Genomic DNA, 277,649 nt, shown 5'->3' with positions numbered 1-277,649 from the left:
TTTTTCAAGGACCATCACAGCAATAAGCGTGGATTTTCTAAAAAATATTTTTCAAGGACCATCACAGCAATAAGCGTGGATTTTCTAAAAAATATTTTTCAAGGACCATCACAGCAATAAGCGTGGATTTTCTAAAAAATATTTTTCAAGGACCATCACAGCAATAAGCGTGGATTTTCTAAAAAATATTTTTCAAGGACCATCACAGCAATAAGCGTGGATTTTCTAAAAAATATTTTTCAAGGACCATCACAGCAATAAGCGTGGATTTTCTAAAAAATATTTTTCAAGGACCATCACAGCAATAAGCGTGGATTTTCTAAAAAATATTTTTCAAGGATCATCACAGCAATAAGCGTGGATTTTCTAACAAATATTTCTCAAGGATCATCACAGCAATAAGCGTGGATTTTCTAAAAAATATTTTTCAAGGATCATCACAGCAATAAGCGTGGATTTTCTAAAAAATATTTCTCAAGGATCATCACAGCAATAAGCGTGGATTTTCTAAAAAATATTTTTCAAGGATCATCACAGCAATAAGCGTTGATTTTCTAAAAAATATTTCTCAAGGACCATCACAACAATAAGCGTGGATTTTCTAAAAAATATTTTTCAAGGACCATCACAGCAATAAGCGTGGATTTTCTAAAAAATATTGTTCAAGGACCATCACAGCAATAAGCGTGGATTTTCTAAAAAATATTTTTCAAGGACCATCACAGCAATAAGCGTGGATTTTCTAAAAAATATTTTTCAAGGACCATCACAGCAATAAGCGTGGATTTTCTAAAAAAAAATCCAAGGACCCTCACAGCAATAAGCGTGGATTTTATAAAAATTATTTTTCAAGGACCATCACAGCAATAAGCGTGGATTTTCTAAAAAATATTTTTCAAGGACCATCACAGCAATAAGCGTGGATTTTCTAAAAAATATTTTTCAAGGACCATCACAGCAATAAGCGTGGATTTTCTAAAAAATATTTTTCAAGGACCATCACAGCAATAAGCGTGGATTTTCTAAAAAATATTTTTCAAGGACCATCACAGCAATAAGCGTGGATTTTCTAAAAAATATTTTTCAAGGACCATCACAGCAATAAGCGTGGATTTTCTAAAAAATATTTTTCAAGGACCATCACAGCAATAAGCGTGGATTTTCTAAAAAATATTTTTCAAGGACCATCACAGCAATAAGCGTGGATTTTCTAAAAAATATTTTTCAAGGACCATCACAGCAATAAGCGTGGATTTTCTAAAAAATATTTTTCAAGGACCATCACAGCAATAAGCGTGGATTTTCTAAAAAAAAATCCAAGGACCCTCACAGCAATAAGCGTGGATTTTATAAAAATTATTTTTGAAGGACCATCACAGCAATAAGCGTGGATTTTCTAAAAAATATTTTTCAAGGACCATCACAGCAATAAGCGTGGATTTTCTAAAAAATATTTTTCAAGGACCATCACAGCAATAAGCGTGGATTTTCTAAAAAATATTTTTCAAGGACCATCACAGCAATAAGCGTGGATTTTCTAAAAAATATTTTTCAAGGACCATCACAGCAATAAGCGTGGAATTTCTAAAAAAAATCCAAGGACCCTCACAGCAATAAGCGTGGATTTTATAAAAATTATTTTTCAAGGACCATCACAGCAATAAGCGTGGATTTTCTAAAAAATATTTTTCAAGGACCATCACAGCAATAAGCGTGGATTTTCTAAAAAATATTTTTCAAGGACCATCACAGCAATAAGCGTGGATTTTCTAAAAAATATTTTTCAAGGACCATCACAGCAATAAGCGTGGATTTTCTAAAAAATATTTTTCAAGGACCATCACAGCAATAAGCGTGGATTTTCTAAAAAATATTTTTCAAGGACCATCACAGCAATAAGCGTGGATTTTCTAAAAAATATTTTTCAAGGATCATCACAGCAATAAGCGTGGATTTTCTAACAAATATTTCTCAAGGATCATCACAGCAATAAGCGTGGATTTTCTAAAAAATATTTTTCAAGGATCATCACAGCAATAAGCGTGGATTTTCTAAAAAATATTTCTCAAGGATCATCACAGCAATAAGCGTGGATTTTCTAAAAAATATTTTTCAAGGATCATCACAGCAATAAGCGTTGATTTTCTAAAAAATATTTCTCAAGGACCATCACAACAATAAGCGTGGATTTTCTAAAAAATATTTTTCAAGGACCATCACAGCAATAAGCGTGGATTTTCTAAAAAATATTGTTCAAGGACCATCACAGCAATAAGCGTGGATTTTCTAAAAAATATTTTTCAAGGACCATCACAGCAATAAGCGTGGATTTTCTAAAAAATATTTTTCAAGGACCATCACAGCAATAAGCGTGGATCTTCTAAAAAATATTTTTCAAGGACCATCACAGCAATAAGCGTGGATTTTCTAAAAAAAAATCCAAGGACCCTCACAGCAATAAGCGTGGATTTTATAAAAAATATTTTTCAAGGACCATCACAGCAATAAGCGTGGATTTTCTAAAAAATATTTTTCAAGGACCATCACAGCAATAAGCGTGGATTTTCTAAAAAATATTTTTCAAGGACCATCACAGCAATAAGCGTGGATTTTCTAAAAAATATTTTTCAAGGACCATCACAGCAATAAGCGTGGATTTTCTAAAAAATATTTTTCAAGGACCATCACAGCAATAAGCGTGGATTTTCTAAAAAATATTTTTCAAGGACCATCACAGCAATAAGCGTGGATTTTCTAAAAAATATTTTTCAAGGACCATCACAGCAATAAGCGTGGATTTTCTAAAAAATATTTTTCAAGGACCATCACAGCAATAAGCGTGGATTTTCTAAAAAATATTTTTCAAGGACCATCACAGCAATAAGCGTGGATTTTCTAAAAAATATTTTTCAAGGACCATCAAAGCAATAAGCGTGGATTTTCTAAAAAATATTTTTCAAGGACCATCACAGCAATAAGCGTGGATTTTCTAAAAAATATTTTTCAAGGACCATCACAGCAATAAGCGTGGATTTTCTAAAAAATATTTTTCAAGGACCATCACAGCAATAAGCGTGGATTTTCTAAAAAATATTTTTCAAGGACCATCACAGCAATAAGCGTGGATTTTCTAATAAATATTTTTCAAGGACCATCACAGCAATAAGCGTGGATTTTCTAAAAAATATTTTTCAAGGACCATCACAGCAATAAGCGTGGATTTTCTAAAAAATATTTTTCAAGGACCATCACAGCAATAAGCGTGGATTTTCTAAAAAATATTTTTCAAGGACCATCACAGCAATAAGCGTGGATTTTCTAAAAAATATTTTTCAAGGACCATCACAGCAATAAGCGTGGATTTTCTAAAAAATATTTTTCAAGGACCATCACAGCAATAAGCGTGGATTTTCTAAAAAATATTTTTCAAGGACCATCACAGCAATAAGCGTGGATTTTCTAAAAAATATTTTTCAAGGACCATCACAGCAATAAGCGTGGATTTTCTAAAAAATATTTTTCAAGGACCATCACAGCAATAAGCGTGGATTTTCTAAAAAATATTTTTCAAGGACCATCACAGCAATAAGCGTGGATTTTCTAAAAAATATTTTTCAAGGACCATCACAGCAATAAGCGTGGATTTTCTAAAAAATATTTTTCAAGGACCATCACAGCAATAAGCGTGGATTTTCTAAAAAATATTTTTCAAGGACCATCACAGCAATAAGCGTGGATTTTCTAAAAAATATTTTTCAAGGACCATCACAGCAATAAGCGTGGATTTTCTAAAAAATATTTTTCAAGGACCATCACAGCAATAAGCGTGGATTTTCTAAAAAATATTTTTCAAGGACCATCACAGCAATAAGCGTGGATTTTCTAAAAAATATTTTTCAAGGACCATCACAGCAATAAGCGTGGATTTTCTAAAAAATATTTTTCAAGGACCATCACAGCAATAAGCGTGGATTTTCTAAAAAATATTTTTCAAGGACCATCACAGCAATAAGCGTGGATTTTCTAAAAAATATTTTTCAAGGACCATCACAGCAATAAGCGTGGATTTTCTAAAAAATATTTTGCAAGGACAATCACAGCAATAAGCGTGGATTTTCTAAAAAATATTTTTCAAGGACCATCACAGCAATAAGCTTGGATTTTCTAAAAAATATTTTTCAAGGACCATCACAGCAATAAGCGTGGATTTTCTAAAAAATATTTTTCAAGGACCATCACAGCAATAAGCGTGGATTTTCTAAAAAATATTTTTCAAGGACCATCACAGCAATAAGCGTGGATTTTCTAAAAAATATTTTTCAAGGACCATCACAGCAATAAGCGTGGATTTTCTGAAAAATATTTTTCAAGGACCATCACAGCAATAAGCGTGGATTTTCTAAAAAATATTTTTCAAGGACCATCACAGCAATAAGCGTGGATTTTCTAAAAAATATTTTTCAAGGACCATCACAGCAATAAGCGTGGATTTTCTAAAAAATATTTTTCAAGGACCATCACAGCAATAAGCGTGGATTTTCTAAAAAATATTTTTCAAGGACCATCACAGCAATAAGCGTGGATTTTCTAAAAAATATTTTTCAAGGACCATCACAGCAATAAGCGTGGATTTTCTAAAAAATATTTTTCAAGGACCATCACAGCAATAAGCGTGGATTTTCTAAAAAATATTTTTCAAGGACCATCACAGCAATAAGCGTGGATTTTCTAAAAAATATTTTTCAAGGACCATCACAGCAATAAGCGTGGATTTTTTAAAAAATATTTTTCAAGGACCATCACAGCAATAAGCGTGGATTTTCTAAAAAATATTTTTCAAGGACCATCACAGCAATAAGCGTGGATTTTCTAAAAAATATTTTTCAAGGACCATCACAGCAATAAGCGTGGATTTTCTAAAAAATATTTTTCAAGGACCATCACAGCAATAAGCGTGGATTTTCTAAAAAATATTTTTCAAGGACCATCACAGCAATAAGCGTGGATTTTCTAAAAAATATTTTTCAAGGACCATCACAGCAATAAGCGTGGATTTTCTAAAAAATATTTTTCAAGGACCATCACAGCAATAAGCGTGGATTTTCTAAAAAATATTTTTCAAGGACCATCACAGCAATAAGCGTGGATTTTCTAAAAAATATTTTTCAAGGACCATCACAGCAATAAGCGTGGATTTTCTAAAAAATATTTTTCAAGGACCATGACAGCAATAAACGTGAATTTTCTAAAAAATATTTTTCAAGGACCATCACAGCAATCAGCGCGGATTTTCTAAAAAATATTTTTCGAAAACCATCTCAGCAATAAGCTGGATTTTCTAAAAAATATTTTTCAAGGACCATAACAGCAATAAGCGTGGATTTTCTAAAATATATTTTTCAAGGACCATCACAGCAATAAGCGTGGATTTTCTAAAAAATATTTTTCAAGGACCATCACAGCAATAAGCCTGGATTTTCTAAAATATATTTTTCAAGGACCATCACAGCAATAAGCGTGAATTTTCTAAAAAATATTTTTCAAGGACCATCACAGCAATAAGCCTGGATTTTCTAAAATATATTTTTCAAGGACCATCACAGCAATAAGCCTGGATTTTCTAAAATATATTTTTCAAGGACCATCACAGCAATAAGCGTGGATTTTCTAAAAAATATTTTTCAAGGACCATCACAGCAATAAGCGTGGATTTTGATTTTCTTTGGTTTTAACAAGTTCTTTCCATATCCTGAGTACACTACCTGTAACAGTTATCAAATTACCTTGCTGGTCTCTACAGGAGGATGTGCCTGTACCAAAGCCATCAGTTTGATACTTGACTCTTTGGTAGAATTTTCGGACTTCATTCTGGCTCCTGTATGTCTCGAATTTTTCACACTCCCGCTTTTGCATCTCTCTCCTTTTCCTGCGGGGGTGAATTGAATATTCAACAATGCATCTCTGGGACCCACGACATACAAAATCAGGTAGTGATCTCTTACCCTAAATAAAAAAAACCCCAACACCGGGATGTTAAGCTACCCCGTGTCTATCGATGTTTTCCAAGAACTGTACTTGAACGGAGCCTCGCTGATACCTGGGCGACTCATCGAGTATTTGGCTAAGTTGCCAAATCTTTGCCGTGGTAAGAAAGTTATGTCGCGGTTGACATCAGTCCCTCCATTAATCAATATCTCATGGATATAAGACTTAAAAAAAAAAAACAAAAAACCCAAACATAATCCCTTGGCTGATGTGGGTGAGATTGGCATCCCATCCTCAGTCTTCACTCACCATCACAAATATATACACTGACATAGAACCCCTTAATACTGTCGCCAGCAACTCAAACTTTGGTGTTGCAGATAAACGGAATGTAGCTAAGGGCAGAGGCGACAATCCAGAACTTGACCATCGAGGAAAGTATCACCCTAACTCTGAAGGAGAAGAGCATTCTGAATGACTTTTTTGACTAAAGAGGATGAAGGTGTGAACACGACAGTGATCCATGTCCGACCTTTAGTCATGATACTTAGATCCAATCCGATAGTAAAGCTGCTGAAATGACTTTTTCCACTGGGGAGGAGGTTTTAGCGTCGGACAAATCCGACAAATCTTTATTTCTCAGCCAAAAAGCAATAGTGAATCATCAATCAATAAGACGGATGATTCACTGACAGCGCAAATCTCCAAAAATGGCAAAGCCAAACAAGCAAAGGATAAGAAAACATATGGAAGGCAGTGATTTATTGCAATCAGTATGCGAATAAATATTTAAGCGAATTTTTGCTGATAAGATCTAACCTCAATATTGTGAAGAAGTTTCAAAGGAACTATCCTCAAGCAACAAGAAAGGAAATGCGTGTCAGCGAAGGTGGCGAGGTGACGACGGGAGAAGCCTCTCGTTCAAAAAGGATACTCATTTCTTCAACGCGGTGAAGTCGAAGCCTTCAAATAGAGCTGAGAAGAGGAAGGTTAGTGAGCAGATCACTACTGAAGAGACCAAAATCTCTTCAATAAGTGCAACTTCTTTGAAACCTTGTACGTCTGCGAAGGTGAACAAGGAAAACGCCAAACCCAGTTCTTTGCAGTATCAGTGCTTGTCTAACCCGATTGAAAATACTGCTCGACGGATTGCCCCAGATGACATTCGGCTGGTGGTGATGTCATTGGAGCTGGTGGAAGGTCATCTTAGGAATATCCTCATCTCGGACATGGTTGCCAGAGTGGAGAAGAAAGTCAAGGTGATTAGCTGTGAGAACAGAAATCAGCAGATTTTCTTCTTCAGACAGTTAATGGCATTGGCTCGCGTTGGAAGGCAGCAACTGACAGTTGTACCTCTCAATTAGATACCATGTGGGATGGTGACTTCAGGACGGTTTGGTCCTCCTTCAATGGTGCTGGGACGATTATTGAAGCTAGTTGAGAAGCAGAACGTCGGTCTTCACATGGGAAAGTAGATGATTCTTAACTCCTTTCAGAAAAACGACCTACCTGTCATCAAATTTGCGACCGACAAATCTTTAGAGAACTTCGGGCTAGGAATATTATGCTTCCGGATCCCCCCAAATCACTAATAGGTAGGAAGCAGCAAAAGTTTAGCTTCGTGCACCTTTGACAGTGTTTTACGCTTCGAATGGGGACAAGTAGAGGTGGCATCACCACAATGCAGATGGAAGGAGGTCGAAGAAGGCAGTGACACCAATGTCAGAGCAAAGCAATCAATCAACAACACTGCAACACTCTGGAATTCTACTCTTCTACATCTCATGAATCAATAACTCTTAATATTCTGTAGTCATATTCACCTGATAATCGTATTTACCTCATCATCTTTACTTCATCAACCTTATCACCATCCCCTCTATATCAGTTTCACCATCTTTAGCCTACCCAAGATGAGACAATGAACCAACGGTCTTCGAGTGAAGCAGTCGCCTATACTATTAGATGGATGCGCACATTAAATCTAACTTTATCAGATTCACAAATTCCACTTAAAAATATTTAACTTAGGTGATGGAGGTACCAGGAGGAGTTGTCTGATATGTCTATCTTCATTTAAGTTTGAGAAACATATGTACATACATATTACGACGTGCAAAAGTTATTTCAATGTCAGGAACTTTTTTTCGATGGTTAAACTGCTCTTAAGTGAAACTTTTGAACTTTTTTGAGGGATGTACCCGAAAGTGTTATCCGATATAGTCCATCTTCTAACATGATTCAAGTTTGAGAGAAATATTACGATGTGCAAAGGTTGGACCGATTTCATTCCCTCTACAAGTTATTGTGTCCACCAACAATTTAGTTGCATTTTTAGATCTTTTGTACCATTGAAACGGGGTGAATGGACTTGCTCACGAAAAAAATTATATTGCTATAAACAGAACCACAATGAATATGTTCGTTAAAATCCTCGAATAGGCCTTAAATAGCACATAAGCGAAGTTGTTTTCCGATTTAGACCATCTTGGAAATTGATGTACGTTTGGAAGAATTTTTACAGTGTAAAAAAGTACAGGAAGTATGGACTTGTCCCCGAAAAAAATGTACCGTCGTAATAATGGCCGTGAGGATAGATAGCCTGCGGCAAAATTTTCAAAACGATCCGAGACATGTCCTCAACCAGCACTTTTCCGTTTTTTTTAATTTGTGTGGTAGGTTCCTGAAAGTATGGACCAAATCACCAATTCCCTTTCGTATGAACCATTTTAGTGAAAAAGTTTGAACTTTTGTGGGGTAGGTAAAGATATATAGGTTCCAACCATCCCTTTAACCCTCTCTTTAATTTGCTCCAACTTACCTTTAGTTATGTGGATCTGCCAGATCCTAACCTTTTTCGGTACCAGGGTGATCCCAAGGATTATATGCCTGACATTTGACATTGTTTCGCCTTTGGAGGACGATAGCAGTCTGGTACTATGGAACATCAACGTTAATAATGAGCTTTGGCATTTTGTCCTAGATAATAAACAAAGGGTTACCGGGCTGACTGAGATAAGTTGAGCCAAAAAAACATCGCTTTCGATGTGGCCTTTAGGCTATTTGGCTATTGGGGTTGATATTGACGTTGAACTTGGACTCTGCCGTAGTGGCTATGAGAGAGAGAGAGGTAGAGAGATTTTGTTGGGATCGGGATTTCTTTTGGCCAAGTGAGGGTATATTCTGTTTGATTTCCTCACCACCTTGAAATTAATCCTGAACACCTGCACTATTTCTTCGAGATGGACAAGGGGTTTCTGCCGACGAACTTCCTACGATATACCATCAACATGCGGTAAGCCCTCATTTTCTTAGCCAAGCGATTTACGGCACTAGTTGATGCAGTGGGAACATTCTCAGCCAATTCTTTTGTCGAGGTTTCTCCCTCAATTGTGTCGTGCGCTGGAAGGCTACTTTAATGGGTTTCGACTCATGGACAGTCCTCCTGGATTCGCGAATGCCCTGTTTTTTTATTGAGGTCGATGTCCGTTTATCACTACTACGGTCCTTTCAAAACGGTGTTTCTTACATACTAATTGAGGCTATAAAGTATAGCCACCACGTAAACCAAACGGTCCCTGGGACGATTGTGTTGTCATTTTCGTCCTCCGATAAATAGTCCTCGGTCCTAACAGAACCACTACGCTGACTGAGACTCAGGGTCACCGTTTGCTCCAGAAAGGCTAGCAATTGTCCACTTTACTCTGCCAGTTTTCAGTACATCGCGATTGGGTGCCACATGAAAGTCCATTTCCCTAGACTGGATTCATCCCATCCTGGTTTAATGAGTTACAGTACGAAAACATTGTGTGAATGCCATACTCGCGCCCTAGGCAAACAAGAATGGTTTTAGCACAGTTGAAGTCGCCATCATATCCATATTGGTCCCGAAATGACAACATGGTATCGCAATACAGAAGACAATACTGTAAAACAGTTGTTTCCTGACAATATCCTCAACCTACTCTGTCCATAGACACGACAGGAATCGAGATAGAGGCTGATGAATCGATTTCGTAATTCACGATTCCCTTAAATGGCACATTTCCAAAGAGTAGTGACAACATCGACGTCATCTTAGGTGACTTAAAAGCGCATCATGATAGCTGAAATTCAGAACTGGGCTGCCCCCAACCCAATGGATAATGTGCTTACAAGTATTAAAGCCGCCAAGAGCTCTACATCAATTGTACAGAGATACATCAGCATCTCTGTGTTAAATGTGCAACATACCTTGCCCATAGTTTTAGCATATGTATATCTCAGCAACTTTGAGATCCCGGACATGTGGAGCACCTGATTAGCTTCTATCATCAAATAACTCTGATTTTACCTGTGGTGAAGGTCCTACAGGTCACACCACTGCACAGTGTCCGATTTTCCAAAAAACCTGGCCAAAATAAAAAAAAAAAAAAAAATATCAATTTACACTAAAAAGGGTCAGATATTGTTTATAGGATCCCAGGCGTGTAGGTTTGAAAAATATATACATTTCTTGTTTAATAAGTGGTTATAAAAGCAGGTCGAAGTGACCCTATTTGGATTTGTTTTTTCAATATTTAAGTTGTTTATAAATCTATGATAATATGCATTAGAGTTGGGTTATCTAGTTCCTAGTTCCTCGTACTAGTTCCAAAGCGTATGAGTAACATCATGAAATATAACGTGTGATAGTAAGTATACGCAGTTTGTTCAAAGAAAAAATGTGGGCCATTGGAACTGTGAAGTGAACTAAATAGTTCCATATAGTTCCTTTGGCACAACTCTAATATGCATATAAACAACGGTTATTAAATATTTTCTTTTTGTAATTGTAATGAAAGGTATGTGAAACGTATTTAAGATGTTCAGTGTCGCCAATGAATTGCGCGTCCTTTGATTATTGATGTCCGTACTTGTTAATTTTTTTCAAGATCATTTTTCACCAAAAATTATGAAAATAGTTGTGAGTAAGATCGAGTTGGGCCATGTAATTTATCACTTCATAAAAAAAGGAAGGGTTTTTTTTACCAATTTCCATCGAAACATCCTGCACATATTTGCACTTTTTGGTTTTATGTGATATTTTGTCTTGCAGGTATGTACAGATTTTCTTTCATTCAGAATGTCAGAATATAGTATAGGGTCACCTTCTGGCGTATGGGAATAATTTGGAATTTTGGTATATTCTAAGACCTATAGTAAAATTTTATGGCGAACAAATTTCTAGAATATTTTGGTCTGATCCGATCACATTTTATAGGAGATTTTAAAGATTTGTGGAAAAAGGGACCAAAAGGACCCCTTTTATGACTGGCACGAGGGTTAATTTTTTTAAGAAAAATATTCCTCGCATTCTTGTCAGTATAGTTACCAAAGACATTATACACCTAAAGTGCAAGGAATCCAAGTGATCTTAACTCAAATATTTCCAAAACTGTAGAAATGGTGGAAGCTTGCAACCCTATTTAAGTTTCTTGGTTTTTTGGCAAAATTGATACCGATATTATCATGGTATGGTATGCGAATAGAGATTTCTTTTCTTTGATTACTTATAGTGAAATTTAGCAGAGAACATTTTTGTCTTTGACGGCATTCTTCTAAAATGATGCTTTGTATGACAATTTTGCCAAAACTTACATGAAGTACGCCCTTAACCCTAAAATGTGTTTATAATTTTGCATATTTCTGGAGTTTAGGTAAGGTATAGAGTTTTGATGTATTCTAGGACCCATAGTAAAAATTGATGGCGAACAAATTTGTAGAATATTTTGATCCGATAAGATCACATTTTATAGGAGGTTGGTCCCTTAAATGACCGCCTAAGGTTTAAATAATATAAAAAATGTAATCAGGGGCCGGAAAAACATAAGAACCAAAGGTTAGGTCAAAATCTATTCATTTTTAGAGTTTTGGCCAGGTTTTTCGGAAAATCGGACACTGTGCACTGCCTGGATTTTTTAAAGACTATTAAGTTACCTCATTAACTTTTTTCGAAGGTCCAAAACTTGGATTTTTAAAACCACTTTTCAAATTTAATCGATGCACCGAACCCTTAAAGACTACCAAAAGACCATTTCAACTTTAATCGAAGGACAGATACCTACGTAGATTTCTTAAAGTTTACTAAGAGTTTTTTATACCCTCCACCATAAGATAACTACTCGAAATAATCATTGTAGACCCCACAAACTATATATATTCTTGAACAGCGTGCAATTCTACATCGATATAGCCTCGTCCGTCCATCTGTTGGTATAGGTCCACGCTTTTATATAGCCCCCAAAGAACTTACCTCCCAACTTTCGGTGTTTTGAAGGTTGTGGCCTCAATATTCCTCAGAAATGGCTGATATTAGGTTTTTAGTTTCCGTTGGGGGTACAAAACTTTTCCACCAGAAACTTGTCGGTACAGGTCCACGCCTTAGTATAGCCCCCATAGAACGGTAATTCCCTATTTTCGGTATTTTGAAGGTTGTGGCCTCAATATTCCACCGAAACGATTGAAATGTGGTAGTAAGTCTTCGTTAAGGGGATATAACTTTCCACCTGAAATTTGTCGGTATAGGTATACGCCCTCAACGTCTTCATATAGCTCCCATAGAACGGTGCCGCCCGTTTTTCGGTATTTTGAAGGTTTTAGCCTCATTATTCCACCGAAGTGACTGAAATTTGGTATTTAGTCTTTTTCTGCGCTCCTCAGAAATTTGTCGGTATACGTCCACGTTTTGATGTATCCCCCATAAAACGGTATATCCGAATTTTCGGTATATTGAAGGTTTTAGCCTCATAACACCGAAATGGCTGCAAGATTGTACTTATTCTTCATTGAGGGTATAAAACTTTCCACCTGAAGTTTTTCGGTATAGGTTCATGTTTTCATATAGCCCCCATAGACAGGTACCTCCCGATTTTCGGTATTATGAAGGTTGCTGCTCAATATTCTATCGAAATGACTGACATTAGGTAGTTAGTCTTCGTTCCCCACCGAAATACCTGATATTTGGTATTAAGTTTTTGATAGAGGTATGAAACATTCCAGCCGAAATGTGCCGGTATAGGTCGACGTCCTCAAATAGCCGCCATAGTACCGTACCTCCCGATTTAAGGTATTTTGAAAGTTGTGGCCTAAATATACCACCAATACGCCTGACATTTAGTATTTAAACTGCCATGAACATTGCAAAAGAGAATTATCAGTATATGCCCTATTCTTCAAGTATTTTGAAAGTTGTGTCATCAATATCCCATCGAAACGGAGGATATTTAATAGTCCGTTGGTGGTATAAAACTTTCCACCTGAAATTTTCCGGTATTGTTCCATGTTTTTATATAGCCCGCATAGAAAGGTCCCTTCCAATTTTCGGTATATTGAAAGTTTTAGCCACATTATTCAACGGGAATAACTGAAATTTGGTATTTAGTCTTCGCTGGAGTTACGAAACTTTCTTCCACAAATTTATCGGTACAGGTCAACGTTTTATACAGCCAAAATAGAACGGTGCTCCCGATGTTGTTAACTATCCAAATCCAGAATATCCAGGTTTAGATCAAGTCGGTATTGCCCAATTTTATGTATTTCGCTCAATTTGGAAAATTATTATAAATATTGATCCATGTTTTGGAAAGAACAAAAATGTCGCCCCATATGAGCTGTGTTGAAGGGAGTATTACACTGTGCAACATTTTTAAGGTGATCTTGTGCAAACAATTTTAACTGAGGATTTTTTGAAAGTACACACCCAAACGACAAGAAACCCTAGTTGGGTTTTGTTGTGTCAGATCAAGCTCGGATTTTATGGCCCCATCTAAACATGGTTAAATATTGAGTTTTTAAAGAAACTCGGGGCTATATCTCTGAAACCAATGCGAATCTTCTTCTGACCTCTGAAGCAAATTTGTAGATAGGGACAAGAATAAAATATTTGGAAAAATAATGAACTCGAAAAGCTACATTTATTGCCTCAAATTTCAAAATATATGCAAAAATTCCACAATTTTTATACATTTCGCACCGTATCTCCAAAACCGTTAATTTTTTCTGAATATTTTCTCTTGGAAAAATATTCCTTGGAACTCATTGCTGTTATATGCCTCTATCACGTTGTCTTTAGTATATTTTTCAACGACCATTTAATAAAAAGTCAATAATGTGGTGAACTTCGAAATGCGAGAGAAAACTATTGGTGTGAACTGTGTTTGAAATACGTGTTGTAAAAGATATGATGCAAAATACCGCTGAAACAACATGAAGCAAGCATTTTAGAATTTCAGAATGTTCTAAAGAATTGTTGAGAACTTTATTTGGAAGATTTTTGCAAAAGTTTACTTTGTTCAACTCCCAATAGTTTAGCCGATATTGACCAGAATTTCAGCAATTATGTAAAATTTTCTATATTTTATAGATTCTAATGCCCTAGATGAAGTTTTTCTTATGTGGTTTTTTCAAAAGATAAGTTCTACTAGTTTAGGGCTACAATATTGCTAAAGAAAGCAAGGCCAAATTCCTATTCGTTTCTGAGGTAAAGGCCTGATAAATGCAAAAAAGTGTAGATTTAGGCCGGTTTAGATGAGGCCATAAAATCCGAACTGGATCTGACAGGACAAAACCCTACTAGGGTTTTTGTAGTCTAAATATGTACTTTCAAGAAATGCATACTAGAAGTTGTTTGCATTTTCAGTGTTGCACAGTGTTACCAGTTGTGATATATGTACTACTCCTGTAATAAAACGAAATTAAACTAATTGTTCCTATTCACTTCAATACAGTTCGTGGTGAAGGGTATAAAAAGTTCGGCCCGTCCGAACTTAACGCTTTTCTTACTTGTCGAATCGAAGAACCAAAACGTCGATTTTTTTAAAAACGTCTAAAAGACCTCTTTTCAACTTAAATCGATGCACCGCAACGTGAACTTCTTAAAGATTTCTGAAAGACCTTCCCAATTTTAATCGAAGGACCAAAGCGTGAATTTTTTAAAGTTTACGTTTCAACTTTAATTTAAGCATCGAAAGTGTATTTTTTTAAACTACTAAGATAAAATTTCATCTTTAATCGAAGATACCTTTGCAATTTTAATCGAAGGACTTAAAAGTGGATTTCACTTTTTCACATTCCCTGCAAATCTAGCAGACGTGACACCAGAATCACTATGGACACATCCAGTAGAAGCTACCTGCTTTCTGGAACTGAAGGTAGACGATATGCCTTTCATACTGTTAAAAATTGTATCCAAAGGGGGAAGACCTGGACTTTGGAAGACTATAATATCTCTTTCAGCTTTAAACGTAAATTTCTTAAAGACCACCAAGTGGATTTTTAGAGAATGTTAACTTTACATTAATTTGGAATTTGTTGCGTATTTTAAAGGCACTAAGAGACGTTTTTAAACTTTACTCGAAGGACTTAAAATAAGATTTCTGAAGACTTAAAATCTTGATTTTTAAAAACTAAAAATGTGTATTTTATTTTACTTGAACTCTTAGGATAAAAACTCAACGGGGCAATTTTTGGCTTTACACACAATCTAGGTATTTGGGATTGAGTGCTTGCCCTTTGCAATGCTTTCTCAACTCTGAATAGGACAACAAACAACTATTTCCTAAATTTGGTCAACCCACATATCCTATAACTTTTCTTTTCATTTCTCCAATATCTTTAATGTAATTTTATCTGCTGGGAATCTTTTCCATTATTTGTTTATCAATGTTTTATTAAAAAAAATCAACTTTGAGAAAAGCTTTTAATTTGACACTAATCAACACTTGGCTCGAACTTCAAAGAATTCTTCTATAAGAATCGAAAATCAACAAAAAAATATCCTCACAAAAACCCTCATTTTTCGAACAATTTTCTTTCCGTAAAAAAATAGTCCAAATTAGGAAGGAGAACTAAAAGAATGGCCTAAGAAACAAAAGAGCCACATTATATACTCCTTTAAACCGGACACTTGACAAACAAAACACAGCTGACTCGGACCCTTTTCAAATTTCCAACATATTTACTTTTTTATGATTTGTTTTTGTCACAAAAAATAAAGTGAAAGTTTTGGTATTTTGTTTTTGTTTCTCATGAAGAGATAAAGGGGAGAAACATAAGCCAATCAGTAAATGAACTGAGGATGATGGGACGGACGGACGGACAGACAAGGGGGTGTAAATTTATAATGTTGTAATATTTGTCAACCCATATGTTCTTGACGTCCTGGCTGGCTATTTAAAATGGCGGCAGTAACATCATTGATGGCAATGTTAAAAGGGGACTGTCTATTTTGGAGCATTGGGGGGAGTGGGGATTAAAAGCAATTTGGCGGCATATAATTTCATGTTGTTTGGTGTAATGATTGTTTTCTAGGGGAAAGGGGGGGGGGGGGGCTTCTCAATGATTTACACGCATTTTAATCTTTACACATGAGTGTGTCTTTGTGTGTTCTTGCTAAAAAGGGTTAACAAACAACTTGGCCTTATATTTCGCTGTTATCGGCTTTCTTTACTCATTGAATTGAAATTTGATTTATGTCGAGAGTGGCTTGTGTGAATTAACGAGGGAAGATGGAACATGGTGATTGTTTATAATGGACGTAAATTTTTGAAGACTAATTTTACACCTTAATCGAGGGGCCAAAACGTGGATTTTTTAAAGACTAATTTTCAACGTTTAGTGAATGACCAAAACGTGGATTTTTAAAGACTAATTTTCAACTTTAATCGAAGAACCAAAACGTGGATTTTTAAAGACTAATTTTCAACTTTAATCGAAGGACCAAAACGTGGATTTTTAAAGACTAATTTTTAACTTTAATCGAAGGACCAAAACGTGGATTTTTTAAAGACTAATTTTCAACTTTAATCGAAGGACCAAAACGTGGATTTTTTAAAGACTAATTTTCAACTTTAATCGAAGGACCAAAACGTGGATTTTTTAAAGACTAATTTTCAACTTTAATCGAAGGACCAAAAAGAAGACTAATTTTACACCTTAATCGAGGGGCCAAAACGTGGATTTTTTAAAGACTAATTTTCAACATTAATCGAAGGACCAAAACTTGGATTTTTAAAGACTCATTTTCAACTTTAATCGAAGGACCAAAACGTGGATTTTTAAAGACTAATTTTCAACTTTAATCGAAGGACCAAAACGTGGATTTTTTAAAGATTAATTTTGAAATTTATTCAAAGGACCAATACGTGGATTTTTAAAGATTAATTTTCAACTTTAATCGAAGGACCAAAACGTGGATTTTTAAAGACTAATTTTTAACTTTAATCGAAGGACCAAAACGTGGATTTTTTAAAGATTAATTTTGAAATTTATTCAAAGGACCAATACGTGGATTTTTAAAGATTAATTTTCAACTTTAATCGAAGGACCAAAACGTGGATTTTTAAAGACTAATTTTTAACTTTAATCGAAGGACCAAAACGTGGATTTTTTAAAGATTAATTTTCAACTTTAATCGAAGGACCAAAACGTGGATTTTTTAAAGACTAATTTTCAACTTTAATCGAAGTACCAAAACGTGGATTTTTAAAGACTAATTTTCAACTTTAATCGAAGGACCAAAACGTGGATTTTTAAAGACTAATTTTCAACTTTAATCGAAGGACCAAAACGTGGATTTTTAAAGACTAATTTTCAACTTTAATCGAAGGACCAAAACGTGGATTTTTAAAGACTAATTTTCAACTTTAATCGAAGGACCAAAACGTGGATTTTTAAAGACTAATTTTCAACTTAAATCGAAGGACCAAAACGTGGATTTTTAAAGACTAATTTTCAACTTTAATCGAAGGACCAAAACGTGGATTTTTAAAGACTAATTTTCAACTTTAATCGAAGGACCAAAACGTGGATTTTTAAAGACTAATTTTCAACTTTAATCGAAGGACCAAAACGTGGATTTTTAAAGACTAATTTTCAACTTTAATCGAAGGACCAAAACGTGGATTTTTAAAGACTAATTTTCAACTTTAATCGAAGGACCAAAACGTGGATTTTTAAAGACTAATTTTCAACTTTAATCGAAGGACCAAAACGTGGATTTTTAAAGACTAATTTTCAACATTAATCGAAGGACCAAAACTTGGATTTTTAAAGACTAATTTTCAACTTTAATCGAAGGACCAAAACGTGGATTTTTTAAAGACTAATTTTCAACTTTAATCGAAGGACCAAAACGTGGATTTTTTAAAGACTAATTTTCAACTTTAATCGAAAGACCAAAACGTGAATTTTTAAAGACTAATTGTCAGCTTTGATCGAAGGAGTAAAATGTGACTTTTTAAAGACTAATTTTCAACTTTAATCGAAGGACCAAAACGTGGATTTTTTAAATACTAATTTTCAACTTTAATCGAAGGACCAAAACGTGGATTTTTAAAGACTAATTTTCAACTTTAATCGAAGTACCAAAACGTGTTTTTTTAAAGTCTAATTTTCAACTTTAATCGAAGGACCAAAACGTGGATTTTTTAAGACTAATTTCAATTTTAATCGAAGGACCAAAACGTGGATTTTTTAAAGACTAATTTTCAACTTTAATCGAAGGACCAAAACGTGGATTTTTTAAATACTAATTTTCAACTTTAATCGAAGTACCAAAACGTGGATTTTTAAGGACTAATTTTCAACTTTAATCGAAGGACCAAAACGTGGATTTTTAAAGACTAATTTTCAACTTTAATCGAAGTACCAAAACGTGGATTTTTAAGGACTAATTTTCAACTTTAATCGAAGGACCAAAACGTGGATTTTTAAAGACTAATTTTCAACTTTAATCGAAGGACCAAAACGTAGATTGTTAAAGATTTCTTGACTTCCTCCCTTGAACCTCGTATGTTTTCACTATTCTCCATGCCATTTCATATCCTAATGCATGTTGGATATGTGTCCTGTGTCCTGTGAGTAGTTTTGTTTCTTGAAAATAAATCGATATCGATGAAGCATTTGCGAATGTTATGATGGTGTTAGATGCGGCTATAAAATGATTAAAAGGTTTCAAATATAGACCCACTTGAAACGGTTTGTTTTCCTTTTTCTTTTTGGGACATTGTAGTATGTCGTTTGATCCTTTTTTTTTTGTTTTTCTTGGCTTAATGTGATAAATGGTGTTAATGTGTAAACTTAATTAATTTATTAGGAAGTTCCAAAAGGAAAAAAATGACAAGAAGATGGGATATAAATATGTCGTTTGATCTTCTTCATTAAAGGAAGAAGGAAGGGGTTATGGTGTACAGTTACAAAGGAGAAAACTAGGATAAACTTCCACCATGGAATCACGATGGCAGATAAGGTGTGGAAATAAAAAATGGCGTAGTTTTTCAAAAAGACTTTGATTTCACAATCATTTCGAGGGGTGTAATGGCTTATCGCTCGCTTTTTTGATATGTAAATTAGCATCGAATAAAAAGAGATGGGAATGTGGAAACACCAAGAAAACAACCCCCTTCATTGTAACACAATTCACCATGGTGATTTGTTTAAAGTTATGGCGTACAAGTTTTAAAATCTTTTCCAAAATTTGTCTCCTTTGTTTGAAGTTAAAAATCGCTCATGAGTTACAATTTAAACCAATTAGCCATGGTGGGGTGCCGTTGCAAAATGATGGTGCGTGCGGGTGATAATACTTTAAACCGCAAACAATGCTTACGGAATTTCCGTTATTGTCATGTTGGGGCGTAACTAGCAAAAAACGGGGATGAACGAAAATAGATACGCTTTTTATTTAAAGCCAACAAAAAAGGGTTGATATTTTGAATGGGGGTAAGATAATACTAATTTTATTGACAATATCAGTTGACTATTGATTTAAAAACCCTGTCCTAATATTTTTCATTTTAAACTCCATGGTAGCTACAATGCGACTAAAATCTTGGAAAATTTGGTTTAATATTTTGTAATAAGTTTTATGGTTTAAAAAGGAAAATTTGCCATTGTGACGATATTGCTACATTCGAACCCATAATCCAAAATATTTCGCATGTTCTTTTATTCCATTTGAATAAATATTTATTTTGGTAACGTAAAGTTCATTGGAATGTTATTTATCTTGGCAAGCCACTGTAATCATCTTATGATTTTGACTTCAGTATGTATAGACAATCACTGTCATCATCATCGTCATAATTTTCAATCTATTATTTTTTATCCTTTATCGACAGGACAAAAAACAAATATTATTCGTACATATTTGCCTCATTTTAGCATGTTTTCTTAACTAATGCGAATATTTTATAACAGAAGATGTTTAGTGAGTTCATGCATAAATCTATAATATAAAATGTAAAATATAGAATATGAAATATAAAATTCAAAATATAAAAAAGATAACATATAATTTATAAATTGTAAAATACAAAATGTAAAATATAAAAAATAAAATACAAAATATAAAATACTAGCAAAATGCCCGCTACTTCGTATGCGGAAAGGGAATAATATAGAAATAAACAATATTTAATATGAAAATGGTGGACACTTAAAATGTTAATGTACTAATTCCTATTTAAGTTCTGTTCGTATACCTTTAGTTCGAATTGCCAAAAAAGACGTTATCACACCTCTACGTATCAACAGCGACCCACAGTGTTGCCGCGTGGACAAAAATCAAAAAATGTGATGTTAACTTTTACATATGTTTATGCTTTTTTTCATACAGTAAACAAATCCGATACAACGAATCTGAAAGAATTTTGTCGATATGTGCATCCATAATGAAGTTATAGCTCTTTAAATATGAAAAATATTTCCCAGATAATCTAAAGCGATAATCATATGAAAATTAGACGACATTTAAAATAACATTTTCTGAAAAGTTTGTTGATCATATTAAAAGTTTTGGATGGGGATTTGATGGGTGGGCTATAAATAAAAAAATTTAGTGCAGAAAGTTGACCTCAATTGCACATGGACAAAGTACCGTTATTAAGAACTAAAAATTTAAATTTGATAAAAAAAAGTATAAATTCTTAATATTTCGTAGAGTATATATTTTGATTGCCACCTATTGCCACCTTGGCTCTTGATTTCCGTTAATTGAACATCTCTTCCGAAGTGAAATGTGTAAAAACATTCTGCCCATCCCTGCAACCTTCTGAGATATATCGGTTCAGATTTTATATAGCCCCCATATATATATTTTCCCGATTTTGCTACAACTTGTTCAATTTTGATCGAATAGTCTTGAAATTTAAAATGTGTTGTTTTCTTATGCCCCTGAATAGCTACACCGATTTTCACAAAAATCGGTCCAGATTTGGATATAGCCCTCATATATATCTTTCCCCGATTTTGCTATAACTCGGTCAATTTTGATCGAATAGCCTTCAAATTTAATATGTGTGGTATTTTCTTAAGTCCCTGAATAGGTTAACTGATTTTCGTAAAAATCGGTTCAGATTTGGATATAGCCCTCATATATATCTTTCCCCGATTTTGCTATAATTCGCTCAATTTTTGATGAATATCCTTCAAATTTAACATGGCAGGTTCCTCAGGCCCCTGTTCAGTTTTACCGTTGACCTAGGTTGATGAATGTTTGCACAAGTACTTATAAGGGCACAGGAATGAAAAATATCAACTTTGGTCCATATCGGTTCAGGTTTGAATATGGCTTCCACATATAATTTTGCCCGATGTAACTCAATTACGGATAATTACGTCATATTTTCCAAATTTAATCAATATCTCACATACGTTGCGTGTTTAGTGCATCGAATACATAAAATCGGCCGAAAATATATATGAGAGCTATATCTAAATCTAAACCGATTTTTTGTCAAAATCGGTGAAATTTAAAAATTGCTTAAGAAAACATCCCATGTTAAATTTGAAGGATATTTTCCAAAAATTTACCGATTGATAGCAAAATCGGTGAAAGATATATGGAAGCTATATCCAAATCTGTATCGATTTTTGCGAAATCAAATTAAAATCGGTAAAACTGACCAGTGACCTGAGGAAACATCCCATGTTAAATTTGAAGGCTATTCATCAAAAATTTAGCGATTTATAGCAAAATCGGGGAAAGATATATGTAGGAGCTATATTCAAAACTGCACCGATTTTTATGAAAATCGGTGTAGCTATTCAGGGGCATAAGAAAATATTACATATTAAATTTGAAGTCTATTCGATCAAAATTGACCGAGTTATAGCAAAATCGGGGAAAGATATATGTGGGAGCTATATTCAAAACTGCACCGATTTTTGTGAAAATCGGTGTAGCTATTCAGGGGCATAAGAAAATAACACATATTAAATTTGAAGGCTATTCGATCAAAATTGACCGAGTTATAGCAAAATCGGGGAATGATATATATGGGGGCTATATCCAAATCGGAACCGATATGGACCAAAGTTGAAATTTTTCATTCCTATGCCCTTATATAAACTTGTGCAAAAATTCATCAACCTAGGTCAACTCCTTCTATTTTTGTCCACCTTTGTATGGAAGCGGCAACACTGTGCGACCCACAATTCAAATTTCAGTCCACGTTTTATAGGACGGTACGGGTATTTTGAAGATTTTATCCACATTTTCCAACCGAAGTATCTGTAGTTTCGGCATTAATGATATCAAAATGTAGAAAGCATTTATTCAAAAAATGTTACGTAAGGGGTTATGGCCACTTACAAATGTTACAAAATCGAATATTTGTATTGGCTCATTTTAAAGTACATTTTAAAGCAGAATAGGATATGTTGCAAAAATTTCGAGTCGATCGGACAAAAATTAGCTGAGATATGAGCGTAAGAAAGAGAAAATTTATTGTGATTTGTATGTAAAATCGAAGTTTTTTTTTCATAATTCTTTATTCATTGTTACTATAAATCCCCAGCGCCTTAAGGCTTTATAGGGGCAAAACTGACAACTATAAATTACAAACAAAATTTATATATACATATAAAAAAAATTGTTTGGTATTTTTCCAATAGTTTGCCTTCTGTTAATTTCTTCTGTTGTTGTATTGTTAGGCTATAGGCTTTTTAAGTAAAAGACTTGATGTTTAATTTTTCCAAGCTTTATTTGTTTCCAACATTTCGATTGGATTCTCCAATCATCTTCAGGGAACTACAATTATTACAATTTGTAAATGTTTTACAAAAGTGAGGTGTACTTAAAACTTACTTAAAGGAAGAGTAATGGCTGTTTACAGTCCAAAGTACTATCTTTAACTAAAGGTTTTTCATATCTGTATTTGTTTACCAAATGTCTATAGATCTGAGCGCAATTGTCGGTGTCCGTTTTATAATTTAATCGTTTGTTAGTGGGTGTGTTTATTATGTGCAACATCTCAAGAGTGAAGCGTTTATGGTAATTGTTCTCTTGAGCTAAAATTTTTATGTCATCAAAATCAGGGACGTGTCCTGTGAGAGTGCAGTGCGTTGCAAGCGCTGTTTTTTGTTCTATTGGTTTGTTTCGAGCTTTTAGATCTGATTTGTGTGATGATGTTCTGGTCTTCAACGTGGTTTTAGTAGTGCCAACATATACCTTCTGGCATATGTTGGACTTGTCACCCTTACAATTAATGCGATAAACTACGTTGGATTTGTCTTCGATGTTTATTTTGTTTTTAAGTTTGCTGAATAAATTATTGTATGAACATAATTTACATATTATGTAATAGAGTGGTAAACTCATGCTAGAAGTGTGTCAACACGATCTAATAAATACTTCTTTAATTTATATTTAAAAGAAGATATGCTATTGCAATTCTTTAAGATTTCAGGTAAATCGTTGAACTCACTTGATCCAGCAAAACCAATTCTTTGTTTTGTGATCTCAAATCTGCATCTCGCTACTCGTAACTGCTCAGACTGCCGAGTTCTGCCATAGTTTCTATTGAAAACCATTAATCCAGAACCATTCAAATAGACAGATTTATAAACATATCTTAATATGTGTTGCTTGTATAAGCCTCGTATTGGACATTTTTAACTTTATCCTTGTAAAGTCTTATTGTGGGGTATCGTCTTGGTTTGTTTGTTGCAATCTTTAGTGCTTTATTTTGGGCCCGTTGCAATTCCTTCAATGATCTGCTATTCTTGCAAGCATAGACTCCTGGGAGGTACGTCAAGTGAGAGTGTATCAGTGCATGATATATCATTAACTTACTCTCTGTATCCAAAACATGATTAAATTTGCGCATTATTCCCGTGGCAGATGAAACTTTTGTCTTTAATTTCTCAATATGCGAATTCCATAACAAATTGTTTTGCATAATAAGACCAAGGTATGTTACCGATTTAGACTCCGTAACAGGGACCCCATTTATAAACACCGACATAGTATCTCCGGTTTGATGTGGTTTAAATCTCACGAATTTTGTCTTTGAAGAGTTTAGCACTAAATAATTCAACCTTGCAAACTCCGCCAAGATAGCAGCGTCATATTCAATTTGTGTGCGAAGTACTTTATCATCCTTGTAATTATAAAAAAGACATACGTCATCTGCAAACATTATCAATTTCCCATTAAATGGGATGTTTTTCAAATCATTTATATAAACCTTAAATAAAAGAGGGCCCAGCACGCTACCCTGAGGAACACCATGATTGACTGGTAGCAAACAACTCTCTTCTCCTTCAATTTGTACATATTGGTACCGACGGCTTAAAAAGTTCTCAAAAAACAGCATGGTGTCTCGATTACAACCTATATGTTCCAACTTTTTCACGAGAATGCTATGGTCCACAAGATCGAATGCTTTGGTAAAGTCAAAAAATACTCCAGCTACTCCTTTACCGCCAGAATCCAAACCCTTACATATATATTCAATAACGTTAAAAACCGCTTCATCTGATCCAGATGCTTTTTTAAATCCAATCTGCTCCACATATATAATTTTCTTCTCATCAAGGTATGAAGACATTTGCTCGTAAATAAGCTTCTCAAATATTTTATCGATCACCGATAACACCGCCACTGGTCTATAGTCATTGGCATTATTTGAATGGATTTTTTTAGGTACTGGTATTACTCTGTGAATCTTTAAACAATCTGGATATTTCCCACTTCCAATCATTTTGTTAAAAATGTTGGTGAGAACATCAGCTACCGCAGATTTTCTTATTAACATCATCTTTGGCTTAATCTTATCTGATCCGCAGCTTTTTTTAACGTCTAATGAATCAAGTTATTTTATCATTCGATCCTTGGACACCTCCGCTAGACCAAACCGACTACCTTCAGTCGAGAGTGTTTGAAACGCGGTTTTCTTAAAATGGCATTTTTGAATGAGGTAGCTCGAAAACGGATGATCCGATCTTCAAATGGTTTTGTTGGATTATTAAACATATAAAAAACTTGTGCTTAAGCGAGAGAATTTTTAAGGTTTTTTGACGGATTTATGGCGAAAAAACTATTCATTTTTTTAGTTAAAATTGAAATTTTAAGTTTGACCGTTCACATTTTTATTTTTAAATTGATATTTTTAATTTCGCTTCGCTTAAGTACAAGATTACAAGATTATTAGGTTTTTAATGATCCCACAAAAACATGTGCTGATCGGTTTATTCGTTTTCGAGCTACAGTGGGCACCGCAAATTGTTTTAGTAAAAACAGTGTTTCGTAGGCGGTCATTTGTCAGAATACTGTGCAATATTTTTCAGCAAACAAAGAAAAAAAGATCCGAAATTAGCTCAAGGTGTGTGTGTTGAAAATAAAATCTTCTACAAAATTTTGGCACATTTCTTTTAAAAAATTTATGAAAATTTCATTTTTCTCAATGGGATAAAAACCTTCTTGTAAAACAATAGTCGCATGAATCTACGTTTTCAAATGTACTTTCTAAAACGTTCAGAATAGAAAAAATTCAAAAGATACGTTTGAATTTTTTGATTTCAGTGCATTATTTAGAAACCGCCTTCGCGCTAACATGAAAGCAGTAGTACACTATTCAGTACATTTTTAAAAATCCATGGTATTACATGTAGAAACATTCAATACATATTAAAGGCGGATTTACATTAATATTCTCAATACCAGTGCTTCAATATTTATCACTATTTAATACTTCTAGTACACATATTGTACTACCACCTCTAACAGTGAACCTGACAAAGAAATAATAAATCACTTCTATTCCTTATTTTTGTACTTTTCGCACACTAATTATACAATTCCAGCTTTACCCAACACCAAATTTAGTACCATTTTGTACTTTTCGTATTTCCAATACCAACTCTATAAACCAGTCCTTAGCTACCACCATACCTAATTTCAGAATTTATAAGCATTTCAAAAACTCTTTATTTGAACACCAACATAGACCCTAATAAATAATTCGGAATTCCAGCTATATCAATTTATGTACTTATAATATGTATACGTTTCAGAAATTACATCGCTATAACCAAAACTATATCCCAAGCGCGATACTCATTTCCAGTTTTTTCTGAACAATTTGAACCAAATTTTGTGGCTTTTATTGTTTTCGTTCACTTATGGTACATATATCCACAACCACATCCATATCTCAACCCTACACACCAACAGCGACTTTAGTACCAGAATTTCACCTTTATTTATATACCAAATTTGGTACCATTTAATACTGTTCGTACGAAAGTACGAATTTCAATAACTATCTCAATCCTCCACTCCAGCAGTAATCTTAATTCTATATAACTGGATTTTAGCTCGATGCGTTCACCCATATCAAATTGTACCAAATTTAGTATCATATAGTACTTTTTGTACCCAAAAGTACGAATTTCCGAAATCTGTCTCACTCCTCCATGCAACGGTAATTATAATTTCAAATTTCACGATTCAGGCTCTATCCGTTCATCTAAATCCAAATTGTACCAAATTTCGTACGAATTTCCAAAACTACCTCAATCCTATACTCCAACAGTAATCTTATTTCCAAATTTCAGAATTCAATTTATATCCAAGTACCTTTTAAGTACGAATTTCCAAACATACCTCCATATCTCAATAATACACTCCAACAGTAATCTTAATTCCAAATTTCGAGCTTTATCTGTTCGCCCAAATCCAAATTGTAACAAATTTAGTACCATTTGGTACCTTCCGTACACATAAGTACGGAATTCAAAAAACTATCTCAATTCTACACTCTATCAGTAATCAGTAAATTTCAGGATCCCATCTCTATTCCTTAACCCAAAACCAAATTAGTACCATTTAGTACTTTTCGTACGCAATAAGTACGAATTTCCAAAAATACCTCAATCCTATACTCTAACAGTAATCTTATTTCCAAATTTTAGAATTCCATCTTTATCCGTTCAATGAGTACGAATTTTCAAAAATACCTACATATCTATCTCAATTCTACACTTCACAGTAATCCTAATTCCAAATTAAAGGTTTGCTGCTCTATCGTTCACCCAAATCGAAATTGTCTCAAATTTAGTACCGTTAAGTACTAGTCGTACACATATGTACGAATTTCCAAAACTACCTAATCCTATACTCCAATAGTAATCATTTTTTAAAATTTCAGTATTCCGCCTCTATCCATTTATCCAAATCCAAATTGTACCAAATTTAGTACATATAAGTACAAATTTACAAAGCTACTTCAATATCTCAATCCTACACCTCACTAGTAATCCTAATGCTAAATTTCAGGTTTGCAGCCCTATCCGTTTACCCAACTCCAAATTGTACTAAATTTAGTACCATTTAGTACTTTTCGTGCCCATAAGTACGAATTTCCAAAATTCCCTCGATATCTCAATCCAATTTTCCGCCCAAAATCTTAATTCCAAATTTCTGGTTTCCAGCTCTATCCGTTCACCCAAATCCAAATTGTACTAAATTTAGTACCATTTAGAACTTTTCGTACACCTGAGTACTAATTTCCAAAACCATTTTATAAACACCACTTCCCTACCTTCCCTTCATAACAAATTCCAAGATTCTAGCTATATCCGTTGAAAGTATACAGTTGGTACTTAATTTAGTAACTTTTAGTACTCTTATAGGTCGAATTTCCAAAAACCCATTGGTACGTCTTTCTTACTCTCCATCAGTGACCCTCATTCCAAATTTCAGAATTCCAGCTCTTCCCGTTTGACTAATACAAAGGGTACCATATTTACTACCTTTTAATACTTTTCGTACCCTTCTAGTTCGAATTTCCAAAAACCCAGCCTTATCTCACCCCTACACACCAACAGCAACCCACAGTCAAAATTTCAACTTTCTAGCTTCAGCGGTTTCGTCTGGGCGATGATATACATGTCACTGACTCACTCACTCACTCCGTCATCACTAAGCTCTTTCATATATATAGATAAAATGTAAAATAAACAAGTAAAAAAGTATCAGTCGGCTTTGCCGACAGAGATATACCCTCAGCCTGTGCAAATTGAAACACTTTTTTCACAAAAAACTTAAATGTTGATTAGGATTAAAGTTCAAAAATTTTGCGGAAAAGGTACTTAACGGAATGGATCGAAATAGACCATGGGGTGCCATAGGGGGTTTTACACCAATCGGGCTGTTTTCTCAAGAAGTATGGACTTGCCCCTAAAACAACTTTTACCATCGTAATTGAGGCAGCGAATGTAAGTTGCTTCAACAAAAACCAAAGTGATTCAATAGCAGGTCTTAAAGTGAACTTATCCAAAATTTTGTGTGGGAGGTACGGGATGGAGTGGACAAATATAGTCCATATTCGAACCTCATCTATATCTGGTAGATATTATGAGAATGTGTAAAGTATGGACCAAATCGGTCACTTCCATCAAGAGTTATCGTGCGCACAATTTTTCTGAATATTTTTGAAATTTTGTGGGGTAGGTACCTGAAGGAGTGGACCGATATGGCTTATCTACGAACTTAAACTTAGTTTGGAAACAAATTTTGGCCGGAATCGGCACTTCCGTTCGAGAATTATCTTGCGCTTCCACCCATAAACATGGTGTCATAGGGTTTGTTTTTCAACTTTCAGGCTATTTTTTCAGGAAGTATGGACTTGCCCCTGAGGAAACTTTTACCTTCGTATAGGGGACAGTGAATACAAGATGCTACAACAAAAACCAAGGCGATTCGAGAGCAGGTCCTAAACTGAACTTTTCCGAAATTTTGTGTGGGAGGTACTCGAAGGAGTTTACCGATTGAGTCCATACTGGTAGAAATTTCATAATGTGCAAAGTATGGACCAAATCAGTTACTCCCTTCAAGAGTTATCGTACGCACAAATTTTCCGAACATTTTCGAACTTTTGTGGGGGAGGTACCGGAAGGAGTGGACCGATATAATCTATCTTTGAACTTGAACTAAGTTTGGACAAAATATTACGAAAGCCAAATTTTGGACCGAATCGGCAGATCCGTTCCAGAGTTATCTTGCGCTCCAACCACTAACACGGTGTCATAGGGTTTTTTGTAACTTTCATTTTCTCAGGAAGTATGGACTTGCCCCTAATGAAACTTACAGCGTCGTATAGAGGACAGCGAATACAACTTGCGTAAACAAAAATCAAAGCGATTCGAGACCAGGTCCTAAACTGAACTTTTCCGCAATTTTGTGTGGGAGGTACCCGAAGGAGTGGACCGATTGAGTCCATATTGGAACCTCATCTAAGTTTGGTAGAAATTACACGATGTGCAAAGTATGGACCAAATCGGTTATTCCCTACAAGAGTTATCGTGCACAAAAGCACTACACACGGTGTCATAGGGTTTTTTTGTAACTTTCAGACTATTTTCTCAGGAAGTATGGACTTGCCCCTAATGAAACTTACAGCGTCGTATAGAGGACAGTGAATACAACTTGCGTAAACAAAAATCAAAGCGATTCGAGACCAGGTCCTAAACTGAACTTTTCCGAAATTTTGTGTGGGAGGTACCCGAAGGAGTGGACCGATTGAGTCCATATTGGAACCTCATCTAAGTTTGGTAGAAATTACACGATGTGCAAAGTATAGACCAAATCGGTTATTCGCTTCAAGAGTTATCGTGCGCACAAGTTTTTCGACAATTTTTGAACATTTGTGGGGGAGGTACCTGAAGGAGTGGATCTATATGGCCCATCTTCGAACTTAAATCGAATCTGGACAAAATATTTCGATGCCCAACATTTGAACCGAATCGATTGATCCGTTCGAGAGTTATCGTGCGCACCAGCCAGCCAGACAGACAGATAGACGGACGGACATTGCTAGATCTACTCAAAATTGTCTGAAACGGATATCGTACAAACATTCTTGGGGTCTAAAACCATTATTTCGATGAGGCACATTTTTGGTCGTATCAAAGTGTAAATACCCTCTTTAGCCTAAAGGCTGAGGGTATAAAAATATGTAATGTATAAAATGTAAAATATATAAAATATAAAATTAAAATATAAAATTAAAATATAAAATGTAAAATATAAAATGTAAAAAATAAAATATAAAATACAAAATATAAATCATAAAATATAAAATAATAAATATAAAAATATAAAATATATGTATATATAATATACCATATAAAATAAAAAATATATAATATTAAATATAAAAAATAAAATATTAGATATATATAATATAAAATATATAAAATATTAAATATAAAATATATAAAACATAAAATCTATATAAATAAAAATCAAATGTCGTCCGTTGGTAATTGCATCAGTTGAGAACGGCTGGACCGATTTGGATAATTCTTTTTTTGGAATGTTCGTAATAATCCAACCCAATAACCCAACCCAACCACGCCCACTTTCTTCAATATTAATATTTTCTACAAATTTGAATTTTATAAAATATAAAATATGGAATATAAAATATGAAATATAAAACATAACATATAAAATATAACATATAAAATATATAGTATAAAATATGAAATATAAGATATCAAATATGAAATATAAAATATAACATATTAAATATCAAATATAAATATGAAATGCAAAAAATATATAATATTAAATATTAACCCTAACAGGCAAAATTTCAAAAAACAAAAAAAAAACTTATAACTTCAAATGCAGCGCAAAAAAAGCGTTTGCCATAAAGAAATACAATTCAAGGGCCAAATATCCGTTATTGTATAAAAAAAGACATTTGCATTTGAAAAACTAAAAGTTCTAGGGCAGAGAAGCCATTCCACAGTCGATATGTCTGAAGAGCTGCTCAACTAACAGCGAAACCAGGTCACATAATTTGGTGACTGTGTGGGTTCGAGAACTTGGGTTTCCTTTTTCACTTGCAAAAAAATTTCTAAAATTTCTAACTCTAAACGAGAAAATTAATAAAAATCAAATATTAAAACTTAAATATAAATGTAAAATATATGACCTTTAAAATGTTGACATTTTGATTCATTCAATATTCTTCTTTTAGCTACTTTCGCATGCACTTTGCGTACGCATACCCTTTTCTCCGACATTCGACAATTGGAAATCATGCAAAAAATTATATTTGTATGGTAAACTGATGTTGTTGTTGTTTTCCACTTGGTTGGTATTTAGTTTGTAATTTTCCTTCATTTCGCACAACAGCGAACACAGCAATACAATTGAAAAATGCAGGACGACTATGTGAACTTTCAAGCGACCATTCAATCCTTTTTCCCCAGACCCGTGGTCTTCTGTTAATAAGTCGTGCGTATGTTAACAAATATTGTCAATAAAAATTGAATTGTTATTCGTTGTTAGTTGAGAATATGCGTGTTTTTGTTACTGGCATGACTCTCTCCACCCCCACCAATTTTTATACGAAATTCGTTTTTTCTGGCCATATGTCTTTATCCTTTCTTTCTTTGTTGCGAATGTTTAGTGTAGTGTTGTTGACATTTTATATTTGTTGATTGATTTTTATTTATTCCAAAATTGAATAGATGTTGTTGATTTTTAGAAAATTTCTTATTCAATTGTTGGCTTCCTTGAATTTGCAATGTTAACAAAACTGAGGAGGGGGAAGTAGAATTTATAATCAATTAAATTTTGTTTTTTTTTTTTCAATTAAAGACATATTTTCGTACTAAATGTCCTTTAAAGCGATAAAATGGGGATTTAAAATTTAAAGGTTGGCTTTCGGTAATCCATTCGGGCTATATAATGAAGAGGAAGTAAGGATTAAATTGTGAAGAAATTTCTGGAATATCGAAACAATTAAGTATATATGAAAATGTACTACAAGATTCCTTTCCTTTAATAGCTTTTCCTATTCTCTATCCCAAAGCATATTTCATCAATAGTATAAATAGCCTAATTCCGATAACATCAAATAAGGGCAAACGAAAAAATAACAAAATCACATTAAATTTTCAATTTAATTTCCCATTGACATGGATGCCGTAAGCAAGTCTGCAAAGGACAAACAACATAAAACAGAAACTGGGCATTGGTCAAAAAATACCAGCCGATAGGCAAACAAGCCATTCAAATAAGCCACTGAAGCGTAAAACTTTCATACTCGCTTTTAAGCCCTAGGCGCCCACAGTTGCCCATATCTCAAAATAAACATAACATAACAAGATTTTAAACCAACATTAATCTGACTAAAATCTTCATCCTGCCATCGAGCGACTAGCACTTTTGAATAATTGCTTTTGACAGAGTCACCCACCACCCTCCGAATAAAAAACGATTGAGAAATTGTTTTGAATGCAAAAAATAAGACCCACACATGCGTCCAGCTATTCAACCATTTTTTAAATGTTATCAGCCAGAGAACAGCCCTTGGAAAAACATTTAAATGCCCATAATGAATTTTTTAACCACCACCAATACACTACCGCCTTTGGGAAAATTCAAAAGGCATGATTGGTAGCTGGTATGGGCAGTATGTCAAATTCCGTTTTTCTTTTTATTCAATTTCAATAGGAAGTTGGTGCTTTTGATCGGGAATAAGATGTACCTTTAATTAAATAGTGGATGAGTCCTTCCTTTCCTTTGATGAAAACAAGCAGCTCAAAGGAAAACAATGTTTGTTTGTTTTTATCGTTGTATTCAGGTCAACAAGTCTATAGAAAACCTCAAGGTGATTAAGCGATGGATTTCAGAAAGTTGGAAGTTAAACAGTTTCGTTGATATGCCACCTATTGGGGGAATTCCCTGTTTCACTCTTTTAGCTTCTGAATTCTTGTGTCTGAAATGATCACACATATACTTTATGGCCCAACGTTCAAACACAGTCGAAGGGTAGTGATTAAATGCTTTAGTCAGTTCCAAAATTACCATCATTGTTTTGTGACAAGACATGTTCTGTTGTAAAATGGCGTGCGGTGCTGTTGTGGTACTATGCTGCTTCTGGAACCCGCGTTTATAATCCGCAACGAGGATGGGTAGGACTAATGCCTCAATCTCTCTCAATCTTTGCTACTGTCGACAAAAGTGAGATAGGCTTGCGTTATTCACTTTTGCTCAAAGCCTTGTCAGGATTCAGTAGAGGGACCAACCTGCCCATTTCCAGGTTTCGGAATTATTAGGGTTGCTAACGATAAGTCAAAACTTTTCTTACATACTCGCCTCCTGATTCATCTATCAGCCTTAGCATCACCATTAAAATTCCGTCAGGTACAAGCGATTTGGATGATTTTGCGTCTCGGATAAAAACAACTGTAGTGGTGTCTACGCAAAACTCGGCTGGTGTCTACGCAAAACACTTCTCTTCGCCCGATCGCTATGTTAAAATAACCCGCACATCATTTCTTTCCCATGGTTCGATAACGCCTTAGCCGTTGTCCACAAATTACTACTACCGGTGCCAATATTGCATATACTCAAGCCACTTTTTCCGTTTGTGCTCACCGACTAATCTATTGCCTTTCCATGTCAGCTCTCTGACTATGAGGTCGCTAGGGTTCGTACGGCGAACCTCAGGCGAACTATGTCAGTCTGCTCTGATCCTGGTGGGAGCGCCGTCGCTCACGGTCTACAATTTGGAGCTTTATATTTTCTAAGCTACCAATATGCTTCTCTAGTCATTTCCTAGGATTGAATAAAATAACTTTTAGGACCAGTCCATTATCGTTTTCTAACAGAGGCCTGATGTCGGGCAACTAACGCGGGCACAGCTTTTAATCGACGGGATATACACATTGATTAGTTGTATCTAGGCGGTTTCCTATTTGACCGCTACTAACATACATAGATTTTTTTCTGTCTATACATTTTGACCATAAAAGATCTGAAAAAGACTCTTGCCTATAGAATACATCTGCAGTCTTCTTTTAACTATAAAAGACCTCAAGTGGTCTTATCTTAACTTTGGAAGACCACAAGATGTCTTCTGATAGCTATAATCGACTTCAGGAGGTCTTATGTTAACATTAGAAGACCGCAAGATATCGTCTATAGAAGACCTCAAGAGATTTTCTGTGAATTATAGAAGACCTCAAATGATCTTCTGTTAATAGAATACCACAAATGAACTTCTGTTAATAGAAGACCTCCATCGGTCTTCTGTTTAATGTCGAAATGTGTTCTGGTATGTATAAGAGTCATCAATAGGTCTTCTGTTAATTATAGAGGATCGCAATAGTTTTCTGTTAACTATATATAGAAGGCGAAAGAGGTCTTCTGTTAACTATAGAGGACCTGGAGAGGTCTTCCCTTATTTATAGAAGACCTCAATAGATTTTCTGTTAACTGTAGAAGACCCCAAGAGGTATTTTGCTTACTACAGAAGACGTTGAGATGCCTACTGTTAACTTTATACGCCCTCTGTTAACTGTAGAAGGCTACAAAAGGCCTCACGAAGGTTTCTTTTAACTATAGAAAGCCTCACAAGGTCTTCTGTTAGCTGCAGAAGACATTTATACATCCTCTGTTAACTGCAGAAGACTTTTTTTGGGCTACAGAAGGCCTTACGAAGTTTTCTGTTAACTATAGAAAAACTTAGAAGGTCTTCTGTTAGCTGCAGAAGATCTTTAGACGTTCTCTGTCAACTGTAAATGACTGTTAGTTCTCTGACTATGAGGTCGCTGAGGTTTGTATGGCGAACTATGTCAGTCTGCTCTGAGCCTGGAGGGAGCGCCCTCGCTCATGGTGTACGATTTGGAACTTTATATTTTCTCAGCTACCAATATGCTACTCTGATGATTTCCTAGGATTGAATAAAATAACTTTTAGGACCAGTCCATTGTCGCTTTCTAACGGAGGCCTTATTTTAGGCAAATATCACGGGATACCACTGTTAATCGACGGGAAATGCATACTGATAAGTTGTATCTCGGCGGTTTCCCACTTGGCATACATAGATTTTTTCTATCTATACATTTTGCCCATTTTGCCTATAGAATACATCTGCAGTTTTCTTTTAACTACAAAAGATCTCAATATGTCTTCTGTTAACTTTGGAAGACCACAAGATGTCTTCTGATAACTATAGTCGACCTTAGGAGGTCTTATGTTAACATTAGAAGACCGGAAGATGTCGTCTATAGAAAATCTCAAGATCTGTTAAATTCAAATGATTTGTTAATAGAAGACCTCCATCGGTCTTCTGTTTAATGTCGAAATGTGTAAGAGTCATCAAGAGTTCTTCTGTTAATTATAGAGGATTGCAATAGTCTTCTGTTATCTATAGAAATACGAAATAGTTTTTTGTTAACTATATATAGAAGGCCATAGAGGTCTTCTGTTAACTAGAGAGGACCTGGAGAGGTCTTCCGTTATTTAAAGAAGACCTCAATAGGTTTTCTGTTAACTATAGAAGACGCCAAAAGGTATTTTGCTAACTACAGAAGACGTTGAGATGTCTACTGTTAACTTTATACGCCCTTTGTTAACGGTAAAAGCCTTTTCTGTTAACTATAGAAAGCCTCAGAAGGTCTTCTGTTAGCTATAGAAGACCTCGACTCGTCTTCTGTTAGCTATAGAAGATATTTATACATCCTCTGTTAACAGCAGGAGACTTTTTTTGGCTACAGAAGGTCTTACGAAGTTTTTGTTAACTATAGAAAAACATATAAGGTCTTCTGTTAGCTACAGAAGATCTTTAGATGTCCTTCGTTAACTCTAAAAGACCTTTTTGGTTACGGAAGACCTTAAGAAGCCTTGTGTTAACTATATAAATCTTTAGAAGGTTTCCTGTTAGCTGTAGAAGACCTCACAATGAGTTAACTGTAGAAATCTTTAATTGATTACAGAAGAAAAAACTCAAAAGGTCTTCTGTTAACTGAAGAAGACCTCAATAAGTCTTCTGTTAACTGTAGAAGAGCTTTCAACGTTCTCTGTTAACTGTAGAAGACTTTTGTTAGCTACATAAAGCCTCAAGAAGTCTTTTGTTCAGTATAGACAACTTTAGATATTCTTCTGTTAGCTATAGAAGACCTCAATCGGTTTTATGTAAACTATAGAAGACCTTTAGACATTCTCTGTTTACTGTAGAAGACTTTTGTAGGGTACAGCAGGCCTCAGGAAGTTTTCTGTTAACAGTAGAAAACCTAAAAAGGTCTTCTGTTAGCTATAGAAGAATTCACAATGTCTTCTGTTAGCTACTGAAGATTTCTGTCAGCTACAGAATACGTCCTCTGTTAACTGCAGAAGAGTTTTTTGGCTACAGAAGGCCCTACGAAGTTTTCTGTTAACTATAGAAAAACATAGAAGGTCTTCTGTTAGCTACAGAAGATCTTTAGATGTCCTGCGTTAACTGAAAAATATTTATTTAGCTACAGAAGACCTTAAGAATTCTTCTTAACTATAGAAATCTTTAGAAGGTCTTCAGTTAGCTGTAGAAGACCTCACAATGTCTTCTGTTGGCTATAGAAGACCTTTAGACGTTTTGTGTTAACTGTAAAAATCTTTAATTGCTTACAGAAGGCCTCAAGATGTCTTCTGTTATCTATAGAAAAAACTCAGAAGGTCTTATGTTAGCTAAAAAAGACCCCAATAAGTCTTCTGTTAACGTTAGAAGAGCTTTTGGCGTCCTCTGTTAACTGTAGAAGATTTTGTTAGCTAGAGAAGGCCTCAAGAAGTCTTCTGTTAGGTATAGACAACTTAAGAATGTCTATAGAAGACATCAATTGGTTTTATGTTAACTATAGACAACATTTAGACATTCTCTATTAACTATAGAAGACTTTTGTAGGGTACAGATGGCCTCAGGAAGTTTTCTGTTAATAATAGAAAACCTAAGAAGGTCTTCTGTTAGCTATAGAAGACTTCACAATGCTTTCTGTCAGCTACAGAATACCTTTAGACCTCCTCTGTTAACTGTAGAAAACTTTTGTTGAATACAGAAGACCACAAGAGGTTATCGGTTAAGTACAATCTCAGAAGGTCTTCTGTTAGCTAAAGAAGACCTCAATAAGTGTTCTGTTAACTATAGAAGAGCGTTCGACGTCATCTGTTAACTGTAGAAGACTTTTGTTAGCTAGAGAAGGCCTCAAGAAGTTTTCTGTTAAGTATATACAACTTTAGAAGATCTTCTGTTACCTATAGGCCTCAGGAAGTTTTCTGTTAACAATAGAAAACCTAAGAAGGTCTTCTGTTAGCTATAGAAGACTTCACAATGCTTTCTGTCAGCTACAGAATACCTTTAGACGTCCTCTGTTAACTGTAGAAAACTTTTGTTGAATACAGAAGGCCACAAGAGGTCATCGGTTAACTACGGACAAGAAGGTCTTCTGTTAGCTGTAGAAGACTCCACAATGCTTTCTGTCTGTTACAGAATACCTTTAGACGTCCTCTGTTAACTGTAAAAAAACTTTTTTTGCTACAGAAGACGTTTTGTGTTAACTGTAGAAAACTTTAATTGATTACAGAAGTCCTCAAGAGGTCTTCTATTAACTATAGAAAAAGCTCGAAGGTCTTCTGTAAGATAAAGAAGACCCCAATAAGTCTTCTGTTAACTTTAGAAGAGCTTTCGGCGTCCGCTGTTAACTGTAGAAGACTTTAGCTACAGAAGGCCTCAAGAAGTCTTCTGTTGAGTATAGGCAACTTTAGAAGGTCTTCTGTTAGCTATAGAAGACATCAATCGGTTTTATGTTAACTATAGAAAACATTTAGACATTCTCTGTTAACTGTAGAAGCCTTTTATAGGGTACAGAATGCCTCAGGAAGTTTTCTGTTAACAATAGAAGACCTAAGAAGCTGTTAGCTGTAGAAGACTTCACAATGTCTTCTGTTAGCTACAGAATACATTTAGACGTCCTCTATTAACTGTAGAAAACTTTCTTCTGTTAGTTACAGAAGATCTCACAATAAATTCTGTTAGCTACAGAAGACCTCAGAAGGTCTTCTGTTAACCACAGTGGACCTCAGGAGTTTTTCTGTTAGCTACAGTAGACCTCAGAAGGCTAGAGAAAACCTCAGAAGGTTTTCTGTTAACCACAGTGGACCTCAGGAGTTTTTCTGTTAATTATAGAAGACCTCAGGAGATATTCTGTTAGCTGTAGAAGGACTTAGGAGGGCTTCTGTTAGCTTTAGAAGACATTTAGATGTCCTCTGTTAACTGTAGACGCGTCAAGACCTCAAGAATTTTTCTGTTAACTATAGAAGATCTCTGGAGATCCTTTCTTACGTAAAGAAGACTTTTTTGATTACAGATGGTCTCAAGGAGTCTTCTATTAACAATGGGAGACCTTGAGAGGTGTTCTATCATTTATAGAAGACATTAAGAGGTCTGATTACACGACTGATTACACTGTGCCTCAAAAGTTGACAAAAAAACATTCAAGCGTTCTGATGTAAAACTTCTGCCGTGTTGTTAATTTATAGCTAATTCCGCAAAAAACGTGTAGCTAAACACGTAAAAATATCTCCAATCGGGCGGTACTGTTATATGGGGGCTATGCCAAAACGTGGGCCGTTATAGTCCATTCTCGAACTTAACCTGCCCCAAACAAAAGACGCATCTTTCCAAAATTTCAGCGTATCTACCTCAATTTTTGTGGAGTGTTTACCACAGACGGACGGAGGTAAGGGCGGAGTAGCATAAAAGATCAACATGTTAAAACACAAAAAATTACATAACTCATTTACTTTTCAGTCGATTTCTTTCCAGTCGATTTCTTTCCCGTTTTCGGAAGCTAATTTTATTTCCTTTTGATAAAAATAAATAATTATACTGTTTGGTATCTACTAAGCAGCCTACAGCACGAGGAAAAGTATTTTCCCGTTTTTTGATGCTTTTTTCCACATTTCAACCAGTATAAAATAGCCATTTGCTAAGTTAAAAAAATATATTTTTTTTCGAAAAAACAGTGACCTAAATGTATTTTCGTTGTTCATGGGGCCCAACACGATAGAATTTTTGCATCAGAACTCTTTTTCTAAGATTTTAATAATTTCTCATATTGTTTTTCTCTTTTCAGGTATTAATGCAGGTATGTATTATTTATTTTAATTATTGCATAATTAAAACGTCTTCATTATATGCTCATAATATTTATAAGCCACCCAAAAGAACATAATTTTTTCATTTCTTCTGTTTTTTTATTTCAACCCCAGTTGCTGTTTTTTAACAACACCAACAACGATATCCCTACTACGACTAGCAGCAATCTAAATATTTATAAACATTTCCTAAGCAAACATTAAGCCAATTTATAAAAATTTTGCAAATATTTCCGTTACCTCGTCGTATGGAGAAGGAAGGAGCAAAACAAAAGAAAATGGCACGCGTCGAAAAGTAAACAGGAAACACCATTTTTTAAATGAACTTCCGTCTTTGATCGGAGTAGAAGAAAAGGTCAAAACTATTGGCAAAGAAATCAACATAAAAAGTACTTAGCCGGCGGTGACGATGTTGGTGGTGGTGGTAGCGCTGATCTACTTCAGTTAAGAAACCCTTTCTTCTTAATAATAACCTCCAAAAGAAAAACACACACACAAAAGAATCTCAAACAAAGTAAGCAGTTAAATAATGGCACTAAAAGTAGATTTAAAGGATAAAAAATCATTTCAACAATTTTTATGTCAATATGTTGCGCTTTATTTCGTCGTCCTTACGTTGTTGGTTTGTCCGTCCCCGTGTCTTTAACATGAATGAAAAATGGTTGCTGGTTTGCCTTTGAGGGGAGGTTGGTTGGTTGGAAACATTTACAAACCCCTTTCGCACACATACCATCATGATGTGGCGGCCTCGGCAACTTTGGACAAACAAATATTTGAAGCCCTTATTTGTTTATGCCAAATCAGGCCAGTAACAGGCTATAAATCCTTTGACAATGTCCTTCTTCTGTTCCTTTGCATGGTGTGTAAATATATTCAACCATATTTCTTTTTTCCCATTTAGCCTAAGGAGAAGAAACTCTTTTTTGTCGGTTTGATATTTTTATCGCTTGAGTGGGGTACCACTTGTTTTTTTGGGAAAAGGAAGTTTTTTTGGAAGGGGTTAGAAAAGGAAAGAAGGTTTAACACAAGGACAACAACATCACTGATTCACACATACTTAAGTTAAATGTTTATGTCTACTTGTGTTTGATGGTGTTGTTGTTCGACAACTTGTTGTCCCGGGCTCAATGAAATATGAACTTGTAATCGAGTAACCCTTTCGCCCAGTTCTCCCCATTCTCTTCATTTGGCTAGTAATCTTGTCCATTGGCATGTTGTTCTTTGGTCATTTGAAAATTGTTTTTACGTTGTGTGAGTTGGAGTGTGTGTGTGTGTGTGTGCCTGCACTGATTTGACATAATGTTTTAAATAGTAGTTTTTTATTCTGTCATCCACTTTCTTAAGTACTGCAAACATATTTTTCATTCCCCTTCCCCATTCGGAGGCAAAGAAAGGCTAGACCTTTATCAAAGATGTCATTCTGCTCCTTTTTTCAAGCACATGTGGACACAATTTGATAGACTTTTTTTGGTATGTTTTGGCCAGCATATGTTGAATAAACTCAGGAGGTCAATTTGAATTAGTTACTTAGCTTTAAGGTGAGTAGCCCTTGACCAGTCCAAGACCTTTATAGCGTAGTGACAATTGTGCGTATAAACATTGAAATAACTTATATATTTCTTTGCCCCCAACCTACATTTTTAGCAAACGTATGAATATCATAATTGTTCCACAAACATACCAAATGGGACAAGGGAGACTTCTCTCATATCAATGAGTGCACGCCGATTCATATTGGCTCAATGATATGGGACCTACTTTTTATTGCCGAGTCCGAACGACGTGTCCTAAGACACCACTTGTGGAGAAGTTTTTCAAGGTTGAAATACTCAGGAAATGTCGCCAACATCACTGAGGGGTATTTTGCCACCGTTGAAAATTTTGATGTTGTCTGGCCTCAGTAATGTTGGCGACATTTCCTGATTATTTCAGTCATGTAAATCTTCTATGCACGTAGTGTCTTAAGACACGCCGTTCGGACTCGGCGATAAACAGTATGTCCCATATCATTGAGCTAATATGAATCGGGGTGCACTCATTGATATGAGAGAAGTCTCCCTTGTCCCGCCTGGGATGTTTGTGGAACAATTACACTGTACAACAAAATTGAACTTTTTTTTAAATTACAAGAAACCCCGCACAGGTTATGAAAGTTGACCGGAAAAAAAGAAGACATGTGTATTGGCGTTTTGAATGTTTACGTCGGGAAGTAACCTAAATAGGCGTGGCAAGTTCCACCCCTTTCTACAGTTTTTGAAATATTCGGCATCAGATTCCTTGGAATTCTTGCATTTTAGGAATTAAGTGTCTTGGCAATATTACGGACAACAATGCGGCGTATCTTTTTATGAAAAAAATTAACCCTCATGCGAGTCACTAAACTGGTCTTTTTGGTCCCTTTTTTCAAAAAAGTTTAAAACCTCCTTTAAAATGTGATTGTATCAGATCAAAATATTCTACAAAATTATTTGTAAATATTGGGGTAAGTACCTGAAGTTGTGAACCGGCATTGCTCATCTTCGAACTGAAACTAAGTTTGGACAAAATATGGCGAAAGCCAAATTTTGGCCACTACAAATAGCGCCGTAGGTGTTTTTTTACACCTTTCGGACAGTTTTCTCAAGAAGTATGGACTTGTCCCTGAAAAACTTTTACCGTTGTAATTGAGGCAAGTTGCTTCAACAAAAATCAAAGTGATTCGAAAGCAGGTCTTAAAGTGAACTTATCCGAAACTTTGCGTGGGAGGTACCCGAAGGCTTAGACAAATATAGTCCACATTTGAACCTGATCTATATCTAGTAGATATATTAGGATATGTGGGTGACGTAGGGGATGAAAGTTATCAAGGTCCTGACCGGCTCTAAAGGTAGCGAGCTAACATGTGCCGCGCGTTCTCCCATAAGAACGTTAAAAACTTGGGTTTGGGCGTCGGGCTAGTAACCCTCCCCTAGAAAAAACAGCATACTATGAAAAAACGAAAGAAAAGAAATACAACCCCCTCTAAAGTTGACGAACCCCGCTAACGTTTTAAGGACCATGATCTGCGAATCTGCACCTGGAATGTTCGCACTCTCTATAGAGAAGGTGCAGTCTTCGCACTGGCAGACGTACTTGAAAAGTACAAGGCCGATATTACTGCCATACAGGAAATACGATGGATTGGGAAAGGCGTCACAACAACACCTAAAGGTGACGCACTGTATTATAGCTGCCATGACGAAAAGCATGAGTTTGGTTGCGGATTTGTAGTTAGTCGGAGACTAAAACATCTGGTATCCAGCTTCACTCCAGTGAATGAAAGACTTGCTGCAATTCGAATAAAAGCTAAATTCTTCAACATCAGCTTTATTTGCGCTCATTCTCCCACTGAAGAAAAGGACGAACAGACCAAAGATATATTTTACGAGCGCTTAGAAGAAACATATGACCGTTGCCCTGCCCATGACATTAAAATCATTCTAGGCGATTTTAATGCCAAAATTGGAAAGGAGAATATCTTTGGCCCAACTGTCGGGAAATTCAGCATCCACAGTGAAACATCTGACAATGGTATGAGGCTGATAGACTTTACAGCTGCAAAAAACATGGTAGTTAGCAGTACCAGATTTAATCATCTCGATATTCATAAGGGCACCTGGCTGTCTCCAGATCAGAAAACAAGAAATAAAATTGATAATGTTGTGATAGATGGAAGACATTCATCGAGCGTGTTGGATGTACGATCGTTCCGAGGCGCAAACATTGATTCGGACCACTACCTTGTTGCAGCAAAGGTACGCACCCCCTTAAACATAGCAAACAAAGTACGAACAGACACAACACGAAAGTTAGACATCGGTAAGGTGCAATCACAACAGATAGCCACAGCATATTCCACTCAACTAGCCCAATTGCTCAATCAGAGCACTCCTCATCCCGATAACATATCAGCGCAATTGCAAAGCATTGCCCACTCCATGCAAACAGCCGCAAAATCCATACTTGGATACCAGAGACCTCCACCAAGGAATCCATGGTATGACAAGGAGTGTCGTGCTGCTACCGAAGAGAAAAATGCGGCATATAGGGCTACTTTACAATCAGTAGCAACGCGTAGCGCACGAGAGAGGTATCGGGTGAAAAGGAGGGAAGAGAAACGCCTTTTCCGCAGGAAAAAGAGAGAAATGAAAAGGCGGGACCGTGAAAAAATCGAGATATACAGGAGACAGATTGAAGTCCAAAAATTCTACCAAAGAGTGAAACATCACACTGATGGCTTTGGAACTGGCACATCCTCCTGTAGAGATCAGCAAGGTAATTTGGTAACTGATACAAATAGTGTGCTCAGGATATGGAAAGAACATTTTTTCAAACTGTTGGTAGCCGATAGTAGCGAAGACGTCGAACATACCACAGATCCAATCCCAGAAGATGGTATTGAATGCATACCGCCCGACCAAGATAAGGTAAAGACAGCAATAAACCGGCTGAAGTTTAATAAGGCAGCAGGAGCCGAAGGCTTACCAGCCGAGCTGTTCAAAACCGGGGGCGGCACGCTGATAAGGTGTATTCATCGGCTAGTTAGCACCATCTGGCAGGAAGAACGAATGCCCGACGATTGGAACCTGAGTATCATGTGCCCCGTCCACAAGAAGGGAGATAAGACTGTATGCTCTAACTATAGGGGCATAACTCTTCTCCCTATTGCCTACAAGATAGTGTCAGGGATATAGCGCGAACGACTAAAGCCTATGGTCAATAAAATGATTGGACCATATCAATGCGGCTTTGGGCCTGGCAAATCCACCATTGACCAGATATTTACCATGCGGCAACTCCTGGAGAAGACCCAACAGATGCAGATCGACACCTAGCACCTTTTTGTTATTGCAAAGCAGCCTCCGACAGGGGGCTGTCGCTTCAAAGGTATTCCAAGCCATGTCTGAATTTGATATCCCTGCAAAGCTCAATCGGCTTTGTAAAATTACATTGATTGATACTCGGTCCTCAGTTAAAATAGGAAAGAACCTCTCAGGAGAGTTTAGTACCAAAAGAGGTTTCAGACAAGGAGACGACCTCTTGAGTGACTTATTCAACATTCTGCTGGAAAAGGTTATACGAGATGCGAAGGTCAAAAGAAGTGACACAATATATACAAACCATATGTTACTTGCTTATGCCGATGACATTGACATCATGGGTCGATCGGTAAAGGAAGTAACTGATACCTTTGCAAAAGTCGAAAGGGAATCTGCTAAAGTGCAGTCTAAAAACAAGTGAGCCGGGGGCCGACTATGTGATACCCTACACCACTACCCCTGTGCATAAGCATTTGACTGGTAAAATTCAAAATATTAAAATTGGGATAGCTTAGCGCCTTTTTTTTTTTTTTTTTTTTTTAATTCGTAAAAAATTCGTTACAGTTTATTATGTTGCCCCAGCGTCTTTAAGACTTTATAGGGGCTAATTGGTTTACAAAATCTTATACGAACGGTATTATTTTAAAATTTCAAAAAATATTAAAAATCAAGAAAGAAAAAATATTCAAATTACATCAGAAGCATTCCGACCTCACTTGATAAAAATGATTTTAATTCTTTTTTAAATGTTGAAATCCTTGAAATAGCCGTAATTCGATTGGGAACATGGTTAAATTCCAAGCAACCATTGTGTTCTATACGCTGTTTTGATACTTCTAATCTGCATCTTTTTATCCGTAAATTTGAAGAGTTCCTTGTATTAATTAAGTTTTGGTTAACATCAAACTGAATTGACTGTGGACCAATATTATTAATGGCTTTGTACATGTATGTGAGGAGTAGACAGCGGAATTTTATGCAACCCCTATTTTTGGTCCGATTCATGTCAAATTTTGGGACTGGGCATATTTTTGGCTTCTGATTACATTGCAATCGAAACATATGACATATGCAAAATTATGCAAAATGCATAAATTTTTGCATATGCAAAATTTATGCATTTTACATATTTTCTTATGCAACAAATATTTCAATAATAGGTACAAAAATGTCTATGTGTACAATTTTTATACCCTCAGCCTTTAGGCTAAAGAGGGTATTAACACTTTGATACGACCAAAAACGTGCCTCATCGAAATAATGGTTTTAGACCCCAAGTATGTTTGTACGATATACGTTTCAGACAATTTTGAGTAGATCTAACAATGTCCGTCCGTCCGTCTGTCTGTCTGGCTGGCTGGTGCGCACGATAACTCTCGAACGGATCAATCGATTCAAATTTTGGGTATCGAAATATTTTGTCCAGATTCAATTTAAGTTCGAAGATGGGCCATATAGATCCACTCCATCAGGTACCTCCCCCACAAATGTTCAAATATTGTCGCAAAACTTGTGTGCACGATATCTCTTGTAGGGAATAACCGATTTGGTCCATACTTTGCACATCGTGTAATTTCTACCAAACTTAGATGAGGTTCCAATATGGACTCAATCGGTCCACTCCTTCGGGTACCTCCCACACAAAATTTCGGAAAAGTTCAGTTTAGGGCCATCTCTCGAATCGCTCTGATTTTTGTTTTAGCAACTTGTATTCAGTGCCCTCCATACGACGCCCGATGGCATGTACCAGACTTAGATAATGTTTCAATATAGACTCAATCGGTCCACTCCTTCGGGTACCTCCCACACAAAATTTCGGAAAATTTCAGTTTAGGGCCATCTCTCGAATCGCTCTGATTTTTGTTTTAGCAACTTGTATTCAGTGCCCTCCATACGACGGTACAAGTTTTTTCAGGGGCAAGTCCATACTTCCTGAGAAAGTAGCCTGAAAATTACAAAAAAAAACCCCATGACACCATGTGAGGTGGTTGGAGCGCAAGATAACTCTCGAACGGATCTGCCGATTCGGTCCAAAATTTGGCCTTATTAATATTTGGTCCAAACATAGTTTATGTTTGAAGATAAGCCATATCGGTCCACTTCTTCAGTTACCTCCCCCACAAAAGTTCAAAAATGTTCGGAAAATTTGTTCATACGGTAACTCTTGAAGGGAGTGGCCTAATAGGTACATACTTTACACATCCTAATATATCTATTAGATTTAGATCAGGTTCAAATATGGATTATATTTGTCCACTCTATCCGGAACCTCCCATGCTAAATTTCGGATAAGTTCACTTTAAGACCTGCTATCGAATCACTTTGATTTTTATTGAAGCAACTTGCATTCGCTGCCTCAATTGGGATGGTAAACATTTTTCAGAGGCAAATCCATACTTCTTATGTAGTGGCTGGAGATCCACTTCCATAATGGTCAATGTAGATCCATTCCTTTTAGTATCTCCTCCGCAAAACGTTTGATCTCTAATCCTAAGGAACATTTTTGTCGTTTCAAATGCCCAAAATTTTTAAAAACCCCTAAATACATACGTTTTTTGGGAAAATATATACAGGCTGAGGGTATATCTCTGTCGGCAAAGCCGACGGATACTTTTTTACTTGTTCTGTTTAAAATTCTCATCAGACAAGTCAATAAAATAGAGAAATGTATAACCACAGCCACAATCTTCAAAATACCGAAAATCGGGAGTTATCGTTCTATGGGGTCTATATGAAGGCCTGAACCTAAGCCGACAAATTTTAGGTGGAAAGTTTTATACCTCCAACGAAGACTTAATACCGAATTTCAGCCTTTTTTGAGGGATATTGAGGGCACATCCTTCAAAATTCCAGAAATCGGGAGGTACTGTTCTATGGGGGCTATATGAAGACGTGGACCAATACCGATAAATTTCAGTTGGAAAGTTTTATACCCCCAACGAAGACTTAATACCGAATTTCAGCCATTTCGGGTGGATATTGAGGGCACATCCTTCAAAATACCAGAAATCCTGAGGTACCGTTCTATGGGGGCTATGTGAAGACGTGGACCTATACCGACAAATTTCAGGTGGAAAGTGTTATACCCACAACGAAGACTAAATACCAATTTTCAGTCATTTCGGCGGGATATTAAGGCTACAATTTTCAAAATACCGAATATCGGTAGGTACCGTTCTATGGGGTCTATATGAAGACGTGGGCCTATACCGAGAAATTTCAGGTAGGAAGTTTTATACCCCCAACGCAAACCCAAATACCAAATTTTAGTCATTTCGGTGGGATATTGAGGCCACAACCTTCAAAATACCGAAAATCGGGAGGTCCCATTCTATGGGGGCTATATGAAGACGTGGACCTATGCGGACAAATTTCAGGTGGAGTGTTTTATACCCCCAACGAAGACTAAATACCAGTTTTCAGTCATTTCGGTGGGATATTGAAGCTACAACTTTCAAAATACCGATTATCGGTAGGTACCGTTCTATGGGGCCTATATGAAGACTTGGACCTATGCGGACAGATTTCAGTTGTAAAGTTGCATACCCCTAACGAAGACTTAATACCAAATTTCAGCCATTTTGGTAGGATATTTAGACCACAAATCCTTGAATATATTTTTGCATATGGTTTTGCATATGCTCTTTTTATGCAGATATGTACAAATATGTCAAAATATGCACGATATGCAGAATATGCAAAATATGCAAAAATTTCTGGGCCTAATTCGTTTTATTTTTTAATAAAACGAGTTTCTGTCTAATCAGATTTTCTCTACGACCATCCTAAACATATATGCATTTGCATAGGATTCCGCAGTCTAGTGAGGAGTTGTAACTTATAAATTCCATACAGGGGTAAGATATTTCTCGCTGTATCTCTGTAAAGTTCATAAGTAGGGTATAGACGAGGCAGGTTAAACACAATCTTAAGAGCTTTGTTTTGGCATCTTTGTAATGACTTCAAGTGAATCGTTTTCTTATAGGCGTATACTAGTGCCAAGTAGTTTAGGTGACTTTGGACTAAAGAGTTGTATAGAAGAAGTTTTGTTTTTATGTCATATTTGTATCTAAACTTATGTAGAATTCCTATAGCTGGAGAAATTTTCTTTTTTAAATCATCGATATGTATATCCCACGTTAAATTGTTTTGTAAATGTATGCCCAAATATTTAAGAGATTGGCTTTCAAAAATAGGTTCATCCCCAATTTCAATATAAAACGTTGACTGTTGTTGTGGGCATCGTGGACGGAATCGAATGATTTTCGTTTTGTTAGAGTTAATAACAAGTCGATTTAGACGGCAGTATTCCATAATAACATCAGCATCATGTTCCATTTGACATTTCAATACCATTTCATGATTATATGGATAAAGTAGTGCTATATCGTCGGCGTACATAATAAGTTTCCCATATAGTTTCAAACTGGATATATCATTCAAGAAAATTGTAAACAATAAGGGGCCCAATACACTTCCCTGTGGTACACCGTGTTCAACAAATCCAACATTTCCTTTAACGCCATTAATTTCCACAAATTGTTTCCTGTTTCTTAAATAGCTTTCCAGTAATTTCAATTCTCTTCCTTGAATTCCATAAAATGGTAGTTTTTCTATGAGTATAGAATGATCAACCAGGTCAAACGCCTTTGATAGGTCGTAAAACGCTGCTCCCACTCCTCCAAAGTTTGAATCCAAACTTTCACAAATTTCATTAATGAAGTATACAATCGCTTCTTGTGTGCCACTTCGTTTTCTAAATCCGAATTGGTTAGGACACATTTGCCTTGTCGTTTCTAAAAAAGTTGATAATTGGTGACATAACATCTTTTCGTACACTTTATCAATTAAAGGCAGCAAGGCTATTGGTCGGAAATCACTAACACTACTTGAATTTGACGACTTGGGAATTGGTACAATTTTAGCAGTTTTTAATACTTCCGGGTAAATTGAGGTTTGTATCATTTTGTTGAATATAAACGCTAAATGACCACTTAAATAATCGTTTGAAGACTTCAAAACTTTGCCGGTAATTCCGTCATAACCTGGACTTTTGTTAACATCAATATTTGCTATTAATTCCGCAACTTCATCTTTGTTTACATCAACCATAGAAAATCGAAACGATGTTTGCTTTAGACTATTAAAATGATTGAAAGTGTCTGCATTTGTATGTCTCAGTTTACTTTTTAAATCTCTAGGAACATTTAAAAAGTAATCATTGAAGGTATTGCATTTGACCGTATCATCATTGATAATTTCATCCCTGTCATTTCTCAAATGTATTTGGTGTCCTTCATTTCTTCCCAGACATTTGTTTAAAAATTGCCAACATTTCCGAGGATTTTGGCTACATGTTTCAAGATTCGAGCTCATGTATAAATTCATACTCGTCTGACTAGCAATCTTTATGATACGACTAATTTGTTTTAACGTATATTCAGTTTTTGGATCCCTACCATTTTTTCTTCTTTTCGCCAGTAGTTTGGATTTAAAATTTCTTAATGCTCGCAGATTATCATTTTCCCAGGGCGTTATCTTTGTTTTTGAATGTACTTCTATTCTTTGGATTGTTGTGTTTTCTTTAATAATATCAGAGATTTTTGATGTAATATTCTGCATGTCATATGAAGGATTTCCGCAACAAGAGAAGTTAGTAGCAAATCTATTTATATCTGTAGCTATATTATTATAGTTATATCGTTTATGAAAACTGGTCGTTGTTTGAATATTTTTCAGCTTACTTTTCATTTTACACCATATTATGTTATGATCTGACAAGTCACATTCAATAGCATTCACATGCAATATGTTATCTCCATTGCTATAGACGTGGTCTATCGATTTCATACTACTTGGGCGTGTTACGAGCGTATGACATGGTTCATAACCTACAGAAGACAAAACCGACAAAATATCCGAAGAGCAACGTGGATTGATGAGATCTATATTAGCATCTCCAACTACAACAGATGCTGTACGGCAGCGACCACACAGTACATTTTCCAGATAAATTAGAAAAGTTGATATATGACATTTTGGAGATCGATAGAAAGTTGTAATTTTTAATGGCACCCCATTTATTGAGAATCCATCTATCGATATACGTATAGCTTCCACATTGCGGATACTTTCGCAAAGTTCTACTGTATAAGTTAAATTTTTCCGCACATATATGGACACTCCACCATAACCATCTTCTCGGCAGCAGTGTATAGCGTTATATTCTGGTATATTATACAACTGTACTAAGTTACTTTGGAACCATGTTTCCTGAATAGCTATTACATTTGGCAGGACTGGAAATTCTGTTATCATAATTTTAAATTTATTAAATTTGCTAATAGACGATATACTTCTGATGTTTACAGATAAGATATTAAAATTGAATGTACAATTTCTCATAAAATTTTCAGAAAATGAATCTATAGTTTTAAAATAGTTTTTATTAGACATTATTATTTGATATATTTTTTAAAAAAAAACAATAATTATATTTTCCAAAGACTTGATCTAGTTTCTTTGTTCATCAGGCGATAAAAATGCCGCTTGTTCATCGATTTCATTGTCATCAATATCTTCATCAGAGGGATATACAATACGCTTAGACCTTCTTCCATTTATATTAGTTGTTGTGGCTTCCAATAACAATTCATCAACATCCTCTTTAAGGAAAATTATTTTCGGTTTATTTATGGCACTTTTCTTTGCAAAAATTCGATTTCCTCTGGTGAATACATAATTATACCCAACAGTTTTCAGAGATTTAGCGTAGTTGAAAAGCTCTAACGATTCTTTGCTTAATAAATCATTTATGTATACATGTTTAGTATTATCATTATTTTTAAGTTTGTTTTTAGCTTCCATCAGTTTGTCTCTGAATGTCTTCATTAATACAGGTCACTTTTGTGGAAACGTATTTAAGTGCATCGTCAATACAACTCAAATAAAAAAATGAAAAAATGTGATGTACGCCAAACATCAATAGGCTTCTTTCTCTGTGAGACCCCCATTAACCCCCAAAATTTCGTCAGGATCCGATAAAAATTCCGACCTGTAGTGTGATTGCACAAAAAATGGAAAAAAGGATGCATTACTGACTATTGCGATATCTCTGTTGTTTGACCACCTATGACAACCTACTTCACATCGTTGCACTATAGGTCAAACGGGCCATTTTATTGGCCAAAAGTCTTAAAGTTAAAACAAGTATTTGGTTTAAGTTAATATAGCGTTTTTAGATTCAGGGAGAAAAATGGAACAACGTGGGCCAAAAAATTAACCCTTTATGGACCAAATACACAACTGGTACCTTAACCTTTTGGGGACAAAAACTGGAAGGTCTGTTATTTGTCTACAGAATTGAAGGCACCGACGTCCGATAAGTCCAGAAGCTTTTTTGTTGTGTTTCGTTTTAGTTTTAATGTGAATATGCCTTAAAAATATTAACTTGAAAATCCCACAGTATGATGGGACATATTTTGACTAAAACTGTATATATTTATAAAAGATTTGTAAATAATTTGGCTTTAGAACACAGCAGGATGCTGTAGACTCCAATTTGGCTAACATTATTTGGTAAGATGTTTAACCCTGACTTCAAAAAAATCAATATTATGGAAAATATGGTAACCTAAAAAAAGTTGTATAATTCTTGTCGAGCAAATTTACGCAAAATCACATACAATTTTCTGCATTCGGCACGAGTTAATGAACCAATTTCAATTTTCACTTTCATTGCCGAACGTTGACGAGACTTTAAAAGCGTACATAACCTCAAAATGTTCTACTTTCTTCGAAAATTCAAAGTTAACACACATTTAATAACTATTTATACACATAAATGATGATAGGAGAGAATTTTTGATAAATAGATATCGAATACTTTCTAATCAAATCGTTACTTATGCTAATATTGTGATTTTGTTTCACCCTGAACGTATACCAGTAAACATATTTCGTTAACAAGTTTTTAAAGATATTTGGATAATACATATTTGGCAACCTGCCGTGTAACGGTATAATTTCTCATACAAAAACATAATTTATTTTTATTATATTTGAAGTGTTTCTTACAAGAAAGTAACACAAAATAAGTGAAAATACAAAGTGCGAAATCTGACTTTTGGCCAGTAAAATGGACTGTTTGACCCATAGTGCGTTGTAAAGGTGATATTTTCTACTTTCCTTGCCAGGTTTTGCTTTCGATATACAGAAGAGAGATATTCTTACAGAAAAGAGATATTCGCTTTGAAACAAAACGTTGGCCTTTTCTCCTAATAAGTTTTTTCCCATTCCGACCCCTGAATAAAATCCGACCATTACCAAAATCAATAGGTTTTTTCCCCCATTAACACCCAAAATTTCGTGACTATCCAATGAAAATTGCGACGTGTAGCGTGAGTACCAAAGAAATGGGATGTATTACCGACTATTGCGATATCTCCGTTATTTGGCCACCTACGCCAACCTGCTTTACATCATTGTAAAGATTATATTTTTTACTTTTATAGTCAGACTATGTTTTTTTTTGGAAGGTCCCCAATCAAAGCTGTGGTATTCGTCATTATTATTGAAATAGCCGAAATGAAGTGTTGGGTTCTATTAGCAGCTATTGTGATATCTTCGTTGTTTGACCACCTATGAAAGAAAACCTACGTTACATTGTTGCAAAGGTGATATTTTCTACTTTCATTAGCAGGTTTTGCTTTTGATATACTCCATATAGAAGCGGAGATATTCTCTTTGAAATAAAATGTTGATTTTTTCTCCAAATAAGTTTTTTTGCCCATTACGACCCCTGAATATTATCCGAGCATCACCAAAATCGATAGGCTTCTTCCCCTCCGGGACCTTCATCAACACCCAAAATTTGGTGACGATCGGATTGAAATTGCGACCTGTAGCGTGATTACAAGGTTTAGATGGACAGACGGACGGACACACTCAGCTCATCGAGACATTCATTTTGGTATTTATATGTATGGGTCTACGACCATTATTTCGATTCGTTACAAACCTTTTGGCCAAAACCAACTTGTAATACCCTCCCCACATAGTGGTGTAGGGTATAACAAAGCCACTTCTCGTCAAACAAAAATAACTCTTTACAAAACACTGATACTACCCGTGCTGATGTATGTTTCCGAAGCCTGGGACCTTGCGCAAGCAAAAAATTCTTCGAAAGATCTACGGGCCAATCTGCGTTGACGGCGAATATCGACGTCGTACGAACCACGAGCTGTATCTACTATAGAGCCATATCATAAGAATGAACTATGATGAAACCGCTGAAAAGGCGTATAAATACGTGCCACATGGCGGTGCACGCAAAATTGTCAGGCCCCAGCTTACTTATATGGAGCAAACAAGTGGATGAAGGATGAAAAGGCGCGGTATTCCAGAAAGAGAAACAGCAAACAGAGAGAATTGGAGATCTTTTTTTAGTTCGGCTTATGGAACAAGTGTATGGCTCAACGTTTTGATATAGTCCACATATAACGGTACCTCCCGATTTTCGGTATTTTGAAGGTTTTATCCATATTGTGACATCGACATGACAGAAATTTGCTATTTAGTCTTTGTTGGGGGACAAAACGTTCCCCGAACATTTGTCCCTATAGGTTCACGCTTTGATATAGCTCCCACAAAACAGTAGCTACCGATTTTCGATATTTTTAAGGTTTTAGCCGCATTATATAGCATTCCTGTCAGGAATTGTCGTTATAGGTCTATGTTTTGATGTAACTCCATAGAAGGTACCTCCCGGTTTTTGGGGTTTTGAAGATTTTAGCCACATTATGTAACCGCAATATTTTCCCGCAGAGAATGGTCTGTACCACCCAATTTGCATTGGTTTGATGGTTTTAGCCACATTATCGTACCATGCCACCGTGGTGCAATGGTATGCACACCCGCCTTGCACGCAGAAAGTCGTGGGTTCGATTCCCCTGCCAAGCAACATCAAACAATTTTCAACGATGGCAAAATACCCCTCAGTAATATTGGCCACATTTCCTTAATATTTCAACCATGCAAAACTTTACTAAAAGTGGTGTCTTAAGACACGCCGTTCGGACTCGGCGATAAACAGTAGGTCCCATATCATTGAGCTGATATGAACCGGGGTGCACTCATTGATATGAGAGAAGTCTCCCTTGTCCCATCTGGGATGTTTGTGGAACATACCGAAATGGTTGAAATTTGGTATCTAGTATTCGACATGGGTATAAAACATGTCTACAGAGCTGTTGCCATTGAAGAGGTATTGCGGATATAGATAGGAACTTCCACGCAGAAAATTATCAATATAGGTTAATATATTACTATGTCGGCAGGCAGGAACCTTCAGATTTTACATATTTTCAGATGGTTTACGTATATTGGGTTGGTCGACGCATCGTCGAAAGGAAATGATGGGAACATGGTAATTTCGATTCTAGGGCCTAATTACGTTATTCGATTAAATCGAGTATTTGCTCGTGAATGAAAAAATCGAAGTATGAAAGCCTATTCGCACCACCAACCGTACATTTACTAAGGTAGATGCATTAGCATATGTTACGAAAATGTCAAAAAGTTTACAAAAATAAATCATTTCGAACATTTTACTAGCACAACTTCATTCCGAAATTATTACACAAAGTATTGTTCAAGGAATTCAGTGAATATATGAGGAAAGGACAAACATTTTTAGTTTTCCATCGAAAAAACGTGCAAACATTTTTTAAGCTACATAAACGATTTTTGGTACATGGATTGAGAAAAAATTCCCATTCTCAAATCTGTTGGAGATACTAATTTCGGTTATTGGGCGCTAAAGTTATGGCGGTTTCAATTCGGATAATAAGAAAAAATCTTAAGAAAGCGCTATTGATCAAACGTGTCAATATTTGGTTTATTGCATGCTATATGAATACTGAGGACGCATACCTTTAGTGAAAAAATCGTAAATTTTCGCGGAAAATAAGAAAGAATTAAAAAATGATAGTTTGTAACATGATTGGATTTTTGAAATAACCGAGTGCGCGGGTCCACAAAACACCTAACATATGGCTTCAAAATGTCAACATTCATAAAAGGTGGATGTAGTGGAAATTTTGAAAAGTGATACATTAGAAGTGTAATCTTCATTTTGTATTCTTCTACTTTTACTTTGGACTTTGAATAGCAATGTAAAAAACCGATAGCTTCAACGTGTTTTTGCTTATGTTTATCATAACTTCCACGCTAATTAATTTGTGTTTCTAAATTTTTGAGCTTTGTTAAAAAAGACTTAATTTGATTCAGTAATATTCATATTTACTGGTAAACTACAATAGTTCGCATATTATAATAGTACAAACCTTGGCTTCATAGCAACTAAATTTTTTTGTCCTTTACTCATATACACTTTCATACGGACAAAATGTGCCTCATCGAAATAATGGTTTTAGACCCCAAGTATGTTTGGACGAAATGCGTTTCAGACAATTTGGAGTCGATTTAGCAATGTCCGTCCATCTGTCTGGCTGGAGCGCACGATAACTCTCGAACGGATGAGCCGATTTGGTCCAAAATGTGGCTATCGTAATATTTTGTCCAAACTTAGTTTAAGTTCAAATATGGGCCATATCGGTCTACTCCTTCGGGTACCTCTCTCACAAAAGTTCGAAAATGTTGGGAAAATTTGTGCTCAAGATAACTCTTGAAGGGAGTAACCGACACATCGTGAAATTTCTACCAGACTACTAGATGAGGTTCCAATATGCGCTCAATCGGTGCACTATTTCGGGTACCTCCCACCCAAAATTTCGGAATAGTTCAGTTTAGAACCCGTTCTTGAAGAGCTTCGTTTTTATAACCTACACCACTATGTGGTAAGGGGTATTATGTGTTAGTGCATTTGTATGTAACAAACAAAAGGAAGCGAGATAGACCCATAGTTCCTTCTAGGGATATACATAGAATCACTTTCTGAGTCGATTTATGCATGTCCGTCCGTCCGTCCGTTCGCAACATACAGGTCGCATTTGTTGACCGATTTCGCTGAAAATTGGGGAATACCATTTTTTTAGCCGTCGGAAGATCAAGTTCGAAGATGGGATATATCGGTCCACGTTTTGGTATAGCCCCCATATAACGGTACCCCCCGATTTGCGGTATTTTGACGTTTTTAGCTACATTTTCAGACCGATTTAGCTATAACTTGACATTTAGGGTTCTTAAGTATCAATAAACGTATATAACAAAAGTTGTGGACATAGGTCCACGTTTTGGTATAGCCCCCATATAACGGTACCCTCCGATTTGCGGTATTTTGACGTTTTTAGCTACATTTTCAGACCGATGTAGCTATAATTTGACATTTAGGGTTCTTAAATGTCAATAAACTTATATAACAAAAGTTGTGGACATAGGACCACGTTTCGGTATAGCCCCCATATAACGGTACCCCACGATTTCGGGATTTTGACAGTTTTAGCTACATTTTCAGACCGATTTAGCTATATTATGACACTTAGGGTTCTTAAGTGTCAATAAACTTATATAACAAAACTTGTGGACATAGGTCCACGTTTTGGTATAGCCCCCGTATAACGGTACCCCCGATTTGCGGTGTTTTGACGTTTGTAGCTACATTTTCAGACCGATATAGCTATAATTTGACATTTAAAGTTCTTAAATGTCAATAAACTTATATGACAAAACTTGTGGACAGAGGTCCACGTTTTGGTATAGCCCCCATATAACGGTTCATTTAAGTTCATATTTTCGTATAGCCCAGATACCTCCGAACTAGCTGTTAATGACATTTGAAGTTCCCACGTTATGTACCGATTTTCGATATTTTGAAGATTCTAGCTAAATTTTTTAACCGAATTAGGAGTTATTTGACATTAAAGGCTCCCATCAAAAACTGTCAACATAGGCCCATGTTTTATTATAACCCCTATATAACAGTACCTCCCAATTTCTAGCCCACCAAAAATTGTCAACATACATAGTTAGATATAGGCACCATAAAAAAGGGCCTCCCGAATGAAGCATAAATTTACATAAACATTATCTGACATTTTAACGTACCGACTTAAAGTTGGGGACAGGAATGAAAAGTAATTATTCCATTTTAGTTCAGAATATTTTATGGTGGAGGGTATGAAAAGTTCGGCCCGGCCGAACTTAATGCTTTTTTACTTGTTTTGTTGTAGCAACTTGTATTCACTTCCCCCATACGACAGTACAAGTTTCATCAGGGGTAGGTCCATACTTCCTGAGAAAATAGCCTGAAAGGTACAAAAAAACCCCTGTGACGCCGTGTGAAGTGGTTGGAGCGCAAGAACGGATCTGCCGATTCGGTTTAAAATTCTGCTTCGTTATATTTTGGCCAAACCTAATTTAAGTTCGATGATAAGCCATATCGGTCCACTCCTTCAGGTACCTCCCCCACAAAAGTTCAAAAATGTTCGGAAAAATTGTGCGCACGATAACTCTTGAATGGAGTTACCGATTTGGTCCATACTTTACACATCCTAATATGTCTACCAGATAAAGATCAGGTTCGAATATGAACTACATTTGTCCACTCCTTCGGGTACCTCCCACACAAAATTTCGGATAAATTCACTTTTAGGCCCGCTCTCGAATCACTTTTATTTCTGTTGAAACAAATTGCATGCGCTGCCTCCTTTGCGTCGGCAAGAGTTTTTTCAGAGGCAAGTCCATACTTCTTGAAAAAATAGCCTGAAAGGTGCAAAAAACCCCTATGACAGCGTGTGTAGTGGTTGGAGCGCAATATAACTCTCGAACGGATCAACCGATTTGGTCCAAAATTTGGTCTTCGTCAAATTATGTCCAAACTTATACCCTAGACAGACGTCAACGTTAATTTGCATTAAGACGTTCATTTGAAATTTACCTGACAGACGACAGTTTCTGCATTTACGAAACAGCTGTTTGCTGGTAAACAACTGTTTTGTTGTTGTTTGCAATGCAAATTGTGTCTCAGAGCATGAATATGCTCTCTCTCCTACATAAATATGGACTCTCTTTTAGAGCATTGCCATATTGAAATACCTAAATTCAGTTTAAATTCTCTTTGATTTTGTGCATTAAGAATGTGGATAATGCACGAATTAATTTGCATTAAAAATTCCTTAATTTGAATTAACTTTTTACGCTGACAGACGATAGATTCTGCATTTATGAAACAGCTGTTTGTGTTGTTTGTTTGTACCCAGCAGACCATTTCATAAAGTTTTACAAAAGTTCGCCAAAATATGCGAAACAAATATACTTTCACCACGATAATGCAAAAATAAATTAAATTTATTCGCAATATTTTTGAGTCCTTTTAATATTAAAAAATTTCGCAAAACTCTAAAGGAACATTTGAAGAAGATATTATTTTCGATAGAATTGGTATGGTGGGTAATGAAATGCTTGTGAAAATAAAAATTTTAAAAATAGATTTGATAGAAGGCGCGAAAAACGATTAGCTGTTATTCTATTCGAGAAAGACCACTACTTATTTGTAAGAAACGCGAAAGTTTCTGATTTGTTTTCCTTTTTTATTTTCTTAAACATGGAAATTTGACAAAAGACTATTGATTTTCAATGCAAATTGTGTCTCAAAGCATGCATATGCTCTCTCTCCTACATGAATATGGGCTCTCTTTTACAGCATTGCCATATTGAAATACCTAAATTCAGTTAAAATTTCCTTTGATTTTGTGCATTAAGAATGTGGATAATACACGAATTAATTTGATTTAAGACAGTTAATGCAAATTAACGCTGTCGTATGTCTAGGGTATTAGTTTCAGTTCGAAGATGGGTAATATCGGTATTTCCCCCAATATTTAAAAAAATTTTACTAAAATGGTATGCACGATATATCTTGAACGGGGCAAAGAATTTTAACTTCTAAAATGACCCATTCGGTCCTCTCTATAGTGTACCTCCCCCACAAAAGTTCAACATTTGTGTCTAAGTGCAGTTTAGGGTCTGTTCGAAGATACTTTGGAAATGTATACCCATGAAGTTGGCTGTGGTCCCGTTTACAGCGAGATTATGTTTTCCGTGGACAAGTCCATGCTTCCAACCATACTGATCCAAAAGTTATACTATGACCCACTAAAGTAGGCGCTATATGAATTGAAAAGATATTACCCCCAAAATAAGATCAGCTTCCATAATGGACTATGTCGGTCTATTCCTTCAAGTACCTCCTCCGCAAAATTTTGAACTTTAATCCTAATCCACATTTTTATGGGCAAGTTCAAATGTCCAAAAAGAGCCAAAAAATTCTGTACGTAGATAAAAATTTCGATTCATATAGGCTGAGGTATATCTCCGTCGGCAAAGCCGACTGATACTTTTCTACTTGTTATCTACATTTTCGGTCTAAATTTACTGTAATTTGGTTATGGACTTCTCAGCGGTCAAAAGAGGTAAAAATGAAAAATATTAAAAAAAATGTCAGTGTTTTATTTATAAATGCACTTAAAACTAGAAATTTGTCGTATATTCTTCCTCATGATGGAATGAATCTATCAAATGAATCACTTGCATTTAAATTAAAAATTGTGGCAAAATTAAACGGCAAGCGTTTTATTTGAGAGATTCCATTATAAGGAAGAATATTAAGGCTAAGCGACAAATTATTTTCTAGTTTTAATTGCATTTATAAATAAAATATTGAAATTTAATTTTTTAATTACTTTTTTTAGTTTTTGCTTTAAAATAAACACATTTTTCACCATCTACTTTATTAATGTTATTTGAAGAATACTTAATCGAATCTAATACCGTAATTAGGCCCATGAATAGGCATAAGCCATCGATTCTCATTGGTATTAAAGCTTGTTTAGGAATAAGCGTTAACGTGGCTCAGAATTTATTACTTCCATAACCGAAAGGAAAAGAAATTTTCCATTTGACTTCAACACAGCTCATGGCGATGGGGATAAAAAGTTCGGACCGGCTGAACTTAATGCCGTTATTACTGTTTTGTTTTATCATTGATTAGCAACGGAAATTGTATCTTACCACTACTAATACATACATCAATTTTTCAGAGCCCCACTACCTCAGGCTTATCAAATGGCCTTAGAAGATGATACAAATAGAAGACAATTTGATTTTTTTTGTTTTAAATATTTGTTTTTTATTATTTTGTTTGATTTTTGTTGTTGTATTGTTAAACACTTATATAATATTTGTTTGTTATATACAATTATATAATTAAATTCCTTTTCATATATAAATGATATCTAGATATTATTATTAATAATAAATACACATGATTTCAATTTTTAGTATACTTCAAATTCCAGTAATAGGTCGAGGGGGAGGGGCAATATTAAGGGGGTCTATATATAGGAACTCTAAACTTTTCCGGCTCTTTCTTATATACTAAGAAAAAAATATTTACACACAAAACAAAAGAAGAAAACACTTTCTACTTAAATTCGTTTAAAAGTTTTCCTAGATTTTAATAAAAATAAAAAAAAAATTATCAAATAATGGAAGTATGGAGTGTTTCAATATTAGATATTTTGTTTTTGAGAAAATCTTTTTTTTTCGATTTTCTGATATGAATACTGAAATGGAATGTTGTCTTTTTGAGGTTACGACGTCGATGAGGAGAGTAGGTCAAATATTTACAAGTCCATATGCCTATGGTTTATGAGGGTCGTAAATAGGCTGGCGACCAAAGTGAGGCCAAACGTTTTCAACAAAATTATCAGAGGACGTGAGAGAGAGTGGATGAGTGAGTGTATGTAAGTGAGTTGTTGTTTTTAGTGTTTGTTGGACCAAGTTGTATGTAAACTTGTTGACGACGATTGATGCTGCTGATAATTTTGTTGATCCTGATAATCCTGAGCTTGTTTATGCCATGAGGATGTATGGGGAAAATTGTGCTGCACATCTTCTCCAAAGGAATCTTGATAGTTGTTATAAGAGGACGTCACCACAGAGGGATAAAGATAATTGCTATTATGCACCATTGACAGGTAGGGAACATCTACTGGATCTGCTGCTGCTGCCGCCATTATCGTACCCTGTGACGACCCCACCATACGATGATGATGATGATATGTTGCATCCATGTTATCTACATAACCATTATATTCTTCCTTAGCGTACCAACATCATTCATGTTTGCCCGAGTTGTTATTATAGTGGGTGGGTGATAGGGAACTAATGGAACTACCGCACAGTGAGGAGGCTTCGTGGCCATTTGTTAGATTCAATGATTGGGGAGGATAACCAAAGGCATGGCTGCTAAGGGGGGTACCAGTAGGGCTATCCAAATCCAGAGATGGGTTGGAGCGTTTCTCTTTTTGTCTCCTGTTGCAGAACCATACACGCACCACCTCCTTTTCCATGTTCATTTGATCGGCTAATTGGTTGATTTCTTCAGAGGTGGGTTTGCAGTTAATGGCAAATGCCCGTTCCAGGGTGGAGCGAACATTGCTTTCAATGGAGGTACGCTTCTTGCGGCGTCTGCCCATAATGTTGTTTTCGGGAGTGGCCAAGGGAGCTGAGGTCATGGCAGAGAGATTGAAAATGCCACCTGGTTTGGAGACGGTGTTGTCGGCATCTTCCAACCATTTTTGCAAAAGGGGCTTTAGCTTGCACATGTTTTTGAAGCTTAGATTGAGGGCCTCGAAACGGGAAATGGTGGTTTGAGAGAAATCATTGCCGTACAGCTTACCCATGGCCAAGCCCACATCACCTTGGGTGAAACCCAATTTTATGCGCCTTTGTTTGAAAGTCTTGGCAAATTGTTCCAATTCTTCGAGGTCAGTGGTTTCCTCCGGAGATTGATCTAGGGTACGGGCTGCCTGTGACAAGGTGTTGGCACTGGAACTCTTGGAATTTTGTGGGGTACTGGAGTAACTCAAGGCTGAGGCTTGCCCTAGAGATGCTGGTGGAAAGGCAGGTGTCATGCCAGGGGTGTTGGGTGTCATGGCTGCACTGCTGAGAGTCATGGGCAAATGGGCCGAATTGGGTGGTGTGGTTTGTTGTTGCTGTTGGGAATGCATGGTGCTAACGCCTGCACTGGCTGGGGTACCTGTATTGCTGTTAATGCGGGCAGCTGAGCTGTGGCGTGAAACTGGGCTGAGCGAAGGACTTCTAAGAGGAGATTTATTTTGGGGAGTGGAATATTTCTTCATTACATCCATGTTGGGAGTTCTGCAGAGATTTTCTTCCTCCCGCTGTTGGTCTTTTTCCTCAGCTTGCTGTTGTTGTTGCTGCTGTTGTTGTTGCAGTTTCATTTGTTGCAAGGCCTGCAACTGGATCATGGCCTGCAGGGAATTTTGCAAAAGAAATTGTGCCGCAGCTGGATTCTGCAAGGTATCAGGGGCCATTTGACGCATTATTTCCATATAACTCTGTAGTTGCAATTGGAAAGCTTGCTGCATATCCTCAGGTTGTAGGGCAGCAGCAGCTAAACCCAATTGATTTTGTAATAAAAATGGAGCCAAAGGATTTTGCAAGGCAGCCGCCAAGAAGTTGTTGGGTGTAGGGAATGGTGAATTAATGCCGGCAGCCGAAGATTCTTGAGGTTTCTCTTGTTGCATAATGGGAGAGGGAGAACGATTTTGCCTCTTAGGTGTGTTACTGTGAGTGGCCAAATTCAAGACCTCATTTTCCATATCAGCATCCAATTCTCGTGGCCTTTTGTTGCTGAGATTTGTGGGTGAACAGGGTGTTGGTGAGGAGGTGGTGTATTTGTGCTCCTTGATGTCATCATCATTGTCATAGTGAGAAGCTGTAATGAAAGAGAGAGAAGATGGTTTTTATGAGTATAAAGGTTTTCTTTTTTTGGCGGAAATGTAATGAGAGAAATAATACATGAAAACGGTGTTTTTGGTAAGAGAGATCATTTTAAACTCGCGAAAAGAGAGGGAATCAAAGCTTTTTATGGTAATGGGCAAAGAAAGTAACGAAAGTGTTATACAGATATTTGAAATTGAAATTTGAAAAAAATCCTTTCACTTAACATTTCAAAATCTAAACATGTTGAGCACACACACACTCACACTCTCATACAATGAAATTCTCAAAACAAACAATTGATGGTATTGAAAATAATGCTCAACACAATTTCCAAATAAAATTGAATTTGCAGGCAGCAGCTGGTCCTTTCACCATTCAGCAAAGAACAAGGGCAAACAAACAAAACGCACAATATCACCTGGCGGTCACTTTGCTTTCTCTCTCTTTCAGTGTGGAAAATGCTACGCAGTGCAATGCTGCTGGTGGTGCATGCAGACGACGCATCAGGAGGTGTCAAAATCTTTTGAATTTAGAATTTTTAATGATTTATTTTCCTTTTATGATTAAAAGAAAACAATCTTTGAGAAAGAAATCTGAGAAAGTGTTGTGACAATTTTTTTGTTGGCTTGCTGTGCAACCCAAAAAAAAGTTTGGGCTCCTTAAAACCTGCCGGCATTAAAAACCAAACCTTGGCAATTGTAATTTTTTTGCAACACAAAATCAAAGTCAAGTCTTTTGTGATTTATCTGTTTGGTTGGATGGTTGATCCCTACTGGCAAATGTGTTGTAATTAAAATCTCCCCCTTCCCGTGCAAAAAGGGTGACTTTTGGAAAAATCACCCTTTTTCCGTGATTTGATTTACGCTGGTAGTTTTTGATTTTTCAATCGGCAGCGGAACCATGTTTAATTTGAAATGTGAAAAATTTTAATCCCTTAACAAAATAAGGGGTTGCGCAGGGTATTTGTGGAAAAGGGTGTTTTACACACAACACGTTCCATAAATGTTGAGATTTTTAGATTTTTATCGCTTGTAACGAATTTTTCCGAACAAAGAGAGCTAATTTTTTTTCAGGACAAGTAGTGGGTTGTTTGTGATCAAAAATTTTAACAATGACATTTTGAAATTTATGGTATTTTGGAAAAACAAATTATAAAATGTGCCTAAATGCAAACTGTACTTGATTTGATTTAGAGGAGAAGATTTTATTTTCTCAAAATTAAAAATTTTTAATTTTTAGAAATTTTAAATGGATTCAAAAAATTCTAACGTATTAAATATTAAAGAAATTCAAATAAAATAAATTTTAGAAAATATAAATAAATTTTGAAAATTTTAGACAATTTTTAAAAATTTAGAAAATGTTAGAATATTAAAAAATTTGAATTGAAAAAATGAACATTTAAATAGATTTTTAAAAATTGAAAAAAGAAGAAGAGAGAAGATTTTATTTTCTCAAAATTAATAATTTTTAGAAAATTTAAATGGATTCAAAAAATTCTAACGTATAAAATATTAAAGAAATTCAAATAAAATAAATTTTAGAAAATATAATTAAATTTTGTAAATTGCAAACAATTTTTAAAAATTTAGAAAATGTTAGAATATTAAAAAATTTTAATTGAAAAAAAAAATAAAATTGAAATAGATCTTTAAAAATTGAAAAAAAAATAATTTTCAAAATTGATTGAAAATATTTTAATTTAATAAATTTAAATTTGATTTTTTTAAATCTTTAAATTTTTTCAATTAAATTTTTTTTAATATTCTAACATTTTCTATAATGTTTTAAATTGTTTAAACTTTTTCAAAATTTATATATTTTTCCAACATTTATTTTATTTTGATTTTTTAATATTTAAAATATTAAAATTTTTTGAATCCATTTAAATTTTCTTTAAAAATTGAAAAAAAAATAATTTTCAAAATTAAATGAAAATATTTTGATTTAATAAATTTAAATTTCAATTTTTTTAAATCTTTAAATTTTAAATTTTTTCCATTCAAATTTTTTTTAATATTCTAACATTTTCTATGTTGATTTAAATTGTTTAAACTTTTTCAAAATTTATTTATTTTTCCAAAATTTATTTTATTTTGATTTTTTTTTAATATTTAAAATATTAAAATTGTTTGAATCCATTTAAATTTTCTAAAGAGTACTAATTTTTAATTTTGAAAAAATAAAATCTTAAATTAAAAATTAAATTTTAATTTTAATTAAAGAGAAAACAAATTAAAAAATGATGAATTTAAAGAAAAATTACTTTTAGAAAATTCTTTTCAAATTCAATTTAAATATTTTTCTGTTTTTTTTTTTTTTTAAATTTAAATAATTTTTAGAAAATTTATGTAATTAAAAAATTTTGAAAATTTAAGTAGATTTTTTAAAAATTCTCACAGGATGAAAAATTATAAATTGAATTAAATTAATTAAAGAAATTACAAAAATAATAATAAAACTTTCCTTCATTTAAATAGATTACAAAATAGCCCAACGATTGTTGATGAATTAATTAAAAAAATAAATTTTAGACATTTCTTCAAAAAAAGAAAATTTAAATAGATTTTTAAAAATTGAAAAAGATAAAGTTCAAAATTAAGTGAATAAAAAAATAATTTAATTAATTTAAATTTAAGTTAAAAAATTAAATAAATTAATAATTTTATTTTCAAAATTAAAAGAACAAAAATATTGTAATTTAATTAATTTAATTTTTTTTTTAAATCTTTAAGTTTTCGATTTAATATTTTTTTTAATATTCTAACATTTTCTAAATTTTTTTCAAAATTTATTTATTTTTCAAAATTTATTTTATTTTGATTTTTATTATTTAATTTTTGTTTTTTTGTTTTTAGTTTAATAAAAAATTTTAATTGCTTTGAAAATTTCAAAAATAAAAATAAAAGTTATTTTTTATAAAAAATTATATTTTTAAAATTCATTAATTTGTTATAAAAATAAATTTTATTTTTTTTTTGGAATTTTTTGATTTTCAAAGCAATTAAAATTTTTTATTAAACAAAAATAATTTTTATATAATGGATTTTAAAATTAGAAAATGTTAGAATATAAAAAAAATATATATTAAATTGAAAATTTAAAGATTTTTTATTTAAAAAATAAAATTTAAATTAATTAAATTAAAATATTTTTGTTCTTTTAATTTTGAAAATAAAATGATAAATTTATTTAATTTTTTAACATAAACTTAAATTTAAATTAATGAAATTATTTTTTTTTATTGATTTAATTTTGAAAATTATCTTTTTCAATTTTAAAAATCTAAAATATTTTTTATTAAATTAAAAAAGAATTTTCAAAATTAAATGAATAAAAAAAATAATTTTTAAAGTTTAAGTTAAGAAATTAAAAAAATTAATAATTTTATTTTCAAAATTAAATGAACAAAAATATTTTAATTTAAATTTAATTTTTTTAAATAAAAAATCTTCAAATTTTCAATTTAATATTTTTTTTATATTCTAACATTTTCTAATTTTTAAATTCACTATATAAAAATTATTTTTGTTTAATAAAAAATTTTAATTGCTTTGAAAATTGAAAATTTCAAAAATAAAATAAAATTTATTTTTTATAACAAATTAAATTTTTAAAATTCATTAATTTGTTATAAAAATAAATTTTATTTTTATTTTTGGAATTTTTTAATTTTCAAAGTAATTAAAATTTTTTATTAAACAAAAATAATTATTATATAAAAAATTTAAAAATTAGAAAATGTTAGAATATAAAAAAATATTAAATTGAAAATTTAAAGATTTTTTATTTAAAAAATGAAATTTAAATTAATTAAATTAAAATATTTTTGTTTATTTAATTTTGAAAATAAAATTATTAATTTATTTAATTTTTTAACTTAAAATTAAATTTAAATTAATTAAATTAATTTTTTTTTATTTAATTTTGAAAATTATCTATTTCAATTTTAAAAAATCTAAAATTCTTTTTATTAAAAATTTAAATTGTTTTGAAGATAAAAGAAATCAAATTTTAAAATTCAATAAATAAAATAAATTAAAAAAATAGTTTTAAAGTTTTTTTAAAAGGAATTTTTGAAATTAATCCATACTTCATTTCGCCAAAAATATTTCCCTAACTTCTCCCACATCTGTTGTTTTTAATATTTTATTGAAATACCTTCAAAATGTCTGTCAATAGCTCTCCTGCCACTGATCATTGAATTCTGAAATTTCCATAATTCTTTGTTATTGATTTCAAAACTGTCATGTAAATCTCTCTTTTTTCTATACCAAACAAATTTTATGACATTTCCGTTGTATTGCACAAAAACCATTGTTTGTCCAGTTTTTTATTGAATTTTTTTGTTGGTTTGTGATGCCTAAAAACCATTGTCCTTTTTATGATGTGCTGTTCGGCTGCTTGTGTGCGCTTCCATGTAATCGGAGTCAGGATTTTGGTTGGCTTATTGTGTAATTGAGGGAGTGTTTCATTGTTGTCTCTTAACAATGTTGTTTTTTTGCTGTTCGTTTTTTTTTTAGAAAATTTCATGGTAATGCAAGACCAAAAAAAATGCGTTAGAAAAAAAAATTCGGGAAAATATAAGCAGATGTTTCACAAAATTTGTATAGGGGAAAATTTTTGTGAATTTTTTTTCATTAAAAAAATATGCATTTAATTTTGGCAAATTTTTTTAAGAGACTCAAATTTTTCAGCCCTTGTTTTCATAAGTCCCTAAAATATTTTTCTTTTTTGTGACATTTAAAGTTCCCCTAACATTTACTTTTAGAATCTTTTAAAAGGCCGCAACTTTTCAGCCCTTGTTTTTTAATACCCAATAAAAACCTGTTGACTTTTTATGCCATTTTAAGTATGCCTAATTTTAGACTTACCCCTTTTCCAAATACCATATTTACATAATAACATGCTAATAATCCTTTAACACACCCAAACCAAATCAACACCTCCCCTTATCAACAAAAAAACATTACAAAAAAAATCAATCACTACCTTTTCAAAGGAAATTGAGCCATTATAAAACGATTTACCCGAAACACGCAAGCCTTTTCAAGCACCCAAGCCACCACAATTACCATAATCAAATGAAGCACACACACGAACAAAAAACGCGAAGGGATCCTTTATCGCAACACACAAAACAAGGCGCTAACAAATAAGCATATCATTTGAATAATAACACCCCAATCAAATTTAAATCCTTTTTTTTACACACTTCACACAACCCTTCCGTTTTTTTAACCCCTCCTGTGCCCTGTTGCATTTGAATATTTGTGTTTTGCATAATCAAAGGGTGCTAAATGCCACACCGCCGTCGTTGTTAATTGGTTTTTTATTGGCATTATAGTTTTGAATTTTCAAGGACGACCCTACTATTATGTAACCTCGTGTTTTGGAAATGTCACAATATTTTCAAATTTGCCATAGGTAAATTGTTGTTGATCGTTAAAAGTTAAATGGCATATAATTTACATAACCTTTTTGTTTGATTGTCACAAGGATAACAAGGATGGTGGTTGTTATCCATCCTAAATGCGCATGTAAATTTATTGTGTATTTAAATTTTTAGGGAGGGTTGGTTGTTATGCAAACAAAAGCCTAATAATACTGACTGACATCCTGTTTTCGGGAACATTTTGGGATTCAAGTGGTTTCGTTGGGTGCCAAATACCATTAACAAGGTGTTTTAAAGCAAATCGGGTGGTGGTTGTTGAGGGTGTCTTGAATTTGCAAAATGTTTTGCATTTCCATTCTATTTCTATTGTTTGTTGGATAATTTAGAGTGACAAATTTGAAATTTTGCAAATTTTGTGTGAATGGATGGATGGCCAGGGGTCAGTTTTTGAAATTGCATAGGGTCATGTGGTATTGTTCATTACTTGTTTTCCATGGCCCATAGAAACTTGTCCTTTGCAAATGTGATGTCTATGTACCATGAGGTCAAGCAGGGTGTCATCTGCAAAATTTGGGGGTGTTGTAAATTTGTATTTTTTTTGGGAAAATAAGCAGTTGCATTACATTAAAATTTTAAGGGTGGATTTTTCAAAGAAAATTTTTGAATGAAAAGAAAATCAAAATAATGGAAAATTGTATGGTGAGGGGGAGAAAGAACATTTGTGGTGTTTTTGTTGCTAATTTTGTAAGCAATAACAATTTTCGGGAATTTTTGCAATTTTTTCTTTTAATTAGAAAAAAATAAATTAAGAAAATTTTTGAATGAAAAGAAAATCAAAATAATGGAAAATTGTATGGTGAGGGGGAGAAAGAACATTTGTGGTGTTTTTGTTGCTATTTTTTCAAGCAATAACAATTTTTGGAAAATTTTCCAATTTTTCTTTTAATTTGAAAAAATAAATTTGGTTATTTAATAATTCTTTAATATTTTTTTTAAATTTATTTAAAAAAATATTTTCCTATTTTCTGATTTTTTTCTTTTAATTAGAAAAAAAAACAAAAAAATGAAATTTTTTTATTAATTACTTTCATTATATTAAAATTTTAAGGGTGGATTTTTCATAGAAATTTTTTGAATGAAAAGAAAATCACAATAATGGAAAATTGGAGGGGGAGAAAGAACATTTGTGGTGTTTTTGTTGCTATTTTTTCAAGCAATAACAATTTTTGGGAATTTTTCCAATTTTTTCTTTTAATTAGAAAAAAAATAAATTAATTTTTTAATGTTTTTGTTGCTAATTTTTCAGGCAATAACAATTTTTGCGAATTTTTCCAATTTTTCTTTTAATAAAAAAATAAATAAATTTGATTTTGTTATTTTTTTTCTAAATTAATTAAAAAAATGTTTTCCTATTTTATGGTTTTCTTCTTCTTTTAATTAGAAAAAAAAAATAAATTAAATTTTTTAATAATTACTTTTAATTTATTTTTCCTAATTTTTGAGGCAATACTAATTTTTCTGTGACTTGTCCTAATTTTATTTATTGCTTAATTAAAAAAAATATTTTTGACTTTTAATACAGAATTTTTTATTTATTTATATTATTATTCCTAACTTTTTCATAATTTTTTAAGCAACATTAATTTTTTCACTCGATTAAAAAAATTAATTTTATAAATTTTTCTAAAAATTTTCCCTTTTATAATTTTTTTAATTTAAAAAAGTATTTAAAGAAAGTAAAAAAAAAATATATATTAGTTAAAATTCTGAAGAATAATAAAGAAATATTTTTGCTACAAAATAAAAATAATTTCGTAGTGAAATAATTAAAAATAAATTATAAAAATTAAAAAAAAATATTTTAAATTAAATTTAACAAAAAATAAATTAAAATATAATTTTTCTATTTTTTTAAATTAATATTTTTATTTTTTTAATTTAATTTAAATTATTTTTTTATTTTTATACAATTTATTTTAAATTTCTTCTTCACGAAATTATTTTGAAGAAAAACTAATTTTGTATTTTTCTTTTGAATTTTAGCAATTTTTTGAAATGTTTTCGGAATTTTTAAATTATTTTTCTTAATTTTCCCTTAATTTTAACGATTTAATTGAATTAAACATATTTATCCCCTAAAGTATGCAACATATTAGGCAGAAAAGATCTTTATTTTCATACACACATACAAGTAACGGAAGAATATCCCCCACAATAGTGGGGAATGTAAACAACAACACAGTGAAATCATTGAGAAAAATGAGAGCCAGAGATGAGAGTAATAACTGTACTATCGTTATGGGTACTACTCCCCATCAGGGGTGCCAACTTGGTGGTTTTCCCGCTACATGTGGTGATTTCTGTCGTACAAAAACCACTGTTTAAGCAGGAATGTCAACTGTTTTAAGGAAAAAATCGCTACAGACCTATGGTGCGTATGTGGCTGTAGCGATTTTTACCTCCGAACAGTTGTCATCCCTGCTCCCCATAACGTCCATCATAGAGGAAATCAGTGAAGGAAATGATAAATAGAGATCGAGAGGAGTGTACAACGGTTTCAAAAGACATGTTATTGATATTGAGCAGGGTTGGGAAGTTTGAATTATTGCAAATCAATTAAGTTAAGGTATTTTGTTGATATTTTCCTTAATTTTTAACAAATAAAATTGTAATGAAAGGGGTTTAAGCCGTAAATATTAAAGATTTAGCCCTTTCTTTTGTTTTTTTTTTCAGGGTTGGGAAGTTTGAATTATTGCCATTTAATGAATTTAATGTATTTAATTAATTTTTCTTTTAATTTTTAACAGATAAAAAAAGTGCAATGAAAGGGTTTTAAGCCTTAGCATTCTCTTGGATTTTTCAGGGTTGGGAAGTTTGAATTATTGCAAATTTTATCTAATAAAATTATAATGAAAGGGGTTTAAGACGTAAATTTTAAAATTTTAGCCCTTCTCGTAGCTTTTTCAGGGTTGGGAAGTTTAAATTAAAGGGATATAATAAAGTTTTTCTTATTTTTAATGAAATAAAATTGTAATGAAAGGACTTTAAGCCGTAAATGTTAAAGATTAAGTTCTTATCTCAACTTATTCAGGGTTGGAAAGTTTGAATTATGGCAAATTAATGCATGTTATTTGCATTAAAATGGTTTAATTGAAATATTTTTTATATTTTACAAGGAACATTTTTAGTGAAAGGGTTTTAATTCACATACTTAAAATTGTTACTCGTTCAAACATTTCCTTTCCATTTTTCAGGGTTGGAAAAGTATCAAATTAATATATGTATTTAAGAGATTTATTTGACATTTCTTTAGATTATTACAAATAATTTGTACTGAAAGGGTTTTAATCCTCAAATTTCCCGTGCTTAACCCTACTTTCAGCACGTGTTGGGTAATATTGCACAAGAAAACAAAAAGAAAGGGGGTTGTGCCAAGAGCCTAGATATTGAAATATCATTTCGAAAAGGGGTTAGACAAGACAAAATATTAAAAAGTAACATCTTCAAAATGAAAAGCACCCTTCTTAAGTGCAATCAAAGACATAAGAACCTACTTCAAACACGTGGGTAGGGTAATAAACACACAAAATTGCACAAGCAAAAGTAGAAGTAGAAGAAAAGGGGTTGGCAATAAAACCAATCACGAAAAATAAGAAATCAAGATAAGACAAAATCAGGATCGTTATTTGTCTACCCTACTACCCTACTACTCTTCTGCATTACAGAAGATCCTCAATTAAGGAAAAGTGTCATGTATGATGCTACAAGTTAACATTTGTTCAATATTTTGATCACGTGCCTGGCCTTGGGCCACCACAAGGAGTTCTATAGACAGTTGGAACACGTTTTTTTCTAAATACCGTTAGGTTGGACAATAAAATACCGTTTTATCACATTTTGTATCTCTTTGGTTGTTAGGATATTTTTTGTGAAAATTATTTACGAATCAATACATACCTGATAAGGATCGTATGGGTGAAGGTGATTTGGACATGTGGCGTAGATCTGTAAGGAGAGGGAAAAGAAGACAAAAAAATGAAAATTAATACAAACAATTCCAAGAAAAACACGTACATAAAATTGAGATTAGAGAGGAAACTACAAATATTACTTTCACTATAATGAATTTCAAATTCTTCGATTAAAATTACAAGTGTAAATGAAATTGACTTGCCTTTCAATATTTTTTACATTTAAAGGAAAAGAAAATAAGTGAATGGAAATAATTCTAAAATGTTACTGCCTTAAATTCAATTTAATATCTTTCAATATTCTTTTTCTTGCTATTTATTCCAAAAACCCACTTTATTAGCAAATTGTGTCCTGAGTCCTTACATTTGAATAATAAAAAACCTGTATTTGGCATAAAATTCCATTTGACATTTACTTAAACCTTGTTTTTTAGCCGCTTAGCTTATATGCTAAAGAAAATCAATAACCAGCAGACAAATAAACAACCAAAAAAGAAAAGGACATTGGCTAGCTGCTACACTTTACTTTGGCTACAGCACAGTATCAAAAAAAGGGACAAACATTTATGGAATTTATAGCTCCCCAGGGGTGTTATCATTTTTGTTCACTTTGGGTTTAGCCACATATTTTCATATTGTATGTTAACAAGTTTATGTCCCCCTCCCCAACCCTCCAAGAGAGCGGTCATGTGTGAAAGCCAACATATTTTGACCACAAAATATGTAAAAATTGCTGTCCCCCCCTTTTCAAACAAATGTAAGCAAATAAAATAAAACTAACATAAATACTTAGATTATCACCTAAATAATGGAGAATGAAAAAAGAAGAATGTAAAGAAGAAGATTTAAATAGATGACTAGTTATAGGCATCAGGGGAATTGTGGCCATAATTCAAGGTTTTTTTGCCATGGGCTCACAAAAAAAATGATAATAATAAATTTTATGGTCCTCCTATGCAGATGTTAAAAAGTCAAAAAAATTTTTGCGAGTTCCAGGTAATTTTAAGCAAAAAATCATAAATGTTTCTTCCTTACTTCCTTCCCCTGTAATTAAGGTCTTAAAAAAATTAAACACCTCAAAAAATGCCTTTGCGGTTGTTGCCTTAAAAATCTACCTAAAAATTCCTTGTTTTTTAAGTTAATTTTTGCCTTTTTTGTAAAGGACCATAAAATTTACATGGAAGGACAGACAGAAGCGAACACATGGCCTTTTTTACAATCCCAAGACACAAAAAAATTGATGAGAAAAAAACATAAATTTCATGCTTTTTTAAGATTTACATTTCTTAGTCTCAACCCCCATGGCGGACATGCAAAAATGTTTCTTTGGGTTTTTACGGGACAGGTAAAATTTAAATTTCTTTTCCTTGGACACACACACAAGCAAGTCTAGCCGATAAAACTGCACAATCAGTAAATTAAAAATTTGAATATTCATTTTTATCAAGCCGAGAGAGAAAAAAGATAAGAAGGGAAAGGAAATGAAATAGGCAAATGCCCAAATGCCGTCGGTCCTGCTGCTGGTGGTAAACTGATCCAATTCCTATTGTAAAGATTTGCATGGTTATCATTACAATTCTAAATAGGAAACAGAGTATTTGCTCTGTGTTTGCATTGCTTTGTTCCCAGCTGGATTTATGTTAATTTGTAGCCCAAGAACAATACAAGTGGTGGGTGTTTTCACTGGATAATGAGAAACGACCTTTCACACATGCTTGCAGGAGATGAATCTGCCTTTTCTAGTCATAAGAAAGAGTAAGCTGAGATGTCATGGTGAGTCAAGAAAAGGCAGGTGAAAAAAATTCAATATTTTGATGAGAAAAAAATATGAAAAATGAAAGCAAGGCTGTAAATGGTCCTATGCAGCACTAAGAAAAACCATTCGATTGAATTGGAATCCTTAAAATTCAAATAATTATTTTAAAATATGCAAAAAAACGGGCTATATGTATGTATAACAAGTAAAGTCAGATGAAAAAAGGAATATTTTGATGAGAAAAAATAAAACCAAGGCTATAGGTGACACTCATTGCATCACTAAACATAATCAGAAGAAATCTTGAAAATAGAATAAAAACCGACCTAAATGTTTAAAACGTGTCGCCTAGCCAACGGCAAAATTAATTGAATTATGGCTGAGTGCCTGAAGTATTTAAAATCACTGAACTATATTAACAATATTCATGATTAAACCCGAATTTCATTATAAAGTTTTTTTTTTTTGGCAAAATACAACAGCGTCGCATAGTGTTAGAGATATGCAGAACTGAAATCCGTGATAAGGATGAGAAACTTAAATGGAAGACGATTTCGGGGCCTTATACCACTAGGATATTTTTTTCTCAAATATCTAGAAATTACTTCAATTATAAATTATTTAAATTTTGATCCTAATAACGATAATTATTTCAGATTGAAGATGGCGAAGGCGGACTTTTTTCAAATATCCAGAAATTACTTCAATTATAAATTATTTAACTTTTGTTGGTGATAATGATAAATATCTAAAACGGAAGACGATTTGCGGGTCTAATCCCACTACGATTTTTTAAATATCCATAAATTACTTCAATTATAAGTTATTTAACTTCTGTCCTGTAAATATCTAGAAATTACTTCAATTATAAATTATTTAACTTTCGTCCTAAAATGAATACGTCTTTAAAATTGTTTAAAAAAATGCCAACTCCACGTTTTCTTTACAAATTTAATGCGGAAGACAAATTTTATGAAATACCTACTCCTGGTTGGTTGCCATATTCTATAAAGCTTTTGGATTTCGGAGACAAATACTACTACCACCAAGCATAATTCTTCGTACGACGGCAATTTTAAATTTCTTAAATTTGCATCCTACGAAGAATTATTGGTCGGAATAATATTTACCCCCTAAGCTCCACAAGTCCCAGCCATGGATTTAGCTATTTCCACAAATTTGCTCTCCATTATTTGAATATTAAAAAAATTTGTGGTAACACCTACATGTTTGTTTAACAGGTACTTTTTCATCATCATGCTGATCATCATCCTCATTTGCATTATCACTGTGATAATGATGATATTGGTGATGATTGAATATGTGCATGTGATGGTGGTGATGATGATTTTGTTCTTGTTCATCATGGTCATCCAAAATTTCAGTTTTTAAATCCCTTAAACTGGCGGGTGATGAATTATCCAATAAACGGGATTCTTCTTTGACAGAAGAATTTTGTACGGCAGCAGCAGTGGCAGAAGATTGGTTATTCCATAACATTTGTTGTTGTAATAGCATCATTTTGATAATGTTTTTTTTTTTTGGTTCACAACTTATTCACTCAAAAACACAACACTTTTCCGTTGGTTCAATTTTTTTTATAAAATTCAAATATTTTTCAAACACTTTTTCATAAAAGTATTTTCTTCTTAATTTTTCGTATTTTTTTTAGTTTATAAAAAATAATTTAAATATTTTATTTGTGTATATTTTTAAATATATTATGTTTTTCTAATAATTTTTGTATTATAAAATAGTTTAAATATTTTCAATTTATTTTTGTATCTATGTAAAGCTGTATGTCTTACTGTGTGCACAGTTCGAATGCAACTGAATCACACTTGCTAAACCTCACAGCTATCTTGGCCGAGCCACAATTTCCACTACTCGAACGATAAACTCTAATCAAGCATGGCATGCCATACCCCATACCATTTCATCTATCCATCCATTCACACACAATGTTGTATGCAGCCCAACAGCAGCAACAACAACAACAAACATCATCATTTTCAATATCTTCCTCTTCTAACAATTTTTTGGGTAAGAAAATGCCAAAAAATGTAAAAAAACTAAATCATAGCAACAACAACAGTTACTCTTCTATTCCATTCAATAAAAGGTAACCGTAGTGGTGGTGCAAGCAATCACTATTGGGCTGCACATGCAACTTCCCCTCCCTGCCTCTCTCATAATCATGATATTCTCACCGGAACTCATCATAACACAACATAATGCACACGGCAAGCACATTATTCAAACAAGAGCTGCTTTGAATGTGTGCATACATTTCCGTTAGGGAGTAAGCAGGCACACACACACACACTCACCGTGTCTCATGCACACAAATAGCTCTGCAAACATAGGAGAGTGAAGTGACAAACCCACCCCAATGTGAATGAATGGCAGCAAGTCTGCACACACGAATTCCCCTTACTCCTCTCACCAAGCACACACTTTGCTCTCTCACACATACTCTCTGCATATTGCAGAGACCCAATGATAACAGCCATGCACTCTGCAAACTTTTGGGTTATTTTCTTATCAGCAACAGAGAGTAGAACAGATTCCACATAAAATCATATTAATGAAAATGTGTCTTATTGGGAGATTTCCATGCTTTACCCCTCCCTCTCTATCTCCTAGACACTGCAGACTGCACAATCTACTTTCTTTTAAGAAAATAAACATTTCTCCTACTTTCTTTTGCCAATTGTGGAAGAAAATCTAAGATTCCACAGAAGTAAGAAATCTAACATTTGCAGCCGAAATGCAGATCCCAACGAAATTAGAATTTACTCTGAATATGCAGAGCTGAGAGTCCTTGTAAGATGTTTTGCATTCATTTTCATCTTGCCCTCATCATTTATTTTGTTATTGTACTAATGCCGTTTTGATTCTGCAGCATAGTATGCAGAGAGCCAGCCAAGTCTTTGGTTGTATGCATTTTGCATTTGGACCATCGTCTCCTTGTCATTCCTTTTCCATTACTGTTATATTGTCGTTTTATATTCTTCTGCATATTAGCATACATATCGCATTAGTAGGTGTCCGTCCGTCGTCTGTCCCTGCAATCATAGTTATATGCATTGCTGTGCGCATTTTCATACAAGAAGCTTTTCTTTGCTTGCAAGTAGAGGAAAATCACATTTTGTCCTTTTTTAATGGGTGTGGCTTTTATGCATAAAAACTAAATTTGTTTTTGTTGTACATTATATACTGTTCTACATGCATAATGCATAAGTATTTGTAGTAGTATGCATAATGCATACATATGCATATAACATGCACATAATGTTTTATATGGAAGAAACCATATATGGTCATTTCTTGCTGGCCGAGTTGATGCTGCTCCACACTCCCATTCCTGTACCAAGGTGGAATAAAGTGGCAAATTTTTAAGACCACAACAGTGTGACAATGAGAACTATGATTAAAGTTTTCATATAAAAATTTACTGGAGTTTGCAAAACTGGGTATACCAGATGCCTTGAAAAGAATTCAATTAAATTGATTAAAATATTAGATTCTAGATCGCCACACAGTGGTTTAGAACTTGCTTTTACCCAGCCACCATTTCTTGTCACAACATATTAAAACGAAGTTTGTCAAAACTCATGAAAGGTTGAACTTCAATCTAATACTGCAATGAAATCTTTGATAGGGATAAGTATCTCAAATGGAAGACGACTTCCGGGCCTTATAGCGCTACGATGTTTTAAATATCTAGAAATTACTTCAATTATATATTATTTAACTTTTGTCCCATAAACGATTTGACATTGTGTGTACTATTTTTAAGTGAAAACGGGTAGTAAATCTTAAAAATTATTATAAATTAGACCTTAGCGAAAACATGTATGGGGATTTCTGAGTGAAATCGGACACTTTTTCAAAAAGTATTTTTGATTTCCTGGTTTGGTCCGATAAAAATTTTTGAGCTACTTCAATAAATTATTACGTTTTTGAGAGAACTTCCAATAAAATCGAAATTTCATTATCAAATAATAAAGGGTCCGGGGATTCTGTAATGAATACACTCCATATTAGCTACTATGTCATATAGGTCTTGAAGCTTTAAACTCATTCTGTATGCAAAAAAATTACGAGTTCAGTATGGTGAGTATTAGAAGTTTATGAAATGACATATATAAGGGTTTTCCATGGAGTATATCTCGAAAAACATTTAGAAAATTGTTTGACTGACTTAACCAAATTTTGTATTTTTTTTAGATTAATTTGTACCCTCAGCCTTTAGTCTAACGATAAAAATGTACCTGATCGAAATAATGCTCAAAGAATTCACATACACGGTGCACATTAACTAATTTTAAATGAAAGGTGCTTACACCTGGGAAGTTTTTGCGGATTTTCAAATAAATCGCGGTCAAAGTTCAAATTTTTAGGGTTTTATTATGTTTTCACGATTTTTCTCCGAAACCGCAATCCCTATCGAAACAGGATTAGAGTAAATGCTGTAGCTGTGAAAATTCTCTGCAAGATTGACCTTAATGGTCAAATTGGGACAATGCTCTGACTGTATCGTCTCCTTATAAAACAATGTCATGACTGCAATTTCCCAACTTAAATCTAAATATATAAAAAATTATACAGCCTAAAAAAATTACACAAGCCATTCTTGTAGAGAATTTTTACAGCTATAAGCTTTTCTCAGGTCCCATATCGATAAGACTTGCCGTATTCAAGCAAAATCGCGAAACCCTAACAGAAAAACCTAAAAATATAACCGTAGCTTCTTTATCTCAAAAATGGTTCAACCTCGGAAGGCGAATCCTCTAGAGAATTTTCACAGCTACAAAATTTTCTTTAACTCTATTTCGATAGGACTTGTGGTTTTCAAGCAAAATCCTGAAAACCTAAAATATACCTAACAAGTGAGCCAAGGCTTTAGTCGGGTCGGGGCCGACTATGTGATACCCTACACCACTTCCCCTGTGCATAAGCTTTTGACTGGTAAAATTCAAAATATTAAAATTGGGATAGCTTAGCGCCTTTGCTCTGAATGTCTTCATTAATACAGGTCAATTTTATTGAAATGCGTTTAAGTGCATCGTCAGAATAACTCAAATAAAAAATGGAAAAGTGGGATGTATGCCAACCATCAACCATCACATTCCAATCCCTGCATAATATCCGACCATTACCAAAATCAATAGGTTTATTCCTCTGTGGGACCCCCATTAACACCCAAAATTTCGTGACGATCCGATCAAAATTGCGACCTGTAGCGTGATTACAAAGAAATGGAAAAATAGGATGTATTAACGACTATTCCGATATCTCCGTTATTTGGCCAGCTACGCCAACCTACTTTGATCATTGTAAAGATGAGATTTTCTACTTTCATCTTCAGACTTTGTTTTGGAAGGTCCCCAACCAAAGCTGTGATATTCGTCATTATTATTAAAATCGCAAAAATGAAAAGTTGTGTTCTATTAGTTGTTTGACCACCTACAGCAACCCACTTTACATCGTTGCAAAGGCGATATTTTCTACTTTCATTAGCAGGTTTTGCTTTTGGCATACCCCCTATAGAAGCTGAGATATTCGGTTTGGAAAAACATTGTCTTGTTCTCCAAAAAAGTTTTTTGCCCATTCCGACCCCTAAATATTATCCGACCATCACCAAAATAAATAGGCTTTTTCCCCAGCGGGACCCCCATTAACTCCCAAAATTTGGTGACGATCCGATCAAAATTACGATCTGTAGCGTGATTTCTTTAAAAGTGGAAAAATGGGATGTATTACCGACTACTGTGATAACTCCGTTATTTGGCCACCTACGCTAACCTACTTTGCACCATTGTAAAGACAGGATTTTCTACTTTCACAGCCAGGTTTTGTTTTTGGAAAGTATCCAACAAAAGCTGTGTTATTCGTCATTAGAATTAAAATCGAATAAATGAAAAGTTGGGTTCTATAAGCGACTATTGCGATATCTTCGTTGTTTGACCACCTACGACAACCTACCATACATCGCTGTAACGGTGATATTTTCTGCTTTCATTAGCAGGCTTTGCCTTTAATATACCCCTTATAGATACGGAGATATTCGCTTTGAAATAAAACGTTGACTTTTTCCGCAAATAAGTTTTTTGCCCATTCCGACCCTTGATTATTATCCGACCATCACCAAAATCAATAGGCTTCTTCCCCTCCGGGACCCTCATCAACGTCCAAAATTTGGTGACGATCCGATCAAAATTGCGACCTGTAGCGTGATTACAAGGTTTAGATGGACAGACGTACGGACACACATAGCCAGATCGACTCAGCTCGTCGAGACATTCATTTTGGTATATATAAATATGGGTCTACGACCATTATTTCGATGCGTTACAAACTTTTTGGCCAAAACCAACTTATAATACCCTCCCCACATAGTGGTGTAGGGTATAAAAATGTGAACATTGACCGCGATTTATTTCGAAAACACTCCAGCAATTTTTTCTTGTTTTTTGATTTTTCTCATTTAAGAACATTGCTGTCTCAGAATTCGCAAAAACTTTTCAGGTGTAAGCAGTTTTAATTTAAAGTTACTTAAGGTGCACTCTTCATGACATTGCTTTATAAGGAGACGATACAGTCAGTGCATTGTCCCAATTTGAACTCCTATATCTCAAATGGTCTTGTAGAGAATTTTCACTGCTACAATATTTACCCCAATCCCATTTCGATAGGGATTGCGGTTTCCGAGCAAAATCGTGAAAAAATTATAAAGCCCTAAAAATTTGAACTTTGACCGCGATTTATTTGAAAATCCGATTTTTTTCGTTTTTTGATTTTTCTCATCTATGAATATTGTAGTTTCAGAATCCGCAAACACTTGCCAGGTGTAAGCACCTTTCATTTAAAATTAGTTATGGCGCACCGTGCATACGTTTGAATGAAATCCGTTTCAAAAAATTTGCAGCCGATTTATCCCTGTTCGTCCAATCCAATGGATCTCGAAATATTTTGTCTAAAACTTTAAGTCATATCGGTTCTCTCCTTCGGGCAATTCTCCCACAAGACGGAAGAGAAACCATACATGGTAATTCCTTGCTGTTCGAGTTGATGATGCTACAAACTCTCACTGCTGCACAAAGTTTTGATATTAAAAAAATTGCCGGTCTTTGCAAAACTAATTCATACAATGTGTATAATTTTTGAGTCATGTTTTATTAACCATATTCCGACATTGCAGTGTGGCAGAAGACCAAAAAAGAGAAGACACGTGTCTCGCCGTTTTTCTCTATCTCATCAACTTTCGCGGTTATAGGCCCTCAAAAGGTTTCAGGCTTTGATGTAAAAAGGGATCATTTTATCAGGATTACATCTTCCAAACCGTTAAGAAATTTGAAGTTATCTCAGAGGCAAAGTTGTAGCTCTTCTCGTATAGAACAAAAATTGGAAACACATAAAATCCATCAAACTTCATCTTTAAGCTCAAAATCGCCACGATAAAACTATTTTAACATTTTTTTCTCGGGTTTTTGTGTACAGATATGAAACCGGTCAAGTTTGAAACAAACAACCAACTACAAAAATTTACCTTAGATCTCAATAAACATCCTTCTAGAACATACGAACTCCGTATGAACGGTTCTAAAGGGTCAAAATACCGAAGCATATTCGATTTCTATACTTTTTTCTCTGTTTCTGGTCCATAGATACAAAGCCGTTCAAGATTTAAGAAAACAATCAACTACAATTATGTAGCAAATATATCAATAAACAACTTTCTGGAAAATAAAAAATGTCTGCGAAAGGGTTTTAAAGGTCAAAATAGATAAAATTTTAGAAAATATTCTAATTTTATAATTTTTTCTCCGATTCTGGTCCACAGATATAGAAACGCCCAAAAATTAAGGATACAGCCAACTACAAAAATGTACCTAAGACTTCAATAAACAACTTTATAGAAAATATGAACATTAGAGTGGTTTTAAAAAATCGATGTCAAATTTTTTTATGCGGCACCCTACTAAAATCTTTAGTTTTGTAAAAAATTATGATTGCCAAAGTTTCAGCACAATCGGAATATGTAAACACGTGCCACTGGGGCCTTGAAGTTTCCACAGTAATTTGTATGGGGCCAAATATAAGTAAATATTAAGTTTGTTTTGACGTGTTTTTTGCGATTTTTGTAAGTTATTTTTAGTTTGCTTATTGACAAAAAACACTGTGATATTAATGGTGTTTATATATATATTAAAAAAAAAAAATTACATTGTAGATCTTCCTGAAGATGCGATTCATTGAATTGCGAAATATCGAAAAATAAAGAAATAATTACGTAAAAAACAGTCGTCGAGCTTGAATTAATTACCAACTTATTAATAAACCAAAAAAGGTCGAATAAAACACAAAATACAAAACTATACATTTTAGGAGAGTGCAGCATAAAAAAAATTCGACATCGATTTGTTCCCTTTGAGTTAAAACCAGTCTAGTGAACCAAAACCTGATAAAAAATGTTGATAGAAATTTAATCTTGGAGATTTTGACCTTGAAGATGAAGTTTGATGGATTTTATATGTGTTCCCAGTTTTTGTTCTTTTTATTTTGCAAGATATTTTTGAAAAAGTTTGAGAGTTAGTTTTCGCACTAGCCATTTTAGTAAGCACCGGCAGGGTTTTTGGAGCTTTTTGAACCATTATCTCAAAAAGTATGGACTTCCTGCAGAAAAAATTCTGTTGTAAAGGGGCTGCTATGAAAAAAATTCAACACGATTGTAAAGTTTTGATATTCTACATTCATTGTCAGGCTTTGCTTTTAGAAGGTCTCCATTCAAAGCTGTGAAAAATTGGGTTGGTTTAGCGATTATCGGGATAATCGATATCACCTATGTCACATGCGTTATTGTACTGTCATTGTAAAGGCTTTGTTTTTGGAATACTCTTAATAGCAGACATTCGCATAACTATAAAATTTTTTGGTACACAGAAGTTTGTTGGCACAATCTTGCCCCCTGAATTAGATCCGATCAAAATTGCGACCCGTAGCGTGATTACAAGGTTTAGATGGACGGAAGTACGGACACACATAGCCAAATCCACTCATTTTGGTATTTATATGTATAGGTAAGTATACGACCAAAATGTCCATGTATTGCAAACTTTTGGCCCAAAACCAACTTAAAATACCCTCCCCACATAATGGTGTAGGGCCTAAAGAACACGCAGTGTCATTTAATTAATTCTCTCTCGCCAGGAGTAATTTGATTTTTTTGGAAAGTTTGACATTTTTTAGCCTAAGCGTGCTCAGAACACTTTGACATATGACCACGCGTTGAGTTCTTTACAGTGACTTGAAAAAATCACTTTGCAAAAAATCACTTTGTGCCAAAAAAAAAAAAATAAAGCCGTGCGTGAACGATAATGAAAAATCACCATATTATATACCGTGAGATAGAGGCACCATTGTGCATTTCTTCCATCAACTAATATTTGATATTGCATGAACACCTCGCCGCAATAATGAATTTTTATACCCTCAGCCTTTAGGCTAAAGAGGGTATTTACACTTTGATACGACCAAAAATGTGCCTCATAGAAATAATGGTTTTAGACCCCAAGTATGTTTGTACGATATCCGTTTCAGACAATTTTGAGTAGATCTAGCAATGTCCGCCCGTCTGTCTGTCTGTCGGTCTGTCTGGCTGACTGGTGCGCACGATAACTCTCGAACGGATCAATCGATTCGGTTCAAATTTTGGGTATCGAAATATTTTGTCCAGATTCGATTTAAGTTCGAAGATGGGCCATATAGGGTCCACTCCTTCAGGTACCTCCCCCACAAATGTTCAAAAATTGTCGCAAAACTTGTGCGCAAGATAACTCTTGTAGGGAATAACCGATTTGGTCCATACTTTGCACATCGTGTAATTTCTACCAAACTTAGATGAGGTTCCAATATGGACTCAATCGGTCCACTCCTTCGAGTACCTCCCACACAAAATTTCGGAAAAGTTCAGTTTAGGACCTGGTCTCGAATCGATTTGATTTTTGTTTACGCAAGTTGTATTCGCTGTCCTCTATATGACGCTGTATGTGTCATTAGGGGCAAGTCCATACTTCCTGAGAAAATAGCCTGAAAGTTACAAAAACCCTCTGACGGTCCAAAATTTGGTTTTCGTAATATATTGTCCAAACTTAGTTCAAGTTCAAAGATTTATTATATCGGTCCACTCCTTCCGGTACCTCCCCCACAAAAGTTCGAAAATGTTCGGAAAATTTGTGCGTACGATAACTCTTGAAGGAAGTAACCGATTTGGTCCATACTTTGCACATTATGAAATTTCTACCAGACTTAGATGAGGTTCCAATATGGACTCAATCGGTAAACTCCTTCGAGTACCTCCTACACAAAATTTCGTAAAAGTTCAGTTTAGGACCTGCTCTCGAATCGTCTTGGTTTTTGTTGTAACATCTTGTATTCACTGTCCCCTATACGAAGGTACAAGTTTCCTCAGGGGCAAGTCCATACTTCCTGAAAAAATAGCCTGAAAGTTGAAAAACAAACCCTATGGGTGGAAGCGCAAGATAATTCTCGAACGGAAATGCCGATTCCGGCCAAAGGTTGGCCTTCGTAATATTGTTTCCAAACTTAGTTTATGTTCGTAGATGAGCCATATCGGTCCACTCCTTCAGGTACCTACCCCACAAAAGTTCAAAAATATTCGGAAAAATTGTGCGCACGATAACTCTTGATGGGAGTGACCGATTTGGTCCATACTTTACACATTCTCATAATATCTACCAGATATAGATCAGGTTCGAATATGGACTATATTTGTCCACCCCATCCCGTACATCCCACACAAAATTTTGGATAAGTTCACTTAAAGAGCTGCTATTGAATCACTTTGATTTGTTTTTGTTGAAGCAACTTACATTTGCTGCCTCAATTACGATGGTAAAAGTTGTTTCAGGGGCAAGTCCATACTTCTTGAGAAAACAGCTCGAAGGGTGTAAAAACCCCCTATGGCACACCAATGGTCTATGTCGGTCCATTCCTTTAAGTACCTTTTCCGCAACATTTTTGAATTTTAATCCTAATCAACATTTTTGTCGGTTCATACGACCAAAACTTTGAAACCCCCTAAATACATAAGTTTTTTTGTGAAAAAAGTGTTTCAATTTGCACAGGCTGAGCGTATATCTCTGTCGGCAAAGCCGACTGATACTCTTTTACTTGTTCTAGCTATATCCAGCAAAATTTGCCAATCGCTCAAAAAAGGTTATTGTGGATTGGTGCAAAGAAATTGTGAATATATACGATCGCGGTGCTTTCAGCGACATTTATAAGATCGTCACAGACGACGAATCTTGGATCTATGCTTAGGAGACCGAAACAAAACAGGAGTTGATCGTTTGGGTCTTCGAAAGCGAGCCAAATTCAACTAAAGTGGTTCATGGATGAAGTCCTTCGAAGTAAATGGTCGGCTGTTTCTTCGGCAAAACTGACCGTGTGGTAAATTCTGAAAAATTCGAAAAACGAACAAAATAAGACGAATAGTTCTGCATCATGACAATGCGAGCTCTCACACATCGATTCAAACCAGCGCCTGTTTGATCGGACAAAACGTGGAATTGATGGGACTGACTTCATTTGTTTCCAGCACATCAAGAAAAAAGGCGTTTTCAACGATTTTGGTGGCCAGAAGATGCAGTTGAAGCGTTCAAGAACCATGTTTGGAGGTGTCTCAATCCCAGAGGAAAAAGTGCTTCAACAATTGGTTTGAACGCATGAAAAATGTGTAAATCATGCTGGAGACTACTTAAGAAAACGATAAAACTATTTTTGATGGTAAATAATCGGGTTTTTATTGTTAGGCCAGATAGTTATCGTTATAGTTATGGTGGTAAACGCAGATCAGGAATATACCAAAAAAGAGTGATATTCAAAAAAGATAAATAAAGCAAGAAATCGGGGAGTTTGAGATATATATTCTAAAATCGGCTTGTATTATAAATAAGTATGGTCATAACTTCGTTCGTGGGAAGTTTGACACATAAGTTTCGCTAGGTATTTCATCTTACATTGAATAATAGGTTTGACCTTGTACTTGGTAAATGTTCTTGAACAAATTACCTCAGTAATGTTTAGTAACTTTTCAATTGAATTAATACAAAATATGGAGCACACCGATACACGGTTTAATGTTCTTGTAGTGCGATTCTCCAATTCACTTTTTGAGTTACCGACAAAAATCGTTGATATTAAAATATTTATAATTTCGGTAATTAAAAATATTTTTCAATAAGTTAACGATCAAGAAAGTAGTACAACTCTACCGATAGCAAGTGTGCTGTAAACTTTTATTTGAATTATTCATTCACAATTTTCCGTTTTAATTTTATCGATTTTTATCGGTAAATCAAAAAAAAAATAAATAAATAAATAAATAAATAAGTAGGAGAATGACAAATGCATTTGTACAATTGACCATTTTGTCTATGAATAAATGATACTTTTTTGCAACTGCAAATCAAAGTCTGGGATTTGAAGGTAACGCTTGTCAGCCTAATATAGAGTTTGGTTCAACTCTTCTTTTTGCATATTTCATTTTATTCACTTTTCTATTAGTCTACTTGTAGTGTCATTCCCTCTTCCACCCACTATAACTATCATTTATTGCCTTCACCCTACCAAATGAGGGGAGGTCATTTTGACTTTTCTCACTTAACCTTTTGGCAATTTTCTTCGTCTTTTCCTTTTGGCTGTTAGTTTCTCTGAAATATAAGAGTCTGAGTTATTGTTGTTTCCCTCTTCACTTCACTTGATTTATATGTCCTCTACGTTTTCTTCCTGTTGTTGGCTGGCTATAACAGCATCATGCAACTTGTTTTGGATACTAGTTATGGGTCTGCTGGGTCTGTTTTTGCTTTAATTCCTTTTTGTTTTTTTTTTGTCTATTCCTTTGTGTGAAAGCAAAGGAACAAAACACCAGACTGTCTGTTGGGTGGTAAATCATAATTAGTTGAAGGTGGTAGTAATTTCTTATTTAGTTCTCTAGTTATGTGTGTGTGTGTGTTAGTTTTGTTGTTGTAGTTGTTGCAGTTATTATTGTATGTGTGTTTGGCTTTGTTTCATCTATCGTTTTTAGTATCCATTAAATCAAAATTTATGGAATTTTGTGTGCTTTTATGTGTTTCACTTTAGCTGAGATATGCAAATGACTTAGATTTTGGTGATGTTTTAATGGAAATTATGAAATATGTCGGAGTTTGGAGATACTAGGATATAGAGTTGTAAAAAAATTCGACTAAAATAATAATAAAATAAGTAAGAAAGTATCGGTAGGCTTTGCCGACAGAGATATACCCTCAGCCTACGTGAATTGAAACTTTCATCTACGGACTTGAAAAATGTGGATTAGGATTAAAGTTCAAAAGTGTTTCGGAGGAGGTACTTGAAGAATGGACCGATATAGTCCATCATGGAAGTGGATCTTATATTGGAAGTCATATCTTTTAGATATCGCGCCCACTGGTTATTTCAGTGGGTCATAAATACATTTTGGACCAGTATGCTACAAAGCATGGACATGTCCGCGGAAAACATTACGTCGTTGTAAACAGGACCACAACGAACAGCATCGGTATACATTTCCAGAGGATCTTCGAAAAGACCATAAACTGAACTTAGGCACAAATGTTGAAATTTTATGTGGGAGGTACTCTAAGGAAAGGACCAAATCGGCTGCTCCCTTCAAGAGTTATCGTGCGTACAAATCATCCGAACATTTTCGAACTTTTGTGGGCGAGGTACGGGATAGAGTGGACCGATATAAGCCACCTTCGAACTTAAACAAAGCTTAGACAAAATATTACGAAGTCCAAATTTTGGACCGTTAAATGTAGTGAGCTAAAATGTGCCGCGCGTTCACCCATAAGAACGTTAAAAACTTGGGTTTTATGTGCAGGGTTAGTAACCCTCCCCTAGAAAACGCAGCCTACTATGAAAAAAAACAAAAGAAAAAAAAAAAAACAAATCCCTCTAAAGTTGACGACCTTCGCAAACGTTTTAAGGACCATGACCTGCGAATCTGTACATGGAATGTTCGCACTTTTTATAGAGAAGGTGCAGTTTACGCATTGGCAGATGTACTGGAAAAGTGCAAGGCCGACATTACGATGGAATGGGAAAGGCGTAACAACAACACCAAAAGGTGACGCACTGTATTATAGCTGCCATGTCACAAAGCATGAGTTTGGTTGCGGATTTGCAGTTGGTTGGAAGTTAAACCAACTGGTCTCCAGCTTCACACCAGTGAATGAAAGACTTGCTACAATTCGAATAAAAGCTAAATTCTTCAACATCAGCTTTATTTGCGCTCATGTACCCACTGAAAACAAGGACGAACTGACCAAAGATGTATTTTATGAGCGCTTAGAATAAACATATGACCGTTGTCCTGCCCATGACATTAAAATTATTCTAGGCGATTTTAATGCCAAAATTGGAAAGGAAAATATCTTTGTCCCAACAGTCGGAAAATTCAGTCTCCACAGTGAAATATCTGACAATGGTATGAGGCTGATAGACTTCGCAGCGGCACAAAAAACATGGTAGTAAGCAGCACCAGATTTCAACATTTCGATGTCCATAAGGGCACCTGGCAGTCTCCAGATCAGAAAACAAGAAATCAAATTGATCACGTTGTGATAGATGGAAGACATTCATCGAGCGTGTTGGATGTACGTTCGTTCCGAGGAGCAAACATAGACTGGGAGCACTACCTTGTTGCAGCAAAGGTACGCACCCGGTTAAACGTAGCAAAGAAAGTACGAACAGACACAACACGACATCGGTAAGCTGCATATTCCACTCAACTAGCCCAATTGCTTAATCAAAGCACTCCTCATCTCGATAACATGTCAGCGCATTGGCAAAATTTTGCGCACTCCATACAAACAGCCGCAAAATCCATACTTGGATACCAGAGACCTCCACCAAGGAATCCATGGTATGATCAGAAGTGTTGTGCTGCTACCGAAGAGAAAAATGCGGCATATAGGGCTACTTTACAATCCGTAGCAACGCGTAGCGCACGAGAGAGATATCGGGAGAAAAGGAGAGAGGAGAAACGTCTTTTCCGCAGGAAAAAGAGAGAGATGGAAAATCGAGATGTACAGGAACTAGAATGACGTCCGGAAATTCTACCAAAGAGTCAAGCATCAAACTGATGGCTTTGGTAGAGGCACATTCTCTTGTAGAGACCTGCAAGCTAATTTGGTAACTGATACAGATAGTGTGCTCAGGATATGGAAAGAACATTTTTCAAAACTATTGGTATACAATAGCAGCGAAGACGACGAAGATACCACAGACCCAATTTCGGAAGATGGTATTGAATGTATACCGCCCAGCCAAGATGAGGTAAAGACAGCAATAAATCGGCTGAAGAATAATAAGGCAGCAGGAGCCGATGGCTTACCAGCCGAGCTGTTCAAAACCGGAGTCGACACGCTGATAAGGTGTATTCATCAGCTAGATTTGCACCTGAGTATCCTGTGCCCCGTCCACAAGAAGGGAGATAAGACTGTATGCTGTATGCCTACAAGATCGTGTTAGGGATATTGTGCGAACGACTAAAGCCTATGGTCAACGAGATAATTGGACCATACCAATGCGGCTTTAGACCTGGCAAGTCCACCATTGACCAGACATTTACCCTGCGGCAAATCCTGGAGAAAACCCGATTATAAAGCAGCCTTCGACAGCCCGCTGCGTTCAAATGTATTCCAAGCCATGTCTGAATTTGGTATCCCCGCAAAGCTCATCCGGCTTTGTAAAATGACTTTAACTGACACGAGGTCCTCAGTTAAAATAGGAAATAACCTCTCCAAAGAGTTTTGTACCAAAAGAGGTTTCAGACAATTAGACAGCCTTTCGTTTCATCTCTTCAACATCCTGCTGGAAAAGGTTATACGAGAGGCAAACGTCAAAACAAGTGGCACAATCTGCACCAATAGCCAAATGTTACTTGCTTATGCTGATGATATAGACATCATGGGACGATATGAAGGTCGAAGGAGAATCTGCTAAAGTGGGTCTGGCGGTAAACGGCTAGAAGACAAAGTTATTGGTGTCGACGCGCAATGCTTCCATTGAGCTCGGACCAACTGTGGAAGTTGGTTCTTATAATTTTGAGGTAGTAAAAGACTTCGTCTACCTCGGCACCTCCGTAAAACACAACAAACGACATCAGTTGTGAAATTAAAAGAAGAATTGTATTGGCCAACAGATGCTACTTTGGTTTAAGTAAGCAGTTTAAAAACAAAGCCACATCTCGTCAAACAGAAATAACGCTCTACAAAACACTGATACTACCCGTGCTGATGTATGGCTCTGAAGCCTGGGTACTTGCGCAAGTAGACATGGCAGTGCTTGGTGTGTTTGAGAGAAAAATTCTTCGAAAGATCTACGGACATGAACCACGAGCTGTATCTGCTATACAACGACATCAATATAGTTAAACGTATCGAGAAGCAGCTATTGCGTTGGCTAGGCCATATCATAAGGTGTATAAATGCGGACCGCTTGGCGGTGCACGCAGAATTGGCAGGCCAAGGAATAGATGGAGCAAACAAGTGGATGAAGAGATGAAAAGGCGCAGTATTCCAGAGTGCGAAGCAACAAATTGAGAGAAATGGAGATCTTTTCTTAGTTCGGCCTATGGAACAAATGTTCTGTAATGGGCCAGCTAAGTAAGTAAGTAAATGTAATATTAACATAAACAAGTAAAAAAGTATCAGTCGGCTTGGCCGACAGAGATATACCCTCAGCCTGTGTATATTAAAATTTTGGGCGTATGAAACGACAAAAATGTTTATTTGGATTAAAGAGCAAAAGTTTTGCAGAGGAAATACTTAAAAGAATGGATCAACATTGGATCTCCAGGCACTACATACGGTGCCATAGGGGGTTTTTACACACTTCGGGCTGTTTGCTCAAGAAGTGTCAATTACCTTCGTAATTGAGGCAGCGAATGCAAGTTGCTTCAACAAAAATCAAAGTGATTCGATAGCAGGTCTTAAAGTGAACTTATCCGAAATTTTGTTTTGGAGGTACTGGATCAAGTGGACAAATATAGTCCATATTTGAACCTGATCTATATCTGGTAGATATATTAGGATGTATAATGTATGGAACAATTCTGTCACTCCCTTCAAATTTTGGACCCAATCGGCAGATCCGTTCGAGACTTATCATGCGCTCCAACCACCTCGCACGGCGTCATAGGCGTTTTGTGCAACTTTCAGGCTATTTTCTCAAGAAGTATGGACTTGTCCCTGATGAAACTTGTACCGTCGTATGGAGGCAGTGAATACAAGTTGCTAAAACAAAAATCAAAGCGATTCGAGAGCCGGTCCTAAACTGAACTTATCTAAAATTTTGTGTGGGAGGTACCCAAAGGAGTGGACCGATTGAGTCCATATTGGAACCTCATCTAAGTCTGGTAGACATTTCACGAGTTGCAAATTATGGACCAAATCGGTTGCTCCCTTCAAGAGTTATCGTACGTACAAATTTTTCGTACATTTTCGAACTTTTGTGGGGGAGATACCGGAAGGAGTGGACCGATATAACCCATCTTCGAACTTAAACTAGGTTTGGAAAAAATAATACAAAAGCTAAATTTTGGACCGAATCGGTTGATCCGATCGAGAGTTATCGTGCGCTCCAGCCAGCCAGACAGACAGACGGACGGACATTGCTCAATCGACTCAAAATTGTCTGAAACACATTTCGTCCAAACATACTTGGGGTCTAAAACCATTATTTCGAGGAAGCACATTTTGCCCGTATGAAAGTGTATATACCCTCGTTAGCATAAATACTGAGGGTATAAAAATATAAAACGACGTCATCTTTTATATTTGTTTAATTAAAAACGCTGAAAGGCGTGGTATAGTATGTATAAGGTATTGCAAGCTTTGTACATACAGTTGCAGTGTTTCACTCTTTTTCTGCATACTTAATTCCAGTCTTCATTTAAAATATACCCCGCATTTATCTTCTTCCTCTACTCCTTTGAACTTCAAAACACTTTCCACAGCTACACCTCTTGAATGACATTTGCAATCGAACTCATTTCAATAATACCAAAACGTCAATGGAACTAAATTCTTTGAAGATAAAATATACAAAGCAGGCAGACAGACATAGCACATATATTATTTCATCCCATCTACACCCCCCCACACCCAGTAACTATTCAATGTCCTGCGTATTATTGAAAGTTCCCTTCTATTGACCACTATTTTAACTCAATGCACACCAGACACACCATGCGGATGCTGATTAAAGTTGTCCTTAGGGCGAATGGATTCATGGAAGTATTTTTTTTTGCATGTTGCGACGTAGATACTGATATATACAAAATGTCTTTGAGTGTGTGGAGGGGTCTTTGCGACAGCATCATCAGATGTCTGGTAAGCAAATGATAAGCACCGCACAATGGCAACAAAACTTGTGCAGTTACACCAACAACACCAACAGCAACGACGATGATAATAATAATGAGGAATGGAATAAACTGGACGGGACTGAACTGTCAAGACAACAACTAAACATTTATTTGGACATTTGCTAAACAAAAATAGTTTTCGATTTGTCTGTTTTCCCTTTTTTCGTTTTCTGATTGTTTGCCAAAAACAGATATTTTTCGTTATTTTCCTCATTTGGTGGACTGTGCCAAAGGATTTCTTTCTTCGTTTTGGATATTGACTATTTTGCCTATTAAAGAGGGTTGCGATGATGAAGCTTGTTGTCGTAGATATGTGTGGGAGAGTGGGGGGTGGGGAGAGTTGGTTTACAACTATTTCTCGTAAATCGCATTTTGTTCGAACATAAACAAATGTTATAGTCAAATCAAGTTTTCGTTAGAAAATTAATCAACAAAATAAATAGAATGTGGCATAACAAGCTATAGATGTAACCCTTAGTTTTGAAAAGGTTGGATCAGGTTGGTATGGAAAGTTTGAGAAAATTATTAGAAACTCTTTAGAAGAGTTTTTGGCAAGTGTAAGCCATTGACGTTGGAAGAATGTTCTAAACATTCAGCTCATCTTGAAAAAGAAAAATAATCGCCTTAATAGGCAAACATGAACAATTTTTAATGTATTTAGATCAGTGCCGCTCAGGCAGTATACTCAGCGATCCCACTGATTTGTCTTTGCATTTGTTTTCACCCTCACGTACACTATGCGTGAACAAAACAAACAAAAAACATCATTTGGTTGTTGCTTTTTGACTCACATTCGCATATGCATTTGTTTTGTTTGTATTCCTATCGTCGGCTCTGATTTAGACTCATGCTGGGGAAGTTTGAATTCCCATCGACAATCATTAGGATGCTATGTTAGTTTAATTATTACCTTCATATTGTACCTTACCTCGTACTTTAGCAATCTTTAGTAGGTTTAGTAAATTGTATACCGAATTTGCCTACGAATTTTGCATGAATGATTTGTATATCGTGTGTATGTATGTATGTATGTATGTGTATATTCCGTTAATATGAAACTTTGTGCCTTCATCATCATCATTAAGATCAAGTTTATGAGATGTGACCATGGTAGCATCAGTATCTCATTATATATTAAAGTTACACTAATTAAAGGCATATTTTTACAAAAAGAGAGTATTTCGATATCTTACAATCTGTAAATAGGTTCTATTCTATCTTGAAGGTTCTATTTCGGATCATATGTAGATACTTTTCGACGTTTCTTTCGGCGGAGCTTACCAAACTCCTTATAGAAGCACGAGAAGAATAAATTGGAAGCTAAAGGCTATTGGAATATAGAAATAGCTGAAGAGTTTAATATAAATGTGGACAACCTGACCGACGTTCTTCTTCGATGTAGAGTGATTTACCCTGGTAAGAAATCCCAACCGATGTGGTGGCAAGAGGCGAATTGGCGAATTCAATATCGCCAGAAGATTGTATAGTAGGGCGCATCAGAGAAAACTTGACGTTGATTGGGACTCATACAAGGTGAGCCTCAATAAATATAAGAGCAAAATCAAACGCATCAAGAAAAAGTCATGGACAAGTTTCTGCGAGTCGATATAAGGAGCCAACTATGCAGCTTGATTCGAAGAATGTTCTCCAATAACGCCAATTTCATTCAAAGTATACATAAATTAGATGGTACGTGGACAGGGTTTTGTGACCCCCTCCTCAGGCTACAATGACTTTGGCACCGTTCGCCCAACAAGTGTGACAACCTTCAAATGGATCTCATTAGAAAGAGGGTAAACAGGAGCAAGTTAAATGGCCAATCAACACATTCTAACCTTATAAAACACTTGGTGGTGCTTCAAATTGTCTCTACGCGAATATTCCAGATCCTGGAGGAGATATACATGTAAGGCTTGTCTGTCTTTTTGTGCGTGCATGGCCGGTCTGTAGAAAGAAAGTCACTTAAATTCCGAAAGCAGAGAAACCTAGGCACTCTCCTCAAGACACTTGATAGAGTGATCGACTTAGAGATTAGAAGGCATGTGGACAGCAACTCTCTCACAATATGCCTACATCAAAGGCAAATCTGTAGAAAAAGCCATTCATGAGCTGGTTGATTACATTGAGAATTTAAACTTTACCTTGGCTGTTTTTTTATACCCTCAGCCTTTAGGCTAAAGAGGGTATTTACACTTTGATACGACCAAAAATGTGCCTCATCGAAATAATGGTTTTAGACCCCAAGTATGTTTGTACGATATCCGTTTCAGACAATTTTGAGTAGATCTAGCAATGTCCGTCCGTCTGTCTGTCTGTCTGGCTGGCTGGTGCGCACGATAGCTCTCGAACGGATCAATCGATTCGGTTCAAATTTTGGGTATCGAAATATTTTGTCCAGATTCGATTTAATCGGTCCACTCCTTCGGGTACCTCCCATACAAAATTTCGGAAAAGTTCAGTTTAGAACCTGGTCTCGAATCGCTTTGATTTTTGTTTACGCAAGTTGTATTCACTGTCCTCTATACGACGCTGTAAGTTTCATTAGGGGCAAGTCCATACTTCACTGTGTATAGTGGTTGGAGCGCAAAATAACTTTCGAACGGATCTGCCGATTCGGTCCAAAATTTGGCTTTCGTAATATTTTGACCAAGCTTAGTTCAAGTTCAAAGATGGATTATATCGGTCCACTCCTTCCGGTACCTCCCCCACAAAAGTTCGAAAATGTTCGGAAAATTTGTGCGTACGATAACTCTTGAAGGGAGTAACCGATTTGGTCCATCCTTTGCACATTATGAAATTTCTACCAGACTTAGATGAGGTTCCAATATGGACTCAATCGGTAAACTCCTTCGAGTACCTCCCACACAAAATTTCGGAAAAGTTCAGTTTAGGACCTGCTCTCGAATCGCCTTGGTTTTTGTTGTAACATCTTGTATTCACTGTTCCCTATACGAAGGTACAAGTTTCATCAGGAGCATACTTCCCGAGAAAATGGCCGGAAAGTTGCAAAAAGCCCCTACCTTGTGTAGTGGTAGGAGCGCAAGATAACTCTCGAACGGATCTGTCGATTCGGTCCAAAATTTGGACTTCGTAATATTTTACCAAAATATAGTTTAAATTCGAAGATGGGCTATATCGGTCCACTCCTTCAGGTACCTCCCCCACAGAACGTCAGAAATGTTCGGAAAAATTTTGCGCACGATAACTCTTGAAGCGAGTGACCGATGTAATCCATACTTTACACATCCTAATATATCTACCAGATATAGATCAGGTTCGAATATGGACTAAATTTGTCTACTCCTTCTGGTAGCTCTCACACAACATTTCGGATAAGTTCACTTTAAGACCTGCTATCGAATCACTTGGATTTTTGTTGAATCTATTTGCATACGCTACCACCATTACGACGGTAAAAGTTTTTTCAGGGGTAAGTCCATATTTCTTGCGAAAACAGCCCGAAAGGTGTAAGAAACCCCTATGTCACCATATATGGCGGTCGAACAACACGATAACTCTCGAACTGTTCAACCGATTTGGTCCAACATTTGGCCTTCGTCATATTTTATCCAAACTTAGTCACATGGGCAATACCGGTCCACAACTTTCGGTACGTCTCCCCAATATTTAAAATATATGACTTTGGATCTCCTAATATTTTATCAAAATTTAGTTAAACTTCTAAAATGGCCAATATGGGGCCTCCCTAAGAGTACCTGCCCTACAAAAGTTCAACATTTGTGTCTTAGCGCCGTTAATTCCTATTCCACATTATTGTCGGCAAGTTCAAATGTCCAAAAAGGGCCAAATTCTGAAGAGACCTGAAATACATTCGATCTGTCCGGAGGTAAAAGTTTCGCTTCACTTTGGCTGAGGGTATATATCTGTCGGCAAAGCCGACTGACACTTTTTTACTTGTTTGACATAGATTTAGCTTTCAATAATGTAAAACTGGATTTAATTCACCCCTTACTTAGAAATGCTAACACGCTGGAAACCCTGAGGAATTAGATTAGAGAATTAGAGAAAGCAAAATTATCAATTAGCAAAATTATTGGGAAAGTGTATGATTAGGTGGTTTCAGATGAAGTGAGAATATTAAAAGGAGGCAATTTTTTTCATTATTCTAATTGAGGAAAATGACCTGGAAGGTGACTAAGATGATGAAAAATTATGTAGATATGGACGCCAATACGGAAATGTTCTGTTTCACTAGGTAAAAGCCCGTCGTATATTGCAAAGAATTAAATTGGACTGAAGCTCAAATATGTGCAGAAAATTGAGGAAATGTATATTGCATAGTGGAGTTTACTCGACTGTGTGATTATTTTATCCGTGGAAGTGGAATCATTCACCACGTGTGTTTTTAATAAAGCTTGCGGTCCGTGGCATTCAAAGATATCAGCAGCAAGGCAGTCGACTATGTTTTGAGCCCGAGCAAAAGGTGAAAAAAAGATAAAGGGAAAGATGTGTCGTTCGTCAGTGTTTATACCTCAGAATAAAAAAAACAATCGCGCAACAAATTAAAACTTCATCGTTTTCGTAAAAAACGAATCCCACAAAAAATTTGCGAAAATCGGATCAGGAGCTGGATTCTTGTTGTATGAAAATTTGAAATGAAAAATATTTTCTTTATAATTTTTTTCATTTGACATTTATTTCCTGTATAAAATTTTTCATTTCACATTTTAATAGAACCAGAATTGAGCCCCGGATTTCGATATAGGGCCCAAAATTGGCCAATCGTAGCTTTACACTACCGTTACACATGCCAGTAAATTGGTGCCAATTGAGTACATGTATTATACTCCAAAATGCCGAAAAAGTGTTTGTGTTTCCTAATCTTTTTGAAAATATGCATTAAATCTTTGCATTCTTAAAAGAAACAAAAATGTACATGGATTAAAAAATAGTCTCGGCAACTCTTTTTTCATTTTAGACATATCATTGGCAGCAAGCTCAAAAATTTGCTGGCATGAAAAATCTAGTGCCAGTGGAGTCGACAATTCAAAAAATGTAATTGTGGTAGTAAAATATTGTGTATGTATTGAATTTTTCGAACTGTCACTGGCATGTGTAAAGGTTGGGTTATCAAAATCCGATCCGATTTTAACAATTTTTTGTAGGATTCGTTTTTAGACACAACAATGAACTGAGAAAAAATATTCATCGATTGGACCATAAATGTGGGTTTTAGAGAATTTTCGTGAAAGTTTGGTCCCATACAAATTACTATGGAAGTAAAGATCGCCCGAGTGGCACGGGTTAACCTTAACCGATCGTTATAAAATTTCATATATAAGGTTTTTGAGTCAAATGAAAAAAAATTGGGGATAGGGGAGTACCAATAAAAAATTTGGTTTTTTGGTCGGTCCAATGTACATATGTATGTATATAACTGTACCAAAGAAGAATTTTCGGACTTCACTCTGGCTCATGTGTATATTGATTTCACAATCCCGGTTTTCCATTTCTTTCTTTTTCCTGTGGAAAAGACTTTTTCCCGTTTCTCCAGATACCTTTGTTCTAAGCTACGCATTGCTATTGACTGTGGGGTAGCCTTATATGCCGCATTCTCTTTGGTAGCAACACAACACTTCTGGTCATATATACCATGGGTTCTTTAGTGGCGGTCTCTGTTGAATATGCTGTGGCTATCTGTTGTGATTGCAGCTTACAGACGTTCAACTTCCGTGTTGTGTCTCTTCGAACTTTGATTGGTGGTGTTTGCACCTCGGAACTATCGTACATCCAACACGCTCGATATATGCCTTCCATCATTCACAAATTGATAAATTTTATTTCATGTTTGTTGGCCTGGAGACAGCCAGTTGGCCTTATGAATGTCGAGATATGTACTTAAATCTGGTACTGCTAACTACCATTGTCATTGTCAGATGTTTAACTGTGAAGAGTGAATTTCCTGACTGTTGGGCCAAAGATATTCTTCTTTCCAATTTTCACGGTGCTCTTGAAGCAACTTTAAATGAAGGTGCTTACACCTAGGAAGCTTTTGCCGATTCTGAAACTACAATGTTCATAGATAAGAAAAATCAAAAAACAAAAAAATTGCCGCAGCGCATTTTAAATAAATCGCGATTCAAGTTGGCATTTTTAGGGTTTTTTTTGGGTTTTCACGATTTTGCTTGGAAACCGCAAGTCCTATAGGTGTAGAGCTAAGCACTATATTGTAGCCATGAAAATTCTCTACAAAATTGACCTTTATGGTATTTTCGTAGGGTTTACCGTTTTTGAGATATAGAAGTTCAAATTGGTCATGTGTACAATTTCCCAATTAAACTTATATATGTATCTCAAAAATGGTAGAAACTAGGAAAAAAATATACGAAATCCAATCTTGTAGAGATTTTTTACAGCTACAACATTTTCTTTAGTCACATTCCGATAGGACTTGCGGTTTTCAAGCAAACCCCTGAAGACCTGTGGAAAAAATCTGAACTTCTATATCTTAAAACGGAAAACCTACGAAAATATTATGCAGGTCAATCTTGTACAACATTTTCACTACCTCAAAATTTTCTTTTGTCCCATTCCGATAGGACTTGCGGTTTCCAAGCAAAATCGGGAAAACCTAAAAAAAATAAAAATGCGAACTTTGACCGCGATTTTTTCTTGTTTTTGGATTTTGCCCACCTATGAATATTGATGTTTCAAAAACCGACAAAAAACTTCCCAGGTGTAAGCGGTTTTCACTTAAAGTTAGTTAAGACGCACCATGTATGAAATTGTTTTATAAGGTATCGAACAGTCGATGCATTGTCCCAATTTGAACTTCTATATCTTAATAACGGTAAAACTTACGAAATAATCACAAAGGTCAATCTTGTAGAGAATTTTCAAAATCGCTTCGGCGATTTTTGTTGATTTTTTTCATCTATGAACATTGTAGTTTCAGAGTCCGCAAAAACTTCCCAGGTGTAAGAACATTCCATTTAAAGGTGCTTCAAGAGCACCGTGTTTTGGCATTAAAATCGCATAGAATAATTTTAATGTAATGTTTTTGTATCTTCAGTGGGAGCATGAGCGCAGATAAAATTGATGTTGACAAATTTAGCTTTTATGCGAGTTGTAGCAAGTTTTTCATTCACTGGGGTGAAGCTTCAGACCAGATATTTTGACCTCCGACTAACAACCAATTCGCAGCCAAATTAATGTTTTTATGTCATGGCAGCTATAATGCACTGCGTCACCTTTGGGTATTGTTATGACGTCTTTCCCAATCCATCGTATTTCCTGTATGGCAGTAATATCGGCCTAAACTGCACCTTCTCTATAAAGAGTTCGAACAATCAAGTTGCAGATTCGCAGATAATAGTCCTTAAAACGTTTGCGGAGATCGTCAACTTTTTCATAATATGTTGCTTTTTGGAGGTATGCGTTACTAGCCCAACGCCCAACCCAAGTTCTTATAAGTGAATGCGCGGCACATATTAGCTCACTACCTTTATCGGGTGTTAAAGGCAACTCCGCAGGTGACACTACAGGGACGTCAGTGTCTACTTGAGATGAAAGTGGGACAAAGATAAATCCTGGACTTTATCACGTTCAAGCCGGTCAGACCGTTGCTTGGTATCTTTCATCCCCTATGTCAGCCTATACAATTTTACAGTACAACTTTTTTCCGGAGAAAGTCCATACTTCCCGGCACGTACTAAAATGGCTATAGGGCTAGGTAATCTAATATTTTGAGTTCTCTATAAATCAGATGTTTCCTTACCAAAATTGTTGGTATATGTCAATGATTTGGTACATACAGATTCCACAGGTTTTGAAGCGAACTCGTGATATTGTGTGTGCTTCTGTTTTTGACTAGAGGCTGAGAGTATATCTCCGTCAACACAGCTGACTGATACTTTCTTATTTGTTAAAAGTCAAAATAGCAAAAAGAAGAGCAACTAAAAAGTACCATATCGGCTTTGCCGACAGAGATATACCATCAGCCTATGTAAATTCAAACTTTCATCAGAATTTTGTAGCCCTTTTTGGACACTTGAACTTGCCGATTAGGATTAAAAGTGTTGCGGAAGAGGTACTTAAAGGAATGGACCGACATAGTCTGTTATGGAAGCGGATCTTATATTGGGAGTCATATCTTTTTCGATAGACATCGCGCCCACTAGTCATTTCAGTGGGTTATCGTATCACTTTTGAATTAGTATGCAAGGAAGCATGGACTTATCCACGGTAAACATAATATCGCTGCAAACAGGACCACAACGAACATCATCGGTATACGTTTCCAAAGGCTCGTCGAGCAGACCCTAAACTGCACTTAGACACACAAATGTTGAGCTTTTGTGGGCGAAGTACTCTAAGGCGAGAACCGATATGGGCCATTTTAAAAGTAAAACACAATTTGGACAAAATATTAGGAGATCCAAAGTTTGGACCAAATTGGTTGCCCGTTCAAGAGACATTGTGCATAGCATTTTAGTGACATTTTTTAAATATTTGGCGGAAATTTCGAGAAAATATCTCGAAGGCCAAACTTTGGACCAAATCGGTTGATCAGTTCGAGAGTTATAGTACTCTCCAGCCACTACATAAGGTGCCATAGCAGGTTTTTACACCTTTCGGGCTGTTTTCTCAAGAAGTATCGACTTGCCCCTGAAAAAACGTTCACCGTCGTAATGGAGACAGCGAATGCAAGTTGCCTTAACAAAAATCAAAGTGATTCGAGAGCAGATATTAAAGTGAACTTTTCCGAAATTTGGTGTGGGAGATACCCGAAGAAGTTAACAAAAATGGTCCTGATCTATGTCTGGTAGATATATTAGGATATGTAAAGTATGGATCGAATCGGTCACTCCCTGCAAGACTTATCGTGAGTACAATTTTTCCGAGAAATTTTGAACTTATGTGGGGAAGGTACCTGAAGGAGTAGACCGACATGGCTTATCTTCGAACTTAAACTAAGTTTGGACAAAATATTAAGGAGGCCAAGTTTTGGACCGAATCGACAGATCCGTTCAAGAGTTATCTTGCGCTCCAACCACGGTGTCAATGGGGTTTTTTGCACCTTTCAGCCTATTTGCTCAGGAAGTATGGACTTGCCCTGATGAAACTTGTACCGTCGTATGGGGGGCAGCAAATACAAGTTGTTACACTAAAAACCAAAGCGATTCGAGAGCAGGCCCTAAACTGAACTTTTTTTAAAATTTTGTGTGGGAGGTACCCGGTTGTGTGGACATTTCTATGTCTGGTAGAAATTTCACGATGTGTATGGTCCAAAACGGACACTATATTTAAGAATTATCGTTTGCATAATTTTTCCGAACATGTTCGAACTTTTGTGGTGGAGGTACCTGAAGGAGTGGACCGATATGGCCCATCTTCGAACTTAAACTAAGTTTGGACAAAATATATCGAAGACCAAATTTTAGGCCAAATCGACTCCGAATTGTCCGAAACGGATTTCGTCCAAACATACTTGCGATCTAAAACCATTATTTCGATGAGGCACATTTTGCCCGTATAAAAGTGTAGCATAAGCGCTAAGGGTATAAAAATGATTTTTATCGGTTTTGGTCGATTTTGATTCATTGATGTCAAACCATTCAAACTTCAAAGAAAATATATCTAGGATGGCAATAAACAACTTTCTGGGATTTACGAATTTCCTAGGAGCGAATCTAAATGTCAAAATGTGAAATTTACTTTGGTTATCCAACAAGCAGAAATATAACCAGTATCTGCAACAGTGACGATATCCCCGATAACCTTTGCTACTTTAGGTGTTGCGCCCTCATTCACCATGAAAAACGTCGAGCTTTCGATCTGCTATGCCAATTCTATAGCCCTCTGTAGTGCGATTCTGTAGCTCATGTTTTGAATTACCGAAAAAAAATTGGTAAAATCAAAATTCTTATAATTTCGGTAATTAACGATATTTTTCGGTACGTTAGCGACCAATAAAATGTAGTCGTAAAGTTCTACCAATAGCAAGAGTGCTGTTAACTTTTATTTGAAATTTTAGTTCTTAATTTTGCGTTTTTATTTACCGATTTTTGTCGGTAACTCCAAAAATGAGTTAGAGAATCGCATTGAAATTCACTAGTACCAGGTGGTTATAATTTTCCAATATGTTAAGGAAATTAAAAATTGTGTCAAAATATTGGCGTGCCTCTAAAGACGACAATTTTTTATAGTTTATGCTTTGAGGGGTTAGTTACTAGTCTAAGGTACAAACCAACGTTTTTATCTTATGGATGAACGCGCAGCAATTGTCACCACACCACCTAAGTAGGGCCTGGATTTTGATATCTTCCAACCACCTAAGTCACCCACCAAACATTTGATTAAAACGATATAAAACGTTGAGACTCAACTATTGAAATATTGAATAACATTTCGAATGTCCAAATACATTCAGAACTCAAAGACAATTTAGATATGGACCCAGGTGTTAAAACATGTTGAATTTTTTTCTTCTAATTTTATGAGATTTTTTTTTTTATCTCAATATTTCAAAAATATTTTACAACATCTGCTAACATTTCATTTTTTTTAGAAAATCTATAGTTTTTGGCTTTATAACCCATTCTAAAATCTTCAATCCTTTTTCTTAACTGAAAATAAAACACGAATTTAACCCAAAAACCGTTGCAATAATCCATGAAAGGGGAAAGCAACAACAACCCATTGATTAGCTGTGTGAAAATTTTGCAAAAAATCCGTTGCATTTCTTTTCTTTTGTAACGAACAAAAAAATCAAATCTTTTTTTCTCTTAAAAAAATATCCTTTAAATCCTGCAAAAATTGTGTTAAATAAACGGCAATCTTTCTGTCTTCGTCACACTATTGACAGTTACGTATTAGCGAACATGTCAATAAAAAATTATTACTACCTTCCAACGGTACCCAATCGGCTATTGTTTTGGAAAAACGTAAACACGGTAGCTGTAGCGCAAACAAAGCCCAACAAAAAAAAGAAATTTTTTAAGGAAAAAAATTACACAATTATGGGTCTTTGTCTTTAGATTTCTTTTTGATTTTGTTTTTGCTTCGTCTTAAGATTCATTAAGCGTAGCGGTTTTTTAGGTAAAAATCGAATAAAATGTCAAAAAATCTAAAGAAAAGAAAAAAATTGCAATGATTTTTGTTGTGTATTTTTTACACAATGTTTTGGGGGTAAAATAACATCATTGTTGTTGTTGTTGTCGTAATACTCAGGAAAATGAGAAAAAAATTGAAATTATTTTGGGTAAAAAATTGAATATTTTTAATAGCTTCATTTGTTGTTGTGCCTATAAAAAGGGGGTTGTTTTTCCTTATGGGTTGATGGTTGATGTGGGGTGTTGTGGCTGTGGCTCGTCCTTTTATCATCATCCTCATCACCGTTCATTGTTGTCCCAGAAAACTACCCTCATTTCCAAGGATCTTCTATTGTCCTGAGTTGTGGAAGATCGTTTGTAATCTCTCTTTAGGTCTTTGCGATCCTCTTAAGAATGACAATGATTTCTTATTGTTTTTTGTGTTTCTTTGATTGCATCTCCCGTTTTGGGTAAATTTTCACTAAAAAAGGAAAATTTTTCTTTGCAAAAAAATCAACGATTTTTTGGGGTTTTCTTTGTGTCTTAAAAAAATGTCATCATTTATTAGGTAAGGCTCTTCGGCGGGTACAACAACAACAACGAATCAGCAATAAATAATCAATTTTTCCCTTAAAATCCTTAAAAAAAGGAATGACAATCAAAGTTGTGAAAATGGGAAGTTAAAGGCTTCTGGGGTACAGCCATGAACCAAAAAAGAAAAAAAAAAACAACAAGGCCTGATTTTTCATTTCCGTTAAACAGGATGTTTTGGGTTAAAATGATCCTTCCTTATTTTTTTGTAGCCTGTTTCCCAATTTAATGAATTTTGTTGTTGCTTTTATTTGATTTTTTTCTGTTTTGGGTTAGAAAACCTATAATTTTAAATCTATTTACCAAAGAAGTAGACGAATGAGAATGCTCACAAAAAAAAAAACGAAGGGGGGGACTTGGAAGCAAGGGTTTCGTGGTTTCTTTGGTTGGTTGGCTGGCTGATTGTTGAACTACCATTGTCTACTTGAATTTTTTTCACAGATAAATGGCGGCTGTATTGCTTAGCTATGGCTGCTGCTGTTTGTAAGTTAAGGAATTTCTTTTTTTGATAGAAATCTTTGAGTTTTTGGCGCCAATATCGATTTTTCCTACTCCTGTCCTGTGCTTATTGTATTGGGACTGGTTTAGTTTGGTTGGTTTGTTGTCAATGACTTTCGACAACCACCAGGTGTGACTTTTTCCATTTGAAACAAATCTTTGGAGCATTTAACAAAGCAAAAAAGTAAAAAAGAGTTGTGGAATTTTTGTAACGTATTTTTTTGAGTAATTATAATTATTATTAGGTTTTTTCATTGGCTGCCACTGAAAGGGTGTCGTAGCCTATCATTTGTTGTGAAAAAGATGTTTTGTTGTGCAGAGTTTTTCTCAAAAAGATGACGTTAAAAATACATTACAATTTTCTAAAGATTGCATGGAATTTTTGTTGGTGGAAAACACGACAAAATGCGTAGACAACGGAAATCACGAAGAGTGCCATTTATTCGAACTCCAATTAACTTTGATATGAGTTAGTACCCCGCATAGGAAGCACATTTGATAAGAAGATATTTACACTGGCTATCTGTATTAACATTGGAGATGCTTTCAATAACGTGAGCTTCGAACCCCTTTATTTAAACCTTAAATAATTATTAGACATCGGATTTTGCATATTTGCATATTTTTAATAATAAAGATACGAAGATTCTGAGTGGACCAAAATTCGTTACAAAGAAAACTGAATTCAATAGCAGGGTCATATTTTGCATTTTTGTTGCATATGCAAAAATATGCAAAAAATATACAGAATATGCAAAAAAAATATACAAACAGTTTTTGGCCGAAAATCGTCATAAAAGTCGTAAAATTGTCAATTAAAGTTGGAAAACTCATCAAAAATCTTCAAAGTGTTATAAATTAAGATTGTTGGCCGTTTAACGTCGATTTTTTAGCAGATTATTATGTTAATGAGACCCCTTACCACAGTGTGGTGTGGGGTATAAAAATATGGTTATATGTATATTGTAATTCCATATTTTTTATTAAACTATGAAATAATATGAAATTTCTTACATTGTCAAATATTTTATGTAAAATTCAATATTTTTTATCTTAATTTTTTGCATTCGCTGGTTTGAACTGAAAGGAAAAAATCGATTTCGGATTTTTTTTATGTGTATGACACCCCCCTAAAGTGTTTAGTTTGGTTAGATTTTAACTGGAATATGTTAAGACGTGCCACTGGGTCCTCGAAGTTGTTTACTATCCTTTACCCTCCTGGTAATTGATGTTCAGAATGCGTTCTCCAACTAGTCAGCTGTACCCAGATAGCTCCAAAACCACGTGATGTCAGACACTTGAATAAATTTAAATAAGAATAAAATGTAAACGATATTTGTTTTCAATTTAAAATTTGATAAAAAATGAAGAACATGTTTTTTTGTTTTACAATATACTCCATTCTCCTAAGACGTACCTATAGGTCTATTCTGTAACTTTTTAACAATCTGACAGTCGACAACTTTATCGACACAAAAATTTTTTTGCAGTAACGATTGTGCTATTATGTAAAAATATAGACAAATTGTCGATAAACTTTCAAAAGCCACGGTGCGCCTTAACTAATTTTAAATGGAAGGCGCTTACACCTGGGAAGTTTTTGCAGATTCTGAAACTACAATGCTCATAGAAAATAAATCGCGATTTACTTTAAGACCTTCTCTGGAATTACTTTGATTTTTGTTAAAGCAACTTTCATTCGCTGCCTCAATTACGATGGTAAAAGTTTGTTCAGAGGCAAGTCCATACTTCTTGAGAAAACAGCCCTAAAGGTGTAAAAACCCTCTATATGTAGTGACTGGAAAGCACGACAACTCTCGAACCAAATACTGAGTTGGTCCACACTTTGCATATAGTAATATTTCTTCGAATATTAGATGAAATTCGAAGGTATTGCTTGTCCGAAAAAATCGTAAAATGTTTTTCGTGGGCAAGTCCATGCTTCCTGATATTATGGTCCAAAACCTCTGAATTATATGGTGACCAACTGAAGCGACAGGTTCCAAAATGGACTATGTCGGTCCATTCCTTTAGATACCTTCCACGCAACACTTTTGAGCTTCTATCCCAATCCATATTTTGGTCGGTTCATACGCCCAAAATTTTGAAACTCCCTTAAAAATATACGTTTTTTGGGAAAAAGGCGTTTCAATTCACATAGGTTGAGGGTATATCTCTGTCGGCAAAGCCTTTACTTGTCTTTAGACTCATTTCGATGCGACTTGCGGTTTCCAAGCAAAATTGTGAATTTTGATCGCGATTTATTAAAAAATCCCTCCTGCGATTTTTTCTGTTTTTTTTTTTATTTTTCTTATCTATGAGCATTGCTGTTTCAGAATCCGCGAAATCTTTCCATGTGTAGGCGGTTTTTATCAAAAGTTAGTTAAGGCGCACTGAGCATGATATTGTTTTATAAGGAGGCGATTGTCTCAATTTGAACTTCTATATCTTAAAAACAGTAAATCCTACGAAAATATCATAAAGGCCAATCTTGGGGAGAATTTTCACAGCTACAACATTTTTTTAGGCCCATTTACATAGGATTCGCGGTTTCCAAGCAAAATCGTGAACACCTCAAGAACCCCTAAAAATGTGAACTTATATCGCGATTTATTTGAAAATCCCTCCGTCGTTTTTTTGTTTCTTGATATTTCTCATCTATGAACATTGTAGTTTCAGAACTTGCAAAAACTTCCCAGGTGTAAGCACCTTCCATTTAAATTTGGTTAAGGCACACCGTGAAGCTTTCAACTTTGAATGTATTCCTAAATAAAACATACACACAAACCAAATCCAATATTGAAAATGTTTATCGATTTAACAAAAGTTGTTAAAATTTGTTTACAGAATACCAAGGTTGTTAATTATGTTGTTAAAATAAGTTTCTCGAAAAATAACAATATCGACTGTCGTTAAAAAGTTACAGAATATGCCCACTAGTCTCGTTTTTCGGGATATTGGCTTTATTATCTCGAATTCAGTAATAATTACGTACGGCCAAAGAGTATTGCATATTCTACATATTTTGCATATTTTTGGCATATTTTTACCTATTTTCTGCATATATTTTGCATGTTTTTAAAGTGACCCCAAATATCGAAAAATTTACCCTTAAAACGTCTAGATCCAAAATTTGAGTCCAATCAGATAAAAAATAAAAAATATATAAAAATCCGATGTGTAATAATTATAAGGTTGACAGGATCCTCAGTTATTAGATAAGTAAAGTAATAGGTGGACAAACTGCGGGCTTTACGACTATAGAGGATAATGCTGGGCAAGGAACGCGATCTTATCACATTTTTTATGGGTTACTAAGTCGTCGAAGGACTTTAACCAATGAGGAATTTGAACCAGCCTGGTATGAAGATGACGTTATATTTCTTCTGGGGAATTTGAATATAAATCTATTATGCAGAATGCTTGAATCGGTCCTAGAAACAGTTTCCTATGACAATATGAAAAAAGCAGTTCCAGTGTCTCTATCGCCCGGGGAAACTGTTAGTTTATAAAAAGGTCAATTCTAATCGGAACCTTGCGATCTATTAAGAAAAGGTTAGGTCACATTGAACATAAATGTTTGCTCCAGCGACAGGCAGTGTATGCTTACTGAGAGCAAGTGAGCATACATTTCTATGTACAGTGCCTGGCATATTTATTTTGACAAGTTTGAAATAGTGATGTGTTTGGTTTTTTACCAGATTAGTCTTTTACAAAAATATGAAAAAATATTCTGGCTAATCCTTTACTAGAGTACTTAAAACTATCAATAAATTTTACGTGGCATAAGTATTTTGACAAAATTGTTCTATTGATTTTTAGACCTCAACAATTAAAAATGTTTTATTTATATTTATGATTGTTATCAGTTACGGTAAAAATAATATATTTCATACACATCTGTGCCATTATGGACCCATTTACGGATCGATATTTCAAGGATATTCAAGAGATTAATCATAAAACAACATTTTCGATGGTTTTCTCCTATTATCTTGGAATATTTTGCGGAAATATCTTTAAGTTGAATAGCGAAATACTCTTCAAACGTGCTCCACAAAATTAAGCTTTACTATAGTAGCAGTGTTCTGCAAATGAATATATAACACTTCCATCAGTTTACTACCATGAATATTGCGGTTCCTGAATGCGTGAAATCGATATCATATTGCTTTTGAGGTCTTTTATCCACTTTTAGCCGAACCTTGCTCAAACAACTCTATATAGTTCTTTCAATATTTTCCTTTTAAGTTATTGGGGTCATTAGAAATATTGACCATAATTGGAGCTCGTTTTGATGAACACGTTAAAATATTGTTTTTTTTTTGAAGACTGTTCCGAATATCCACATTTTGGGAACTGGTTATTCAGATATTGAAACCGAATTTTTAAGCGATTTTTTATGAACCTATTGGATCCGACAGGCATAATGAACTGTTTAACTATCGTCCTCGACCTGTCATAACGCCCAAGAATAATTTTGGACGTTAAAACCATTCAGACCGCGGCCATAAGACCCCATTTTACTTTGGGCGTTATGACCTCTCAAAGCTGAATTAAATAATATCCACGATAGTTTAAAAACACATACGAAGGTATCGGTTAGAAAATAAATTTGGTCGAATCTCCGACCCTAGGTACTTATTTAGGGACCGATTTTCCTCAAAATGTCAGAGAATGTACAGGGAAGACCCCTGGTGAAAATAGGCAACATATTTTGTTGAATTTCGGAGGAGCCGTTATCCCCTGTGCCATATTTTTTGAATGCGCTATATATGTAAAACTTACGAATGTGTCCGTTTCCCCGACTCTGGGTCAGTGTTGTCGAATTTGACGATTTATCGTCATTTTGACGATTTTTTGGCCCGAAATTGAAAAATGACGATTTGACGATTTTATGGTCCAAAATGACGATTTTTCACGTAAGCTAGATTTCCATGAAATAAAAGGCAATAACTATATTTTGACCAAAATTTCACGAAAGACTTCGAGGAAAACAATGTTCCAAACTCGATTTTATGAGCTTTTTTAATGTTTTTTTAGCAATTTCCAGACGGATTGGCACATATCTGGAATACAGGTATTTTAATAGTTGTTGTCCCACATTCAAATTACATCAGATGAAAATATTCGTTTAGTTTTGTTAATGGATGAAAATCTTCCTTGAAATGTTTTCGGGATAAAAAAATTAATTATATCTATTTTGTTTATAAACCAAAATTATGAGCCCAGCTTTCTTAACTTCCTGCTAATGCCCCCTTTAAGCGGTCAGCCAGTTTTGAATGACAATTTTTATCGATTTCCGACTGCCCAACAACCAAAATATACGTGTACCGGCAAACAAGGACGATCACACTGTCAAGCAAGCGATATTTGAGCTAAGCTGTCATTTAAAACGACAATGTGTACCCAGCTTTACCATGCTTCATTACTCGATAACCATAGGAAAGGTATCATCGATATTTAAGTGATATTGGGTTAGACTTATTGCTGTGGGCTGTAATTTTATGTTGTCAGTCTCACTGACAAAAATATCAGCGAAAAATAGCATTAAACGGTAACCAAACCGATTTTTGGGCCATGTTGACGATCGTCACGAAATTTTGGATGTTGATGGGGGTCCCGGAGGGGAAGAAGCCTATTGATTTTGGTGATGGTCGGATAATATTTAGGAGTCGGAATGGGCAAAAAACTTATGCGGATAAAAAGACAACGTTTTTTTTCAAAGCGAATATCTCACCTTCTATACGGGGTATACCAAAAGCAGAACCTGGCAATGAAAGTAGAAAATATCGCCTTTCTAGTGATGTAAAGTAGGTTCTCGTAGGTGATCAAACAACGAATATATAGCAATAGCCGCTAATAGAACCCAACTTTTTATTTTTGCGATTTTAATAATAATGACGAATATCGCAGATTCGGTTGGGGATCTTCCAAAAACAAAGTCTGGCTATGAAAGTAGAAAATCCCATCTTTACAATGATACAAAGTACGTTGCCACATAACGGAGATATCATAATAGTCGGCAATACATCCCATTTTTTAATTTTTTTTTGTAATCACGCTACAGGTCGCAATTTTGATCGGATCGCCACGAAGTTGGGGGCTAATTGGGATCCAACAGAGAAAGAAGCCTATAGATTTTGGTGATGGTCGGATAATACTCAGGGCCAAAAATTTATTTGGAGAAAAAGTCAACGTTTTATTTCAAAGCGAATATCTCCTCTTCTAAAAGGGGTATATCAAAAGCAAAACCTGCTAATGAAAGTAGAAAATATCACCTTTGCAACGATGTTACGTAGGTTGTCGTAGGTTTTCAAGAACCCAACTTTTCATTTTTGCGATGTTAATAATAATGACGAATATCACAGCTTTGGTTCGGGACCTTCCAAAAGCAATGTCTGATAATGAAAGTAAAAAATCCCATCATTACAATGATGTAAAGCAGGATGGCGTAGGTATCCAAATAACGGAGATATCGCAATAGTCGGTAATACATCCCATTTTTCCACTTTTTTGGAAATCACGCTACTGGTCGCAATTTTAATTGGATCGTCACGAAATTTTTGGTGTTATTGGGGATCTCACAGAGGAAAAAGCCTTTTGGTTTTTGATAATGGTCGGATATTATTCAGGGGTCGGAATGTGACAAAAAAATATTTGGAAAAAAGAACAACGTTTTATTTCAAAGTTAATATCTCCCTTCTGTAAGAGGTATATCGAAAGCAAAACCTGGCAAGGAAATTAGAAAATATCACCTTTACAAGGATGTGAAGTAGGTTGTCATAGGTGGTCAAACAACAGAGATATCGCAATAGTCGGTAATGCATCCCTTTTTCCATTTTTGTGCAATCACACTACGAAATTTTGATCGGATCCTCACGAAATTTTGGGGGTTGATGGGGGTCTAACAAAGAAAGAAGCCTATTGATGGTTGACATACATCACACTTTTCCATTTTTTATTTGGGTTGTACTGTCGATGCACTTAAATGCGTTTCAAAAAAATTGACATGTGTTAATGAAGGCATTCAGAGCAAAGGCGCTAAGCTATCCCAATTTTAATATTTTGAATTCTATTAGTCAAAAGCTTATGAACAGGGGTAGTGGTGTAGGGTATCACATAGTCGGCCCCGACCCGACTATAGCCTTGGCTCACTTGTTATATCAATGCACTTTGTCAGCATATCCCACCCATATAATAGCTACATATATGTACATACATAAGTATTTTGATTCTCTATACTCGTATATCGAACACAACATGTATTTCATTTATAACCCTAAAGGGTATGGAATCCTGCCTGTTTGCTCACGTACAATAATGCTTTGGCACAATTTCAAATCTTTATTTCTTTTGAAATGTCCTTAATTCTTCCCCCTTCCGGGGTCATTGCAATATGTGAGTGTAAACAAAAGTTGTATTGATTTTGTCCAGTGTAAAAATGGTCGTTGCACTTGGTCACTCTCAATACACGGTGTGCATGTGTTCAGATTTTGTTGCGACAAACAGAAACTTTTGAATACTCATAATCATAAACAATGGTGGTGCAGAAAAGGATAAGGCAACAAATTTGCAACATAGAAGTATACCAGCAATTTTAGAATCTACATATAGTTTGCAGGATATTGTACATTTTGGAAGAAAAAAGTAAATTGAAGTAGTATAAGAAGAATCCATTGTATATTTCTCGATACAAAATATTCTTCAAAGGTTGAGTGAACTTTAGGTGGACACAAGTTCCGTGCAATAGTTTTAGTTTTCATTGTTCCTATTACTATCACATTCTTGTTCAATATCCTTTGCTTTAGTTTGCTTTGATTTGCTTTTCGTATGCAATTTACGTTACAATAATGGTAAGCATCCATCCACCCACCCACCAATAGACCACCCACTAGGCAATGTGTTGAATATAGTAATTAGTTTTTATTTCCATTTTGCACATTGCCGACCTTTTTCATGTATAAGAATTGTGTTGCGAAGCATAATAAGGAAAATACTAAGATACACGAATTTTTGCAAATAATTAATATTTAGGTGTAAACGATTTTTAAAGCATCAGCGTTATTGATACCATTGAAAATGTACTTCATTTAAATAGTAGTTTTAGAGTCCACATTGTTAAAATCAAATCCGTTTTACTGCTGTCGAACGGAGTAACCGACTTGGCCCAAATTTTGAACAACCAAATATTTCTTTGAAACTTACTTTAAGTTCGAAGGTGGACCATATCGGTCTACCATAAACAGAGGGGCGGCTGGATTTCACTACGAATAAAAAATCTCCTTGCGAAAAATTCTTGACTTAGGTCCATGGTTTGACATAACCCCCATATAAGAGTATCTACCGATATCTCATATTTCGAGCGTTTTAAGCAGATTCTCAAAAGGAATCAGATGTAATTTAGCACTTCGAGTTCAAATCTGCTTTCCAAAAATCGTTGATTTAGGTATACATATCTTTTAGTATAGCCCTCCATATAAAGGTAGCTCTACCACTTTCCCATGTTTTGAAGATGTTTATATAGCGTTTATAGTCCCTATATAAACATCTTCAAAAGAGCATACCGATTTTAAGTTTTTCGGTCGTTTCTGCCACAATTACCAACCACATAAAATTTCCTTACCTTGATCCACATGTTTGTATAGCCAAAAAATAAAGGAGCCAACAACATATTTTATAGGTTTTTGCCGCAATTTACAACTGTATACGTAGCTGTATTTTCTCTGTGGACCAAATATTGATTTTAATAATTTACTGGCGAAGGCAATCCTCCTTCGAAAACTTTTATTTGCGAAAAATGCGAGACATTAACTAAACATTTAAAAAATCATAAAATTTATGAAAATCCCAAACCAATTTAGAAATTTTCTCCAAATCTCGTAAAAGTCATTTTATTGGGGAAAAATATTTTAGTAGGATTCAAGGCGTATTTAATATACCTTGGTAGGACTTATACTATTCTTTACCAAGTCTTCTGGTAATCCATTAGGTAATTTTCCTTGCTGTAAACCTCAATTTGTTGTTGAGAAAGGTGATGCTAATGGGAGCCCTTAACCACTCAACACCCTTTCTCAGCAACAAATTTGGAATAGTTGCACGTAAAATATCCTAATGCAGATTGGGACATACTTCCCATACTACAACTTTTTCAGATGTAATCCGAATTTTTTAATTCTATTTGTAATTCGTAACATTTCATTTGTAATTCGAGAATTTCATTTGTAATTTAAAATATTCCATTTGCAATTCGAATTATTTCATTTAAAAGTTGAATTATTCCATTTGTATTTCGAATTATTCCATTTGTAAATCGAATTATTTTATTTTATATTTGAATTATTCCATTTGTAATTCGAATGATTTCGTGTGTAATTTCAAATAAAATAATTCGAATTACAAATGGAATAATTCGAATTACAAATGAAATTATTCGGATAACAAATGGAATAATTCGAATTCGAAATGGAATATTTTTAATTACAAATGTAATAATTCGAATTTAAAATGAAATAATTTGAATTTCAAATGAAATAATTCGAATTACAATTGGAATAATAAAATTACAAATGAAATAATTCGAATTACAAATGACATATTTTTAATTACAAATGGAATAATTGGAATGTGATTCTGTTTACAACATTTTGTTTGTTGTTGTTGTTGTCAAGTTTTTTTTTTTATAATTTATTCAGGTAACTTTGAAGAACCAATTAAATCACATATTTGTATATTTCTGATGATGACGCCATTTCCCAAAAAAAAAAACCATTCTACCCCTTTTACTATTCATCTTTTTTCCCTAACATAAACAGCCAATCATAAATGATTTGAATATTCAAATACCCTTCGCAAACTCTTTTGAAATTGCATAATAAACATTTAAATTTACCCCTTCCACGATAAAAAACTCCATCGTATTCAAATCACAACATTCTTTTTTTATAATATTCACAATCGGAAATAAAAAACAACCCCTGTAGCAGTTATCACAGCATCAACCCCTAAATTCGAAAAAAATAAAACGGTTTAAAAAACGCGCAATTTCCAACAATAGAGACATTTAAATGCGATTTGAAGTTTTTCGCCTTATAATGCCTGTACCAGGATTTACTACAACAACCAACAAGGACGAAGTACATAAATCTTGATTTGCCTTTGTTATGCCATCTCTTTCTCACTCACTCTTTCTCTCTTTGGTGTGTGTGGAAATATCCCTGATATTGAGTAAAACATTTTTTTATTTTAAAACGTTGTTTTATTGGATTTATTTAACATACTTTTATATGCCATAAAACAATTGTGTTAATACACCCACAATAAATTTTTTTTTAACATTTGCCACGGTGATGAGTCCTTTCGTCCTGTGAGTGTGTGTATTGGAGGGGGAAAATATTCTTTGAAAAAGGACACGGTTGCTTTTTGCAAATCCTATAAAAATTGTTGTGCTTTAATGCACAGCCGGTGATGACACCAGTCGGCATGTCGACTTTTCATTCCTCTCCTCGGTTTTTGGCGGGGGGTTAATTTTTAACTTTTATTGAAATATTTCACAGTTCTGTGCAAAAACATGAAAAAACATAATTTGCTTTCAAATTGTTTTTGATGAGGGTGTATTTGGCCGGAGTTGTTTGCCAAAGCATTATTGTGTGTTTCTGGTCAAAGGTTAGCATAATTCGTTTTCTTTAAGCTTTAGACTCAGTTTTTTGTGCTCTCAAATTGTTTTTGTGGCCTACCCCCCGTTAAGGTGTTCCATTTTTCTCGGATTATTATTGTGGCAAGTGTTTTCTTCATGTGGCCTTTTCTTCGACTCAGGGGACAGCACCCAGTTTTTGCCTTTGGTGCTGCCTGAAAGTGCTTTTGAAATTCCTTTAAAATTGAATTGCCAACGAAATAAGGGTATTCTTTCATATTTCCTGGTACACCCCCACCCCCACATCCATCTACATATTTTGTTCTCACTTTTGTAAAATTAATATTTGAACATTTATTATGCGGAACCCCACTCCGACCTCATAATTCAGGTAAGGTTTTTGCACAGCTTCCATTGTGTGGGGGAGAGTAAATTTGATTGTGAACATTTTGTGTTTCATGGGGAGGTGGGGTGAAGTTTAAAATGTCTTTAAATGGAATGTTGGGTGTTTTTGCATTGATATTCTAAAGATTGTGAGTAGATGGGTGGGCAGTTGGTAGTATATGGTGTGGCTAATTTGTAATGGAGTTTTATTGGATTTTATACATGTGTTTTTAAAATTTTTAGGATTTAAAAGACAATTTAAATGATATATGGGGATTTCTGAGTGAAATGGAACACTTTTTCAAAATGTGTTTTTTGATTTCCATTATTTTTTGCTGTGGTGATGCAGATCATCAGCAAAACATTTTAGTTTATTAATTTTTTAACTAAAGCTTTCAGAGATGTCGAGCCTTGAAAAAGACGAATTCTGTAAAAACTATATGCAAAGAAAAAAATCAAATATAAAAAAAATTCTTTTTGTATTTTTCATTTTTTTCAGCTATCTAATAGAAAGTAGAAACAATTTTGCACAGTGCAATTTTCGCGATTTAATAATAAAAATTAATTTTTAACAATGATTGTACTCTTCGATTTTCTTGAAGTTTTTTTTTGTATTAAACTATTATTAATTACATATGTAAGTCCAATTTGGCAGTGGGGCTCGAATGATTACTATATTTTCTTAATTTTTTATAATTTGTCAATTGACAACAATTTTTCCTTTATACTAGCGTGAAACATTTGTTATTTAATCAAAAAATAAAAAATGCATTTTTCAACATTTGTTTTGTACTTTTATTTGGGGATTTGTCTGAAACTCCGTCATTTTTCGATTTTGAAAATTGCTGTTATTGTACAAAACAAAAAAATTCAAGAAAAACGAAAACAAAAAACGACCGTAAAATAGAAATTGGTTAAGTATTTAATCGTGAAAATTGCATCCATGCACACTGTGGAAAATTTTTTTCTATTGTTTATTTGATACCTGATAAAAAATAAAAAAAAAACTATAAAAAAGGCATAGCCTCAACCACTGACAAAAAACAAAATCAAACACAATAATTATGCCGTATATAAAATATATTGATTATGTATCATGAATTTGCTTTAAAATTTGTAGGTACCGTAATGTGGGGATAAACAAAATCATTGACATATTCCAAGCGTTACGTCATTGTAATTTTTTTTCGGAGGTAAGTCCATAGTTCCCGAGATAATGGCGCATAACCTCAAAAAAACGCTGCACTATGTCGCGAGTTCAAATAAACGGTGGCCAAATATAAAAGGAGTTGGTGTTGGCACTGACAATGTCGAGAGCGAAAAATTGGGAAGGTCGGTCCACGTTTTGGGATAGTCCCCATGCAACGGTACTTCTTAATGTTTCGGTATTTTGAATATTTTAGCTAAGCTTATCCAATTTGATTGGTAGAATTTTGAGATGCGGGGTTTTCACATTACAAAAAAATTTTCCGATAAAAATTATGGACATAGGTGCACGTTTTGATATAGACCCCATATAACGGTACCTCCCGATTTTCGGAATTTTGAAGATTTTACATATGTTTCAGCCCAAATGCACCGAAATTTTGCATTGAGGGTTCCCAATTGACCAAAAAAAATTTCTGATACAAATTATGTACATAGGTCCACGTTTTGATATAGCTCCAATAGAACGGTATCGCCCGATTTTCGGTATTTTCAAGGTTTTAGCCACATTAAACAACCAATGTTGCTGATATTTGGTATTTAGTCTGCGCCAGGTCTTGCGAAATATTTTTACAGAGAGTTGTTGGTATTGGTTCACGTTTTGATATAACCCCCGTGGAACGGTACGCCCAATTTTCGGGGTTTTTAAGTTTTAGCCACATTATCCACCCAAATATATTTTTGTGAGTTTATTGAATACATCAAAATGTTGTCTTCAAATAAGAGAATTTTCCTTAAAATTTTTTTGACCGACTAATGGTCAATAAACGGCACATTTTTTGTTAAAAATCGAAATTTTGACTTTGTATTCTTTTCCTTGGCGGCGTATTCTTTTTCGGGGACAAGTCCATACTTTTTGAGATAATGGCCCTGGAGCTGCAAAAAATCTGCCGGCACTAACTAAACTTGGTTGTGCCTAACATAACACTCGCGTACATACTTGGATTACGTCCAAATATGGAACGTACATCGTACCACTCCTTAGGGTATCTCCCACACAAAATTTGGAACATGTAAAGTTTAAGGTTTTTTATACCCTCAGCATTTATGCTAAAGAGGGTATATACACATTCATACGGGCAAAATGCGCCTCATCGAAATAATGGTTTTAGACCCCAAGTATGTTTGGACGAAATGTGTTTCAGACAATTTGGAGTCGATTTAGCAATGTCCGTCCGCCTGTCTGTCTGGCTGGTGCGCACGATAACTCTCGAACGGATGAGCCGATTTGGTCCAAAATTTGGCTTTCGTAATATTTTGTCCAAACTTAGTTTAAGTTCGATAATGGGTTATATCGGTCCACTCCTTCCGGTACCTCTCCCACAAAAGTTCGAAAGTGTTCGGAAAATTTGTGCGTACGATAACTCTTGAAGGGAGTAACCGATTTGGTCCATACTTTGCAAGTCGTGAAATGTCTACCAGACTTAGATAATCTTTCAATATGCACTCAATCGGTCCACTCTTTCGGGTACCTCCCACACAAAATTTCGGATAAGTTCAGTTTAGGGCCTGCTCTCGAATCGCTTTGATTTTTGTAGTAGGAACTTGTATTCACTGCCCCACATACGACGGTACAGGTTTCATCAGGGGCAAGTCCATAGTTCCTGAGAAAATAACCTGAAAGTTGCAAAAAATCCATTTGACACCGTGTGTAAGGTTGGAGCGCAAGATAACTCTCGAACGGATCTGTCGATTCGGTCCAAAATTTGGCCTTCGTAATATTTTGTCCAAACTTAGTTTAGTTTCGTAGATAAGTTATATCGGTCCACTCCTTCCGATACCTCCCCCACAAAATTTAAAAAATGTTCGGTAAACTTGTGCGCACGATAACTCTGGAGGAGAATATCCGATTTGGTCCGTACTTTGAACATCGTAATATTTCTACAAGACATATATCAGGTTCGAATACGGACTGCATATATCAACTCTTTCGGGCAACTCCCGCACATAATTTCAAAAAAAAAAATCAGTTTACGGCCTTCCCTCGAATCACATTGATCTTTGTTGTAATAAATTGCATTCGCTGCCGCCATTACGACGGCACAAGTTTTTTAGGGCGCAAATCCATTCGTCCTGAGAAAATAGCCCTAAAGTTGTAAAAACCACTATGGAACCACGTAAAGTGGCTGAATGAAGCGCACGATAACTCTCGATCGGATCAGGCTATTCTGTCCAAAATTTGGTTTGGATTTTCTTGCGGATTTGCCATGTTCGTTGGTGCCGTTAGAGTGTACTTGCACAAGAAAAAAACTTTGTACTGTCGTGAAGGGAGCCGCAAGGACAACGTACTGAAAAAATTTCGAAACGATCCGAAAGGAGCTCTTAAAATTCACTTTATCAGAATTTTGTGTGGGAGGTACCCGAAGGAGTGGACCGATATTGTCCATATTCGAGCCCGATATATATCTGGAAAATTATTGTTCACACCATTTTACGGAAAATGTTAGAACTTTGGTGGGGCATGTACCCGAAGGAGTGGACCGATACGGCCCATTTTCGAACTTAAACTAAGTTTGGACAAAATATTACGATACCCAAAATTTGTTTCGAATCGGTTAATCCGTTCGAAAGTTATCGTGCTTACCGGTCAGGCGGACAGGCAGACGGACGGACATTGCTAAATCAACTCCTAATTGTCTCAAAAGGATTTCGTCCAAATATACTTGCCCGTATGAAAGTGTATATACCCTCGTAAGCATAAATGCTGAGGGTATAAAAAGATAGCTCTATCTTAAAAATTGCGAGGTGTATCTTGATTTCAACAGACGGAGGGACGGAAAAACGCAAATGGTTAAATTGACTTGACTGTTTGTCATTTAGTTTCCAGATTCATCCCGGTGAATGAAAGGTTGAGAAAAATTTGGAGAGGAATTCAACATCAGCCTTAACTTAAATATTATGAAAACCAATGCCTTGACGATGATATTTTATCTATTCTAAACTGTTTTAAATTTAGTATTAACAAGTTAAAAAGTATCAGTCGGCTTTGCCGGCAGAGATTTACCCTCAGCCTACGTGAATTGAAACTTTCATCTACGGTCAGATCGAATGTATTCATTGTTTTGTTAGGTATTGCCTATCCTCGAACTGAAAGTATGACAAAATATGATGAAGTCCAAATCGGTTAGTTCGGGAGCTATCGTGCTCTCCAGCTACTACATATGGTGCCCTAGGGGTTTTTTACACCTTTCTCGCTGTTTTCTCAAGAAGTATGGACTTGCCCCTGAGAAAACTTTTACCGTCGTAATTGAGGCAGCGAATGCAAGTGAACTTATCCGTAATTTTGTGAGATAGGTACCCGAAGAAATGAACAAACATAGTCCATATTTGAACCTGGTCTGTACCTGATAGATGTGTTAGGTATGGACCAAATCGGTCACTCCCTTCCAGAGTTATCGTGCGCACAAATTTTCCGAACATTTTCGAACTTTTGTGGGGGAGGAGTGAACCGAACTTAAACTAAGTTTGGACATAATATTACCAAAGCCAAATTTTGGACCGAATATATTGATCAGAGTTCGAGAGTTATCGTGCTCTCCAGCCAGCCAGACAGACAGACATGGCCAAATCAACTCCAAATTGTCTGAAACGGATTTCGTCCAAACATACTTGTCAATAGTAGGAATAAAGAACTCATAATTACGCATAAGTTGAGAAATATTTTTTTCTAAAAACCCTATTTTTGGTGCAGTATTTACAATATCCTTTTGATTGTCGTGAAAATCCATCCACTAGAACGGCGGAAACGGCTACTGCAGAAACAGAAAAATATGCGAAAAATGTTTTTGAAAATATCGGGGATTTAATCGCGTTTTCAGTGGGTCGTTTCATTCTCAATGAAGAAACCGAAACATCACTCGCGTTTTTGTGAAAACAGCGGTTTAAAAAATTTTGTGACATGGGACCTGTATCCGATTTATCCCAAAAATAGTCTGTGATGCTACATCCACGGTTCTTGATTGATTTTATCGAATTTGGTTTAGATCGATGTATTTTTTTCATGGTTGGTAGTCAAATCGGGTGCGCAAGTGTATGCAGTTTGTGCAAATTATAAGCGTTAAACAGTTTTTTGCACACTAAACTGCAGACGATGCTATATCCTAAATCCTGACAAATGTGTACAAATTAAAAGAGAAGAATTCGCTGTATTCGTATACCGCATGCGCATCAAGGAATTTGAGGATTTCGTGATTTACACGCATGTTAAAATGAACATTACCCGATACAGATTATTTTCCATTTAAAGGAACCCAAAATTTATTTGAACGTTCTCCATATCTTTTCCTAAATGTTAGCGTGATTTTCGAAAAGTAAATATAAAACAAATGTGATTTTGCGTAAAATTTAACTGAAATAGAAGAATAATTCCTACCAACTTTTCCTACAATTTCTTCAACTAACTCACAAAATAAATTTGAAACAAGTGAGCAATGGCTATAGTCGGGACGGGGCCGACCATGTGTTACCCTACACCACTACCCCTGTGCATAAGCTTTTCACTGGTAAACATTTAATTTAGGGAATATAATCCGAATAACATCAAACATAATATTCCTCTTTCTCTCGGGACCCCCATAAGCAACCAAAATTTCGTGACCATCCGATCAAAATTGCGACCTGTAGCGTGATTGCAAAAAAATGGAAGAATTGGATGCATTGTGGTATCTCCCTTGTTTGGCCACCTTCGCCAACCTACTTTACACCAATTTAAAGGTAATATTGTCTTCTTCTATTGACAGGCTTTGCCGTTGGAAACCCCTACTAGAACCGATATATTCACAAAGAATAACACTTTGAATTTGTCTCCACATGAGTTTTTCCCCATTCCGTCGCCGAAATATTATCCGACTATCGCTACAATCAATAGGCTTCTTCCTCTGTGGGGCCCGCATCTACCCCCAAAATCTAGTGACTATCGTGCGCTCCAGCCAGCCAAACTTAGTTTAAGTTCGAAGATGTGTTATATCGGTCCACCCCTTCCGGTACCTTCCCCACAAAAGTTCGAAAATGTTCGTAAAATTTGTTCGCACGATAACTCTTGAAGGGATTAACCGATTTGGTCCATACTTTGCAAATCGTGAAATGTCTACCAGACTTAGATGAGGTTCCAATATGGACTCCATCGGTCCACTCCTTCGGGTACCTCCCTTACAAAAATTTGGATAAGATCAGTTTGGGACCTGCTCTCCATTCTTTGTTTTAGCAACTTGCATTCACTGCCCCCCATACGACGGTACCAGTTTCATCAGGGGCAAGTACATACTTCCTGAGAAAATAGTCTGAACGACTGATACTTTTTTACTTGTTTCATTACGTCACATATCTCCGACTGCAAAGCATTGAGATACTTTTTTACTTACTTTCAAAAAAGGCAAAAAAAAACTTATTTTGTTTCCATGAGGAAATTTGGCGTGATAACTGTCAGTAGTCTCGAAAAATTCGAGTAATACATTAAATCTTAAATCTCACACTTACCTTTACGCACAGACAACAACACCAACGATGTGTCATCGCCGCTGTCAAGAACATTTGAAGTCTGTTGTGATATGTTGTTGTTGTTGGCGTTGCTGCTGTGACTGGTGATAACTTCATTATTTGCCTCTATTGCTGTCACCATATTTAGCTCGGCAGCACTAGTCAGGGTAGACGAATTTATAGACTTCCTTGAAGTAGTCTTAGAAAAGTGTCCTTGTTGGTCATCATTGAAAAGATTTAAAACACTATTATTTTCTTGAGGTTCATCATCCAAAGATAGTTTGTCTTTATCATCAACTTGTTGTGATGCTGCTGCTTCCACTGTTTTTTCTTCTTCGTTATTTTCCTCTATTTGTCTTTGAGTTGCTTTTGGCTCATCCTTTCCATTTCTTGTTGGCTGTTGACATGAAATGTCATCAACACAATCGACATGCCGACCATACCAATTAGTTGAATTAACAATGGCTGTGGTGGCAGCATCCCCAATTGCTGCAGACTCCTCATTATTGTTGTTTGGAGTTTCCTCGTCTTCTTCCATCTCATCATTATTATTATTATTGTGGTGGGCATTATCCTTATTTACGTCTTGATTTTGTTTTTCTCCATTTTCGTTTTTTTCTGCTTGTTTCTTATTTTGTTTTGCTTCATTTTCTTCTTCCTCCATGGTGTCTAGGCATTGAAGTATGTCTTCTTGCCCGTTTTGTAAATTAGCAAGGTTTCCTCTTTGTCTAACATAAAAATTGGGGACTTCTTGGGGCAGCTCCTGCTGATGATTATTACAGAGATAATGTTGGGGATTGTGGTGGTGCTGGTGATGACGATGATGTTGATGCGGCTGCTGCTGTTGCCGGCTGTTTGGTAGTTGCCCAAACGAAACACGTGAATTATTATAATTGTCCATGATGATGGTGGTTTGATTGCCGCCACCACTATCCTCCTTTATGGTGTGCAAAATAGTTTCAGTATTTGTGGAAGTATTGGTGGAGTTGCTCTCCAACAAATGTTGCCTTAATTGATGCTCTCGTATTAGACGATCTCTTTCCAGGATATTTTGCACAAACAGGGATTGTTCATGGTAGTAGGAAGACGACAAAGAAGTGGCAAAGTGGGAGGGTGCCTGCACTTGTGGGTGAAGGTATTGCTGCTTGGGAGTAGATGGTGCCCCAGCCAAGTGAGCCGGCTGGTAATATTGCTGTTGATGAGGACGTTGTTTGTGAGTTTCCTTTACTTTCATCTGTTGTGCTTTGTTATTGACTTTCTTTTGTTGTTTGGCTGCCGGTATACACTTCGTGGCTTCCATGGAAATAGTATTTGTTGCTTTGGCATTGTCTGCTGCTGCTTTGTTGTTTTCATTCTGGGTTAATGACTTTCTTATATTCGGAACAGCAACAACAACATCGACAGACGTGGCAGACTGTTTTATGCATTTCGTATGCCACACAGACTCTGAGAACAATTTTTTGTCCTCCACAATGACGGGAGCAGCTACAGCAGCAAAGGCAGCATCTGTGTCTGTTTCATTATTTTGGTGTGTCAGAGCTTTGGACGTTTTCTCAACACTTTTGCGAAAATGTGTGGAATGTTCAATATTTGCTAAATTTATGCTGTTAATTACCTCATTCCTCTTTAAGAAAGGGGTGGTGGTGTTGGACACAAAGGTGGGCGAGCTTGATAAATGTCCATTTGTCGTCGCTGTCGTTGTTGTTGTTAACAAATCTGGTATTGCAAATATCTTAGCTGCTGTTCCTGCTGCTGTTGCTGAAGGTTGTGGGAAATTTCCACAGGCATCTCCTTGTTGGCTGTTGAAAGGCATTAAAAATGCCGCCGCCGGTAACATATTATGCTGCGGAGATTGTGGTGGTGTTATTTGTGACTTCAAGTCACGTTCATTGGCAGTTTGTTGCAGTATTGCCGATTCTAGGGGTAGCCAAGTGCCGCCATTTGTCACTGCCACCGGTTTGGTGGGAGCTATGCAAATTGGCATTAAATTAGTGGCCAACAATTGGGACCAGGTTAGCAAGGGATTTTCCTGGATATTGAAGTGAAGTTGTGGGGGCCTTAAACTTGTCACTGGGGAGCATGCGTTTGCATTCGAATTTAGAAAATTTGTTAAATTAAGGGAATTATTATCCTGTGTTAAATGTGGGTGGTTTGTGGCTGCAGGTTTATCACTGCTGGCAGGTTTTTGGGATGATTGGGTGCCTTTAACGAAACCTTGTTTTCCTCCCTCACGTAAATATTTAAGCATATCCTTGACAGTGGTACCACAGGACTTATCGATTTCTGTTATCAATGATTTTTGTGATTTTAAAGGAATTTTACTCGCAGCGTCTTTGGTTCTGCTAAATACTTCGGTGGTTACAAAAGGCTGTGGTGTCTCAAAATTATTATTATTAAAATTATTTTCAACATTTACAGCACACTGAAGGACATTGGATTCGTATAAATTCAATATGGTCGGAACACATTTTGCCATTGAAAAGGCGTCTAATTCTTGCGGAGGATTTTCTTCATCTTCGACAGTTGTTTGCATTGGAAATTCGGTTTTGAAAGGGTGATGGAATTGTTCCCTTTGTACATTTTGATATTCAAAATTTGCCATCGTATCGTTCAAACTCTGCGAGTATTGGGCGCTGTATGTAGTAAATTCAACATCATTGTTGTCACTCATGTTATATTCACCAGGACTTTCATCCTCAGGGTAGCATGGTTCTTTTTTAATATCATTAAATTGATTATTCATTTCATCGGAAATCTTCATTTTGGGGATTTTTATTTCAATATGTTTTTCTTTAGGAGATATTCATTATTTTCTGAAAATAAAATGTAAGAAAATTTGTTTAAAGTATCAGTAAATAGTAAGGATTAAAATTTAGGAGTGGCTTTAAGGGGTTACCCCTAGTTAACACTTTCAAAAAAATCCATAAAAATGTTATTATTTTATTTTGATATGCAGGTGGTCTAGAGTTTGCCGGAAAAAATGTCAAGTAGATCAGAGCAACATTGACCGAGATATGACCGTTCAATGTGAAGAACGCGTTTTTCGTTTTTTGTTCGACTTTTGGACATAAAAAAAGTTTTTTTAAATCAAAATTTAGTTTTTAACGTTTAGCAATTTTTTAAAACTCTGTTGTGCAGTAAGACAGGTTTATTATGTTCTTAAAACGCCCACAAAAATATACGAAGATCGTTCTTTTCGTTTTCGAGATATCGTTGGCACCGCAAAACGCTTTAACAAAAAAGGTTTCGCAGAGAGCCATTTACCACATGCAATATTTTTCAACAATAAAAATTCCGAAAGTAGTATAGGATGTGTTCTTTCAGATGAAAGAAAAAACTAATTAAAAATATTGGAAGTTTTTTTTAAATTTTTTTTTTTTTGAAAAAGTGAGTTTTTTGGCCTGCACAACTTGGGATAACCCCTTAAGTCTGTCATGGACACCAACACAGAAGCAGACATAATTGTATATGACTGTGAACAACTGAACACTCACGTATATAATCGGTGTAGCTGTTCACACGCAAACTAAATGCTGCCTTCGTATGTGTTGAGGCCCAAGACCCTGCTAGGACCGAGTTAATCGAATACAGGATCAATGAAATATGGTGTTAGGGATGTAAATAGGAGACGGATGAATTTTTACATTTTACAAATTTTTAAAATACTTCAAAAATCAAGCGTTTTTGTGGCTGCCGAAAACATGATAATACGTCCACCTTGCACTCGGCTCAATCTCTGACTAGAAAATCAAAATTTTCTGTGGCGGCAAATACTCTCAGAGTAATATTAGCTTACATTTCCTGAGTATTTCGGCCACGAAAATGTTCCTAACAAGTGCTGTCGCCGTTCGAACTCGATGATAAAGACAATATGAACCGGCGTGCACTCATATCAATGAGAGAAGTCAACCATGTCTCTTCGTGGATGTTGTGGAAACATATATACCAAAAACATGAGAGGTTTCTGCAGAAGGAAGTATTCTATCTTCTTCTAATCTTCGGTTTTTAGCAGACATGGGCACAGGTTTGAATAATGGTATTGGCGTAAGATATAAAGGGTGACAGATGTCGAATACGAGACACCGCCGAAGTCGCAGCATCTAACACCTCAACGGTCTCCACAGCAGAGACAGCGAAATAGTAGAATTTATGAGTAGGAGCAACAACATGGTTGCCGTGATCCAGGAGACAAAGCCTACCATCATCTGTTGCTTGCATCGTTGCATGTTTACAAAGTTTTGAAAAGAATCGTACAAGAAGCGAAATGAGGGGTGGTGGGTTGGGGTGTGGCCTTCCTTTTACAATAGTCTGTCCAGTACAGACCCATCTCGCTTGAGCTTGACTCTAGTGACTCATACATGGAATGTATGGGTGTAATAGTAAAGGTTGGCACTGCAGAGGTAGAGTTGCATAATGTGAACTTACGTGTCGATAATTAGTTGCGACCTGCGTTACATGCCCGACATTACTTCGCTTTTGGAAGCAATAATCGTCCGGTGCTAGGACACTTCAATGTTCATCATGAGCCTTGGTATTCCGTCCGAGTCAAGGACCATAGGGGTGAACGAAGACGCTCCTACGAGGTTAAGAGGGGATTTTAACATTTCGTCAGACATCACCATTGTGGCACACTGTCTGATAAATGACGTGTCCTGGCAGCCAGTTATTTCCCTTGACTCAGACCATCTCCGACTTCATAACCTCTGACCATCGAACTTTTCTGCAGCCGTTCGCAAGATACCAAAGAAAAATTGTTGACCTCTTATAAAGCAATAGGCCTGCTTGTGATAAGCTATGAAGAGCCAGGGTCTTAGAAAAATTTTAGCGCTATGCAGTGAATGAATATTTATATGTTGATAAATTTTGGTGAAGTTTTGTGACCACTGGGAATCTCTAATGTCAAATTACACATAGTACTGTCTCCTCAAAAACCTAAAATCGGCAGATACCGTTCTGTGAGGGCTATAGGAAAACATGTACCAATGTACCAAACAATTTGGTATAGAAAGAAGTTTTGACGGTTATTTCGGTAAAAAAGTAGCCAAAATTCTGAAAATACCCCGTGCACCCCGGGCCTCCTCCTTGGCTACGTCAGTGTTTGGGATATTGAGACCGCAACCTTCAAAATACGAAAAATCGGGAGGTACCGTTCTGTTGGGCGCTATATGAAGACGTGGACCTATACCGACAAATTTCGGGTGGGAAGTTTAAGACCCCCAATGAAGTCTAAGTACCAAATTTCAGCCATTTCGGCGTGATAACGAGACTAAAACCTTCAAAATACCGAAAATCGGGAGGTACCGTTCTATGGGGGCCATTTGCAACACCAAACATCCTAGGAGTAATAGAAACTTCTATACCAAATCATAAAACTCTATCTTAAAAATTTCGAGCTATATGTTGATCCCAACAGACGGACGGATATGGCTATTTCGACTTAGAATTTTATGCTTATCACGAATATATATACTTTATAGGGTCTCTAACGAATACATATTTCGATGTGATCGACTCCAAATTGTGTGGTCAAATTTAGTTTTAACTTACATATATTGGGTCTAGAATTATGAGTGGACTCAAAATAGACATGCGTATACGGAGGAAATAGCAGTACCAATGACTTTTTCTATAAAAAAAATTCTTGGAACCTCAGTACCGATGATTTTTCTATAGACAAAAATTCTCGTATGATTTTTTCTATAGAAAAAATTCTCGTTACCAGAGAACCAATGAGTTTATCCATAGAAAAAGTTCTCGGTATCCCAGGACCGATGATTTTTTCTATAGAAAAAATTATCGGTACCCCAGTACCGATGATTTTTATACCCTACACCACTATGTGGTAAGGGGTATTATGTGTTAGTGCATTTGTATGTAACATACAAAAGGAAGCGAGATAGACCCATAGTTCCCTAGAATCACTTTCTGAGTCGATTTATGCATGTCCGTCCGTCCGTCCATTCGCAACATACAGGTCGCATTTGTTGACCGATTTCGCTGAAAATTGGGGAATACAATTTTTTTAGCCGTCGGAAGATCAAGTTCGAAGATGGGCTATATCGGTCCAAGTTTTGGTATAGCCCCCATATAACGGTACCTCCCGATTTAAGGTATTTTAAGGATCTTAGCCGCATTTGTTGCCCAAACCAGCTGAAATTTTACATTTGAGGTTCCCAATGGCCGCGAAATTGCTCCATTAAAAATTGTCAAGATAGGTCCACGGTTCGGTATAGTCCCCATATAACGATACCTCCCGATTTAAGGTATTTTATGGATCTTACCAACATTTTTTGCCCAAACTAGCTGAAATTTTACATTTGAGGTTCTCAATGGCCGCGAAATTGCTCCACTAAAAATTGTCAAGATAGGTCCACGGTTCGGTATAGTCCCCATATAATGATACCTCCCGATTTAAGGTATTTTAGGGATACTAGCCACATTTTTTGCTTGAACTAGCTGAAATACATATGTGGTTCCCAGTGGCCACGAAATTTCGCCACTTAAAATTGTTAAGATAGGTCCATGTTTTTTTGTAGCCCCCATATAACGGTACCTCCCGATTTTAGGTATTTTAACGATTTTCCCCAAATATGGCTCCAATTTGCGTATTGAGATGTATACTAATTATTCCATTTTTACATATTTCGACTGGTGTAGGGTATTACATAGTCGGCCCCGCCCGACTTTGTTCTTTTCCTACTGGTTTTCTATAGAAACAATTCTCGGTACAACAATACCGATGGTTTCTTCTATAGAAAAAATTCTCGGTACCCAGGAACTTATGATTTTTTTATAAAAAAATGTTCGGTACCACAATGCCGATGATTTTTTCGATAGAAAATATTCTCGGTACCCCAGTACCGGGATCAAAAATCATCAGGAGGACTTATTCAGTTTTTAGGATTTAGGATAACTTTTTTGCAGACATGGGATCGATGGGGACTTTTAGGGTATTGCTTGTAATGCTTTAGGGTATTGCTGGTTGATGGTTGTTGATGGTTTTTTTTCTATAGAAAAAAATCTCGGTATCAGAGAACCAATGATTTTTTCTATAGAAAAAATTCTGGTTCACCCAGAACCGACGATTTTTTTCTATAGAAAAAATTCTCGGTATCCCAGTACCGATGATATTTTCTCGGTTTTTTCTATAGACAACAATTCTCGGTTTTTTATAGAAAAAATTCTCGATTTTTCTATAGAAAAAATTTTCGGTTTTTTCTATAGAAAAAATTCTCTGTGGAACATAACCTATGATTTTTTTTAATAAAAAAAATTTCGGTGGCCCAGTACCGATGATTTTTTTTTTCTATAGAAAAAATCATTGGTTCTCTGCTCTGATGATGATTTTTTTCTATAGAAAAATTCTCTGTTTTTTGAAAAGAAAAAATTCTCGGTACCCCAGTACCGATGATATTTTCTATAGAAAAAATTCTCGGTACCCCATTACCGATGATTTTTTTTTATAGAAAAAACTCTCAGTGCCCCATTACCGGGATCAAAAATCATCAGGAGTACTTATTCAGTTTTTAGGATTTAGGATAACTTTTTTGCTCACATGGGATCGATGGGGACTTTTAGGGTATTGCTTCTAATGTTAAACCCTAGCTATACACCTAAATTCACCTTTATACCAATTTTATTTGAGTGGACTATTATTTCAGTGAGCTGTATTTCTGAACGTTACAAAGTCTATACACCCTCTGAAGCCATTAGACAAGTACTTAAAATTGTTCAAATTTTTACACCAGCCTTTCTATAAAAATCCTATGATTTGTTAACATATGTTCCAGGCAGCCCGCCTCCATTTAAAATCCATATCCATATCAATGATTGTATCTATGTATCAGTGTACCAATCTTCAATGTACCTCCACCCTCTAATAAAAATCACAAATTTATTCTATTCTACCCTTAGTCAAATTTATAATCAATCAATGTCATAAATTACACCAATTTGAAAACTCCACAACAACAATAGCCAACAGTAACAAATATGGCTACCAAAATATGAGCTTGGCCGCTGATGCTATTGTGATAAAAAAAAAAACATCCGAGGGCAGTCCTAATAACTGCATCATCAAACTTCATCAGCAACATAAATGGTTGAATGATTTGTTAAATGATAGAGGGAGGGAGTGATGGATGTAACGAATGTGCAATGCATATTGCAATTTTCAACGGCCACACAAAACAATTGCAAGTCCAACGCCAAAAAAGGGTTAGTTGGTCGGCAAAAGGACAAAGGACGCGCAAAACAAAAGTGCCAACCAACAAATAATCATGTTAATAATATTTCATTGCTGGCCAACATTTTGGGGGTAAGACTACAACAGTTATCATAAAAAAATGCAACCAATTGTTAGTCAAGTCAAAAAAGGGGTGCGGGGCGATGCTTAGCAAAATGTCTCCTTTTACCCTTCATGTTTGGCTGCTGTTGTTGCTACATTTGTTCCCTTTGTTGCTTTTTTTATGGCCAGTCAACTGGTAACAAGTGTTAATAATGATGTCCTTGTTGTGATAACTATGTTCTTAATTGTGGGGTGTTAAAGGGTTAATGCTAAGCTTTTCATATCAAATGAAAAAAAAAAACAAAAGGATTTTTTGGGGTTTTTTCCTTTTTCTGTTGTCATTTATTTTTTGGGCAAAAGTTATGAGCTGTCTTGTTATGAGTCTATTAAAACATATTTAGTTGACTTTTCATATCCAGATGTTTGCAAAGGGATGATTTAGTTAGAAGTTATTAATAAACGAAGTTTATTTATTGAAATAAATTTATTTGAAAAATCTAGGAAATAAAAAATTTCAGTCCCCCACGACTGATGGTTTTTCTATGGAAAAAATTCTCGGTACCCCAGTACCGATGATTTTTGCTATAGAACAAATTCTCGGTACCCCAGTACCGATAATTTTTTTCTATAGAAAAAATTCTCGGTAACCCAGTAGCGATGGTTTTTTCTATAGAACAAATTCTCGGTACACCAGAACCGATGGTATCCCAGTACCGATGGGTTTTTCTATAGAATAAATTCTCGCTACCCCAGTACCGATGGTTTTTCTATAGAAAAAATTCTCGGAACCCCAGTGCCGATGGTTTTTTCTATAGAAAAATTCTCGGTAACCCAGAACCGATGGTTTTTCCTATAGAAAAAAATCTCGGTACCCCAGTACCGATGGTTTTTTCTATAGAAAAAAATCTCGGTACCCCAGTGCCGATGGTTTTTTCTATAGAAAAAATTCTCGTTACCCCAGTACCGATGGTTTTTTCTATAGAAAAAATTCTCGGAACCCCAGTGCCGATGGATTTTTCTATAGAAAAAATTCTCGGAACCCCAGTGCCGATGGATTTTTCTATAGAAGAAATTCTCGGTAACCCAGTGCCGATGGTTTTTTCTATAGAAAAAATTCTCGGTACCCCAGTACCGATGGTTTTTTCTATAGAAAAAATTCTCGGCACTCAGGAACGGTGTTTTTTTCTATAGAATAAATTCTCGGTACCCAGTACCGATGGTTTTTTCTATAGAAAAAATTCTCGGTACTCCAGTGCCGATGGTTTTTTCTATAGAAAAAATTCTCGGTACCCCAGTGCCGATGGTTTTTTCTATAGAAAAAATTCTCGGAACCCCAGTGCCGATGGATTTTTCTATAGAAGAAATTCTCGGTAACCCAGTGCCGATGGTTTTTTCTATAGAAAAAATTCTCGGTACCCCAGTACCGATGGTTTTTTCTATAGAAGAAATTCTCGGTAACCCAGAGCCGATGGTTTTTTCTATAGAAAAAATTCTCGGTACCCCAGTACCGATGGTTTTTTCAATAGAAAAATTCTCGGTACCCCAGTACCGATGGTTTTTTCTATAGAAAAATTCTCGGTAGCCCAGAACCGATGGTTTTTCCTATTGAAAAAAATCTCGGTACCCCAGTACCGATGGTTTTTTCTATAGAAAAAAATCTCGGTACCCCAGTACCGATGGTTTTTTCTATAGAAAAAAATTCTCGGTAACCAAGTACCGATGGTTTTTTCTATAGAAAAAATGCTCGGTACCACAGTCCCATGGTTTTTTCTATAGAAAAAATTCTCGGTACCCCAGTACCGATGGTTTTTTCTATAGAAAAAATTCTCGGTACCCCAGTACCAATGGTTTTTTCTATGGAAAAAATTCTCGGTACCCCAGTACCGATGGTTTTTTCTATAGAAAAAATTCTCGGTAACCCAGTACCGATGGTTTTTTCTAGAAAAAATTCACGGTACTCCGGTACCGAGGGTTTTTTTCTATAGAAAAAATTTTAGTTCCCCAAGAATTGTTGTTTTTTCTATAGAAAAATTCCAGGCCCGCAGAACTAATGATTTTTTCATAGAAAATATCGACCTTAATTAGTTGACATAATTTTCCTAGATACCAATCGTAAACCAAAATTACTTGCAACCTCACCTGATCTTATCGGTTCCCACAAAATTATCAACATCATATGAAAGGAATAATACCGCCAACGATTTTCACAAGTGCAAACAATAGGAAATCTTACAGTGATGCAAACCAATAGGAAAGTAATGTATTTCTGCATTTAAAATTGCATAGCATCTTTGTCCTTAAAAACAAAGAACAAGAAAATACAAGGATTTGCTAATACGACAAAATACTTATTATATAAGGTATTGTTCCTATTCTTCCTTTGGTTAAAAAACGCACATTAAAAATTCCGAAATAAAACAGTGAATACGAAAGGGAATTATGCCGCACAACCCATAAAAAACACTGATCCTGGTGGATAGTGCATTAAAAACCTCCCTCTTTTGATAAGGATAATGGTGTGTTGTTGTATAAAGGATGAAAGCCGGTAGTGTTAGACAATTCATTGAGGCAGGTAAATCATATTGCCAAGCAAGTAAATCGACGGCACACAATACCTTCTTATAACACACTCTAACCGGCAAATTGAAATGCCACAACTTTATCCTTGAAAGGATCATATATGGACATATGCTATGGCCCAGCTTGTCTTAAATCCTTTAAGGATACACTAACCTTAAAAAAGAGTAGAAAAACCAAGTAGAGAAAGTGAGTCCCAATAATAATGGAATGTTCCTGTGGCTACCACCATTGCCACTGTTGCTGCTGCAGCTTCATCAATAATTCAATGGAACAATTGAATTCTTTCAAAAAACCACTGAAGAAAAAGAAACTCAAGGAAAAAGGGTTCTACATTTGGTTTTTTAAGGACTAGATAAATTGAAAAGACCTGTGGTTAATGCAACCATCCTGTCCTGCCTCTGATATTGGTAAACAGCGACGAAATGTGTACAGGATGAAACGAAAGGAAATCATTGTATCAAATTGAGCCTGAAATCACAGATTTAATTTGAAAAAAAAGAGGAAAAAGTTTTTCACTTTTTTATTGTTACCAATTTCCTTCTTAGCGAACGAACAATTGTTACTGTCAGTCGATTCTGTGGTGGAATAGTTGTAACGTATTTTTAAAAAGAAACAGAAACATGTATTTCAGCTCAGTTGGCGCGTTCAAAAATGCTGGTGAAATGATAAATGTATGGGGTTATGTGGCTGCATGTGGCTTGTGCCTAGTAGCTCCTGTGCGTCAGCGACGTGCGTCAAATGCAACAGCTGCTGGGGAGTACGTTGAAAGGATTAAATTGCTACAGTTTGGTGTTTTCTTTGAAGTTTCTTTTCAATTTTTTCTCTGAAAGGATATTTGGTTGATTTCAATGTTTCTTCTTCGTCGTCGTTTTTTATTGAATTGTTACACATTTGCCAAGGTGATTAAAAAATATTTTAACAACTGTCGTATTAAAGTTACAAAATGTATTCATTTTTCCTACGATTTTCTATGAAAGGGGAAAGGATTCTTTTGAAAGAGAAATCTATGTTACAAAGTCAGCTGTAGTTGTATGTTATTTAGAAGCATATGACAGCCAGTGATGAAAGATCAATGACCTGGCATTTGTTAGCATTAGAGGACTGATTTTTTTCTGCAGAAAAATCATAAGTACGTCCAGTAGTGTTATGACTTTTTTACAACCTCATATCCCTGTATCATAGCGTGATGAGTTTTGCCTTAAGATTACATAAAATCTTAATTATAAGGTGATTCGGTGAAAAAACCTCACGCACAAAATGATTTTAAAATTTGAATTTATCAAAATTATGGAAATTTTTTTGAAGACACTGAAAACAGATATATAATTGAAAATAAACTTTAGAGCCACATGAGATAATTAAAATGACATAAAATTTATTTTTCACTATTTTTCTTCAATTCTGAGAATCGTAAAAATGTCGTAAACGCTTTTATTCAAAAATATAATATTTTAACAAAAAACAAAAATTTTAAATTTTTTCAAAGTGACTTTTTTCGCGACTTTTTTAATATTTGAATGAATAAACGTTATTATAAGCTCTGTTTCTTTACGTGCAAGAATCTTCAAGTTTTACCACTTTTGACTCGAAAAGCGTTCCTTTACTTCAGACACAATACAATTCATATGGGAGCAGTTTAAGACTTTTACTACTTTTGCCGGTTTTACTATTTTCAAAAGTAAAGGAACAGACCAATAGTTATTAGTAGGCTTATATTTATTCATTCGTGCAACAAAAAATAATTTTTTGAAAAAATTTTTTTTCTTTTCATATATTTTTTAAAAAAATTATTTTTTTAAAATCGATTTGTGCGTGAACTTATATTTATATTTATTCATTCGTGCAACAAAAAATAATTTTTTGAAAAAAATTTTTTTTTTCTTTTCATATATTTTTTCAAAAAATTATTTTTTTAAAATCGATTTGTGCGTGAACTTTTTTATATTTCAATGGAATAAACGATAGCATAGTGATTAATAGGCAAAAGTTCATTCATCCCTGCTACAGGAAATCATTTTTGAGGAAAAATGTCAAAAAGTCATAACCCTAGCGTCCCGACTGATGTGTTTTCTGAAATGTTTTCTATAGAAAAAAACATTAGTACTGGGGTACCGAGAATTTTGTCTATAGAAAAAGCCATCAGTACTGAGATACCGAAATATTTTCAATAGAAAAAACCATCAGTACTGGGATACCGAGAATTTTTTCTATAGAAAAAACCATCCGTACTGGGGCACCGAGAATTTTTTCTATAGTAAAAACCATTGGTACTGGTGTACCGGACATTTTTTGTATAGAAAAATACCATCGGTACTGGGGTACCGAGATTTTTTTCTGTAGGAAAAAACTGAGAAGAAAAAACCATCGTATGGGGGTACCGAGAATTTTTTCTATAGAAAAAACCATCGGTACTGGGGTACCGAGAATTTTTTCTATAGAAAAAACCATCGGTACTGGGGTACCGAGAATTTTTTCTATAGAAAAAACCATCGGTACTGGGGTACCGAGAATTTTTTCTATAGAAAAAACCATCGGTACTGGGGTACCGAGAATTTTTTCTATAGAAAAAACCATCGGTACTGGGGTACCGAGAATTTTTTCTATAGAAAAAACCATCGGTACTGGTGTACCGAGAAATTTTTCTATAGAAAAAAACCATTGGTACTCTGGTACCGAGAATTTTTTCTATAGAAAAAACCATCGGTACTGTGGTACCGAGAATTTTCTGTAGAAAAAACCATCGGTACTGGTGTACCGAGAATTTTTTCTATAGAAAAAAACCATCGGTAGTGGGGTACCGAGAATTTTTTTTATAGAAAAAACCATCGGTACTGGGGTACCGAGAATTTTTTCTATAGAAAAAACCATCGGTACTGGGGTACCGAGAAATTTTTCTATAGAAAAAAACCATTGGTACTCTGGTACCGAGAATTTTTTCTATAGAAAAAACCATCGGTACTGTGGTACCGCGAATTTTCTGTAGAAAAAACCATCGGTACTGGTGTACCGAGAATTTTTTCTATAGAAAAAACCATCGGTAGTGGGGTACCGAGAATTTTTTCTATAGAAAAAAACCATCGGTACTGGGGTACCGAGAATTTTTTCTATAGAAAAAACCATCGGTACTGGGGTACCGAGAATTTTTTCTATAGAAAAAAACCATCGGTACTGGGGTACCGAGAATTTTTTCTATAGAAAAAAACCATCGGTACTGGGGTACCGAGAATTTTTTCTATAGAAAAAACCATCGGTACTGGGGTACCGAGAATTTTTTCTATAGAAAAAACCATCGGTACAGGGGTACCGAGAATTTTTTCTATAGATAAAAACCATCGGTACTGGGGTACCGAGAATTTTTTCTATAGAAAAAAACCATCGGTACTGGGGTACCGAGAATTTTTTCTATAGAAAAAAACCATCGGTACTGGGGTACCGAGAATTTTTTCTATAGAAAAAACCATCGGTACTGGGGTACCGAGAATTTTTTCTATAGAAAAAACCATCGGTACTGGTGTACCGAGAATTTTTTCTATAGAAAAAACCATCGGTACTGGGGTACCGAGAATTTTTTCTATAGAAAAAACCATCGGTACTGGGGTACCGAGAATGTTTTCTATAGAAAAAACCATCGGTACTGGGTTACCGAGAATTTTTTCTATAGAAAAAACCATCGGTACTGGGTTACCGAGAATTTTTTCTATAGAAAAAACCATCGGTGCTGGGGTACCGAGAATTTTTTCTATAGAAAAAAACCATCGGTACTGGGGTACCGAGAATTTTTTCTATAGAAAAAAAAACCATCGGTACTGGGGTACCGAGAATATTTTCTATAGAAAAAAACCATCGGTACTGGGGTACCGAGAATTTTTTCTATAGAAACCAGTAAGGAAAGGATCAAAATCGGGCGGCGTCGACTTTATGATACACTACACCACTGTGAATATGTAAATTATATATGGGAGCTATATCGAAATCTGAACAGATTTCAATATTATTTGGCACATTTATTTCTATACCGAATTTAGTCACACATTCCAAATTTCACCGAAATCGGACATATATAGCGTGCTTGGTGCAGCGAATACGTGAAATCGGGCAAAAATATATAGGGAGCTATATCTAAATCTGGAGCGATTTCGATATATGTAATTTGGCACATTTATGTTTAGACCGAAGTCAGTCACACGTTCCAAATTTCATAGAAATCGGACATACATATATAGCGTGTTTGGTGCAGCAAATACGTGAAATCGGTCGAAAATATATCAGTCCTGGGGGACTGAATTTTTTTCTATATTAAAAACCCGGGGGTCTGAAATTTTTTCTACAGAGAAAACCATCAGTCTGATGTACTGAAAATATTTGGGAGTACAATATACAAAATAAAACAAGTAAAAAGTATCAGTTGGCTTTGCCGACAGAGATATACCCTCAGCCTATGTGAATTGAAACTTTCATCTACGGACAGATCGAATGTACTTAGGGTCTTTTCAGAGTTTTATTGGCCTTTTTGTACATTTGAGCTTGTCGTCAAAAATATGGATTAGGATTAAAGCTCAATAGTGTTGCGGAGGAGGTACTTAAAGGAATGGACCGACATAGTCCATTATAGACGTAGATCTTATTTTGGGAGTCATATCTTTTCGATACATATCGCGCCTACTAGTCATTTCAGTGGGTCATCGTATAACTTTTCGACCAGTATGCCAGTAAGCATGGACTTGTCCACGGAAAACGCTGTAAACAGGACCACAAATAACAGCATCGACATAAATGTTGAACTTTTGTGGGGAGGTACCCTAATGAGAGGACCGATATGGGCCATTTTAGAAGTTAAACTAAATTTGGACAAAATATTAGGAGATCGAAGGTTTAGACCAAAATGGTTAATGGTATCGTGCATACCATTTTAGTGAAATGTTTTTAAAATATTGGGGACAAGTATCGTAAATTGTGGACCGGTATTTCCCATCCTTGAACTGCCAGTCACACTATGGTGCCATAGGGATTTTTTACACCTTTCTGACTGTTTTCTCAAGAAGTATGGACTTGCCACTGAAAAACTTTTACCATCGGCAAATGCATGTTGCTTTAACAAAAGTCAAAGTGGTTCGAGAGCAGGTCTTAAAGTGAACTTATCCGAAATTTTGTGTGGGAGGTACCCGAAGGAGTGGACCGATTGAGTCCATATTGTAACCGCATCTAAATCTGGCAGAAATTTCACGATGTGCAAAGTATGGACCAACTAAGGTACTCCCTTTAAAAGTCATCGTGCGCACAATTTGTCCGAACAGGTTTGGACTTTTGCGGGGGAGTTACCTGAAGGAGTCGATCGATATGGTTTATATTCGAACTTAGCGATGTTAGACTGTTTGGACAAAATATTACGAAGGCCAAATTTTGGACTGAATCGGCAGATCCGTTCGAGAGTTATCTTGCTATCCAACCACTATACACGGTGTATCTGGCTATTTTCTCAGGAAGTTTGGGCTTGCCCCTGAAAAAACTTTTACCGTCGTAATGGAGGTAGCGAATGCAAATCGATTTAACAAACATCAAAGAGATTCGAGAGCATGTCTTAAAGTGAACTTATCCGAAATTTTGTGTGAGAGGTACCAGAAGGAGTAGACAAATATAGTCCATATTCGAACCTGATCTTTATCTGGTAGATATATTAGGATGTGCAAAGTATGGATTACATCGGTGACTCCCTTCAAGAGTTATTGTGCGCAAAATTTTTCCGAACATTTTTGAAGTTTTGTGGGGGAGGTACCTGAAGGAGTGTACCGATTTAGCCCATCTTCGAATTTAAACTATGTTTTGATAAAATATTACGAAGACCAAATTTTGGACCGAATCGACAGATCCGTTGGAGAGTTATCTTGCGCTTCAACCACTACACAAGGTGTCATAGGGGCTTTTTGCACCTTTCCGGCCATGTCCTCAGGAAGTATGATGAAACTTGTACCGTCGTATTGGGGGCAGTGAATACAAGCTGTTACAGCAAAAGTCAAAGCGATTCGAGAGCAGGTCGTAAACTGAACTCTTCCAAAATTTAGTGTTGGAGGTACCCGAAGGAGTAGGCCGATTGAGTCCATATTGTAACCTCATCTAAATCTGGTAGAAATTTCACGATGTGCAATGTATTGTCCAAATCGGTTACTCCCTTCAAGAGTTATGGTGCTCTCAAATTTTCCGAACATTTTCGAACTTTTGTGGGGGAGGTACCCGAGGGAGTGGATCGATATAACCCATCTTCGAACTTAAAGTAAGTTTGGACAAAATATTGCGAAAGCTAAGTTTTGGGCCGAATCGGTTGATCCGTTCGAGAGTTATCGTGCGCTTGTGCCAGCCAGACAGAAAGACGGACGGACATGACTAAATCAACTCAAAATTGTCTGAAACGGATTTCGTTCAAACATACCCCATGTATGTATGTATGTAAGACCATTATTTCGATAAAGCACATTTTGCTCGTATGAAAGTGTATATACCCTCGTTAGGATAAATGCTGAGGTTAAAAAAAATTATCATTTCGGAGGGTGACTATGTAAATGACACAAAACGAAAGTCCCCTTTGCAATGCCGTAATAGTGGGGTTAATGCTACAAAATAACCCGACCCTAAGCCCATTCTGCAATAACAGTAAGGCAAACTTACACAACACTTCCCTTCTGGATGCCGAAAAGCTGTAATCCCAGCAGAGAGTACTCCGCTGACATTACTAACTTCCTTAATAAAACCTGTGTTTTTGCAGTAACAAGAAAAACACAAAAATGGAAAAAAACTTAAATTCGAAAATTGAGAAATACAATAGTCAACATGAATTGAGAATATTGTTCTATACTGTGAATGGTAAATCTGATGGATTCTGTGCAGGCTTTAGTAGGAAGAACAAGTAGTATATCGAGGTCTTCTATTTAAGATTAGATAAAATCTTACCTTTTTTTTACCTATAAAGTGATTTGATAAAAAACTTCAGTGGTAAACTACTTCTTTTCTAAATCATGTTATGCGTGAGGTTTTTTCGAATCACCCTTTATGTAAGATTTTATCTAATTTTAGATAAAAATTGCTCTAAATATGATAGAGGGAAATGAGGTTGTAAAATAAGGCAGCTACTTCGGTCGTTGCATGGACGTAAATTGACTGATGGTGAAGAATTTTTTATTCGGATTGTTCTAACCTCCAGATAAATACAAACGCACAGTCATACTCTGTTATACTATTTTACTGTGAACATTTCAGGAACAGAAGATCTGATCATGGTTCTGGAAACGTTTACGGGGTCGTCAACATTAAAAGAATTTATGTTTTTTATTTCAGTTTTTTTTCATAGCAACATAGTTAACCAATACTAATTCCTCTTGTAACCATGATCTATAAGTCTTCATAAATCAAAACATTTATACTACATCTGTATGTCCAACAAAAACATATTACTGACGTGTGCCGATCATATTCAATTTCACAAATGCAAACAGATTTTCATTAAAATTGGTTCCAAATTTCCCTTCCTTTTTCACATGCCGAAAAATTCACCTTTTCAAAAATTCTCATATCAATCCTTTCGATGTCAAATGTAAGGGAAAACCTTTAGACTTGTCAACTCATTTCAAAAATAGTTTTCAATAAAAGAGAAAAAAATGCATCTGCTTTAAAAAAGAGTTGATGATCTTTGATCCTAAAGTCCTCGCCTTCTACATCGGTAACACTTTTGCCACGCTTAAGGATTTGCTTACAATTTCCGGTTATTCCGGCATTCATAATTTTTTGATGGTGTGACAACAGTTTCTGTGATTTCTTTCAGTGACGAAAGATGACGACGATGTGCATATTGGCAGTGGTGGTGGTGGTGATGGCGGCATAAGAAACAAATGATTAATAAACAAATCCTTTCGTTTTTTTAACGACTTGAATGTCATCATTGACTGAAATAACCCTTCTATTTGATTTCAGTTTCTTTCATGCCTTGGTCCCCCTCTTTTGTTTTGCTTTGGGTAGGAAGTTAAATGTTTTCTTATTACTTATTAGATCATTATTTAGATGATGTTTTTTTTTTGGGTTGTTGTTGTTGAAGAAGTTTGCGATGGCTTGAGTTACGTTTTTTGCATTGCGCGTGCCAGCCACACTCCTTTTTCCGGTGGTGGAGTGGTTTTACTTTTTCTTTCTTCGCTATGTTTTTTTTTGCCTTATTCTTCACATTTCGTCTTTTATGGGCAAAACATAAAAAAGGTGTTAAAGGGTTAAGCGAATGCCAATGTGCGCCTGGGTTAAAGGGTGAACGAATCGATTATGCCTGAAATGGGTGTTAAATGTTAAGTAATATTTCCGTAAACGTTCGTTTTTTTCGTTCTTCTATGCTAAACTTGTTATGGCAATGAAGTATGAAGGAGGATTGGGGGGAAGACATATTAAGCAATCTGTTGACTTGTGTTAAGAAATCGTTTCATTTGTTTACACTGACCATTGACCAAGAAAGTGTGTGTCATATACATATGCACTACATATTAAGAAGTCGGGATGAAGGGACGTTTTTTATTTATAGGAGTACTGAAATAAAACGGCAAAAAGTGAACACCATTTTCAATTTGAACAAGTAACAGGTCAAAAAGTATCCGTCAATTGTGCTGATGGAGATATACCCTCAGCCGCTGACCAAAAAAAAAAACCAAACCAAACACAATAATTATGCCGTATATATTCGATTTTGAGTCAAGAGTTTGCTTGAAAATCTGCAGGTACCGTAATGTGGGGCTATACCAAATCACTGACATATGACAAACATTTTTAGTAACCAAACTTCTTCATAAAGGACTCGAAATATTAAATTAGTTTTAGAGTTATCTGCACTATAGCCATTTAAGGGTTTTGGATCCATTATCTCAGGAAGAATTGACTTAATCCAGAAAAAATTGTACTGTTGTAAATGAGGCCGCTAGAACAACCTACAGAAAAACATAATCAAAACGATGCGAGAGAAGCAATTCAACTTCACTTTTTCCTAGGGAGGTACCCGAAGAAGTGGGCCGATATAGCCCATATTTCAACCTGATATATTACCGGATGAAATAGTACGATGTGTAAAGTCTGCACCAATCAGAAACGCACTGCGAGAATTATCTTGCGGATTTGCCATTTTGGTTGGTGCCGTCAGGGTTTCTTGGAGCGTTTAGGCCAATATCTCAGGAAATATGGATTTGCGCAAGAAAAAAATTATATAGTCGTAAAGGGAGCCGCAAGGACAACCTACTGAAAAAATTTCAGAACGATCCGAGATGTATATCTGGAACGAACCCGATATATATCTGGAAGGAATAATACGATTAGCGAAGTTTGGACCAAATCAATTGCTCCCTTCAAGAGTTATCGTTCAATTTCATAGGAAAATATTGAACTTTTGTGAGGGAGGTACCGGAAAGAGTGAACCGATATGGCCCAGTTTCGAACTAAAACTAAGTTTGCACAAAATCCGTTCGGGAGTTATCGTGCGCACCAGCCATCTGCACTAATGATCAGTTATTGCTGCAGTTATCTGTTTATTATGTAGGGAATAGATATCAAAAACGCTGTAGATATGCACGATCTAGACAGAAAATGCGAAATTGCAGACGCTGCTCTCCGGTAAATAGAGCAGAATTACAAATCTGATCTTACTTATGCACACAAATCCTCATCTTCTGAGCAATTTCGATGTCAAAACCAGGGTTTCGGAGTTGAGCCATTTTTCCTTCGACTCCGACTCCGACTCCAGGCCAGTTTTTTGTCACGACTCCGACTCCGGAGTCGACTCCGAGGGTAATTTCCTATACCACTAAAAATTAATAAAATTTGCTAAATTTTTCAACTTTTCCTATACTAGGACCTTATATGCTTATCTGTTCTTTTCTCTAAGACAATTTGTAATGCAATGCGATGTAAAATTGATGTTCCGTATTGAATCTGCTGTATCTTATATCAAAAAGAACAACAACAACAGAAAGAATTTAGAAAGTTTCAGTAGATTTTGCCGAAATATATATACGAGTATACCCTCAGATTATCAATTTAAAACAAAAACAAGTAGAACTGACGAGTTTGATTAATTTTTTTTTTGTACGGACGCACAGAGGGGAACATAGGCATAAAGTTGCTCAAAACTCAAAATATGAAAATCGTTTTTTTTATGAAAAAATGTTGATAAACGGCAACCAGACTCTTTTCTACATTTGCTATAACCATCCTCGACTTTGTAAGATTAACCAATCCAATGCAGGAGTCGATTGAACTCAGCCTTACTGAAAACAAAAAGTAAATTTTCGAAAACTAAGAAATTAGGTGAACATTAAAATGACATCATTTTCGCGAAAACTTATATTTTTCAAGATTTATTGTTTTTGTACAGTCTCCGAACAAGATTAGCATTTAAAATTTTCGGATTGATTTTACATCTTTGCTCTTTAATAATGGTAATACATATCCTCTTTATGAAAATTGTTTATGATCATTTTTAAGATTACTACAATTTCAATAGTGACTAAGTCTATTTCCCCGTCGTTTCCCGACCATAGTTTCTTCTAATGTTTTATGCGATTGAGCCTCAAATATCAGATTAAATCATAAAAAATTGCGCATATTTGCGCCATTCCGAAAAAATCTAATTTTTCTCAACTAAAATATGAAATATTTTTATATGGAATTGAAAGGTTTACTCACACTAAATTTTGCTCCGCGTTATAACCGGGGCTCTAATTTATCAGACTAAACCAACACCTATGAAAAATGTTTGCATTATTCAGAAACATTCACGAAGTATAAATGAGCTTTCTAGGACTTTTGATCAACTTTTAACACAAATTTCCCCTCTGTGGGATGGGTCACATATCTTTTTCGTTTTATTTTGTCGAAATATGAAGATGGGTATGCCAACAGTAATTTGTTACTTACAGATTTTACGACAGCGAAATTTTGACTTCTACAGTTCCCTTTTTTTAATGCATATTTATTAATTGGTTTCGCTTAAATACACGGTTATTATGTTCTTAATGATCCCACAAAAACATATGCTGATCGGTTTATTCGTTTTCGAGCTTCAGTGGTCACCGCAAACTGCTTTAGTAAAAACAGTGTTTCGTAGGTGGCCATTTGTCAGAAAACTGTGCAATATTTTTCAAAAAAAAAAAATCTGAAAGTAGCTCAAGGTATTATAAATCAGATGAAAACAATATCTTTTGGAAAAAATTGGTAGATTACTTGAAAAAAATCATCAAAAATTGCATTTTTCGTGCACAATAAGTGACCATAACCCCTTAATTGTGGACAAAATAAACTTATAATACTTTTTCCACATTATATTGTGAAGTATAAATATGTGAGATCTAAAACTAGTTTTCCAGAGTGTATATAAGTTTTGTCATAAATGTGATGGTATATTAAGAAATCGATTCATATTGAAAGATGCAATTATAACTCTATTGTCATGGAACATTACTAAATATAATAAATCCTTTGCTTACAAGTTTACTCATAGATTTCCTATAAAATGAATAAACGATTTATCAAAATGTTAATAAAGTTAATCTCTCTATCATAAAAAAATAAAAACTCTTTTGATAAATGTAGAAAAAAAAATTATGCCCGGAGTCGGAGTCGAGCTTTTTTTCACGACTCCAGACTCCGACTCCGACTCCAGCAAAATTTGCTAGACTCCGACTCCAGACTCCGACTCCGACTCCGAAGCCCTGGTCAAAACAAGTTCTCTGTTAAGGCTAAAACCTCTAGACATTAGAAAAAATGAAGTCATATTTTGCTATTCCACTCGGTTAATAAGGCATACACGGAGGAAAAAAGGGCTCTCTAACATATCGCTTATTTACTCAAAGAGTGGCATAACTAAAAAAATACGTTTTCAGAGTTAGCAATTTCTATTTTTTCTACGACTTATACTTTATCTTGTGTCAAATTTTCATACTGATATCTCTAAAAGTTACAGCTCATTTACTTCAAGTTTCGCATAATTCAACACAAAAGTTTGTTGAGTTTGTGATGCACTAAAACACTTCAAATCATGCTTGATCTTGCACAGAAATATCTGGCTAGCTGTTTGCATATGGTCTAAGTTGTTATTTTTTTCACAAGGTGTGCTCCTAGAGACCCTTTCTTTCAGAAAGAAAAGCGTGTTTCTATAGACCCATTTTGAAAAAAGTGTCAGCAAGCCTATCAAGCAGGTTTGGATTGTATTCGCGGATATGCTGTCGCAGAGGCCACAAAAATTTATCTGTGAATGCGGTCATCGGAGTAAATTCCCCATCTTTCGTAGCTGAAGAGGTAAAAGCTACGATAAAACAGAATTGTTTTTTTCTCAACTAATGACTGATGAAATGTATCTGTGAGTGCGGTCATCGGAGTACATTCCCCATATTTCGTAGGTAAAGAGGTAAATGCTACGAAAATCCAGAGTTGTTTCGGTTCAACTAATGACTGATGAAAGCGCGCAAAACAAAACACATATATGTGTTTTGCTACATTTTCAGACAGAACTAGCTATAATTTAGCATTTAGGGTTCCCAGTTATACAAAAACTTCTCCACCAAAAATTATGGACATAAGTCCACGTTTTGGTATAGCCCCCATAAAACGGTATAGTCCGATTTAAGGTATATTTACGTTTTTAGCTACATTTTCAATCCGAATTAAGCATAATTTGCCATTTATGGTTCCACGTAATCAAGAAACTTCTCCACCAAAAATTGGTATAGCCCCCATATAACAGTACCTTCCGATTTCAGGTATTTTTAAGTTTTCATCTAGATTTTCGTTCTAAATTGGATGTAATTTTGTATTAAGGGTTCATAGTGGTTAGACAACTCTCAACCAGAAATTGTGGACATAGCTCCACATTTTGTAATAGCCCCCATATAAGGGTACCGCTAAACTTTCTATATTATATAGGTTTTAGATAAATTTTTTTGACCGGATTAGCTAAAACTTGGGAATACGTCCACTATTATTGTCGTCTAATAGTGTTTGTATGTCCACCGTCTGATTTCTGGTATTTTTAAGTTTTTATCGGAACTTTATGTTCAAATTGGATGTAATTTGGCATTTAGGATTCATAGAGGCCAAACAACTTCAGCAACAAGAATTGCGGAAATAGGTCCACGTTTTGGTATGGCTTCTAGATAATGGTACCAGTAGAATCCGTAACAAAAAGAAAGCTAATTATTATATTTTACTTACTTACTTAGCTGGCCCATCACAGAACATTTGTTCCATAGGCCGAACTAAGAAAAGATCTCCATTTCTCTCTATTTGTTGCTTCGCACTCTGGAATACCGCGCCTTTTCATCTCTTCATCCACTTGTTTGCGCCATCTATTCCTTGGCCTGCCAATTCTGCGTGCATCGCAATGTGGCTCGAATTTATACGCCTTTTTAGCGGGTTCATCATCGCTGATTCTTATTATATGGCCTAGCCAACGCAAACGCTGCATCTCGATACGTTTAACTATATTGATGTCGTTGTATAGCAGATACAGCTCGTGGTTCATACGACGTCGATATTCACCGTCAACGCAGATCGGTCCGTAGATCTTTCGAAGAATTTTTTTCTCAAACACGCCAAGCACTGTCTTATCAGCTTGCGCAAGTACCCAGGCTTTAGAACCATACATCAGCACGGGTAGTATTAGTGTTTTGTAAAGCGTTATTTTTGTTTGACGAGTTGTGGCTTTGATTCTAAAGTGCTTACTTAAACCAAAGTAGCATCTGTTGGTCAATACAATTCTTCTTTTTATTTCACAACTGATGTCGTTTGTGGTGTTTACGGAGGTGCCGAGGTAGACAAAATCTTTTACTACCTCAAAATTATAGGAACCAACATCCACAGTTGGTCCGAGCTGAATGGACGCATTGCGCGTCGACACCATTAACTTTGTCTTCTCACGGTTTACCGCCAGGGTATCGGCTACTTCTTTTACTGATTGTCCCACGATGTCTATATCATCAGCATAAGCAAGTAACACGTGGCTATTGGTGTAGATTGTGCCACTTCTTTTGACGTTTGCCTCTCGTATAACCTTTTCCAGCAGGTTGTTGAAGAGATCACACGAAAGGCTGTCTTCTTGTCTGAAACCACTTTTGGTACTAAACTCTTCGGAGAGGTTCTTTCCTATTTAAACTGAGGACCTCGTGTCAGTTAAAGTCATTCTACAAAGCCGTATGAGCTTTGCGGGGATACCAAATTCAGACATGGCTTGGAATAACTTTGAACGCAGCGGGCTGTCTAATCTACAAAAAGGTGGTAGGTGTCGATCTGCATCTCTTGGGTCTTCTCAAGGATTTGACGCAGGGTAAATATCTGGTCAATGGTGGACTTGCCAGGTCTAAAACCGCATTGGTATAGTCCAATTATCTCGTTGACCATAGGCTTTAGTCGTTCGCACAATATCCCTGACACTATCTTGTAGGCATAAGGGAGTAGACTTATGATCCTATAGTTAGAGCATAGAGTCGTATCTCCCTTCTTGTCGTCTGGGCACAGGATACTCAGGTTCCAATCGTCGGGTACTCGTTCTTCCTGCCAGATGGTGCTAACTATCTGATGAATACACCTTATCAGCGTGTCGCCTCCGGTTTTGAACAGCTCGATTGGTAAGCCATCGGCTCCTTTTGCCCTATTATTCTTCAGCCGATTTATTGCTGTCTTTACCTCAGCTTGGATGGGCGGTATACATTCAATACCATCTTCTGGGATTGAGTCTCGTCGTCTTAGCTGCTATTGAATACTAACAGTTTTGAAAAATGTTCTTTCCATATCCTGAGCACACTATCTGTATCAGTTACCAAATTACCTTGCTGGTCTCTACAGGAGAATGTGCCTGTACCAAAGTCATCAGTTTGATGCTTGACTCTTAGGTAGAATTTTCGGACTTCATTCTGGTTCCGCTACATATCTATTTTTTTACACTCCCGATTTTCCATCTCTCTCTTTTTCTTGCGGAAAAGACGTTTCTCCTCTCTCCTTTTCTCCCGATATCTCTCTCGTGCGCTACGCGTTGCTACGGATTTTAAAGTAGCCCTATTGCCGCATTTTTCTCTTTGGTAGCAGCACGACACTCCTGATCATACCATGGATTCCTGGGTGGAGGTCTCTGGTATCCAAGTATCGATTTTGCGGCTGTTTGCATGGAGTGGGCAATACTTTGCCATTGCGCTTATATGTTATCGGGATGAGGAGTGCTTTGATTAAGCAATTGGTCTAGTTGAGTGGAATATGCTGTGGCTATCTGTTGTGATTGCGGCTTACCGATGTCTAACTTTCGTGTTGTGTATGTTCGTACTTTGTTTGCTACGTTTAAGCGGGTGCGTAACTTTGCTGCAACAAGGTAGTGGTCCGAGTCTATGTTTGCTCCTCGGAACATCCAACACGCTCGATGAATGTCTTCCATCTATCACAACGTGATCAATTTGTGGGTCTATCTTGTATTGCCACTAAACTTGAGTTGCGTTGTCAGTTGTCTGCGCGACTGAGACGAAATGTTGTACCATTAATGTCAACTCAACTGGGTGGTCGATAAACATGTTATCGATCAATGTTTTGTCAAACTTGTGACCTCTATTCTCAAAAAAAAAAAAAAATTAAAAATAAGTGCGCTTTGGATAACTCTTTTGTGTATTCTGGACAATACACTTTGGAAAACAACCCAAGATTGGAATATAACCTGCCCATTGAATCTTCGGATCGTCAAGTTTTATTTGCTGTCCCAAAAAATGATAAGTTCGGTGGAATTATTTTTTGATGATGAAGAAAATGTACAGGGCATTGCATCTATTAGAAGAAATTTGAGGGACAAGTCGAATCCATTGGAATTGCCATCTGCACTGTAAGCTGATGATCATGTGGAAAGATCTGTATAATCAGTAAATTATTTCAAAATACGCCTTAAATATTTTCGATTGCCAAAGGATGCCGTAGTTTAGGTTGTGGAAACGTTAAAGGATGACTTCAAAGTAAGTTAAGGTAGAATTAGACGTGACATAACCATAAAGCCATATCAATCAGCTGATTCAACCAAACCTATGGAAATCAATGTATTCGATTAGTAGTAACATAACATAATGCCATAGCCATAACCATAAGAAACCAATTGGGTTTTGGTTTTCTATGGTTATGGCTATGTCACGTCTAATTCTACCTTTACAGATCAACAGCAATACCCCCACTTTTAAAAGTGTGCGCAGCGTTGCGATTCTTGGAGGAGGGAAGTTTCCAAAAGTCCCATGGCAATGATTTCAACAATTGCATGGCTCAATCTACATTGTCGAAAGTATTGAAGAAAGTTGTCCACTTGATAGAGGACAAATTGTGCCAAAATTGGATCGTTTCGAAGTTGACAGAGGAGGAAAAAAGGCAAAATAACCATTTTTATTCAAAAACGAAATTCCCTGGTTTATTTGGCTATATAGATGGAGGATGTTCGTCATTTGTACTTAAACTGTCACCAAATTCATTTGCAAAAGAATCAATAATTGTTAATAAAATGTTTATTTTTCCTTCTATTTTACTTCTTGTTTCTTCGAAAATGTTCACTGCAACTGAAAATTTGTGGTTGCTGAAAAACAGCCGCTTCGTCAACTGAGATTCGCAACTTCAGTTGAGAGTTGCCATACGTGGATCAATTTTGACAACTGGCAACGCCACTCAACGATAATTGTTATCGATGATCGACCCCTTGATTTCTTGTTTTCTGATCTGGAGACAGCCAGGTGCCCTCATGGATGTCGAGATGTTGAAATCTGCTAACTACCATGTTTTTTTGCCGCTGCGAAGTCTATCAGCCTCATACCATTGTCAGATGTTTCACTGTGGAGACTGAATTTTCCGACTGTTGGGCCAAAGATATTTTCTATTCCAATTTTGGCCTAGAATAATTTTAATGTCATGGGCAGGACAACGGTCATATGTTTCTTCTAAGCGCTCATAAAATATATCTTTGGTCAGTTCGTCCTTGTCTTCAGTGTGAGCATGGGTGCAAATAAAACTGATGTTGAAGAATTTTGCTTTTGGGTCGATCTTGCATTGCCACTAAACTTGAGTTGCGTTGTCAGTTGTCTGCGCGACTGAGATGAAATGTTGTACCATTAATGTCAACTCAACTGGGTGGTTGATAAACATGTTATCGATCAGTGTTTTTTCAAACTTGCGACCTCTATTCGCAAAAAAAAAACTATTTTAAAAATAATTTGCGCTTTGGATAACTCTTTTGTCTATTCGGACAATATTTTAATATTTTGGCTGAGTTTTCGAGCAAATTTGGAAAACAACCCAAGATTGGTATAAAACCTGGCCATTGAATCTTCGGATCGTCCAGTTTTATTTGCTGTCCCAAAAAATGATAAGTTCGGTGGAATTATTTTTTGATGATGAAAATGTACAGGACATTGCATCTATTAGAAGAAATTTGATGCCGTAGTTTACATTGTGGAAACGTTAAAGGATGGCGATAAATTCACTTCTTGTTATGGACCACCACCAGTGGCGTTGAAGTTTCTTTTATTTTGAGCCATTTTCTTTTTCAACTTTGCTTTAAAGTGAATCCATACTCTCTGCCACTCTTTAGGTGTTCGTGTTGGAGATCCATGGCTGTTTAAACTGTCCAAAATGGATCTCCACGCTTCATCCGCTGTGGCTTTGGTTTCACCAAAAACCCGAAATCCGCGGGCTAAGTTTAGATTTTCACTCAGTTTAGCAATTATTATTTCGAACTTTTGCTTTGTCGTTATTTTCACCATATTGATACACAAAGTTAATTAATGATACAAAGAATCAATAATTGTTAACAAAATGTTTATTTTTCCTTCTATTTTACTTCTTGTTTCTTCGAAAATGTTCACTGCAACTGAAAGTTGGTGGTTGCTGAAAAACAGCCGTTTCGTCAACTGAGATTCGCAACTTCAGTTGAGAGTTGCCATAAGTGGATCAATTTTGACAACTGGCAACGCCACTCAACGATAATTGTTATCGATGATCGACCCCTTTATTCGAATTGTAGCAAGTCTTTCATTCACTGGTGTGAAGCTAGAGACCAGGTGATTAACCTCCGACCAACTATAAATCTGCAACCAAACTCATGCTTTAGCTGTTGCTGTGACGCCTTTCCCAACCCATCGTATTTCCTGTATGGCATTAATGCCGACCTTGTGCTTTTCAAATACATCTGCCTATGCCTAAACTGTACCTTCTCTATAAAGAGTGCGAACATTCCATGTGCAGATTCGCAAATCATGGTCCTTAAAACGTTTGTGGGGGTCGCCAACTTTAGAGGGAGTTGTTTTTGTTTTTTTTGTTTGTTTTTTTTATAGTATGCTGCTTTTTCTAGGGGAGGGTTACTAACCCTGCGCCCAAACCCATGTTTGTAACGTTCTTATGGGTAAACGCGCGGCACATTGTAGCTCACTACCTTTAACGGGTGTTAAAGGCAGCTACTCCAGGTGACACCACTGGGAGGTCAGTGTCCACTTGAGATGAAACAGGGACCAAGATAAATCCTGGACTTTGCCATGTTAAAGCCGGTCAGGACCTTTCCTTGGTATCTTTCACCCCCCTACGTCACCCAATTATTATATTTTAGTCCAGAATATTTCATGGTGTGGGGTGTACAAAATTCGGCAAGGCTTAAGGCTTTTTTACTTTATTATTTTTTTTATTGAAATTGGCTTATTTAGGAAGAAGAACAAATGTGAGTTTTCTTATTACAGCCTTTCATCTTTTCTTAAAATGAATAACTTCTTTCTCTTTTCAGATTACGGAACCAATGGTGCTTCAAGGTAAGTAATCATGTACTTAAATTGGTAGGATAATTGTCAGTAGTAAAGGGTAAATTATGATTCGCAGCTATTGAACTTATTTATTATAATGGATGGCTTGTTTTAAAACCTCCATATGTTTACGTTTGGTTTAGCTGTACGACATGTATCTCTTCTCTCCAAGTTAATCATATTTTTTATTTTCTCTAAAACACTTTTTAATAATGCGTAACCATTGAACCTAAACAAACTAAACAAATGACAAGTGTTTGCTGATATTACGGCCTAAATGTGAGCCATCATTAACAACGAGTGGTAAAGAAACAGAAACATATGGCACAATGTGGTTAAAACATATAAAATCTGTTTTTTACCAGGCGATATCTACCATTGCAATCAAGAAAATAGTAACGCTTACTAAAATTATACAAAACTGAATATAAAAATCAAAGCTAATTCAAACTGAATCAGTTAGAATACATTTAGCTGTTGGTGGAAAAACAACGTTACGAAAATATTGAGCAGAATAGAAAATAGATTTGGTGAAATTTTCAAGCGGACAATAAGTGAAGCGTGAATAAAAATGTTTTTGAAATTTTCCGGTCTATTAGTTTTGGGGTCACTGTTATACACAGTGGATGCGTCAGTTGTTACAAATATTCCCTCAGCAGTTGACATACCAAATTCCAAAGGAAATTCTAACACCACCACCTCCGCTGTGAATGTTACCGTGGATCAAACCATCTTCAAGTTACCCAGTGAAATTGATGAAGATGAGCTGCTGCACGAGACGGGTCTTTTTATGAAAAGTCTTATGAATTTGGAAGTGGATCCTTGTGAAAATTTCTATGAATATGCCTGTGGTAATTGGAAAACAAGTGAAAGGGTGCCCACGAGTGGTCGCAAGGACTCCATATTACGTGTGATACAAAGTGAAATCAATGATTTAATTGTGGTCTTTTTGAAAAATTCCACCAAGGAATCAAAAACCGCCGAGGGAAAAGCAAAAGTGTTTTATGCTTCATGTGTGACGGGAGGAAAGGATATTAATGTTGGTTTGAAAACCATGCTGGATAATGAAAAGGATACGTTTGGAAAACTAAAATTACCAGGGAAAAATGATTGGATCCCGGTGAATTTTATGTCACCCTACAATGTTTTCCCGCTACTCCCCCTGAGTGTCAACTATAGCACCATCAGCAGGCAGTTTGAGATTTCCATTAATAACCCTATACCGGTTTTGAAAAATTTCTACAACACTTCTCAAGCGGATGAGTTGCTGCAAAAACTTGGCCAGGTTGCCCAAGAATTTAAGACCATGCTGGAATTTGAAAAGAACTTAACTGCGAAAGTATCAAATCGGGATTTCAATGAAAGATTAAATTTACATGAATTTTTGGAGCAACATCAAAAGGATGCCATTGATTGGAAACTCCTTTTCAAGACCGCCTTTGGTGATAGTTACCAGCCTGAATGGTATGTGAATAATAAAATTTCCAATTTCACAGATTTGGAAAGATTCCTGAGGAAATCTCCCACCGAAAATTTGCGCAATTATGTCAAATGGCGTACACTGGTAAAGTTCTTTAATATATGGAAAACTGAGCTACCAAACGATGAAAAGCGTGAACAAGTTTGTCGCCAACATACAGAAACCTATTTTACCTATGGCATATTACCCTGGTTCATCGAATATCTCTATGATGCAGAGAGGCGTGAAGATTCCCTTTGCATTGCCCAAACTGTGTTACAAAGTTTCCTAAATATTACAGAAAATTACAGCTGGTTGGATGAAGATACCAAATCGGAAATTGCGGCCAAACTTCAAGCCATGGATATTATGGTGGGCTATAAGGATGATATGCGTCATCGCCAGCTAAGTGATCAAATTTACAGCGATTTAGAAGTCAATGGAGATTGGTTCAAAAACCTTCTCACCCTAGAAGCCAATCACGCTCGCATACGTTTGCATTCGGTGCACAAGACAGTGGTGCCTCCCATCTTATCGCCCTACAGTGTCAATGCCTTTTATGCCGATTACATCAACACCGCTTTCGTTACCATGGGTATCTCCCAAATGCCCCTCTATCATCAGCGTTTTCCTGCTTCTCTCAAATTTGGAGGCCTTGGCATGTTAATTGGCCATGAAATGGCCCATGCCTTAGATTCCAATGGCTATCACATAAATTACGAAGGTAAACCCTACAATTGGTCTTCATCATCCGCCCGCCATTTCAAGGAGAAAACGCGTTGCTTGGAAAATCAATATAACAAATTTATATATCATGGAATACAGACAAATGGGTCGGCCACAATGCCGGATAATATTGCCGATAATACTGGTGCTCGCCTGGCTCATCATTCATATATGGAGCTGTATGGTCAATATGAGGGACATGACAAGCCTTTGCCCGGTCTCGAATATACCAACAATGAATTATTTTTCATAAAAATGGCCCAGACATGGTGTACTGGACGTGATGATTCGTTTAGGGTGCAGCATATGAAGACGGATGCCCATGCCTATGCGGAGTTCAGGGTTTTGGGACCTCTCCGCAATATGCCAGAATTTTCCCAGACTTTTCAATGTCGTTTGGGTTCGCAAATGAATCCCCTCAAAAAGTGCGTGGTGTGGTAATCTTGATGAACAACATTTTCAAATAACACTGTTTAAAACCTTTTTAAAATTCAAACATTTACTATATATCAAAATATATTTTTTATAATAAACTGAATTACATTATTCGAATCAGAAGATGTTTATGGATATTTATGGTAGCGGGAATTTGGCGTTAGTTTGCCCTCATATTAACGTAAAATATATAATTTGGAATACAAAATATAAAACATAAAATATAAAATACAAAATATGAAATATAAAATACAAAATATAATATGTAAAATATAAAATATAAAATGTAAAATATAAAAATTAAATATAAAATAAATCTTCTAATATATAAAAGACAATGTGTGTATGTTAGTATGTTTGTATGTTTGTATGTTCCGAATGGACTCAAAAACGGCTGAACCAATTTTCTTGAAAATTTCAGAGAATGTACAGGCAACACCGGTGGTGAAAATAGGCTATATATTTTTTTTGCATTTCGGATGAGGCGGGATACCTCCTCTAAGCCCTATTTTTTAAAAACGATATTTTAGCAAAACTGACGAACGTATCGGAGAGAAAATTAATTTGCGAGACAACGGTTGTTGTGTCTCTGATCATAGGTAATAATTTGGGGCCTAAAGACCCGACCACGCCCCCTTTTTTAAATAGCTTATATATCAAAAGTCGCTTAACCGATTTTCTTGAAAATTTCAGAGAATCTACTGGGAGGACCCGTGGTGAAAATAGATTATATATTTTGTTGAAAACCATATTTTAATAAAACTGAAGAACGTATCGGAGAGAATAATAATTTGGGGACAATGCTGGTTGTGTCTCCGACCCTATGTACTCATTTGGAACCAGACCACGCCCACTTTTAAATATCTTATATATCCAAAGCTGCTAAACCGATTTTCTTAAAAATGTCAGAGAATGGATTGTGCTGACCCCTGGTGAAAATAGACTATATATTTTGTTGAATTTCTGAGGGGGCGGGGTACGTCCCCTTTGCCTTATTTTACTAAAACTCTGTCTTTGCAACAAAACTTACTAACGTATGGCTTAGAAAATAAATTTGTGAGACAACGGTGGTTGAATCTCCGAACCTAGGTACTTATTTAGGGCTTAAAGACCCAACCATGCCCACTTTGTTAAGTATGTTATACCTCTGAAAGCCCATTTTCTTTAAAATTTCCGAGAATGTACAGCGATGGCCCACCATGAACACCCATGGTGAAAATAGGCTATACATTTTTTTGAATATAATTTTTTTTGAATCGGAGGGGACGGGATACCTCCCCCATGCCCTCTTTCTTTTAAAACGCTTTTAGCACGCCCATTTTGTAAATATGTTATATCTCCAAAACTTCTGAACCGATTTCCAATTCATTTTCAGATGATGTACAGGGTTGGCCACTGGCGGAAATTGGCTATATAAACTTACGAACTTGTCCGTTTTCCCAACCCGTGTTTCATATTTTAGCATTAAGACTCGATCACTCCCAATTTCTGAAATATTTTACAAACCAATGGAAATACCAGATGTTATGCATAACGAAGCTTTGGTCTTATTGGAAAGCAAGTGTTTAGATTAGAAGGCAACATATCGATAGCTATACCTCAGGTATACGACATACATTATAAGAAGGTGGAAGGACGATACAGTGGGCCCCTAAGTTGCCGCTGGACATTCATTTGAATGAAGGGCACACATACAATATTAAATAGAAGTTATCATCTGGAACGAATGTACGATGGTACATAAAAATTCCCTAGAAGCTTTAGATCGATTCTTGAAGGATTGAAAAAGCAATCCGCGTTTAGTTTTCAGACAAACACTTCCAGTTATTGTATTCCAGCAGATGAAATAAATACATACCTCAAGTCATCACTTCCTTGGCGGTATGTTAAACTTGCATATCGACACAAACATTTCTGAAGATTTTTTATTTATAGTCACTTGCAGTTCCCTACTAATTACTGATGCAAGAAAAGTATAATTGACTTAACCAAAGTTAACATTAAACTGTTTCAAGGTCCAGCAACGTGGACCGGGTCGGCTAGTAACATATATATAATTGTTCCACAAACATCCCACACGGGACAAGGGAGACTTCTCTCATATCAATGAGTGCACCCCGATTCATATTAGCTCAATGATAAGGGACCTACTGTTTATTGCCGAGTCCGAACAGCGTGTCCTAAGACACCACTTGTAGAGAAGTTTTACATGGCTGAAATACTCAGGAAATGTCGCCAACATTACTGAGGGGTATTTTGCCACCGTTGAAAAATTTTCATGTTGACTGGCCGGGTAATCGAACCCACTACCTTCAGCGTGCAAGGCGGGTGTGCATACCACGGTGGCACCCTTATCTCTATTATATAAAACTCAAATGACGTTCGTACGTGAATCAAAAACTCGAACAATTTACAACCGATTTGTTTCGCGTTTGTCTTAAAATTTTCGTATTTATCCAAGGAAGGATCTGACGTATTTTATTTTTGAGAAGAATCCGCGAAAATTTGCAAAAATCTATTTTCAAGAAAGTTAATTGTTTCCCCACTTTTCGTGGCAGGCTTTTGTTGCCGAATTTCTTATTTCCACCTTTTTAAATTTTTTAGCGCGAAAAATTTGCAAAAATATATTTTGAAGAAAGGTTATTGTTTCCTCACATTTTGTTGGAGGTTTTTGTTGTCGACTTGCTTATTTCCACCTTTTTCAAATTTTTAGCGAAAAGTGTATATGACGGTAAGTCAAAAAAATTTAACATTGATGAAGCCAAGGTTTGCACTGTTATAATTGCATCAAACGAAGTGTTTTTAATCAACGCACAAAAATGTGGCTAAAAAGTTAATTTTCGCGGAAGCTATGACAGCGTAAATGAATAAAAACACGTAAATGGTAAAAACGCGTTGAAGCAAACGAGTTTTTTTACGTTGTTATTCGATTGACGGTTAAACTGTTTAAATAACGGATATCTGGCCCAAATAAAAGTAGAAGAATAAAAATGAAGATGACACTTCTAATGTATCACATTTCATACGCATAATTAGATATGTATATTGACTATGTAGCCCAGGCAGCCTCACAGTAATCAACTGCCAAAGGCCAAAATTTAGTGCGACATTTTTTCGAAAAACCCTATTTTTTGGGTACAGTATTTACAACATCCTTTTGATTGTGCTGGGACCCCAAGATATTTTAGTTTTCTGACGGTCCGGATCATATAAATCATAGATCGTGAAAATCCATCCACTAGAACGGCAAAAACAGCAACTGCAAAAACCGAAAAATGTGCGAAAAATGTTTTTGAAAATATCGCGGATTTAGTCGCATTTTCTGTGGATCGTTTTCTTGTCAATGAAGAAACTGACACATCACTCGCGGTTTTGCGAAAACAGCGGTTTAAAAAATTTAGTGGTATGGGAGCTGTATCCGATTTATCCTAAAAATAGTGTGTGATGCTACATCCACGGTTCTTGATGGATTTGATCGAAAGAGAATTAGATCGATGTATTTTTCCACGGTTGGTAGTGAAATCGGATGCGTATAAAAAGTGTATGCACTTTGTGCAAATGTTATACAGTTTGTTGCACACTAAACTGCAGACGATGCTACATCTTAGCGGCCAAAGTAAATCTTAGCAAATGTGTACAAATTAAAAGAGAAGAATTCGCGGTGTAGGTAAACCGCATGCGCATTAAGTGATTTTGAGGATTTCGCGATGTACACGCATTTCAAAATGCACATTACCCCATACAGTTTTAAAGGGTGTTTTTTTAAGCTAGATAGAACTTTAAATTGTAAGAAGTAACACAAAAAATTAAATTTTGATGAAACTTTTTTTCTATTTGTTTCAGTATACTCTGACAAATCATCATGAATAGACTCACGCTTGAACAACGCTACGAAATTATCCAAATTTACTTTGAAAATCAGTCGTCGATTCGACCCGTTGTTTTATCGCAAAATTGTGTTCAGCGATGAGGCGCATTTTTGGCTTAACGGGTTTGTTAATAAGCAAAATTGCCCCATATGGAGTGAGACCAATCCACAAGAGACCCTACAGACTCCATTACATCCCGAAAAATGCACCGTATGGTGCGGTTTTCACGCTGGTGGCATCATCGGACCTTATTTCTTCAAAAATGAGGCCGGAGCTCGCGTTACGGCCAATGGAGATCGTTACCGCACCATGATCAATGATTTTTTGTTTGAAAATATGGATGACATTGATCCGGAGGAGATGTGGTTTCAACAGGATGGCGCTACGTGCCATACGGCGAACGCAACCATCGACTTATTGAAATCAAAATTTGGCGATAAGTTGATTTCGAGAAGTGGACCTGTCAATTGGCCTCCAAGGTCGTGCGATTTGACACCTCTCGATTATTTCCTGTGGAGCTACGTGAAGTCACTGGTTTATGCTGATAAACCAGCAACAATTGATGCCTTGGAGGCCAGCATTGTTCGTGTTATTCGTGACATACGGCCAGCAGTGCTCGAAAAAGTGGCCAAAAATTGGACGTCCAGAATGCACTTCGTCAAGAAGAGCCGCGGTGCCCATATGCCCGAAATAATTTTCAAATGTTAATGTCACGTATTGATCTTTCGAATAAAAAAATTTTGATTACAATTTCAAGTTCTATCGCGCTTAAAAAAACAACCTTTATTTCAAGAGTATAACCCATTTAAAGGAACCCAACATTTATTTGAACGATACCCATATCTTCTGCTAGATGTTAGCGTGTATTCGAGAAGTATTAGAATAAAAATGTGATTTTTTGCGTGAAATTTAACTAAAATAGAAGAATAACTCCGACCTATTTTTCCTACATTTTTTTCAACTAACTCACAAAATAAATTTTAATAAATATTTTCTCTTACAAAAATTTTATAAATTTCCTCAATATATTTTTTGTTTGTTTTTGCTATAATATGCAAACCACTGATCGGATTTGTACAGTTTTCATTTTCATTTGAATCTTCGCTATGTTTCGATTACGAGCCCTAACCACTATTAATTCGTACACAAGGTATTTTTTTACTCTTTAACACCAAACGCCAGAATAATTATTATAATAACACCGACATATTTATACTTTTCTGAAAGGTCATTTTATTTCCTCTAAACGGACATAGAAATAATATTAAACTCGGTGTTAAATGCTAAAAATATTAAGTAAACAAAAGGGCCTTTAATTATTGCTGCAAATTATTTATTTATTTATTTTATTTATTAGTCTATGGATATTTTTCCTTACAGACTATATAAATGAACAATTTTGTACTTAATTCTGTGAATTCAAATGTATTACAATTTTACTTTTTACAGTATTAATATCCATGGAAAAATCAAAAAGACTATACAATTCATTAAAATCTTTAGACATTCTAGTTAAGGGATCAGCATTTTCATAATTCATTCTTGAAAATTTAATAGCTAGTGGCACATAATTTCGAGTAGGTCGTTGGGGAATATTAAAACAAATATTTTTTGAAATTTTGCCTGTTAGGGCGAAGATCATTTTTTTTAATGATTTTATTAATTTTCTCGTTTAGAGTTAAGCTTAATGATCTGAAATTATTTGCAAGTGAAAAAGGAAAGACATGGACTCGAACCCACATAGTCACCAAATTACGTTACCTGGTTTCATTGGTGGTAAAGCAAATCTTCGGACGTATCGACTATGTAATGGCTTCTCTGTCCTAGAACTTATCGTTTTTCAAATGCAAATGTGTTTTTATACATTAACGGATATTTGGCCGTTGAAATGTATTTTCTTCACAACAACCGCTTTTTGCGATGCCTTTGAAGTTATGAGTTTTGGCTTTGAACGCTAACACGCCGTGACAACATTTTTTTGATATGTTTTCAAGGACGTGGGTTCAAATCCCAGCCGGGCTCAGCCTATTTTTTATTTTTTGAAATTTTGCCAAAACTCATAACTTCAAAGGCATCGCAAAAAGCGGTTGTTGTGAAGAAAATACATTTCAACGGCCAAATATCCGTTAATGTATAAAAACACATTTGCATTTGAAAAACGATAAGTTCTAGGACAGAGAAGCCATTATATAGTCGATACGTCCGAAGATTTGCTTTACCACCAATGAAACCAGGTAACGTAATTTGGTGACTATGTGGGTTCGAGTCCATGGCTTTCCTTTTTCACTTGCAAATAATTTCAGATCATTAAGCTTAACTCTAAACGAGAAAATTAATAAAATCATAAAACAAATATTGTTGACGAGAAAGCCAGCTGTGACATCACCCATTATAACATTAAAAAGGAATGACACATTTAGAATTTTCCTACGGCTTTTCAGAGTAGGCAGCTTGATCAGGGAAAGTCTATCAGTATATGACGGAAGACTATATAAAGAAAAGTTTAGGCTTCGTATACAGAAAAGCAGGAATTGCTTTTGAACTGACTCGATGCGATCGCTGTGTTTAATATATATAGGGTCCCATATGATCGAAGAAAATTCCAGTATAGGGCGAACAAGTGTAGTGTATAAATTTTTTGTGACATAAGGATCATTGAACTCCTTACTCCATCGTTTAACAAACCCCAGCACAGACTTTGCTTTGTTTATTGTCACTGAAAATTTAGTTTACAATCCAGCAAAACTCCAAGATCAACAAAGGTGTTAACTTTTTCCAAAAAATAGTCGTTGAGCGTATAACTAGTGTCCAATAACTTCTTTCTAGTAAATCTCATAAGTTTGCATTTCGAACGATTAAGTTCCATGAGATTAATATTACACCAATAAGCAAATGAATTCAAATCATTTTGCAACAACTGATTGTTTGACATATCTGCAAAACTGAGGAATATTTTTACATCGTCGGCGTACATCAAGATATTAGAAAACTTTATTGTTTGAGGCAAGTCGTTTATGAATAATGAAAACAGAAGTGGTCCTAGATGGCTGCCTTGTGGGACTCCAGAAGTAACATCGATTCTTTTTGATATTGTATTTTTAAAATTTACATGCTGTATTCTTCGTTGTAGATACGAGGAAATCCAGTTTACACTTCTGTTAGTAAAACCTATGTTCTCAAGTTTTAGTAGTAACAGCTTATGATTTACTTTATCGAAAGCTTTGCTGAAATCCGTGTAAACAGTATCGGTTTGCTTTCCTTGAACAAATCCCCGATTGACAACTGTGGAAAAGTGGAGAAGGTTAGTTGTTGTGGAGCATTTTTTCTGAAATCCATGTTGATAGGGAGATACAAGAGAACTGACATCATGGTAAAGGTTATCAGTGATGATTTTTTCAAAAAGCTTTGGAATCACACTTAATTTTGCTATTCCTCGATAATTTGAAACATCAGATTTATTTCCACATTTAAAAAGGGGAATAATATATGATGTTTTCCATGCATCTGGAAAAACAGCTTGACTGATAGAAGCGTTGAACAACACATTTTATTAAAATACAACTTGGGATCTTATCAGGTCCATGATCGTAGCCATATTTTAATTTTTTCAATCCATTTAAAACCATTTTACTGTCCAATAGTGTAATTGAAATTGATTGGTTAGAGTTGAGTTCAAACGGGTATTTGTTGCTAGAATAAATTCTAGTTGAATATGTTGTAGTGAAAAAATCTGCGAATAAGTTGCTAATAATAGTGTTGTCACATGATTCAGTGTTTCCATACCTTAAGGTTGCAGGAAGGCCACCGGCTTTACGTTTAGAATTTGTAAAATGATTTTGGATTTTGTTTGAAATTGTATTTAAGTTTTGAAATATATTTTGAATAGCAAATGTTGTTCAAAGTGGTATATTCCGAGCGTGCAACTGAATATTTTCCGTAGTCGATAGCAGAGCCCGTACGTTTATAATGTTTGAATTGTTTATTTTTCTTATTCTTTGATCTTGCTAATTCTCTAGTGTTCCATGGTGGTCCAGAGAGCTTTTTATAAAATAGTTTCGGTACGCATATATCAATGTATTCATATATCTTTTTATAAAAGATATCTATGGCGCAATTCAGATTATAAGTGCATGACATGAGGTCATGCCAGTCAGTGTTCTGCAACAATTCCAGTAACTGTAAATAGTTTGTTTTGGAAAAACATAATGATTTTTCATTTCGATTTATAGGTTCTATATTATTCTTAGTTGGAAAGGAAACTCTTATTTCAACAGTTGGATGGTAAAGATCTTCTGGGAATGTTAAAGGATCAGTTCGTTTAATGTAACATTCATCGACTTGATTTACAAATATAAGGTCTAGTAACTTATGTCTGATGTTACGAATATAATTTACTTGAAAGAGACCAAAATCAAAAAGTGTATCAAAGAATTCTTCATAAGATTTTTGTATATTCGCTGGCATTAGGTATTTGTCCTCGGGTAAGAAATTCCACAAAATACTTGGTAAATTAAAATCACCGAGTACAATAATCAAATCTTCTGGTTTAGCTTTTTGCAATACAGTCTTAAACGCTTGGCTATGCTTTTCATATATTACTTGGGAAGACGAAGGTGGAATATAGGAACATATTATAAACATTTTTTTTAAGTTGTGTTTAACTTCAACGGCAACAAACTCGATATTAGGTGAAGAGTCGAAATCCAATAATTCGGAGGTAAAAATATTAGAGACAGCTATAAGTACGCCACCACCGTTGCTTCCTCGGTCACGTCTGAAGATACTGTATTTGTTTGACAGAATTTTTTGAAACATATTCATTATATTGAGGGATGTAGCCAATATTAGCAGGTCTTTGTCTTTCCCTGTATATATATTCACGAACAACAGTGTTTTCTGGCCAAAAATCAGGATCAATAAGCTGGTGATATATGTCATCAGAAACAGTAACTTTAAATGAAGAAATTGAACGTTGTTGTGTGGAATTGAATTTGTGTATTAAGATATCAGCATTTTGACCAAGTTTTGATTTAATAAAAAGATCAACAGATTCTTTAGTAGTTTCAGCTGTAAGTCTCGTTAAAAATATACTTTTTTTCGGCGGAACGGCTCTAAGAGTAACTATACCAGCGTGTTCATTATTTGTAAAGGAAGCAGGAGGGTTGTTGGCAGATCCAGCGTAACTCAATGGTATGTTTTCACACTCCATATTGACCACTATTTATTCGTTCAGTTTATAAATTGCGCTCAAGCTAAGCGAGAAAGCAAAATTTAATCAAAAACATTTTAATTTATCGTTACAATGAGAGAATAGGAATGTAAAGGAGTCAAAAAAGATAAAATTTTCACTTTATTTTATTTTAATTTTCATCGTTTCTAAAAATGACACGTGCCAAACCTATTTGGGAGGAAATTTGAATTTTAATCGTCGATAAATTCAAATCTTGAGCGACAGATTTCGACTGATCTTAAAATTCCAAGATCTACAATACAAAGTAAATATGAGAAAAGAAAATATGAAAGATGTGAAAATATTAAGAAATTTCAGCAATAATGCTTCAAACGAAGGTCGGATATCCAAAATAAGTCCTCGCGACAAAAGAGCTTCGGCAAATATCATTAAACTAAATCGTAGAAGCACTGTTTGAGATAAAGCCATAAAGTGGTCTGAAGCAATTGGAAAGCCCTTAGAACGTGAGTGGACCCGACTGCATATGAAAATGTTATAATTTCTATAAAGTAAGTTAAAGATTAAGCCAGTATTTCGAAATCAACCTGATAATTTACGTACTTTTTTATGTCAAGGAAAAGGCATTGCTTACAGCGCTTAAAATGAAATAAACGCCTATTATGGACTAAAAAGAGAAGATTTTGAGTACAACGGCAATGGGACAGCATTATCTTTAGTGAAGAATCCAAGTTTGATATATGTCTGTTTTGGTGATGTAAGAAAAAGGGTAGTACGTAAAAGCGCCGAGACATACAATAAAAACTGCTTAAAACGTACAGTAAAGTTTTCAGTTAGCGTTATGGTATAGGGATGTATGTCTTCAAAAGGGTGTTGGTCAGATCCATTTCATAGATGGAATCCTAAACATGGCTGCCAGATTTGACGATTTATCGTCATTTTGACGATTTTTTGGTCAAAAATTGATAAATGACGATTTGACGATTTTTGTCCAAAAAATGACGATTTTTGGTTATTTTGCTAATTAAGTCATAATTAATTTTTTAAAACACGATTTTCTAAAAACTGCTCAAATATTCTTAGTTGATTTTAATAAATAATTCGTAGACAATAATTAAATATAGTTTGTGTATACATAAAGGAATTGTTAACAAAAAACAAAACTGGATTCAAGTGAACCAAGCAAAATATACAATTGCTAGGCTTCAGAGCCTGCAAAAATCTATTATTTTTGAATTTTTTGGAAAATTTATGAAGGAAATTTGGTCAAAGTTTCAATAATAGTAGACTCTTGCAAGTTCTGGAACAGAACAATCAACTGAAAGTTCTAAAATTGTGAAAGCAATTTTATTAGTTTTTCGAAATCTTTAAAGAATTTACACATTTCGTAAACATGGAGGAAAAACAAAAAATGGATTCAAAATTTCGTGAACTAAGATTTTTGGATATTACGGAAATGTTTGAAAATAATGAAACGGAGTTATTTCGCTTTTGGAATGCAATATTCAGTTTGAAACGTGGTGATGTCTCATATGTATTTCCTATAAGAACAAAATTTGTAAAGAAACCCACCAAAAATACCTTTAACCCTTTATTTTAAGAAGGGCATGTCGCGCGAAATTAGTGGTTGTCTTTGACCACTAAAATAAGTAGTCACGACTTTAAACGACTACTTTCTTAACTATTTATTTCAATGGTCAAACAGTAACTACTTACTTGGCGCGACAGGCCCTTCTTAAAATAAAGGGTTAGTAAGGGGTTTTGTAAGGGGTAGTTTTGCTGGGAGTTAATGATAGGTATTACGTCATTCGTCAGAAAATGTTGAATGCGTTCTCAGCCAAGTAAATCTTAAAAAAATAAAATATCAAAATTCTCTTCATAATGATTCAATGGAGGGTATACTTTATACCAAAGATGATTTAAAACTTAACAAAACATATTGTTATGACATCTTTATTAAGCCCGATCTCTTAAAGATGATAAACTAAAATATTTACAAAATAAATAACTTAATGGCGAAATGTTTGTTCACATTCTTGAATACCCATTTTTGTTTTCTTTTAATAAGAAATATATTAATATATATCTAAAAGTGCGTATTTTAATTTTTGACGATTTTATAAAATAGATTTGACGATTTCTAAAATAAAAATCGTCATTTTGACGATTTTCCAAAAAAATAATCTGGCAGCCCTGCTTGTTTAGGCTTTGAGTATAACTAAACACCTAATTAATAATTAAAATCATTACGAAGCACAAAAGCTAACAAAAGGGTTAAAACTCAACAACAAATGAAAGAAACAAAAAAAAAAAAAAAACAAAACCCAAAGAAGAATGAAGACGAAACTTCATTTGCTCTATTCTTTTTTAATTTTTCTTTATATTTTGATCATCTAAATATCTTCCATATGATTATTCGGGGATTCTTCCTCGAAAATCGCTTCCTGGACACACTTAATGTTGGGTATTCGCAGAAGATCTTTAGGTGCGCTCTTCCGCTTTTGAATTAATTGATCTTCCCCGCGAATCGCTTGTTATCTTTAATGTTTGCAGGGATAGTTTCCCAACATACCATTTAATGTAATTTTATGAAATGACAAAAAAATACTTATAAACATATTCTTCTTATACACAGACAAGCCTAAAATGAGCGTGCATATTAAATATTTTCCATTTATACATTACATTTTAACACTTTTTTGTAATATTATCTCAAGTAATTTTAGTATGTTAGGTTGTATTTTGCCATAGAAAGAATTTGCGTTTTGAAAATTTTCAAACCAAAAAAAAAAAAACATTTTCTGTTTTCAAATTGTGTGTGTGTGTGTGAGAAAATTGGCGCACACCGACAGCAGAAGGGGCTCCCATTGAACACCCTTGACATACATATGTATGTATATTAATACCTCGATTTTTTATGGACTTTATGTTTGACAATTTAAAAATAGATATTTTCTACTTCACTTCTTCGGTCCATTGTCAAACCGAGAAGGATTTTAAGGATTTTTTTATCAACAGATTTTGTCTCTAACCTTTCTTCTCTCTTATGGACTTTGTCGAGTTTTGTGCCCATGCTTAGGATTTATTATCGTCCACGTCCCATGTCTTTACAATAAAGCAATCTAATTATAAAAGTTTAAACAAGTAAGCAAAGGCTATAGTCGGACGGGGCCGACCATGTGATACCCTACACCACAACCTCTAGGAATTAGCTATATGCAACCACTTTGCACGCTGAATGTCCGGGTGTGATTCCCAGGCCTGGCCACATCAAATCAAACGGTAATGCTACCGATACTTTTTGAGTATTTCAGCCATGAAAAACTTCTCTACAAGTGGCAACATAGGACTCGCCTTTTGGATTCGGCGATAAAAAATACGTCAAATATCAATTACATAACATGAATCCATTGGTATAAGATAAGCCTCCTTTGTCCTTATTGTGATATATGTGGAACAATTATATAAATTATACATACATATACACATATATACCAAAATTGGGAATTTAACATTGATTGTGGGTTTATTAAAGATCTATCGTCCTCACATATGCTTGGTAATGCCAACAGTTTTGTGATTTTCAGGGCATTTCGAAAATAGTTCATTGTGGTTATATACATATTTTATACCGATAGAAATAACTAATAATGAATAGAAATTCAAATAATTTGCATGCAAACAAATTTATAAATCCCAAAATTATTCATATTCAATTACACACCAAGTAAGATAGTATAAGTCAGCTCCGCTAACGGTGATATATGTATGTACCTTCAGCATCTGACCAAAAAAGAAACAAACACAATAATTATGCCGTATAAAAAAATCTATATATTTTTTATTTTGTAGGTATCGTACAGTAAGGCTATACTAAATCAATTGAAGTAAGCTAGCCTCTGATCTTTGAAAAATTTTGAGAATTATTTTTGGAAATTTTGGACCATTACCTCAGGAAGTATGGTAAAAATTGTACCGTTGCACAATGGTCCCAAATCCAAATTTTCTGGCCAAAACTATTTCAACGTCCATTTTGTATTGAAATTAATTAGTATTTATAGTAAATGTGTACAAACAGCAATTCTTACGTTTTATCGACCAAAATTACCAAAAACTGCCAAAATTTGTTGACAGGGCGGTCTCGTTGTGTGGGGTCTAAACCAAAACATTGACCTATGTTAAAATTTTTTGGTACGAAGGATTCATATCTTCCAAGAGGTCAAAATACCAAACTTCAGCCGATTCGGTCATAAAGTGTCGCTAAAATCCACAAAATATCTAAAATCGGACAGTACTTTTATGTGGGGGCTATGACAAAAAATGGACCTATTTTCAAAAAAATTATACATACTTGTTTTCTACACTCTGAACCCCTTTATCTACACACTGAAACCCTTAATTATGAATTTTAAGGAAAATCGGTTGATAGATGTGCGTATTACCGTTCTATTTCAATTGGATACTACGTACAGTCACAACAGGTATTTACAAAAAATTCTCCCATCTTAAAATAGAAAAATCCACTTTATTTTAACTGTGGCAAATTTGAGCACGATTTGACTTTTGAAGTCATTAGTACAGACCCCCTGCTATCTTTCAAATTCGATTTGGAGGCGGACATATTTGGACATTTTTTTAAAAGGTTAAGTATATTTAAAAAATATTTGTAAAAAATAATTTTTAAAATATATAAAATATATATACAATATAGACAGTAAGACAGACAAATGAACGGACAGCGCTAAATCGACACCAAATTGTTTGAAACAAATTTCGTCCAAACATACTTGGGGTCTAAAACCATTTTTTCGATGGGCACATCTTTGGTCGTATTTTGTATATTTTTTATTAACCTAAAGGCTAAGGGTATAAAATAGGGGGCGCAGCGATCCCATGCTGCAATATTTGTATAAAAATTCAATTGGACAACTGAACTGAAAATTTCTCTGTCATTATTGAGACAATTTGTAGTATGAGAGGAAATTGTGGTTCTCTACACAAAACCCATTATATATTACACAGTAGGCCAGTTATCTAGCAGACACGTTATTGCAATTTGCATCAGGGAAAATATCAGTATTCGTTTTCCCATATGAAGGCTACTTTGCCGGTATGAGCCCTCCAGGAAGTAAAATATGGACCAAAAATAAAATTTGTATATTTTTTATACAAAAGTAATGGTCCATTTCACCATCTAAATAATATCGGATCATCATCCAAAATTATAGGCATCTTCTTCGACCTAAACCCTTTCATCGTGCAAAATTTCGTGACTATTTAGCTATAATTGCGACCTCTAGTGTGTTTTTGATTATACTTCAAGCGAAAAACTGGATATATTAGGCTGTAACTCTGTTATCTGAGCACGTAAACCAACGTAATTGGCATCAATGGAAAGGTCAAGCGTTCCTCTTCCAAGTATAGATTACTTGCCCGGAATGTCTCTTCCGGGAAAAAAGATATAAGCTGTATATTAAAAATTTTCACAATTTTCACACAAAAGTTGTGGTCCATTTAACCCTCTAAATATTATCTGATCGCCATCTCTAATTGCAAGCTTTTTCTTTGTCATATACTCTTACTTTATTTAAATTTTCTAGGCGATCGGACTATTACTGCGACCTACAGAGCAGCTACAAAATCGAATAAAAATTATGTTTTTGGTCCATTTCACCCGCTAATTATTTCACGATCATCACCAATTAAAATAGCGATCTATTCTGATGTGAAACCGACCTCCATACCAAGTTTCGTGACGATCGGTCCATAATTGCGGCCTGGAGTTTGATTACAATTTATAATGGACAGACGGACACACGGACGGACGGACGGACGGACACACATCTCAAAATCGCTTTATCTCGCCGAGATATGAAGATTGGTATACCACATTGGGGGTCTCCGACGAATATTTCGCGGTGTTACATGAATTTTTACCAAAACAAACTTATAATACCCTTTCCACATAGTGGTGTAGGGTATAAAAATTTAGGATTTATTATCGTCCAAGTCCCATGTCTTTACAATAAAGCAATCTAATTATAAAAGTTTAAAAAATTTTAAATCTAATTCTCCCTCGGGGACGCAACCATCGCAATTTGCAATGCGATGCACTCATAAGTTTAGTAAATAAAGCGATTAGAAAACAATAGGCCCCTGAAATTCGTCTTCGTAAACATGGAGGAAAAACAAAAAATGGATACAAAATTTCGTGAACTTAGATTTTTGGATATTACGGAAATGTTTGAAAATAATGAAACGGAGTTATTTCGCTTTTGGAATGCAATATTCAGTTTGAAACGTGGTGATGTCTCATATGTATTTCCTATAAGAACAAAATTTGTAAAGAAACCCACCAAAAATACCTTTAACCCTTTATTTTAAGAAGGGCATGTCGCGCGAAATTAGTGGTTGTCTTTGACCACTAAAATAAGTAGTCACGACTTTAAACGACTACTTTCTTAACTATTTATTTCAATGGTCAAACAGTAACTACTTACTTGGCGCGACAGGCCCTTCTTAAAATAAAGGGTTAGTAAGGGGTTTTGTAAGGGGTAGTTTTGCTGGGAGTTAATGATAGGTATTACGTCATTCGTCAGAAAATGTTGAATGCGTTCTCAGCCAAGTAAATCTTAAAAAAATAAAATATCAAAATTCTCTTCATAATGATTCAATGGAGGGTATACTTTATACCAAAGATGATTTAAAACTTAACAAAACATATTGTTATGACATCTTTATTAAGCCCGATCTCTTAAAGATGATAAACTAAAATATTTACAAAATAAATAACTTAATGGCGAAATGTTTGTTCACATTCTTGAATACCCATTTTTGTTTTCTTTTAATAAGAAATATATTAATATATATCTAAAAGTGCGTATTTTAATTTTTGACGATTTTTTTGACGATTTTATAAAATAGATTTGACGATTTCTAAAATAAAAATCGTCATTTTGACGATTTTCCAAAAAAATAATCTGGCAGCCCTGATCCTAAATGCAGAAAAATATATAAAAATCCAGGAAAAAAATCTGATACCATCTGTGTCGAAATTAGGAGATTATGGGGAATACATATTCTAACAGGATGGTGTTTTTTCCGATACTGATAAAAATACGAAAAAGTAGCTTGAAGAAAATGGAATCGAGGTCCTGGATTGGCCATCCTCTTGTTCAGACCTTTATCCAATAGAAAATTTGTGGGCTATTATGAAAAGAAAGCTTCGAAATGAACCCCAACGGACTGTTAACGGGTTAAAGTCCAAAACTCAGAAAATTTGGGACTAGATAACCCGAGAATATTGTCAAAAGCTAGTCAGTACCATGCCAAAGTGGGTCGAGACCGTTGTAAAACAAAATGATGGCGTAACATAATTCTAACAATGATAATTGGTGACTGTACGAATTAATAATGGTCACAATATTTTTGTTTAAAATAATGAACTTTCGTTTTTGTTTGTTTTTAAAAGGACCTTTTTTAATATGTACTTTTATTAATATATGTCTAAACAGAATAACATGATCTTTAAAAATAATAAAATTTTATTTGTGTAGTCATTATAGTTCTGAAGATATGCATATTTTAATATCACATTGTTGAAAAATGCTATGTGTACGAATTAATAGTGGTTAGGGCTCGTACGAACATATTTGTTATATATTTTTCAGATCCATAAACAGGTTCAATTTTATTAAAACAAGTTGCAAACTACCAATTGTTTGGAATTCTTACAAATTTGTCACTAAAGTTATGGGACCTCAGTAAACATATAGTATGTAGGAAGTCATAAATTAACAATGTTTCTCGATAAAATGAATAGCGTTTTTATAAGATTTTTTCTAATAATCAGAATTGAACCCGTCATAACTTTTGCGCGCAATATTCAATATTTTTTTCAAATGGAATATTAAAAAATTCTGACTTTTCCTCATATATATAAAATTCTTCGAGACTGCCATGATGTTCGAAATTAAACTCCTCCGAAACGGCTGGGCCGAATTCGATGAAATTTTGTATGTGGAGTTTTTAGGTCTGAGAATAGGTTTTTAGCTATGTTTTATACTGGTCAGTGGAGTGACCAGGGTACTTAGGTAAAACCTAATTTCAAAGATGGCTAAATAACTAGAACGTCTAAAAATGTGCATTATGTGCGATATATATTTAGATAGACCATTGGTCCTTGGTCTACCTAAATGTATATAAAGTTCTTTAAGACTGACATAATGTACTAAATTAAACTTCCGAATCGGCTGGACCGAATTTGATGAAATAATGTGTGTAGGTTCACAAGGTGGGATAATACCGAAAATGGAGGGAGTGGGGACCTCCTCTACAACGAGGCGAAATCTCAGTTATTATTAGACGTATTAATATTCAATACAATAGCAATTGTGGCCTCTATCATTAATGGGTGTTTTGGAAGCAGAATGCCGCGATTGCGGCGATTTGTGAAAACTTTATTTTTACTGATTATATTTACAAATTTAGTAAGTGGGTTAGCAAACACATTGACTTCAATGCTTGGAATAACTCGATCAATACCACGTTTTTTTTAATACAGCAAAGTCCAAATATATCCAACTAGAATTTTGAAGTTATTTTTATGAATCAGTGATATTTTCATGTTTGGGAGTGTAAAATAATAACGTGTTCAATGAAACAGCACTTTCGACCGGCCAGAAGGTTTCAGCCATTTCAGTTGAATAATGTGGCTAAATCATTCAAAATCCCAAAAAAATATGTAGGTATCGTTTTATGGGGGCTATATGAAAACGTGTATTTATATATGAAAGGAAAAGCTGGGTGGAATCCAGAGTGCGAAGCAAAACTAATGACACTAAAACCTCAAAAATATTGGAACTTTGGATGTATCGTCCTATGGTAGCTGTATTAGAACTATTGTAGCTGTATTCTCTGCAGAAATGTTTTGTACCCCCAAGGGAGACTTAGTACGAATTATAGCCATTTCGTATGAATAATGTGGCTATAAACTGGAAAATACCGAAGATCGAGAGCTGCCGTTCTATGAAGAGTATTTACAATACCTGGACATGTACCGAATATTCTATGTTTTATACACTGAAGACTAAATACCAAATTGTAGCCATTTCGGTGGGATGATGATATACCGTTCTAGAATAGCTTTATCAAAACGTGGACCTATGCCGATAATTCTTTGCAGAAATGTTTGATGACTCCAAAGGAGACTAAATACCAAATTATTGTCATTTCGGTGGGATAATGCGGCAAAATACCGAAAGTCGGGCGGTCATTTCTATGGGGGGCTATATCAAAATGTGGACTGATATAACCAATTTTCAATGCCAAACGTCTGTACCAAATTTAAAAGCTCAATGTAAAATATCGCTAGTTGCATCTTGATTTCAACAGAATATAAAAATATTTAAATTTTTATTTAAAATATTTAAAAAAATACGTCTCCTACAAAAGCATTTTAGGAAATTTCCAAACACAAATGTTTATTTTTATTAACTTCTAAATCATTACCATTTCAATAGAAAACTAATGATTGCCACTATCTTTCAAACAAAATAAACTGCATAATGTTACCACCCGAAGTTACAAAGCGAACCGATCTCACCTGTACACGCATGAAATGTACATTGAATTGCAGTGCGAGTACAATTTTACATTGTCATGCACATTACACACACATTCTTCTGGTAAATTCCCTAACAATTGTTCTGCTCAACATGATTCGTTAGACGCTCTCCAAGACACAAGAAAGCGACGTTAGTCTATTGTTCCAAAAGTTCTTTTTAAATATCCCGCTAAAATATTTGCGTTTCTATTGTTTTTTCGGACATTTCCCATGCACAGTAGCTAAGGCAGTGAACAAGGCCTGCTAAGATGAAATGTCATTAATTGGTAATGAGAAAGGTGTTACCAGCAGCTAACACTGAGTGAAAATAATTTGCCAAAAGGAAAACAATTGCAGTGTTGTAGTTGTTGCTGATGCTGACAAATATTATTGGCTACTCCCACTTCACATTTGGTCATTGTTCTCTTGTGTGTCATTTTCTCTTCAATTGTGTATTTTTTCGTCTAAGCCGATCTTAGTTATTGTCTGCTGCTTTAAATCAATTAATGTTATTCGATTGTCCTAAGAAAATAGAAATTGTTTAAAATATCTTTTGTTCCACGCTTTCTTGAAAATTTTGAGTTTTTTTCTATTATCCTGCAATTTTCTTCTCATGGTGACAACTACTAATTGATTTAGAATTTCGACATCTTTTTAGTGTAGGAGTTTCAGAAAAATATGTGCCGAAAGGTATTCACTTAGTTTAAGACACCTTTTAGTTGGGGTTCGTCAGGTGTCGTTTAGGTTCATATTTCTTTAAATCTATACGCCTTCGCAAGATTTCAAATAATGCCTTAATTTATAGGAGTATTTTCTAAAACATCTTGTTTTAGTTTTAATTAGAGCTACTAGAAAATAAATTTGATTTAGAAGACCAAACAAGCTGGAAACAATATTCGCCGTCATCTTTTCTTTTCACCGGTCGTATTTGGCATTTTGCCGACACTTTACAATCGAGCCAGCTGTAATTTAGTATTTCGGCTTCTTGATAGGTATGAATCCTTTGTACCAATAATAGTTAATTGGGGCCATAGTGCATAGACCCGCGCTTACGTCTAGCTAAGACATAGATCCTCTCAACCCACATTTTATCGTTCTTATTATTTGTAGCATTACCTTCGACTAGATTAAACCACATCTATACGAGAACCATATCTAGACTCTTTTTATCTACCTGACAAATTTTTAAATATTTTAAACTGGCAATCATAACGACTACAATGTAGTCCATAACCACTAGATCAATTTAAATATAAGAACAAAATTATTTCTAAGCTTTCCCAATTTTGAATTAAGATTGAAAGTCAAAGTCTTGACCTTTAAGATTGCTGCACGTAGCAGCGCAGCAGAAACAGGTGAAATCCAAGGAAGAGAAAAAAATAAAACAAAAAATTAACAACTAAATGAGTTATGGCACGAACTAGCTTTGGATTAAGTTTAGACAAAATAAAACTGCCGCGAAAAGATTTGGGAAAGCAAACTATCCATACTTATTTTAAGTACAACGCCTTTTCAACTTATTTTAAACATGCTGAAGATTTTTGTCTAACTCCTCCAAAAAAAGGAAAAAAACTTAACATTTGTGGATGAATAATGTCTAGCAGATTGCTTGATTGTCTCTCTTCCTGCTTGACTCTCCCAATCATTTGAAGCTTTTGCTTACATCCAGTGATCTGACTGCCTGTCTGGTTGTCTGTCTTTTTTTTTTTCTTTTTCTGCGGCATGTTAAACCTTCCTTCTGTATGTTTTGGTTTTTTTCTTCGTGGTGTATTGAAGGAATATTACGTTTGAACTCCTTTTGAATTTTTTGGCATGGTATTTCGCCAAATCTTTCCTTTCTTGCATACTGCATCACTATTCAAAGATGCAACAGCAGCTTCATATTTAAAAGCTGCTGTATGCTGATCAAATTGAGGCTTGTTTGGTTGGTCAGCCAGTCAAGTGTTCCGATGGTTGGTCGTTTTGGAAGTTTAACAACCGTTTTGCAAGTTAACTTCAATTGAGTATAAAATTGTTTCGTTTTATTTTGGTAAACGCCCTTATGTAACGCCCGCTTCTACTTACTAAAATGCAACAAATTACACACAGCAAAAACTGCACTTTGTTTAAATAGCTGATGTAAACAGTGGTTCGAGGAAAACGACAATTTGGGGTTTGATGTTCAATGAAAAAAAAATATTTTTTAACAAATCCACATTTTGGGGTTTGATGTTCAATGAAAAAAATATTCTTTAAAAAATCCACGTTTTGGGGTTTGATGTTCAATGAAAAAAAATATTCTTTAAAAAATCCACGTTTTGGGGTTTGATGTTCGATGAAAAAATATTCTTTAAAAAATCCAAGTTTATGGTTGTGATGTTGGATGAAAAAATAAATCCAAGTTAGATGAAAAAATATTCTTTAAAAAATCTACGTTGGATGAAAAAATATTCTTTAAAAAATCCACGTTGGATGAAAAAATATTCTTTAAAAAATCCACGTTGGATGAAAAAATATTCTTTAAAAAATCTACGTTGGATGAAAAAATATTCTTTAAAAAATCCACGTTGGATGAAAAAATATTCTTTAAAAAATCCACGTTGGATGAAAAAATATTCTTTAAAAAATCCACGTTGGATGAAAAAATATTCTTTAAAAAATCCACGTTGGATGAAAAAATATTCTTTAAAAAATCCACGTTGGATGAAAAAATATTCTTTAAAAAATCCACGTTGGATGAAAAAATATTCTTTAAAAAATCCACGTTGGATGAAAAAATATTCTTAAAAAATCCACGTTGGATGAAAAAATATTCTTTAAAAAATCCACGTTGGATGAAAAAATATTCTTTAAAAAATCCACGTTGGATGAAAAAATATTCTTTAAAAAATCCACGTTGGATGAAAAAATATTCTTTAAAAAATCCACGTTGGATGAAAAAATATTCTTTAAAAAATCCACGTTGGATGAAAAAATATTCTTTAAAAAATCCACGTTGGATGAAAAAATATTCTTTAAAAAATCCACGTTGGATGAAAAAATATTCTTTAAAAAATCCACGTTGGATGAAAAAATATTCTTTAAAAAATCCACGTTGGATGAAAAAATATTCTTTAAAAAATCCACGTTGGATGAAAAAATATTCTTTAAAAAATCCACGTTGGATGAAAAAATATTCTTTAAAAAATCCACGTTGGATGAAAAAATAGTCTTTAAAAAATCCACGTTGGATGAAAAAATAGTCTTTAAAAAATCCACGTTGGATGAAAAAATATTCTTTAAAAAATCCACGTTGGATGAAAAAATATTCTTTAAAAAATCCACGTTGGATGAAAAAATATTCTTTAAAAGATCCACGTAGGATGAAAAAATATTCTTTAAAAAATCCACGTTGGATGAAAAAATATTCTTCAAAAAATGAAATGAAAAAATATTCTGTAAAAAATCCACGTTGGATTAAAAAATATTCTTTAAAAAATCCACGTTGGATTAAAAAATATTCTTTAAAAAATCCACGTTGCATGAAAAAATATTCTTTAAAAAATCAACGTAGGATGAAAAAAATATTCTTTAAAAAATCCACGTAGGATGAAAAAATATTCTTTAGAAAATCCACGTTGGATGAAAAAATATTCTTTAAAAAATCCAGGTTTGAATGAAAAAATATTCTTTAAAAAATCCACGTTGGATGAAAAAATATTCTTTAAAAAATCCACGTTGGATGAAAAAATATTCTTTAAAAAATCCACGTTGGATTAAAAAATATTCTTTAAAAAATCCACGTTGGATGAAAAATATTCTTTAAAAAATCCACGTTGGATGAAAAAATATTCTTTAAAAAATCCACGTTGGATGAAAAAATATTCTTTAAAAAATCCACGTTGGATGAAAAAAAATTCTTTAAAAAATCCACGTTGGATGAAAAAATATTCTTTAAAAAATCCACGTAGGATGAAAAAATATTCTTTAAAAAATCCACGTTGGATGAAAAAATATTCTTCAAAAAATGAAATGAAAAAATATTCTGTAAAAAATCCACGTTGGATGAAAAAATATTCTTCAAAAAATGAAATGAAAAAATATTCTGTAAAAAATCCACGTTGGATTAAAAAATATTCTTTAAAAATCCACGTTGGATTAAAAAATATTCTTTAAAAAATCCACGTTGCATGAAAAAATATTCTTTAAAAAATCCACGTTGCATGAAAAAATATTCTTTAAAAAATCAACGTAGGATGAAAAAAATATTCTTTAAAAAATCCACGTAGGATGAAAAAATATTCTTTAGAAAATCCACGTTGGATGAAAAAATATTCTTTAAAAAATCCGGGTTTGAATGAAAAAATATTCTTTAAAAAATCCACGTTGGATGAAAAAATATTCTTTAACAAATCCACGTTGAATGAAAAAAATATTCTTTAAAAAATCCACGTTGGATGAAAAAATATACTTTAAAAAATCCACGTTGGATGAAAAAATATTCTTTAAAAAATCCACGTTGGATGAAAAAATATTCTTTAAAAAATCCACGTTGGATAAAAGATATTCTTTAAAAAATCCACGTTGGATGAAAAAATATTCTTTAAAAAATCCACGTTGGATGAAAAATTATTCTTTAAAAAATCCACGTTGGATGAAAAAATATTCTTTAAAAAATCCAAGTTGGATGAAAAAATATTCTTTAAAAAATCCACGTTGGATGAAAAAATATTCTTTAACAAATCCACGTTGGATGAAAAAAAATTCTTTAAAAAATCCACGTTGGATGAAACATTATTCTTTAAAAAATCCACGTTGGATGAAAAAATATTCTTTAAAAAATCCACGTTGGATGAAAAAATATTCTTTAACAAATCCACGTTGGATGAAAAAAATATTCTTTAAAAAATCCACGTTGGATGAAAAAATATTCTTTAAAAAATCCACGTTGGATTAAAAAATATTCTTTAAAAAAATCCACGTTGGATGAAAAAATATTCTTTAAAAAATCCACGTTGGATGAAAAAATATTCTTTAAAAAATCCAAGTTGGATGAAAAAATATTCTTTAAAAAATCACGTTGGATGAAAAAATATTCTTTAAAAAATCCACGTTGGATGAAAAAATATTCTTTACAAAAATCCACGTTGGATTAAAAAATATTCTTTAAAAAATCCACGTTGGATTAAAAAATATTCTTTAAAAAATCCACGTTGCATGAAAAAATATTCTTTAAAAAATCAACGTAGGATGAAAAAAATATTCTTTAAAAAATCCACGTAGGATGAAAAAATATTCTTTAGAAAATCCACGTTGGATGAAAAAATATTCTTTAAAAATACACAATGGATGAACAAATATTTTTTAAAAAATCCACGTAGGATGAACAAATATTTTTTAAAAAATCCACGTAGGATGAAAAAATATTCTTTAAAACATCCACGTTGGATGAACAAATATTCTTTAAAAAATCCACGTAGGATGAAAAAATATTCTTTAAAAATCAACGTAGGATGAAAAAAATATTCTTTAAAAAATACACGTTGGATGAAAAAATATTCTTTAGAAAATCCACGTTGGATGAAAAAATATTCTTTAAAAAATCCACGTTGGATGAAAACATATTCTTTAGAAAATCCACGTTGGATGAAAAAATATTCTTTAAAAAATCCAAGTTGGATGAAAAAATATTCTTTAAAAAATCCACGTTGGATGAAAAAATATTCTTTAAAAAATCCACGTTGGATGAAAAAATATTCTTTAAAAAATCCACGTTGGATGAAAAAATATTCTTTAAAAATCCACGCTGGATGAAAAAATATTCTTTAAAAAATCCAAGTTGGATGAAAAAATATTCTTTAAAAAATCCACGCTGGATGACAAAATATTCTTTAAAAAATCCACGTTGGATGAAAAAATATTCTTTAAAAAATCCACGTTGGATGAAAAAATATTTTTTAAAAAATCCACGTTGGATGAAAAAATATTCTTCAAAAAAATCCACGTTGGATGAAAAAATATTCTTTAAAAAATCCACGTTGGATGAAAAAATATTCTTTAAAAAATCCACGTTTCTGCTAGAGATGTTCGATGGAAAAATATTCTTTAAAAAAATCACATTTCTGGTTGTGATGTTGGGTGAAAAAATATTCTTTCAAAAATCCGCGTTTCTGGTTGCGATATTGAATGAAAAAATATTCTTTAAGCTACTGATGTTCGAATCCATGTTTCTGGGTCTGATGAACATTTTTCCATACACCACTGTCCCAGTTATAGAGTAACAACCCTCGTTTAGTGAAGATGGTAAGTATCGCACGCATTTATAAACTTTTTTTAGCTACACCAAAAAACAAATTTTGCAATACCGATCGATACAACGCAACAGCCATTGGAATAGCCAACATATTTTCGTACATTATGCGATTATCTAAATTGCATACAAAATTATTTTAATTAAAAATCTAATTTTCTTTATACAAAAATAAAAAAAAATCCGACAGACATGCAAGAAAGCGATCAAATGTGTAGTGGGAAATTTGAAATGGAGAATAGGAGGAATGCCAAAGTGCACATACATATTTTGGAAAGAGTAACCATGGAAAGGTAAAGGTTGCAATGCAACATCATGTTTAACATATGGAAGGAAGCCTCTGATAGTTTAATACTTCGTACTTCTGTGAGAATTTCATTGGAGGAAAAAGTGTTCTGAAAAGCGATTAAAATAATATTAACCGGTCAACTGTGTTTTTATTTTTTGTTGGCATATGTTTAGCAAATACTTTTTGGTTGTAGCTTGTGGTAGGTGTGAAACTGACGTCATGTGGTCGGTCGGTCATCTTCATGCCTATCATTTGATATTACATTACTTCCTTTAGGCCATCCATGTCCTGTAATCAATCGGCTTGTTTCGGTCTTTTATTGATTAATGATGTCTAATTTGTATTGAAGTCGGTAATGTGGCTTGTTTTTCCAGGCTACAGACAATTTTGATGGCAATTACCCTTTTCCTTGCTTAATTGAAGGTTTTATTTTCAGCTTGGCGAACCGATTAAAATGGTCATGAATGTGTTTCAAGGTCAATGGCGAGGTAACGATTGGAAAGAAATACACAATAAAATAATGTACAGTACAAATAACTAAGACAGATCCAAAATATAGCCCAAATTTCCAAATTTAACAAACCCCTTAGAATTATAATTGAGAAAATTCAAAGTGTGTGGTTTTTAAATATTTCCATCTAGTTGTTATTCAAACTAAAACGTTGGTTATTTTTAAAGATCATAACGAACATTTCATTCTTACCAAGAACACCTCATTATCAGGAGCATAAAGGAAACAAACAGGGATATAAAGAGACAGCTCTATCATCATCCTAATCATTTTCCCCGAAACAAAAAGTCGTTAGTTCGTTCATAAAAATATTATCGAATGTTTTTATTTTCTGCGATTATAATTTTCATCCACAAATATTGATGATGGTATGTCGACGCCAGTTTGGCCTTAAATCCTCTACTTAACTGATATACATATTTCCTTTGGGCTAAATCTAGTAACTAAAATCTCCAAGAAAAAATAATATTTTCGAAATATTCGAACAGTAACACATAAAGATAACAAATTTTTGTGGAAGTAAATCGCTCGAAAAGCAGGATATAAACAACAACCATGGTGAGGAGAGTCAGTGACTTTAAGACGTACGCACACACACACACACCCGCACATCTAATCATCATACCACCTATGAATGAGTTGCACTCTGGATTTTGTGTTATTTATGACCCTTCGGACAGATTAGCTAAAGTCAGTTTTCATTTGGCATAAATTTTGTTGTTGTTGTTTTTAGTCCAATAATTTGTTGCTGATTTCTCTGACCTAAAGCTGAGCTCAGACAACGAACGACAAACTAAGGTGAGAAATAAAGATCAACAGCAACAAAGAAGACATGTAACAGGTAAGTAGTGCGCTCTTATTTGGCGGCAGGAGGTTTAAAATTTGCCCATCTATGAGATTTCCTTGCACACAAAGCGAGTAAGGCTATGACGGTGTGGCTATTACATGAACTGTGGCGCCGAAAATCCATTTGTTATGCCTGAATAAACCGTTAGAAGTGAACAAAGATAAACAGATTTAATGTTCTTACCTTTCTTGTGACTTTGTGTGTCTTCTTTTTTTCCTAGTCTCAGTGGTCAGAAAGGATTTCAAAATGTCCCTCTAATGATATTCTTAAACAAACATATTATGAATGTTGTTCAATTTTTAGTTTTAGCTGGGTTTTTACTATTCATGAGATGAGCATGAGATTGTGAGCATTTTATGCTTAGTAGGAGGAAACAGCATGCCGGAGTGGACAGATAAGGCTATGGAGTATGTTTGGGCATTAAATTATTACAAAATTCTATTTTGTATATTATAATTCTTCTTTAGGTCAGAAAGAAAGGAATTTCGGCTTTGCCGACAGAGATATAACCTTAGACTATGTGAATTGAAACTTCCATCTACGGTCAGATCGAATGTATTTATGGTATTTTCATTATTTTGTGACCTTTTTTGGACATTTGATTAGGATTAAAGTTCCAAAGTGTTGCAGAGGAGGTACTTAAAGGACCGACATAGTCCATTGCGGAAGTGGATCTTATTTTGGGAGTCATATCTTTTCGATAGATATCGCGTCCACGAGTCATTTCAGTGGGTCATCGTATAACTTATGGACCGTTATGCCAGGAAGCATTGACTTGTCCACGGAAAACATTTTTGTTGTTAGCAGGACAAAAATGAACAGCATCGGCATACATTTCCAAAGGATCTTCGAACAGACCTTAGACACAAATGTTGAACTTTTGTGGAGGAGGTACCCTATGGTACCTCCATTTTAGAAGTTAAACTAAATTTGGACAAAATATTAGGAGATCCAAATTTTGGACCAAATTTGTTTAAGAGATATTAAATATTCGGGGGAAACTACCGGAAGTTGCGGACCGGTATTGTTTATCTTCGAACTGAAAGTATGACAAAATATCAGGAAGGCCAAATTTTGGACCAAATCGGTTAGTTCAAGATTTATCATGCTCCCAGCCACTACATACATATGGTGCCACAGGGTTTTTACACCTTTCGTGCTGTTTTCTCAAGATGTATGGACTTGTCCCTGAAAAAAAAAACTTTACCGTCGTTATTGAGGCAGCGAAAGCAATTTGCTTCAAAAAAATCAAAGTGGTTCGAGAGCAGGTCTTAAAGTGAACTTATTCATAATTTTGTGTGATAGGTACCCGAAAGAGTGGACAAACGTAGTCTATATTCGAACCTGATATATATCTGGTAGATATATTAGGATGTGTAAATTATGGACCAAATCGGTCACTCCCTTGAAGAGTTATCGTGCGACAACTTTTCCCAACATTTTTGAACTTTTGTGGGGGAGGTACCTGAAGGAGTGCACCGATATGGCTTATGTTCGAACCTAAGCTATGTTTGGGCAAAATATTACGAAGGCCAAATTTTGGACCAAATCGGTTTATCCGTCTGAGAGTTGTCTTGCGCACCAGCCAGCCAGACAGACGGACGGACATGACTAAATCGACTCCATATTGTCTGAAAAACACATTTCGTCCAAACATACTTAGGGTCTAAAACCATTATTTCGATGAGTCAAATTTTGCCCGTATGAAAGTGTATATCACCAATATTTTTGAAAATTTAACATAGCTGAAGCCAAGGTTTACCCTTTTAGAATACGCGACTTGTGATTCTATATTATACAAATTAAATATTTTTGGATAAAATGAAATGTTTTTGGACGTGGCAAAAAATATTGGCCTTAAAAGATAATTTGGGTGGAAGCTGTGGCTATATTTATGTTAAGAAATGGGTAAACATGGGTTGAAGCCACCATGTGTTTTTTTGTTTTCTCTCGATTTGTGAGTAAACCACACTTCTCTCGATTTTCCTGTCAAAGTAAAAGTAGAAGCAAACTAAATAAGGATCATCTCACTAATGTATTACTTTTCAAAATTTGAACTGCTTCTACCGTTAAATGATGCTGACATTTTGAAGCCAGATTTACAGTGGGTTTTGAAATTTTCTTCTAATTTCATTCCGCAAACAGGTTTTTCAAAAAATTATATATAGGATTGTAGTACTTGCGATTCTGAGTTATTTGATACGACAAATGTGAATGTAGTCTGCACAGCTTCATAGAAATCTGCATCCAAATGCGAAAATTTTGTGTGAACATTTTTGTAAAAAACATATTTTTCGGGCCTAATTTTTACAATTGTCATTCGATTTCCTCGTACTTGATTGCACATTTTAGGTTTTTACGTTCCGGATCTAATAAATCATTCCCCGTAAAAATCCATCTACTAAAACGCGAGTTACAAGAAAGTCCAAAGTAGAAAAATCACCTAAAATTGTTTTTGGAAATATCGCGTATTTTATCGCGTTTTCTGCTGTTCGTTTCCACTGCAATAAAACAACTAATACAGCATCTTCGTTTTAGCGGAAACAGAGATTTGAAAACTCCACTGATAAGGGAGCTACATTCATTTTATCCCAAAAACAAGTGGGCCAAGGCTATAGTCGGGTCGGGGCCGACTATGTGATACCCTACACCACTACCCCTGTTCATAAGCTTTTGACAAATAAAATTAAAAATATTAAAATTGGGATAGCTTAGCGCCTTTGCTCTGAATGTCTTCATTAACACAGGTCAATTTTTTTGAAACGCATTTAAGTGCATCGACGGTACAACCCAAATAAAAAATGGAAAAGTGGGATGTATGCCAACCATCAATAGGCTTCTTTCTCTGTTAGACCCATATCAACCCCCAAAATTTCGTGAGGATCCGATCGAAATTTCGTAGTGTGATTGCACAAAAATGGAAAAAGGGATGCATTACCGACTATTGCGATATCTCTGTTGTTTGACCACCTATGTCAACCTACTTCACATCGTTGTGAAGGTGACATTTTCTACTTTCCTTGACAGGTTTTGCTTTCGATATACCTCCTACAGAAGGGACATATTAACTTTGAAATAAAACGTTGGTCTTTTTCCAAATATTTTTTTTGTCACATTCAGACCCCTGAATAATATCCGACCATTATCAAAAATCAAAAATGTTTTCCCCTTGTGGGACCCCCAATAACACCCAAAATTTCGTGATGATCCAATTAAAATTGCGACCTGTAGCGTGATTTCCAAAAAAGTGGAAAAATGGGATGTATTACCAAATATTGCGATATCTCCGTTATTTGGATACCTTCGCCGACCCCTGCATATTATCCGACCATCACCAAAATCAATACGCTTCTTTCTCTTTAGGATCCCCATTAGCCCCCAAAATTTCGTGACGATCCGATCAAAATTGCGACCTGTAGCGTGATTACAAAAAAATGAAAGAAATGGGATGTATTGCCGACTATTGTGATATCTCCGTTATGTGGCCACCTACGCCAACCTACTTTGCATCACTGTAAAGATGGGGTTTTCTACTTTCATAGTCAGACTTTGTTTTTGGAAGATCCCCAACCGAAGCTGTGATATTCGTCATTATTATTAAAATCGCAAAAATAAAAAGTTGGGTTCTATTAGCGGCTATTGCGATATATTCGTTGTTTGATCACCTACGAGAACCCACTTTACATCATTAGAAAGGCCATATTTTCTACTTTCATGGCCAGGTTCTGCTTTTGGTATACCCCATATTGAAGCTGAGATATTCGCTTAGAAAAAAACGTTGTCTTTTTCTCCAAATAAGTTTTTTGTCCATTACGACCCCTAAATATTATCCGATCATCACCAAAATCAATAAGCTTCTTCATCTGTGTGACCCCCATTAACCCTCAAAATTTCGTGACGATCCGATCAAAATTGAGACCTGTAGCGTGATTTCCAAAAAGTAGAAAAATGGGATGTATTACCGACTATTGCGATATCTCCGTTATTTGGTCACCTACGCCGACCTAGTTTACATCATTGTAAAGATGGGATCTTCTACTTCATAGCCAGGATTTGCTTTTGGAAAGTCCCCAACCAAAGCTGTGATATTCGTCATTATAATTAAAATCGCAAAAATGAAAATTTGGGTTTTATTTGGGACTATTGTGATATCTTCGATGTTTGGTCACCTACGAGAACCTACTTTACATCATTAGAAAGGTGATATTTTCTACTTTTATTGTCAGGTTTTGCTTTTGGTATACCCCGTATAGAAGCTGAGATATTCGCTTTGGAAAAAACGTTGTCTTTTTATCTACATAAGTTTTTTGCCCATTCCGACCCCTAAAAATTATCCGACCATCACCAAAATCAATAGGCTTCTTCCCCTCCGGGACCCCCATCAACAACCAAAATTTCGTGACGATCCGATCAAAATTGCGACCTGTAGCGTGATTACAAGGTTTAGATGGACAGACGGACAGACGGACAGACGGACGGACGGACGGACTGACGGACGGACACACATAGCCAGATCGACTCAGCTCGTCGAGACATTCATTTTGGTATATATAAGTATGGGTCTACGACCATTATTTCGATGCGTTACAAACTTTTTGGCCAAAACCAACTTATAATACCCTCCCCACATAGTGGTGTAGGGTATAAATAGTGTGTGATGCTACATCCACGGTTCTTAATTGATCGCCTTGAAATAGATATATATCGATGTAGATTTTCATGGTGGACATTGAAATCGGATGCGGACAAAAATTGTATGCACTTTGAGCAAATTAGCGATATTTTATAGGTATTTTAATGGTAAGATGCAGCTGATGCTACATCTTAGCCACCAAATTAAATTTCGAAAACTATATTCAAATTAAAAGATACGGTATTAATGTACATGCAAATCACATGCGGACAAACTGATTTTGATAATTACGCGATTTACGCTTATTTAAAAATGCATATAAATAAAAATGGGTTATTTGACCTCTATTTCCATTTCAGAAGCTTTGACATATATCCCCATCAACCCAATTAGCTTCCCTAATGGGAAAGCTTTAATATGAATGTCAATAAAGCAATATCCGTCTATTTTGTTGGGAGATTTAAGCAAAATGAAGGAAGTATTCCTATAAATTTTTACAATATTTTCTACTACATAATGCATGTGAAAAAATATTTTTTTAAACAAAAAATTATTTTTTTTTTTTGCCGAAATATGTGCTTGTTTTGCTGTAACATCCAAACTATAACACCAATCTGTATGATTGTAGTCTAATTTGATTTGCCGTGAAGTTTGGATCCACAACAATTTTTTATGTAATTTTATGACCACTAAATGGGCCTTAATTTTGAAAAAAGTAGACTTATATTCAATAATTTATCCATTTTTTGTACATTCCGCGAATTCTGTGTAACATTTTGCAGGTATTATGCAATCTACTCGCTGAAGTCACTTCGAGAGAACTTTTTTGTAACAATTGTGCTCATTAAAATAATTAGCGTTTTTATAATATTTTCTTTCTTAAAAAGCGAAATAAAAGCGTCATAACTTTTGTCCGCAACAACCAAAAATTGGCTCGCGACCAGATTCGTACTGGGAATTTTTTTCTTAACCTACATATCAAAAATCGTTGATGTAGCACGAAAAAAAATTATCCTTTTTTCTGAAATGGAATATGAAATAATTGACAATATTCCTGATATATATACACTCGCTAGCATAAATGCTGAGGGTATAAATATAAAAAATAAATTATAAATATCTTATATATGACAGATCATCGCCCAGACGAACTGCTGAAGCTAGAAGCTTGAAATTTTGAGTGGGTTGCTGTTGCTGTGTAGGGGTGAGATAAGGCTGGGTTTTTGGAAATTCGAACTGGAAGGGTACGAAAAGTAGTAAAAGGTACTAAATATGGTACCATTTGTATTAGGCAAACGGAATGAGCTAGAATTCTGAAATTTGGAATGAGGGTCACTAATTGAGAGCTGGAAGATGTACCAAAGGGTTCTTGGAAATTGGAACTACAAGTGTAAGAAAAGTACTAGAATTTAGAATTCAGGAAGTTTAGAAAATTCGTACTTATGAATTCGAAGAGTACTAAATTTGGTACAATTTGGATTTGGGTGAACGGATAGAGCTGCAATCCCGGATTTAGGAATTAAGATTACTGTTGGAGTGTAAGATTGAGGTAGTTATGGAAATTCGTACTTATGGGTACGGAAAGTACTATATGGTACTTAATTTGGTACAATTTTGATTTGGGTAAACGGATAGATTTTGAATCCTTAAATTTGGAATTAAGAGTACAGTGCGAGTGCAGGACTGATAAAGCGTACTAAATGATACTGAATTTGGCACAATTTGGATTTGAGCGCACGGAAATTTGGAATTGAAATTACTGTTGGACTGTAGGATTGGGGTTGTTTTGGAAATTCGTACTAATGTGTACGAAGAGTACTAAATTTGGTACAATTTGGGTTTGGTTGAACGGAAAGAGCTGGAATCCTGAAATTTGGAATGAAGATTGCAATTGAGGTAGTTTGGGAAATTTGTACTTATTGGTGCAAAAAGTACTAAATGGTACGGATAGAGCTGCAATCCTGGAATTAGGAATTAAGATTACTGTTGGAGTGTAGGGTTCAGGAAGTTTTGGAAAGTCGTACTTATGGGTACGAAAAGTATAAAATGGTACTAAATTTCGTACAATTCGGATTTGGTTGAACGGATAAAGCTGGAACCCTGAAATTTGGGGTTAAGTTTACTGTTGGAGTGTTCGATTGACGAAGTTTTGAAAACTGCCACTCATGGTACGAAAAGTACTAAATTTGGTACAATTTGGATTTGGAGCTGCAATCCTGGAATTAGGAATTAAGATAACTGTTGGAGTGTAGGATTGAGGACGTCTTGGAAATTCGTGCTTATGTGTACGAAAAGTACAAAATGGTAAAACATTTCGTATAATTTGGATTTGGGTGAACGGATATCGCTGGCATCCTGAAATTTTAAATTATGATTACTGTTGGCCTGTATGAATGAGGAAGTTTAGAAAATTCGTATTTATGGGTATGAAGAGTACTAAATTTGGTACAATTTGATTTGGGTGAACGAATAGTGCTGCAATTCTGAAATTGGGATTTATGATTACTGTCGAAGTGTAGCATTCAGGTAGTTTTGGAAAATCGTACTTATGGGTACGAAGAGTACTAAATGGTTCTAAGCTTGGTACAATTTGGTATTAGACGAACATATACACCTGGAATCCTGATATTTCAAATTAAGATTAATGTTATTATTTTGTATTAATATCAGTGTAGGGTTGAGATACGTGGTTGTCGAAGTACGTACCATGAGTATACGAAAATTACTGCATGGTACTCAATTTGTTGTTGGGTGTAGGGACAAAGTTGGATTTTTTTTGGAGTGAAGTGTGAGTGTGATTATTGGTGTGTAACGCTGGTATATGGACGTGTTTTATGAAATACATACGTACCAAAAAATTACGAAAGGTACTAAAGCGGTCTAAATGTCGGGTGTAGGAACAGAGCTAGAATTTTAAAATTTGTTCCTAGAGTCCTGTTGATATGTGGGGTTATGATATGGAGATGGCTTTGAATTTGGTATAATTTGCTATTGTGTGAAGGGGTCAACAGGAATTTTTCAAATTGTTGTCAATGAGAGCCGTACCCAAAATTTTCTGAGAGACATTTTTGCGGAACTTTTCGAAGCTGAAAAACGTCATCTTGTGGTACTTTTATGGCGGCTCTTAAAATAAAGGACGAAAAGGATATTGAAGGAAGCGAGTTAGAAGGTCGAAGTGCACTACGAAAATTATCCTCATTCGATTTGACTGAAGACATGTCATCTCAAAAATAAGCTAAAGCAACAGTGAACAAAGATATAACGCTAATTCCAGATGGCTTGCAGGGTCTCTAGCAAAAACTTCATCACGCCATAATGCAGAAGTTCGCCTCACAGCGGATATGTCCTTCGGGGTTCTTAATATACTCACCAAGACCGTTCATCTCTAAAAGGAATTATCTCTGCCCCAAAATTTGTGTTCACAGTGTTTTTTAACTCCAATTGAATTTTGAAGGAACAAACTGATTTGAAGGAACAAACTGATAAACAAAATCAAATCTCGTTCGTTGGTAATCAGTTGAGAACGGCTGGACCAATTTGGATAATTCTTATTTTGAAATGTTCATCATAACCCAACTTAGGCTTTTATGCAAAGAAAGATTGACCACGCCCACTTTTTCCAATTTTCAATTTAAATTTTTCTGCAAAAACTACTGAACCGATTCTCCTGTCAGGGAATGTGCAGGGATGGCCCTCGAAAACAGAATACATATTTTATTGAATTCCAGAGGAGGCCGGGTACCTCCCTTATGCAATATTTATAAAAAACGCTATATTCGCAAAAATTACACATGTACAAAGGGGTTGTGTGTACTTAAGGTACATATTTGGAGTCAAAATACCTGACCACGCCTATTTTTTAATATGTTATAGCTTGAAAACTGATGACCACGCCGACTCAAATTTTCTTAAATGGTGAGGTTCAATTAGGTATGAAAAACTAAAACATATAAATCTCCATAAGCCGGAGAATTCGACATAACCCTTTTTATACCCACAGCCTTTAGGCTAGAAAGGGTATATGTACACTTTCATACGGGCAAAATGTGCCTCACCGAAATAATGGTTTTTGGGGTATGTTTGGACGAAATGTATTTCAGACAATTTGGAGTCGATTGAGCAATGTCCGTCCGTCCGTCTGTCTATCTGGCTGGCTGGTGCGCACGATAACTCTCGAACGGATAAACCGATTTGGTTAAAAAATTTGGCTTTCGCAATATTTTGTCAAAACTTAGTTTAAGTTCGAAGATGGGTTATATCGGTCCACTCCTTCCGGTACCTCCCCCACAAAAGTTCGAAAATGTTCGGAAAATTTGTGAGCATGATAACTCTTAAAGGAAGTAACCAATTTGGCCCATACTTTGTATATCATGAAATTTCTACCAGACTTAAATGAGGTTCCAATATGGACTCAATCGGTCCACTCCTTCGGGTTCCTCCCATACAAAATTTCGGAAAATTGTTCAGTTTAGGACCTGCTATCGAATCGCTTTGATTTTGTTGTAACAACTTGTATTCACTGTCCGCCATATGACGGTACAAGTTTCATTAGGGGAAAGTCCATACTTCCTGAGCAAATAGCCAAAAACCCCTATGACACCGTGTGTAGTGGTTGGAGCGTAAGATAAATCTCGAACGGATCTGTCAATTCGGTCCAAAATTTGGCCTTCGCAATATTTAGTCCAAACATAGTTTAAGTTCGAAGATAAACCATATCGGTCCACTCCTTCAGGTACCTCCCTCCCAAAAGTTCAAAAATGTTCGAAAAAATTGTACGCACCATAACTCTCGGAGTGAGTGACCGATGTAACCCATACTCTGTACATCCTATTATATCTACCAGACATAGATCAGGTTTAAATATGGACTATAGTTGCCTACTCCTTCTGGTACCTCTCACACAAAATTTCGGATAAGTTCACTTTAAGACCTGCTCTCGAATCACTTTTATTTTTGTTGAAGCGATTTGCATTCGCTACCTCCATTACGACGGTAAAAGTTATTTCAGGGGCAAGCCCATATTTTTTGGGAAAACAGCCCAAATGGTGTTAAAAACCCTATACCACCATTACTCCCGACCTGTTCAACCGATTTGGTCCAACATTTGGTCTTCGTCATATTTTATCCAAACCTAGTTTCATGGGGCAATACCGGACCACAACTTCCGGTACTTCTCCCCCAATCAAATATCACTTAAATGCTAGGACGATATCACTTGAATTGGTCAACCAGTTTTGTCCATACTAGTATACTAATATTTTGTCATACTAGTATTTTGTCAAAATTTAGTTTAACTTCTAAAATGGCCCATATCGGTCCTCCCTAAGGGTACCTCCCCCACAAAAGATCAACATTTATGTCTAACTGCAGTTAATTCCTAATCCACATTTTTGTCGGCAAGTTCAAATGTTTAAAAAGGGCCACAGAATTCTCAAGAGACCCTAAATACATTCGATCTACCCGTAGATGAAAGTTTCACTTCACATTGGCTGAGGGTATATCTCTGCCGGCAAAGCCGACTGACACTTTTTTACTTGTTTATTATGATATATCTAAATCATTATTTGAGTAAAAATATAAATAAAAGTGGGAGTTATCGTAAGAGTAATTTAAGATATCACAATATGTAAATATGTATGTATATGACCTGGAAAAAATAAGTTCCCTGTATATGTAAAGAAATTAAAACTATATTCAAACTTAAGGTTTTCAAATCTGATTCTATTCTTACATTAATTCAGTCAGGTAGATCTAAATCCATTCTGTAGAAATAAAGAGAAATTAATAGGCTTTAGGAGGAGTGTTACCCACTGAAACATACAAAAATACCATAGTAGCTCCATGACAGCCATGAACGGGCTCTCCTATATTTATACGTTAAAATATAAAAAAGTTTATATAATTATATCATTCCACTGTATTTTAGCTTAGTCGGGGTAGCGAAGCGCACCTGGTTTAGCTAGTATAAAATAAAAATATAAAATCTATATAAATAAAAATCAAATATCGATTTGGATAATTCTTATTTTGAAATATTCGTCATAATGCAAAGAAAATTTGAACACGCCCACTTTTAGGCCCACTTATTTCATTTTTCAATTTTAATCTTTTTAGAAAAACTACTGAAAAACTACTAATCTTTTTAGAAAAACTACTGAACTGATTTTCCTGAAATTGTCATAGAATGTACATGGAAAAGAAAATTGGTTCAGTAGTTTTTGCAGAAAAAATTTAAATTGAAAAAAGTGGACCAGTGAAATTTTCTTTCCATATTTACAATAAACCCCAAATCTTTATGAATAAAAATCAAATGACGTCATAACCCAATTTATGTTTTTATGAAAAGAAAATTTTACTGGTCCACTTCTTTACTACTGAACCAATTCTCCTCTTAGGGAATGTGCAGGGATGGCCCCCGAAAGCAGGTTACATATCTTATTGAATTCCAGAGGGAGCCGGGTACCTCTCCCATGCGATATCCATCGAATTGGAGGCAAAAGCTTAATGTTTCCCTTTGTTATGTATATTTTTAGAATTTTGTTGGAGGAGGGGAACCTTGCCCACCCCTTTCTTTTAAAAACTATATATCTAAGCCAAACCTATGATTATATCTATTTTAGCAAATATTTTGACCACGCCCATTTTTATACCCTCAGCCTTTACGCTAAGAAGGGTATATAAACTTTGATACGACCAAAAATGTGCCTCATCGAAATAACAGTTTTAGACGCAAGTATGTTTGGAAGAAAATCGTTTCAGCCAATTTGGAGTTGATTTCGTCATGTCCGTCCGTTTGTCTGTCTGGCTGGGTGGTGCACACGATAACTCTTGAACGGATCAACCTATTCGTACCAAATGTTGGGTATTGTAATATATTGTGTAAACTTAGTTTAAGTTCGAACATACCATATCGGTCCACTCCTTCTAGTACCTCCCCCACAAAATTTCAAAAATTTTCTGTAAAATGGTGTGAAAGATAACTCTAGAAGGGACCAATCGTTTTGGTCCAAACTTTGCACATCGTATTATTCCTCCGAGATATAGATCGTGTTTAAATATGGGCTATATTGGTCCACTCCTTCAGGTACCTCCCACACAAAAATCAGGTAAAGTGAAGTTTACCAGCACCTCTCGGATCGTTCTGAATTTTTTTCAGCAGGTTGTCCTTGCGACTCCTTTTACAACGGTACAATTTCTTTTGGGCGCAAGTCCATATTTCCTGAGATAATGGCCTGGACTATATTGGTCCCGTCCTTCGGATACCTCCCACACACAATTTTGGAAAAGTGCAATTTAATAGCTCGTCTCTGATCGTTTTATTATTTTTTTTCAAAACGTTTGGGTAGTACGTAAGGTAGCCCTCCAAGGGAGAAAGCGATATTGTCCAAACGTTGGACATCGTATTATTTCCTACAGCCTCGAATTGACTATTGACTACCACTCTTTCCGGTACGTCCCACACAAAGCTTGGAAAGAGAGCAGCTTAAGGAATCGTCTGGTCGTAATGATTTTTTTATACTTTTGATAACATGTTCTGTATGCTATTGATTATTTTCTTTGGGTCCGAGGTTGAGGGTATATCTCAGTCGGCACAGCTGGCTGATACTTTCTTACTTGTTTTAAATATGTTATACCTTGAAAACTGATGACTACGCCCACTCTTTCCAATACATAATTTTTTTTCAAAACTACTGAACCTAATCTCATGCAATTGTCAGAAAATGTTCAGGAATGTCCCCTGGTTCAAAATGCCCTTTATTTTTAAATTTAAATTTCAGGGGCTTATTGTTTTATAATCGTTAAATTTTCTAAACTTATGAGTGAATCGGCTTGCAAATTAATTTTCCAGACAACGGTTGTTGCGCCACCGACCAAGAAAAACGATATATTTCCAAATGTCCTTAAATGGTGAGGTTCAACGGTCAAGCAGTCATTAAAAAATAAAACGTATAAGTCTCAATAAGCGAGAGAATTCGACTTTTTAACTTTTATAATTAGATCGCTTTAGGATAAAGACTGGGGACATGGACGATAATAAATTCTAAATAGCATCAACGTGCGAAAAAATCCGACATTTCGTAAGAGAAAAAAAAGGTTACAGACAAAATTTGCTGGTAAAGTTGTCATTAAAACTCACTACGACGGGTCAGCAACGCTAGTATAAAATATAAAATTTAAATTATAAAATATAAAATTTAAAATAAATTAAATTTAAATGTAAATATAAAATACAACATTTAAAGTATACAATTTAAAATATTAAAAGAATATAAAATATAAAGAATAAAATATAAAATGTAATATATCTGAAGATACCCTACCAGCATAAAAGGAGATAAGACGGCGTGGCCTAACTGTAGGGCATAGGTTTTCGAAATTAACAAGTAAAAAAGTATTAGTCGGCTTTGGCGACAGAGATATACGCTCAGCCAGTGTGGAGTGAAACAATTTTTTCCAAAACCAAAAATTATGTATCTAATAGGGTTTTCAAAATGTTGGGCGTATGAACAGACAAAAATATGGATTAGATTAAAGCTCAAAAATTTGCGGGGAAACATAATATCGCTGTAAACAGGGCCAGTAGGAAAAGCTTCGGTACAATTTTCCAAAGGATCTTCGAACAGACCCTTAACCACACAAAAATTTTGAATATTTGTGTGGGTGGTACCCCAAGGATTGGACCGATAGGGCCCACATTTGAACATAAACAACGTTTGGACAAATTAGTTAGAGAACCAAAGTTTGGACCAAATTAGTTGCTTATTTTCGAACATTTGTGGGGGACGTACTGGAAGGAGTGGACCTATAAGCATCACCTTCGAATTTCATCTAATACCCCTCAGTAATGTTGGCGACATTTCCTGAGTATTTCAGCCATGTAAAACTTCTCTACAAAAGTGGTGTCTTAGACACGCCGTTTGGACTCGGCGATATACTGTAGGTCCCATATCATTGAGCTAATATGGATCGGGGTGCACTCATTGATATGAGAGAAGTCTCCCTTGTCCCTTATGGGATGTTTGTGGAACGATTGTATTAGGAAGAAATATTACGATATTCAAAGCGTGGATGAACGCAGTATTCGGTTCGAGCCCTCCAGCAACTACATATGATGGTACAGGGGTTTTCCAAGTTTCGGGCAGTTTTGTAAAGAAGTAAGGACTTGCCCCTGAAAAATTTTTACTGTCGTAATTGAGGCAGCAAATAATGCAAGTTGCTTCAACAAAAATCAAAGCGATTCGAGTGCAGGTCTTAAAGTGAATTTATCCAAAATTTTGTGTGGGAGATACCCGAAAGAGTGAACAAATATAGACCATATTCGAACCTGTTCTATATCTGGTAGATATATTAGGATGTGTTAAGTCTGGATCAATTCGGCCACTACCTTCCAGAGTTATCATGTGCACAATTTTTCAGAACAATTCTGAACTTTTGTGGGGAGGTACCTGAACGAGTGGACCGATATGGCCTATCTTCGAACTTAAACTAAGTTTGGACAAAATATTACCAAGGCCAAATTTTGGACCGACTCGGCAGATTCGTTCGAGAGTTTTCTTGCGCTCCAACCACTACACACGGTGTCATAGAATTCTTTTTGGTACTTTTCTGGGTGTGTGCTTGCCCCTAATGAAACTTGTACCGTCCTATGGGGGCAGTGAATACAAGTTGTTACAAGAAAAATCAAAGTGATTGGAGAGCAGGTCCTAAACTGAACTTTTCCAAAATTTTTTGTAAGTGGTACCCAAAGGAGTTCATATAAAAACCTTATCTAAGTGTTGTAGAAATTTCACGATGTGCAAAGTATGGACCAAATCGCTTACTCCCTTCAAAATTTATCGTACGCACAAAATTTCCGAACATTTTCGAACATTTGTGCGGGAGGTACCAAAAGAAGTGGACCGATATAACCCATCTTCGAACTTAAACTAAGTATGGGCAAAATATTACGAAAGCCAAATTTTGGACCGAATCCGTTGATCCGTTCGAGAGTTACCGTGCGCTCCAACCAGCCAGGCAGACGGATATGGCTAGATCAACTCCAAATTGTCTGAAACGGATTTCGTCCAAACATACTTGGGGTCTAAAACCATTATTTCGCCCGTATGAAAGTGTATACTCGTATAGCCTTGTTAGCATAAATGCTGAGGGTATAAAGAAGGCTTATTTGACTCTCGAACAATAGATTTGAGGAGCAAATATCGAGGTATACTCTGCAATCGTTATCCACAGGAGAGAGGTATCAGGAGATAAGAATGGGGAAAAATCTCCTTCGCAGACGACTTATCTGGCAAGAAGAATACATATCACATGATTGGAACTAGAGTAGCCTATGTCCCGTGGTCCATTCGCATGTGACTTTATACCATGAGTATATGTGAAATGACGAAGTACTTTTCGGAGATGTCAGACGGGTAGACATATGTTTTCAACATATACTACTGGGAATGGTTGTCCATTGACGCTTCATAATACGACGCAGTTATGTGCGCTGGGTGAACAAACCCAGACAAATTGAGTGCTCTTCGATGTTATTTTTTTGAAGAGTTATTTTATTCCCTGCGGTGAAGTTAGAATAACTCCTTCATTTGAATTCCAAGTGTGGAAATTCTAATTATTCAACATATTTTCCAATAACAATACATATAATGAACAAGAATATTTGATATATCAATTCCATCACAAAGTATTTGACGATGTGCTTCAATTTTTTCGGAATCTTCATCAGCTACCACCCGGTAGTGTTACAAATTTAAATAAATGTTTGATTTCATTTTAATTATTATGTTAACCCATCAACTGGTTCTGGCACGAAAGAACCCATGAAAATATCATTAACTCAAATCTTCCCATGCATGCAACTGTCAGGTTCGTTCTCTACATTCACCAGGAGACTGACAACTGATGCACCTCCACTCACTAATGGTCTTTTGTTTTTAATTAGAATGCAACTGAAATTCAAATTATTTTTTACCGAAAATAATTACAAATGAAGGAAAGGGATGAATGTACCATTCTCTGAAGCTAATCGCTAGACCTTCAATTTATGATACTCCATTACATTAGTTGTGGATGTGGTGGTGGTGGTCGTGGCGGCAAATCGGATCTAATTTCCTTTGAGTCGATAGAACGCAAATCAAGTAAACAATTCTAATTTTTTATTCAAAACCTCACAGAGTAAATGCACAAGGATGTGTTTGGAAACCAAAGATAGAATAACAATCTCAGGTGTTGCATGCAACAACCTTGCACTGCATTACTACGTCCAAATTAACATCCACTCACACACATACAACGAATGGCGTTCACATTATAATGATAATCAAAAAATGATTGACGTTTTCTTGCAACCGTTGAACTCCGTTCTTGCATCCCCATGAACATCCTCCTATTTTAAGCAAGATCTTGGGCATGAATGAGTAACAGTTGTTAGACAAGGCTTCTTTCTATCCATCGGTTTGTATGTCTGTCTGTCTGTCCATCCTGTCCGTCTGTTGCCCTTCACCTGAGTTCAATGCAATGCAACGACAAACGATCAGTGGAAATCATTCTAATTTTGCCAAAGTGTCAGTGAAGACAAATGAATTTCTTTTGAGGTTCTGCTGACGTTTAAGCTATTGTTGTTGTTTTTGTTCTCAATCCAAACAACAGGTACCTCAATTTGTTAACGGCTGTAGTTGTAGCTGTTGCCACTGTACAAGAAGTTCTTAAATTTCCCGCTTTACTCCCGCTTCAATGGTGTGTCGATAATTAAAGTACACCACCAAACACATACAACCAAATAACTCGCTTCTTTTCGGTTGCATACAACCTGATCTGCTTGTTTTGGGATTAATGATGGATTTATTGAGATTAAATTGTGATTGTGGTTTTCGTGCTGCGCTTTGTTTCCTATTCTTTTGAATGTTGACCTGAAGTGGTATTTTGGAATGATAAATATTTTTTAGATTTGTAGTCACTTTAACAAGTGAAAAAGAATCAGCCAACATATCTAGGGAAATATTGGAGTCTTGATCGCGAACACTACCTGCTATTAAAATTTCAAAACGATCCAAAAAGTAGCCTTAATCTGAATGTTAATGCAAATGTGTTTAACTTTTGTGAAAGGGGTGAAGGAATCGGTCAACATAGTCAATCATGTCACTTCTCAATTAAACTTGGGAGTCACTTTTTGCGATCGTTATCGTCGGCCACCGTAGGATTTTGAATGCTTGTTTTGTGGACTTGTCCACGAAAAAAACATATATTGCTGTAATCAGGCCTACAAGAACAACCTTCGGAGAAAATTTCCTACCGACCTTAAACTTGGGAGAAAATTTTGAACTTCTTCGAGGGATATCAGTTGTTGTTATAATAGTAATCTGGGTATACCTTTAGTTCCAGAAATCTGGCTGCTTCTGTGGGTTGTAACCCGTCTTTCAGCATGGGTCTACAGAAAAACCCTTTCTTTTATAAAGGGTGTACAGAATCACCCTTTTTCATAAAGAGCACAGAAGCACTCTTTCTTTTATAAAGGTTCTACAGAAGCACCCGTTTTCATAAAGGGTCTACAGAAGCACCCTTCCTTTCAGAAAGGGTCTACAGAAACACCCTTTGTTTCTGAAATGGTCTACAGAAGTACAGGTCTACACCCTTTGCTTCTGAAAGGGTCTACAGAAGTACCCTTTCTTTCAAAAAGAGTCTACAGAAGCACCCTTTGTTTCTGAAAGGGTCTACAGAAGCACAATTGTTTCTGAAAGAGTCTACAGAAGCACCCTTTGTTTCTGAAAGGGTCTACAGAAGCACTCTTTCTTTTATAAAGGTTCTACAGAAGCACCCTTTTTCATAAAGGGTCTACAGAAGCACCCTCCCTTTCAGAAAGGGTCTACAGAAACACCCTTTGTTTCTGAAAGGGTGTACAGAAGCATCATTTGTTTCTGAAAGGGTCTACAGAGCACCCTTTGTTTCTGAAAGGGTCTACAGAAGCACTCTTTCTTTTACAAAGGTTCTACAGAAGCACACTTTTTCATAAAGGGTCTACAGAAGCACCCTCCCTTTCAGGTAGGGTCTACAGAAGCACCCTTTCTTTCAGAAGGGGTCTACAGAAGTACCCTTTCTTTCAAAAAGGGTCTACAGAAGCACCCTTTGTTTCTGAAAGGGTCTACAGAAGCACCATTTGTTTCTGAAAGGGTCTACAGAAGCACCCTTTGCTTCTGAAAGGGTCTACAGAAGCATCCTTTGTTTCTGAAAGGGTCTACAGAAGCACCCTTTCTTTTAGAAAGGGTCTACAGAAACACCCTTTATTTTAGAAAGGGTCTACAGAAACACCCTTTCTTTGAGAAAGGGTCTACAGAAGCACCCTTTGTTTCTGAAAGGGTCTACAGAAGCACTCTTTCTTTTATAAAGGTTCTACAGAAGCACCCTTTTTCATAAAGGGTCTACAGAAGCACCCTCCCTTTCAGAAAGGGTCTACAGAAACACCCTTTGTTTCTGAAAGGGTGTACAGAAGCATCATTTGTTTCTGAAAGGGTCTATAGAAGCACACATTCCTTCTGAAAGGGTCTACAGATGCACCTTTTCTTTTAGAAAGGGTCTACAGAAGCACCCTTTCTTTTAGAAAGGATCTACAGAAGCACCCTTTCTTTTAGAAAGGGTCTACAGAAGCACCCTTTCTTTTAGAAAGGGTCTACAGAAGCACCCTTTCTTTTAGAAAGGGTCTACAGAAGCACCCTTTCTTTTAGAACGGGTCTACAGAAGCACCCTTTCTTTTAGAATGGGTCTACAGAAGCACCCTTTCTTTTAGAACGGGTCTACAGAAGCACCCTTTCTTTTAGAACGGGTCTACAGAAGCACCCTTTCTTTTAGAACGGGTCTACAGAAGCACCCTTTCTTTTAGAAAGGGTCTACAGAAGCACCCTTTCTTTTAGAAAGGGTCTACAGAAGCATCCTTTCTTTTAGAAAGGGTCTACAGAAGCATCCTTTCTTTTAGAAAGGGTCTACAGAAGCATCCTTTCTTTTAGAAAGGGTCTACAGAAGCACCCTTTCTTTTAGAAAGGGTCTACAGAAGCATCCTTTCTTTTAGAAAGGGTCTACAGAAGCACCCTTTCTTTTAGAAAGGGTCTACAGAAGCATCCTTTCTTTTAGAAAGGGTCTACAGAAGCACCCTTTCTTTTAGAAAGGGTCTACAGAAGCATCCTTTCTTTTAGAAAGGGTCTACAGAAGCACCCTTTCTTTTAGAAAGGGTCTACAGAAGCATCCTTTCTTTTAGAAAGGGTCTACAGAAGCACCCTTTCTTTTAGAAAGGGTCTACAGAAGCATCCTTTCTTTTAGAAAGGGTCTACAGAAGCACCCTTTCTTTTAGAAAGGGTCTACAGAAGCATCCTTTCTTTTAGAAAGGGTCTACAGAAGCATCCTTTCTTTTAGAAAGGGTCTACAGAAGCACCCTTTCTTTTAGAAAATGTCTACAGAAGTATCCTTTCCTTTAGGAGGGGTCTACAGGAGCACCCTTTCTTTTAGAAAAGGTCTACATAAGCATCCTTTCCTTTAGGAAGGGTCTACAGAAGCACACTTTCGTTCAGAAGGGGTCTACAGAAGCATCCTTTCTTTTAGTAGGGGTCTACAGAAGCACCCTTTCTTTTAGAAAGGGTCTACAGAAGCACCCTTTCTTTTAGAAAGGGTCTACAGAAGCACCCTTTCTTTTAGAAAGGGTCTACAGAAGCACCCTTTCTTTTAGAAAGGGTCTACAGAAGCACCCTTTCTTTTAGAAAGGGTCTACAGAAACACCCTTTCTTTTAGAAAGGGTCTACAGAAGCACCCTTTCTTTCAGAAAGGATCTCCAGAAGCACCCTTTCTTTTATAAAGGATCTCCAGAAGCACCCTTTCTTTTAGAAAGGGTCTACAGAAGCACCCTTTCTTTTAGAAAGGGTCTACAGAAGCACCCTTTCTTTTAGAAAGGGTCTACAGAAGCACTCTTTCCTTTAGAGATGGTCTACAGAAGCACACTTTCTTTTAGAAAGGGTCTACAGAAGCACCCTTTCTTTTAGAAAGTGTCTACAGAAGCACCCTTTCTTTTAGAAAGGGTCTACAGAAGCACCCTTTCTTTTAGAAAGGGTCTACAGAAGCACCCTTTCTTTTAGAAAGGGTCTACAGAAGCACCCTTTCTTTTAGAAAGGGTCTACAGAAGCACCCTTTCTTTTAGAAAGGGTCTACAGAAGCACCCTTTCTTTTAGAAAGGGTCTCCAGAAGCACCCTTATAAAGGATCTCCAGAAGCACCCTTTCTTTTATAAAGGATCTCCAGAAGCACCCTTTCTTTTAGAAAGGGTCTACAGAAGCACCCTTTTTTAGAAAGGGTCTACAGAAGCACCCTTTCTTTTAGAAAGGGTCTACAGAAGCACCCTTTCTTTTAGAAAGGGTCTACAGAAGCACCCTTTCCTTTAGAAATGGTCTACAGAAGCACACTTTCTTTTAGAAAGGGTCTACAGAAGCACCCTTTCTTTTAGAAAGTGTCTACAGAAGCACCCTTTCTTTTAGAAAGGGTCTACAGAAGCACCCTTTCTTTTAAAAAGGGTCTACAGAGGCACCCTTTCTTTTAGAAAGGGTCTACAGAAGCACACTCTCTTTTAGAAAGGGTCTAAAGAAGCACCCTTTCTTTTAGAAAGGGTCTACAGAAGCACCCTTTCTTTTAGAAAGGGTCTACAGAAGCACCCTTTCTTTTAGAAGGGTCTACAGAAGCACACTTTTTTAGAAGGGTCTACAGAAGCACCCTTTTTTAGAAGGGTCTACAGAAGCACTCCTTATTTTAGAAAGAATCTACAGAAGCACCCTTTCGTTTAGAAAGAAGCACCCTTTCTTTTAAAAAGAATCTACAGAAGCATCCTTTTTTAGAAAAGGTCTACGGAAGCACAATTTTCCTTCTGAAAGGGTCTACAGAAACGCCCTTTCCTTTAGGAAGGGTCTACAGAAACGCCCTTTCCTTTAGGAAGGGTCTACAGAAACGCCCTTTCCTTTAGGAAGGGTCTACAGAAGCACCCTTTATTTCAAAAAGGGTCTACGGAAACACCCTTGCGTTCAGAAGGGGTCTACAGAAGAACCTTTCTTTCAAAAAGGGTCTACAGGACCACCTTTTCTTTCCGAAAGGGTCTACAGAAGCACCCTTTCTTTAAGGAAGGGTCTACAGAAATACCCTTTCTTTCAGGATGGGTTTATAGAAACATCGTTTATTGTAGAAAGGCTCTACAGAATCACCTTTCTTTCAAAAAGCGTCTACATAAGCACCCTTGCTTTCAGAAAGGGTCGACAGAAGCACCCTTGCTTTCAAAAAGGTCTACAGAAGCATCCTTCCTTTTATAAAGGGTCTACAGGAGTAGAAATACCTGTAATTTGACATTTGAGGTTCCCTGTAGTCACAGAATTTCTCCTAGAAAAATGGTTAACATAGGTCCATGTTTTGGTATAGCCGTATAACGACGATACCTCCCGATTTTGTGTATGTTGAGGGTTTTAGCTACAATTTTTAACCAAACTAGCTGTATTTTGACATTAGAGATTCTTAGTGGTGACAACACTTCTCCACCAAAAATAGTTTATATAGGACCATGTTTTGGTAAAGGCGCCATATAACCGTACTTCCCGAATTTCGGTATTTTGAGAGTGTTAGCTACAATTTTTAACCAAACTAGCTGTAATTTGACACTTGAGGTTCTCTGTGGTCACGAAACTTCTCCACCACAGATCGTCAACATAGGTTCATGTTTTGTTATAGACCTCATATAACGGTACTTCCTGATTTTCGGTATTTTAAGAATTTTAGCTAAAAATTTTAACCGAGCTAGCCGTTACTTCACATTTGAGGCTCTCTGTGGTCACGAAACTCCTCCACAACAAATCGTCAACATAGGTCTACGTTTTGCTTTAGACCATATATAACGGTACCTTCCGATTTTCAGTAATTTGAAGATTTAAGCTAAATTTTTGACTGAACTATCCTAATATGACACTTGAGGTTCTCTGTGGTCACGAAACTTCTCCACAACAAATCGTCAACGTAACTCCATGTTTTGTTATAGACATCATTGATATATTTTTTCCTAGATATATTTTTTTTTACCTAAGTTGGGGTATCTGTGGCCGAAGAACTTCTTCGCCTAAAATTGTGGAATATTTTCTGACGATTTTTCTTCTTTCTTCCTCCATCACCCCAAAACAAAAATGTGCCCCCTTTTTGTCATAACCAAAATGTATTTTGTAATGCTGCGCTTCATTCTCAAATTAGTTGCATGCAATTATTGTAATTATATTTTTCCTTGGGATGTTTTTCAGTACTTCATGTTTTGTGTTTTTCCTTTTTGATGCATCCCAATTAAGATCTGGCATTGTTTCTGTTATTCTATTCAACTCTCTCTTTCTTTCTTTTTTTCTTTTATTTGATATTTTTATCAAGTTAAAATATCATTTCGTTTTTTGTTGTATTCTCTTCGTTTTCAAGTAAAAGAAAAGCATGTTGAAAAAAGAAGATTATGTTAATTAAAATTATTTCTTTTGTTTCTGAACTGATGGTAAATTCAAATTCGATTTTAATTTGATTTCCGTTTAATGCATCTATCAAGTACCAACAAATTGTATTGTGGGATGGATCTCTTGATGCAGACAAAAGATTTTAAAACGTCAATCGTGGAGTGCTGTATTTTTAATTCAATTCTTTTTCACAGCATTTAGTGAAGGAATTGCCCTTGGAATGGCGCCCAATTTAATCATTTTCATTTTAATAACTTAATTAACAATAATAAATGTTGTAGGAAATTTGCAGTTAGGAGGGTGTTGAGTGATGTGTGAAAAAATTATTATCATTTATCTGAATGTCTGATCAGCGACTGAAATTATTTTTAGTAATTTGTCAAGAAAATATAGATTAACAAAACGGATGTCAATATTGAAAAGGAGCTTATCGCACATGGGAGCCATGCCTTAGTCTGTTGAATGAATTAATAGCTTTATAATTTTTTATTATATATAACTAGGGTTTTGGGTTTTCCCGTTTTTTCTCATTCCCGGGAAACGGGAATCAAAAAATCGTTATTCCCGGGAATCCGGGATTTCCCGGGAAATTTTAAAATACGAGGGTGGATCAATATTTCCGTGATTTTTTATCTTTCCATAGTAATCTATATGAAATACAATATTTTCAAAGAGTTGAGGGCTCAAAAATGGATGACATGTTTTCGCTCTATCGATTAAAAACGAAAAAATATGGAAAAATTCACCATATTGCTCGGATTTTGCCCACACTGACCATTTCCATTATTTAAAGCTAATGATATCGCTCTATGGAAAGTGATTTGGCTCAAACAATTAAGTTATTGATCAGAAATTCCAATTTTATGGACCTCGAAAATCGTATGTTTTATTCTTATGCTTAAGATTGCTTGAGACAAGTAAGAAAAACTGAGATATACCCTCAGCCTCGGACCTAAAGAAAAGAAGCAAACACAATACTTCTGACGTTTCTAGGGACTTTTATGAGTTTTTGAGTCAATTTCTTAGGAAGTATTGATTTGCCTCGAAAGCGTTTTAGCTAGGGCCGCATACAAAACAAACTTTTTACTGCCAAACTTTTAAAAGAGAGAGTGTGGGAGATTTCTCCCTTCGACGGTTATCTTACGTACTACCCAATGTAGTTAGTATCGGCAGTTTTTTTCAGATGTTGTGCCTTTAGCTCAGGAAGAGTGGACTTGCCCTCGTAACCGAGCAATCAAGTAGAACTTTTTGGAAAGAATTGCAAAACGATTCGAGATGAGCTGTTAAACTGCACTTTTCCTAAATTTTGTGTTGGAGGTACCCGAAGGGCTGGACTGACATAGTCCATATTCCAACCAGATACATGACTAGATAAAATAATACTATATCCAAAGTTTGGACCAATCAGAAACATCCTGCGGGAGTTATCTTGCCAATTTTCCATTTTATTTGTTCCCGTCAAGGTTACTTGGAGCTTTTAAGACATTATCTCAGGAAGTATAGACTTGCCCCCGACAAAATTTATACCGTTCTAAAGGGGTATACAAATGGGACTTTAAAATAGAAAATATTCTTTCGCACTTAAATAAAACAGAATAAAAATCCGTCATTATAGTCCATGTTTTTGGTACGGCTCTTATAACGATTTCCCTGAAAACACTTTTGTAGATCAAAGTTATTTCCAATTTTTTTCTAATTTATCAATTCTGTAAACTCTAATCGAATTCTGGTTCTATGCTATAAAAGTGATCGGTATAGTTTATTCATTCATTCAATATTAGTTGTGATAAATGTAAAAAGATATTACCCGATTTCCCGGGAAATTTGATTTTGTTTCCCGGGAAAATCCCGTAACCAAAAAAACCGAGAATTCCCGGTGCGTGATTTCCCTACCCAAAACCCTATATATAACAGTTTCTATATTTGCATGTGAAAGGTTTTTGAAAAGGATGTAGATTATTTGAGCCAATGTTGTTTTACTTGTTCATTGTCAGTTTTGTCATCACTGCATAACTAACTATACGACATTTCATCAAACATTTTCTCTAAATGCCTCAAAAAATTCCACTACATTTTCTCCCCCCAAAAAACAACAAACGCCAAAATTGAATTTTAAATCACATCCTTTATAGTTGTCCAAGCATTTTGTCATCATCCACTAAATGGCCTTAACCCCCAAAGCAACATCAACAACCCAACAAAAATGTTAAATCACATTAAGTGCAAAATAAGGTATTTACAATGTGTTAACAACATTTTATAGGACATTTTTTCTTTCAAAGCCACCCAACAGATTGCAAAATTACAATTTGAAAATGAAAGACAAGAGGCTCGACAATATCAAGAACCCCTTTTCCTCAAAAGTTTCAATCGAGAAAATATGTATGTTTGTGGGGTTGACTGTGGAACACCACAAAATAAACCCTTGAGCATTTTTGTCTTGAGGATAACCCAACAAAGATTGCGATAGTTGTGCGGCAAATGAAGATGTTCTTAAAGTAAATATGTTTATGCAATTCACCCCTTTTGTTGTGGCATTTCCAAGTGTCCTTTGGTTGATAAAAGACAATTTATCTTTAAATTGTTGTCGTCTTCTGCACAACCGAAAATCTTAAGACGGAGATGTAAAAAATCTTGAAGGGTTGAACATTTTAAACGCAACAGGGTTTATTTGCTTTGTTGTTGTTGGAATCTGTAAATAAAATTGTAAACCGTATTTAAACTAAGTTAAGTTGTGATGATTTTTTCTTAACTAGAGCAATGTTAGACTATCATTTATTATTCGGTTTCAAACATTATTGTTATATTGTGTAGAATTCTGTAGAAAACACTTTGACAGGATCTTCTGATATGTATACGTCTTTACTTACATTTGGGTCTTGACATAATATAGATCTTCGGAATTCATCAACATTTTGTATAAATACTAGCTAAACCCGTTGCGCTTCGCTACCCCGCAGCACATTTACTTATAGGCCAAGTTCCGTCACACATTCCAAATTCATTGAAATCGGACATATATAGCGTTTTTGGTGTATCAAATACTTGAAATCGAACGGAAATATATATGGGAGCTCTATCCAAATCTGAGCCGATTTCGATATATTTTGGCACATTTAGTTATAGGACAAATTCCGTCACGGATTCCAAATTTAATTGAAATCGGACATACTATATAGCGTGTTTGGTACATCAAATATTGAAATCGGACGAAAATATATATGGGAGCTATATCCAAATCTGAACAGATTTCGATATATTTTGGCAAATTTATTTGTACACCAAATTCCGTCACACATTACATATTTGGAGACTGTATCTGTAACCGTTCTATATATATTTGCATACAAAGTTTACATTTTTTTGGAGGTACCTCCGATTCTGATGCTATATCTTCGGATCTGAGCGGAATTTCAAAACTTTTTATAGTCTATGTTACTAACAGGCGATGTAGTAATATACCTTGAATATTTCAGCAAGTTCTTTTCAGCGGTTTGTGAGTCCATAAATTTCAATCAAACATACAAAAATTGTTCTGCTTTATATATATAGATTAATGACTTTGGAATTGAAAATGGGACAATATTTTGCCCAGGAATGGTACATCTGACGACTCGATTGGAGTGTGATCAACTGCCTTTGTCCAAAAGTCTGTAATGTATAAAGATATTTTCGAATAATTTTTGTTTGGTAGGTAAAATCTTAAGCGTTGCAGATATTTCTTAATTCCAGTTTTATAGTTCCTTTTCCAAATGTTAAATTTTTTTTTATTTTTCGCTGTAATGTGGCTTTTCACATTTTGTTGAAAGTTGGGCAGTTAGTGATAATTGAATTATTTCTATAAAAAATTAAACACATAATAGCTCCTAGCATTAACAGCAAATACTGTCACATCAAAGGTCATGTAAGAATGTATAGAGAACTGACTTAATTAGAACGTGCGGCCTCACATATATGTAGATTCCAGGTTATAACAGACTTTTTGGCAACGAACTCTACTCGTAAAGCGATTAGTTCAAAAGCAAATCTTTAACTATAACAAGTAAAAAGCGTTAACTTCGGCCGGGCCGAATAGAGAAGTTTTGCGAACACTGGGAAGCTTAAATATCAAATAACTCCTAGTTCGGTTAAAAATTTTAGCTTAAATCCTTAAAATAGCGAAAATCGGTACGTAACGTAATGTGGAATCTATACCAAAATGTTGAAACAAAAAAATCTTTGACCTATGATGACTATTTCTGGCGGATTGTGATCAAAGGGAACTTCAAATGTGAAATAACAGCTAGTTCGGTTACAAATTGTGGCTAGAATTCTCACAATACCGAAAATCGGGAGGTACCGAAAATATGGACCTAAATTAACAATTCTTGTTTTGTTAGCTCTCAAATTTCAAACGACAGACAATTCGGCCAACAAGTGAAGCTAAAAACCTCAAAATACTGAAAATCGGAATGTTTGTATGGGGGCTATACAAAAACATGGACCTACGTTGACAATTTTTGGTGTAAAAGTTTTACGACCACTGGGAACTTCAAATATCGAATTACCGCTATTTAGGTAAAAATGTAGATACAATTCTTAAAATACCGAAAATAGGAAGTTATCGTTTTATGGGGGCTATACTGATACATGGACATATCGCCCATTTACTCAAAGAGTGACACATTTCAAAAAAGCCACTTTCGAGAAAAACGCGTTTTAAGTTCGCGATTGAAATTTGACTTCCCATCTTAAAAAGATTATTACACAAAAACTAAAATAACTACTTGGACCATATTTCGTGCTAAATTTATGTGCAAGATCAAGCATGATTTGAGTTGTTTTAGTTCTTCATAAACTCAAAAAACTGTTGTGTTGAATTATGCGAAGCTCGTAGTAAATGATCTGTAACTTGTTGTTTTATAGATATCCGCATGAAAATTGGACACAAGATAAAGTAGAAGTTGTAGAAAAAATAGAAATTGCTAACTCAGAAAACGCATTTTTTGAGTTATGCCACTCTTTGAGTAAATGAGCGATATGTCGAACATTTTTGGTAGAGAAGTTTCGTGACCGCAGGGTACCTTAAGGGATAGTTCAGTAAAAAATGTAGGTAAATCCTTTAAAATATCTTATGTGGGCTACATCCAAACATACATATACCTATGTTGATAATTTTAGATGGAGAGGTGTGGTGACCACTAAGAACTTCAAGTGTCAAATTACAGATAGTGCGGTTCAAAATTTAAGCTAAAGTCCTCAAAATACTGAAAATCGGGATTGTTGTATGGGACCGTTGTATGGGGGCTATATCCAAACATGGTCCTATCTTGAAAATTTTTGGTGGGGAGGTGTGGTGACAACTAAGAACTTAAAATCTTAAAGTACAGCTAGTTTGATTAAAAATTTTAGCTTAAAGTCATCGAAATACCGCAAATCGGAGGTACCTTTATGTGGGGGCTATATTCAAACAAGGACCTATGTTGACAATTTTCTTATATACCTATACACGTGTGGCGACCACTTAGAACTTCAAATGTCATTTTATAGGAATACCGATTCAAAATTGTAGTTAAAGTCCTCAAACTACTTAAAATCGGGAGGTACCGTTATATGGGGGCGATATTCAAACATGGACCTATGTTGACAATTTTTGGTGGTTCGGTTAAAAATTTTAGGTAAAATTCTAAAAATACCGAAAATCGGGAGGTACCGTTATATGGGGCTATATCCAAACATGTATATATACTTTCATACGGGCAAAATGTGTCTCATTGAAATAATGTTTTAGACCCCAAGAATGTTTGGACGAAATCCGTTTCAGACAATTTGGAGTCGATTTAGCAATGTCCGTCCGTCTGTCCGTTTGTATGTCTGGCTGGTGCGCACGATAACTCTCGAACGGATCAACCGATTCGAATCAAACTTTGGGTATCGTAATATTTTGCCTAAGCTTAGTTTAAGTTCGAAGATGGGTCATATCGGTCCACTCCTTCGGATACCTTCCCCACACAAGTTCGAAAATGTTCTGAAAATTTTGTGCGCAAGATAAATATTAAAGGGAGTAACTGATTTAGTCCATGCTTTGCACATCCTGAAATTTCTATCAGACTTTGACGAGGTTTCAATATGGACTCAATCGGTCCACTCCTTCGGGTACCTCCCACACAAAATTTCGGAAAAAATAGTTTAGGACCAGCTCTCGAATCTCTTTGATTTTTATTGTAGCAACATGTATACACGGTACAAGTTTCATCAGGGGCAAGCCCATACTTCCTGACAAAATAGCCTGAAAGTTGAAAAAACCCCTATGACACCGTGTGTAGTCGTTGCAGCGCATGATAACTCTCGAACGGATCTGCCGATTCGGTCTAACATTTGGCCTACATAATCTTTTGTCCAAACTTAGTTTAGGTTCGAAGATGGGCAATACCAGTACTTCCCCCAAAAATTTAAAAAAAAAATGTCACTAAAATGGTAATACACTTTCTTGAACGGGGTCACCAAATCGGTCCAAACTTTGGATCTTTTAATATTTTGTCCAAATTTTAGTTTTACTTCCAAAAATGGTCCATATTGGTCCTCTCCTGCAAAAGTTCAATATTTTTGTTTAAGTGCAGTTTAGAGCATTCCTGGCATACTGGTCCGAATATTATACGATGACCCACTGAAATGACTAGTGGGTGCGATAGCTATCTAAAAGATATGACTCCCAAAATAAGATTCACTTTAATAATGGACTATGTCGGTCCATTACTTCAAGTACCTCCTCCTCAACACTTTTGAACTTTAATCCTAATCCACATTTTTGTCTGTAAGTCCAAATGCTCAAAAAGGGCCTCAAATTCTGAAAAGACCCTAAATACATTTGATCCGTCCGTAGATGAAATTTTCAATTCACATAGGCTGAGGGTATATCTCTGTCGACAAAACCGGCTGATACTTTTTTACGTGTTTGAATATAAGTTTTGTGGTCACTAGGAACCCTAAATTCGGCCTAAAAATGTGACTAAAAACCTCAAAACACCTGAAATCGGGCGGTAACGTTATATGGGAGCTATTCATAACATGCACCTATGTGCACAAGTTTTGTTATATAAGTTTTTTGATACTTAGGAACCCTAAATGTCAAATTATAGTTATTTCAGTCAAAATACCGGAAATCGGGGGTTACCGTTATATGGGAGCTACACCAAAACGTGGACCTATATAGCCCATCATCAAACTTGGCCTGCCTGCAAACAAAAGACGCATTTCCCCAAAATTGCAGCGCCCTATTTCCATTTTTGTGGATGCTAGAGTGATTACCACTGCAGAGATCAAGACCCTGATCAAGAATATATATACTTTCTAGGGTCGCAAATGAGTATTTCAATACGTTACAAACGGAAAAACAATAATATACCCCCCATACTATGGTTTTAAAATTAATTTTCGAGACAATGGAGGTTGTGTCTCCGACCTTACGTTACGTACTTATATGGGACTCATAGACGTGACCACGCCCACTTTTTTAAATATTTTATATCTACAAAACCGATTTTCCTACATTTATCAGGGAATGTACGGGGGATACCCCGGAGAAAACATGGCTACATATTTTGTTAAATTTCGGGGAGGGAGGGCACCATTGGTAAATTACAGCAAAGATACTGATGAACCAAAATTGACGGAATGTGGCAAGACTTATTACGGTGCTAACCTTCCACTGAGCTTTTGGGAATCACGCAAAGCGTTTCAATAAGTATGGGTTTGCCACAGAAAAACATTGTAACGTCGGTAAAAGGTCCGCAAGCAGAACCTGTTGCAAAAAAATTCTATGATGATCTGAGAAGCTTCCGACGGAGTGGAACGAACTTAACTCAGACAGACGACAGACAATTTAGAGTCCATTTAGCAATTCGACTCCAAATTGTCTGTCGTCGAAACATGATTGGGGCCTAAAGTCACTATTTCGATTAGGTACATTAGGTCGTGGGAAAGTGTTAGGTATGTCCTCTTACGCCTAAAGGCTGAAGGTATAAACATATCTGTAGCGAAAACTGCATGCCTAAAGGTTCGTTTAGACGAGGAAAGGTGTTGAAAACCAAAGTCAGTCGGGAGAATTAAGACTTCGATTGACCTCAAGGGCGTTGACACCAAAGAAGACAACGGTGAACCGAAGTGTAATATGGAGGACAGGTTGTAAGTCGACATCTCCCATTGAAGCGTGCTCTACAAGGCCCATAATCATACTTTTCCAGAAGCAAGGGAAAAATCGAATACGACAACGGATCATCCCAAAAATACCTTTTCACATCGAAGATTCCACCCCAAACACTGACCTTCGGGGTCACAGAGAAGTTCGAAAAAGCTTCCGGGACAAGCAGCCCGATAGGTGCTCGCCCGGCGGAAGCCTGCGGTGAAGAGCACTGTTCTTGTTTCGATGTGAAGGGTCTAGTTTATGTCTCTTATTGAAGGGTCCACAAAAGGATGACAATGTAACTAGAAGCAGTCTGATCAAGCATCTTTATAGAAGGGTCAACTTAGAAAGGGCCAGTCAAAGGCTTGAAACCCGATGACTCTGAAGAGGTCCATAAACCCTCATCTGCGGAATCAAAGAGAAGGCCTATAAGGCTGTTTTCTGTTCCTTTACTTTTTTAATGGTAAAAGAGAAAACTGTCAAATTTGCTCTCTCATGACCAGTTTTACCAGAAAAGTACAGGAACGGAAAAAATGGTATATCTGGTAACAATGTCAAAAAGAAACATAAAAATTCAATTTTCTTCCCTTATGTCACTATTTTTAATTTTGTTTTGTCTGCGTTCGTTTTTTCCATTTGCTTTTGTTAATTTCTTCCTCATTGTCAAATAATAGTCAAAGAAATGTCGAAAAATCTGTTCAGTTTTTTACCCGAAGAAATTTGTTGATAGCCTATGGTAGAAGTGAACGCCATTTATGCTATCTTTCCCTCTCTCTCTTAAAAATTGCTTCCAGTTTTACCATTTTTTGTGGTTAAGGAACGCTTTGGTTAGAATGGTAAGACATGGTAAATAAATATGATCCCGAAGGGAGGATTATTAAGATTTTATTAAGTTCGAGTGAATTATTGGTAAATAAACTTCTGTTTCATGTCAAATTAGAGCAGCAATCGGAACACAACAACAACATTTTGAGCAAACACTGTTGTCAGTGCATAGTTTTTCAATTAGTTAGCGGAAAGAGAAGCTCTCTTTGCTTGCTCGCGAGTAAAGGGCTGCGGAATGTTGAAATAGAGAGTTGGAAAATATCTCAAAACCCATAACAAGTAAGAACGTCGTTAAGTTGGGCCGCGCCCAACTTTTTATACCCTCCACCACGATATGTATAATGGAACAATTAGTTTCCTTTCGTTTCTGAAGAAGACTATACAGACAAAATTCTGGGGGAAAGTTGCATACCCCCAACGTAAACTTAGTACCAAATTTCATTCATTTCGGTGAGATAATGAAGCTAAAACCTAAAACAGACAACATTTTATGGGGAAGTTTTATACGCCCAACGAAGACTAAGTACCATAGCCATAGACTAAGTACATAAGCCATTTCGGAGAAATAATGATGCTAGAACCTTCAAAATACGGAAAATCGGGAGTTACCGTTCTATGGGGGCTATATGAAAGCGTGGATCTATACAGGCTAATTTATGGGAGAAAGTTTTGTACCCCAAATGAAGACTAAGTACCAAATTTCAGCCATTTCTGTGGAAAATCGTGTCCAACCTTTAAAATACCGGAAATTGGAAGTACTGTTCTATAGGGGCTGTATGAAAGCGGGGACCTCTTTAAACAAAATTCTATAGAAAAGCTTTATACCCGCAATGAAAACTAAATACCAAATTTCAGCCATTTCGGAGAGATGATGAAGCTAAAACCTTCAAAATACCGAAAATCGGGAGGTACCGTTCTATGGGGGCTATATGAAGGCGTGGAAAGACAAAATTATGGGGGACAGTTGTATACTTCCAACGAAAACTATGTACAAAATTTTAGCCATTTCGTAGAGATAATGAAGCTAAAACCTTCAAAATACTGAAAATTTATTATACCCTCCATATTATGGAGGGTATGAACCGAAAGAACCGCTATTTTGAAGCTATACCAAAACTTGGACTGATACACTATACTTACACTACATTTGTAGGATATATTAGGCTGTACAAATTGAGAGTTATTATGCTCACTAGTCAGTAAAACAAACGACAAACGAATAGACTCCAAATTATTTGTCGTTCAAAAATATAAATATGGGTTCGAAACCCATTGCTTCGATGAGCCACATTTGATCGTATCATAGCTACCTTTCCATTTTTAGCTATGGTATAATTATGTTACAGAATTTATTCCATCGCTTAAAAATCTATTTTTAAATACTGTGCAATTTGCGTAAATGAAATATAATATCATTTATTTCACAAGAAGTAGCTCCTTTGAAGTGTGATGTTCTTAAGATGAAGCTAAAAAATAATGGTTTGAGTATATCAATTTGGAATCATCAACAGCTAATATTGGTATCAGCAACATTTAACATTTATTGCACAACAACAAGAAAAACAACGAAAAAAAAGCTGTCATCAAAGCTAAGAAAAAGGGGTTACACAACATTAGGCTTCTGAGTATGTCAAGGGTTAAACAAATAAACACATACTCACAGTCTATCATACATGTAACAAATTCCTCTTAGTAAAGATATCAAGAAAGCGGATAAAAAAAGGGTGCATATATTTAAAGGGTGAGAGAGGGAGATGGGGTAACAAGCAAAGGATATTCTAGGGTTTTTTATGAGTGACTTGAGTTTCGAGCATTGTTTTCTTTCGATTATTAAAATGTCGTCTTTAGTGCGAAAATAATTCTACGCTTTTCACTATCATCTCCGATTTGACAGATGCGCCAGTGTATGGGGGGTCGTCGAACGAGTGTCTTTGTGTGTGGTGTAAATGAAATCTCTCCTCAAGGGAGCAATTAAGTTGCGTCTTTGTGCCGTCTTTGCTCTTGTGCGATGGAAGTAAGTCAGCCAGTCGGCCTTTGTCATTTGCGGTAAATGACCAACATTTTGTATATTAGGGTGATTATTTAAATCTTCTTTGTCGGTTTCAATTCATTTCGGTTATTTGTTGTTTTTTTTTTGTTCCTTTGTTTTTGTATGTAAATATCGTATTCTTTTCTTTACTTTGATGAATAAACGGAAATTCATTTTTAACATGCAATATTTTATTTGGAGTTTCTTTTTTTAAGGGGTTACCAAGCTTTTTTTGGGGATTTTATTCTGTTTTTCATGTTTTAAATTTTAGTATAATTATCTCAAGAGAATGAATGAGTGATACTCTGTATAAGTATTAACGCTTGTATAGACAATATTTTTGTTTATTTATCTTACCGAAATGTTGTTCATGAATTAAAGTTGTATTTTAAATATTTTTAACACGCGACCGGAAATTAAGGTGATTGTATTTAGAAAATGGAACTGATATACTGACCAACATTTAAATAATGAAAACTGTAGTGAGATAGATTATAACAAGTTAGTTAGTTTTAAATAGCGGAATCAAACATGCCCTAGTAGCAGATGCCAGTGTTCTGTTGACCATTATAACCTAAATGTCAGTCCGTTTGTCTGGCTGGCTATCGCGATAACTTTCGAAGGAAGAAAACGATTAGGTCCAAACTTTGTACATCGTAATATTTCTTTTATACCTACTTAATCAAACTCGGAAATAAATTCTATCCGCCCACTTCCCCCAGTACTTCCCCACAAAGGTCCAATAAATTTGATCAAGTGCTGTTAAAAGGCTGTGCGAGGATCGTTTTGAAATTTTTACCGAAACTTGTTTGTGAGGTCCTGATAACAATAATATAAGTTTTCGTAGGTAAGTATATGTTTCCTGATCTAACGATCCGAAAGGGCCAAAAAACTCCTACAACCAAAATATCTGGTGGGCACAATAACCGTCGAAAGGAAGGACAGGTAATGGTCCAACCTAAAACTCAAATCTAGTTCGAAGATGGACTATATTAAACAAATTTTCCGTAAATCTTCCGCCGCCGGGCATGATGATCTTGACGCTATGAGAGGCATGTGACTGAACCAATTAGAGATCCCTTAACATCTGTGTATTAAGGGAACTCGAGTCCATTGCTGTTTTAGGTTTGCAGTAGTGTACCGACAGCATTAGAGCAGATGTGGGTCACAAGTCCCAACTGGTAGTAGTTTTTATACTACGAAGCCTGACCGGAGGCTATATTCTGCTACCGCGGCTGTCAGGAGCCTCTAGGTCTCAAAGATCTAGCCTGGCAGTTTGGTGCAGGCCCCTTTTGGGATCATCGCAGTGGCTGTGGTTTATACCCAAATCGCGGGTAGAGCTTTGGCTCAAATGTGGAGTTGCATTATCAACCGGGTGCCTGATCCACAGAAAGGCAGGAGTGTTAGATGGGCTCCGGCCCAAACCAAAGGGGTGAACACCACCAAATGCGTGGGAAAAAATTGGTAATCACACTTCAGTGTTGAGGTCGCTGGCGGACGCATTGTCCCCGTCCGGTGTTGAGAGCATCGTGGGGTTGGACCACGTTAATACCGACATATCTGTATTAGACCACGGCGCTTTGGTGGACGAGGTTGTTTTGACGAGGGAGGAGAGAGGAGTTGGACCATCCCTACCCACTAAGAGTAATAAGGCCAAGGAAACGAAGGATAAACACGCCTACAGAAGTGCAGGGCCAACTACAACAAATTTGTTGGCAGGTTCCCAAGCGGTACTTTCGTGATATTCTGATGAATTTTGTATTCGTAAGGTTGTTCGAAGGAAATTATCCTCACGTGGACAAACGTTGTCTCCTAAACGAACGGATTCCAATCCCTGGTCCCGCTGTGACCATTGCGCTAACAACACCGTTTCCAGATAAGAGCAACAACCTGATGGCTTCAAGCTGTTGGAGGCCCTTGCGGACACCAGTAATGCCTACGGTAGGGTCGGGCAACTTAACTCTATCGGCCCCAACAAGAGTATCATGGTCGGGATCTCTTGGTGGATCTTCTGCTTCCCGTTCCGATGTCGAAGGACAGATGGAAACGAACCAGCCACACAAAGGCTTACCTAGTCTAACTGCTCCGTCTGCGACTGTCACTGGGGAAAGAACGGCAGGAAAGGATCAGGAGCTCCGAACTTGCAGAGAACAGGTCATAGATCACTTGTGGGAAAAGTGAAGGTGGAAGGTGAAGAGGGGAGAGTGCTGCGAGGAGTCAAGTGGTTTAAAAGATAGACGAATCATCAACTTCTAAGCAGGCTAGTGGTTCTAAGAATTGCAGAGAGCTGATACTCAGATGATTGCAATGTAGGTGGCTCCCAACAAGTTCAGTCATTCTGGGGAAAAAAGGATGGGAGGGGATGGTGCTGGGAAGAGACAAGCGCACGACAATATGGTACAAATACGACCGCTGTACAACAATACTATCTGCCGAGGATTCACAGCCAGGTTCAAAAAGGATAGTGGACCGTCAATCGGGAAATCACTCGACTTTATATGCGAATGTGACTTCATGCCAGACAGTGGAGGGGGCCCAACCTGTGGTGACATGAAAGGGAAGCCACGAATAGAGAGTAGAGCAGGAAAGGGTAGTTCGTTCACCCGTGCCCAGTTTGAGCTAAGCGACCCGGATAGGAGTTAGTGGAATAGTCCTGCCATTTTCACTGATGGGTCGCAGATGGAAGCAGGAACGTGAGGAAGCTCGCGACAGTACAAAAACTAAACATCAGACGCTTTACAAACTTAGCGATAACTGCAGCGTTTTTCTGTCAAAAGTTTTTTGCAGTGTTAAAATCTTTGGAGTTCTTAGTAGGAATGGCAGATTTTGCAGGTAGGTCACGGTGTATGTGGATAGCCGAGCTGCTCTTAAATCACTAGAGTTTTACGCTATTAAATTTAAAGCTGTTCGATCTGTTTTAAAAAAGCTTGTGGTAGGGTTGTTAAATTACGGTACCAGTGCAATAAAGTGTTGAGGGAAATGAGAAAATTGATGAACGGCGTACTCTCTGACTTACAAGTAAATGACTGTGCCAAGCCAGCGCTCTCCTTCTTCCCCAACAAACTCAATAAGTTCTACGTTGAAAAAAAAGCGTAAGGATTTGGCAGCATGGACTTATACGTAAGTTATCGAAGTCAATCTAGCCGGTAATCTGAGTACGTAGAACTACATCCGCACTTTCACTTAGCAGGATATTATAATTGTTGTAGGGGTAATTACTGGTCTATGATAAGAGAATGCTACAACATTGATGCCCTGCGAAGGCGAGGAAGAGACTGAAACGATCGATGAGGAAAATAACTTCTTTGTCGGTGTTCTAGTCTGGGGGACAAAAGGCAGAGTCGGCTTGGTTCCCTTGAGATTGCATCGCTCTCTTTTATTCTCTTCCATAAGACCCGTGGCCCTGGTTATATACTACTGGTGTCTTAAATGGCTGTGCGGCTGGTCTTTTTCGAATAAAGTTCGATCTTAATAATTAAATTTTATTCCAGGCATTTCGCTCTTCCCCCAATTCCCTTCATGTTTCCCATTATTGATATCTACCTAGCTGAAACCTTTCAAATATATTTCTTATCAAATATCATTCTGCATTTAGGACAAATGCGGAGGGTATTTAGATGTCTTCAGATCCGGCAGCTTCTTCTTTACCTGATCAATAACCATTTCTACTCATTTTTTTGCTCCAACTCAACTTGCTAGAAATATTTTCCAATAATTATTAACAACAATAGCAATTGGTAGCAATAAAAACGCCATTACAGGTACTAAGTGGCTTCCTAACTCATCACAATTGAAAGATTTGCCATCCTCTGAGACTCTGAGTCGGACAACAAGCAACAATAACAACAACACAAAAACTTGAGGTGTTGATGGCAAACAAAGTAGTGTCAATCACTCAATCAGTGGCAGTAAAATTGTGGCCAGACCCGTAGATCTCCTACAATGAAGTAGGAGCTTATTTATTGAGCACAACTGTTCCTTTAGAATTTCGATGCCACGCCATTTGACGCTGAAGTATGACTCGTGTTGCCACTCTTCGTGTTAATGATAAAATTATTGCTAAAGGCATTGCTTGGTGTTTCTGCTTAAAACCAAAGAAGCTTTGCTGTGTGCCGTTAATGAGAGTTGTGTTTGTGTAAACACCAACCGCCGACCGAAGGCAATAACAATATGAAATTACACTCATAGTCCTAGCTTCGACCAACCAACTTTATTTGTCTATGGACCAGCTCCATCGTTTTTCGTTGTAAACTGCCTTCTTCGCACAGAGAGCGAAAAAGTTGAGAAACTCTCAGCAATGGTGGCTAATGATGACCCATCAACATTTTATCATTTAAATGGTAATTGTCAGTATAATTACCAGAAATTGAATAGGTAAATTGGTTGACTTGACTGCCAGTAACAGTAATTGTTTTTGTTGTCTCAGATGGCTGCAGGATGACAGCTAAGATGGCAAATTGTCATTTTAGACATTTGCCCAGGAGGAGTTTTTGTGATTTTCCTATATTGGTGTGCCGTTAGGATTAGCAAAAAATATGGCTAGACGTTGTAAGGCGAAAAACAGAAGCTTAAACTTTTTTTAAAGCTGTAAATAAATTGTTAGATTTATTATTAAATATTTATGCAGAAGTTATTAAAATATGATTATGAGGGTACCTTTTGAGTATATACATATATTCTTCATCAGGGTACAATTTGATATGGATAGAACGCTAAAACTTTAGGGATGCAAGTAATAAGAAAATTTCTGCACAAAAAGTTGTGAATAGGGGTCCACTTTTTGACAGGCGGAAGTATATTCAAAGTTTTGGCGGGTGGAAATAGACGGTACATTGGAAGACTTGTATCGAGCCTTGTGATTATGTTACTTCCAATTTTTTCAACTTCTAAGGTCGAACTAATATAAGCAAACGGCGCGATACGGGTTTCCTAAATTACCCTCTAATGTGTTGATGTACCTATATATAAAGGTGACGTAGGGGGAGGATGATATGCAAAAAATCACATCCACTTGTCACATTTTAACGACATCCGGATGCAGTTCAAGGGAGTCGTGAAAAAGGCACACCAATTCCTCACAATTTAACAGCTCTGGATGCAGTTCAACGGAATCGTGAAAAAGGCACTCCAATTCCTCACAATTAACCAACATCCGGATGCGGTCCAAACGGAGTCGTGAAAAAGGCACTCCGTCCGCTTAATTTAATTAGCAGTTGTTAGAGATCCCTACAAGTACATAAATCAATTTGTAAATCTCTACAGGCAACGGTATACATTTTCCAAAAAGAGATAAGCGTGTTAACATATCCAAAAATTTGTTAATATAAAATAAAAAATATTTAATTTGAGAAAAATTTTCCGGTAACTCACGAGAAGAAACTTTCTCAATGGAGTGCTGTTGGAGTACATGTCGAAATCTTAACTGGTAATGGGAAGACAATATCAAACCCATTTAGCAGATGAAGCAAAAACAGTTCAGCTTGGATTAAATGGAGACCGGAGGAAACACGCATGGTTGCGATTGAATTCAAAGGAGAATATTCATATTTTGTGTTAATGTAATAAAGTTCTTAAAATTTTTGTTTTACACAAATGATAAAAGCATTTTATTTGTTCTGGGATATTTTGTAATGGCTTGCACACATTCCGCAGAATGCCTGTATCAAAACACGTGCTTTGGACTGCATCCTATTCTACCCCAAAGGTTAAACTGCAATGCCAAAGGGTCAGTTAAAATGCAGTGCAATGGAGTGATTTTTTCAGTAGTCACGCTCTTGTAAAAAGTGAAATGAAAAGTGAAGAAAAAGTAAAAATGCATAATTTGATGCACTTCCAGATCACTTGTACATATGATTTAACTGCCTCTGGAGGCAAACTTTTTGCTGGGCCTATAACGGTGAAACGCAGTGGCAAAGAATATCCCACTCTATTTAAACTGCCGCAAAATCTGTACTTGGGTTTCAAAGATCAACAAATTCATGGTACGATAAGGATTAAAGAGAAGAACGCGACATGCAGGGCGATCCTGCAGTCAGTAGTAACACGAAGCGCCAAGAAAGAATATCGGGATAAGAGGGGGAGCTTATTTTCAGAAAAAAGAAGAAAGAGCAGAAAAGACGTGCGCTCGACAACTATGAAACAGAATACTGGTTTGGTCCACACTTTGCATATGGCGTTACGAAATAAGTCCCCAATGAAATAAGTCCCCAAACTGAAAACGAAATAAGTCCCCAAATTTGGGGCGTTATTTCATAATGAAATAAGTCCCCAAAAATGTAAATGAAATAATTCCCCAACGAAGTGAAATAACTCCCCAAAATAAAATGAAATAACTCCCCAAATTTGGGGACTTATTTCATTATGAAACAAGTCCCCAATTTTAAAAATGAAATAATTCTCCAAAAACTTCCATCGATTGTTATGTTTTTTTGTTCGTATGCAGCAAAAATAGTAATTGATAGCATATACAGTTATACAACATCAATTTAGATACAAATTTTCTAGGCAACAAGGCCACTTGAAGGCGTTATTTTGTTCTGCAATTGAGTTATTTTTCAAATATTATCCAAGTTAAAAAGATTTTCACCGTTATCTTACCGTTTTCCAATAACTCTGTTGACTTATCTATTTCACTGTCTTTTATAGGAATATTTTTTCCTTTTTTAATAAAGATACATATTCAATGCTTTGAAATATTACGAATTTGAATGTAAATTGTTTTGTTGTGAAAATAGGTTGATATTTTTTTTTATCAACCTATTTTCACTACAAATTGGAGTCGATTGAGCAATATCCGTACGTCCGTCCGTCCGTCCGTCAGTCCTTCTGTCTGTCTGGCTGGCTGGAGCGCACGATAACTCTCGAACGGACGAACCGAATCGGTTAAAATTTTGACTTTCATAATACTTTACCCAAACTTAGTTTAAGTTCGAAGACGGGCTATATCTTCCACTCCTTCCGGTACCTCCCTCACAAATGTTCGAAAATGTTCGGAAAATTTGTGCGCACGATAACTCTTGAAGGGAGTAGCCGATTTGGTCCAAACTTTGCCCATCGTGAAATGTGTACCAGACTTAGATAAGGTTTCAATATGGACTCAATCGGTCCACTCCTTCGGGTACCTTCCACACAAAATTTCGGAAAAGTTCAGTTTAGGGCCATTTATCGAATCGCTTTGATTTTTGTTTTAGCAACTTGTGTTCACTGCCCTCCATACGACGGTACAAGTTTCATCAGGGGCAAGTCCATACTTCCTGAGAAAATAGCCTGAAAGTTGCAAAGAGAAAATAGCCTGACACCGTGTGAGGTGGATGGAACGCAAGATAACTCTCGAACGGATCTGCGATTCGGTCCAAAATTCGGCCTAATTAATATCACTGTGCAACACTGAAAATGCAAACAACTTCTAATGGGCATTTTCTGAAAAAACATATTGAGACTACAAAAGCCTTAGTTGTGTTTTGTGTTGTTAGATCGGGTTTGGAATTTATGACCTCATCTAAACCGAGCTAAAATGTGCCTTTTTTCCACTAATCGGACCATTATCTCAGAAACTAATAAGAATTTTGCTTTGCATTCTTCAGCAATATTGTAGCCCTAAAGTAGTAGAACTTATGTGTAAAGAAGATAAACTACGAAAACTGCATCTAGCGCATAAAAATCGTTAAAATATAGAAAAATTTACACAATTTCTAGAATTCTGGTCAGTAGTGGCTAAACTGTTGGGAGTTGAACCAAGTAACCTTTCGCAAAATATTGCAAATAATGTACCCACCAATTCTTCAGAACATTCTGAAACTCTAAAATGATTATTTCACGTTGTTTACGCGGTATTCAATAACATACCTTCTGCAAAACATATTTCAAACAATGTTCACACAATCAGTTTATTCTCATATTTGGGATTTCAATGCATTGTTGAAATATTTATCAAATTGTAGTAGTAAACTATGCTAGAAAGAACACCATGAAAGCATTTTACAACAATGAAATGTTTTGAAGAGTTGTGTATTACATTCCAGCGAATATTTTTCCCCAAGATAACATTAAGAAAAATTTAACAGTTTTGGAGGTACGCTGCGAAATATATACAAATTATGGAATTTTTAGATATATTATAAAATTTGAGGCAATAAATGCAGTTTTTGGAGTTCATTATTCCTCCAAATATTTTCTTCCTGCTCTTATCTACGAATTTGCTGCAGTGGTCAAAACAAGATTCGTATTGGTTTCTGAGATACAGCCCCGATTTGCGTTAAAAAGCCGATATTTAACTACGTTTAGATGGGGCCATAAAATCCGAACCCGATCTAAGAATACAAAACCCAAATATGGTTTTTGCCTATTGGTCCCCTACTTTCAAAAAATTTTCGACAGAAGTTGTTTGCACGCGATTAGCTCAAAAATGTTGCACAGTGTATTTTGTCCAAACATAGTTTGAGATTGAAGGTTAGCCATATCGGCCCACTCCTTCAGGTACCTCCCCCACAAAAGTTCAAAAATGTTCGGAAAAATTGTTCCTACGGTAACTTTTGAAGGGAGTGGCCGAATTGGTCTATACTTTACGCATGCTAATATATCTACCAGATATAGATCAGGTTCAAATATGGACTATGTTTTTCCACTCCATCCGGTACCTCCCACACAAAATTTCGGATAAGTTCACTCTAAGACCTGATATCGAATCACTTTGATTTTTGTTGAAGAAACTTGCATTCGCTGCCTCAATAACGATGGTAAACGTTTTTTAAGGGCAAGTCCATACTTCTTGAGCAAACAGCCTGAAGAGTGTAAAAAACCTCCTATGGCACCATATGTTGTGACTGAAGATCCATTTCCATAACGGTCAATGTCGATCCATTCCTTTAAGTATCTACTCCGCAAAACTGTTGATCTTTAATCCTAATCAACATTTTTGTCGGTTCAAACGCCCAAAATTTTTAAAACCCCCTAAATACATACATATTTTGGGAAAAAATTGTTTCAATATACATACATAGGCTGAGGGTATTATATCTCTGTCGGCAAAGCTGACTGATACTTTTTTACTTGTTATGTTAGAACAAAGAAGGTAAAGTAATTACTACAACAAATACAACTCAACAACAACCGCATAGAAATTTGTTTTCGTTTGTAATGTTAGTGTCACCGGAAAATGTAAACAAAATAAGGAAATGTCTATAAATTATTGGAATTTAAAAACTTAATATTTTTCACATTTGATTGAATATTTTGGAAATCATGAATGAAAATTCGTTACATTTTCAAATTAAAAGTATCCATATCATTCCACTGAATGGATAATTTCTCGCAGAGAGTAGAATTCTCCCTTAAAATTCAATGAAAAAGAGAAGCTGTTTCAAACTTTTGTTTTTGAAATCAAAGAAACACATGTTTATTAGGGATGATATAAAGAAGTCTTTACGGGAAATAGTTTTTTTAATTATGTTTTTTCCCAACAAATATACATCCCTAATATACACCGAACATAGAAATAATAATATAATATGTCGTATGGAATTTGACACTAACATTACAACCCAGTTCAGTCAGCTGGGTATTGCTGTTACCTTCTTTGTTCTACCATGCATTTTTGTAGGATTTGCTTTTTAGACACAGAAAAATTTGTTCGTCGATAGAAATGAAGATCCCTCGCGGAAATAAAGAACCGATTGCCATAGAATTCCATATTTAAGGTTTTTGAATCGAAGGCCAAAAATTCAAGTGGACGATGGTGTTACAAAATTGAAGAAGTAAACTAGAAGATTGTAGCGTTTGGAAATCTATTTTTATTTCGACCTATGGAACAAAACGTAATGTTTATAATTAAAACCATATAAGTAAGTGGGTTTATAATCAGGGATGCCATCTGTTCCGAGGTAAAAATCGTTACAGAAAAGTTGTGTTAAAAGCCACCGCAAATCTCTACTCACCCTCAGCCTATATGCATCAAACTGTCATCAACGGACAGATCGAATGTGTTTAGGATATTTTCAGAATTTTGTGTTCCTTTTTTCAGAAAAATTTGGATTTGGTTTAAAGTTCAAAAGTATTGCTGAGGAGCTACTTGAAGATAGATGTCGCGCCGTTCAAGAGATATCGTGCGTTCCATTTTAGTGACATTTTTTATATATTAGGGGGGAGTATCGGTGCCATAGGGGCGTTTTTACACCAATCGGCTTGTTCTCTCAAGAAGTATGGACTTGCTCTGAAAAAACTTTTACCGTCGTAATGGAGACAGTGTATGCAAGTGGCTTCATGAAAAATCAAAGTGATTCGAGAGCAGGTCTTCAAGTGAACTTAACCGAAATATTGTGTGGGAGGTTGATTTAGCCATGTCCGTCCGCCTGGCTGGCTGGAGCGCACGATAACTCTCGAACGGATCTACCGATTCCGTCCAAAATGTGGCCTTCGTAATATTTAGTTTAAGTTCGAAGATAAGCCATATCGGTCCACTCCTGCAGGTACCTCCGCCAAAAAAAGTTTAAAAATGTTCGGAAAAATTGTGCGCACGATAACTCTGGATGGGAGTGACCGATTTGGTCCACACTTTACACATCCTAATATATTTAACAGATATAGATCAGCTTCGAATAGGAACTATAGTTTTAGTTAACTTCATCGGGTACCTCTCACATAAAATTTTGGATAAATTCACTTTAAGACCTGCTCTCGAAACACTTTGATTTTTGTTGAAGCATCTTGCATAATCTGCCTCTATTACGACAGTAAAAGTTTTTTCAGGGGCAAGTCCATACTTCTTGAGAAAACAGCCCGAAAGGAGTAAAAACCCCTTTGCCACCATATGTAGTCTCTTTAGCGTACTATAACTCTCGAACTTGATCAACCGATTTGGTCCAAAATTTGGTGGTGTCGACGCGCAATGCGTCCATTGAGCTCGGACCGACTGTGGAAGTTGGTTCCTATTATATTGAGGTAGTAAAAGACTTCGTCTACCTCGGCAGCTCCGTAAACACAACAAACGACATCAGTTGTGAAATAAAAAGAAGAATTGTATTGGCCAACAGATGCTACTTTGGTTTAAGTAAGCAGTTTAAAAACAAATCCACATCTCGTCAAACAAAAATAACGCTCTACAAAACACTGATACTACCCGTGCTGATGTATGGCTCCGAAGCCTGTGTACTTGCGCAAGCAAACATGGCAGTGCTTAGTGTGTTTGAGAGAAAAATTCTTCGAAAGATCTACGGACCAATCTGCGTTGACGGTGAATATCGACGTCGCATGAACCACGAGCTGTATCTGCTATACAACGACATCAATATTGTTAAACGTATCGAGATGCAGCGATTGCATTGGCTAGGCCATATCATAAGAATGAGTGATGATGAACCCCCTAAAAAGGCGTATAAATACTGACCGCTTGGCGGTGCACGCAGAATTGGCAGGCCAAGGAATAGATGGCGCAAACAAGTGGATGATGAGATGAAAAGGCGCGGTATTCCAGAGTGCGAAGCAACAAATAGAGAGAAATGGAGATCTTTTCTTAGTTCGGCCTATGGAACAAATGTTCTGTAATGGGCCAGCTAAGTAAGTAAGTAATTTTTTGTCCAAACTTAGTTTCAGTTCGAAGAAGGGCAACAACTTCCAACAATATTTAAAAAATGTCACTAAAATGGTATGCACGGTATCTCTTGAACGGGTCAAGCAATTTGGTCCAAACTTTGGATTTGTCCAAATTTAGTTTACCTTCTAAAATGGCCGATATCGATCTTCCCTTTAGGGTACCTTTCCCACAAAAGATCTGCATTTGTGTGGGCGCGATACCTACCAAAAAGGTATGACTCTAAAATGAGATACACTTTCAAAATGGACTATGTCGGTCCATTTCCTCCGCAACACTTTCCACATTTTTTTCGACAAGCTCAAATGTCCAAAAAGGGCCATAAAATTCTGAAAAGACCCTTAATACATTCGATCTGCCCGTATATGACAGTTTCAATTCACATAGGCTGAGGGTATATCTCTGTCGGCAAAGCCGACTGACACTTCTTTACTTGTTACTTTTTTAATTTTTATATTTTTGAATATCAAAGGCGGTGACTTTGCACTCATTCTACTTCTTCGCAACATCATTAAATATTTTCATACATGTTTTGATTTTTTATTATTAGTTAATTATATCAATTGAAAGTATGGTAATTGTTGTTAACTTTCCCTCCCTTTCCCTATGAAAATAATGTTTTCCTTAATTAACATACATTAGTATAAAGTCGCTCTTCTTAGATGTCAATTTTGTGGAGAACGTGATATAGCACTTTGTCATATCTCTCTGTGGCTGGCTTCTTGTTTAGTAATAACAATATCAACGATAGATATCGTTTCTGATAGATATCAATCGATAGAGAGAAACAAAAAAGAAGAAAAAACGGCATTGCAACATTTAGCACCACGTTTAGAGATACAAATGTGTTTCAATTTGTATTATTAGTGTTTCGCTAGCGCTATCGTTAACAATTTTCGATTACAGCGTGTGTTATAATTGCAGAGATATCTATCGTATTTATAATTATCGTTGTTTTACAAAAGTGTGGTTTAAATTGGCGTTAATGATGTTGTTGAAATGTTTACAAGCGTTGATGTTTATTAATCTTTTATATTGATTTATGCATTTGATTTATACATTATGCATTTACAGCTTACAAAGTGGGGGAATACCTATCTCAATTTGCACAATATTAAAGGCATAACTATTTTCAACCTGGGGTCAATAATTTGAAGTGGCATAAACGGCTTATTGCCCTATTTTGCATTACAATAAAATTGGTTAAAAAATGTTTTCCCTCCAAAATAATTTCTTGAAAAGAGTTCCTTTTCTTGAGGAACTCCAGATATTTTAATTCCTTAACACGTTCGCGGACGCAAGCAAATTAAGAGAAGTGAAAAAAATTACACCCAATTATTTTCGAAATTAGTTTTTTGTCTTTATTTATTAATTATTGATTATTGTTATTATTTTTTATTTATTGTAGAATGTATCTTGTTGAAATAAATCGTATTATGTATATTAATCACCAAAACTTAAGATTGTATACAAGTAAATGAAAAAAAATTGGCTGACAATGTGAATGCTACAGCATTCACGTCATTTTGCATCGGAATGATATAGCATTCACGTCCGCGAACGTGTTAAGGGAAATATTTTTCTATTTTTTCCTCAATTTCTACACCTAAAGCTTTAACACACCTCTTTTAAACGACAACAAACTAACTGATAAATTTGTTTAATTAACATCTGACGAACACTCGCCTAACACAAGTTTCCTGGTCGACACAAACAATAGACACAGACCGTCAAATAACAAGTCGACGGGTGAATAGTTGGCAGCCATAACCCATCAACAACATCATCAACAAATTGCCACCACATAATAGCGGCAAAAGGTCAAACATCATAATCTTCTGCCACAAACCCACAACAACGCAACATGTACCCATCATCAACCTAAGCCACCGGCTGAACGGCAGCAACAATTCTAAATCAAGTGTTAAAAAATGAGCTTTAAAGAAACAGATGATCATAAATCAAAATCACATCATGGGTGATGATGAATGCAGTCGTTGTTTCTTTTTGTTTGGAATGCAGTCAACAAAATATGCGTTTGTTTCCGTATAACACCTACAAAGCTGGGAGGCTCAGACTTTTTTGCTCGCTTTCGTAATAAGTTATTAAAAGTGATCTAATAGACAATATATGGTTGGACAATTATTGAAGAGAACTGTTATGTGAAGTGGGGGACGTAGGGGATGGAAGATACCAAGGAACGGTCCTGACCGGCATCAACATAGCAAAGTCCAAGATTTATCTTGGACCCTCTTTCTCTCTCAAGTGGACACTGACCTCACCGTGGTGTCACATGTTGAGATGCCTTTAACACCCGTTAAAGGTAGTGAGCTAACATGTGCCGCGCGTTCACCCATAAGAACGTTAAAAACTTGGGTTTGGGCGTCGGGTTAGTAACCCTCCCCTAGAAAAAAAAACAGCCCACTATGAAAAAATGAAAGAAAAGAAAAACAAATCACTCAAAAGTTGACGACTCCCGCAAACGTTTTAAGGGCCATGATCTGCGAATCTGCACCTGGAATGTTTGCACCCTTTATAAAGAAGGTCCAGTTTACGCATTGGCAGATGTACTTGAAAAGTACAAGGCCGACATTTCTGCCATACAGGAAAACGATGGAACGGGAATGGCGTCACAACAACACCTAAAGGTGACGCACTCTATTATAGCTATCATGACACAAAGCATGAGTTTGGTTGCGGATTTGTAGTAGGTCGGAGATTAAAACATCTGGTCTCCAGCTTCACCTCAGTGAATGAAAGACTCGCTACAATTCGATTAAAAGCAAAATTCTTCAACATCAGCTTTATTTGCGCTCATGCTCCCATTGAGGACAAGGACGAACAGACCAAAGATATATTTTACGAGCGCTTAGAAGAAACTTATGACCGTTGCCCTGTCCATGACATTCAAATTATACTAGGCGATTTTAATGCCAAAATTGGAAAAGATAATATCTTTGGCCCAACAGTCAGGAAATTCAGTCTCTACAGTGAAACATCTGTCAATGGTATGAGGCTGATAGACTTTGCAGCTGCAAGAAACACGGCAGTTAGCAGTACCAGATTTAAGCATCTCGATATTCATAAGGGCACCTGGCTGTCGCCAGATCAAAGAACAAGAAATCAAATTGATCATGTTGTGATAGATGGAAGACATGCATCAAGCGTGTTGGATGTACGATCGTTCCAAGGTGCAAACATAAACTCAGACCATTACCTTGTTGCAGCAAAGGTACGTATCAGATTAAACGTAGCAAACAAAGTGCGAACAGACACAACACGAAAGTTAGACATGGGTAAGCTGCAATCACAACAGATAGCCACAGCATATTCCACTCTACTGGCCGAACTGCTTAATCAAAGCACTCCTCGTCCCGATAGCATATCAGGACAATGGCAAAACATTGCCCACTCCATGCAAGCAGCCGCAAAATCCATACTTGGATACCAGAGTCCTCCACCAAGAAATCCATGGTATGAACAGGAGTGTCGTGCTGCTACCGAAGAGAAAAATGCGGCATATAGGGCTACTTTACAATCAGCAGCAACGCGTAGCGCACGAGTGAGGTATCGGGTGAAAAGGAGAGAGGAGAAACGTCTTTTCCGCAGAAAAAAGAGAGAGAGATGGAAAAGCCGGAGTGTGAACAAATCGAGATGTATAGGAGACAGAATGAAGTGCGAAAATTCTACAAAAAGTGAAACATCAAACTGATGGCTTTGGAACTGGCACATCCTCCTGCAGAGACCAGCAAGGTCATCTGGTAACTGATACAGATAGTGTGCTAAGGATATGGAAAAATCATTTTTCCAAGCTGTTGGTATCCAATAGTAGCAAAGTCGACGAAGATACCACAGATCCAATCCCAGAGGATGGTATTGAATGTATACCACCCGGCCAAGATGAGGGAAAGACAGCAATTAACCGGCTGAAGAATAATAAGGAAGCAGGAGCTGATGGCCTACCTTCCGATCTGTTTAAAACTGGAGGCGACACGCTGATAAGGTATATGCATCAGCTAGTTAGCTCCATCTGGCAGGAAGAACGAGTACCCGACGATTGAAACCTGAGTATCCTTTGTCCCGTCCATAAGAAAGGAGATAAGACTTTATGCTCCAACTATAGGGACATAAGATAGTGTCAGGGATATTGTGCGAACGACTAAAGCCCATGGTCAACGAAATAATTGGACCATACCAATGCGGCTTTAGACCTGTCAAGTTCACCAATGACCAGATATTTACCCTGCGGCAAATCCTGGAGAAGACCGAAGAGATACAGATCGACACATACCACATTTTTGTCGATTATAAAGCAGCCTTCGACAGCCCGCTACGTTCAAAGGTATTCCAAGCCATGTCTGAATTTGGTATCCCCGCAAAGTTCATTCAAATGACTCTAACGGACACAAGATCTTCAGTTAAAATAGGAAAGAACCCCTGCGAAGAGTTTTGTACCAAAAGAGGTGTCTCAGGCAAGGAGACAGCCTTTCGTGTGATCTTTTCAACATCCTGCTAAGAAAGGGTTGTACGAGAGGCAAACGTCAAAAGAAGTGGCACAATCTAAACCAATAGCCACATGGTACTTGCTTATGCTGATGATATAGACATCATGTGACGATGAGTAAAAGAAGTAACCGATACCTTTATGAAGGTCGAAGGAGAATCTGCAAAAGTGGGTCTGGCGGTAAACGGCGAGAAGACCAAGCTGATGGTGTCGACGCGCAATGCGTCCATTGAGATTGGACCAACTGTTGAAGTTGGTTCCTATAACTTTGAGGTAGTAAAAGAATTCGTATACCTCGGCACCGCCGTAAACACAACAAACGGCATCAGTTGTGAACTAAAAAGAAAGGCGTATAAATTCGAGCCACATGGCGGTGCACGCAAAACTGGCACGCCAAAGAGTAGATGGCGCAAACAAGTGGATGAAGAAATGCAAGACGCGGTATTCCAAAAAGCGAAGCACGAAACAGAGATAATTGGAGATCTTTTCTTAGTTCGGTCTATGGAACAAATGTTTTAAGTTGTGAGGACTGTCAAAGGTAACTCTCATTCAATAAAATTTACAAGACCCTATGTCTATAAAAACAAGTAAAAAAGTATCCGTCGGCTTTGCCGACAAAGATATACCCTCAGCCTGTGCAAATTGAAACACTTTTTCACAAAAAACTTATGTATTTAGGGGGTTTCAAAATTTTGGTCGTATGAACCGACAAAAATGTTGATTAGGATTAAAGTTCAAACATTTTGCTGAAAAGGTACTTAAAGGAATGGACCGACATAGACCATGGGGGTGCCATAGGAGGTTTTTACACCCTTCGGGCTGTTTTCTCAAGAAGTATGGACTTGCCCCTGAAACAACTTTCACCATCGAAATTGAGGCAGCTAATGTAAGTTGCTTCAACAAAAATCAAAGTGATTCAATAGCAGGTCTTAAAGTGAACTTATCCAAAATTTTGTGTGGGTGGTACGGGATGGAGTGGACAAATATAGTCCATATTCGAATGTGTAAAGTATGGACCAAATCGGTCACTCCCATCAAGAGTTATCGTGCGCACAATTTTTCCGAATATTTTTGAACTTTTGTGGGGTAGGTACCTAAAGGAGTGGACCGATATGGCTTGTCTACGAAATTAAAATTAGTTTAGAAACAATATTACGAAGCCCAAATTTTGGCCGGAATCGGCATTTCCGTTCGCGAATTATCTTCCGCTCCCACCCATAAACATAGGGTTTGTTTTTCAACATTCGGGCTATTTTTTCAGGAAGTATGGACTTGCCCCTGAGGAAACTTATACCTTCGTATAGGGGCACTGAACACAAGATGTTACAACAAAAACCAAGGCGATTCGAGAGCAGGTCCTAGACTGAACTTTTCCGAAATTTTGTGTGGGAGGTACTCGAAGAAGTTTACCGATTGAGTCCATATTGGAACTTCATCTGAGTCTGGTGAAAATTTCATAATGTGCAAAGTATGGACCAAATCGGTTACTCCCTTCAAGAGTAATCGTACGCACAAATTTTCCGAACATTTTCGAACTTTTGTGGGGGAGGTACCGGAAGGAGTGGACCGTTATAATCCATCTTTGAACTTGAACTAAGTTTGGACAAAATATTACGAAAGCCTAATGTTGGACCGAATCGACAGATCCGTTCGAGAGTTATCTTGCCCTCCAACCACTACACACGGTGTCATAGGGTTTTTTGTAACTTTCAGGCTATTTTCTCAGGAAGTATGGACTTGCCCCTAATGAAACTTACAGCGTCGTATAGAGGACAGCGAATACAACTTGCGTAAACAAAAATCAAAGCGATTCGAGACCAGGTCCTACACTGAACTTTTCCGACATTTTGTGTGGGAGGTACCCGAAGGAGTGGACCGATTGAGTCCATATTAAAACCTCATCTAAGTTTGGTAGAAATTACATGATGGTCAAAGTATGGACCAAATCGGTTATTCCCTACAAGATTTATCGTGCGCACAAATTTTGCGACAATTTTTGAACATTTGTGGGGGGGTACCTGAAGGAGTGGACCTATATGGCCCATCTTCGAACTTAAATCGAATCTGGACAAAATATTTCGAATCTATTGAACCGAATCTATTGATTCGTTCGAGAGTTATCGTGCGCACCAGCCTGCCAGACATACAGACAGACAGACGGACGGACATTGCTAGATCTACTCAAAATTGTCTGAAACGGATATCGTACAAACATACTTGGGGTCTAAAACCATTATTTCGATGAGGCACATTTTTGGTCGTATCAAAGTGTAAATACCCTCTTTAGCCTAAAGGCTGAGGGTATAATCAATGAACTTTTAGACAACCAATATATTTTAAGGGCGTCAGGACTAAAAGTTTTGGGTTTGCTTTGTTTCTTTCTTTATATCGCAGGCTGAGGGTAGATCTCTCTTGGAAAGTCCGACTGATATTTTTTCGCTTGTTTCTTTATACACATAAAAATACATTCCTAAAAAAGGATAATAAAGTCACATCGAAAACATTTATCTTTAACAGTTATTTTCATGCTTGTAATACTGCACGTGTAATAAGTATGGCATTAGATAACGCAGTCGTAAATAGATACCCTGTCTTAGTATTCATATATTACTCTAACATTGTCTTATCTATTTCTTGTCTAGAACAGGTTTGAATGTTAGTCATAAACTCATTTTGAGATATTGATATCTCGCTTTTCCCACATTGATATCGTCATTTTCAGGAAAATCCATTCAATATATTGATCCAATAAACACAAGTGTAAGAAATATTACATACCTACATATATGATTTTAAACAAATATTTAAATGAAATATGAAAAACAAACATAAGAAAAATATTGATACAAAAATATATTTTCTTAAAAAAAAAATAAAAAGAACACTAATAATGGCAAATATTTACATTCTGTGTTCAAACAGCATACACACGCATAATGTAAAAAAGAATAAAGCAAACACAAAACCAAACTCAAATTAAAATAATAGATAAGATAAGAACTAGAAGAATTCACACTGAAGTCTCCGTTTCAGGAGTATTTGTGACAATCAATCAAAACCGCAATAACCCGACAACCACTGTACACAAATTGTTGAACTACATTTAAAATCGTTTAAATATTCTTGTTGCCACTTTAAAAGTAGAGGTAATTTTTATATGTCAAACAACCACATGGTACTTCAACTCAAGTGCAAAAGAAAAAAAACATGGCTGAAATATGTAAAAAAAATCACATTTATGCAACTTTGACAGCATCATTAAAAAAGTACGCGGAAAATCCATTTAACATTTTAATGTTTATTTTTTTCTTTCTATCATTACTGATAACATACGCCATGTTTTGAATATTATCAGAAGTTATATTTTGCATGTTAAAAATTCATTTCATTAAATTTTAACATAACACAGTGTGTAATTTTTGTTGACTCGTGGAAAATTAACCATATTCTGACACCACCGCGTGAAAGAGATAAAAAAGACACCTGTCCCGGAGTTTTACACATCACTTTTTCCGTTATAAGCCCCCAAAGATTTGAGGTCTTTATGTCAAGACATCATATCTTCCATGCCGTTAATCGCCATCACAAATTATTTTTCTCTCGTAAAAAAAAACAAGAAAAAAGTTTCAGTCGGCTTTGCCGACAGAGATATACCCTTAATCTATGTGAATTGAAAATTTTATCTACGGACAGATCGAATGTATTTAGGATCTTTTCAGAATTGCGTGGCCCTTTTTGGACATTTGAACTTTTCGACAAAAATGAGGATTAGGATTAAAGTTCAAAAGTGCTGCGGAGAAGGTACTTAAATGAATGAACCGACATAGTCCATTATTTAAGTGTATCTTATTTTGAGAGTCATATCTTTTTGATAGTTAACCCGGCCACTAGTCATTTCAGTGGGTCATCGTATAACTTTTGTACCAGTATGCCAGAAAGCATGGACTTGTCCAAGGACAACATAATATAGCTTAGGCACAAATGTTGAACTTGTGTGGGGGAGGTACCCTAAGGAGAAGATCGATATCGGCCTTTTTACAAGTTAAACTAAATTTGGACAAAATATTAGGAGATCTAAAGTTTGGGCCAAATTTGTGCATACCATTTTAGTAACATTTTTCAAATATTGGGGGAAGTACAGGAAGTAGTTGTCCATCTTCGAACTGAAAAAATTCATTTGAAAGAAGAAAAGTTCGATAACAGCGAAGCCGCTCCATAGCCGATATGACTGAAGAGCCTCTGCCAAAGGCGAAACATGCATGTCACATAGTGGTGGTTGTGTGGGTTCGAATCGTCGGCTTTCCCTTTTCACTTGCATCATTGATCATAAAGCTCGATTCCAACGAGAAATTAATTAAATATTTCAATTTTATTTGTTTGGGTACCGACATATTTTTATGTTGGAACATATTTTTTATGGGTGTTGAGAGGAGTTTTGTCAAAGAGATTAACAACAGAGTTCTCGCGGATGCGGAATGCTGTTTTACAATAAAAAGCTGTGTGTATGGTGTAATAGAAGACGCAGAAGGAAAGACGGGAACGTAAAAAAATTGTTTGTGCTTTGGTGTGTATGCGGCCAAACACATGTGTTTCGTGCTTTGTTGTTAACCAACGTAGCAAGCGAAGTGGAAAAGAAAACAATTGTATGAACAATGTTGTTCTTTTTATACCCTCAGCATTTATGCTAACGAGGGTAAATATATACACTTTCAAACGGGCAAAATGTGCCTCATCGAAATAATGGTTTTAGACCCCAAGTATGTTTGGACGAAATGTGTTTCAGACAATTTGGAGTCGATTGATCAATGTCCGTCCGTCTGCCTGTCTGGTGCGCACGATAACTCTCGAACGGACGAACCGATTCAGTTCAAATTTTGGCTTTCGAAATATTTTGCCCAAACTTAGTTTAAGTTCGAAGATGGGCTATATCGGTCCACTCCTTCCGGTACCTCCCCAAAAAAAAAAAAAATCGAAAATGTTCGGAAAATTTGTGCGCACGAAAACTCTTGAAGGGAGTAACAGATTTGGTGCATACTTTGCCCATCGTAAAATGTGTACCAGACTTAGCTCACGTTTCAATATAGACTCAATCGACCCACTCCTTCGGGTACCTCCCACACAAAATTTTGGAAAAGTTCAGTTTAGGGCCATCTCTCGAATCACTCTGATTTTTGTTTTAGCAACTTGTATTCACTGCCCTCCATACGACAAGTTTCATTAGGGACAAGTCCATACTTCCTGAGAAAATAGCCTGAAAGTTGCAAAAAAACCCCTATGACACCGTGTGAGGTGGTTGGAGCGCAAGATAACTCTAGAACGGATCTGCGGATTCGGTCCAAAATTTGGCCATAGTAATATTTTTTCCAAACATAGTTTAAGTTTGAAGATAAGCCATATCGGTTCACTCCTTCAGTTACCTCCCCACAAAAGTTCAAAAATGTTCGGAAAATTTGTTCATACGGTAACTACTAGATATAGATCAGGTTCAAATATGGGCTATATTTGTCCAATCCATCCGGTACCTCCCACACAAAATTTAGGATAAGTTCACTTTAAGACCTGCTATCAAATCACTTTGATTTTTGTTGAAGCAACTTGCATTCGCTGCCTCAATTACGATGGTAAAGGTTTTTTTTAGGGGAAGTCCATACTTCTTCAGCAAAAATCCCGAAGGTTGTAAAAACCCCCTATGGCACCATATGTAGTGGGTGAAGATCCACTTCCATAATGGCCAATGTAGATCCATTCCTTTTAATATCTCCTCCGCAAAACTTTTGATATCTAATACTAATGAAAATTTTTGTCGGTTCGAATTCCTAAAATTTTTAAAAACCCCTAAATACATACGGTTTTTGGGAAAAATTGTTTCAATATACACAGGCTGAGGGTATATCTCTGTCGGCAAAGCCGACTGATACTTTTTACTTGTTTCTTCTGTTTTCTAAATACAATCGTTGAGTAAAGACGTTAAAGTGAGTGATAAACAGAGTTTTTTTTTTTAAACAAATGCTGCTATTTAGTAAATTAAATTTATAATTGAATCAAAAACGTGAATGGAAATATTTAATTGGACAAGGAAGAAATCCCATTTAATATTGGTAATAAAATTAACTGTCTGTTTATGTATGTCGACCGAAAGCTTTCTTGCGTTTTCGAAGTGGAACAAAAAATCATTTTCTGTTCATGTAAACACCTTCGGAACGAAAATCTATGCGAACGACAAGCCATACGAAATAACACGTAAACGCACACTTTTCCATGTAAATTTGGTTTATGTATTTCGAAAAGGCTGTCATATGTAGAAAGAGAATGTCAGAATCACTCACTTGCTTTGTAGCTGTCGAGTAGAACCTAAACTCACGAATAACACCGAAAATTTAAAATCAAACTTATGCAACACATTCTTGAAAAAAAAAAATAAACATTTTATAGACACGTTTTAATGGCAGTTTCATTCATTATTTTGAAGAAAACAATTAAACAAAATAATTCAAAATTCTGGCACATTTTATTTTCTCAAACAAAACAAATCTCACATATTCCAATGTTTGTATGTATACATACTCCACATATATATGTGGAGCTTGTTGTTATTTCTCATTTTGATCTCATTTATGGAACATAGTTGTAGAAATGTACGTTCAAATCAGTAGTATCTCGCATAGGATACGTAACGGCGAAATACATGAACGCTTTTTTAGACGGAAGTGAGTGACTGCTTTCCTTTCGTATGGTTTTTCGTGCGACATACATGAACAAGCTGTTCTAGTTAATGACATTGACAATATTCTTACGAAAAAACAAATTCATAATTCGTTTTCTAACGTCGCACAATGGTCCCAAATCCAAATTTTCTGGCCAAAACTATTATTTTTATTATTATTTATAATAAATGTGTACAAACAGCAATTCTTACGTTTTATAGACCAAAATGACCAAAAACTGCCAACATTTGTTGAACAGGGTGGTCCCGTTGTGTGGGGTCTAAACCAAAACATTGACCTATGTTAATAATTTTTGGTACGAAGGATTCATATCTTCCAAGAGGTCAAAATACCAAATTTCAGCCGAATCGGTCATAAAGTGTCGCTAAAATCCAAAAAATATCTAAAATCGGACGGTACTTTTATGTGGGGGCTATGACAAAAAATGGACCTATTTTCAAAAAAATTATACATACTTGTTTTCTACACTCTGAAACCCTTAAATATGAATTTTAAGGAAAATCGGTTGATAGATGCGGGTATTACCGTTCTATTTCAATTGGATACTACGTACAATCACAACAAGTATTTACAAAAAATTCTCCCATCTTGAAATAGAAAAGTGCACTTTATTTTAACTGTGGCAAATTTGAGCAAGAATTTATTTATCAATTTATTAGTTCAGTCCCCCAGCTATCTTCCGAAATCAATTTGGAGGTGGACAAACTTGGACATTTTTTTAAAAGTTTAAGAATTTTGTAAAAAATAATTTTTAACATATATAAAAACATTGATTTTATCTCTCTAATTTTACAAATTTCATCGTTCTTTTTGTAAATGTTATGAAAGTACTCATTAACAGCTTCCCGATTCATAATAACTTTGGTCTCACTTCTGTATATTTATGCAGCGACGCAATACAACAAAAATTGTATATTTTACAGCACAAAGTCTGTTTTATTTTGTCATATTTTGTCAAAAGTGTCAACTTTGGTACTGCGCCAATCAACGAATACTAACGTTATTTACAAAAACTAATTATTTTCAGATGACTTGATGTGTTTTTTATTATTCTGTGCAAACAAAAATTAAAATTTCGAAACTTCAAAAATAGGGTTTTGGCCAAAAATGTCCTGATTGAAACCTATGTGCGTCGTTAAAAATAAATTCATTGTAAATGACTTTGTGTTATTTCTAATGTCATTACTATAAATTTATGTTGAGTTTTACTAATGTTGGCCCAGTAAGGGCATGTCCATATTTTTGTTAAAATAGAGGGGAAAGTCTCTAGTTTAGGATAAAAAAATCCACCTGCCCCCATCTGGGTGCCCGGACATAACTCCCAATGATTTCTTTCTTAATTTATAAATTATTTCTTTGCTTAATTCTGAAATTTATAGTTATACGTTCTTTTAAATTTTAGAGTTGAAGTTAGAATGTAAGCGGAATTATACATTTGAGAAGACGTAAGTGGCAACCAATACCGAAGTATCCACAAAATCCTCCTGATTTCATAAAATTATTTAAAAACGAAATTATGCTCGAAATTATGTAAGTAGCAGTTAGGAGAAGCTTTAAATTGTAAAAATATTTGTTAAGAAAATCGCGCTTTTTTCAAAAATATTTGCGTTTTTCAGAAAGTATTTGAATATTTGTACAAACACTTTTTATCTTCTTAAATTGTGAACATATGCATGTAAAAAATCGAGCGATTTTGGTTTTCAAAAATATTTTCGACTTTTTATCTCCTTTAATTGTGAAAATATTTTTGAACACTTTTACAAAAACTTTTTGTTTTCTTAAATTTAAAAATATTTTTGTAAAAAATCGCGAATATTTTTACAAAAACTTTTTATCTTCTTAAATTATCGCGCGATTTTTTCAAAAATATTTTTTTTTATTTTATTAAATTGTGAAAATACATTTGTAAAAAATCGCGCGACTTTTTTCAAAAACATGTTCGCCTGCGGTTCTTTTCGTTTTTCAGAATATGAATATTTTTACAAAAACTTGTTATTTTCTTAAAATGTTAAAATATTTTTGTAAAAAATCGAGCGATTTTTTTCAGAAAGTATTTGCAAATTTTAACAAAAACTTTTTATTTTCCTGTAGGCAGCAGTTTTCGATTAAAATAGGTTTGGGGGCAAATTTTGAATATAGGTCGACATGAGATGGCTACTACTTACTTTGTAGTTAATTTTCTTAAAAATTTTAAATCAATTATAAATTTTTTTATGAAATGAAAAATGCATATGAACTTAAAGTTAATTTTTCATTTTTATACCCTATACCACAATGTGGAAAAGGGTATTATAAGTTTGTTTTGGTAAAAATTCATGTAACACCGCGAAATATTCGTCGGAGACCCCCAATGTGGTATACCAATCTTCATATCTCGACGAGATAAAGCGATTTTGAGATGTGTGTCCGTCCGTCCGTCCGTCCGTCTGTCCATTATAAATTGTAAACACGCTCCAGGCCGCAATTATGGACCGATCGTCACGAAATTTTGTATGGAGGTCGGGTTCAGATCAGAATAGATCCCTATTCTTATTGGTGATGATCGTGAAATATTTAGCGGGTGAAATGGACCAAAAACATAATATTTATCCAATTTTCTAGCGGCTCTGTAGGTCTCAATAATAGTCCGATCAACGCGTAATTTTAAATAAGGTAAGAGTATACCACAAAGGAGAAGCTTGCAATTTGAGATGGCGATCGGATAATATTTAGAGGGTTAAATGGACCAAAAATTGTGAAAATTTTTAATATACAGCTTATATCTTAATTCCTGGAAGTGACATTCCGGACAAGTGAGATATACTTGAAAGTGGAACGCTTGACCTTTCAATTGATGCCAATTATGTTGGTGTACATGATCAGATAACAGAGTTACAGCCTAATATATTCCGTTATTTGTTTGTAGTGTAATAATAAACTCGCTAGAAGTCGCAATTATACATCAATAGTCACGAAATTTTGCACCGGGTAAGAGTATAGGTCGAAAAAGATGCCTACAATTTTGAATGATGATCTGATATTCTTTAGCGGGTGAAATGGACCATTACTTTTGTATGAAAAATATAAAAATTTTATTTTTGGTCGATATTTTAATTCCTTGAGGACATATATATTTCGCAAAGTAGCCTACATATGGAAAAACATATGTAGGCTACTTTCCTCTGATGTAAATTGCAATAAAGTGTTTGCTAGATAACGGGCCTACCGCCTAATATATAATGGGTTCTGTGTAGAGAACCACATTTTTATCCCATGCTACATATTGTCTCTCCAAAAGTTTATGTAACACCACGAAATATTATTATTATATATTCGTCCTAGACCCCTTATTTGGTATGCCAAAATTCATATCTCGACGAGATAAAGCGATTTAGCGATGTGTGTCGGTCCGTTAAAAATTGTAAACAAGCTTAAGGCCGCAATTATGGACCGATTGTAACGAATTTTTTAAGGAGGTTGGGTTCGGGCCAGAATAGAAATGATTAGTTTTTGGTGATGATCGTGAAATGTTCAGGGGATGAATATACCAAAAACAAAATTTTAACCAATTTTGTAGCGGCTCTGTAAGTCAAAATAATAACCCGCAAAATTTTAAACAAAGTTTGAGTTTTTGATGAAGAAGAAGCGTACAAACCAACGTTAGTGTGAACTAAATTTTCCTTTCCTGCTACAAAAATGTCTTCGTCATGCTAGATAACTTTTTGGTTTTGATCATAAGTATTATACATTACATCTCTGATATTTGATAATTAAATTTTCACAATCATTGAAAAGAAGTTCTGTGGAGAGCGATTGTCCAGGGATAGTGGTAGAGGGTATCCCATAGTCGGCTCCGTCCGACTATAGACTTTTCTTACTTGTTTTTTTATACATTTGCAATAAAAATTGTATCTAAATAAAAAACACTTAAATTTTAAAAACGGACATAACTCCCATTAGGACTTATGTCAGCTAAGGGGGGTCGGACATAGCTCCCAAAAAATTTGGGAGTTATGTCCGTTGGGAGTTATGTCACGGCACCCCCATCTGCTACCCTGTAAGTCATTCCCCTTATATCACGCCTGTATAAACCCCAAAATTCCGAAACTCGGAGGTATGTTTACATGGGAGTTATACCTAATCGTGGACTTATAGTGAACATTTTTTGCAAGGAGGTATGTCTTTCCCTCCGAATTCAAAATCCAAAATCGGTTGGAAAATTTGGCTCAAATCATCAAAATACCCAATATCGGGAGGAACGTTTATATGGGTCCTATGTAGGTCGGTGTTTGATAAGCTATGCGGTGTCAGAATGGTCCGCGAATATAAGTGCAACGCGATAGAAAAATATTAAAACCTATCAGAATGCCACCCTGAGAATAGCAACAGGGTGCCTCCTCATGTCTTCAGTGGACCATCTACATGACGTTGTAAAGATTCATCCAATGCAACAGCACAATAACATGCTTTAGTTGCAGTACTTGCTCGTATGTTACCGTGAGACCTATTCTAATCGCCATATGGTGGATAGGACTCCCTAACAAAAGCATGTCAGGAGGGATCTTCATGATCTACAATGGAGAACCCATAAATCAACAGGCCTATCAAGCAGGTTTAAATAGCATTCACACAGATAAACAAGTATCATGTGAAAGCGGTTCTCGGAGTACATCCCCAACTACTCTCGGGATGGCAATGCAGTGGTCGAAATACCTTAGGGCAAGGATCGATGACACCGTGCAAAACGTCTGCCCAGCATGTACACATGCCGATACACTTCAACTGCCCTACCAAACTTACTCAACTCCAGTGGATGGGATTACATCCCATCGAAGCAGTTGCATATTAAGAACTTGGGGATAGATGCAGAGCCAGGTCGAACTTGTTATACCCTCCACTATGAGTTGTATTGAAATAAAATGGAACAATTAGTTTCCTTTCGTTTATGAAGAAGACTAAATACCAAATTTCAGAATGTTCGCTAAAACAATGTGGCTAGCCATCAAAATACCAAAATTCGGGTGGTACCTATCCATGGGGGCTATATTAAAACATCGATCTATACCTACAAATTTCTGGCGGAAAGTTTTTAGACTCAAAGAAGACTAAATATCAAATTTCCTATATTTCGGTAAAATAATGTTGAACCACATTATGTTTAACCACCTCAAAAATACCGAAAATCGAGAGGTGCGCTTCTGAGGGGGATATATCGAAAAGAGAAACTATACGGACGAATTTCAGTCCAACAAAGACTAAATACCAAGCCATGTCGGTGGGTTGCTGTGGCCACTACCTTCAAAATACCGAAAATCGGGAGATACCGTTCTATGGGGGCTATATGAAAACCTGGAACTATACCTACAAATTTCTGGGAGAAAGCTTTACACTCCAACCAAGACTAAGTACCAAATTTCAGCCACTTCGAGGTGATCATGCGGCTAAAACCTTCAAAATACCGAAAATCGGGTAGCACCATTCCATGGGGGCTATATAAAGGCGTGTATCTATACCGACAAATATTATATGGAACGTTTAATACCCCAAATGAAAACAAAATACAAAATTTCAACCATTTCGGTGGAATATTGAAGCCACAACCTTCAAAACAGCGAAAATCGGGAGGTAGAGTTCTATGGGGGCTCTATAAAGGCGTGGACCTATACCGACAAATTTTATATGGAACGTTTAATACCACAAATGAAGATAAAATACAACATTTCAGTCATTTAGGTGGAATATTGAGGCCACCGTTGACTATGCAATGGCGTAGACCTGTACCGAAAAGTTTCTGGGAAAAGTTTTATACCTCCAACGAAGACTAAGTACCAAATTTCAGCTATTTCGATATGATCATGAGGCTAAACCTTGAAAATACCGAAAATCGGCTGGTACCGTTCTATGGGGGATATATGAAGGCGTGCACATATCCCGACAAATTTTATTTGGAACGTTTAATACCCCAAAATGAAGACCAAATACTAAATTTCAGTCACTTCGGTGGATTATTGAGGCCACAACCTTTAAAATACCGGACATAGGGAGGTACCGTTCGACGGGTGCAATCATAAGTCGTAGACCTGTACCAACAAGTTTCTGGGGGAATGTTTTCTACTCCCAACGAAGACTAAATACCAAATTTCTGTCATTTCTGAGGAATATTGAGGCCACAACCTTCAAAACAATGAAAATCGGGAGGTGCCGTTCTAAGGGGGCTATACTAAGGCGTGGACCTATACCGAAAAATTTTATATGGAAAGTTAAATACCCCAAATGAAGACAAAATGCCAAATTTCAGCTATTTCGTTGGAATATTGAGGCTACAACCTTCAAAACACTGAAAAGAAGGTACCGTTCTATGGGGCTATATGAAGGCGTGTACCAATACCGACAAATTTCTGGAAGAAAGTTTTATACCCCCAACGAAGACTAAGTACCAAATTTCAGCCATTTCGATGTGATCATAAGGCTAAACCTTAAAAATACCGAAAATCGGCTGGTACAGTTCTATGGGGGATATATGAAGGCGTGGACCTATGCCGACAAATTTAATTTGGAACGTTTAATACCCCAAATGAAGGCCAAATACCCAATTTCAGCTACTTCGGTGGATTATTGATGGCACAACCTTTAAAATACCAGAAATAGGGAGGTACCGTTCTAAGGGGGCTATACTAAGGCGTGGACCTATACCGACAAATTTTATATGAAATGCTAAATACCCCAAATGAAGACCAAATACCAAATTTCAGCCATTTCAGGGGAATATTGAGGCCACAACTTTCAAAATACGGAAAATCGGAAGGTACCGCTCTATGGGGACTATATGAAGACGTGGACCTATACCGACAAATTTCTAAGGGAAAATTTTATGCCCCCAACAAAGGATAAGTAGCAAATTTCAGCCATTTCGGTGTGATAATGAGGCTAAAACCTTGAAAATAGCAAAAATCGGGTTGTACCGTTCTATGGGGCTACATCAAAACGTGGACCGATAAAACCCAAAGCAATACCAAACATCCTATTAGTAATAGAATGTTCTATACAAAGCTCTATCTTAAAAATTATACCCTCCATATTATGGTGGAGGGTATAATGAACTTACAAATTTAAAATAAGTCGCTATTATGACAACTTGGAACTTACTCAAGATGTGGTTACATTTGGTGAACTATTTTCACATAAGCCCGGTTTGGGTATATCTTCTATTAATGATAGCTCCTGATTCAAGGAATTATTTCACTAAAATTTTATTTTCGTTGGGTAGGATTATCGAAATTTCTTCAAGCAACCCGATCTTATTGCAGACATACTATAATTTTTACGAAATAAGCTTCATTGCATCTTTTTTCCTCTCAGCTAGTGGGAGATAATTAAATTATAAATTAACAACATTTAATTTTGCCGAAAATCTCTTGGGATTTCGCAAAGGAGTCAAGCGGACTAACCAAAGTCTCGCATTACAACACAATAGCCCATAGGCTTTTACGTTATTGGCCAATTACAACAACGGTTTAAATGTTGGTAAAGCTAATCCATCTTTCAAATGCTCTTAGCTAGCCTTGTCTATTAGTCCCCAAGAATGTTTCATCTTCCACTTGTCCCCAAAGGCAAAGAGAGAGAAGAAAGAACATGCTTCGGCGGTGTCGTTCTATTTAATGCCACACAGACAGACACTTGATAATGATCGACGTTTAAATTTTACTATTTTGACACGTCTGTCAGACGCTGTCAGACATATTGGCGTTAAAATTCACACGTTAAAGCGCGATAAGACACACACACACACATCATATATACACTATGTTTAGGAGTAGTGCAGAACCAACACGTTACACTTAAAGCTCTCAAACAAGATGAAGACCAAATGTAACATTTTCCAACCACTAACCAAGAAAAGGAAAAAGAAGCAGAAGATGATGGCGAAAAAAAAACAGTGCGTTTAAAAACTGTGAAATCGTATTGATTTAAAGGTGAGGTGAAAGAATGAACAACAACAACAAGAGAAAAAAACGCACCCAAAACAAACTTAAAGTGTTGACGAGACCACTGATGTTGATGATGATGAAAAAACACCGTCAAATGCAATAAAGTTCACACACCGACCCACATGAAAAAAGGGGGTAATATATCACGGAAAACCTGACCAAGAGGGCGGCAGGAAGGGAGGAGATTTTTTGCAGTTTGTTTAAATGCTGTCAGTCAGCCAGTATGAAAGAAAAAAGGGTTTCAACTACTACGCCAAGTGTACAACAACACCGATTAAGAACACTCAAACCCATTTTGTTCGATTAAATGCTTGATATTGTGGTTTGTTGCTGTTGCTGCTGATGGTGATGATGGCTGCGGCGATGCTGTTGATATTCGCTTATCGTCATGGAGTTTTTTTCGTAATTTTTTCGCACCGTTGTGATTTAACTTTCCTCTGTTGCTCGACGGCGACAGCGTTGATGATGTGAAGTGATTTAATTTAATTGTCTGTTTGAAAATAATTGAAGGAACGCATGCCGCCGCTTTTTTCGCACTTTTTTGTGTATCATTTTTTGCACTGTTTGCTCCGGTTATCATTTTGGTGTCGGCACTATTATATTCATTTTGTATGTTTTGTTTTAACACCACGAGACATAACATCGATGAATTCACACCATCAACGAAAAAGTCTATTGCGGTCTTTTATTGGCCCATGATAAATACGTTGTGATGCATGTGATTGAATATCAAAATGAGAAACAGTGGGGAATGTGGACATTTTTGGCATTATTGGATTAAACAAGTAAAAAAGTATCAATCGGCTTCGCCGATATATATACCCTATGTGAATTGAAATTTTCATCTACGGACAGATCGAATGTATTTAGGGTATTTTCAGAATTTTGTGGCCCCTTTTGGGCATTTGAATTTGCCGACAAATATGTGAATTAGGATTAAAGTTCAAAAGTGTTGCGGAGGACATACTTAAAGGGATGGTCCATTATGAAAGTGGAGGTTGTTTTGTAAGTCATATCTTTGCGATAGATGTCGCTCCCACTAGTCATTTCATTGGGTCATCGTACAACTTTAGGAGTAGTATGCCAGGAAGCATTGACTTGTTCACGGAAAACATAATATCGCTGTAAACAGGACCACAACGAACAACATCGGTATACATTTCCAAAGGATCTTCGAAAAGACACTAAACTGCACTTAAATATAAATGTTGAATTTTTGAGGCGGGGGATGTACCCAAAGGAGAGAACCGATATGGGTCATTTTAGAAGTTAAACTAAATTTGGACAAAATAGTAGGAGATCCTAAGTTGGGACCAAATTGGTTACCTCGTTCAAGAGATATCGTGCATGCCATTTTAGTGACATTAAGTAAATATTCTGGACAGGTATAAGTACAGTATAGTCTCGATAATCTCGACAAACACTAGTTATGGACTTGTCTTTGATAAACTTGTACCGTCATGCAAGGTGTCCCGAAAAAATTAAAACTATTCGAGAGCAGGTCTTAAACTTCACTTTATCCGAATTTTGTGTGGGAGCCACCCGAAGCAGTGGAACGATATAGTCCATATTCGAACCCGATCTATATCTAGAAGGAATAATACCATGTGCAAAATTTGGACCAAATCGATTGCTGCCTTCGAGATTTATCGTTCACACATTTTACAGAAAAATTTTGAACTTTTGTGGGGATGGTACCCGAAGGAGAGGACCGATATGGCCCATCTTCGAACTTAAACTAAGTTTGGTCAAAATATTACGATAGCCAAAATTTGGTTCAAATCGGTTGATCCGTTCGAGAGTTATCGTGCGCACCAAAAATGTGAACCTTGACCGCGATTTGTTTAAAAATCCCCCAGCAATTGTTTCTTGCTTTTTGGATTTTTCTCACCTATGAACATTGTTGTTTCAGAATCCGCAAAAACTTCCCAGGTGTAAGCGCTTTTCATTTAAGGCTAGTTAAGACGCACCGTCGAGAACATCACTGAGGGGTATCTTGCCAACGTTGAAATTTTTGATGTTGCTTGGCCGGGGAATCGAACCCACGAACCCACCTTCAGCGTGCAAGGCGGGTGTGCATACCATTGCACTACGGTGGCACCCACCCGTTCGGACTCGGCAATAAACAGTAGGTCCGATATCATTGAGCTAATATGAATCGGAGTGCACTCATTGATATTAGAGAAGTCTCCCTTGCCCCGTATGGGATGTTTGTGGAAGAATTACATATTATTTTTATATTATTATATTATAAGGCGCACCGTACATGACATTGTTTTATATGGAGGCGATGCAGTCGGTGCATTGTCCCAATTTGAACTTCTATATCTTGAAACTAGTAAAAACTACGAATCTTGTAGAGAATTTTCAAAACTACAACATTACCTCTAATCCCATTTCGATAGGACTTGAACTTTGACCGCGTCCTGACGCACAGTATGGCTAAATTCAATAATTTGTGCCAAAAATGCAAAAAAATCGAAAATTCTCAAAAATTTTCATAAAGCGATAGAAAACATCCTAGCTAAAAGAGAAAAGCAAAAATTTCGTTGGTTGTACCGTTATATTTGAAGTAACGGTTCTTACAATATTACCTTATTTTCGTTAAAACACTCTAAATCGCAAGGAAATTCGTCGATTTTGTGTGGATCGTATTGTAATGAGTTACTGGAATTTTTTAATGATTCTTTTTGCTCGATCCGATAGTATGAAGCCGAACGTATTCAAATGTATTTAGAAGTAATTGTATTTGCGTTACTATTTTATAGAGTTAGCTGATTTGCTTTGTAACCTTTTTAAGTGTATATTTATAATTAGTCCTTTTTTATAGGATATAACTAAAAAGTGTCGCGATGTCCCGCAGTTCTAATGGTACACAAATTTAGAGGAACTCTCGAACTATCAATTTCTCAATAAGTTAGCTTCGACGTTCGACGCCGGGGTACAGACCCCCTATAACGTTACATTACGTTATGTATTTTCAGGATTTTACCTACAAAACAAGTAAAAAACGTATCAGTTGGCTTTGCCGGCAGAGATATACCCTCAGCCTATTTGAATTGGAACTTTCATCTACGGACAGATCGAATGTATTTAGGGTCTTTTCAGAATTTTATGGCACTTTTTGGACATTTGAACTTGCCGACAAAATCGTATATTTGGATTAAAGGAAATGAACCGACATAGTGCATTACGGAAGTGGATCTTATTTTGAGAGCAATATCTTTTCGATAAATATCGCGCCCACTAGTCATTTCAGTGGGATATCGTACACCTGTTGGACCAGTATGCCAGGAAGCATGGACTTGTCCACGGAAAACATAATATGGCTGTACATCATCGGTATAAATTTCCAAAGGATCTCCGAACAGACCCTAAACTGCTCTCGGACACAGATGTTGAATTATGTGGGCGAGGTATCCTAAGCAGAGGACCGATATGGGCCATTTTAGAAGTTAAACTAAGTTTGGACAAAATATGACGAAGGCAAAATTTTGGACCAAATTGGTCTATCACTTCGAGAGTTATTATGCTATCCAACTACAACATATGCCGCCACAGGGTGTTTTTACAACTTTCGTTTTCCCAACAAGTATGGAGTTGCCACTGAAAAACATTTACCATTGTAATTGAGCCAGCGATTGCAAATTGCTTCATCAGAAATCAAAGTTAGTCAAGTGCTGGTCTTAAAGTGAATTTATCCGAAATTTTATGTGGGAGGTACCCGAAGGAATGGGAAAATATAGTCCATATTCAAACCTGATCTATATCTGGTAGATATATTAGGATGCGTAAAGTATGGACCAAATCGGTAGGTCCCTTCAAGAATTATCGTGCGCACAATTTTTCCGAACATTTTTGAATTTTTGTGGGGGAGGTACCTGAAGGAGTGAACCGATATGGCTTATCTTCGAACTTAAACTAAGTTTGGACAAAATATTATGAAGGCCAAATTTTGGATCGAATCGGCAGATCCGTTCGAGAGTTATCTTGCGCTCCAACCACTATACACGGTGTCATAGGGTTTTTTTTTAACCTTTCAGGTTTTGCCCCTGATGAAACTTGTACTGTCGTATGGGGGGCCGTGAATACAAGTTGCTAAAACAAAAATCAAAACGAATCGAGAGATGACCCTAAAATGAACTTTTCCGAAATTTTGTGTGGGAGGTACCCGAAGGAGTGGACCGATTGAGTCCATATTGAAACCTTATCTAAGTCTGGTACAAGTTTCACGATGTGCAAAGTAATGACCAAATCGGTTACTCCCTTTAAAAGTTATCGTGCGCACAAATTTACGGAACATTTTCGAACTTTTGTGTGGGAGGTACCGGAAGGAATGGACCGATATAGCTCATCTTCGAACTTAAACTAAGTTTGGGCAAAATATTACGAAAGCCAAAATTTGATGTGAATCGGTTCATCCCTTCGAGAGTTATCGTGAGCTCCAGCCAGCCAGACAGACAGACAGACAGACGGACGGACATTGCTCAATCGACTCCAAATTGTCTGAAACACATTTCGTCCAAACATACTTGGGGTCTAAAACCATTATTTCGATGAGGCACATTTTGCCCGTATGAAAGTGTATATACCCTTCATAGCCTAAAAGCAGAGGGTATAATCAACCGATTTAGCTAACAATTGAAATATAACGCTTTCTACAAATAAATTATAGGCTCATGTTTTGATATAGTCTCCATACAACGGTATCGCCGGATTTTAGGTTACCTAGTGGCCAACAAACTTGCACAACTAAAATTGTGAACCTTCGTCCACGTATTGATAGCCCCATGTAACTTTTGTTTAAGTTCGAAGATGGGTTATATCGGTTCACTCCTTCCGGTACCTCCCCCACAAAAGTTCGAAAATGTTCGGTAAATTTGTACTCACGATAACTCTTAAGGGGAGCAACCGATTTGGTCCATACTTTGCACAACGTGAGATTTCTACCAATCTTAGATGACGTTCCAATATGGACTCAATAGGTAAACTCCTTCGGTTACCTCCCACATGCAATTTCGACAATGTTCAGTTTAGGACCTGCTCTAGAATCGCTTTGATTTTGATACCCTCAGCATTTATGCTAACGAGGTTATATACAGTGTCATGCGGGGAAAATGTGCCTCATCGAAATAATGGTTTTAGACCCCAAGTATGTTTGGACGAAATCCGTTTCAGACAATTTGGGTTCGATTTAGCAATGTCCGTCCGTCTGTCTGTCTGCCTGGCTGGAGCGCAAGATAATTCTCGAACGCATCAACCGATTAGGTCCAAAATTTGGCTTTCGTAATATTTTGCCCAAACTTAGTTTAAGTTCTAAGATGGGTTATATCGGTCCACTCCTTCCGGTACCTCCCCAATAAAAGTTAGAAAATGTTCAGAAAATTTGTGCGCACAATAACTCTTGAAGGGAGAAACCGATTTGGTCTATACTTTGTAAAGCGTGAAATTTCTACCAGACTTAGTTGAAGTTCTAATATGGACTCAATCGGTCCACTCCTTCAGGTACTTTCCACACAAAATTTCGGAAAAGTGCAGTTTAGGACCTGCTCTCGAATCGCTTTGATTTTTGCTGTAGAAAGGTGCAAAAAACCCCCCATGTAGTGGTTGGAGCGCAAGATAACTCTCGAACGGATCTGCCGATTCGGTCTAAAATTTGGCCTTCGTAATATTTTGTCCAAACTTAATTTATGTTCGATGATAAGCTATATCGGTCCACTCCTTTAGGTACCTCCCTCACAAAAGTTCAAAAATGTTCGAATAAAATGTTCGCACGATAACTCTTGAATGCAGTGACCGATTTGGTCCATACTTTACTCATCCTAATATGTCTACCAGACATAGAACAGGTTTTAATATGAACTATATTTGTCCACTCCTTCGGGTACCTCCCACACAAAATTTCGAATAAATTCGCTTTAAGGCCCGCTCTCGAATCATTTTGATTTCTGTTGAAGCAACTTACATGCGCTGCCTCCTTTACGTCGACAAGCGTTTTTTCAGAGACAAGTCCATACTTCTTGACAAAATAGCCTGAAAGTTGCAAAAAACCCCTACGACACCGTGTGTAGTGGTTGGGGCGCATGATAACGATTTGGTCCAAAATTTGGTTTTCGCCATATTATGTCCAAACTTAGTTTCAGTTTGAAGATGGACAATATCGGTATTTCCCCAAATATTAAAAAATCTCACTAAAATGGTATGCACGATCTATCTTGAACGGGGCAACCAATTTGTTCCAAACTTTTGATCTCCTATTATTTTGTCCAAATTTAGTTTAACTACTAAAATAGTCCATATCGGTCCTCTCCATAGGGTACCTCGCCCACAAAAGTTCAACATTTATGTCTAAGTGCAGTTTAGGGCCTGTTCGAAGATTCTTGGGAAATGTATACCGATGCAGTTCGTTATGGTCCTGTTTACAGCGAAATTATGTTTTTTGTGGACAAGTCCATGCTTCCAGCCATACTGATCTAAAAGTTATACCCACTAAAGTGACTAGTGGGCGCTATATCAATCGTAAAGATATGACTCCCAAAATAAGATCAACTTTCATAATGGACTATATCGGCCCATTCCTTCAAGTACCTCCTCCGCAACATTTTGAACTTTAGTCCTAATCCACATTTTTTTCGGCAAGTTCAAATGTCCAAAAAGAGCCACAAAATTCTGTACGTAGATGAAAGCTTCGATTTATTTAGGCTGAGGGTATATCTCTGTCGGCAAAGGCGACTGATATTTTTTTACTTGTTGTTGTTACAACTTGTATTCACTGCCCCCATACGACGGTACAAGTTCCATGAGAAAATAGCCTGAAAGCTGCAAAAAAACCGCTGTGACACCGTGTGTAGTGGGTGGAGCGCATGATAACTCTAGAACTTATCAACCGATTTGGTCCAAAATTTGACATTTGTCATATTTTATCCAAACTTAGTTTCAGTTAGAAGATGGGCTCACAACATCCGGTACTTTTCTCCAATATTAAAAAAATGTCACTAAAATTGTATGCTCGATATCTCTTGAACGGGGTAACCAATATGGTCCAAACTTTGGATTTCCTAATTTTTTGTCCAAATTTAGTTTAACTTCTAAAATGGCCATATCGGTCCTCTCCTTAGGATACCTCCGCCACAAAAGTTCAAGATTTGTGTGCAAGTGCAGTTTAGGGTCTGTTCGAAGATCCTTTGAAAGTGTATACCGATGCTGTTCGTTGTTGTCTTTTTTACAGCGATATTATAAGTCCATGATTCCCGCATACTGGTCCTAAAGTTTTACTATGACCCACTGAAATGACTAGTGGACGCGATATCTATCGAAAAGATATGACTCCCACAATAAGATCCATCTCCATAATGGAATATGTCGGTCCAATCCTTTAAGTACCTATTGCGCAACTCTTTCGAACTTTAATCCTAATCCACATTTTTATTGGTTCATAGGCCCAAAATTTTGAAAACTCCTAAATACATACGTTTGTTGGCTGAGGGTACTTTTGCACTTGTTTCATCTTCAAATCTTTATTTTAAATAACTCTAAAAGATTAAAAACTATGATTTAAATGAAAAAAATATTACACAAATTTATCAAAAAAATTCTATGGAAGACGTTGACCGAATATCATGTAGCCACATGGGATGAAAGACCACTGTCTGATAAACATCTCCTCCAAATGTCATAGCTCTATCTTTATCCGTTTAGAAAATATAGATAGACAAAAAAACCCATTTTGGCCGGACTGTGTGACTATCTTTTTTTTTTTTTTTTTTTTTTTTTTGATTTCTCTAATCTATGAACATTGTATGTAGTTTCGGAATCCGCCAAAAATTCTTTCATTTAAAGGTAATTTGGGTGCACCGATCATTTTTTTGTTAAAAATATTGCATAGTTTTTTGTTGACACATTACCGCCTAGAAGACACTGCACAGTGGCCAATTTTGCGAAAAACCTGGCCAAAACTCTAGAAATGAAATTTAGACCTAACCTTGTGTTCTTATATTTTTCGGGTCGCTGCTTTCATTTTTCATATTTTTTAACCCTCAGACGGCCATTAAAGGGGTCTTTTTGGTCCCTTCTCCTACAAAATGTACAGTTCAGAATATTCAATTTTTGCTATGGGTCCTAGAATACACCAAAACTCTACTTCTTACCAAAATTCCAGAAATATGGAAATTTATAAACACATTTTAGGGTTAAGGGCGTACTTCATGTGTGTTTTGGTAAAATTATCTTACAAAACATCATTTTAGAAGAACGACGTCAAAGACCAAAATGTTCTCCGCTAAATTTCACTAAAAGTCACCAAAGAAATGAAATCTCTATTTGCATTACATACTAAGGAAATATCGGTATCCATTTTGCCAAAAATAGTCCGGTCAAAATAGACATTGAAATAGCAAAAATTCCCACACGGCTGAATTTTGGTGGAGAACAAGGGTTTGCCGTTAGAAGCAACGTCCTAAAAGTCCCCATCGATCCCATCTGTGCAAAAAAAGTTATTCGGGGTCAAAGGTCAAATTTTAATGGTTTTTAGGCTTTCGGATTTATTTTTTGAAAACGGTTGATCTAATAAAAAAGTGATTAAAGTAAATATTGTAGACAGAAAAATTATCTACAAGTTTGATCTATATCATTTTTTTCCTAGAAGGAACCATTCTTGAGATATAGCTGTTCTAAAAAACACGTGATTTTTATGCACTTATAGGGGAAATATGCACATATTCATACGAACCGGCTAAAATAAGCGAAGTAACCGGGTCTGTCCCCCAAAAAATATATATTTTCTTGAAGAAAGAAATTATAGCTATCTTTAAAAAAATCCAACAAAATCGGAGCGTGTTTAGTAGAGTGATTCAATGTTAGAGTCATTTTATGCAAAAATAGCCCATTTAACCCACATGTATAATTGTAAGCCCAACGGGAACGACCCCAACGAAAACTCTCCGATTTTTTTCAAGTTTTGTCAGAAGGTAGGGTTTGTTGTGCTGATTACGGACATGTATAATTTTCAACGGTTGCGGTCCGGTTCGCCGGTTATTCGACCCGAAAGGCCAAATTTAAAAAACCGGGTTAGACCCGGTTCTACTGAACCGATTACTGCAAAGTGGATATCGTTTGAAAGCTTATGAAAGTATCTAACACATAGTGTCATTACTTTAACCGGTTCCCCTCTTAATGTACTTACGGGGCTAATTTTTTATTTGACCTTTAGATCGCGATATCTCGAAAATGGTAAGTCTTTTTTAAAAATCGTAAAGACCTCTCTTGTAGACAATTATTAAATCTACAACTTTTATTTTAGTCGGCTTTTACTAAGTCTTACCGTTTTTGAGAAAAATTAAAAAAACTGAATAATGCCTCCAAAAATGACCTTTGACCCCGAATAAATTGTTTTGCACATGGGATCGATGGGGACTTTTAGGACGTTGCTTCTAATGGCCCTAGCTCTCCACCAAAATTCAGCTTTGTGGGAATTTTTGCTATTTCCCCCTTATACGCATGTCTATTTTGACCGGACTAAAAGCCAAGAAACTAAAATAGAGCTGCAAGCTTCTACCATTTCTACAGTTTTGAAAATATTTGAGTTGAGATCACTTGGAATCCTTGCACTTTAGGTGTATAATGTATTTGGCAACTTTACTGACGAAAATGCGAGGAATATTTTTCTTAAAAAAAATTAACCCTCGTGCGAGTCATAAAAGAGGTCTTTTTGGTCGCTTTTTTCCACAATTCTTATAAATTTACAGGAAAAATGGAATCAGATCAAAATATTCTAGAAATTTGTTCGCCAAAAAATTTTCTATAGGTCCTAGAATACATCAAAACTCTAAATTATATTCTGACATTCTGGATCAAAGAAAATCTGTACATATATGCAAGATAAAATATCACATAAAAGCGAAAAGTGCAAATATATGCAGGATGGCAATTGGGGAACAACTCTTCCCTTTTTATGAAATGATAACGCACACAGCCCAACTTGATCTAACTCACAACTATTTTCATCATTTATTGTGAAAGTTGACATATAAAAAATCAACAAGTACGGACATCAAAAAAAAAAAAACGCGCACTTCATTGGCGACAATGAACATTTTAAATTCGTTTCTCATACCTTTCATTACAATTACACCAAAAAATATTTAAAAACTGTCGTTTATTTTGGATATTATAATATTTTAATAAACACCTTAAATATTGAGAAAACAATTTTTTTCTAAATAGGGCCACTTTGACCTGCTTTTATACCCACTTATTAAACAAGAAACTTAAATATTTTTTTCATAGCTACACGCAGTGGGATCCTTTAACAATATTTGACACTGTTCAGCGTAATTTTTTCGATTTTTGGCTAGGTTTTTCGGAAATTTTTCCACTGTGCACTGTAAAAAAAACCGTTTTGTTTTTCGATTTTTACGAAAAATGTTCGTTCCTGTTCATAAATCGGTAAAAAAATGTGAAAAAAGTAATCCCTCATTGAAAGACTAGATTTGAATGCCCACAGAAACATTTCGAGCTAAGTGCCGACGCCTTCAAAAATGCAATCTAAGAAAAACGCGTTTATAGACTGCCTCTAGGTCACATACAAATGAGTACAATTTTTCGAATGTGTGTAGCCCCTTAAGATCTAAAGTTCTTTATATTATTACTAGCAAAGTGCCCGCTACTTCGTATGCGGAAAGGATATAAAAAACAAATAAACAATATATAATATGAAAATGTCGAACACTGAAAATTGGATTGTACTTATAGCAATTTTAATCAATATTTATTGTTTTTTTAGTACTGTTCGTACCGCTTTAGTTCGATTTTCAAAAAGATCAGCCGTATCTCACCCTTACATGTTAACAGCTAGACCAACATTGTACACCAGTACTCACACTAAATCCAAATCCTAAATCCAAAAATGCAGATTCCAGCACTGTTCCTACACCCAATAGTACGATTTTCCAAAACTACCTCAATCCTTCACTTCACCAGTAACCTAAATTTCAAAAAACAGGATTCCAGCGCCATCGGTGCACTCAAATTTTACCATTTGGTATATTTCGTGGCCATAAGTACGAATTTAAAAACTACCTCCAAGTCTCAATCCTACACTCCAATCTTACCAAATTCCAGGATTCCAGCTCTATTCGTTCCCCCAAATACCCACTGTACCAATTTAGTATCATTTAGTACTTTTCGTATCCATAAGTACGAATTTTCTAAACTACTTCCATTCTACCCTCCAACTGTAGCCTTAATTCAAAATTTCAGGATTCCAGCTCTATCCGTTCAACCTAAATCCAAATTGTACCAAATTTAGTACCATTTTGTACTTGTCGTACCCATAAGTTCAAAACTAATTCCATTCTACTCTCTAATTCAAATTTCAGGATCCCAGCTCTATCAGTTCGCCCAAATTGTAATTGTACCAAATTTAGTACCATTTAGTACTTTTCGTACCCATAAGTAAGAAGTCTCAAAACTACTTCCGTTCTACTCTCCACCTGCAGCCTTAATTCAAAATTTCAGGATTCCAGCTCTATCCGTTCGCCCAAATCGTAATTATTCCAAATTTAGTACCATTTAGTACTTTTCGTACCCAAAAGTACGAATTTTCAAAACTACTTCCATTCTACCCTCAACTGTAGCCTTAATTCACAATTTCAGGATTCCAGGTCTATCGGTTCAACTTAAATCCAAATTGTACAAAATTTAGTACCATTTAGTACTTGTCGTACCCATGAGTACGAATTTTCAAAACTACTTCCATTCTAATCTCTAACAGCAGCCTTAATTCAAATGTCAGGATTCCAGCTCTATCCGTTCAACCTAAATCCAAATTTAGTACCATTTAGTACTTTTCGTACCCATAAGTACGAATTTTAAAAACTACATCCATTTTACTCTCCAACAGTAGCCTTAGTTCCAAATTTCAGGATTCCAGCTCTATCCGTTCGCCCAAATCATAATTGTACCAAATTTAGTACCACTTAGTACTTTTCGTACGCATAAGTACGAATTTTCAAAACTACTTCCATTCTACTCTCCAACATTATTCTTAATTCAAATTTCAAGATTCCAGCTCTATCCGTTCCCCTAAATCATAATTGTACCAAATTTAGTATCATTTGGTACTTTTCGTACCCATAAGTACGAATTTTCAAAACCACTTCCGTTCTACTCTCCAACAGTAGCCTTAGTTCAGGATTCCAGCTCCATCCGTTCACCCAAATCGTGATTATTCCAAATTTAGTACCATTTAGTACCTTTCGTACCCATAAGTACGATTTTTCAAAACTACTTCCATTCTACCCTCCAACTGTAGTCATTATTAAAATTTTCAGGATTCCAGCTCTATCCGTTCAACCTAAATCCAATTTGTACCAAATTTAGTACTTTTCGTACCCATAAGTACGAATTTTCAAAACTACTTCCATTCTACCCTTCATCTGTAGCCTTAATTCACAATTTCTGAATTCCAGGTCTATCGGTTCAACTTAAATACAAATTGTACAAAATTGAGTACCATTTAGTACTTGTCGTACCCATGAGTACGAATTTTCAAAACTACTTCCGTTCTAATCTCTAACAGCAGCATTAATTCAAATTTCAGGATTCCAGCTCTATCCGTTCGCCCAACATCGTAATTGTACCAAATTTAGTACCATTTAGTACTTTTCGTACCCATAAGTACGACATTTTAAAACTACTTCCATTCTACCCTCCAACTGTAGCATTAATTCAAAATTTCAGTATTCCAGCTCTATCCGTTCGCCCAAATCATAATTGTACCAAATTGAGTAGAAATTAGTACTTTTCGTATCCATAAGTACGAATTTTAAAAACTACACCCATTTTACTCTCCAACAGTAGCCTTAGTTCCAAATTTCAGGATTCCGTACCCATAAGTACGAATTTTCAAAACTACTTCCATTCTACTCTCTAACATTAGTCTTAATTCAAATTTCAAGATTCCAGCTCTATCCGTTCGCCTAAATCATAATTGTACCAAATTTAGTATCATTTGGTACTTTTCGTACCCATAAGTACGAATTTTCAAAACTACTTCCATTGTACCCTCCAACTGTAGCATTAATTCAAAATTTCAGTATTCCAGCTCTATCCGTCCAACCTAAATCCAAATTGTACCAAATTTAGTACTTTTCGTACCCATAAGTACGAATTTTAAAAACTACATCCATTTTACTCTCCAACAGTAGCCTTAGATCCAAATTTCAGGATTCCAGCTCTATCCGTTCGCCCAAATCATAATTGTACCAAATTTAGTACCATTTAGTACTTTTCGTACCCATAAATACGAATTTGCAAAACTACTTCCATTTTACTCTCCAACCGTAGCCTTAGTTCAAAATTTCAGGATTCCAACTCTATCCGTTCGTCCAAATCATAAGTGTACCAAATTTAGTACAATTTAGTAATTTTCGTACCCATAAGTACTAATTTTCAAAACCACTTCCGTTCTACTCTCCAACAGTAGCCTTAGTTCAGGATTCCAGCTCCATCCGTTCGCCCAAATCGTAATTATTCCAAATTTAGTACCATTTAGTACCTTTCGTACCCATAAGTACGATTTTTCAAAACTACTTCCATTCTACCCTCCAACTGTAGTCTTTATTAAATTTCAGGATTCCAACTCTATCCGTTCGTCCAAATCATAAGTGTACCAAATTTAGTACTTTTCGTACCCATAAGTACTAATTTTCAAAAATACGTGCATTCTACTATCCAATAGTAGCCTTAATTCAAAATTTCAGGATTCCAGCTCTATCCGTTCGCAAAAATCATAACTGTACCAAATTTAGTACCATTTAGTACTTTTCGTACACATGTGTACACTTTTCCTAACCCACCTCCTTATGTCAACCGTACCTTTTAACCTTGATTCTCACTCCAAATTTCAACCTTTAACCTGTATCCGTTCACAAAATACGAATTGGCACCAAATTTAGTACACTTTAGTACTTTTCGTACACCTATAGTTCGAATTTCTAAAAACCTTTTAGCAAATCTTTCCTACACTCCATCAGTGACCTTCATTCCAAATTTCAAAGTTCTAGCTCTACCGGTTCGGCAAATACAAACGGTACCATATTTAGTACCTTTTAGTACTTTTCGTACCCTTCCAGTTCGAATTTCCAAAAACCCAGCCTTATCTGACCCCTTCAGACCAAGAGTGATCCACACCCAAAATTTCAGGATTCTAGCTTCAGTCGTTTCGTCTGGGCGTTGATGAATCATTAAGTCAGTCAGTCAGTCAATCACTTTACTCTTTTATTAATATAGATATCAAATGCTTATCACTTTAACATTGTTTTCATTCCGTATATTTTGACCCTATGACCTCATTGATATGTCATTTTTACAACAGTACCTGTGTGAGTGGAAACATAATTGTACTCACCTTACTAATTTTACGGCTTTTTGTGTAGCTTTCAGCATCAGGAATTTTAGTGTTTAATGTTTTTCATTGAAATTAAGAAATTTTCAAACATTATTGTTAAATATTTATAATTACTACAAAAAATTCTAAAGAATTCTATATTTTCACTAACTACCACTGTGGTATATCAAGGGCGCGAATATTTACGCGCATTGATTTTTGCTTTCTGTTTTTTTTTTTTTCTTTTTTTGTTGTTTGTAGTTTATTTCATTTGCCGCCACCACAGACGCTTTACTCCCAGCACTGGAAGTTGATGGTCGTTACATGAAATTGCGTTAATATTTTGGCTGGTTAAGCTAAAGCATCTTGTTGCTGCTGTTTTTTTTTTTCGTCCAGTTCAGTTTTGTTCTGGCTGTTGGTTAGTTAGCAGGTTAGTTGATTCTTACTTCTTCTCGTCTTGTTGTTGTAGTCGTTTTACTGTAGTTTTTTTCGAACACCTCGTAATGATGGGACACGCTTTTTGATTGACTTCCGACAAACGACTGAGAACGCGTCATGAAAAAAGTGTTAAAAATTCAATGAGCACAACAGCAACCGAAAAAAAACATCCTACATGAAACAACATTGAGTAACGCAACAACGTACGCGACGCGTAACCATTAAATCTGTCGATGATGCCAATATGCCAGGCAAACGGAGAACAGAAGAAAAAAAAACTATACATTTGCCCTCCTACTTCAATTTAAAGGAGGTTGGTTGCCCACATCCAAAAGCTCCCACCTTGGCCACCCCCCATCCCATTAACAATGTTCATCCATTCATTACAACGTTGTTGGGCATCTTAAAAATATGGTCGTATTTCTGTTTTTTTGTAGAACAATAAAAAATCAAACGACAGCATTGTACGCACATTGAAGTTAAATGAGGTAACACCGAATGCCCCCAGAAGCCTTGCCAGCTGTCCATTGTCCTTAGTACATAACCCCCACCTTCACAAATACACAGGTCCTTCTTTTTCTGGTTTCTTTTAAACTTTTCTGTGCAGCCAAAGTTTTTTTTTAATTTTAAAATTTTGTTCTCTCCTTTTGCTTTGCTTTTTCTTGTTTCAGGATGTTGGGTGGGAGGGGTGCTTTAAACTAAGATCCTGGGCGTAGGAGTATACATATAAAAATCCTCTTTATTGTTGTCGTATAGGAACACCATACATATCCAAACATATACATATGTATGTGTGAGGGTTGAAATTTTTATTTTATGGGTTGTTACTTCTGCACAATGGATCAAATAAAGTTCCCTACTTTTCAATAGTTGCTGTACCAGACACCAATACATATACTTGATATATTGTATATATAGCATAGCTTATATATTGCTGATTTTGTTGTGTCTATCCCTGCATGGACACACATTCGTATGTCCTCGTATGCCCTCCTAATGGCCGTGCCATGGATGTGGGTTAACGTTTTTGCCATTATTTTTGTTGTTGTTCTTTTATTTTTTATATTTATTTTCTCAAGTTTAAATTTCTCTACACCAAGTTTTCTTTTTAATGAAATGAAAATGGTTAAAGGAGATAAGGACGATTTCTTAAATAGTGTTTGCAAATATTTGTAGACATTAATTATAGAGATTTCGTCTTTCGGGAAAGCAGTGGTAGCCCATATATACTGGGTAGCTGGGGATAAGAAACATTGTGCCTTATAGGCAAGAGAACAGTAAAATATTTGGTTGGGGTATTCCGTACCTTTTTAACCCTCTTAGCGCCGAGAATTTTTTTTTTGCCAGAAAACTTAAATTTTTTTATGAAAATGAGACTTTCTAAGCATTTTTTAAAAACTAACTTTTTTCTCTAAAACGTATAGTTTTCCTGCAATAGGGCCTTCTTTTAAAAGTGCCAAAAACTTTGGAGGGTAATATTGGTGTATCCTTACATGGCAATCCCTTGGTTTTTGATTAAGAAAATAATCTTACTATATTCCTAACAAATCCCTGACTTTATATGATTCTAACATTTATGATAAAATTTTTATCGCATATTTAAATTTTTCATCAAAAGTCGAAAATTACAAAAAAGTCGATATTTTTGAATAGCTTGGATTTTAGGCCAATTGCGTGGAAATGCGTAGATCAAATGAAGCTTTATAAGCGAAGAAAAGCAAGAGCGAGCCAATTTTTGGTTGTTGCGGACAAAAGTTATGGCGCTTTTATTTCGAATTTTAAGAAAGAAAATATTATAAAAACGCTAATTCTTTTAATGAGCACAATTGTTACAAAAAAGTTCTCTCGAAGTGACTTCAGCGGGTAGATTGCATAATACCTGCAAAATGTTACACAGAATTCGCGGAATGTACATAAAATTGATAAACTATTGAATATAAGTCAACTTTTTCAAAATTAAGGCCCATTTAGCGGTCATAAAATCACATACAAATTTGTTGTGGATCAAAACTTCACGGCGAATCAAATGAGACTACAATCATACAGATTGGTGTTATAGTTTCGATGTTACAGACAAAATAAAAACACATTTTTTGGTCAAAAAAATATTTTTTTGTTTGAAAAAATATTTTTGCACATGCTTTATTAGTAGAAAATATTGTAAAAATCTATAGGAACACTTCCTTCATTTTGCTTAAATCTCCCAATAAAATAGACGGATTTTGCTTTATTGACATTCATATTAAAGCTTTCCCATTAGGGAAGGTAATTGGGTTGATGAGTATATATCTCAAAGCTTCTGAAATGGAAATAGAGGTCAAATATCCCATTTTAATTTATATGCATTTTAAAATAAAATGTAAATCACGTAATTATCAAAATCATTTTGTCCACATGTGATTTTCATGTACAGCAAGACCATAACTATTAAGTTGTATATATTTTTTGAAATATAATTTGGACTCTAAGATGTAGAATCGGCTCCATCTTAGCATTAAAAAATCTGTAAAATATCGCTAATTTACGCAAAGTGCATACAATTTTTGTCCGCATCCGATTTCAGTGTCCACCATGAAAATCTACATCGATATGTATTTATTTGAGGCGATCAATCATGAACCGTGGATGTAGCATCACACACTATTTTTTGGGATAAAATGAATGTAGCTTCCTTATCAGTGAAGTTTTCAATTCTCTGTTTCCGCTAAAACGAAGATGCTGCACTAGTTTTTTCATTGCAGTGGAAACGATCCGCAGAATACGTGATAAAATACGCGGTATTTTCAAAAACAATTTTAGGTGATTTTTCTATTTTGGAATTTCTCGTAACTCGCGTTTTAGTATATGGAATTTCACGAGGAACGATTTATTGGATCCGGAACGTAAAAAACTAAAATGTGCAATGGAGTACGAGGTATTCTAGAGACAATTGCAAATACTAGACCCGAAAAATATGATTTTTAGAAAAATGTTAGCACAAAATTTCCGCATTTGGATGCAGATTTCTATGAAGCTGTGCAGACTACATTCGCAATATACGTATCAAATAACTAAGAATCGCAATTACTACAATCCTATACATGATTTTTTGAAAAACCTGTTTGCGGAATGAAATTAGAAGAAAATTTCAAAGACCACTGTAAATCTGGCTTCAAAATGTCAGGATCATTTAATGGTAGAAGCAGTTCAAAAAGTAATACATTAGTGAGATGATCCTTATTTAGTTTGCTTCTACTTTTACTTTGACAGGAAAATCGAGAGAAGTGTGGTTTACTCACAAATCGAGAGAAAACAAAAAAGACAAGTTGGCTTCAACCCATTTGTACCCATTTTTTAACATAAATATAGCCACACCTTCCACGCAAATTATCTTTTAAGGCCAATATTTTTTGCCACATCCAAAAACAATTCATTTTTTCCAAAAATATTTAATTTGTATAATATACAATCACAAGTACCGTGTACTGAAATTGTAAACCTTGGCTTCAGCTATGTTAAATTTTCAAAAATATTGGTGATATACACTTTCATGCGGCCAAAATGTGCCCCATCGAAATAATGGTTTTAGACCCCAGGTATGTTTGGACGAAATCTGTTTCAGACAATTTGGAGTCGATTTAGCAATGTCCGTCCGTCTGTCTGTCTGGCTGGTGAGCACGTATTTTGTGCTTATTTTGTCCAAACTTAGTTTAAGTTCGAAGATGGGCCATATCGGTCTACTCCTTCAGGTACCTCCCCCACAAAAGTTCGAAAATATTCGGAAAATTTGTGCGCACGATAACTCTTGAAGGGAGTAACCGATTTGGACCATACTTTGCACATCGTGACATAGATAAGGTTTCTATCTGGACTCAATCGGTCCACTCCTTCGGGTACCTCCCACACAAAATTTCGGAAAAGTTCAGTTTAGGGCCTGCTCTCGAATAGCTTTGATTTTTGTTGTAGCAACTTATATTCACCGCCCCCCATACGACGGTACAAGTTTTATTAGGGGCAAGTCCATAATTTCTGAGAAAATAGCCTGAAAGGTGCAAAAACACCTATGACGCCGTGTGTAGTGGTTGGAGCGCAAGATAACTCTCGAACGGATCTGCCGTTTCTGTCCAAAATGTGTCCTTCGTATTATGATGTGCAAACGTAGTTTAGGTTCGAAGATAAGCCATACCGGTCCACTCCTAGACCTCCCCCACAAAAGTTCAAAAATGTTTGGAAAAATTGTTCGTAGGTAACTTTTGAAGGGAGTGGCTGATTTGGTCCATACTTAACACATTCTAATATATCTACCAGATATATATCAGGTTCAAATATGGACTATATTTGTCCACTCCGTTGGGTACTTCCCACACACTTTTTTGGATAAATTCACTTTAAGACCTGCTCTCGGATCATTTTGATTTTTGTTGAACTTTTTTCGCTGCCTCAATTACGACAGTAAACGATTTTTAAGAGCAAGTCCATACTTCTTAAGAAAAAGGCCCGAAAGTTGTAAAAACCCCCTATGGCACCATATGTAGTGACTGGTGAGCTCGAACCGAATACTGCGTTCGTCCACACTTTGGATATCGTAATATTTCTTCAAATATTATATGAAATTCGAAGGTGGAAGGAGTGGACCTTCCGATACCTTCCCCACAAAAGTTCCAAAATATTCGCTAAAATGGTACTCCAAATATTTTCGAAATTCAGTTTAAAAAAGAACTATCTATCAATATCCCCGCAAATGTTTGCTCTTTAGTCCTATCCATATTGTTTTGAAAACCCCCCTAAATACGTAAGTAAAAAATGTATTTCAATCCACACAGGCTAAGGGTATAGCTCTATCGGCAATGTCGACTGATACTTTTTTACTTGTTAATCTCATAAAAAAATATTTAAAACTGTCTTATTTGTTTTATGAGAAAGTTTATGTATCGTTATGCATCGTTAACAGCATTCCATATCTATTCGTAGATGTTTAAATGTTTACTAAATTTATTTTTATTTTCGCGAAAAGACAACATATAATAAAAAAAATATTGAAGTAAGTCCAAACTATCCTGTCCCAGATTCCGTACAAACCCCTAAAAAAATATGTTAAAAATATCTACAGAATCTAGACAATGCATAGAAAAATATGAAACCGACTTAATAGAGATTGGGTGCATAAATTGCATATTATAGCAACAAAAAAAAAAAAAAAAAACAGAAAAAACTTATTTTTGAAACATTGTTCCAAATATATTTTGTGGTTTGATTAGAAAAATTTGAACAAAAATTGTTGGGAGTTCTCCTACTATTTCGCTAAAATCCCAGAAGAGAAAAAAAATATGATTGACTCAACAATATTCGAAGAGTAAAATATGTATTGTAAAGATATTCCGTATGTAGTATTGTAACTCCAATAATCGTTTTTGTCAATTAAAACAATTGAGTTTGTCATATCCAACAATAGTTTTTGTCAACTGGACAATATTATTCCTTTTCTTCGACAATTTAATTATTCTCTCTCGGCATTCATGCCGCTGCGAAAAACAATTTTGTTGAGGTTTGTTTGTTTGAGTTCCTCTTATAATTGTTTTTATTGTATCTATGTTCTTTTGTGTATGTACACCATGGGATTCTTGTATTTATTTGTTTCTTCTTTCTCATTCTTCTCTGTGTTTTGATAATTCAGAATATTTCCCTCCAGCCGTGTTTGAAACTTTGGGTAACCCTGTTCAACATTTTTAAGGTAATCTTATGCAAACAATTTGAACTCAGGATTTTTTGAAAGTACAAACCCCAACGACGAAAGACCTAGTAGGGGTTTGTTGAGCCAGATCCAGCTAAGATTTTATGGCCCCATCTAAACATGGTTAAATATTGACTTTTTAAAGTAATTGGGGGCTATAGCTCTGAAACCAATGCGAATCTTCTGCAGACCTCTGAAGCAAATTTGTAGACAAGAATACAATATTTTTTTTACATTTCGTACCATATCCCTAAAACTTTTAAATGTTTCTTATTGTTTTCTTTTAGAAAAATATTCGCTGGAATGTAATACAAAACTTGTCGGAATAAGTCATTGTTGTAAAATTCCTCCATCACGAGCTTTAGTATTTACAATTCTTTAAATACATATTTCAACAATGCAGCGAAACCCCAAACATGAGAATTAACTGACTGTGTGAACAGAGTTTGAAGTACATGTTGTAAAAGATATGATACAAAATACGGGTGAATCAATATGAAATAAGCATTATAGAGTTTCAGAATGTTCTGAAGAACTTCTGAAAACTATATTTGGAAGATTTTTGCAAAAGCTTACGTGGTTCAACTCCGACCAGAATTCTAGAAATGATGTAAAATCTTCTATATTTTATCGATTTTGATACCCTAGATGGAGTTTTTCTTAGGTGGCAAAAAAATAAATGCAAAAAAATTTAGTTTTAGATGAGGCGATAAAATCCGAACTGGATCAGACTGTACAAACCCCACCTAGGGTTTTTGTAGTCTCAATATGTACTTTCAAAAAGTGCATACTGGAAGTTGTTTGCATTTTCAGTGTTACATAGTGTAATCAATTATATCAAATAAGAAGTCGAATACCCGTAGAGGGAAATAGAGAGTAGTTACCAGGACATCTCCAAAAGGACAAGGGAGACTTCTCTCATTTCAATGAGTGTTTGCCGATGGCTCAATGGATTTTTACCGCCGAGTCCGAATGGCATATGTTATGACAGCATTTTTAAAGAAGTTTTACATGCCCACTGCATCACGATAGCTATCTTCCTGCAATTCCTCCTGATGTCAGAGATCGTACACAGTTGACTTAGTACAGTTCTTACATTTGAGCAATATGAAAATATGCGCCACAAATTCTACTGCCACACTGTTCATCACTTGGACGGGTAAAATGAGACTACCCCTGAACATATTGTCATTTAGAATCCTGTAGGCCTATTCTGCCCTATTAACAAATATCGATATTGTTTAAATTTCTTTTGTTATTGTGACAACAACAACGCAAACAATTGATAATATTGAAAAATAAACAATGAGTAAAGTTTGTTAAAAAGTTACTGATTAGCATATGTGATTCCGACCACAAACTATCCCCTAGATATTGGATGTTACGTTCGTTAGCATATTTAATCCATCCGCTTAAGCCACCGCTACTTGCAATAAGATCGGAACTGGGAACAAAGTCCTCATGGGGCTGGCCGACAGCACTTGGTTGTATGCAAATGTTTGCGCTACGCAGCGGATGACCGGATGAAAAATGTTTTTTAGTACTCAATAAGTTGCTATAACCCTTAAAACATTAAAATTGTTCTCTAACAATGCAGCTTCTACATTTCAATGCAGACATTTAAACGAATAACGCTTGACTGTGATAACGTTTATATGGTAAATTTCAAATTTATTTTAAAATTCCATGGAAAACAAAAAGAATTAAAAACATTTTCGTGGACACATCCAAGATTTGTCGTACATGGGTTAAGAAAAAAATCCTGATTCAAATCTGTTCGCGTTCACAAAATTTGATGTTGCACCCAAAAGCTTTGGTGGTTTTTATTCCCTTATCCGTCGATGGTTAATTTCTCCTAAATTTATTTTTATTTTCGCGGAAAATCAAAAAATTGTGAAAAAAATTTGGAGTAAATTTAATTTAACCTAACTCAGAGATTTATATGAAATCTCTAAAAAATAAATTAAAAATATATACAGAATCTAGACAACGCGTAGAAAAATGTGAGACAAAATTATAACGATTGGGTTTATAATTTGCTTATTACACCAACAACAAGGAAAACTCATTGTTGAAATATACATATTTTTTGGTTTTATACGAAACATTCTTCTTCAAAGAAAGTAATTTGCAATACTGAACGTACATATATTTGCGTACTGCGAAAAGCAATAGAATTAAGAAATAGGGAGTAATATTGAAATTGCAACCAAAGAAAAAACCTTTAAATTAAAATGCGTATAATTCGGGAATTCGTCAAAATCAGTTACGGGGCATGCACCTTTCGGAAACAGCGAGTGAATTTTCATCAATATGTGTATATTTTTCCAAACTTCATTCAGCGGCCAAAGTGTGCCATCAGTTGCAGCTTACTATTCAAAAAACCTACAAGTGGCCAACAATTGCGCGATGTGCATCCGATTTCAGTGACCACCGATTAAAAATAGGAGGGAAACTAAAAAAGTTTCTGCAAAGTTTGACATTTTTTAGCTTAAACGTACTCAGGACAGTTTGACATACGACTATGTGTTGTATTGTTTACAGGGACTTGAAAAAATCACTTTGTAAAAAAAATGGAATTTACTTGTGAAAATTTTTTTACAACTTTCTTCGTGGATAATCACGGCAAGAGTGCATGGATCAAATTAAACATTTGTATGTCCATAAAGGACCATTATATAGCACTATGAAAAACTGGTTTAATGAATCCATGGAAGTTCGTGAGGGTCGTCCAAAAACGGCAGTTGTATCAGAAAAAAAGCCGTGCGAGAATGGATAATGTTATGTTATATACCGTGAGATAGAGGCATATATTGGGCATTTATTCCACCAACTAACATTTGATATTGCATGAACAACCGCCGGCAAAAATGGAGTTTTTCTCGTTGGATCCCGTGCTGATCGGGACAAGAAATTTAATTTAAATGACGTTTATAAGATTGACCCAGGTGGCGTATGAGGCCGAAAGAAATCGGAGACTGTAAAAGCGTTGAAAATCCATGTTTTTGAGGTGTCTCAATCGGAGTGGAAAAAGTGCTTTAACAATTGGTTTGATCGCATGGAAAGGTGTATAAATCATGTTGGAGATTACTTGAGAATACAACAAGTAAAAAAGTATCAGTCGGCTTTGCCGACAGCCTGTGTATATTGAAACAATTTTTTTCCAAAAAAACGCATGTATTTAGGGAGTTTTAAGAATTTTGGGCGTTTGAACTGACAAAAATGTTGATTAGGATTTAATATCAAAAGTTTTGCGGAGGAGATACTAAAAAGAATGGATCTCCAGCCTCTATATATGGTACCATAAGGACTTTTTAGAACTTCAGGGATGTTTGCTCAAGAAGTATGAACTTGCCCCTGAAACAACTTTTACCATCCCAATTGAGGCAGCGAATGCAAGTTGCTTCAACAAAAATCAAAGTGATTCGAAAGCAGGTCTTAAAGTGAACATGTATCCGAAATTTTGAGTGGGAGGTACCGGATGGAGTGGACAAATATAGTCCATATTTGAACCTGATCTATATCTGGTAGATATATTAGGATGTGTAAAGTATGGACCAATTCGGCCACTCTCTTCAAGAGTTATCGTACGCACAATTTTTCCGAACATTTTTGAACTTTTGTGGGGGAGGTACCTGAAGGAGTGGACCGATATGGTTTATCTTCGAACTTAAACTATGTTTGGACAAAATATTACTAAGGCCAAACTTTGGACCGAATCGGCAGACCTGTTCGAGAGTTATTTTGCCCTCCAACCTCCTCACACGGTGTCATAGGGTTTTTTTTGCAACTTTCAGGCTATTTTCTCAGGAAGTATGGACTTGCCCCTGATGAAACTTATACCGTCGTATGGAGGGCAGTGAATACAAGTTGCTAAAGCAAAAATCAAAGCGATTCGAGAGATGTTCCTTAACTGAACTTTTCCGAAATTTTGTGTGGGAGGTACCCGACGGAGTGGACCGATTGAGTCCATATTAAAACCTGATCTAAGTCTGGTACACGCTCCACAATGGGCAAAGTATGGACCAAATCGGTTACACCCTTCAAGAGTTATCGTGCGTACAAATTTTCCGAACATTTTCGAACTTTTGTGGGGGAGGTACCGGAAAGAGTGGACCGATATAGCTCATCTTCGAACTTAAACTAAGTTTGGACAAAATATTACGAAAGCCAAAATTTGAACCGAATCGGTTCATCCCTTCGAGAGTTATCGTGCGCTCCAGCCAGCCAGACAGACAGACAGACAGACGGACGGACATTGCTCAATCGACTCCAAATTGTCTGAAACACATTTCGTCCAAACATACTTGGGGTCTAAAACCATTATTTCGATGAGGCACATTTTGCCCGTATGAAAGTGTATATACCCTTCATAGCCTAAAGGCTGAGGGTATAATGAAAGTATGTTTGATGGTAAATATTCGCGTTTTCATTGTAAGGCCAGAAACTTTTTTAATTCCCCTCGTATAACATATATTAGACAGAATCGTCAAGAACCATGTGACACCACATACTATTTTGGGTTAAATACGGATATTACTTCAGAATCTCCGTTATTTATGAAACAATTTTTGACAAATATTATAATCGCGTATAAAGGATTTCATTTACGTAAACTGTTTAAAGAGAATCGCGGAATTGTCAAAATATCTATTTGAGGATTTTCCGGCACGTAAAAAACTAAAATCACGCGGGGTTCAAGGGTACCCGTAGGAAAGTTGTAAATTTTATAACCTTAAACCTGACAACTGTCCTCAAAATTTTCCTTAAAAAATAATGAATCAGTTGACGCTCACCAAATAAGAATAAATATCCTACTGAAAGTGTTATAAATAAGCAAATTCTTGTTATTTTGTACTTTTTAGAATATCTTCGGTTCACAGTTTTCATATTTTTTTAATGGTATCCTTATTTCATATTGTGAAAAAATTTTTACTTTTTTCTATTAGCCGACGGCATTTAATTTCCCTGTAAATTGTAGCATTTCTTGAGATTGCTATATTTTTCTTCTGCACAAAACGCTTTCATTAACACTCACGCACTTAATTGTAACGCACTGTTATATTTCTTCTTTTTTTATTTGTCGCGCTCATCACATCGTCATCAATTCTCGTTTCAAGTGCGAGAAGGGTGACAGACGTCAAAACAAAACAAGTTCACAACTATAATAAGCCAGCCTCAAAAAACGACGAAGAACACGGCTACGGCAAAACGTAATCCGAAAAAAAAACAGATTCTTTCCAAACGACAAGTCAGTCAACGACACGCTCCAAGGAAAACCAGAAAAATTCACAACTTAAACTTGGGGATAAAAATTAGTTTCATTTTTTCGTTTTATTTTTTTGGACGGGAGGGTAATCAAAGCGTATGAGAAATATTGGAAAAACTCGCCGCGTATAACGTTTGGTTTGTGGACGTTTAACGTCCACTTAAATTTTGAAAAGACAACGAACGGATAAGCGAAGCAATGAAATTGCAATGGAATAGACAAAAGACAATTGGCAACAGTTGATGATAATTATAAAGATGATGATGAAGAAGACGATAATCATGCCGGTGTTTTGGAGATGCTGAGAGCGTAAAACAATGCAAGCTAATTGCAGTGAAGACCAAGTAGCAAGGGAATTTACAAAGAGTTCCACCGAAGAGCATCCATTGAAGCAGATACATTCCACAAAATCTATTGATTCTCAATGGAGGGGTATTTCGCTTAACAGAGGACTGACTCACAAAAATTCTTTTGCTCTCCCCACATAGATTGGAAGATAATTTCATTGTTGTCTCATTTGTGTTAGTACCAAGCTCCATACCACATGGCTCCCCACTTGTATTGAACTTTGCAGCCAATCAGCATCAAATGCTTAAACTTTACTATACTCTCCTCGCTCAGATTCTATTCTGTACATTGAGGAATAGTGCGCATGCCGAATTTTTATACTTCGAAACACAGACACACACACACAAATTTAGTTTCAATTTTGTTTTGAAAAGGGGGGAATGGATAGCCCCATTTTTATTTGGTAAGAACTTTTCTGGTCTTCGGTGTTTTACTCACACATGCCTCTTATTTGGTTAGCAAACCATGAGATGTACTGTTCTCCACGGTCTTTTTGGGGTTTTTCTTTTTCGTGTTTCTTAGGAAACTGCATGCCAAAGATGTTTGTTGATTTTTATTTTTCCTTGTTCTTCTGTGTTTCATGTTCCGTTTTGAACTTTCTTCTTGTGCAAATACTCTTTTCTATTCTTTGTTTAATTTCTTTGCTAATTTTATTAACCTCATTAAGACAGTGGTTAAAACAGTTTTTTGTGGAAAAATGTTTGTGAAACTGTTGAAGGAATAATCGTGGATTTATGTTTTTATGTATTAAACGACATATGTGATGCAAATGAATATAATGAAGAAAAATAACAATGACAAATGTCGAAAATACCTTAGAAATTGCCTAAGGGGGAATAAAAGATTATCACTAACTAAAATCCCATATTATTTTATTATACCCTACACCACTATGTGGGGAGGGTATTATAAGTTGGTTTTGGTCAAAAAGTTTGTAACGCATCGAAATAATGGTCGTAGACCCATACATATATATACCAAAATGAACGAGCTGAGTCGATCTGGATATGTGTGTCCGTCCGTCCGTCTGTCAATTTTGATCGGATCGTCACCAAATTTTGAGTGTTGATGAGGGTCCCGGAGGGGAAGAAGCCTATTGATTTTGGTGATGCTCGGATAATATTTGGGGCTCGGAATGGGCAAAAAACTTATTTGGCGAAAAAGTCAACGTTTTTTTCCAAAGCGAATATCTGCGCATCTACAATGGGTATATCAAAAGCAAAACCTGCTAATGAAAGTAGAAAATATCACGTGTCTAACGACGTAAAGTAGGTTGTCGTAGGTAATCAAACAACGAAGATATCACAATAGTCGCAAATACAACCCAACATTTCAATTATGCGATTTTAATCATAATGACGAATATCACAGATTTGGATGGGGTCTTTCCAAAAGCAAAGCAATGATGCAAAGTAGGCTGTCGTAGGTGGTCAAACAACAGAGATATCGCAATAGTCGGTAATACTTTCCATTTTCCGATTTTTTTGTAATCACGCTACATGTCGCAATTTTGATCGGATCGCCACGATTTTTTTCAGATGTGGGTCCCACAGAAGAAGAAGCATATTAAGTTAAGTGATGGTCGGATAATATTCAGGAGTCGGAATAACCAAAAAGCTTATGTGGAGAAAAGTCAACGTTTTTTTCTTATGTGAATATCTCCGCTTCTGGTAGGAGTATTCCAATAGTTAAGGCCGTCAATGGAAGAAGAAAAGATCTCCTTTATATTGATGTAAAGTATGTTGGCGTAAGTGGGCAAACAACCGAGATATCGTAAAAGTCAGTAATATATTTAAGTTTTCCATTTTTTGTAATCACGCTACAGGTTGAAATTCTGATCGGATAGACACGAAATTTTGGGGGTTGATGATGGCCCCACAGAAGAAAAAGCCTATTGATTTTGGTGATAGTCGGATAATATTTAGGGGTCGGAATGGGGAAAAACGTATGTGGAGACAAATTCAAAGTTTTATTCTTTGTGAGTACATCGGCTTCTAGTAGGGGTATTCCAACGGTAAAGCCCGTTAATGGAAGAATAAAATATTACCTTTACACTGGAGTAAAGTAGGTAGGTGGCCAAACAAGGGAGATACCACAATGCATCCAATTCTTCAATTTTTTGCAATTGCTCTACAGGTCGCAATTATGATCGGCTGGTCACGAAATTTTTATTGCTTATGGGGGTCCCAGAGAGAAATAGGGAATATTATGTTTGGTGGTAGTCGGATTATATTCCCTAAATGAAATCTGTACCAGTGAAAAGCTTATGCAGAGGGGTAGTGGTGTAGGGTATCACATGGTCGGCCCCGTCCCGACTATAGCCTTTGCTCATTTGTTTTTTCATTTCAAAAGTCGGATTTTAATGGAACTTTTATAGAAGGAAAATATCAAAATATCACTATCCATACTGCGTTCGGAAATTGACATAAAAGGAGCAGTCTACACGCTGGTGGTTACATTTGGAAACATCAAGGTCGCCTTTAAGGTATTGTGGAGCAGGAAAGGCTGCCCAACCGCATCTAGAACTGAAACATCATGGGTTGTGGGTTTGTAGTTTGTTGAAGGTTTATTATTTTTGCTCCAAAATCACCTAGAAAGATGCAGAACTAAATCCAATAAAAAATGTTTTTTTTATTCAGCCATATTTTAGCCCAAAAGCATACAAAAGAAAAGGGTACGACAGACCAAGTATATTTTATATGTACCTAGCCAAGACGATTGCGGAATATCATTCAGTTCAATGGGTTACATTCCTTAGTGAAATTCAGGTGAACGACCATATGCGTGTATCAAATACCCCACCAGGTAACGATAGGAACACTGTATTTATGTCTACCCTGTAGGAAGTCTGGGGTCAAGTGTCCACGTATCACCACATCGTCTACTATTATGGTGACTTTGTCAAGATTTTGTCTACAGGTTGTCAACAATCGTTATTTTACTTTATTTTCTTGAATAAAATATACAAATTAGCTGTTTGAACTGTCCATTGTCTTATTGTACAGGATTTCAAATGACAATTCCATTACTTATACGTCAAAAAAAATCCTTGTTATTTATTTTATTTATTTAAGTGGATTTTATTTGATGCATTCGCTATGGGGTCGACAATTGAAATTCACTGGATTTCGTTAATATAAACGTACGGCCGCATATGCGGCCACGAGAGCTTTTAGGTGTTTCGGTTGAATTCGCATTTAAACGAATTCATTAGTCACACTTATTCTTGAGCACGAGTCGTAATAAAATTGGGGAAGAGTTCTTTGTTTCAATACAACCCAGCAAAATGTTTGTAGCCAAAGAAGTAGTTAAATCATGAGTGCAAGTGATTTCGGACTACATCTTTTTACGTGGAAGAAGTCATGATTTTTACAAGGGCATGGTGCAGTGAGGATACTGTCTAATTTACTTCTTAAGCACACATTTTGCATTAGTTCTTTGTAGTGAATAAATCACAACAACATATGATTCAACTACTTCTTTGGCTACAAACAAAGATGTAGTTCGAAATCACTTTTATTATTTTTTGTATACAAATTACTTTTTATGGATGCAAACATAATGCTGTTATTATAACTAACAAGAAACAAATTATGTTCTTTGTCTTTTTAAGTTTTTTTTTGCAAAATTTTGAAATTTCTAAGATGTGAAAAATTAATGAAATGGATTCAAATCGGACATTGTCAAAATGTGAAGAAGGGACTGCATTTTTCATGACTCTGCGTGGACTGCTTCAAAAAAGCTATTCAATCACTACTTCACAAGGAACAACTTCAAATAAATTTTGCTGGGAAAGAACTAAGAGAAGTGATGACTCCAAGTGGCGTTGGACAAAGTATTCTCTGCCTTTCAATAAAGTAAATCAGTTTTAACTACCCCCACTTTAAAAACTTGTTGTTTTTTTTTAAATTTGAAAACAACAAATATGAAATTAAGCTAGACTTACTATAAAAATAATAAATAAAGGTACAAATATGCATCTTTTTAGTTGATTTAAAAGCCTTAAATCAACTAAAAGCTCCAAATAGACTAACAAATCTAGTAGTGAAACTCTGTTACCAATGTCTTTATATGGTCCTTCATGAACTATTGACTCACTACCTTAAATGATTACACTGACTTACTACCTCCAATGTCAACACATGGTCCCTCAGCAACTACTGATTTACTACTGACATACTAGTTCCAATGTCACTAGTGACTTTCGAATGTCACTAGTGACACGTTCATACAAAATGTATATAGGAAATTACATGAGTTGTTTACAATTTGTCAGTAGTACTGCGGAGAATGTCAGTTGTCAGTCAGTATAGATTCACTATTGACATTCCTACAGGATAGACACATTGTAGCGGATATTTTGAGGTGAACGAACCGATGACTACGATATCTCTTCCCTCAGTTACAGAATGGAGCAATCCCATCTGATAGTTAGATTGGCTTCCGACAGGTTAACCCGGCAAAAAGCCTTAGTGCAAATGCCGTTATACATGTGAGTGGAGCTTTAAATAACAAGCGCATAACTATGACCGTCAGAGCGTTTCTGGCAAAACCAATTCATGTATAAAATGAGGATAGACTTCGAATTTAATGAATGTAGGCTAGTGAAGATGATATTTCTTTGAAGAGGACATTTCACATGAAAATAGAACCCGTTCTTTTTTATATATTTTTATTACTGACTAGCAGACCCGGGTCCGCGTTGCTAGCCCGTCGCATTGACTTTTATGATAACTTTTTATTTACTTTATGCCTTACAATTTAAAAATAGGTATGTATATTAGGGTGGGGCGATTTGTGTGGAAGCAAAAAAACCTTAATGAGCCCTTCGCGTTTCTGATTCCTGGGATTGAACTGAACAAAAAAGTCCACTGGACCATATATCTACCGTGAAAATCGAGCCTCCCGATTTTGACTTTAAGTTTTTTATTGACGTTTTTTGGATATTTTGGCATATAACAGCCAAACCATTGGGATTTTCGATACAACACAAAGACAAACATTGTAGTCAAGACAGTAATTGAAAACTCTCTAATACATCGCAAAAGCATTGGAACGCTCCTTCAGGCAGTTTTGGCCGTAAGAATGTGCAAACTTTTCGGAAAATGTCGATAAATGAGATTGTGCTACAAAATTTGACCCGAAAAATATTCAAGTGTTCTGATGCAAAATTATATCGTGTTGGGATCCATGGACAACGACAATGCCTTTATTTCGTTTGGGTCACTTCGTTTTATTTTGTTATGACAATAAAAGTAGTGCAAATCTGGGTTTCTAACATTTTCAAATTTAAACGGGCATATCTTATTTTTTCCACAACGGATTTCTTTTGGTCCTTCTTCCTTTTAAAGAGGTGAATAATGTCTTTTGAATAAGCTATTATTGTTTTAAATCGGTTAACAAATGGCTAAGTTATAGTGGTTTATGTCTGAAAACCCCCACAAAAAACCTATAAAGGAATTTCTCAGAATTTTCAAAATAAATATTGAACAAAACAAAAAAACATTATATTTTTGAAAATTATGAGAAATTCCTTTATAGGTTTTTTGTGGGGGTTTTCAGACATAAACCACTATAACTTAGCCATTTGTTAACCGATTTAAAACAATAATAGCTTATTCAAAAGACATTATTCACCTCTTTAAAAGGAAGAAGGACCAAAAGAAATCCGTTGTGGAAAAAATAAGATATGCCCGTTTAAATTTGAAAATGTTAGAAACCCAGATTTGCACTACTTTTATCGTCATAAAAAAATAAAACGAAGTGACCCAAACGAAATAAAGCCATTGTCGTTGTCCATGGATCTCAACACGATATAATTTTGCATCAGAACACTTGAATATTTTTCGGGTCAAATTTTGTAGCACAATCTCATTTATCGACATTTTCCGAAAAGTTTGCACATTCTTAAGGCCAAAACTGCCTGAAGGAGCGTTCCAATGCTTTTGTGATGTATTAGAGAGTTTTCAATTACTGTCTTGGGTACAATGTTTGTCTTTGTGTTGGATCGAAAATCTCAATGGTTTGGCTGTTATGTGCCAAAATATTCAAAAAACGTCAATAAAAAACTTAAAGTCAAAATCGGGAGGCTCGATTTTCATCGTAGACATATGGTCCAGTAGACTTTTTTGCTCAGTTCAACCCCAGGAATCAGAAACGCGAAGGGCCCATTAGGGTTTTCAAATCGCCCCGGCCTAATGTATATTCTACGTCATTTCTTCGGTTGCATTGTAAAACCGAGTTATTCATTGGGAATTTTAAATTTATCAAAAGATTTTGTCTGTAACCTTTATTTTTTCTTACGGACTTCGAATTCGGATTTTTTGCCCATTGATGCTGTTTAAGATTTATTATCGTCCATGTCCCCTATCTTTATCCTAAAGCGATCTAATTATAAGAGTTAAAAAAAAATCGAATTCTCCAACAAGGTGCTCTTGAACCAACTT

General features: G+C 35.6%; 2 protein-coding genes across 7 annotated transcripts; one reads left to right on the top strand and one right to left on the bottom strand.

Moving 5' to 3' along the window:
* Positions 1-61,182: 61,182 nt before the first annotated feature.
* On the bottom strand, positions 61,183-271,082 carry LOC141395061 (uncharacterized). Of its 6 annotated transcripts, XM_073970458.1 has the most exons (6): positions 270,629-271,026; positions 270,523-270,554; positions 259,460-259,980; positions 122,274-125,086; positions 72,179-72,226; positions 61,183-62,818 (listed from the first exon to the last, which is right to left on the bottom strand). In XM_073970458.1, the coding sequence occupies exons 4-6, from the start codon at positions 125,032-125,034 to the stop codon at positions 61,191-61,193; spliced, it is 4,437 nt and encodes a 1,478-aa protein (XP_073826559.1). In that variant the 5' UTR covers positions 125,035-125,086; positions 259,460-259,980; positions 270,523-270,554; positions 270,629-271,026; the 3' UTR covers positions 61,183-61,190. The 6 variants fall into 6 exon arrangements, with proteins under 6 accessions (XP_073826559.1, XP_073826560.1, XP_073826562.1 ...); XM_073970459.1 differs by having other exon boundaries at positions 259,460-260,047; positions 270,523-271,026; XM_073970461.1 differs by lacking the exon at positions 270,523-270,554.
* Nepl7 (Neprilysin-like 7) lies at positions 149,357-154,674 on the top strand. The gene has a single exon (XM_073970464.1). It carries the CDS (start codon positions 152,509-152,511, stop codon positions 154,561-154,563), a length of 2,055 nt encoding a protein of 684 aa, XP_073826565.1. The 5' UTR covers positions 149,357-152,508; the 3' UTR covers positions 154,564-154,674.
* Positions 271,083-277,649: the final 6,567 nt, after the last annotated feature.

The sequence above is a fragment of the Musca autumnalis genome, unplaced genomic scaffold, assembly GCF_047663935.1.
Source record: "Musca autumnalis isolate F117 unplaced genomic scaffold, ASM4766393v1 scaffold_2, whole genome shotgun sequence".
In the NCBI taxonomy this organism is placed as follows: domain Eukaryota; kingdom Metazoa; phylum Arthropoda; class Insecta; order Diptera; family Muscidae; genus Musca; species Musca autumnalis.
This window is presented reverse-complemented; position numbering and strand designations above follow the sequence as displayed.

Excerpts from the sequence above, each read along its gene's own strand:
- LOC141395061 (XM_073970462.1), bottom strand. The coding sequence starts at position 125,034 with ATGAAGATTTCCGATGAAATGAATAATCAATTTAATGATATTAAAAAA. Across the intron at positions 72,227-122,273 it reads GTTGTTGTCTGTGCGTAAAG|ATCTACGCCACATGTCCAAA; the intron begins GTAAGTGTGAGA and ends CTCTCCTTACAG. Across the intron at positions 62,819-72,178 it reads ACCCATACGATCCTTATCAG|CTTCTCACTATGACAATGAT; the intron begins GTATGTATTGAT and ends CTTTCATTACAG.
- Nepl7 (XM_073970464.1), top strand. The coding sequence starts at position 152,509 with ATGTTTTTGAAATTTTCCGGTCTATTAGTTTTGGGGTCACTGTTATAC.